Raw genomic sequence first — 247,650 nt, forward strand, 5'->3', positions numbered from 1 at the left:
CACCACCTATTACTGTTTTAGTGTCAGTGAGAACTTGGGTCTTTAAAACGGTGATGTTGTCCAATTACTATATTGGCAGACTGCCTTGACCTTTCCCAGAGAAACCAAGAAGACAGAAGCAGTGGAAGTTCCCAACAATTGCCATTTCAGTGTCTCACACAGAAATTCATAGAACACAGGAAAATTTTTCTCTGAGTTGAATGACTTTGACTTCCAAAGGCCTGCTGAAAAAATAAAGACATTAAACAACCTAAAAAATGTTAAATTCCCCAAATACTTTAAAAAATATATATTCTACAGATATCATACAAGTATGAAATACAATATAACCTAGAATATTTTAACTGAAAATAAAGCTCTACTTGCTTCCTTAGAAATTTAATTTTTTTATTATTTAATGAGATTACCCTGGCCTGTATAATCTGAACTCTGAAGCACTCTGTAATCTGGGACAGAGGCAAACTTGTCCATGCACTCCCCTGCCCTGGACATTGCATATAGAGTTAATTTATCTCATATTGATCAAATCTGTGATCTAAAGAAATTATAAAAATGGTCAGTTTGGATAAATTAAAATACATTTTCCTGCATGTTTGTTTTTGTTTTTTTTTTAATGCTGAATTTCACAGATTGTTATGATAGACTTTGTAGAGCAGAGTATCACTATAAACAGAAGAATAACTTTTCAGATTAGCTCTCAGCTGAAGCAGTTTGTGTATGGCTATCTTCTCCATCTATCCCTTGGGCATAAAGGCAGGCAAAGAATTCCTAAAGAAGGGATGGAAATGGCATTGGTCAAGATCAAATTGCCATGCATAATTCGATGTACTAATGACCGTCCACCAGATACTACTGCAGGAGACTTGCCAAGATGTTAATTGTCCTGAGGACTGGAGTTCAATGCTTAACAAATACCTCCTCAGTTTTGTTGTGGAATGAAAGTTATGACAGCTGCAAAGACTGCTTGTCTTAGCCGAATGTGCAATAGCAAGTAGTGTTGAGAGAAAACCTGATCTTAAATTAAAATCTCTGCTTGCAAACAGCAGTTATTTGTGGGGTTGCTGAAGAGATAGGAAGTGTAACTCCATAGCTTCAGTATGTGGAGTCAATATAAGGCCCCAAGGTTAACTTTGGGGCTTGAAATTCACTCAGATTCTAGAGAAGAATGTAATTTTATATAGCTCTTTCCACTTCCGGAGCTGTAAGGTGGTATCATAGAGACAGTCTCATATAGCATAGGGAAGTCCTCCTTGTGTAAAATGACTCAAAGCTGCATTGCACACTCTTTGCATGGAAGTCTGCAAGTTGCAGACTTTGTCGTTTGTCACCTCTCATCTCCTGACATAAGAGCCAACAAAGAGAGAGGCTACTTTGTTTACTGTTTTCTGAAGCAAAGAGGTCACTCAACAGTACATTAAAAAGACTTAAGATGAAAAAAATATTCCTAAGCACAGAAGAGTCTTCCAATCTGACTTCTGCTAAGCAAGGCTACTACTCATCCCCCAGTGCTAAGCAGCATATATAGAGAAGAAACATTTCTCCACATATGACAAGAAATATTCTTACTTTGATAGCTAGGATTTCATCACAGAAACTCTGACCACACTAATTACTATCTGCAGAGCTCTGCTGCCCATGGAAGGAGCAATCACCTCATACCAGCCAAGTAAGTACTGTCCGGTCGATCAATGCCTTTCTCTCTGATATTTCTCCTTTCCACCAGACTGAGAAGAATATTTCTAAATGTATGTTAAAACATCTGATTTATTGTAGATGTTGTTGTGGAAACGGTGGGCTTAGATTCCGCTTTTGGGTGAAGAGGGTTAGACTGCAGAGGGAATGCTTAGAATTACCCAATAATTATCACACATACGCTCAAGTGCTGAAGCACGTAGATGATCAGCATTTCACACAGGCATGAGTAAAAAGTCAAGTCCTTTTCCTGTAATAATCTCAATTTACTACCAATAATCTTCTGAAATATAATCTGAAATAAAAACTGATGTTCATCCACAGCCTCTCTTTGATTGTTTCGGTTTCCTCTCTGTATAAAACTACATTGAAAAAATTATCCAGGATGAGATACACGAAACTTTCTTTGCTGAAGATATGGTTATCTCTACTATAATATTCCTAGACAGTGTTCTTGGAAACAAATGGAAGATAAAATAACAATAAATAATGTTGCAAAAAAAAAAAAATTCAGAAGAATTACTGTACGGCAGGGGCTGAAAGCTGAGTCTTCATGAGGAATACATCCAGATGCCTAGAAATAGTGTGCACTTCAAAGCTCTGTACATCTGTATAGACGATGAGCAGTAACAGTCATGTCATGGCCCCTTCCATAATTGCTACCAGTTCCTGAAATCCCTGTGTATCTCCAAAGGAGTCTGTCCAATGATCTCAGTTGATCAAACTGTGAAGTATTTTTCTGCAAAGCAAGAGAACCTGGCAGCAGCCTGGAGCTCAACCTGGAGTAGTTTGGACGAGTTGTGAGGTGGGGAGAGCAGCTGCTGATCCTGTTTTTGTTTCAGCTGCTGCTTGCAAGGAGGTACTTATCCTGCTGCACTTCACAGGCTGCTCCAACTTGCCATAAGGCTTTTCTTTCTTTCTGCAGCATTCAAAAGAAGCAGGACTATAAATTGTCTTCTCTGATTCGTCTGAATCACATTCGCCTGCTGTATTTTGTGTAAGAGTACCCCATGGTGACCAAAAAGCCTGGGGTGGCTTTATTGGACAGGCGATGTTGCTGCAACTGCCCTTCCCTGTGTGTACACACACTCCTGCGTGCAGCAACCTTTGGGGAGCACATACCAGGGAGCAGCTTTAGCCCCAGCACCAGGGCAGCTCTGGGGGCTCCTCTGCTGCAAGAGCAAGGGAGGAAAACCCCGCTCGTCTGCCCGCTGGGGGATGTGCAGCCGGTGGAAGGGGCAACCTGTGAGAAATGTAGATTGCAGGGAAACCATCCTCGATGAGAAAAATCTCCCTGGACACTTGGAAACGTTTTGTTTCTAACTTCCAGGGAAAACACTGCCGTTTATCTCTGGTACTGGTGCCAAGTTATATTTTTATTTGCTCATGCTGAGGAACTTTCTGGCTTGGAGAGAGAAGAAAAGGAAAGCAGGTAGCCACAAGGCTCCTTGCTGCCTTTTATTTTGCCCACCTCTGGACTGCTGCCTTTCTCCTCACTCTGCAGCAATTCATGTGGGAGGGGGAAGAAGCGACTGTGGGAGGGGAGAGAAGCGACTGCGGCAGCAAAGCACGGCAATGAACAACAGAAACTGGAAACAATAACCTGCAAATTGGGGCATGGTGACCAGCAACTCTGCCGGGAGCCGGGGATAATAGCCAGGGCACAGTAACCCATGCTAACAGCTGGGAAAACTACTTTATGTGCTTCCAGGTTTGCCAGCCTGTCCTCCCCTTACACCTTCCCAGGGAAAGGCGTGGAGCTCCTGCTTGCTGTCAGCCCAGCCGTGCACCTCAAAAGAGTTTCTCTGTATGCTGAATACTTGCCTCTGGGAGGTGAAGAATTTTAGTTTGCATAAATAGTTCATATTTTATTATTACAACTTACCTGATCATAAATTGCATTAATTTTTTATTTTATTATTATAAGTTATGTAGCTTATGTAAATATATTTGATTCTCTAAATCTGATTTGGACTGCTGGCTTTGCTTTCCTAGAGAGGAAGAATCCTTGTTTTGGGAAAGTATATATCCACCCTCAGAGGAATCATCCAAATGGCTGTTCTCCTGCATTGTACAAAGTGAGGGAAAGGCCATTGGACATTAATCCCTCAGGCTGAACTGAAGATGACCAACAAAATCTGTGGAACACACCCAGAAAAAGGGTGAATTTTTCTGCTCTCCCATCCTGGTCTCCTTTCTGCTCTATCTTACAGATGTTGGCTTGGGTCAGTTTCTGTGTAGACAAGCTTTTTCTGAAGGGAGATTAGCCTGGGATACTGGGGTAACTGAGAACAACTGCTGAGCAAAGAAGATTCAACACTTAAGTCTGAGCAAAATACTGTTTACTCCTTTCTCACTTGTTCGCCTCTCCCATTTCCCTGTTTCTCACTGGAGGCAATGGCTGCCTGAGGCATGGGAATACCAGCAGATCCCACAGCTGCTATGGCTGTCAGACCGGGAAGGGCACACCGAGCCCCACAGAGCAGCCACCACACAACCAGGACCCTTGGAAATCTGCTTTTTGCTGCTTGGTCCTTTTACCATGCCCAAAGTACACCTGCCCAAAGCCCCTTACACACAGGAAGATGCAATTGCATGGTCTGACTTTCTTCACACACATATCCCACCCTGACTAGGGCACTCTCTCATTTACTTCCAGGTGCCACTGCACAGCATGCTTATACACAGCCAGAGCTGATTCCCTTCTTACCACCACCATGTCACTGCTCTGAGATATGAGTAGAGGACCCCTACGGATACCTGCAGAGGGAGGTCTCTAATTGTGGTTTCCAGTCCTAGCTGTGCTGGTGCCAGCACAAGTGGTGTCCTTCATTCATGGAAAAGCAGAGAAGGGAGAGGCTCAGCAACTAGACCCATAGCTGCTTGTGCTCAGAAAGTCTCAGGGGTTCAACTGCTGGCACTCAGACTTGTCTTTCTCTGAGTGTCTGGACCCCTCCTGCTTGCCCACAGCTCTTTTTCGGTCTTGCCTGTCTTCTTTGCTGGGGAGACCAGGAGGCTTGGGCAAACTAGTTCTGCTTATACTGGGTGAAGTGGCTTGGGCTCTGGTTCTTCAGGACTGGTTTCTCCATATCTGCAAGGTTCCTCACTCATCACAGACACCACCACCCTTGGTGAAACCCCAGGTCTTCACAGTGGACCATGAGGGAAACTACAGCTTGCCACCAGCCAGGCCAGATTCCTCAGGGAGACACTTGATGCCAGCAAGAGCAGAGGAGCCCAGCTAAGCAGCCCTTGGCACAGGACGCATGTGTAAAGGTAACTCTTACCTGCATGCACAAAGGATCCTGATGCCCCATGTTTCTGTTTTTGAGTCGTCCCAGTTTTAAATCTGATGTTTAAGATTTGCTGGACCTGTCTATGCCAGCTTCATAGTGTATACACACTGGATCCAACCCATCCAGCATCAGACCTGTTGTTCACTGGCAGCTGCTGTCAGGGCCTGTCTTTCCGATTGGAAGCTGGATGCTTTTGTCCATGAATTTAACATGGCATTGGAGCCAATGTACTGAGGGATGTTTCTATTCAAGAAGAAATTTGTGGTGGACCCACTTGCCCCCAGGTTAGTTACAATATTGTTTCCTTGGATGAGCAGAAGCCAAACAGCAGGATACCTTTCCTTTGCTTGCCCCCACCAGCTCCTGCCACGCAGAGCTTATCTGAAGAGATTCTTCATTTCATTCCCTGGTTTCCTCCTAGGCCATAAGATGAAATATTCCCTTGTTGCTTCATCTCACAGACTCTTTTCTGTTTTCATATATTTCCAGTGTGCACTGAACATTGGCCATAGTCACTTCTCTCACATGTGCCTTGTACGTCTGCCCTGCTATGGGCATTGACTTGGTCCTGTGTTTGGGATAGAGATTGGTGCTGTCTGTATGGTCTGGCTACACAGAGATGCCTTTTCCTGGAACTATCTTAAATAAGGAGCAACAGTTGGTAAAATATGTAACTGTTTAAAGTATCAGATACCCAAGTTATTTGAAGAAGCCCACTCTGAACCATCCCAGGCTGCTCACCCAAAGTTGAAAGAAACCTTTTAGTTTGATCCACTTATTTCATACATAGGGATGACAATCCTTCACTTCACTAGTGTATTAGAAAGATAAATATATGTGTATGTGAAGCTCTCAGATGTAATAGTGACAAGCACAGAAAAGCCTAGGAAGAAGCTAATATTTTGTACTCTGAAAATGGGGCTTGGGTTAAGGGAAAATCTGATGCAGAAAAACCCAGTTCTACCACAACCTTTTCTTTCTTTTCCTGCCAAACTTTCAGCCCACCCCCTGATACTGTGGGACATGGGGGAATTACTAGGGTAGGAATGATTGCACCGCCTCCACCAGATTACAGCAGCAGAGATTCCCTATTCACTGGGGAGGATCTACTGTGGGAATCTACAGTCGGTTTAAGTTCAAGCTCTGCTTATGCAGAGCATAAACTGCACAAACTTGGCAAGCAGAACAGCCTGTCCCTTAGGAATATTAACAGATGAATGCAAACTCAATTACCTTGCTTTTTCATTCCAGTTGGGTTATTTGTATTGTGTACTAAGTATATCAGCATCTGGAGTCACTTTGAACAACAGGAGAAAGCATCTTCCGGTGTCAAAAGTAGAATTTTGTACAGTATTTATGACTCAAAAAAAGTCAGGGTTTTGGCTGTGCTTTGTTTCTCACCATCCTGAAAAAAACAAACAAACCAAAACCTATGTAGAAGGTTCATCATCTCCAAGCTCGGGGGGCGGGAGGGGTTTGGCTATATGGCTAAATGGCTGATAGCCATTTTGCCTATGACCCTGTAAAACTGAAAGACGTAAAACCAGCTCCTGAATTTTCCTTACCATTCTCCTCCCCACCACCATCTTCACTATCCATTAACCCTGCTCATTACTGAAAGCTGAAAACACAAAAGGAGTAAACATTAGTTAATGAGGTTTGCACCTGGGGGTGGTAAACAAAGCTGCTCTCCATGCCTGTGAGCTCTTGAAGGGAAAACTCGCTGCTGTATGAAAGCAAATCTCAGCACAGAATGGACAGGCCTGCCTGTTGTAGGGTATGTGTGCAGGAATGGGAAGAATATTTTCATTTTTATGATTTCATAATTACACAGGGAATGACGAGGAACAAAATATTTCCTAAATTTGTTCCTCCAAACAGAAAATACTTATTTGCCTTGTCTTTGTTTTCATTGTAGCTAAAAGGAGAAGTTGATGCTAATCTGATTCCTCCCTCCTCTGTAGTTTGGGACATTTCAAATCCGTACTTTTCATCCTGGGGTTTTGTCTCAAACAGAGAGAATCGAGACTTTGTCTTGGACTTAAAGAATCAAGACTTTGTCTGAGATGCAATCATATGGTGCATGCTAAACAGAACAAGTCTTTGTGTACCATTGTTATCAAAACATTATAGCACCAGGAAATAGCTAGACATGGACTTTTCTTTGCTAGTTAACTGCTACCATAGTTCTGTTAAAGTTCAACTCATTTTACTTTTAAATCTTACTGCAGTAGCTGAATGCTTTGGCAAAGAAAGAAACAGTCTATAAGACAGTTCCCTGCAAAACAGTTCTGCACATATGGAATGAGCATGTTTTCACCTTACCGTTTCCTCCAGTCAATCCACAGGTCTCTGAATGTGCCCTCCCTCTCACCTACCTGGTGGAACATCACCAGTGAGCAGCAGACAGGGGCTTCCTGGGCAAACTGGCCCCTTTTGGGAGCTGTACGCCAGGGCCAGGCTCGCCCCTTTGGTCATCGGGTGCCAGAGTCAGGCTCAGTCCAGGTCTTGAAGGTGCTGCTGCAAGTTGTTCGGTCCTGCGTGGTTTCACTTCCGTAGCAGAGTCTGCCTCTCTCTTTTGGTACTTTCCCCTGCGCAGGGCTACAGCATGAAAGAAAAGCCAGCTGTGTACAAGCAGACCTCCCTAGGCATACATGAAGGGATGGATTTTCTTCTGTTCTTCTGGAGCTCAAATCAGGGTGAGGATTAACTCCACTTAAGACAATGGAGCCAAACCAACACAAAGTCAAAGGAGAATCAGCCTGTAGCTCTAAGAAACATCCATTCCCATTACTTCCCAGACTTTTATTGCTGCAAATATATAAATCTTTGTATTAACTGACTTCAAAGATCATAAAGCCTTAATTGTGTGTGCAGCCTACTAGTAACACAGTGTGCTGCTGATGCATAAAACACGCATAGATAGTACACAAATACAGCCAGCCAGGGCTTAAATTTAGCTTCAACCACACAAAAGATATCTTTATAACTAAGAATGATGGGAAGAAAGATCTCATTCCAGACCAGACGAACAACTCATTTTTTCACTGATCCTGGTTTTGGCTGACCTGACTTAAACGTGACCCAAGACATTTCTTAGTGCTTTGGAAACTGCATCAACATGCTTGGGTTGGAGATGCCACAGTCAGAAAAGAAAAAAAGGGGGGGATTCTCTTTTTAAAATTCTGCTGTTCCTTTTTAAAATAGATCAGTGAGGCACAGCTTTTCCTATAGCTGTAATTTTTCAGGCTAAGCAAACTCCAGTAATTTCAAAGGCAGTTGGGAGCAAGGGGTCACTTAGGGCCAGCCAGCAAAAAAAAAAAAAAAATTAACTCTTTATTCTTTTCCAGTAAAAGCTTTCATCATGTTATTATTCTTGAGAAGAGTTTGCTTATAAAAGAACAGGTAAACTTTTCTGTGCAAGAAAAAACAAACTGAGAAAATATGTAGCAATAGCAGTCTCAGAGGTGTACGATAACATTGATGAGGGAAGAGAAGGGAACACCAAGGGCATTTCAGCTACACGTTTGTCCAGTACCTATCACGAGTGCAGGACTAGGTTTAATTAAATGATGACTGTGACTAGATAGCTGGTGTCAACAGGAGACTGCCAGAAGGTACGTACACCTTTCAGCAGCAGGAGGCTATTAGCTGTGCAGCAGAGGAGCTTTTCCTGGTATTATCATCAATGCTGAGAGATCCAAAGCCTTTCCCTATGAACATATACCTGAAAGTCTTCAGATTTAGGAGGAAAAGAGTAATGATCTATCAGCACGTCCCCATCGAATACTTAACACAAATAGAAGGTTTCATGATTGCTTTGTATCAGGCTTCTCTGCATGCTTCATGTAACAAGTGTTTTATGAGCTAATGTGTTAGGTGATTTTTAGATAATACATTTTATATAAATGACTAAATAACCCCAAAACACTGAAATGCCAAGTGTAGTTATGTAGGCTGTCCTTGCCATTAGGATGTCTCTAAGTTGAAGAGTTATGGGTTTGATGGGTGGACTGTTCAGTGGATAAGGAACTGGCTGGATGGTTGCATCCAGAGGATAGTGGCCAATGGTTTGATGTCCAGATGGAAAACATTGACAAGTGATGTCCCTCAGGGGTCCGTACTGGGACCAGTGTTAATATCTTCATTAATGATATTGACAGTGGCATTGAGACCACCATCAGCAAGTTTGCTGATGACACCAAGCTGGGTGGTGCAGTCGATACACCAGAGGGACAGGATGCCATCCAGAGGGACCTGGACAAGCTGGAGAAATGTGCCCAGGTGAACTTAATGAGGTTAAACAAGGCCAAGGGCAGGGTCCTGCACCTGGGCCAGGACAACCAGAGACATGCTAGAGAACAGCCCTGTGGAAACAGACCTGGGGGTACTAGTGGATGAAAAGCTGGACATGAGCCACCAATGTGCAGTTGCAGCCTAGAAGGCCAACTCCATCCTGGGCTGCATCCAAAGAAGTGTGGCCAGCAGATCGAGAGAGGTGATTCTGCCCCTCTAGTCTGCCCTGGTGAGACCTTACCTGGAGTGCTGTGTCCAGCTCTGGAGCCTCCAACACAAGAAGGATGTGGACCTGTTGGAGCATGTCCAGAGGAGGACAATGAAATGATCAGAGGGCTGGAGCACCTCTCTTATGAAGACAGGCGGAGGCAGCTGGGGTTGTTCAGCCCGAAGAAGATTCCAGGGGGACCTTATAGCAACCTTCCAATACCTGAAAGGAGCCTGTAAGAAGGCTGGGGAAGACCTCTTTCACTAGGGCATGTAACAATAGGAAAAGGGGTAATGGTTTCAAGCTAGAGAAGGGTAGATTTAGGATGGACATTAGGAAAAAGTTCTTTAATATGAGGGTGGTGGATCACTGGAACAGGTTGCCTGGATGGGTGGTGGGCCCCCATCCCTGGAGGCATTCAAGGTCAGGCTTGATGGGGCTCTAAGCAATCTGTTCTAGTGTGAGATGTCCCTGCTTACTGTAGGGAGGTTGGACTAGATGACCTTTAGAGGTCCCGTTCAACCCAAGATATTCTATGATTTTATGATTCTGTGTGTTTAGCGGAAGGATGGACTCCAGGCCTGAAGTCACACCTTTCAGCATTGGCCATCCCACAAAAGTAGTGGGACTTGCTGCTCTTGCAGTAAAACTCTGTCCTTTCTTCACCTGTCCGATGTAGCTCAGGTTTGCTGATTTCAGCAGGGATTCAATTCACATGTATTTAAAAGTTATTTGCCATCCTCCTGGCATGTCATAGTGTAGATTTAAATTTGTTTAGTACTTTTTGAGTATTGGTATGGCATTAAAAAAACCCAAGCAAATCCTAAGTGGCTCTCAACTAGGTGAAATAATGATAGGTTGGAACTGGAAAGGCCTGGCCTCTGTAGTTTGAGCGCCAAACTGGGGAAACTGGGATAGACATTCAGGCTTTGAAACACCAGCTATCTTCTGTTTGTTTGTATCTACATTTACATTGGGATAAACAGCTCTCAGCAGAAGAAAATACAATTTGTTTAGGTATTTCAGCCGAAGGACAGCAATTATAACAATAAGGCACTCCTTGCCCTACCTTCAAAGCATCTGCTAGTATCAACAGTGGACCCGAGACCAAGTCCTGAGGCTTAAATGTCTTCCAACTAATCCAAATTGACACTTCAGACATCTGCTATTTGGATTAGACACTGTGAAATGTTACAAACATTTTCTAGTTAGAGCATTTTTCTCCCATTGATTACAGACTAGAAGGTACTTTTGTACACTGCAATGATGTTGCACAGTCCTTCTTGAGAAATTAGTTTCTTCATCTGCAATTGCAGAACGCGATCGGTGAACAGATCAGACACCAATAAATCTTTAGTCTCAGACCATCCAAATGGTTCAGCAGTGACCTCTGAAATGTCTACGGTTCCTTAGTTGTCAGGAAATGTGTTGCCTTACTAAACCTTATAAACGTTTAATAAGATTTTTAAATTACAAAGCACTAAGCATGCTTGCTGCTTTTTTTCTCACCCTCCCCCACCGAGCCCCTAGGAAAAACCACAACACACAAATGGAAGGATTTGGTGTAAAAAACCCTTGGTGGTCTGGAAGTGTGTACCAGCAAGGAATACCCTGTAGCAACAACTTACAGTAGCTCCCCGTGCTGGCTTTGACAAAACCAAAGGGAGCCTTGTCCAGTGTTCCTGAGATTTCCATAAGTTGACTGGGACATGCAGACCCTTTAAGCAAAAGTCTCTTCTTTTACTTTATAAACACGTCTGCAGCATATAAACCGTTACAAAGAATAATTTTTCAAGGCTAAGTCAAATATGAATTTATTACATGGTTTAAAAATGCCAAAGATAACTTTTTAAAAAGAATGGTGACTTTTATTTATGCGGTGCCATTAGATTAATGCAGTAATATGTTTTGATTTTCACTGAAGTGCATACGAGAACATTTTTTCGCCTTTTCCTTTCAGTACAGATAGTACAGTTTACAAAAGTGTAAGTGTAGAGAATCAGAAGGCAAGACAGTTAATAGTATTTAATTCTGCTTGTGCCTCTTTGGCAGGGCTGCAGCAAGTAATTCTACTGGGTTTGATTAATTTTTTCTTCCAGGGATACTTGATCACTTTTGTAAAATACTTTAAGATCTGTGGTTGAGAAGTGCAATATAAAGGTTAATTGTTAATTTTGTGCCTGTTACTGAAAAAAAGTAGTGCTTTCATCCTCTTTTTTTCCTTTAGCTTTTCAAGTATTTCTAAATCCTCATTTTGTTTCTAAAAAAACAGCTTAAATATTCTGCTGTCATTACATTTGTGAATGACCCTAACTGGTGTGGACAAGTAGCTCAGTGCAAACTGTCTGTCACAATCAAAGACTACAGATAGATCTGACATTAAATACTTTCACTAAAACTGAGTCACCTCGGGCAATGGCTGTTTTGAATTGTGTAACGTAAATAGTGCCACATCACCAGTCAGATGAGAAATATGCAAAGAAAAAAATGAAGATATTTTAAGGAGCTGTAGTTTGGGGACATGGTAAATTTGGCTTTAGAACTTCCAGTATCAGATCAGAAGTTTGCAGTCACAAGTCACATACTGCAAAACATTTTGGTAAAAATATCACGGTTTTAGCTGAATTCTGTTTGAAACAGTGCTAATTCTGTGCAGGTGGATCTTGGGCTTGTTCTGATACTCTCAGAGCAAGTTTCATCAGCCAGTTCTTGACTTCTTGTTGTATTTTTCATTTCCAGGTTGCTGTTGCTGGTCACTGGTGTCCTTCAACGGGAGATTCAAGTCGGATCCTCTTTAATCTCTCTGTATTGCAGCTGTTCCCAGCTACCTATCCAAGCTTTTCCTTGGATATCTTACACACTCTGCTTTTGACCTCTTCTTTTGCACCATCCTCATATGCTGAAGGTGGTGAAGAAACATAAGACGATCATGGGGCCAGAACTGGGTTTCTATCAGTAAAAAGGCACACTACGAGTCATGTACATCCTTTGTATTTCCTTAGCCCTGTCTGCCAAAATCCAGCCTGAACCCAGCTGAGGAGCTGGACACAAGTTGGCAGCCTACATCACGATGGAGTTCATAATGTCATTTCCATGTGGATATTGCAGAATGGACACCAAGGAGACTGGAGCAGTGCAAGGGGCAAAGCTTTGAAGTGTGACTACAAGAAGCCTAGTGACAGGGACGGATGGCCTGGTGCAGTAGTGTGCTGCATGTCCCTGAGGAGACTGGCTTATCTAAAGCAGGTACACTGGCAACTTGAGGGCACAGTTCCCTTCATCTGAACCTAGATGATCTCTCATCAGACAAAAAAGGGAGATTTAGGGGTGGTGTGAGTGGAGTGTCCCAAGATGTGCAGTCACAGGGGAGAAGGGTAGGCAGGCAGTGCCTTCTCTGTCACAGAATCATAAAATCACTTAGATTGGAAAAGGCCTTTGAGATCATCTAGTCCTCGGATGTTGCTTACAGGAGGTAAAAAAAAAATAAAATCAATCACCTCTGGCCCAAGTAAGGAAGCCTGCTTGAGAGCTCTTTTCTACTTGCATTTTTTTGTTTATTTGTTTGTTTGTTTTACTTCTTTTGTGGGGTGCTCCGGATTTCTGGGCATGTTTCCAGGGGCTGTGTGCTTTGCCAAGCAGCAGCCTTGCATTCTTGGGTGGGCAACATCCTGGTTCCACCCTATCCTGAACAGGGTGTGCTTACATGCACGCATGTACTGTCAAGCACACTTTATTTCAGACAGAGATGTCTGGTGAAGAGAAGTTAGACGAAACCTGCATTTCTCCTTAGTTAGCATACCAGCAGCTATAAAAATGAGCTGTAGCTTGACATAGTGCTGTATCTCTTGGAGAAATCCCAGGAGAAGAGATGCTCCCCCAGTCATGCAGAGCCTCCTTCCAAGGTCAGGTTCACAGTATCTCTTGAGGCAGCAATTTGCTGTTGCAGTATTAGTGACATACTTCGACTTGAATGACAAGTGACTTCAACCAATTAGAAATTATGTGGACGGATCACTGTCACATTCTCCAGCAGGGCAGAGATTTCCTCTGTGAACCACTGCCCACAGACATTTCCTGGACAGAGAAGGAAAAAACTAGCAACGCAAGGGCCTAAATAGAAATGAAATCTTTGTAGCGGAGGAGAAAATAAGAAATGCTTAAATTTTACCACAGTGCCCCGGGACACGGGTGTATAATTCAAGGGGATCATCATAAATTTGCAGCAGTGAAAGCCAGGGAGCAGGAAAAGGCAGCCGGGGCGACAAGGGAGGATCCAGCCCAGCACAGCCGCAGGCCCCGGAGCAGAGCCCTGTTGCGGGGCAGCCATGCGGGGCAGCCCCGGCTGCGCTCACGCACGCTCGCCAACACCCCAAGGAGGTGAGCGCAAACCAGCCTCCCCAGGGGAACGCAGCGCAGCTCCACCAGTGCCACCCGCAGCCGCAGCGGCAGCGGTGCCGCCTGGGCCAGGCCCCCGCGGGAGGCAGCAGCTCCCCGCAGAGCAGCCAGGGCCGCCCGCAGCTCGGCAGGGCGGCCGGCCCGCCCCTCCCGCACGGCGGCACAGACAGGCCGGCCCGCTGCGGTGCGGGCGCGGCGGTGCCGCTGGGCGGCGCTGCGGGAGCGCGGTGCGGGCCTGGCGGGCGGCGCGGGCGGAGGGCGCGGCGGCGGCGGGGGCTGCTCCGCCCTGCCCTGCTTCCTGACCAGGCACCGGCGCTTGTGGGGAGCGGTGAAACTCTGTGGAAAAAAAAAAAAACAACACGCGTTCTGTATTAAAAAATATATAAATCATCAAATCACAGAATGGTTTGGGTTGGAAGGGTCCTTAAAGATTTATGATTCCAACCCCCCCTCCATGGGCGGGGACACTACCCGCTAGAGCAGGTTGCTCAGAGCCCCATCCAGCCTGGCCTTGAACACTTCCAGGGATAAGGCAGACACAACCTTCCTGGACCACCTGTGTCAGTGTCTCACTACCCTCACGCTGAAGAATTTCCTCCTAATGTCTGACCTAAATATACCCTTTTACAGTTTAAAGCCATTCCCCCTTGTTCTACCACTACAAGCCCTTGTAAAAAGTTCCCCCCCCACAGCTTTCCTGTAGGCACCTTCAGGTACTGGAAGGTGCTATAAAGTCTCCTGAGAGCCTTCTCTTCTCCAGGCTGAACAACCCCAGCTCTCTTCAGCCTGTCTTCATAGCAGAGGTGCTCCAACCCTCTGATCATCTTCGTGGCCCTTCTCTGGACCTGCTCCAACTGTTTCTAGGCACAGAGGAAATGTTTTGTGGGACGATGACACCCCTGGTGCTGCTTGTTTGTACGGACATGAACCCCTGATGACCCTGTCCCCTGGGACCCCCGGGCAGCAGGGGCACCACCAGGCTCACAGAGAGTGGCAGGCACTGCTGAAGGATCACTTGGGAGCGTGGTAAGAATGCTTTAATACATCCCCCGCACTGAGGCTGTGCTGATCAGGTATGAAACTCTCTGGAGGGAAAAGTAAAGATTTCTGTGGAAAGGAGAGAAGGATGAGCAAGCAGCACACGGGGAAGGGCTGGCAGCCAGGAGAGGGCTGCTGCTGTACAGAACCCCAGACGTGCAAGGAGGCTACAAAGGTAAAGAACAGCAGAAATACAGACAATAACGGCTCTAAAATTATAGGAACAAAGGCGTTTTAATAACATATTAGTTGCTATATAGGATTGGTAAAAGTGCTGTCAGTGATGCAGGCAGGTGAGAAGCTTCAACCAACATAACTGTGTTCTTGTTAGGAAACACTTCAAAGGGCTTTTTTAAGACTCTCTCAGGTTTGACGCAAGGTTTCCTGGGATTTCTGCCTGGGCACAGTGTAAAGCATAAGGTGGGCAGGGGTTGGCAGTGGACTTCAGGAGTTTCAATAAATACCTCAGTTCTGCATTTGGGGGAAAAAAGCAAGCAGTGTCAACTGATGGGTTTACAGAATGTAGATTTTGCTGAGATAATCTGGTACCTTTTTCAGAAGAGTAAGAGCTTAATTCATAAAGACAGTTATGAAGACAGCTATAAAGCATGAGGCTTTAGTTTTGCACACTCTTTGATCATGACGTTATCACAGATATACCAGGTGGTTCAAAATGCAGTGGTTAACTCCATTTTTAGTTTCAACTCTAGGCAATGAACCATTGTTCAGTAGCGGTGTTAAGTAGTCACACTCCACCTGGATTGTCTCCTGGCCATTTTCCATTTTCATCTGTGATACAGAAGAAAACATAAACGCGTTGTATTGCAACAGACATGAAGACCAGAGGAACAGAAACAAAACTAGGTCACTGATGTAATCAGTTGGTAAACAGAAAGCAAGCATATAATATTTTTCTTTATCACAGGTAAACATGAAGCTATCTACCTAAGAATGGAGAATGAAAGTTACAGTCTTAAGATGGGAAACTATACTTTAAATCAGTGGGCTCTGGAAAGGACTCAGAAAAGAGTGGCACAGCAGCTGAACAAATACTCCCATTGGAAGGAAACCTAAAGGGGTAATGTAATCCATCTAGGTGTACAGGCAGGGGAGTCTTGAGTCAGGCTAAGAAAGTTACGGTATTTGGGGATCTGGCACTGATCTTGCCCTTATGCTGAAATGCTGGGTCTAGTTCTTCTAGTCTCAGCTCAGGGATGATGTTGCCACATGAGTGGGCAAAAGGTCAGTGTCATTTTGCCATGTTAGAACCAGACATGAGAAGGAGCTCCTCATGCTCCAGGGGCTTCACTTATAGACAAAAGGGTGAGTGGAATGATACAATTTGTGAAAACAGAGCTTTTTATATCTAAATATTGATTTCTGATAGTTATCAGGAATTCCTTTCCTTGAACTGAAACCATTCAATATAACTGAATTTTTCTCATAGATGGAAGTACCTTTGAGGTCAAGGTTTTATGCTTCTCCCCTGTGGCTGGGAACAAAATAATGTCCCCTAGCAGAGTTATCAACTATGCTATAGTTATCTACATAGTTATACTTCCTGAGGATAAATGTGAGACCATTTCTTTTACCAGACTTCTGAAAATACCAGACTAAATGACTTGAGTTTTCCCACTTTGAGAAAGACAATTTGCACTTTTTGGAAAGCAGGTGCAAAAAAAGGAAGGGCTTAACATGTACATGGGTTGTGCAAATAGCTCTCAATGCTAGTTATATTACCTTCCATTAACTCAGAGCTCTTGCTCAGTTCACTACAGGGGCTCAATTCAAGCATCTTGGAAGCAAAATCTGGCAAGAGGAAGGATTGATGCTTTTTCCAAGGGTTTCTTCAACCTCAAGCACCCCTCCCTCTGCTCTCATATTTTGTTGTTGAACTACCTTTCCACAGAACAGCTAACATAAATGCTTACATGTGTCCCTGCATGCAGGTTTATGTGTGTGGAAGCTAACTGCATCTTTATACCTCACCACTGTATTATTTTATATTTTTTTTGCTAGCTACAGCAGCACAGCTTACATTACTGGGAAGTTAAAAGTACCTAAAAATGTCCATTCCTTTTTACTGAGCCTGTATGCAGTTGCTTACTGATGACAGAAAAAAAGAGACTGCTGGAGAGCATCTGCTCCAGCCCCCTGCTCAGAACAGGGCCAAGTTAGCACATGCTGCTCTGGGTCTTTTCCAGTCAAGTTGTTAATATGCCCAAGAATGGAGATTTCTCTGTCCCTCTGGGCAACCAGTGCTTGAAAGGCTTTTTTTTTTCCTAATGTTGTGGTGGAATTTAACTTCCTGCTCTCCGATAGGCAAGTGCCAGCTGGTGTTTACAGGAGAAGGCAGTATGCTTAATGGTGATGCTATGAAGGACAAACTTTTTTGCAGGGAGGTGGTATTTGCATTCTTCAGTGTGCTTTTGGTCTGACTGGTTGCTCAGCAACTCATCTCCAGTGAAACCAGGTAAGATTTGAGTAGCAACATTGTTCTCCCAGCCAGCAGGCAGTTAAATGACCAGATAGTTGACCAAAGTGTTTGATTAAGTCAAAGTAGACTGTGTTTCGACCAGTACTTTAATGATCATTGTGTTTGCCTGTCTCCACTTCATGTCCATCTTCACATGCCAGTTTTAAGGATTTCTTGTGCCCTCTCCAATAGCATATCTTGGAGGATTTTATAAACCATTCCTAGTATCTGTCTGCTTTCAGCTCTGCCTTGCCAATAGCACTGGACTGCTTCCTCAAGTCTTCCACTCACAAGTGATACGCTTTTCCTCCTACCCTCAACTTCATTTGGAATTGAAAAGTTCAAAGTCTTGTGATTTCAAAGTTTACTTTTTTATAATGTTCAAGTTCTTGGTGCTGATGATCACAGCAGATGTAGATCAGACCCAAGCACCAAGATGTCTGGCAACACTAAAAGCTCCCACAACTGCTGGAGCCACCACACAGCACGAACACATTTACTCTCAGGTGATCTCTTGAAGAGGTTGCTGCTAAGCCAAACAGCAGTATGCCTTATTTTAATTTTGGGATGCCAAAACACAAGAGGAATAATTTCAACTACAAAATATTACATAAACCTGAATTTACCTGGAAGGAAAATCTTTCTTCAAGGGCTAAGGGAACACAAAACAAAACAGAAAGCAAAGGAGTGTAGAGATACCAAACATGTAGCATTACTGATCTGAAAACTCTAGTGCTCTGGAAGCAGAAATCCAGCTTATGTGGTCTAATATTTTACATCAAGTTCATAGACTGCTAAGTGTCATGAGCAAACACAGTAAGAGACTTGGCTGCTTTTTGTTACTTCAGATGAACAAAAAACTCTTGTAAACAAACTAGTAAACCCAGAGGGATTTGTATTGCATAGCCTGGACCTATCCTTTCTCTGGAGCTGCTGGGACATGGACCATTCACTACAAGAAACATGTAATAATGGAAATTAATAGAGATTAGTTATTTTTATGTTAAAAATAACCTACAGCATAAATGAGTCCAGTGTTTTCTAGCCCTCGGGATTTTCTTCCTCTTATTGGCTGACTGGACAGCAGCTGGTTTTGGAACTGTTCCTAACCAGCAGGGAAGCAGGCAGGTTTCCTTCTCTCCTGACAACAATCACAATCCTGTCTGCTCAGCTGGCAGGAGGTACTGAGAAACCTGTAAAAAAAAAACCCCAAGATGTAAATAAAACATGACCTGAAACCTCATGTTGCAGTCATGAGGATCCAGCCCCGTCCAAGCTGTGACTAGGGGCTATATTCTGGCTCTTGCGGGTTGCAAGGTGAAGTGATGCAGGGGGTTAGTGCAGCAGCAGCTTTCCCTGCTGACCAACCCAAGTCCAAATCCCAGTGCAGACTGCTTTCAAAACACAAGTAGGGACCCTCCACTGATTCCCCTTCATTGATGCCACTGGAAGACTCACAGAAATGCAAAAGCTGTTCAGCAAGTTGCTAGGAAATATAACTTGCTGCACATTTGGTAGTACCATGTGCTTGAGAGATGAGAATATAGAGAAAGAGAACTAATTATATTAATCTTGACAAAACATCCTATTTTCTTGACCCCCAGGTGAATGCAACTCAGTATTAAAACCGTTAGCTTTACAAAACATTAATCTCCCAGAAAAGTTACACAGAGAGAAAGAAAAATAAGAGGGGTAGTTAGACAAAAATATTTGTACTCAATACATTACAACTCATACGCAGATTTATTTTTGCAAGGAGATTTGCAGGTATATGGATACAGCAGCACTTGCTTTTTCTTTTCTTTGAGAACTAAGAGAAATAGCTGGGAGATGAGCTGCTAAAATATTGAGTCTGCGTGCCTGCGGAGTGAAGGTTAAGACAGCTCCATGCCAAGATAGAAGCTGCCCAAGAAAGGCGTGGTGGCTATTAGACATGTTTCTGAAGCCCTGGGAAACCTTCACTGTGGAAAAGCCAGCTGGCAGGTCACACCCCATGCAGCACACACCTACCTTTCTTTCTGTGTTTCAAGAGAGCCGAGTCAAGCTGTCTCTGCATTCACCTACATCTGTAAACTCTTTTGGAGAAAATGGAGAATTTATAAATATGAGAGTAGACAGCTGTGTATGCTCAGAGCCACCAGAAGACTAAGAGAGAGATCTACTGTTGACAGCACTTAAGCCAGTTAAGATAGAGTGAATGGTGGACTAACTTCACTTAGCAGCTAAGCTTTTCACAGGGATGAAGTCCGGTCTACCATGATGTGTATGGACCTGGTAGGAAACTGGGAGGGGAGTGACTGTTAGTTCTGGCAGCTACACAAGCCTGGGAAATTTACTATAAGCTGCTTTAAGTAGGAATTTTGCCTGTGTAAAGTGAACAGCGACAAAACCAAGAATAGTTAGGGCTTGTGCAGTCTTACCCACCTCACCTCAAAAATATTTTCCATCTGTAAAAACCCCAAAAACTCAAACATATCTGTGACTTTCTGGCAAAAACAAAACAAAGTCACAAACCAAGATGAAAGTTTGATACCCTAGACAGATAAACCTCCATAGATTCTAGGCAGCAAAAAATGTAAAGCATTTTTTTAAACACTAAAAATGTCTTGCACTACAAACATTACACTAAGGCCACAGGTACTGTAATTGTGAGATGTCTGTTTTTCACCTTTAAAATGCCCAGTTTCCATGGACTGATTCCAGTATAGATTCAGGGCCATTTTCTCTGGTATTAACATTCTTGTTGGTTCATGAGCAACACCACTTATAACTATTTAAGAAAAAGGCATCAAAAATAAAGATGCAAGTGAACTCACTGCCATTTGCCAGCTGGGTTCAGAATAAATATCTCAACAAACATCAGCCAGCACTGACATATTGATGCTGATGAAATACACTGCTCTTACTGGTAACAGCTACGAGAACATTGCAAATTTGGAATTTTAAAAAAACTTTACCATTGAGCTTCATTCATTAAACAATGCCAGTTCCATTAAAAAAAAAAAGTCTTTGTAAGCTCTGAATTTAATTGCTTTTATGAAACTGCTGATCGTCCTTTTCCTATGTATGACTAACAAGCCAGGGGACTCAAAATGGGGTTTTGTTGAACATGTCAAATGGGGAACAGCGGAGGGAATTTTTTGAAAACCCTGTGGTAAGTGATTGAGTGATCACAAGGAGGGGGACTGCCTTCACCCAGTACTGGTTGTGAATAGGTGTGCAGTCTGATCTAGGTCTCCAAGCTCCTTCAAAAGTCAATAAGGAAAACGAGGGGAGAGGGGTTGCCTTATGAACACCTTATGAAGATGTTCATTTAAGAACAGGATAAAACTGCCTGCCCAAGCTGCCAAGTTGTTTTCATTGTCTATAAATAAAAATACATAGGAGCTCAAGTTTTAGACAGCTTTAAGTTAGGCAAAACTACCTCCTCTGTACGTAAGTCCTATTTAAAAGTATTATTTCACTCTAGGCTATAAAATAGTTTGATTAGATTATGTGTTTGGCAGTGAAGATATCATTTAGGAGTAATGGATCAAAGTGTCAGTGGTGTCTCTTGAGGATGCAATGCAGGGGATGGTGAAAGAGCCAGATTATAGCTGAGTATTTCATAGAATAGTCAGTACTACACATACTTCTCCATTTTGTTGAGGTTGTTTTTCATACGGTCTTGCACTTTGGAAACATTTCAATAGAAGGTCCTATTCCTTTTTATAGCACATAATTATCTAAGTAGCCATGGCAGCACTCCTTTTTTCATAGTATCTCCTGATGAGCAGAAGACTAACCTATATCTAGATATCCCAGGGGAAAAAAAAATGTTTAAGTCCTCAGATCTGTGGTCCTCATGAATGTCCTAGCCACGCTTTCAAAGATACATGGGAATTCTTTATAATGTAGTTAAAGTGAACAAATCCAACTACAATCAGAATACTCTTCTTGAATAATTTAAAGCAATCAGTTACCATGCTTTAAATTTTCCTTTAAAAAATGGAGTGTTGCTAACATTTTGTATAGTAAAACATCAGAACCTATCTTCCCATTGAAAGAGGTCAAAATGGATTGTGCTAATTCCATTATGTATAAAAACTAGTCTCAATCATAATATCTGAATTCACATCATATGATTCATTTCAATCAGCCAGTCTGAAGTGATGCACACGTTAGTTACTAAAAAGGATTCTACTGAAAGATTAGTGAATTCTGAAAATGAATTCTGAAATAAAAATTTATACAAGTGGAAACCCCATTATCTAGAGGCTCAGCTTTGGCAAATGCTAGCTTACAGAGCTTTCCTTAACGCAGAACTTATTTTTCACAGTAGCTCTGATAGTACTAAAAAGGGGTAGTCCTTTTGCACTGCCTTACCTGAAACAAAACTGAATTAGAAAATTATTTAAAAGAAACAGTGTTAGAGCCTCTCTCATGCAGCACAGTTACTCAGGTGCCACAACTTCTTGTTCAGAGAATACCTTTGATTTAGGCAATGCAACACGTTTTCCCTTTTGCTGGCACACAGCCTGCTGTTAAGGGCATGCTTCTTGGCAAAGGAAATGGCATCCTCCTGGGTCTTGCATGACAGGGTACAGCTGCCAACCTGTAAGCAAGAGCTGACATTGCAATACCAAGTATTTTATAGAAAGATCGAAAAAACCCTGAGAATCTGGTTATAGTTTCTACAGTCAGGGTGACCAAGATTCTAGTGATTAGCTCCAGGACTTTTATACAACTGTTTCTTTTTATGGAATGATTATATCATAACAGTGGTCATTCTGCAAACTCCAATCAAAATCAAGAAGGAATAGAAAGTATTTGTGTTCCACTAACTATGTGCTACTGCTGAGCTTCCAGTAAAGCCTGCTGATTAGTTGCCCAATTTCTACTGAGTGAATACTAGAAAGATAAAGCCAGTTATGTTCTTACTAGTTGTAAGAAACACTCTGCCTTTTTCATCTAACTGTGCAATTCATTGTTTTTTTGTAGGACGTGTGCTGAATATTAATGCTGAAAACACGGATGCCAAAATATGTATTTTAAGAACATTTAAATAAAAGATCTAAAAAAGCTTACATCCAGTGACATCAGAATTACAGCAGTGTCTGAGCATCAGAAGATATGAGTTCAGTTCCTAGCTCTGCTCTCAGGGGGTCTGCATTAAAAACTTTTAATTGTGCATATTTCTGCTCCCCACCTGCAGCACTGCTTCCTGTTCCGTCCTATCCACCTGTTCCATCCATTTAGAAAAAAAAAACACCAAACAACTTATTTAGGGAATAGCTCTTAAGTATTTGGGTAGCAGAATTTCATAGATGCCTCAGTGTTAAAGAGACCAAATACAACTTTACAGTATGACAACTAGGGAAAGAGTAATTCACATCACAATAAAAAAGGGATAAAGGTATAATGAATCACAAAAGACCATTTGTGATTTATGCAGAAATGTGGAAGTTACTTAGAAGACTCATAACGGAATTACCCACCAGGATGGTGGGATTTGCTCTAGCCCCAGCAAAGGAAGACAAAGTGAAGTTTATAGTCAGCTTTTAACAATGGTAAGATCAGGTCTGTGGAATTCAGACACTTCATTAAGGCAAAATGTAATGTTTCATTGGTTGGATCAATTATAACATTCATACTAATGTTTCTAGGATAGAAATGACTCGTTTTAGTGTGTATGAAATGGATAGTTTACAAATAACAAGAAATTAAAGCAGAGAGTTCCCTTGTGTGGCTATTTATTTATTTATGTTTTTTGAAACCTTATTTCTGAGGTTGGATCCATCGAGTTATCTGTGAATATTTAAAAGTAACTAGAACGACAAAAATGTAAAGACAAGCTCTAGTTCAGAGAATTACCTCTCAGATGAAATTATGACCTTCGCTTTCAGGGAAAAAAAACAACTTGAAGTCTGTTGGGAAGTTTGCTCTCATGGCAAGGAAGGGTGGAACTGTCAGTTCCTACAATCAGCAGTATTTAAGCATGATATTCAAAAGTATCTCATTTCTATTGCTTTTAAAACCAGAAAATATGAAGAAAGGCAAGAGATACTTAAAGACAGGGGAAAATGCAATCCATTAGGGAGGCTCAGTTCTGAAGGATACCTATCAACCCCTGTAGTTCCTCTGGGGGCCCATTAACCTTTGCACAAACTAGTGTCATATTATGCTCTTACACAGCCCTTTATAACAGAAGATAGAATAGGTGATGGTATCTTGCCTTGTGGCTATGAAAATGGCCAAAACTCAACCCATGAATGACAATTTTGTTCTATGTTTCCTAGTCAGGGACCAGAAAATACTGCTTGCTAAACCAGGTGCTTTTTTGATGCTGCCTCTTTACTTCAGTATTAACTGACCTTGCTTCCCGAAGCAAACCTCTAATTGCTGTGTGACTGCATGTCTGCTGTCAATAATTCCTAATGATTGACTCCAATTGCTCACTGCTTGAAGCTGCACTTTCTTGTTCCCTCAAACATCCTGTTGTTCACGATGCCTCTATGTTCCCCAAACTGTGTGGTCTCTCCTTAATTTCACTCCAGCAGCTGCTTTGGCATTCTGTGTCTTCTGTTTCAGATACATGAGCAGCGCTGCACGTTTGTGTTGTGAGTATCATGGCTTCAAACCCTGAAAGACTTTTATGTTCCAAAATATTCTTGTTACAGATTTTATCCTGCCATCTGATGTGCAATATGGCCCACAGATGGTACAGATGAAACCACTCTAGAAGCTGTAAATGTTGATAATCAAAATATAAAGTTGGAAAAAAAGATATAATGAATGTTTCTTCCTTTTCAAAAAAGCAAACAAAAAATAAATCCAAATAAGAAAAGAGTTACTGCATTAAAGCTGTCAGGGTAATTCTCACTCATTCAGTAGATGGCTGTAGGTAAAGAGTTTGAAATGTCAAGGGAAATCTACACTGCTATTACTGGAATCAATTTAGATATAATTAAGTAATCTAAGTTAGAATGATCGTACTCTATAGCAGGAGTTTTAAAGGCATCTTGATATGCTTTTGAATCTCTCATTAACTTCTAACAGTAATAATAAAGTCACTGTATAAATCTCTCCAGGGTCATATGATGACATTATCTCAAGGGACTGATAGTGATACTGCTAAATTCCATTATATTTTGCAGAGTATCAACAACCTAGTTGACATATACAACATTCAAGCAGATATATTAGAATGGCAGCCTGAACTCTTTTGCAGCTATTTTCCAGAAAATTAAGTGTTCAACTTAGAAAAGACAAAGAGTCACATCTTTAGGATTTGACCTTAAAGCCTGATCTGACTCAACAAAGTCTCTTAAATTCTGCTTCAGCTAATATTTTTAGCTATCTATTGTTAAGAGTCATATTATTAGCAACTTTATAAATACCCAGATACCAAGATAGTTAAGATGATGGATGTAGCATGTCTTCAGGTAATCCATAGGTGAAGCTCAGCTCTAAGCAATTCAGGTATGTGAATAGTTCTATCAAAGGCAATTGATTTTCAGCTACTGAAATTAAAAAATACGTAATCACAGAATCAAAGTAGCCAATGAAAAAACTAGTAGCAAAGCTTTGTTTGGGAGAAACCTTTTATTTTTTTCCTTTGTGAACAACTGTGACATAAGAATATACGTAAGGAAGTTCTGGAGCCAAAGTACTACAACGAAGTGTCGAAGAAATTGATAGGAAACCAACTTCTTTTGGTATTTGCTACCAAATGAATTGGTAACAAAAAAGCAAAAATCCAGAAATACAAATTCATATGGATGCATAAAAGGCAGTGATATATATATTTTGTATATATGTGCTGCATAATCTCAGATGGCTTGCAGATTCTTTCTTGGCAAGTTTGCTATGAAGACTGCATAACCATATGCCCCAACCTTTGATCTCTAACTTATCTACACAGATATAAACACCCATTACTACACTTTCACGTCCCATTAAATGAAATTAAGTGCAAATCAGCATGCCATAAAACAGCATTGCTCAAATTAAACGAAACCAGAACAAATAGTGAAAACCTCCTATCAGAAAGAGAGTGATGACTGCAGAAGAAGGCTATTTTTGTGGACTGTTCAAAACCATTAATGTTCAACACACCTCTGTTTCTCACTTCTGCACCGAGCAGCATTAATGTAGTGCCACACTGTTGCTGTGCCATCTCGACTTTATCCAAGAGGTAGGGGCAGATTTTTCCCTTCCACTTTTTGGTGGAAAGGCTTATTGGTGGTACTGAGAACTCTCACTGGGATGCTAGAACTTACTATTTTCACCAGCAAACACAAAAGAAAGGGATGTAAGAAAAATACTGGACATCTTTTTCTCAATGTCATACAGCAGCAGGTTCCTGTCAAAAAAACCCAAACACTACTACCACTTTTCTGTTGCTGCTCTCACTTTTCTTTCAGCTACTGAGGTGGAAAGATAAGGCACTGCGTAAGACTGAGCTCTGTTATGGTCACAAGAGAAGATAAAGGCTTTTTGAAAGGCTCTCAAGAAAGATGCCCTGTGAAAAGTGAAAGAGAGGAGATGGCTCATATGGCAGCTTAATCAATCAAAGGAAAAAGGAAGAAAATGCAGAATCATTTTTCCCCCGCTCAATACCCTCAGGGCACCCTGCTGTATCTCTAGCCTCCTTCCCAAGCTCATGCTACCTCCGACCTTCATCTTTACATACACTAAGAATCCAAAAACTCCGCTTCCCCACGCAGCCTCGGCCCCCACTTACAGCTTCGAATGTTCCAGATCCTTCTGCTTCCATCCCCTCGTGTCTAACCTGCCTCGGCTTGAGCCCCGTGCGGTTACATCTCTGACACGACGACGTGCCCGGCGCCCGTCTCTCTCTCGCCCGTCTGTCTCTCGCCCGTCTCTCTCTCGCCCGTCTCTCTCTCGCCCGTCTCTCTCTCGCCCGTCTCTCTCTCGCCCGTCTCTCGCCGGTCTCAAGCAGGCGAGCCCCTCCGGCTCCCCGATTAGCTCCGTTGCTCGCTAAACCCGAAACAGACACGAGGGGACCCCTCCGCAGGGCAGTGCAGGTGCCCCCCCCAGTGCCATCTTCTGCCTGCCCCGGCCACCGAGCCACGCTGGGTTTCTGGCAGGATTTCGACGCTTCCCAGCTCCCTCCTCGGCTCCATCCTTTCCCACCCCGGCGGGAAGCACCCCAGCTCGCTCTCTCCCCACCTCGGCCGCCATGTCCCGGGCCTCACCGCCCTCCGCCTGCTTCCTCCAGGAACCCGCACCCGCCCCAGCGCCCGCACCCATCCCCTCAGCCCCCGACACGGCGCGGCCGGGTTCGGGGTCCCTCCCCAGCCCTGCCGTTCGGGGGCCCGGCCCGGGAGCGGGAGGCCGTCTCTCAGCCCCGCCGATCCGCCGGACACCCCCTCACCTGAGCCCAGCTCTCCCGCTGCCCTGTCCCGCCGCCCCCCCGGCCCCGCTCCCTCCCGGCTGTCAGAGCCGGAGGGGCGGCACCTGCGGGCCCGCCCCCTTCTCCTCCCCTCGCCTCCCCTCCCCTCCTCCCGCCGGAGAGCGAGAGAGGGACCGAGACCCGGAGGGAGGCGGCGGCACCGCCGGGTGTGAAGGGACGGAGGGCGGAAACTACAATACGAACAGGCAGACACAAATAGATTAAAAAGCGAGGAAAGGGTGGAAGGAGAGCTCTTCCAACTTCTTCTCTCTCTGCCCGGCGAGGTAAGGGAGCGACGCGGGGCGCGGGGGGTTTGACTTCTGCCTCTGGTCGGTTCCTGAGGAGGGCACACGGGGGGCGAGGGGCGGCTGGCTGCGCTCGCTGTCAGTCCCGCCGCGGAGCTGCCCTTGGCGCGGCGGGCTGCGGCCGTGCCACGGCAGGGCTGCCGGTGCCCGCCGCCGGGTGGGCTCCGGCCCTTTGTTACTGCGCCGGTGGTACCGGCGAGGTGGAAGTGACACGGGTCCGACGGGGCGAGGCGGGGGCGGGAGAGCCTTGGCCGGGCGGCTAAGGCAGCAAAGCCGTCCCTGCGAGCGGGCGGGCGGCAAAGCCCCGAGGCGCGGGGGTGCGGGGGGTGCAGGTGGTTCTGCCGGAGGGCGGGCGGCCCCGGCCCCGCGCTGCCATGCGGGCGGCTGCCGGCAGGGGGCTCGGCCGCCTCGCCCTCCGCACCCGCGGGCGGCTTCGCCTGGCGGGGAGCGCGCAAGGGGGTGGGCGGCCCGGGGGGGGTGTTCGGAGGGCATTTCTAGACGTGTGCGGGCCGGTTTTGAGGGAGGGGAGGAGAGGACGCGGCGTCTCCTCCCCGGGGAGCGCTTATCCCTGTCCCCGGGAGGCGCGGCAGCCTGGCGGGCCGGAGCGGTCGCGCCGAGGGCGGGCTGGCGTGGCCGGCTCTGTCAGCGGCCGCCCGTGGGTGCTTCCCGCCACGGCGGTGACAGCCGGTCGGCGGGACTTCGTGCTCGCTGTCGGGAAGCGAAGGCAGAGGGGCAGAAGCGGCTCCGGAGGACCGAGCGCGGGTGGCAGGTTCAGGAAGGGGCTTTTCCCCGGCCCGCGGCAGCCGCGAGGGACCGGCGGGATCGGGCCCTTCCCCTGCCTCTCCTGAGGTCTCCGAAGGGTGAGAATTGCGTTTAAATCATAGGATTCCGGCCAACCCAGAGGGTGGGCCAAGGTGTCCTCTTGGTTTAGGCCACAAACCTGCAGATATTTTAGCCACACTCTGGCATTTAAGAGTTATCGGTGGTCAGATGTGTTTGAGGTGCAGGGAACTTTTTAAGTTACCTGGTGGAAAAATATATTCCATGTCTACTGCTTGTCAGTATGTTTGCCTTAAATACCCTGAAGGTGTGACGTTTTTTACCTAATTTTGTTTGGCTTTCTTTGGATTGGTGACTCTTAAAACTTTTTTCATTGAAAGATATTTTAAGTATTACGTTTCATAGTCTTACTTTGTTGACAACTTTTACAAAGAGCTCTTTAAAAGATTGCGGTAAAAGGCTGCTGAAAAACAAAGCGCTGTCCTTTATTTCCTGACTTTAGGAATAACAAGCATCATGTTGTGTTACAGTCATCCCTGTATAGAGCTTGAGAGTGAAGCATGTAGGTGCCTATTTCAGCTGCAGATACCTGTCCTCTCAGAGGTTACATATGTAACTGTAAAAGCTTTCTGCTCTGTTAAATACTGTCATGAACACTAATGTATGGGTTTTTAAAGGGGCCTGGGATATGTCCTCTAAAGAAAAACAAGGGTGGGCCTCCTACTGATTGAAAAGCGTATTAGATAAGCATTACTGGGATTTAAAGAAAAAAACCTAATCTTTTTACAAATATTAAACCTTATCCTGAAGAATTTGCTTGTGAGTAGGACAAAAGCATTTTTGGAGCTGGTGGATTAACTTTTTTTATACCTCTTTGCAAAGGAATAAGGGTTGTGTGAGGATTCCCAAAGCTGTGGAGAAATGTTTCTTTATTTCTCATTTTAACACTTGTGGATTTCAAACATATGCTCAAGTATTTCCAACAAAATGCTCCAGAAAATAAATGAATAATGTTCACTGTATGCCTAGTATTTTGGTCTGAACTCTCAAGGTTTAATTAGACATCTGTTAATACAGCTAACAAATACAGTGTATATTTTTGTTTATTACTGGTAGTGTTTGTGCGAGACAAATTTTTGGCTAAGGTGTTTAACAGAAAATAATTAAGTTATAAAAAACAATATGTATGTACCAGGTATTTTTATTAGTTTTGGGTTTGGCTGTAGATAATGTAATAATCAGAAACAGTGATTATTTTTTTGGTAAGGCAGTTTTTTAAGCACAGGATGTAATACGAAGGGAAATAAGGAATAATAGACAACCTGACTGCTGAGCTTTTTTACTGGGTTAATTAAAATATATGAAGTTTCTTAAGATCTCATGAGGACATCACGGATGAAAGGAGGGGTGGTCTGACTGTGTGAAAAGTTTGTCTAGAATTCAAAAAAGCACATTTGATTCAGGGTCTTCTTAAACATGTAACTATTGACACTGATATTTGACAGTTCAACAAGTCATATTCAAAGTATTTTGCAGATACAAGGAAGAAGTGAAATTTGGCAGTGTAATTTAGGACACTCTAATTAGTTGCTATGAAATATAGCTAGTTAGGTTATTTGTTTAAAGGGAAATATGGAAGAATCTTTGTACTGTGAAGCTTATCGTATGCTCGACTGTTAATTGGCTGTTAAGCTAAACTCTGTGGGATGTCAAAAATATATTCTAGAAAATCTTAGTAATTATAGCTAAAAAAGAAAAAAAGAGGCTTGAATGAATTTCTCTATAATTTTCAGTGTTTCCTGGAAATTTTAAGTGGGCATAGAACTGTAAGGATTGTACTTCCAGCTGTGTAACCTTTTGTAATATCTTTCATATTAAGCATCTTAGAGAGGTTTTTAAAAGCCCTTTTACGCTTTGTATCATGCTGTACCATATGTTTTGTATTTAATTCTTTGAATGACCACTGAAGTGCAGCCAACTTGGGGTGAATGTGGCAACTGTTAACTAGTGCTTAGCAACAGTGCACAATAATCAAGACGGGAAGTGAAGAAGAATACCATGTCTAATTGAAACTACAGGGGGCATTTAGGTAGGTAGGATGTAATTAACAAAACCTGGAGCTTGGACATGATATTAAGGCATCACATCTTTACTCTTGTCAAATGGACTGCAAAGTCATTAGTGGAAAAAAGCATTTTAGCTTTTTGGTTTTATACCTTGGATGGATAGCCTCTGTGAGACATATGTGTGTAGCCTGTTCTTGTGTAATGGTTTCTCACACGTCATGCAGAAGGCACATTTTCCTTTGCGTCTAAAATGGAATCATGAAAAGGAGGACTGTTGAGAAGACTGACAAATGAAGGAGTAATAAGCCTTGACATTTTGACAGTGATGTCTTTCAGAGAATTAGTCTTGTGAACTAGTGCTCATTAGATATAGTAAGTGATTAAGGTATCTCTAATATTCTGAAACAGATTACATTTGCATTCATAAAACAACACTACATTTTTACAATTAATGTGTTGTTACTGTCTCTTAAAAATCACTGACTTACCCTCAAATCCTGTCTTGTCATGGCATTCCTTAAAGTGTTGTGAAAAGTGTTGCTTGTAAGATTATTTGTTCAATATGCATTTGCCAATACTTGCCTAGTAGTTTCATTTAAAAAAAAAATTCCAAACCTGACAATTTTGTTTCATTCTGTATTCTACATGGAGATATATTAATGAGTCAATTTTACGTTGTGTGTATCCCAAACACATCTCGTTTCTAAGAACTCTGGAAATACCCTCATATAATATGGACAGAGCTAGTAAATGAATTTTCAGTGAGTCATTACAGAGGCTCATTTGCCACTCTGAGCATGGCTAGTATAGCTCCTGGCGATGGATTTGAACTTGCAGGTAGGTAGTGAATATGACCTCATAATAATGTTGTAAAGGTGCTTATGGTGGTGAACAACCTAGCAGCATTAGGCTCTTAATATTATATCAGAATAACAAATGTTTTTATAATCCAGTAGAAAAACTGCAGAATATCTGATGGGGAAACACGTGGATTTCAAAAATTGTCACTGTTCACAACAGCTACAGCCAAATTTTGTACCCTGAGGTGGTTAGCTTGGAAGTATCAAATAGGAGTATAGAGTTGCTTAGAGAAAGGGTGCCAAAATGTAATAATTTTGTTTTGAGTGACTTCTGATGCCATGACAGCTGATTCCTGTTGTCCTACTATGTCACACAGTAATGCTGCAGTTTCTGTGAAATTCTTTTATGACATAGGGAGGCCACAGAGGATTGTTAAAATGGCTATTTTCATTGAAGTGTATTTAATGTAGTTTACAGTGAGTTAACATTTTAAGTTTCATTTTAAGTTCCCCTCTACTCCACTCTCATGAGACCCCACCTGGAGTACTGTGTCCAGTTCTGGAACCCCCAACACAAGAACAACATGGAGATGTTGGAGCAGCTCCAGAGGAGGTCCACAAAGATGATCCAAGGGCTGGAGCACCTCTTTAATGAAGACAGGCTAAGAGAGTTGGGGTTTTTCAGCCTGGAGAGGAGAAGGCTCTGGCCTCCCAGTACCTGAAGGGGCCTACAGGAAAGCTGGGGAGGGGCTGTTTTCAAGGCTGTGTAGTGACAGGACAAGGAGTAATGGATCAAAACTGTAAGAGGAGAGATTTAGTTTAGACATTAGGAGGAAATTCTTCACTGTGAGGGTGGTGAGACACTGGCACAGGTTGCCCAGGGAAGCTGTGGAAGCCCCCTCCCTGGAAGTGTTCAAGGCCAGGTTGGATGGGGCTCTCAGCAACCTGATCTAGTGGGAGGTGTCCTTGCCCATGCAGGGTGGTTGGAACTAGGTGATCCTGAAGGTCCCTTCCAGCCTAAACCATTCTGTGAATCTATGGCACTTCAGGGGTTTAACGAAAAACCCCCATATACCTAATCTGAAGATCTTGCAGCATGTATTGTCAAATGCTTTGGTTAATTTGCATTTAATAAATGTTTAATTTTTTTATTTGCAGTCATACTACAGTAACTAATAAAATGCTCATAACAAATGAAAGATTGGAAGAACTGTATGTTGTGACATAAAATGGCCAGAAAAGTAAGATGGTAAAGAACAGACTCAGTCAGTATAAGATCTGATTAAAATGTTAAATTGATATTCTCCATGTAATGTTTTAGGGAGATTATTTTGAGGTAGTTTTTCAAACTGATGGAGCTATGAACAGCAAAATAGTGTGGGCAGACTTAAGATACTGTTACTTAAGAGATTACCAGACATCTGTTGTAGTGATTCCATGAACAAGCCCAGAGTGACTAGTTTTATAGAATGCTGTGCAAAGATCCTCCTGTTGTCTCTCCTGTCTCCATCATAGCTTGTAATTAGCTCTTTTCAAGAGCACTTTGAGGCAAGTGAAGAAGTTAGTTACTGTATGTAACTATAGTCTGAAATGCACTCTGTTTTGGGGTTGTTGGTTTTTTTTGTTTGTGTGTGTGTTTTGTTTTTTTCTTTTTAAAATGAAAATGCATCTGTGCATCTCACCATAAGGAATAGGACTTCCCTGGAATCTACAGTGTGAAGTTGTTAAGATTAGATGGATGGCTGACTTTTAAACTGATACATCTAGGGTGGCAAATGCAATTGAACGTTTTGCTAGTACCTCTGTCTCTTTGCATTGAATTCTTACTCCGCAGCACTGATTCCCCTGTTGAATGGAGTGTACCACCAAAACTTCAGAGAAATCAGTAGCCTTCTTTGGAAGAAAGTTTAGGCTGCTGTTTTTCTCTAGACCCATACAGCATTTAAATTTGGCTTCACAGAGAAGTATTAGTGTGCTTATGAAATGTTTCCCTCTAACGTTTTACATATTTGAGAGATACTAGGCTTCCCATTCCCTTTCTCTTATAATGCTGCCTCCCACTTTGAAACTTGCTTTCTTGTAGACTCTTGGGTCCCTAGACATAAGGAAGCCTAAGGAGACCTTTTCTGGGGACTGGATAGTAAACTTTTGCTTTTAATTAGGTGGATTTCTGCCCCTGCCCCCTCCTTAACTACAGCTGTCTTTTAAAAGATAGAGATGGTTCACATGCAATTTTAATGCCAGTGCTCAGTGAGACTGTATACTCTAAATTGTGTGTTCCCTTCCTGGTTTTGTTATCAGTTGGGAGTAATTAGTAGAGTGTTTGGAAATTGCTGCATGCCTGATCCTCCGCAATCCTCCTAGTAAAGAGGAAATGACCACATTTAAAAAACTGGAATGTGGCATAATACCTTGGCTTGGTGATATCTGAGCTCTTTGGAGTTTCCTCCATCAAACTCACTTCAGGGAGCTCCTGTGGGGAGGAAGAGCAGTTGTCAGGAGCTGAGTTCACCTGCTTCTGATGCTGGAAGAAATTTGGGCAACTGCCTCTTTACACTGGGAGTCACTGGTGAAAGAGGGACATCTGCAGCACAGTTTTTATAAGCATTTCTGTTGCCTACCCATGTTACTGTTGTCTCAGGGTGAGAAGCGTATGTGGCAAAACCTTGTCTTGAATTAAGTCAGTCAGTTTGGGTTTTGCAGATAGCCACGAGCTCCACCCCCTGTCCTGAGCCTTGTGGCCCTCCACTGCTTGTCTGGTACTTTGTCACTATTAGTTCTTGGTGATAAGGTCTTGTTTGTAATACAGTGTCTCATAGTGTATGATTGCATCTCAGTCCTGCCATTCAGGAGATCATGCCATTTACTTTTACTGCTTTTTTTCCTGCTTCACTGACTGTCTCTCTGTGGCTTGTCTTGAAGCTCCCAAATTCTGTGTTCCTTTAGAGCTGTTGGTAGCTTTATTCTTCTGTCCTTTCATGCTTTCAGTCCATTTTAAGAACAGCTGCTTCATAAGCTAAGTTTAATATTGTAATTTCCTTAAACCACTTACATAGAATCAAATTCTTAGTGAACTAGGTGATTCCTTTGAGGAGATGGGGAATTAGGTCTTGATTTTTACAGCTACAATACCCTTCACTGCATCAAGAAAAGGAAAACTATTTCCTGCCAATCATGTTGTATGTCACATTTCAGAACATGGTGGTTTCCTAGTCTTGTGGAAAATGGTTTCAGAAATAAATGTGTATAAATGAAATGTTAAGACATAGTTGTTGTTACTCTTTCTAATCTTAATCTCTTAGAGGGAAAATTTTGGCTGTGACAACACTTGCCTAACTCCACCTGATTTCTTACTGATCAGTCCAAGATCCCAGAGGAGCAATTTTGAAGAAAACCTAAGGGAGGGAAAGGGCAAAAACATTCAAAACTACTTTAGCGCTTTGGATAGAGGCACACAATACTGGTGGGGTATGTAAAAGCAGAAGTTGAGAGTAAAAAAAAATACGCATTTCCTTACAGTCCCAATTGCAGCAGTTTTAGCAAATTTTGAAGATTAGCTCTTGCCAATTATTATTATTATTTTTTTTTATTAGGACAGTTAGCTCTCAGTTTCCAAGCCTCTTGAGGAGTAGGAAGATGACTTGCCTGCCAGATTGTTATTTCACCTTCTTCCTCCGGGTCAGAATCATTATTTTAGCAGATGTGGGAGGCAAGCTGGATTTCAAGGGCATCAAAATTAACACGTTAGCTGTCACAGGCTTTGTGTCAAGAGCTATGGAATCATTCCTAATATAACAGCAGGGCATCTAAACATGCAGGATTTTTTTGTTTTGTAGCATTAATTTAGTAATAGCCTTCTTTCTTACTATGTGTCTGAGAACGTATTTATTTGGTGCTGCATGGAAAATGCTTAGTAGAGAGAGTTGCCTTCTCCAGAAGTCCTCTAAGCTGTAGACTTGACAAACTAGGGAGGATATTCTGTGCATGTACACACACATATATAGATGAAAGAGAAAAGGACATGAATTTGAAATGCTGGGGTATAATATAATGATTCAGTGTCTCAATGGGTCAAATGATTCTTTAATAAGTGCTTGGCTGAGATGGCCTATGCTGCTCTAAACTAGTAACATTCTGTTCACAGTTTGCCTTTATATATGTATATGACTAGACTAGCAGTTCTTAGTGTGTAGATGTCCCACTAGTAATGTTATTCAAAACAGTATGCCTCAGAAGCTCTTAAAAAAAAGCTGCCACCAAAAAACCACTTTAGTTTTGAAGAGCAGATGTGACCTTGTGGCAGAAAAGCCTGAGAACGGGGAAAAAAAAAAAAGAGCATTCTTCTGGCTTGTCTCAGCTATCATAATGACCAGTGTTTGCTTGCTGACTGTCCAGCATGGTTGTTTTATTGAGAGATGCCTTGTGCCTGAAGGCTGTGCAGATGGATGCTCAATTTTAATCTGCATCACAGCTGGCTGGCTTTCTGTTTGGCCTGGCTTTGGGGTGGTTCCAGTTGTGCAGTGCATTTGGTGTAGAAAGAGGGAGGCTGTGCTTTTGATAGGGGTTAAGCACTCCCCTACACAGTGCAGTGTAGGTTTTCAGCTCCATTTGCTGTTGTTGTAGTAAATCCATTTCTGATTATGTGCTAAGGCCAGACAGATTAACTGCCGAGTTGAACTGCGTGTGTGTTGCCAGAGTTCCTTCTGCTGAAAATGGCAAATTTATGTAACCTGTAGGTTCAGAACAGTTGAAAATCCATCCTAGTATTGTTTCTTTGATGTCTGTTTAAAATGAAAAGAAAGAAAAAAAAGATTTGCTTTCGATCTCAATGTTTAAAGGATGCTGTCCCATCAGTGTAATAAATAAGAATTGGATCTGGGACTTACTTTCAGTAAAATACAGTATTCTTCCAGATGCTTTTTAATTGAATTGCTCTGTGAAAATAGGCTCAACTTTGAATTCAGTAACATGCAGTTCAGGGTCTTAGGGCTGAAAAAGACAGAGGAATGCAACAGATGCTGCAGAGTTTTGATACTTCTGATGTCTGATGATACTGATACCTCTAAGCTTGTGTTCTCTATTCTGATTAACTATATAAACAAGTACAGCATGAATCTCAGTGTATAACCTTGACACATGAATGGATCTTTGCTTAGTATTTCTTCAGTAGTTTGTCCAAATTGCAAAAATGGTGTATTGGGAAACATAAAAAGTATTTGCACTGATGAAACATTTAATTTTATTTGATAAATACTGTATTTTGTGCCTCAGATGCTTTATTTTTAAGAAATGGGCCTTCAATTCTTGTTTCATTGTCGTCTAGCTGAGAATTACTGAGAACCCTACATTTTAACATTGACAGGTTCATGAGTCAATACTATTGATGCGTATCTGTCATGAACCAAAATACATCAGAACAGTGTTTTATTTTCACAGCATTTCCAATGTGGCCCTGCCTCGAGTGTGAGATTGGACTGGCTGACCTTCAGAGGTCCTTTCCAACCCAAATTAATCTGTGATTCTGTTGTTTGTTGTAAAGTAGGGTAGTACAAAATCCATAAAACTAGACAATATGATGTATTGGTTAAGATACAGCTTTCTGAAACAATTCATCTGGCCTTAGGGCTTTGCAAACATATTCAAGGAATAGGCTACTGGCAGACTGGACTGTTTTGATAACCGGCTTTCCATTGTCTTCTTTCTGGCCGTTTTTCTGCTGTGTGCTAGATGTGCTTTCTGTATGTCATCAGAAGTACATGCTGATTGCATATCCAGTCACACACATCAATGGAGAGACACAGTGAGTTCTGTTACTGGTAGCTGTCTGCAGGTCTTGCCATGTTACTGGAAGGCAGCCCAGAAATGTTCTAGTGACTGAGACATTGCTGGGCATATATTAATATTAAGACTGCAAAGCTTGTGTGAGAACATAAGACCAAAATGAAAGATTGAGCATCAGAAGGTAATGTTACCTGGTGGATTGACTCTGATGCATTGTCTAAAATCAGTTTTTCTAGATTAATGCTCATAACCAAACATAAAATAAGCTATTAATTTCAGACCTTTTCAGGGCTAAAAGTAAGCATGCATAAAAAGGAGATATTTGTTATTTCTATAATCTTCTACTTCCTATTTTGTTAATTGGTGAGATTTGGGAATTGCTGTTCTTGGTTACATGCCCTTGTGCATCTTTCTGATAACTGAGTTGTGTGTATGTTCATATGTTTTATTTTTCTGGACAGATTGATGCTTATGAGGTGATACAGTATGTGGATTGCAGTTTCCTTTTAGCTGCCATATTCTAGCTGAACATACTCCATATGCAGAGGAAAAACAGCCAAGTATGGGAAGAAGGGAGTTATTCTTTTTAGTTCCAATTATGAAAAGAGTAATGGAGCCTGGATGACAACATACCTATTCCTGCTCCAAATTATTATCTGAATAAACCATGGGAAGTTAGGGTTTTATAAAAAACGCAGCTAGGGGGAAAGAAAAACTAGAAAATAGCAACTACAGATTGGATATTCTTTGAGAAACCCAGTTTTGGGAAGAAGTTAACTGGCAAGTTAACAAGGATCAGAGAACAGAACTGTTTTTATGATTCATAACTAATCCTTTACCCCAAGGACTATAAATGAGTGTATTCAAGGCCAGTGCCTGGAAGGAGGCTGGCCTCAGGATGAATTCATTAAAACAATTCTGTTCTCTCTATTCCAAAGTGCAGTTAATGCTGAGAGGGACCGATAAATTTCTCATTAAAAAATGCTTGTTGAAAATGCAATCTGTTCTGTGTGTTGTCACAGTGCCCTTCTGATGTGGAAGAAATCACACAAACTGTGTTCTTTCAGCCAGCATGCAGAGATAAGAGAATACCCTGGTGAATCTTGTGTCCGTACTGTCATTATGTGTACCAGGAAAATAGTCCTTAGCTATGGATACATAAGGAGCAAATAGTTTAAGAGGAATGGCCTTTTTGAAATGGATTGATGTCAGACTGGTGAGTTAACAGTTAAACACAATGTCACCATATAGCCATATAAAGAATAGTAGTCAGATTGTGATTATCTTTGTTGTCAAAATAAGGCTTGCATTGATCTCTCTGCAATAATTACTGGTTTACTGATGTTTTCTGATTTTTCTCTGTCGCTACAGCTAGACTTATTTTTACTTAACAGAGTTTTAAACTGATGACCACTGTTCTTTACTGTTCTATTCCTCTTCTTATCCTTTATTGCAGTGAAGCACTATTTTAAAAGTATTTTTGTATTCAATTGATCTTTGGGTTCCACTTCTACCACTGAGTTACTTGCTATTGAGAAAGCATAGTTTTGTAACTTTAGCTTGAGCTTAGTACATCTGACCAGAGCGGGTCAGAGGTACCTAAGGAGTGTTCTTGTGTTCTGAATATGGCCAACTGCTGTTATATTCCATCGCAAAAAAAGATGAGGTTTTGTTTGGTTCTTTTATGGATACATGCTTTTTTTTTTTTTTTCTCTGGAGAACAGCTTAGTACAATGTAAAGAGTCAAGTTAAACTTAATATTATATTATATTGAGTTAGCAGATCTGGAGTTCTAAGCTAGCAGTTTGAGAACTAGAGAATCGAAGGAAAATCTCTTGTGATTTTTAAAAGAAGCAGATACTGGAAAGCAGGCTTCTTAGACCTCACTTCATAGAGTCATAAAATTATTGAGAGAGATGCAACGTAAAGTTGGGTTCTTTTACATTTCAACAAAAAAAAATGTGCAGTGTGTCTGGGGATTCCACCTTGGCTGAAAGAAAGGTTGTTTCCTTTTCTCCTCTTATGTGGTTATCTCTCTTACCATGACAGGGTGGTGTAAAGGACATGTATTTGTGAGTGTAAGAGAAAAAGCCTCTTCTAAAACTATGAAAAATGCTTATACAAAACTACAGTGTAGGTTTTTTCCCCCCATATGATGAATTGCATACTAGCACATAAAGAGTATGGAGCTTCTATTGCCTTGGTGTGTAAGTTTCACACCATTTACACTGATGTTCACATGAAACAGAACCGTCACGGTTCATAATTAATTTTATATCCTATAGCCAAATTACTAACATGCATTAGTGAAAAGCTACAGTATTTTTGTGTCGCATTTGGCCAAATTCTAAATATGTTAGAAAAAGAGGTATACCTGTTCCCGAGTAACTCTGGGATAACTATAGTTGCCTGCCTGATCTGAGACTAGTTTCAGTGAAGAATTTCAGCTACAGGGCTCTCACTCAGCTGTGAAGAGGCAAGGAAAAACAGCTGTAAAAATGTTTATATTGGCCATTAATTTACATAAAAACCAATGTGCTTTCGTTTGAATGATCTGAGTGATATTACATTGTGGGCTTGAGTCTGGCCTTACTTCTGAATTCTGCCTCTGAGAGAAGATACCTCTTCTCTGTGCCTCAGTTTCCCTATCTCTAAAGCAAGGATGGTAGTTGTCCTGGGAGTTTTTAAGGACTATACACTGTAATGATTAGCTTTTATGGTATTCTGTGGCTGAGCCTAGAGGGTCCTTAGTTCAAGTCTCTTGTCTGGACCTTGGGCTGCTGAGCTTCGTCCTTCTGTCAGTAAGATTTAGACATAGTAGTCCTGTGTTCTTGCCATGCATACAAATAGTTAATAATTTGGCTTTTGTGTCCAAACTTTCTGTTTAATTTAAATTAACTTAATTTTAATTAATTGAAGGTAAAAGTCTCCATCTCCAGTATCCCTGTGAGGTCTGGCTGCCGTGTGCCAAGAACCAGGGCAGCTTCTCCACCAAGATGGCTTTGTGGTGAATTGGATTTGAAAGTCCAAGCCTTTGGGCTGCAAAAGCAGCCTATGGCCAAGGCTCTTTTTACCCACTGTAGCGGTACCAACCATGATCTGTGTTGGTCTTAAAGAAGTATATAAAATATCCAGTGAAAATAGGTCAGGCTCTGTCTCACAGATTGTCTTCAGCTGGCTAACGCAAGCAGTAGTTGAGGAGGGAGTAAATAAAGTGTTTTCAGGCCACATGCTGTCACAAACTTTGCCCTTCCCCCATACCGCTGCTTTTTTTTTTCTTCCCCCCTTTTTTTTTTTTTTTTTTTAAATTTGGCCATAGGTTTTAGTTGTCTAAGTATGTGTCAGTGGTGATCCTGGCTCCATGGTTTTAAGGATGATTACCCAGTTTGTTGCCAAAGTGAGACTTTTTCTTCCCCATTTAATTTTTGTGAGGGTCATAATACTAAACTTTTCTCTTTTTTTTCCTTTTTTTTTTTTTTAATTTTATTGCAGGTTGCTCTTTGTATGGCTACTTTCAACTACATCTCTTTGCAGTCTGTTACCAGTTTGTGTGATAGGGGTCAAACAAACCGGTTTGTTCCCTGGATGCTCATCTGAATTTCAGAGCTTCTGTCCTTTACTCCCCGGCTCTCTGATCCCCTCCCCCTCCCCTCCACAAGCAGCCACATCAGGTCCCTTTCTCCCCTTCACCACCCTCCCCCTTTTCCTCCTCTAGCCCAGCAGAAAAGTAAATGTTGATGATCTTTTTCCTACTCATCTCTTACCCTAAGTAGCTGATTCTCACTTAGGGTGGTTGATGTACTGGAGAATTAATGCTCTGAAAATTCAAATTATTTGAAATCTGCTGGTCTGTATGTTACATTAAAGGTACCATGGTGCTTTTGGGGGATTACATTTTATGGGGTTTATGATGACTTTTTTAAAAAGGTCACCCCTCTTGTCAGGGCGTGATCACGGTGAGGTCAGTTTTATGTAAAACGATCATCAGGAAGTCTCCTTCTCAGTGGAGTAGTTTCTCAGGTGAACCTTTGGCCAAACACAGCTAGCACTGGACCCCTGCTTGTAACCCACTTTCATGGTAACAGCCACCTTCTTGCCTTAAAAAAGGCAAAGTGGCTAGTGGGCATGCAGAAACATGCTGTCATTGAACAGAATAAACCCTCTTACCTGTTCTGTAAAAAGTAAACAAAACCACCATCCTTCTGCCCTAGTAGATTGAAATGTGTGTGTGTGTTGGGGAGGAGGGGAATAACACGTAGGAAAAGATTTATGCCTTCCTTTGGGCTGTTGCTTGGTAACAGAAAATGCCTCTTAAGCCTATTTTTGGAGAGGGGAGGGGTGAAACTTGATTCAGTGACCATCTGTCCAGAGCTGGTTGATTTCCTGTTGAGCTCCCCTTTGTTTCTGTCAAACAATTGATTGTTACCCTCTACAGATAAGGATACTGTTGGTGACATTGCCCTGAATCAGCAGGTTGGCTCATGGCAACCACAGAACCGACCTAATAATTTAATATTTTTTTAATTTTTAACTTTTTAAAATGTGTTTAAGGTATTTTGGTTCTTCTGAGGATACTAACTGTAGTTTTACAGGGGTTTATTTACATGTGTTCTAGTTTTGGTAATTTTTTTTTTCCTCTTGAGGAGTGCCCATCAGTACAGTAGGGGAGTGTAATAAATGCAATTGAAGCATTTTTAAAAGGGAATGTAGTTATGCCTTTTTTTTAGTCCAAAATAGTTGGGGAAAATGCAGCCATGGGCATGTTAAGCCTTTTGGCAGTGGTGAGGGGAGCAGAATTTAATTGAAATCGCTATTGAGGAAATCCTCACTGTTTCTGTGAAAACAAAACCCAGATTCTTAATTGCAAATGGAATCTTTGCTATTGTTCTTGCTTAATGGTCAGAAAATCATTCTCTTGAGTACCTCCCAGTGTTTGCTTAATAGTAGGGTGCTGGATAGTTTTGAACTCCAGTTAGGTTATTTTTAAGCTGTCTGCTTTATTTATATTGCAGAAACCTCTATTTTCCCCTCAGTTTTATGCACGCAATGTACAAGGTGCACGCACATGTGAATGTGTGTCCTCTGTAGCTGCCATTTTTGTTAAGCATTCCAATACTGTTTCCTTGCCTGCCCTGAATTTCAGCATTCAGAGTAGAGGTTCGTAGTTCCAGATGTCTGCTGAAGAAAAAATAGAGCACGTGTGTCTAGAGGAAACAGCTAATATCTACAAAAAGAGAGTGAAGCCCATCTATGCAATAGGACAACGGTACTCACTGTTATTTCCTTTAGTCAGTGAAACTGTTCTGGAGTATTTCCATGATGCGGCGTAATAGAGAAGGGCGAGAAGGAAAAAGCTTCAATACAAATGTATTGGCATCTTACAGGTCTTTGCTTATTTGAGTTTAGCCTACTTATCACTCAGTAGATGAAATTTAGAGGCAATTCCCAAAAGTCACTTCACAGAGTAGAAGGTGTTAGGAAAGTTAATTTCCCTTCCTCTTATTTTTCCCACATGCTCTCCGGGTTGCTTTCCACAGGCAGAAGAGCTGTAGCCTGCAGCTTTTCAACATGGTCACAATGTAGGTCACATTCACCTCTTTTTGAAGCTGCTGGCAAGGTGCCTACTGAACATTGATAGAGGGGATCCTACATTAGGATTAGTTTGGAAATGTTGTAAACCAGATGGAAGTACAGACATTACTTCTGTAAAATTAATTGAACATGCATATGTGCTGCCTTTTGCCTTTCTTTTGGTAAAAAGTGATAGAGACCACCAACATGTCTCCCAGTCTTGAAATCAAACTGAGATAAAAAACCCCAAAACATTAGTAGAACTAATACCAAATAGCTTGATGTCTTTGGGCCAGCGGGCTTAACCTTGGCAGTGAAGAGACTATTCTGACTGGTTTCAGAACAGATTCAGTCCTTTTTCTTCCTGCAGAACTGATTTCTTGTGAGGGGGAATAAAAAAAGAAGAAAAAAAAAAAAAAAGAACTTGGGAATTTTATTTAAGGCTTGAAAACACTGTTCTAAATATTTTTAACACAGTTTTGTATCTGACATAGAAAACCTGATGAGTTCTGATCCAGATTTTTGCAGTTTCCTTAAAAGAGTGTTACTAATCTGTATAGTTCAAGTTGTAGGGAACTGACAAGAAGCCCAGATCTTCTAGTGTCTGGATGAGCAGTTGACAGAGCAGTTAGAATACAGACCTGCACTTATCTTCGTGCTTTCTCAGGTCGGGTCATACTGCACTTCTTCCATTAAAACAGATCTGATGTGTCCTTTGTTCCCAGATAAAAGCAGCTACAGATCTGGCAGTCAGAAGGCACGGCACCTGTGGTTTACCTTACATACAGGAAGGCAGTAATTCTAGAAAGGGAAATAGGCAAGAGGCTGGCATCTGCTTGCATTCACCTTCTCGTGTTGCTATTGCAAGAATGGAATTATTTATGTATATTTTTTGCCTTCTCCTGAATGCAGCCAACCAGAGTCTAAACAATGCTGTTCAATGTTAGGGTGTTCTGTAGGGTTGTTCTTTTGAGAGGGGAAGCACAGAGCCAGGGTTGTGATCAGCTGCTTTTCCATGCTGGGTGAATTTGGGTACCCTCCTCATGGACGTCATAGCTACAGTGCTTCTATTGATGCCGTAACTCAGCCTCCATTTACAGAGCTGACAGTGGTGCTGTCCTTAATACCAATCTGAGAAACCTTCCTCTCTTGTGATAAAAAGGCCTGTTTATGGTTTGCAGGAGAGAGTTTGGACACTGTAGCAGTGACTTCCTGCTCCAAGAAGAAGAATGACTCTATTAGTCTCTTTCCAGTCCACATCCCTGACTCCAAAACCACACGCTGCATCGAAGGTGACCGTGCCAAGCTTCCCTTCTCCTGGGAAGGTGTAGCCATCAGTACCATTGACAGACTTTGCAAAGAGGAAGCAACAAAGCAAAGGTTTGTAGGGAACCTTTGGTTTCCAACACGTGGCTTTCTGAAGCCCATTAAAATGAAGTCTAACTTTGGAAATAAAAAACAAAACCAAAACATGTCCTCAATGAAGATACGTGGCCAACTACTTAATAATCCATCACTGCCCTCTTCTATATTTGAAGCTATTCCCCAGGTAAACGCTCATCTTTTGAAGAGCTCCAGGCCTTGGACATACTAGTTTGTGCTTATCCTCCATTTTTTCTTTGAATTGGCTTGGCTACTGACTGAGCTGCTCCAATTAGACCACTTCTGGCAGCGGTATTTATTTTCAGTGCTCTGAAAGTGTGTTGCAGGAAAACAGTTGTTATCATCAGTTCTGCCCTGTAGTCTTCTGAACATCTAGCATGCCCCCTTGATGATAGCTGTGGGTTCTGGAATTGCTTAGTAGTTGGCAGCAGCCTCCTTACAAGGTGGAAATTTCTGGGACTGCTTGCAACTGCTGCTTTGGCTGTTTTTTTCATCTTTTATCACAAGGGAACGAGATCCACAGCGAAGCTTCATAGGGGTTAAATGAAATCAGCTGATTTAAAGTAGCTTCGGTTGCATTTCTGCTTCTTCAAGGTAGAGTAATTTCAGGTGTACTGCTGGGAGAGAATCTGTCTTCTTCCTTACTGAAGGAACCTTTCCAAGGTCTGGCCAAGCAGTGGCAAGCAAGCTGACCCTGCTCAGGGCAGCAGTCAAGACTTGGCCAGGCAGAAAATGTGTGCGAAACTAGTCTAAAGGTACAAAGCAACATGCAAGTAGATGGATTCTTGGAAAGAAATAGAATTGATGGTGATTTATGCAAACTTTTACCTACTTTTAATAATAAGATTCTGGAAATGGTTTGTATATTAAATAAATGTAAATCAATATTTTAGGAAACTTTTTTTTATTTCTTGAAACTTTTGGTTTCTGATGACATCCTTTTCTTCTAAAAATGTTTTGTGGTTTTACTTATTTTTCCTTGTTTCCGCAGAGAAGTGAGTGACCAAAAAGAGGAGGGACTGATTGACCTGAAAACTTGACTTCTGAGGCTTAAGTCTCAAAACATGAGATGGCCTTCCTTCTGCCTATGGATGGATAAAATGTGCTTTTTTCTTTTTCTTTTTTTTTTTTTTTTTAACCTGCTGTCTCATTGCTGTTGTGGATGTGCCTGCCATTGCAGAGATGAGCCTGTTTCTAGATGCCTGACTGTGCTCGGGAGTGGGGAATAGCAGCTCCTTTCTAGATCTGCAAAATGTGTCAATGGATCATGCAAAAAGTATTCTTCCATACATAGTGACTAATTGGATTTAATATTCTTTTCAATTTAACTTGAAGTTGCATTTGCCTGGACATACACTGCTGTTTCCTGTGAGCAGCGCTTTGAAGGTGTTTCATGCAGCAAAGTGTAAAAGAAGAGAGTCTGTGGCATTGCATCTAAAATGGGTCTTGCTGGTGTGTGGTACTGCCTTATGCATGTGTATAAATGATTGCAGAAGACTGCAAACAGGCAGAGGCAATAGGTCTTCTATGTGTCAGTGATGTCCTGAAATGGCAATTCCTGTACATGGAAAAGACATACCTTATCAGTCAGAAGTAAGGCAGGATAAGACCTGTTTCTGAACCATTGTTACCTGGCTTTTTGATGCAAGGACTTTTGTTATCACATGATGACCAAGTAGGCCATTATTTCTACTTTTTTTTTTTTTTTCCCTCTCGCTGAGCAACAGCGTGTTCCTTCCCCTCCCTTTTTCTCACTCTGCAACACTGCTATGCTTTATCATTTTATCTAGAAAGTTGCTCAGGCTTTTAGAGAAAACTTGGTTTTGATTAGGTGGATGCTTTGTTTGGATATATGGCTGTGTGTTTGTATTTTGTAGTTGATTGCAGAATTGGTGGATGGGGAGTGTAGCTGACTTTCTCTAGCTTTCTGAACAGGCCTGGTTTGCTCTTGGGGGAAGGAAACTGTGGGCATAAAGCTGCATGTGTAAAGTTCACAGAGCATTTAGATGTTCTGAAGGCTGGGTCTAACGGAATCCAGATGGTTGAGCTTCATGCTCATTTTTCCAACCTTTTTTCCTGGAGTTGCGCTTTTTTTTTTTTTTTTTCCCCAAATTGTTTTCCCAAGTGATGAGATAGTGGCAGAGAGCAAGGAGATAGACCTGGAATTAAGCTGGCTAAGGCCAGCAGTTGGGAGATCTTTGTTCTGTTCTGTCTTGACCACAAACTTCCCATCAGACCTTGGTGGGGGTAGGGACATCAATCTTGATTCTTTATCTGCCTTTTTTTTTTTTTTCTTTTCCCTCTCCAAGAGTATAATGGAAATATAGTGTTACTTAGATGAGCAGCTAAATTGTTCTTAGTGTTGGTTTTGAATTAACATAACTCATAACATAAAGCCTCTAAATAAAGTGTGGGGTTACAGAAATGTCCTGTGTGGATATGCTGGCTTTTTTTTTTTCTTGCAGTAAGTTTGTTTAAAGTAATTACCTACTAAATCCCAGGAAAGTGGCTCTTCGTTTTACTCTTCTTTTTGGAATGCAATTTATTAGTGATATCCAGAGGGGTCAGCAGCATAAATAATGTTTGTTTTGAGGCTTATTGGGTGCAAAGGCAGGAGGGGAGGGGGTTCACAGTGAAGAGAGCTGTTTTGTTTGGTGTGGCTCATCAGGAGTAAGGCTGGAATTGCTCATAGCTGTCATTCAGGTTTTGTTTCAAAGTCCAAGGACCTACTGGGAAAAACAAAAAGCTAATGAAAGCTGACTGTATTTCAACCCAAACCCTGTGGAATCCAAAATGATGTCCTGACACTCCGTGTATTCTTATTCTCCTGCATTCCCATGGTTACTAAGGTAACAGGTTTTTAGAGACTTTACATCTTCATTGTCAAGTATTTGCTACACTTATTGTTGCTGTTTGCAGATTAGGGCAATTTAAACAATGCCTTTTGAAATGGGGACCAAAAAGTACAAAAAGAAATATAGTAGAAATAGATGTAATGAATCAATTACCCTCTCTTGTTTAAATTTTCAGTGCTGCTTCTCAGAAGCTACATCCAAACTACCACATGGGTTTAGTGTAGGGATTTCAGGCATGGAGAAATGCTTTTTTTTTAAGGTATGTTAATCACAGAACTCTTTGAATACAGATGTGAAGAGTACTGTTACTCACTGCCTTTTCCCGCCACCAGAATTGTTGTGAAGAAACTTAAGTTTGTATTTGCATCAGATTGCTGCTTCTCTTCTTATAATACATCCGAGACAGTTACCTGAGTCTTGTAAGGTGTGTTACTTTTGCGTTACTGCATCTGTGAAGCCATACTTTAAAAATCAAGTAGCCTAGAACAAACAGTAAATGACTTTTTTTAGCAAAGTATAACTACATGTAGAACTCTAGCTGAATGTGTGTAATTGATGTTCCCCTGTGTCCATTTAGCTCAAGCAGAAATATCCTTGTTTACATTATTCTATTGGAAAACTGCACTGTGGAGGAGGTGGTCAGGCTTGCAAATTTATCTCCAATAAGACACCTTTTTAAATTGTTGTAGTTTCTGCTGGCTTCCTGAAAGTTTGTGCATTGCTGCAGCAAGCATCTTCTGCATCTGTGGTAGAAGAGCTAGTTTTGTTTTTTAAATCTGTGCAAATTTTAACTCTTGAACTTTGTGAGGACTTTATATCAAGCTGATTGATGGGTTGGCTGTTAGGTGAGTAGTTTTCAACTTGCCGAGTCCTAGTTTTTCTTCTGTAAAATACAGCTAATGCCCAGATACAAGTTTGGAAGGAAAACTGTAGATATTATAAAGTGCTGTGGGAGATTTTGATGCTGTGTATATAAAAGATTACATGCTCAGATCATGACATGCAAGATATAAAGTTGGAACTCTTCTTACTAGTTTTTTTTTCCCGATGTTTTGGTTAAGGTACAGTTAATTATATGATTAAATAATTTTAATATTTTAATGGTAATTTAGTAGTTTTAGTTGTATATGTGCTTTAATCACAAAACCACAGACTTTATTGCACTCATGCAATGAAGTAGTGCTACAATTGTATCACAGTTTAAATAAAGCTATTTTTGTAAAAATAATGAAGTTTAAATCTTGTTTCATTGATGGTTTTCAGTGTCTCTCCTTTTTGATCCCCCTTCACTCCCCTTGCCTCCTAAACGTTTTGTTGGGTTTTTTTGCTCTTTGCCTGCTGCAGTTTAAAAGCTTTTAAAACAGCAGTTTGTTAGCACCTTGCTGTAGAGCTGCTTACGGTTGATGTCGCTAGAAAGATAGTGTGAACAGAGTTGGAAGATGCAGGGGAAACTTTCAACTGTTGTTGAAGCTCTTTCAGATTGAAAAATGTTCCTTCATACATAGTAGATAATACTCTTCTCATTGCTAGTAACTGAGTTGGCATCTTTTAATTAATAAACAAACTGAGCTGCTTATTATATATTCATGTATTCAACCTGTACTTATCTTTAATTCTGCAGCAAGCAGTAGCATTTCTGAGCCTGCATAAAAGCCCTTGTTTACAAAATATTTTGTATGATTTTACATGCCTGAATTTCAGAATAAGTAATCCTACAAAGTCATTTTCTAGGAACAATCAACATTTTTCCTCTGACTGAAACAGTGCTTTTAATTTGCCCTCTCTTTTTCCTTTACAATAATGCTGTGTCAGAGTAAACACTTCAGAGTTTCTGTGAGACTGAGTGTATGAAGCGGGTTTGGGATTGAGTTTGGAATGCTGTTTGGTCTGGAGTTTTCCATACTGCCATTTTGGGCATTGCAGCAGTTTTTATGTAGGCTGTTGTGGACGGTCTGAAGCAGAATGTGTAAAGCTGAGATATATGTGAGTCCTTTTTACCTGGCAGAAATGAAATGTTTCTAGTTGAGAAGGATTCTACCAGACTGGAAGGATGCAGGTATTGTTCTGTCCGTGTCCTTGAATTGAGTCCATTGCCACATGCTCCGGAGCTCTTCACTGGACAAACTTGTGCAGAAGTAGTAACTGTGGGTGACATCCCTGTGCTGCTGAAATGAATCACCACCACCCTCCATGCTGTCTTAATCTAGGCAGGACTCTGAGACTATGCCATTCAATTACATATTTTTAATAAGGGTGGGTTATATAAGACATTATTTGCAGCTAAATTGAGTTTGTTTGGAAGCATGGGCTGTAGTGGCCTTGTTGAATGCTATTTTATTACAGTTTTGCAGATGCTTCTGATGATGGTTTGTACTTAGCTAGGCAAGTAGTTACCCATTTTGGTTACAACCCTCACTACCTCCAGTATCAGTGAGAGGCAACATTCTTGTGGTAGGTGAGATGTAGGTGGCTGGTGTGCAGACACTCTTTTAAGTACAGAGCAGATTACCCTAGAGAAAGGGAGGTGACAGATGGGTGGCTTACACCAGAGGGGTGAAGTGAAGTGAAATGCAGACTGAATTATTCCCTCTGAGGAGGAACAGAAGGTGCTTGGCAAGCATCTCTCACAAATTATTATTACATTTTAAAGTGTTTGCTGGGAAGCCTTTAATTTTATTAGGTCATTTCCTTAATAGTTCTACACGTGTGGTTGTTACATTGCCCTGGACAAAGGTGTGATTTGACATCAAAATGTCTGTGAATATTTAGCTTTAGAATAAACTATTTATAAGAATAAAATAATAGTGGCAAATAAGAAGAGCTGAATGAAGGAATGTGAATATAGGAAATAAATGTATACACTTCTGTAAGATTCCAGAAGGAACTGTCATCTTTCCATCTCATTTAAAGGTGTGTACAGAGCATGATAGAAATAAGGTATGCAAGCAAAAAAAAAAATTATACCATATGTCATGGAATTAAAATGGTGTATTCAAATTTTAATTTCTGTGTTCATGATTTAAAAAAAAAAAATTCTTTAAAACTCTTGTTACATTTGCAGGTCTTCTTTTATTTACATTGCCTGGAAGTTTTTATAAAGAGAGGAAATATAAAGAAAGGGGAAAAGAAATGCTTTATACCTTGTAAAGCTTTTGAGGTACAAAGCTACTGTTATTGAACATGTGGCAGCTGTAGGCTTACTAGGAGTGCTTGTAAATTCCTTAGTTGGAAAAAAAAAAGTCACCAAAATGTTAAGATTATAAGGACAAACCTGAATACAGAGAGGTCCACAATAACTTGCTTTTCTTTTTTAAACAGCAAATTCATATTGCTGCTTTACAAATTTGGAATAAACACGGAAAGTTAATGTGGCAGGAAGATGTAATGACCCCCTGGTAGAATGTTTCTATTCTGTAGTAGCTTCCTTGCTGGAGAAGGGATGAACATTCTCCCACCTCAGGTGTATAGAGCCCCTCTGAGGAGGCCGGAGGGGCCCCCCACCACAGGGAGTGAGAAGGATGTCTGGATGTTTTGTGTATGCTCTGGCATTCCAAATACAACCAAATATAATATAAAAGCATTTGTGTGGACCTCAAGGGATCCTTGCATTTTGCGAAAGAAAACCAACCTTCCTCTATCCCTCTTCTGATCCCCCGTCCAACTATCTTTTTCTTTAACTATACCTCTTTCTGTTTTTTTAAGTAAATTTTTTGTATTTAACTCCAGAGGATTTTGTTTGTTTGTTTTTGTGAAACAGTAACTTTATATTCTAAACAGACTGCCTTGTAATTGCTCATCAAGCAGAGGAAATAAACTGATAACTGCAGAACTAGAAGTACAAAACTGTAACAGGACAGGAATTAGCAGCTGTTTCTTACTGGACCTCAGTGAGTACAGGCTCACAGGCTTAAATCAGAGTGTCCAGTGGAGGAAGGTACTGTGTGCATCTGGGAAATGCAAGCTTACCTAATGGTTTTATAATTGCAATAAAAAAAAAGCAAGTATCTAGGAACAGAAAGGAATTAATCTTCATAAAATTAGTGAGCATAGAGAAGCTGTGATTAAGCAACTAAGAGCAGTTAAAGAGTGAATGTGTGGAATTTAAATTGGGCTGACAAAATGATGGGGTTTATTTCTGAGGGAGAAAATAGTGGAGAAAAAGAAGCAAATTTGTGAATAAAATGCTTCTTGTAAATACGTAAAGGAAATATGGGCAGTTAAAACTCCTCCCTCATCCTGGATTTTTGTTGTCCCATGTGTTGCCCTGTTTTGAGCTGTTCTAGGGAGGAAATTGGTAGGTGAAAGGTAGGGGGGGGTCCCTTGGCTGAGGCTGAACTGTGAGTTCAGCCAGGCTTCCCCACAGCACGTGGGTGTCCTGCTGCTGCCGGCCCCTTTCTGAGGGTGCTCACCACCCTGGGACCGCTGGCTGACCATGCTGGCCTCAGGGGCTTGCTGGGGCAGGTGGGGTCTTCCCTGCTCTTTTGTTTGAGATAGGGAGCATAGTTTAGACTAAGGATTTTGTTTCTTATGCTCGCTTCTGCCATGTATAGAATTTAAATAATTGTTATCTGAGGAGATTTCATTCATTTTAATGGAAAGTACACCCAGGAAAGTTGCGGACTCATCATCCCTGGAGGTGTTCAGGGCAAGGTTGGATGGGGCTTTGAGCAACCTGGTCTAGTGGGAGGTGTCCCTGCCCATGGCAAAGGGGCTGGAATTAGATGATCTTTAAGGTTGTTTCCAACCCAAACCATTCTGTGACTCTGTGGCTTCACTTTTTGGAGAAAAACGTGTCTGCCTGGAGCTAGAACCTACATGTTTACTTACGCTGTCAGGGCAGTAATGCTGCCTTTGGCCTTGTATACACATGCTCTTGAAACGCAGCATGAGAAAACATCTGTTTATTATGTGGAAGTTAGAGTGTGAATTTTTAAAAACCAACAACAATAATAGAACCCTATTTTGCTTAGCATGAATTCACAGCACATCTCGTATGCAGATAAATGGCAGAGCTTTCCTTTATGTAGAAACCTGTGGCCTGCATTTAAAGTGAGTGTGACCTTGCCATCCTAACAAACATGGTATTTAATCTCAACAAGAGGCAAGGAGAATTGGTAAGTTACAAAATGCCAATGTTAGGTATGTGTTGAACATCTTGTAACACATTACAGTTATCAGATAAGCTTCAGTAATGTATATTCTGTTAAGGCATGACACTGAATTTAACACTTAAGTATTTTGGACTGGAAAATCATCAGGACAGAATTCTTCACTTCTTCATGTTCTGCTTCTGCACTATGTCTCTCTTGTGTTTTAAAATGGTGCATTTTAAAATGTCATCTACTGAGGTTCTCATTGCCTAGTTTCTAAGCAAGTGCACACATAAACTGGCACTTCAGCCAGTAGCCTTTGGAAGAAGAATGAGAAAGGACAGTTATGCAGAAAATGGGTGTTCAGATAACAAAAAAGAAGCTACGTATTTCTGATTTTTTACTTTGCTAGGCTTCAGCTTTTGTTTTCATTCCATATTAGATTGATGGGTTGAGGACAGCCCACAAGTATTTTGAGCACAGCTCTTGAAAGATACAATTTCTATTTCTGTTTATGAAAGTTGCAATAAGCCATATAACAGCATATTTAATTTGGAGTCTGAGTGTGCTTGCTAAATAACTTGTTCTGCTGCTCTTTCCATATAGGAATTACTTGACCAGCCCATGTAGAATACTGCTTTTCTGTCAACTTTTTAGATTTCATTTTCAATTCTTTCTGAAAACTTCTTTTCTATTATAATTTAAAGAAAGGAGTCCCTTGAACATAAGTGTTTTGGTCAAACTGAGGTATGTTAATACAGTCATTAGAAACTTACACTTGAGGTATTAGTACAGGTTCTTCCCTTCAACACACTGATCAGTGATTAGATTGTAGGAGATTGTGCTAGTTAAGTGTTTCACGTGTGTGTATGTTTAGAAATGCATGTGTAACATTTCTGCATGTATCTAGCTAGAGCTAGATAAGTAAGGGTGCCATCCTTGTCAGTGAATTTAAGAACAGAATTCTGCAACTTTGATTTTTTGTGTGTGTGTGTTTGAAAACATAGTTGTTGTTTTTTTATTAATGGAAGATGTTTGAATGCCTTTATTTTTCAATAGCAGTCAGAAGGATTTATTTATTACATGCCTCTTTAGATCTTTCAATACTATGCTTCAGTGGGGTAGAGTGTTACTTACCTCAGTAGGATCCAGGTGTGGTTGAGCTCCAGAGAAAACAGTTGTAGTTCAAATGCCAACTTCCTTGAATTGTTTTTGTCATTTTTTTTCCCCTCCCCCCCACATAGTTTGTCTGTTAAAAACAAATTAAACTTTGAGTTGACATAGTTGTTTGCATTCTTATGCATTGCGTACATTTCTGCAGTTCAGTATGGGTAAAACCAACAAGATTATTTAATTGCTGGAATTTAGCATGGCTCAAAGTAATGACTTTTATCCCTTATGGGTAAAACAATGTAATTCTTTAGCAGATGTATAATTTCTGGAAAAATAGTACATTATGAAGGATAATGTGGATTGTAAATTTGCATGATCTGAAACTGAAGATCTAAATTCTAGCAAGTTCATCTTTGTAATAATTCAAAAAGCTTTTCACTTGAGAAGAAGCTGTTCACCTGAGCTGTTAGGCAGCCTGCCAGTTTATTCCCATCAACAAAGATGGCTAATGAAGTGGCACAGATATTGCAGAATCAAACTGCATCCCTGGCACTCTCGAAGCTCCTCAAAGTGTTGTTTGTTGACAAATGAGAAAGCTCTTGCAACATAAACAAGTGTTGTGTCTTACGACCCACATTGAATTAAGATGGAATGAATGTAAAAATATTTGGTTTTGATGAAGTGGTTTTCTCTGATGTGAGAGTAGAACATAGAAATTATTCAAGAAACCTTTTAAGGCTGCAAGATTTTATCTGCTTTTTCTTTTTAAAGCATCCAGTCATGAGCACCATTTGCTATCAGAAACAGGGACTGGAGTTTCTCCTCAATAACAGTGCATAAATGAAGGATTGATAATAAACAGTATGGAGCTGTTCTTTTGTTTCTCATCCTCTTTCTTTCATATAAACTGATTTCCTGGAATTTTCACACACAGACCTTGTAATGAGACAGTCTGGGCCTGACAAACTGGGGAGCAGCTTTCCTTTTCACTTTGGGCAGGATCAAGCAGAGGCACGAGTTGCCCAGGGTGGTTGTGCCGTCTGCCTTTTTGGAGGTTTTCAAGGCTTTACTGGGCAAAGCCTTGAGCAGCCAGGTTTGCTTTCACAGTGGACACTGTTGTTAGTAGGAGGTCGGAACAGAGACCTTCTGACATCCATCCCTATGTGAATTATTCTATGATTCTAAGAATAAGCAACACTTGAATCTGTTTGACCTAATTAACTGCACATCTTCCAATATAAAAGGCAGTTTTCCATATGGGTTCAACAAGAGCAAAATCCTGTTGCATTATGTTTGTCTTCACAGAACCAATTAGTGCATAGGCTCCTACCTGAGCCACTTGTACTCTTGAATTGTCTATAAAATGCATAAAGACAGCTGCACAGTAAATTGTGCTTGGAGAGTGTTGCTTCTGTTGTAGTTCTGCAAGCAGTGGTCTTGGATCTTCAGCATAGTAACACTGAAGTGGATTGCAGAGTTGGAATGACCCATCCTGTAACTTGTGGAACAGCATTTATGTGGATCATGAATGATCTTTGTCAAGTACTGAAGTTTTTAAAAAAATTCTTAATGAATATCTGTATTAGCAACATGGCAGCTCAAATCTGTGTGGATAAGCTGCAGGCCATGCAGCAGATCTAAAGTAAATTATTTGTAGAGTAACATCTTCCTTGAAATTTAGTGCTTTAATAGAAAAGTGATTGTAACTTGCCTCATTTATTCAAACTATCCAAGCTGAATGTATGTAATGACAAATAGACAATTTTGGTAATTTTTGCATTAGCCTATTAATCTTTTTCATCGTTAAGTACATGGAGTGCTACAGCCTGTGGCTAGATAGATATTGGTTGAATACTCTTAAAGGAGAAAATTTGCTGGTTTTCAGCTCAGTAGTACGACAGCAGCATGAAACAAAGACCAAACAAGTACAAGAGATTGTTTGCAACTAACTTTGGTTTGTAGCAAGGGATACAGTGGAAACCAGAAGGCCAAAGGGGCTGTCTTCCATCTGTGCTGAAGATGCAAAGTCATGCTATCTAAAAGAAAAGAAAGATGACATTGCCCTTTAGCCTGGGCTTAATGTAGGTCAGTTGGGTCACCAGATGACATGACTTTAATGGCCAAACTGCTTTTAACAATTGCCTTGGGCAGTGTTTAATTTCACTGATCTTTGCCAGCCTTTAGGAGAAGAGAGAGGAAAAATCCACCTTATCACACTTTGTGTGCTCTGCTACTTCTGTGATCTTTTATGACTGGTCAGTATAGAGCAACATGTGTCTGTGTGATTGTCCACATACAAAAAGTGTAATTTATTTTCAGATTGCTCACAATCCATCACTCTAGTTACTTTTGTTTACCTCAGTTTCTTGCTGTTGATGATCCTGGGGCCTAAGCAGGCAGATAAATTATATTCACATAATCTTTGTAATTTCTTATAATTTGTTCTTCCTGAAAGAGTTCAAATTCAGTTAATTCTTTACATAGAGGTATCTATAATAATCTTTATTCATATTTTGATAACTTAATTATTTTTTTGTACTGAAATTTCCTAGTAAACATTTTCTAGTATGGGATGAAAGCACTGTATACTTAAGTATAACACTGGTTAGTACTAAATTTCAGGCTGGGTTTATTCTTGGGCTGTTCAACTATCATGTGTGGAATTTCTAGTCAGCTTAAGTTGACTATGATTTATGATCAGTCTTTCACTTGTAGTATCTGCCTTCTCATTGCAAAGCACTGTGACAGAGTTAATCACATACCATAATAACAGAAGAGGAAGGATAGAGCTGAGTTCTGATTGTCTTACTATTTTTCTGTCTTGGTGATCTACTGGGATAGTAGTACATGGAATATGCAATAGTCTGTTTTGGAAGTTCCTTAGTATGTATCTTGGAAAGTGCATGCATGTGTGTCAGTTTTGTATAGATGGTCTGAATGGGCTGTTGCTCAGAAACAATGTCTTGAGGTTGTAATGGGGAGTGCTATTAACATGCTAGCTTAATGATCCATAATGATGGGGAAAAAGACAAAGAAAAGCAAATGCTAAGCATCATTAGGAGAAAAAAAAAACAACAAAACCACCAAAGCAAAAAAGCAGGATTCTGCCACAAACATGCATCTTTAGCATACCTTCATCGTGAAGTTCATGTGCAGTTTGTCTGCTTCCTCTTTTTTCTGCAATTAACAGGTACTGTAATTGGTAAAAATAAGAGCAGTAAGGGTGATCAAAGGTGTAGAACAACTAATATTATGTAAGGAGCAACTAAGTTGACTAGACTTCAGCCTGTGAGTAAGACAGCTGAGGTTCATAAAATACCACAGGGCAGAAGGTGATAGCTGTTCATGTCTTCTGTAGAAGAAGAACTGAGAAGCATCAAATGAAATCAGCAGGGGCTGTGCTGAATGCAAACAAAAGGTGCTAAGTCCAAGTGTGAGGTTGGTTGTGGCACTCCTTTCTCAGGACAGAGGCATGCTGAAAACTTAGGGCGGTTTCTAAAGCAGATGGATCAGTTTATGGTTGCTGTTAATGAGCCTTGAGCTGTGGATCAGTGGAGGTTGGGAGAATATTTTGGATAATTACTACTACAGGAATGTCACAAGATTTGTATTCTTCTCTGAGTATCTGCTGTTGGCCACTGTGTGGCTTAAGGAAGAAGGCTGGTGGTCTGGCATGCTGTGTCTGTTTTTAGGTTGTTCTGATCACCCCATCATTGTTCTTTGATTGTGTGGGTCACTGGGTTGGGCCAGGTGGGCTGCAAAAAGTGTTCTAGGTCTGTTCTTTGCTCGCAGTGTGTTTTCTGCAGGCAATGAGCCAGATGAAAGCAGTGTACACTTTTCTGCACTGTGTTGGTTTTATAGGTAGTAAATTAAGTATTACCAGCAATTCCAGGAGTGCCAGAACTAAAGAAGCCTAGTTTCCTAAAGATTTGGATTTCTTGGTTGATAACCTCTGATTGAAAATGCTCGGTTTTTTTTATATTTAGGATGTGGTTAGGATCAACCTTTCCAATGGCTTCTTTTTGTAGTGCCTCTACCTGTAGCTGAGATATAGTCAAATGTCTTGCCTAATGGACTAGGTTTCCTGATGAATATTGAGAGAATGAAATATCTTTCAGACCTCTTTCAGACCTCTGTATCTCTGCCTCATTTGTACAGAGTTTTTTTGGGTGTAAGAGGTACTTGACAGAAAACATGGTAGCATTGGCCACATCTATCTGCAGCACAAAGAAATAGTACAAAATAAATACAAATAATACAAATAAAATAATCTCCAAAGTAGTAATAATATAAGTTGAAAAAAAGGCCTGTGAATATTAAAAATAGATTTTAATCTTTCTAAAGATGTAAGTATAATACAGATTAGCTTCAGTGCGCTTGGCTGTGCACAGGAGCAGTGGGGTATGAGTGTGACATCCATTTTTTCTAACATTATTTAGTAACTGACACACATGCTGTGTTCTTGCTGGTTGTTAACAGCATGTGAATTATGAGGCCAAAGAGGTCTTCCTCATGACAATGGCTAATGTTTGTAGAAATGCAAAGGTCATGATCATGACTACTTTTTTTAACACCAAGTGGATACCACTGACAATTACTAAAATAGACAGATCTTAAATTGTCAATTTATTGACTTACCTTCCCTGCTTTATGAGTGATGATGGAGTCATTGCACCTGACTGACTTCTGTGCTGTGCCAGTTTGTGAGTTTGGCCTCAGATAGTTTTCTTCATATTTCTGTGAAAAACAGGAGAACCTGGTTCACTAGCTTTATTTTTCTGTGAAGTGCTACTTGATGTTAGCAGTATTATTACTGTCTTTAAAAGATAAAAGAAAGCCAGCTACTTAAAACATATTTTGTGCTTTTGGGATAGCTTTATTTTCTTTCTAATCTGTAGTTTAAACTTTAGGGGAGCAAAAAATCGGTGGTTTTGTACTTCCAGACCATACATGTGAATACTGACAGTAGTGTATGTTTGAATAAAGACCTCTTGAAGGCCATTCAAACAAAACTCTTTACTTACCTTTGGGTGAAAATACGTGAATGCATGTTTTGGTTTTTAATCAGACATAATGTGTTTGGAGGGAAGTGCAAGTGTAGCAGGTGTGGCCATGGATAAAAGCAAATACAGGCTATGCTGCTGCCACTGTTGCTGCTAGTTAAAAGAGAGCTTACCAAAGGGAAAAAAAAAAAAAACCCTCAGTAAAAGGAAAATTGGCTTCATTCTGGCTCAAACCAGGACATTTTGTAGCTTCTTTCCAACTCAGGTGTTCAAAATTGTACACAAACTTTTCAGTTGATTCTGAATCAATTCCTCCATGGTACAGTGACCTGACATCTGTTTATAAGTGTGTGTTTGTCAGGGTAAGATGTTGAAAGTCTGCACTTCTGAGTGTTTAGCCACCCCTTGCCAAAATTAAAAATTAGAGATGGAGAAGAGAGAGCCATTATGTGGCTCTTTGGAAACCACAGTTTCCAGTTACTTCACTGGGTGATTTCTGGAGTGGTAAAATACTAGACTAGTATTTTGAGAATACTAGACTAGATGGAGAAGAGAGAGCCATTATGTGGCTCTTTAGAAACCACAGTTTCCAATTACTTCACTGGGTGATTTCTGGTAGACTAGTATTTTGAGAGAAGGAGTGTGGGTCTCACACATCAGGGAGCTGAGTCACAGCTGGAGTGGATGCAGCACTAGGAAGTATTTTTCTTAATAGCCTGAGAAGGCAAGAGGCATCACATGACCTAATCTTTTAGATCTGACTTTTTTTTCCCTCTCTTGTGACTGTTTTCCTAGTTGCTGAATGTGGAGGTCATGTTGTGTTTTGTTTTTTTTTCCTTTACACAGGCAAGTTTCATCAGTGTAGAGCTGGTTAATTTGAACATGCCTAAGTCTGTGGCCTTCTGATAGAGGTATGGTAGGTGTATAGTAGATCCAATAGCAGAACTTAAAGTTATGAGTTTACAAAACAGTCGATTTATTATCAAAAAGACAAACTTTTCTTTGTGATGAAAATCATTGTCTGAGAAGAGACTGGAAATAAATTACTTTGTGTTTGGTAATAGCAAATCTGTGTGAACTTTGTCTTAAGTTAAAAGAGTTGATCTAGAGCCAGTTGTATCTATGCAATAGTTGAGAGTAAGCTTAAAGTTCTTGTTTGAATCCTCTTGGGAGCTGGGGGAGTGGTGGCAAAATGGAGGTTTAAAGTTGGTGATGAAAGAAGAGTGACTTAAAAGCAAATAAGAGGAAACAGCAAATACTTCTTTTCTTTTTCCTTTTTTAAAAATAACTATAGGTTAAACTGGTAAAGTAATCTGCTGAGATTTGCAAACAGTTTCTGTTACACAGCTTATATTCAGTACTTCAGTCATCTGTGTGAAACTTGGGCTTGCTGAACAGCTGTTGTAGGCTGCTCTGTCCCTTTATTTCAGTCAAAATAGTCAGCAGGTTTTGGCATCAGGCATACAGATGGAGTGATGGCTTTGTTTGCAGAAGGGAAAATATTAGAATAACATTGCTCTTTCTTGCCTTTTTTTTTTTAACATCCTTGAGCTCTAATTACTTTGTGGTTGGCAGAAGTAGATTTAATCTTGAGTTTGCATCTTTACTGTCCCTTCAGCAGTCAGCCAAAGCTATCAGAGTTAAAAGCCAAAACTTCTAGTTTATTCATCCATAGAAACTTGCTAGTGTTGTGCTGCTAAAATTCTGCCTCCCCTGGGACTCCATTGCAGTCTGTGGCTGTAACAACCTTTCATTGTACCCTTGGTCTCAGTCTTCTGAAGGTCAGGAACTGGAACTTAGGTTTGTAAGGTTGGTTTGCTGTATGTCTAACTGTGTGACTTGGCTTGCATTTAGACAATGTGCAGGTGGAAGCTACTTGCTGATGAGTAAATGGAAACCATCATGGGGGGCACTGAACAAAGTCGCTGAGAAAGATATGGGAGTTTGGAATGAAGGCTGTAGGATAAAATTAGAAGGAAGTTGGACTGTCCATACAAGAATCAGGGTTTGGAAATTAAAGGGGAGGCACATGCTAGAAGAAATCAAGATTGTCTTGATGGGAATCAGAGTAAGAAACAGAAGTGAAGAGGCTGGCTGGGCAGTAACACTGAGAATATATTGGCAATAAGTCTAAGAACTGCTGAGATGAGGGGAAAAAAAAGATATGATTAAATGCTTCTGACGAATTCAGATACAGACTTGGGATTTGGTTCATAAGGAGCCTTTGGATGATGGGAGAGAGTTGCTGGGCTGGGACAAAACTCAGGAGTGGGATGAGGATTCTATGGGATGACTGGGTCTGACAAGTGAGATGGTCTGGACTGGAGTTGGACAAACCAGTGGGGAGAGGAGGCAGGAGGATGAGAATAATCAGCTGTTTGTCCATTGTAATGCCCAAAACAGAACTGAAAGGTTTTTTAACCTTGTTGGTCTTCTGCTGCCAGTAAATCTCTTAACTCTTATCGACTGACAGTGTCTTGCCTCACTGCTGGTGGTCTGCATGGAGCACCATGACCTGAGCAGAGGAACTCCAAAGACCTTTGCCACTTCCATTTGTGGACGTGGGAGAAGTGAGCACCACAGTGTTCTCTCTGAGCTGTAGGAACACTGAAAATAATTAAAATAAATCATCAACCAATACCCCACCTCCTCTTTCCCCTATTTGGGGTTTAAATATCCCCACAAGTACTCTGTGATAACTGATGTGGCTAGGACATTGGTGGGTTTGGCTTAGTGGCTGGGCCAGGCTGCTGCTGAGTTAGAAGCGGGTCAGGAAAACCCAAGGTCAGAGACCAAAGAAGTACAAATGCATTCATTTTGAGGGCAAGGCAGAGGTGTGGATGCCAGGCTGTGCTGTGGAACCTGGGAAGTGCCAGTGTGCCGGAGTAAGCATCAAAGCCCTGGGCTGAGGCAGAGGCTGGACTCAAACTCAGCACCAGAAGGCAGGAATGCCGGGAAAGGAGCATCATGAAGCAGGATGGTTGGGAGTGAGTCCCTGGGTGTTAAAGCACAGGATCAGGGATGAAGGCTAGAAATTGTGGCATAACACAAGATTTTAGGAAAACTGGCAAGCTTTCAGAAAACCTTCTGTGAAGATGTACCTACCACTGTTTGAATAGCTGAATTTGGGGCTGCTGCCAGCTCTGCCAGTAGAGCAGGGCACTCCTTTCAGTTATGTGGGAAAAAAGGGTTGCATCAAAGCATAGTCGCATAAGTGGAGATAACTGCTAGTGTTTTTTCCTAACTTCCTGCCAATATGTAGGTTTCACTCTCTAAGGGGAGTGTGCTACACGTGTTTGTACTGTGTGGTGGGTGGTACCCTTCTGTTCTCCTGTGTACTGCAGGTACACTGGCACAGAGGGAAGAAAAACGTTATTATGCTGGAATCGTGTTCTGAGCTCTGATTTTACCAAGTTTAATGAAGAAGGGCCTGACAGCACTGTTAGGATAGCAAAATCAGTTCTCTGAGAAATGGCTAAGTCCCTAAATTATTAAAATTATGCAATTATCACAACCATGCACTCAACTGTTTCAGAAAGCGAGAGTTCTTAACTCTTCATTAAGGAAAAGAAAATGTGTGAAAACTGGTATGAAATGTTAAGAGAAATGTAATTAGTGAGCTTTCATACAGGTAAAACCAATCTCACTTAGGAAAGCTAACAAGCCTCTCACTTTCATGACAATAATAACATTAATTTGATCCTGGCTGCTGGCAACAGAAAGTAGCTTAATAATTAGTAGTGAGATGGGCTCATTTGTGGGCGGCATGCAAGGTGATACCCAGTATTACTGAGGGGAAAATTCATATCTAGATATCTAGGCTGTCATATTTTTACCACCACTAGCCACAGTCCTGGCTGATAAAGGGACTGGCAGTTCCAGTTTGGCCATGATGGAGTGAGTGTAGGAGTTTGAATCTAGATTTCCATGGGGCTTTGGCTCCAACAAGTCAAGTGATTTACACTGTCTTGTGTAAGGTGGAAACTTGGGAAGAACTAAGCTCAAATACTTGTCTGAATAAATACTGATTTACATTTTTTTGGGCTGTGGTGAACAAATTCTGTTGAAATACTCAGTGTTAATTCATGGTGGGTGTATGAAAGGGGAGTAAGTAGGAACAGAAGTGACATGAATTTCCTTTAGACTGTCTTAATGTATAGCACAGCTTAGAGGATTTTCCCTGTGGTTCACACACTAGACCTTGTGTCACAGGAGATACATAATAATTTCATTTGATTTAATTTGGATTTCAATCCCTTAAAATTAATTACTATCACTGGATGTTTGTTTGCTTGTTTTCTTTAAAACATACAAAGTGCCTGCCTATAATGTTTCACAAAACTAGATGATGTTTTGGTGTATATGGCTAAGATTACCTTAACAGTGTAATCTCTTGCTGCTATGTCAAATTGAGTTCAAGAAGCATTTCAGTGTTGAATACAGTAAAATTAATTGAGGGAATATTTGAAAATAAAAATTTCTTCCTCTTTTTCCTCCTGCCTTCACCCAGCGCCACTCCCAGAAAGCCTATCCATGTATAAAGCTTTATTCTTCCTTCAGGACCGGTACTTGGTCATATCCTTATATACGTTTGCAAGTTATGAAGGGCACATCAAAACTTAAATTTTTCTTTACCTTTGTTTAGCCAGTGTGTTCATCCTGCCTGTCTTTGGTGTAGCACAGAGTGGGAAGGGAAACAGGGCTAAAGGAAAATGCAGCCCTTAAAAAAAATTTGCTTTTTCATTTTAAAGCTTGAATTTTTATTTAATGTTTTATATAAAATATATATAATATATGTATATAATGTTTTATATAGGATATGGATTCTGTTTTCCTTCAGTTTTCCTTTGTTTTCTTAATTGTAGAAAAGGCTGTTTATTAGGAAGCAGTCATAGGAAATAACAGCAAATTTTTTGGGCCTCCACTGCCACAATATAATAAGGTGCCACTGACTGTAAAATTTACTAAAATATTCCACATTACTTAGGAGAACTGTCAATCTACAAATTTCTTAAGTATGAAGATGTATTTGGTGGGGCTGTTATTTGTTGTCTTTCCCCCCGCTTTGATTTACCAATAACTAATTCTCTTAAAAATTTTCTTCCTTCCCCACCCTACAACTGCTTTATAGCTGACAAAAATAAGCCATTTCCTAACCTTATCCTCTGTCTACAGAGGTAATAAAAATTGCTAATGCAAATGCTGTTGCCTTCTGTTGTGTGATTCTAATAGGAAACGGATCACTGCAGTTTATGGGGTACTTACCCTTTCGGTACATGATGAATGGCTCACTTCAAATGATGTTTCCTCATTGATTTCCTACTGTCTATCACTAGAAATGACAAGAGCAGGAAGAGCAACCTTTAAACATGAAGTTGATTTTGAAGATGACATCTTTTCACTACAGTGTGAATTCATGGCAATATAGCATTTGTTGTAGTAGAGAAGTAAAATACATGAAGTCAGTTCTTTAAATTGCTCTTCAGATTAGGTGGCTCTAAACCTACTTTTTGTTACGCTGTATTAGCTTGCTTTGCATGTTCTTTGGTGGGGAGAGCAAAGGGCTTATTCCATGTAAAGGTTTTCATTGCACTCTGCCTCTTTGTGGCCATGTTCTTGAAACAAGCACGTGATATTTGTAATTAGTCACTTTAACTGTGTTGTCAAGCTTTTCAGGATATTTACATTTCATTCTTGGAAAAATCTATGTGCAAGTAAATTCTCTATGGTATTTACCAAATGACTCTAAATAATAGCATTTCTGTGGTGGTGTTTTATTTGGCTACATGACACTACATGGAGAGTTAGAGGAATCCCTCTTAACCTGTGCAGTTCCTCTCTGGTAGGGCTGGATTGACTGCAAAATGGAAACTCGTTGTTTAGTTCCTGCAGTGTCCACACAGTCATCTTCTCTGTGTGTTGCTATGAGAATCACTGGGCAAACCAGATATAAGCAAGGTAGGTCAGGGCAGATGATACAATCCTTCAAAAGATAGTTGATTTTAAGTTGACTAGAATAGAAAATTTACACATTCTCTTGCCCAGTAGGATGTCTTATTTCAATTATAAAATGATATTGCCGATTTGCTGCTTAAAAGACTGGCTTAAATTTCATTGACTTGACAGTCTTTAAATAAGTCAATTACAGCTCTACAGTAAAATAAAATTGTTTCATCTTCTTTAAATGTTAATGTTTAAATGGTTTGCTTTCTTCATTTTCTCAGAGTCCAGTGCTAGATAACTTGCTAGCAGCAGTGAGGCTACATAGAAAAAAAAGTGTGCAGTTTCAAAAGTCACTTTGGCTACTACTGAAGTTTTGTTTACTTTTAAATGCATATAAATTGGTGTAAAAAAAAACAGTATATCAAACCATTGAAGTGAAATCTACCTATTCCAGAGAACTTGCAATATTTTTAACTTTCACTATGTTAACAGCACAGCTGTGATTTTCTTGCATTATTTACTGCTTTTTGAGATTTGTCATTGCAACGTTGCTATTTTCTCTCATGTGCTTGGAGATTTTTAGTGTCAAACCTTGTTGCGAATAAATTCTGCAGAATTTCAAGTCTATGCAGTTTCCATTTTTTTTTTTTTCTTCTGAAAACCCTTTTGCATAATTCTGTGAACAGTCTATCAGGCTGCATATAGATGACTGCAAAAATATTTTATACTGTCTACTTCCATTGCTAAGCGTTATAGAATTGGTCTTCAAATATCTCTAGAGCAAATATGCTGCGTGTCAAATGAAAAAAAAAAAAAGGCAAATACTATCATAGAATCATATCATGGTTTGGATTGGAAGGCATCTTAAGGATTCTCTAGTTCCAACCCCCTTCATGGGCAGGGACACCTCCCACTAGATCAGGTCACTCCAAGCCCCAACCAACTTGACCTTGAACACTTCCAGGGATGGGGCTTCCACAGCTTCCCTGTGCAACTTGTGCCAGTGTCTCGTCACCCTCACAGTAAAGCATTTCCTCCTAAAGTCTAACCTAAATCTCCCCTCTTTCTGTTTTGATCCATTACCCCTTGTCCTTTCACTACAAGCCCTTGTAAAAAGTCCCTCTCCAGCTTTCCTGTAGCCCCTTCAGGTACTGGAATGTTGCTGTGAGGTCTCCCTGGAGCCTTCTCCAGGCTGAACAACCCCAACTCTCCCAGCCCGTCCTCATAGCAGAGGTGCTCCAGCCCTTGGATCATCTTTGTGACCCTCCTCTGGACTCGCTTCAACAGCTCCATGTCCTTCTTATGTTGGGGACTCCAGAATTGGATGCAGTACTCTAGGTGGGGTCTCATGAGAGCAGAGTAAAGCGGGAGAATCACCTCCCTTGACCTGCTGGCCACACTTCTTTTGATACAGCCCAGAACCCAAGTTGGCTTTCTGGACTCCAAGGGCACATTGCTGGCTCATGTTGAGCTTCTTGTCCACCATCAGCCCTAACTACTTCTCCTCTGGACTGTTTTTGATCCATTCTCCACTCAGCCTGTATTTGTGCTTGTGATTGCCCTGACCCACGTGCAGAACCTTGACTTGGCCTTGTTGAACTTCATGCAGTTTGCACAAGCCCACTTCTCAAGCCTGTCAAGGTCCCTCTGGATGGCATCCCTTCCCTCCAGCATCTTGACTTTGCCACACGGTTTGGTGTCATTGGCAGACTTGCTGAGAGTGCACTCAATGTCACTCTCCATGTCACTGAAAAAGGTGGTAAATACCCGTCCCAGTACCGATCTTTGGGGAACACGATTTATCACAGGTCTCCACCTGAACATCAAGCCATTAATCAACACTCTTTGAGTGCAACCATCCAGCTAGTTGCCTACCCAATGAGTGGTCCATCCATCGAATCCATGCACCTTCAGGTCCTTCAGAGGGTCACAAACCTGCTTGTCTCCTACAGTGGGGGGATCTTCCTTTTCACAGTCCATGTCATACCTCTCTGCTCATATTTGCTCTGAAATTGGCTTAAGATAAAGCACATATTCTTTCTAAATGTTAAACCATGACTTCCAGCTGTCCTTTCCCAAAATAGTGCTATTAAGTGTTCCATACTTAACTTTGTCTTCTTTCTCTTGCCCTGCTGCAGTTTCTTCCGAAAGAAGATCCCTGAGATTTGTAAGGCACCTCACATAAAATAAAAACAATAAAAATAGCTACTAGCCTTGCAGAACACTAGATTATATGTTTAATTCATGTACTGGGGCAAAAGTCGTGCCTCAGCTCTCAGAGTGTTCAAGTGGAGGCACCATAGGTAGTTACTGATTGACAATCTACTGATCACGTTCATTGGGAGGACACTGAGTAATTGTGTGAAAAAGAGCTGCAGCTTTACATCTGTGTAGTATTGTAACTCAACATATAATTAAAAACATATATTCAAAACCCGAAAATATTAACCAACTTGTTAGAAGGCAAGAAATAAACTATCTGTTGTTACCTTGGGTGTGTAAGGATATGGGTGAACAAAGGGAAGGAAAAAAAATACAGTTTTCTTTGCTGTACTTAATTTCCATGAAAAACAACCATAATTCATTTCCACAATCTGCTTTTATTTGCAACTTAGTGTTTGGTGTACATGCTTAAGTGGTGGAGAACAAAATGTACTTTTTGAAGATAAGAAATGTTTTAAGTGTTCATGATGAGAACAACATGCACTGAACAAGCACAAATCATTCAGACACCTCTTTAAACTTAAGATGCTGAATTTTAGTGACTTCAAATTAGGCTGAAGTAGTAATACAAAAATATGTAGAACCTTTTTTTTTCTCTAAATGCAGCTTTTAGAATTTATGTTCTTATTGTACATCAAGCAGCTGTTGATTGCAAGTCTCTAAATGACTGGCCTAAATCTGAGCTTAGTAGTATTCTGGCATGAACTGTTCCCAGTCTTTGGTCTTCTAAACCAACCTCATCTCTGACAACGGTAGAAATGTCTGCGTTTACAGTCTGGGCTTTTGCTGGTGGCATAGCTTGCATTAAAAATCTCAGATCTAGAGATCCTGGCATGTTGATGCAGCTGGAGAAGAGCATCTGAATCCTGATAGTCACAGAGCTGCGACTGGCACATTTGTACTGTCAGAAGAACATTGTTGCTGAAACATCTGTCAGTCAGGAAATTTCAAAACAAGTGGAACTGCAATAAAACTCTATCAGAATATTAGTAGTTATAATAGCTACATAAGTGTTTAAACCTATTTCACTTATATTTTTATCTCTTTCTTACCTGCCTCACATTTTTAATATGTGAACCTCAGAAATTATTACAAAATATGTGATATAGGTTCAGGAAGTACTTTAGCAATGCACCCAAATTATTCCATTACCTTTCCAGTAACACTTGACAGAGCTTCATGGAACTATAGACCTCAATGAAAAATACCTACTGAATTATTAAAATTATGAATTGTAATGGAAAAATTATTATGGGAGCTTTGGGTATGATGGAAGATTTTCTTTATTCAAATAATTTATACCAATAATTTTAAATTAAAAATCAGTAGTTTGTAGAGGACTTTAAGAAACATTTGTATTGTTTTGCTGTTTGTCTTTTAGAGGATGGATGAGAGAGGCTTATAATTGAGAGGAACCATATTTTCAGTATCAGTAGATTTACTAGGAGAGGTTTTTTGCTGCACTTTTGTTTGGTGGATTTCTTTGTGTGGGGGCTTTTTTTGTGTGTGTGATGTGGTTGGAGTTTTGTTGGTTGGGTTTTTTTGTGGGGAGAGAAATTAAATGGGTGATTTAATGAGGCTATGTAATCTGTAAACACTATTATACGTCTGGTCATGGTTGAAAGTCTTACTTTACTATAAACTAAAAAATGTTGCTGTTTTTTTTTTTTCATTGAAGCTAAATGGTTAAATAGAGGTTTCTGTTGTAAATGAGAATTACTCATTGCTTTTGGTTCCAAAAAGGCAGATTTCATTTAGTCCATGCTAGCTGTATACCACAGAGAAGAGCACTTCATTGGGTTTCCTTTTGCAGATGCCAAGTTTTGCAGTGCCAGAAGGTGCAGCTGTGTCTGTAAGCAAAAAGTCAGAAGAACTGCAATGCAGAGCATTTCATAGAATCATAGAATCCTAGGGGTTGGAAGGGACCTCGAAAGATCATCTAGTCCAACCCCCCTGCCAGAGCAGGGTCACCTAGAGTACATCACACAGGAAGGCATCCAGGCGGGTTTTGAATGTCTCCAGCGAAGGAGACTCCACAACCTCTCTGGGCAGCCTGTTCCAGTGCTCTGTCACTCTTACAGTAAAAAAATTTTTCCTGATATTCATCTTAAACCTCCTATGCTCCAACTTGTATCCATTACCCCTTGTCCTATCACTGGTCTTCACTGAAAAAAACTTAACTCCATCGTCTTGACACTCACCCTTTACATATTTGTAAACATTGATGAGGTCCCCCCTCAGTCTCCTCTTCTCCAAACTAAAGAGACCCAGCTCCCTCAGCCTTTCCTCATAAGGGAGATGTTCCACTCCCTTAATCATCCTTGTGGCTCTGCGCTGGACTCTTTCAAGCACTTCCCTGTCCTTCTTGAACTGAGGGGCCCAGAACTGGACACAATATTCCAGATGTGGCCTCACCAATGCAGAATAGAGGGGGAGGAGAACCTCTCTTGACCTACTAACCACACCCTTTCTAATACACCCCAGGATGCCATTGGCCTTCTTAGCCACAAGGGCACACTGCTGGCTCATGGTCATCCTCCTGTCTACCATGACCCCCAGATCCCTTTCACCTACACTGCTCTCCAGCAGGTCAGCCCCCAACCTGTACTGGTGCATGGCGTTTTTCTTCCCCAAATGCAAAACTCTACACTTGCTCTTGTTAAACTTCATCAGGTTTTTCCCCGCCCAAGTCTCCAGCCTGTCTAAGTCTCTCTGAATGGCAGCACAGCCTTCTGGTGTGTCAGCCACTCCTCCCAGCTTGGTGTCATCAGCAAACTTGCTGAGGGTACATTCTGTGCCCTCATCCAGGTCGTTGATGAAGATATTGAACAACACCGGTCCCAGTACCGACCCCTGAGGGACTCCACTAGTCACAGGCCTCCAACTAGATTCTGCCCCATTGACTACAACTCTCTGACTTCTTCCTTTCAACCAGTTCTTGATCCACCTCACTGCCTGATCATCAAACCCATACTTGATCAACTTATCTACAAGGATGCTGTGGGAGACAGTGTCAAATGCTTTACTGAAATCAAGATAGACCACATCTACCGCTCTACCATCATCTATCCACCTAGTAATTTCCTCATAGAAGGCTATGAGGTTAGTCAAACATTTCCCTCCAGTTTGTTGCTCACTGCCTAGTGTTGTTAAATAAATACGAAATAAAACTTTTACATGTACTGGGTTTTTATCTGTTCATCCTATGCCTTGTGTTTTCGTTTTCTGCTGTATCTGAAGCAAGTGTTGGCTGTTTGTAATTTAGTAACTTCTAGTTTTCATATGTTTTTTGTGGAAAGTCAAAACTTCAGGCATCTAAATGAGCTGGCAAAGAAAAAAAAGCTGCACGTGTCATGAAACTTATTTGTCACTGTGGCTCACCTCCAGGACATTTCCAAAAATGCTAACAAGTATTTACATGTTTAGTGCTCAGAGACACGACTTTTATTTCTGTGCATCAGAATTGTAATCATATGCTCTATAAAATTATCTCCTTTGATAAGGTTCGTAACAGCTCCTTTTCCTCAGTGTAGTGCTGGATGGTTACTTACTTTGCCCTGAGAAGGGAAACAACAGTGTCTTAAAAACAAGTGACCGGTGAAAACACACTCAGAGGGTCTGTGTAGAGATGATGTCAGTCAAAATAACTCTCGTTCAAGTACTCTAGCCCAAAGTTGCATGACTTTTTAGGGCTTCTCTGCTGGAGTCATCTTTCCCTTTAGTGCTCTTCCAGGCCCTGAGGTACCACTACATTAAGGGCCACCTCTAAGTCCTGGTGTAAATGCGACTACACCTTCCTCTATCTGCTACTCAGACATCGGGGGGGAAGAAGACTTGGTCTGGTTAAAACTTGTCATGGTGCTGTAAATGATGACTTAGTCGGAACCTTAACTAACCCAGAAAGTGCAAGTGAAAGGTGTTAGTAAAGAGGGGAGCAAATTTTCTGTCTGTAGGTTTCTTCTTTACTGGAATGGCTTCATTGCCCAGCTGCTCGTTGGTCCCTTCTTGCGTGCTTTAATATATAAAGAATATGCTTCACTGAGTTGTGGAGATATTCTGGCTGGCTCTGGCCTGGCTGGCTCTTGCAGACAGCTGTTGTGGTGGCATTCTGCTGGACCTCATTGCTTTGTCTGGTCTAAGCAGAAGTGGTGCACTGCTGCAGTAACTGCTCTTTTGCTGGACTGTGCCTTGTGACATCTCCAGCTGGTAGCAGCTATCATTTATTCAGCACTCTTATGGAGTATAGGTACTCTCCATGCCATACCTAAATGTTTCTGCTGATTAAAACAATTGTGTTATAGTTTGGATAAGCTTGTACTGAGAAAGCCTGGCTGCTGCTGAGCCAATCATTGTCAACTGGGATCACTGGCATTAACTATCTTACATATTTTCTAGCAGAAAGATAAATGCTCTACTCATTGTGGAAGACTTGTCTGTCAGTCACAGGGATGAACTATTCCACAAACAACCCTAGCATGGCACTGAAATGGCTGTTGTATACAAGCCTAACAGGCCTCATCTTTCTGAAAAGATTCATAGAATCACAGAATGGTTTGGATTGCAAGGACCTTAGGGATCATCTGATTCCAACCCCATGGTTGGAATGGGCGTCGACACCTCCGTCTAGACCAGGTTGCTCAAAGTCCCATCCAATCTGGCCTTGAACACTTCCAGGGATGGAGCATCCACAGCTTCCCTGGGCAACCTATGCCAGTGTCTCACCACCCTCACAGTGAAGACTTTCTTCCTAATGTCTCATCTGAATCTCCCCTCTTCCAGTTTAAAGCCATTACCCCTTGTCCTATCACTACATGCCCTTATGAAAAGTCCCTCCCCAGCTTTTCTGTAGGCCCCTTGAGGTACTGGAAGGTGCTATAAGGTCTCCCTGAAGCTTCCTCTTTTCCAGGTAGAACACTTCCAGTGAAGAGCACCTTGCACCCAAACTGCTATCTGATGACTAAAGGTCCAAGTAGTACTTAGTATGGTGGGGAAAATGTTTTGTACTTACTGTTGTGACAGTTATTGCCAGGAAAAAAATCATCCACAGTTCTGTGCTCCAGGGATTTGATCTAAATGGATGTGCATATACTAGCAATCTTCTATTAAATATATACAGGATGATACCATCAGTAACAAATGTAGTGCCTTCTTTTAAAGTATCAGTTTTACTGTAAGGGATTTAAATGTCCTGATACATCCTACCATCAAATAGAAAAAGCATCAGTGTGCTATTTCTTAATATGTCTCTTTTGCAGTGCCATGCAAAGGTACCAAAGTTTGGCTGTTTATAGAAAGGCTGGACTTCAAAAGACCCCAACCCAGGACAGCAAGAAGCTCCATGGGAGCTATCCAGTCCACTTCTTGGAATGTGCTGCCTGTGAGGCTGCCTTCAGCTGCGGGTGGGGTCTCTCTGGTTCTCAAGCTGCTTCCTGCCTCAGATGTCTTGGCTCTGCATGTGCTGGGAAGATACAGCCTAGTTTGGGCTGTACATCAGCTGGGTGCTAAGTTAACAACAGAAGGAGTTTCAAAGGCACATATTATCTTCACAGAAGCTCCTGCAGGTCCCAGTGCTTTCCCTTTCTTCCGAGGCAGGGAACTACTTTATTTTCAGGCGTGTAATGCAGAATTGGCATGTGTGTTGTTAAACTTCCCCTCTAACTGACAGAACTCTAACCTTGATTTTGGTCTTTCCAAATACAAAGGGGAATACAGAACTGTCAGATGAACAGATTGCAGAGTTAAATTGAAAATAATGTTTTGCAGTCCTCCAGTGATTTTTAGTGCACTCATCCAGTTCCTCTGGTCCAGTAATAATATTGTGACAGTAAACACATGGTACTGACTTGACAACAGAGAGAGGTAATTCTCAGCTGAGGAGTGGAGATCTCCTCTACTTTGGGAAGCTCACCTTTGGCTGGCCTGGACATTTGCAAGGTTACAGCTTATAATTTGTTGATCTCTTCCCCCCCCAGTTTTGACTCCCAGTCTCAGAAAAATGTCTTGCTAACAATGTGGGACTGCAATCCAGAAACAAAGTGTCATGATGTCTGACAGCAGACAAGGTGGCTTGAGTATGCAGGAAGGCAGTTTTTTTGGGGGAGAGGGGAGGAAAGGAGATAGTCTTGCATTTATTAGCACATCCCTTAAACCAGTATCTGCATTAGTGGTGCTTGATACTGAATTTAAAGAATAAACTCAAATTTTGTATCCCGAGATCCCTATATTCCTTCTATTTCCCATATGCTTGTGTTTCACAGCCTATTGTTCATGCTCACCTTTCCTCAAGGCTCAGGTTTCCTAGCCTTGCTGTCCTGTATCCCATCAACCTGATCTAGTGAATCCCAACTTAAAAAGTCCCCTTTCCTCTTATCAACATGCGTCAGAGTCCCCCTCCTTTCTCCCACCTGTGCCCTTTTGCCTCCCCACCAGCAGCTTCTCTGCTTTAAGCCACAGGTCTTTGCATTTGGAGGGTCCATTCACTGGTGCCAGTGTTCCCATCTCTGCCCTGTCCTTCCTGTTGGTCTGTTCCACTGTTGGTTCCTGCAACCCATCTTCTTGGCTGGCTTGGGAAACTGCATGAGGAGAAGTAGGAAAGTGCAGGTGGCTGTTTGCATTGCTGCCTTAACATCTGCAAGCATAAAATGCCAGTAAAGAGACAAGATGATCTTCCTCAGATTGTGGCTTACAGTCTTCTTTGCAGAAAGAACATTAATTTTTTTGTTTGCTCTGACTTAAACCATATTTAACTCGCAGACTGCTCCAATCTGGTTTAAATCCTTTTAAATGTCATGCAGTTTGTGGAAAGAACACTGTCTTCACTTTTTGAACAGCTGATTTTACTTAATTGATTTTATACATCATAGAGATAAGTACTGCTAGATTTTCTGGTGTAGCTGAATGAAAGAAGACTGCTTGGAGAGCTGGTCAGGGTCAGGTAGCATGGACAGCTGTTTTTATGGAAGGGTGAGTCCTGAACAAAACAGTCAAGGTCAGAGTAGCATAGCTAAGCCCAGGAGTCATTGAGCTCCTGTGCCTTGAATGAAGGTGCCTTTCTTGGCAATCTCAGCAAGAGAACACTGACTGTTGTTCACTTTTGCTTAGGTTGTTGGATTGGTGAGACTGAGGTCCGTACAGATTGTGGCCTGATTTATATTTGAAGTAGGTCACCAAGAACCGAGTCAGACACTCCCTGGCTGGGAGCAGTTCCCAGAGTGCTATTCTCTGGTTCTCTCTGACCCGGACTGGTTTCCTCCATGACTAGCAGCTATCAAAAAATTAGAGCTGTAAAGGAGCGATTAACGCAATTTCCTCTCTCTCTGTGAGAGCAGAAAAGAATTAAATGGGCATATAATTTTGCCCAAATCTCTTTCTTATCTATTTTTTAAGAAGATGAGAGTAACTATGAGATGCATGTAAATATATATAATAAAAATGTGTCTATACATGGGAAAATAGCATTTTGCATATGAAATGCCTGTTTTTGAGAAGTGTGCAGAATCTTCTTCTTTACATCAGGGCATCTGTGCTGGGTTACACCAAATAAGTGTCCTTAAAGATATGTTACTGGAGTGTAGTTTGGTTTGTAGTAGGTAGTATTCTCCTTTAAGAAGGCATTTCATAGTTTTGTCCCCTTAAAAGCTGAAATCCCTCACAATCTTCACAAGTAAATGTGTTAGAACTTGGGAGAGGTGGGGTAAGAGGAGGAAATTTTAACTGCGTTATAAAAAATTAATTTCACTGCAATTAATTAGGAATATCTAGGAGACCCATGACTGGGAGAGAAGGAAAGGAGACCTAGGTGTCTGATTCTGCTCACAAGAGAGAGTGAAAATGGAAGCAACCATAATTCAGTTCAGAAAGCATAGTGCAGAACTTCTTCCTGTAAAATTTATTCTCTTTCAGTACACAGTAATGCTGACTGTCTTTACAATTTGTCTGGATTTTAAATCAGATCAGTGAAATTAGCTAACTTTACTTATTAGCTTGAGCTGACTCTAGTGGTACAATGGTTGAATTGGCTGCCATTATATTTGCTTAACTGCTGTAAAGTAAGTTTCTAACAATAGGTTCCTACACTTAAATAGCTCTGTCGAGCACTGGTGCCCTATCAATCAGTCAGACCTTTCCCTCCTGCTGTCTCCTCTGATAGACAGTTCTGCTGATGTGGGGACTCTGGAAGAAGAGATCAGGAAGAAGGGATGATGGATAAAGACCATCTCCTGTCTTGAGAGGAAATCAGAAAAATCCTTTCTTTGACCATCAACAAGCTGCTTTGTCAAGGTGTCAGAAGATTAATTATGCTCATTCGAGAGGTGAGAGCAACTGTTTCACCCCCTGGTTTTGGTGTAATGGGATGGCATTCTTCTGAGCTGTGGCAGAGAATTGCAAAGAAAGAGGCTTAAGAGATTTCAGTCCCCTAACATCACTACCAAGTAAGCGTTTGTAAAGCTCTTAGGCATACATCCATGATGTTGTGAAGTTCTGCCAGTAATTGATTGATCAAAGTATTTGTTTCAAGTGCAGCATGGACTTGATCTCACAAAACATTTGGTGCCAACCTCTGTGTTTGTCAGAATTGTGGGGTTTAGGGTGGATGAAAATCAAGCTTTCAATGAAAAGAGATGCAGAAAATTTTTCCATAGCATAACTGTGAATGTGAGAACATGTAACTATTCATTAGTTTTTGAAGTCTATAAATCAGTAAAAGGGAAAATCTCCAGTAAGTGTAAAGTATTTTTTACTGGAACTGAGCAACCTTGCTTAATGTTTTGTTTTATCCATTTTCTTTTTGTATGTTTTTGAATAAAGTAAGTGGAAAGTATAATAAAAAAATCAGTTATCTTACATTTTGAGTTAATCTTTTGGGAAACGAATAAAATGTGCTAACTTGAATTCTGAGCAGAACAGGATTAGGTAAAAAGAAAAAAGCTTTTTTTTTTTTCTTAAAAAAATAATCAGGGACTTGAAGAAAAACACTACTTAAAATGTGAGGCCATTTGACTGTGTCACTTGATATATTAAGTGAGTATCTTCCAAAGCTTTTTAAATCTTACATGAACTATATCAGTAAAAGGACTCCTGTTTGGCCAGATCTGTAACTTAGGCCTGTTCTCAAATGAAGGAGAGCATTTTTTGGTGCTATGTTGATTTGATTATTTTTTTTCTTGAAAGGGTGAGGTCTTGAATTAATAAAAGGAAACTGGAGACTTAAAGAACCTCATCACTTTTTTAGTTTGGTTTCTTTGCACTAGTTTTTCTGGTTTGAATGTTTGCAGTGCTAAAGTATGAACAGTGGTGTATATAATTTTTTTTTGTGCTTACGTGCAGCCTTCCTTCAGATTAATATCTCTTTAGTATGTGCTGAACTGTAATATGCTATAGTTGAAATTGTAACAAAACCAAGCATTTTAAACATGGATGCGCCTGACCTTGAAATGCTGCTGATAAAAGCTAATGCTGTAAATTGCATGCCAAATTAACCCTCATTTCCAAATGCTTTGTGTGTGAGTTTCCTGTAGGATAGGCTTTGATCCTACCAAGCAGCACTTCTTTTACAATCAGTTATTTTTTTAATGAAAGAAAATCAATGATCAGTGCTTGATTTCAGCTGTAGTGAAAGGAAATGTTTTCTTTTGCATCCTTCTACCATTGTGCTTTTGTGTCGAATGTTTGACGCAATACAGTGTTCTGGCACAATGGTAATACTGATTTTCAGCTTAAAACTTTATTTTCTTATATGTAAATCTTGCCAAGGATTGTAAGTTCATGTGAGAAGGGCACAGGAAACTAAACAATGGACTGGACAAAGAATAACTTTCTGAAGCAGTTGGGTTTTTTTTAGTCTTATTGAGGCTTAGCAACAGTAAAAATAGGTTTTAATCTAAATCAAGAGAGAAAGTTGTTGCTTGACTCACAAATACTTTTTCTTGAAACATCCAGTTTCATGTTATTTTAGCAGTTGTCCATTTTGGAGCACACTTGGTACTGTTTTGTGTTTGTTTATATTCAGAAGTTACATTACAGGAGCATCTGTGGGTTTTTCATGTACATCTTTTGAGAAGTATGGACTTTGTATACAATTTAATAGGATATAATTATGTGCCTTTCTGGACCAGTGGAGCTCTAACTCTAATGGTGTAAACTCTCACTAAATCAGTTAACAGGCATAGGCAGAAACTGCTCACATGCAGATACTGGCTTTTTCTTGTTCTTGTCTGCTGAGGACCTTGAGTGTTTTCATTTTGAAATGAAAGTGCATCTTTTTATCCCCTGATGAACCATTGTCTGCATAAATTCATTTCAAGGGGACGTTATCTTCCTGTGTGAACTTTGGTGGGAAGTGCTTGCAGGCCATAAAGTGAATCATCCATCTCCCCAGGCTGGAGCTGGAATCTCAGCCTGTCTCCCTGACATCTCTTTCCGGATGTTTAGCTCCCGGTCCTCCCTCCCGCATCCCTTCTCAGCCACTGTGCCTGGGCCACCTCTGTCACTTGGGCCCATCCCTGTGCCTGCCTGGGCCAGGGCTGTGTCTGTTGTGACATCTCTGACCTGCCAGTTTTGCTCTTTCATTTGGAGAGGAAAAAATCACCATCTAGGCTTCCACTGATCATCTTTGCTACCTCAAGACCTTTTTTGCTGGCCTGGACAAGCATAGCCTCTTCCTGGCCTGTGTGAAAATTGTTTTCTGGACCTGTCACCTTGATTGTGTTACCTTTCTTTCTGCATTCCACTGCCAGCCTTTTCTTGTCTTTATAGCATCGAACCTAAGCGCTTTATCTTCTCTTTCAAGGCCCTGAAATCCCTGAGGGTTTTTTTTTCTCTCCATTATCTGCCCCTTGTCTCTCCTTGTTATTGAGATGTCAGCCCCGGGACCCATTCAGTCTGTGGTGCCTGATGGGGCAGAGGCAGCCAACCTTGATCTAGGGCCAGGCCAATGCCACTGAGGGTGAGCCCCACTGGGTCCCAGCTCACTCGCAGGGTCTCATTCCTGTGGTGCTTTCACATCTACAGAGGCATTTTGTCTCCAGGGATGGGAGAATGATTGCACAGAGCCAGCCCCGCCAGCTGCAGAGTAGGGGGTGGTTGAGCCTTCCCTCTGCAACAGGCGGCCAGTGGCCCTGGAGGCATCAGCTCTGCTCTGGGTGGTCTTTTTTTCACCCTGACTCAGGCCTGGCCTTGCTGCTTTCAGGCAGAGCTGCTTAAATGTCTCTGCTCTGTGGTTCCTCTCTCTGGAGTTGAATTTTTTTGTTATCTGGTGTATTCCAGTGACCTCTCCTCCTAGGTACTGGGGGTGACTGTATTCCCTGGTGTGCCATGTTTCCTCATGTGGATGCTTTGGAAAGGAGCCAGTGTGTAAGTCAGGGTGACATCTTTTCTAGTCTATACACTGCCAGCTCCGAGATAATACAAGCATTAAAAAAGTATACTGTGCTTTCCATACATTCTTTGATACAGGTGTTTGAGCCTCAGGGGAGGTGTGAAGGGTTGGAGACGCTGAGAGAACTGTGGTTGTTGCAGTGTGGAGAAAAGGAGGCTGAGGGGAGACCCTCTCACTCTCTACAACTGCCTGAAAGGAAGTTGGAGTGAGGAGAGAGTTGGTCTCCCAAATAACAAGCAACAGGACAAGAGGAAATGGCCTGAGGTTGTGCCAGGAGAGATTTAGATGGGATATTAGAAAAAACTTCTTCACTCTAAGAGTTAGTAAACACTGGCACAGGGAGGTGGTTGAATCACCATCCAAGGAGGTATTTAAAATCTGTGTAGATGTGGTGCTGAGGGACATGGTTTGAGCACTGGACTTAGTAGAGTTGAGTTATGGTTGGACTTGATGATCTTAAAGGTCTTTTCCGACCAGAACAATTCTGTGTGTGTGCTTGTGTGAGTTCAGATTGAGAAGTCTCTGGATTTTCCAACAGCTTTGATTTGTTTGCTTGTGTGCTTGTGAGTTTTTAAAGCAGCATTGTCTTTCCACTCTAAATGATGTTGCTTCAGAACAGTAAACCTTGATGCACAGTTTTTTCTTTATGCAAGCCCACATCACTTTCAGCCCGCTTTGAAGGACTCTGGGTTTGCCTCCAGCTGAAGTGCTGGTTGGAAGGGGCATTGTCTGGAGGTCTAGTCCAGCTCTGGCTCATAAGAGGACTGTTGCCAGCACTTGTATTAAAATTCATGTTAGAGGAGGGTTAAAAAGGTTAAAGAGTTATTGTATTATAACTTAAGGAACCTTAGGAAATGCTAGTAGTGAGAGGAAAAGATGATAGGTTTGTTGTTGTGACTTTTTAGGAGCATTTCTCTGGGAATTCAAGATAAAATGAATTCTGCTGAAGTGACCTTTTTTTCACCTCTTGCTGGCTCTTGAAAAGCCTGTGCTCCCTGAGTCATCCACACAAACACTTACCCAAATGAAAAATCCAAGTGCACATGCTCCAAGGGATAGTTAAGCATTACTAAAAAAACTTCTCATCGCTGCTGTTATGTTAGAGGGCAGTAGTTCCTAAGAAAAAATTGTTTCTTTTTCCCATTTTAATAACTTCTAAATGTTCTCAATCTGTCCAGAAGGAAAATGTGATCACTCCTAAATAACTAACTAGAAGCTTTTTTAAGCCAGGAATATCTTTGTTGCTCACCTTTTGCATATGTTTTCCTGTGACTAAGGGTTTTGTTGAAACTTAAAAAATAGTATTTAGAAAGAGATAAAGTATCTGATCTTGCTAAAAGTTCTGTACTTATCTGTAGAAGTACAGGGTAATTGATTATGCTGTTTTTTCATTTTAAAATTGGGTGTACAACAGATAAAATGAGAGCTTCAAAAGAGGCTGCTCTGGAAAGAAGTGAACTTGAGAAAAATTGACAACAGGAATTTTTTTTAGCCTTCCTTTTAGTACAGAGTGTTCTTGTTATACTTGCTGACCCAGTTGTTGCATTGCTATTTCAGACCATAATTATTTTATCTTTGATTTTTTTTTTCCTGTATATATTCTTGGAGAAGGAGTAATGTGCAATATTTGCCTGATCAAACATTAGATCGAACAGTCACATCTCTGCCTTCCAAAATGAGACTGTTTCCTGGTAATACTATTTCTTATGTTTTTTGAAAAAACAATACTTTTCTCTTCTGGTACATTAACAGCTGTAGATGGCACCTTGCAATAAAATCAGCATTTTGGTGCCATCCCTGTTGGGCCTTTTGTATTTTATGGGGGAGGAATCCCTGATCACTGTGTTGTTTTCTGTGCAAACACTGGGAGAATGCTGGGACCAACAAGGTTGAGCTGACCTTATGAGCTGGCCTGTTCCCTGCTGCTGACTGTCATGTTTCAAAGGTTAAACTAACTGTGGATGAAATGTAATCAGTAGTGCACTGGATCCTTTCCAGATCACACTGGAGGAGTGCAATAGCCAGCATTGTTAGCTTTGGGAGAGCAAGAGACAGAGGTCATTACCTGTGTGCATCTGAGCATGAGGAACCAACTGCCTTTCCTGCTACCTCCCACGTATGTTTATTTAAGTCTTATCTGGAATTGTTATCCTGCTGGCCCCTGCTTAAAAAAAAACAACACCAAAACAAACAGTCAAAACCAAAACAAAACGCCCAAAAAAACAACCAAAAAAGGGCTATTTATTCTTAATACACTGTAATTTTCATCTTTCAGTTGATTTCTCAGTGTTTCCATGAGATCACAAACCCTGTCATTAGATGGGAATCCAGATCAATAGCTGGGGAAGCAGAAAAGGCTGGAAAAAAAAATTGCTGCGTTTTTAGATGATAGCCAAAAAAAGGCCAGGGTAAACCAGACAGTACACTTCAGATCAAGACATGCTGTACCAGCAGAGGAAAGGTGATCTTGGTACAAGTTCCCTCCTTCACTAGCACATAGCTAGGAAAAGAGCTGGTACAGTAGGATGCTGCTGACCGACAGAGCAAACGTGGGAGGAGGAGGTGGAACAGAAGCACTGAAGTGAAGATGGCATGTCTGAGAATTGATTTCCTGTTTCTTTCTATAGTCAACCACTCATTTTCCCCAACTTCATCTCTCACTTGTGCAGTACCTTCAGTCCTCTGCATTCAGATCTGCAGCAGGAGTCTGTTCTCAGCATCAGATAAAAAGGCTTTCTGGAAGGCACCAGAAGCATGTAGCATATGGTTGGGAAGTACTGCTTATTGTCACATTAGGGATTTCAAGGGTGACAGCCGGTAAAGCCAGTGTTTTTTTTCTGCCTATTTAGCTCTTACACAACCTGTCCTCTGAAACTGCCTGTACAATAACAATAGACTAAAGTGGGAAAGAAAAAGTGTCTTCCTCTTGAATTCTGTGGAAAAGTTCCTACTCTGGCAAAGCATGTAGTTTTCTTTATAGATGAGTGTATGCGTAAGACCTTGAAAACGAATACATTTAGCAGCAATGGAGACTTTTCCCTGGGAAGAAGAGGGGCAGATGCTGGGTTTGCATTTCAGAGCAAGTCATATTAAATGGACCTGTAGAGAGGATTAGATAATTTTATATATGTCTTTGTATACACTTCTGATTGTTATGTTATAATTAGCAGCTGGGGATATAAATGCTTTTTCTTTTCCAGGATCTCTCTATTTGGATTTTTCAGTTTATGCATTTTGTAGTAGTTTCTAAAGGAGTCCAAAAAAGAACAGAGGTCTGTATCAGTTTATAGGAAGGTCAGCTCTATCCTGGGGAGCTCAATTTAAGTTAGTTGTGGTGTCAGGAGAAGAAAATGCCGTTATCCTTCTTAGCCCACCTTCACCAGACTCTATCAGGATTGTAATCACAAGCAGAAAGAGCCCCTTATCAGTATTTCCATCTGTTGCTCCCCTCCTGTACTTCAAGAGCAGAATGATCTTTTTCTTATTTCTCAGTCTTCGTGAGATCTCCTCTCTGCTTCAGTGTGTGTGAGAGAAGGTGTTCTCTTCCTGTTTACTTTTCTTATTAAATTCTTATTTTTGGGAGGCCTTTTCTTTCCTTGACCAATTTTTTTTTTCTTTCTCTCCATGCCAGAGCATTGGAGATGTGGAAGAACTGAGTAAAAGCACTAGCAACTGTCTTGCCCTTGTGAAAACTGAGTAGCATTCTTTCCCAGGACAATGTCTCTCACCTGGCACTTTGCCTGTGCTAGATTTCTCTTCAATTGTTTGAAGAGCAGCTTGGTTTCTTGACCAACCTTAAGGTAAAATGCTTCAATATCCACTTTCATAAATGTTCCTGGACTTTTAGCATACCAGACAGTGTCTGGATAAGGGATAATTTCTGTATGAGTAGTTTCTACTCTACCAGGATAACTATTCTAATGTCCAGTATTTGTGGCCCAAAATTTTGCTCAAGTATATAACTTCAGGGAGCTCTGTGGGCATTGTGGAAGTCTTTATTTGGAGGGCTTTTCAACAAAAGCAGTTCTAATGTGAGAGAAGATGTAGCTCAGCACAAGTAGTGAAGGTGCTCTAATCTGTTTGTGATTTTCCTAAGAGGTCTATAAGGAGCCCATCAGTTTTCCAGTGTATGTGGGGGTCTTCATTCCATTGACCTTCTGCCAGCTCTGCTGAGAGACCTTAAGTATTCAGTCAGCTGCCCAGAACTGGGTGCATGGCAATCCCAGCTGAGGGAAGAATTGTGAGTCAGGTGCTTGCCCCTCTGTAAAATTAACTAGAATTCCTCAAAGAGATAAAGGCTTTTGACACTAGCATTTTTAGGAAGGTCTGGCCACACTGTCTTTGCACAAACAGCAGCAGTTAGGCAGCAAGTCCTGACAGAGCTTCTGTTTGGTGGAATATATTAGTGATGAAGGAACCCAGGGCAACACAACTTGAAATAGCCTTGCTTGGAAAAGCCCTTTGTAACTGAAATATGTGGTCTGCTTGAATTATATATTTGAAGGTTTTCTAACATTTTGAATTGATCAACTTGCCCTTTTGTTTAGACTGCTCTGACATTATTATTAGAAAGATGCTGTGAAAAATCACTAATGGTAATGCCCTGTCCATGACTACCAACCAGACATCATGTTGTTTTCTCTCTGCAGTATAAACGCCAGCTGCATTAAAGTGGATAATTTTATGTGGTTACTAGCTGTATCTATCTTTGTATTCAGACAGGCTGATGGCTATAAATACAAATGCTCAGGTTTTTATCTGAATGGAGATAGACTGAATCTCTGAACTTCAGTTTATTTTTTCTTCTCCGCAGTATAAGGGTTCAAGAAGAGTCTGATGTATGACAGCAGCTTGTATTTCTCCTCCATGTGGATTTACAAAGCACATACATTTGCACATTATGACCACTGCCTTTTTCCTTCTGTGATTTTATGAAGGCATGTTTATGTCTGAGTACTGTTTTGAAGAAGAAGGTATCACAGAATCACAGTATGGTAGGGGTCAGAAGGGACCTCTGGAGATCATCTAGTCCAACCCCTCTGCTAAAGCAGGTTCACCTAGAGCAGGTGAACCTCCTCCATAGAAGGAGACTCCATAACCTCTCTGGGCAGCCTGTTCCAGTGCTCTGTCACCCTCAAAGAAGTTTTTCCTTGCACTAGGTGGAACTTGCTATGTTCCAGTTTGTGTCTATTGCCCCTTGTCCTGATGCTGGGCACCACTGAGAAGAGTCTGGCCCTGTCCTCTTTGACAGCTGCCCTTTAGATATTTATAAGCATTAATAAGGTCGCTTCTCAGTCTTCTGTTCTCTGGGCTAAACAGACCCAGGTCTCAGCCTTTCCTCATAAGAGAGATGCTCCAGTCCCCCTATCATCCTTGTAGCCCTCTGCTGGACTCTTGTGGAGAGCCTAGAGGTGGACATAGCTCTCCAGATGTGGCCTTACTAGGGCAGAATAGAGAGGGAGGAGAACCTCCCTCAACCTACTGGCCACACTCTTCTAAACACTCCCCTGGATGCCATTGTCCTTCTTGGCCACAGGAGCACGTTGCTGGCCCATGGTTAATATCTTTCAAAAACACAGTAATGCAGTAGGGACTTCTACTCTGTTGGTTATCTGTCCATCCATCTTCTTTGTCTCGCAGGTCATGTGTGCAGCAAAAGTACTGGGAGCATGGTGGCCACCATGGTGATACTCCAGAATGGTTTAGAATCAGGGGAAAACCACATGTGCTCGATAGCTATTCTGTACAATTGGGTTTGTCCTCATGTCATTATATTGGTACAACTGTCCTTAGAGAAAATCTGTATTGCATCTCTGGATGTCTGTGTTATGTCTTTCCCCTTGCAGATACATCTAATGGCTTTGTACTTATGCAAAGTCACCAGGTAGCAGAAGATGTCTGCCAAACTTTTTATGGCAAGCCTTTCATTGAGCCTTGAGAGCAGGATCTCCATCTCAGTGCATACCATGTATTTGTATCTGGATGCAGTTGTAGGTTGTGCTTTTATGCTCTTAGATTCTGCTGAGCCGTTTTTCTGGGTATATTTCTCTGCCAGTTGTCACTGAGAAGAATCAGCTTTCGATGCGTATGCTTGTGAAATCCCATCCCTACTGAAGCTAACATGTTTACTTCCTATAAGTGTGCAAAAAACGGGTAAGAAATACTGTGCTGAAGGACAGCCTTTTTCCTTAGCCTGTGTTAGGTTTCTGTACTTCACACTAGCAATGGGAGGAGAACCACAGAGCACAGCTAGCAAGGTGAAATGGTCTCTGTGTGCCACAGAAATTTCTTCTAGCTCATGGTTTTAAAGTTATAGCAGGGCAGTTTCCTGTCTTGTGAAGAAAGAAAAAGAACTGTTTTAGCTTTGAGTATATAGAATTTTTTATTGTATAAGAAAAAATAGTGGCAAATTTTCCAATTTTAGCCTTGAATGTTTTGACTTCTGTTCCTCTAGTATCTACATATTCTTGTGGACTTCTGTGTCTCAATTTTGCAGTTTTGTCCTTGCGATTAATATACACCCAGAGCTGTTTCAGGATAAAAATCCTTTGTTAACTTCTGGTAAGGGATGTGGTATGACTCTTTCCTATCTTGGGAGTAAGCAAGTGAGACATGCTTATATGTAGCACGGGAGGAGATTGGGACAGGGGAGAGAAGGCAATGTTCTCGTATAATATTTACGTGAGAACATTTGCAGTATATGCTTTCACTGCCAGAGATTTTTTAATGCAGCTAGAACTAATAAATCTTCTGTTCATCAAGCCTAGTCTTGAATAAGCATTAAGTCTTCTAACTGAAGTCTGTGCAACAGATTTAAAAATAATTATTAGGCCTTTAAAATGTCACAAAGCTTCGAAGGCAAGGAGGCCAGTTTGCCTCTTTAAATTATATTGCATTCATTATCATTATTTCAGGAGCTTGTCCAAGTTGCTGCACTGTCACATTTTCATTGCTTCAAATGTCACTTCAAGTATGAGCAGTTTTTATAACTACACAGTAAACTCAAGATGGCTTAATGGAAATGTGTCAAAATGACCCCTTTGTTTCTCATTTTACTCTTTTGTTGCCTGCAGCTAATCTGCTTTTGGGTTATCAGATCCAAGCATCTTACAATGCTGACTCTAGCGGCATTCAGCTGGAATGCTGCCTTTTGTTTACTGGTTTCACCAGGCCTCCAGTGCTTTCTTTGGTCATCTGGTGGCTCCACTAATGTGATTTGCACTCCCAGGCTCTGCAGGTAGTCATGGGCTTTTATAAGGGAATTAGAGGAAGGCCTGCCACCCTGGTTGCTAATGAATCCACAGGGTACTTCTTGTTTGTGTTTTGGTTTTCCAGCTTTTTTTGTTGTTTTTGTTTTTCTTTCAAAAGCAGTGCACGATTTCTTTGCAGTTTTATGGAATTTTACTCAGCTCTGCTCAGTCTTCAGTTCCTAAAGTCACTTTACCTGGCTGTGGTTATGTTCATTTTGTTTGAAACAAAAGTACCTAATCCTGTTGATCAGAATGTGCGTATGGGGTTAGAATAACAAATGTTGGCATAGGTAGGGAAGTTAAAGTGTTTTGCTAATGAGGCTTCATCTGGAATCGTAAAATTTTGCAAGCACACCAAAAATAGATGCAAGTTTGGAAACGCTCAGTGCAGTCTTACTGGTTTGAGCTAGAGAAGGACACAGTCAAGTAAATATTCCAGTATAGATCTTGCAAAAGCACCCAGATCTATACTTATACTGGGGATTATTTTAGTAAAAAAAGAATGTATATACTCAAAAGAGAACATATATTGAAAATGTATTGTAGTGGTCTTTTTTTTAAAGTAGGAAAGAGTTTTGTACTCCAAGGAGTTAAGCTGGAGAGAATGTCAGATGCTGAGTAAGGTGCCATTCCTTCTTATATCCCCAGCCTCTTACTTAATTATCTTTGTGGGTTTGAGTGAAGACTAATAAAGTGATTACATTGTTTTTTTTCAGATTAGCCCTGCAGTTTTGTTAGGGCCAGTATTTGGCTTGAACAAAACCAAGCACAGTGTCAGTGTTTTTAAAGCTTCCCAATAGACTAATTGAGACTCAACCTACAGTGGCAGGATCTACATGTTGTTATCTCTTCATAAAATGTTCTTAATCTGTTTCTGTTGTTTTAGAATGGAAGATACTTTATCTAGGATAAAACCAAAATCTGAGAAGGAATGGAAATAAATGGGCCCATTCCATGCAAAACCAGATAATATTGAATCTATTCTTATTGTTACTTACCTGGAGAGCAAGTCTATTTATGAAAGTCTGAAGAGTTTAGAGTTGTGTCACTGATATGCATTGTATAGGGCTGTGCCTTAAAAGTAGAAGAAAGTTTTAGAAAAACTGAAGTACATAGACATGTCCCAGTGCCCTTGCTTTGTGCCATTCTGTGGTGTTAATGCTGTAGGATTTGTCTCTGATGTCTGGAGGGGGTGTATGTTTCACTTACATATGCATGTGTTTATATTTTTGACATGTTAACTGAATATTGGAATATTAATTTATTTTCAAACAATGTCAGTAATGTTGTTGAGTTAGTGATTCTGCTTCAGAAAAATCATGTAGAAATTCAGGTGCAGGGTTTTAAATAGTGGATATATAAAACAAGAGTATATTGATTGAGTTTTACTAGGCTGACAGCAGCCTGGAAAGTCCTTGTGACCTAGAAGTTTGTGACCCATGAAATCTCCATTTTCCTTCTATTGGTAATGTATCTTGAAGTATAGAGGACTAAAAAATACATCTTGTGCATTATTTTAAGCTTATTGCTAAAAATTATATTATTTAAACAAACGTTCCCTCAACACAAATTCACTAAGGCAACAGCTGATAATTACAGGTATGAATAAGGTCTGCTATATTTTAATTTGAAAATAGGATTTCAGGTTCTTGGCTATTTTTCTGACAGCTTCATCAGCTTTGGATGCAAGGGAGCAGAAATCAAAATTTTGCTTTATACATTGTACTTGCTCCTGATTAAAGGAGATAAATGATGGTGAGGAAGTGGGAAGAGTTATTTCTAAAAACGGTAAATATCTAAGGTTCCTGAAAACGAGCCTGTAACATGCACACACCAGCAGGCAGATTTTACAGCTCTGTCCAGAGCACAGAAGGAAGATAAATCATGGCCATCCCCCTCTCATTTTTGAAATGGTTCAACCCTGGGGTTTAGCTGAAGGACTTAAGTAGTTTTTGAAGTGCAAATAGATTGGTGAAGGGTAAACCTTTTCAGAGTTTCATTTAGATGGATTTTTTTTTTTCTATGTGGATTTCTGGCACCAGCTGAGATCTGGAAGGCCAAAGGATTTTTTTGTTTTTGATCAATCAAGCAAGCAGAACTTGCCATGGGGGTGTACATTCTCTGCATACATATTGATCCTATTGTGTTTAAAAGTAGTTAATTTAATCGGGGCTTTTTGAAACCTTCCCCAGAAAGACTTGCACTAATGGAGCTGTCATTTCAAGGTCATGTTTCAGTGTCAGTAACTTAATGGTAATGACAGAAGTTACCTGTAAGTGTAATAACAGTATTTCAGTTTTTCTGTGTAAAAATTGCATTGAATGAAAACTAATTGTACATACGTGCATGTAAAGATGTTCGGTTTCAATTGAAAAATGTGGCTGTCATTAAATGAGATATTTTTCAAAGCAGTTTGGTGTTACTAAGCACATCAGCACCAATAGTTGTGTTACTACTATTCACCACAGTACCCTTGGCCTGCCCCCTTGCGTAGGGTGTTTGATTCCAAGAACGTGTTTTAGACCTTGTCTCTTCTAGCAAAATAGCTGTAATGTCAGAGGTTTTATTCAGGGCTCTTTCTAGTAGTTTTGACCTTTTACCTCACTCTTTGTCTTGTTTAAAAGCAGCAGTGTGTAGAAGATGGATTGCAAATTAACTATAAACACTTTTCTCTACTCTGATAAATATTTGGAGATACAACGTGTAAGGACTGTCTGAATGATAAGATCCTGATATTGGATAATCATCTTCTGTGGAGTTTCCTATCTGTGTTTGTCCCAACTGAATGGGATTTTATAAAAGATTTCAATGCCAGATCACTCGTGGTTGAGAATGGGAGAGGAACTCAAGAGTTGGGATCCTCTTGAGGAATGACCAGACTTGACTGGTTGTTAGTTTAATTTCCATAAATTGGATGTCCAAAATGGTGCTGCATACTATGGGAAAATTCACCTATCTTCTAAATGCTGAATTTATACTTTACTTCTGTATCTACTGTCTGGTGGTTTGAAGTTGGTTCTGCTCTGACAGAACAATAGAAAGATTCCAGATCAGGATAGGGACCTAAAATCACAACTCATCACAAATTAATACATGTGGCTAAATACAATGAAGTGCGTACCATGATTTTTCCCTGTCTTTACATGGAACAGCAGACATTTGGTTAATAGGCCCCCTATCTTGGTCTTCATTTTACAACTCTAGCTTTTATGTCCATTAAACTCACATGCTGTCAATCTCATGTACTTCAATAATGGTTATTTCCTGTAGTGTTTGAAAACGGAACATGAGATGCTGTTTAAAGCTTTTCTGAGAAGGGAATTTTTTGCATCTCGCCGTTGAGGAGGGATTCCCAGCATTTGTGGCGTCACTTTTGCGAGTATGTCACTGGGAGATGCTAATATGACCTTTCCTTTGTTAAGAGATTTCTAGCACCACTCAGGACTCCTTCTCTCTTCAGCAAATCCCATTTCACTGGCTGGATAGAGAATTTTTGGCATATTTCAAGTCAGCATTTTTTGCTTCTGTCTTGTTAGGCATAGAGTGCAGATCTCTATTTGAAAACAGACATCATTCTTTGGACTGGTGTGTGGGTGTTGGCTGGAAAAGTCTATTATTCTGATTATTATTTTTTTTCCTAAATGATGTGTGCTTAGATGTCAAAACACTGGGGGGCTGTTACTTGCAAATTGGAGATTTATCAAGCAATAGAGTGATCTTACTCCATTTACAGTGTGTATTCGTCAAGGGCACAGGCTTGTATGATGATTCTGAATTCCTGTAGAATTTAACTGAGCAACAGCTGGTCTGTAGGATGTGTAGTTTTTCACAAGGTAATGTTTGTGTTTTGTCGAAGAACTTGTGTGACATGCTGCTGAAAGAGTTCCAAAGTGCCTTCTGCCTCCATTTAAGACTGTAGGGATCCTGAGACAGTTTCTGTGTGAAATGTCTCCACTCTCTCTGTGCCTCTGGATTTTATTACAGGTAAATTAATCAAAACTCTTCCATGAGGTATTAGTTAAAAAAAAAAGAAAAGAAAAGGAAAAGTCTATCAGCACAGCTAATTACAGCTAAAACAGAAAGCATACTCTTTTTGGCCTTTAATTATGTCAAATTCCTTTTTTCTTTCAATTGTTTTTCTTGTCTTTTTTTCTTTTTCCTTTTCTCTCAAGTGGAAAAAAAAAAGTTTATGGTGCTGTGTCCATCAGGATAACCCTGTCTTAGGGTTGAAGTTGTATTTCTCCCTGAGTTCCTAGAGGTGATGTTATCTTTTGTTCACTCAGCAGTATGGTCATTCTTAAGAGCATCTGTCACTTCAGGCATTGTAAGATGGATGAGTCTCAAGTGAACTGCTGGTTGAAGCAAATGGTGAAAATAAGAAAAGACAAGGGGACTAGGGATTTTCAGAGGGGACAGACAACAAGGAAGCACTGTTAGAAATCAAAAGTAAGCCAGGGGGTGGTGGAAGAAAGAGCCAAGATGGACCACATGTTTGCAGATCCCACAGGTCTTGGAAATGAAGATTGGTTGTTGATGAATTCTGAAGAGATCTTCCTTGTCTTGACAAAAATGCCACTCATTTGTTTCCTACTTCATTTGCAAGTAAGGAAAGATCAGAAGGAGATGATCTGAACATCAGATGAAGAAATTAGGTTTTTGTCACTTTGTGTTGCAAGGTTAAGACAAATTAAAGCTGCCAGTAGTCAGAAAAAGGATTAGTGATATATTGTGTGTCTTAAATATTGTGTGAGAATCTCTCAGTACTGAGTGGGCACATAACTGTATAATACCAAAACAGCATGTTGGCGGTTTAGCTTTTGGAAAAAGCAGTTATCTTAAAATTCATAGCCATTTGTGTTTCTGAAGGTATTTAGTGTTTTTTAATCAGGGAAGATTCTCTACAGTATCTCTGAATTAGCTGGACTAATTGAGTTAGACATTTTAATAGAAAAAAAATTATGTTAAAAAACCCCACCCCAAACTCCAAGAAAACTCTCTGCAAGCCACTGATAAGCAAATCCATACCTCCCCCCGCCCTCCCCCATCCCTGCCAAGCTGAGCAAAGGTCTCTGTTTGCAAAAGCAACCGGCAAAGGCACTGACAGCCCAGTGTGTGTCAAGGTTTGGGAAGGGTCCAGGAGGATCTTGGCTTGAAAAATTATTTTGTCACACTATTGGCATTGGTCCGTAAGGGGAAGCACTGGTTGAAAGGCGAAGAAATTAAGATGATTAGAAGCTTTAAAGCTTCACAAATGGTAGAGTATCTCTCTTCTCAATGGATGTAAATAATAGATGAAAGACTGCGAGTGACAACAAAGGATCAGGGCGTTTAAGAGAATGTGTGCAGCCTGAATAGAGGTCTGTGGCCTAGGGCCAAAGGTCTTAGCTTTGAGTGTAATTAGGAGAAAATACAAAAATGTCATTACTAGCAGGTGAAATGTTCAGCACGTGTCTGAAAAATAGCAATTTCAGAGCCAGGAGCTGTTGGAATTGGATTACTGACGTTCTGCAATCGCTGAAGCCTCTGCAGAGCCCTACATTTTGGTCAGGAGCTGCGTGTGTCAACCTTGTTGGCCATCTGGGATGGGCTCCCCTTTGGCATGGCGGGGACGCACGGCAGGGTAGCAGCCGTGGGCCCTGGCCATGGGGTTGTGTTCTGCCTTTCCTCAGAACACAGCAACCCTTCCCAAAACCCTTCCTGAGTGAGAGGTGAGGGTTATAGCTGCCCTCTTAATCAGGCAGACTTTTAAAAGTGGGAAGAGGGGGAGGAAGCTAAAGCTATATTGCTTTTAATATTAGAACCTGGTTTTGAATTCTGCATGTACAGCTGAAGGAGTTGTGTTTGTTAAGGTTTGGATGGCAGCTGTGGTCCCAGCTTCAAGCCTAAAATCCCACTTGTGAGCAACACAATTCCTTTAAAATCTTTTGGCAAAATATCGTCCATTTCTATTGAGAAACAAAACCAGCTTGTGTGCCTAAGAAAGTCTTGACAAAGTTGAGTCAATGATAACTCGATTTAAAGCTTTTCCTGATGTTAATTACTGTTCTGTACAACCCTTAGTGTTTTTTAGAAGTTATCTGTCTGTCTGCTGCTTGCTGCACCACTGTTGTCATTCTTTGGGGTATTTCAGGTGCATTCTGTTTTATAAACTGCAGTTTCTATGAGAAATGTTTTCACTTAAATTCCTTTATGGAATGTCAGATAGGATAGCAACCAGCTAACTCTGATTTAATTTTGATAATTGATCTCTAGTTTAGTGTAGATAACCTCTCACTCATTTAGTTTGTTTCTTTTTAAACCAATAGTAAAATAATTACTTCTACATTATTATCTATTTTTATGTTTCTCTGACAGTTAATTTTCTCGTATTGATGTGCTAAGTTCCTAATATTTTGTATAGTGACTTCAGTGGCAAAAATGTGCAGATTCTGGGACAAACTTGTACTTTATTTCTGGTAGAATGCAGAGAAGCAGCCATGCAGTTTCAACCAAGTATTCTTATAAACAAAATAATGCTTTTTAAAGTGACCAGCCCTCCTTTCCCCCCCCCCAGTTCAGTTTTCACCCTAGACCAGGTTTAGATAGGCAGGTTGTGTTGGCTTTTTATAAACTATATGCTGGCATGAGTAATTCTAATTTTTTTTCTCCCTTCTTATTTTTCAGGTGTTTTGGGGAGTTTTAAGCAACTTTGCAACAAGGTTTCACAAACTCTTGGCTGTATCCTTTAATCATGACTGCATTTCAAACAGGCTGAGAGGAGTCTGAGAAGGTACCATACTTGCCTTTTCTAATAGACAATACATTGTATATTTGTGTTGTGTTCAGCATCTGTGCTTTCATTTCTGTTGACTGCATTTTAGGAACAGTGTGGACTGTTAGTAATGATTTTATTTTTGCTTTGGGCACGTACAATGTCTAAAAATCTATGAAGTCAGTTCCTATAATTAAACAGCCTTAACCAAAGAGGGCTGATTTGTGCTCACATTTTTTTCTTAGATAAACGTAGTGAGGTCAAACTTCATTATTTAACGACAGTTCTTTTGAAGCCTTAAATTTTCTTCTGCTGTTTTACTTAGAAGCACTGGAAATACCTAAGCAACTAGCTAAATATATGTTTTATGCACTTTGAGGGTGGATGTTTGTTTGTTTGTCCTCTCAGAGGGTTTAAAACAAATGGGAAGAAGAATGCAGATCTTTGTGATGATTGGGATGGATTTGTGCTTCCAACTGAGATTCTCACAGGTCTTTTTTTTTTTTTTTTCCTGACTTCTAAGAAGGGGGAGGCTTGTCTCAGTATACAATATTGGGGTCGCATAGTTTCTTGTTGCATTTAAATAGCCAGTGTACCCAGAAGGCTGAAGATCTATTCCTGCTTTATGACCTGTTGTATCCCCGGGGCAAGGGCAGCGCTGAGCCGAGCAGGGGGGGTCATGGCCACAACCCAGGTTCTGAGCAGCCCTTGCAGGTTCCTAAAACCTGCCTGCAGGAACATTTTGCTCAGCAATATCTGGAACATCGTAGAAGTCTGGAAGAAGGGGGGAACCTCTAGGATTTTGCTTCACCAGGTGCTAGGAGGAAGCAACATTAGCCTTTTTGACTGGGGGGGGGGGGGGGGTTGGTGGCAGATTCTGTGGCCCTGAAGTTAGGCTAAACAATTGGGGAGGTCAAAGGACAGCTGAGTGCGGTCAATGAGACACCCTGGGGTGTATTTTGTTACTTAGTAAAAGGAGCAGCATCCTAAAACCCTAAAGGATTCTCTTGAAAATCTGTGTTGTGAAAAGGTTTTATGAGTCTGATGGCAAAAAGTGCTGATTTAGCTAAGGAATGCTTGCTTTTGTCTAAATGAAAGGCTAATCCTTACCAAATGTTGGCAGCTATTATAGTGCAGTCAATGCAGGGCTGAAAGGACAGTTAGAGTAGAAGTGTACTTTGGGATCCCAAATGTTTATCATTTTAATGGTTCTGTAACTGAAAAGATTTCTGAACTTTCACCTTAGATCCTAAAATTTGTACCATGAGCAAAATACTAGAAAAAGTAAAAACCTTCACTTACAAATCAAAATACTTTGTTTTTTAGGGAGCTGTGCCTGCCTGGTTACTCTGTATCCCCTGACAAATTCGCTTTAGATTATCAGGATGCTTCCTAGTTTAAACTATAACTTCTTTTAATCTGCTGAGATTTATTCGTTGGTTGGAAAAAAAGTGGTTTTTTTTTTCTCGTCTTGAGCAGTTTTTGCTGTTCTTGTTTCAATGCTCACAAACCAAAAAATATTAAAGAATAGTTTTTGAGTAATGAATTCCTGTAATTTGTTTAGCATTATCTTTCTTTAAGGCAACAGCTTATTAACACTTAACATTTGCCATAGAAACAGATAAGAAATCAATGTCAGAGCCAAGACCTTGTAAATAACCCGAAAGGAAATGTAATAATGGCTGTCTTCACCAGAGGGGTGGTGGGGGAAGGACTGGGCATGTGGCAGAAAAGGTTCAGTGCTTTTTGTTTTCCTTTGGAAGGGGGGGGTTGCTGCAAGATACAACCCGAGGCCTCCAACTCCTTGGCCCTACTGTCTTACACAAACACTCATGGTAGAGTTAGAAGAAAAAGATACTCAGAAGCCAGCAGTGGTGGCATTTGTATAGTGACTGGTGTTTCACAGTCTTTAAAAGAACACTGTAAGAAAGTTGAAACAGAATAAATTGCATGATTTTCAAGAGGAAAAAAATGAGCAAGGGTGCTGATAAGTAAACTTTTTTTTTTTACATAAACATGCTTGCAAATATAGCTCTTCAAAGAGCTTAATTTTTAAACTCTTTAAAAGTACTCTATACAGATGCTTAGCATTGATTTATGTCAAGGTTAAGGCACCTTTAAACAAATGAAATCAGGAATGGATAAGCCTCCTAAAATACAAATCACCTATTAAACACGGGAGATGTTTGTATAGCATTCAGGTTGGTACGAAACTGACACATGTCTTGAAAATCTCCTGATAAGCCCTTCTAAACTCATCAGGAAATGATTGCATGTGTGTTTAAGGGGTACACAAAAGAGTGGCCAGATAGGGTGGAGATGGAAGGTCAGGCCTTAACTTTGACTTTCTAGACTTCAGCTTCATACTTTTTGCAATAAGGCAATAACAAATGAAGAAAGGATTAATGGGATGTATTTATCAGTGAGATTGGCTTTTGCTGTAGGAACTCAATGAGATATCTGATTGAGTCTGTTTTCAGCTTTGTCCCTGTAAACAATGAACATCACATGTTAGAAATATATCTATATGGTATTAAGTGCTATATAAAATAAACTGCTTAATATAACTGCTTAGAGAAATACATATTTTAACTATAATGCTTGATTTTGTTTGTAACACTAGAATTTAATTACTCAAAGTATGTAAAATGGAAGTGTATGGATTATTAAGATTTTTTTTCTCATCAACTGGAGAAAATTGTTCTGTATCTATAAAGTGTTTATTTATCAGGTGTGGTTTTTTCAAGTGGGTCTTAGCCCACAGTGAGAATTTTGTGCATAGTATTTATATTCCACTGTGGCAGCAGTTGCAGAAAAAAATTATGAGCACTAATTTCCTGAGTGCCATTATTTACTGGTATTTTTATAAGCATGCCTTTAAAAATGTGTACAACCTGTGAATTTTCTGTGTTATTGACTCACTAAACCACAACAGCTGCTTCAGGAATTAAGATTGCCTCTGCCAGCATGTTTATGTTGTAGGTAAATTAAGCCCAGCCTGTAAACATCATTAAGACTTTTCCTTTTGGGAAAAAAAACCAACAACAACAAAAACAAACAATCCCCCCCCCAAAAACAAAACAACAAAACAAGCAGAGAAGCACATCTCATGTCTCCAACTAATAATGTAGTTTATAATCTATTTTTCTTCTTTCAAGATATACAGACCTCATACACAGTTTATTGTCACGAGTGATTACTTGTATCACAGAACAAATACAAGCATTAGAAATAAGAAATTGTTTTTTTTCTCCTGCTAAGTGTTAATAGTATGTTCTTTTGAACTTCTTCATTTCTCTTTTAAGAAAAGATAAAGATTTTTCTTTGCCAAACCTAAATGTAATTGTAAAAAATGCCATTTGTGGACATTTATCCCACAAATACCTATTTGGATTCCTAAGTATCTAGAACAGGTAGCTTAAATGTTGAAGCTCTTCTTTTTAGATATATCCCTGGATGTGTAATTAATGTTTTGTTCTGTCTGCTTTCTGTTTGTTGCAAATTTTGTTTTTACTGAAATAAGGATGTTGCAGAAGGCCCAGTAGTGGTGTGCATCTTTGATCTCAAACTGTGGTTACCTCAAACAGTGGTAATTTCAGAGATTCTGGGCAGAGCTTTGTTTATTTTACAGAAGAATTTGTGGTATTCTGGGGAGGGGAGAAAGTAGAGTCAGCTTTGACACATGACAAACACATGTTCCGTAAAAGGCAAAGGAAGGACTCTACAAAGGTCTCTGCACTTTGAAGTTCATTTCCACTAACATTCAATACAATAAATGTATTGGTTTTTAAAAACAGAAATTCTATGAGCAGTTTAGACACTGTTTCCCAGCAGCAGAGAAATTGCAAGAAGTGCACGAAAAAATTAAACTTGACACTATTTGTAGGTTTAAGGTGATTGTTGTGGTTTTGGCCTATGCAGATTTTTCTTGTCTGTTCAGTGCCTTGTTTTTTGCACAGAAATGGCCATGAGAGCAGCTGGCTTTGCTGTTTTTTTTTTTTTGTTTCTGCATCACAGTCTCAAAGTGACTGCAGAAGAATAATGTTAGATATGCCTCTCAATTTAGAGACTCCATGGGAGCTTCAGATAAGAAAATACTTGTTTGTTCTTTCTAAAACACTCCAAGTTCAGATAAACAGAAATGTGATCATTCAGACCTATTTGAAAATGGTATTTTCAGAAGAACTGCACAGGAATGTGCTCTGAGTAGACTTTATAAACATTTTAACAAAACCTCTCCACAAAAGAAAGGGGACTTATTTCCACCTTTGGTGGCTCCATTTTTAGAGATGATTGTTTCCAAGCTTTGTAAAACCAAGAACTCTCTTTCAGACCTTAATTGCTTTTAGATAGGTCTTTAGGGAAGAACACAGTCATATCTTGGAGAAGGTAAGGAACCAGCAACCCACCCAACCTTCTTCTATACAAATGTGTTAGTGAAGGCAGGTTTGATTATTTAAGACTTTCTTTGTTACTCCTTGATTTAATTTTGCTTTTTATTCTAGAAATCCATATTAGGGATTTGTTTAATCATCTTCCTGCAGAGGGAAAGGAACAAAACTTGATGGATCTTTTGGCAGGATTTTGCATTTCACAGATGGAGGAGATGTTGGAAATGCTGCATGTGAGGCTTTTGGGTGCGGGGTGTTCTCCTTTGTACAGTGTCACAGACATGCTCTGGCTGCAGAGACCATCTCTTTTTTGAGGTGGAAACCCTGAAATTACTTCCAGGATGCATGTTTGAATTACTTCCAGGATGCATGTTTGAAGAACTGCCATGCTACCTCTCCTGCTCTTTCAGACTCAGGGGGGAAAAAAAAAAATGCTAATAGCAAAAGAAATGTTGAAGTTTCCGAAGTCCTTCTCCAGTGTGTTTTTAGTCTGTTACAGCTGTCATAAACCAGAACATGAACCAGATAAGACGAATACTGTGGAAAAAGAAAATAGTGAGTGAATTTTCCTGAAGAATTGGCTCATCTCTGTTTGGAAAGTTTGTGCTCAGAAAAACATTTCAGTTCAGTAAGCAGCAAAAAGCTACGTGTTGTTACAGTTATTTAAATAGCTATTATATTAACCACTTAGTTACTACATTTGTTTTACCTACTGTGTTATTAACACTAGTAACTGAAAGGATTCAAACGTAGCTTGCTTGACTGTGCTAACCCACTAAACTGTTAGGAGAATAAATTGTAATTCACATCTGCAATCAACTGCAAAACCAAACTACACAGCATACATATGGCTTGATTCTAGAGCTGGGATTAAGCACCAATACTGATTTGATTGTCTTGCAGTGGCATGAGTGAGGTGGTTAACAGTTGTATTGATTTAGGGCCGAGAACATAAATGGGGAAAGCTATGTATGAGCATGTTTGCTTTAATGAAGGAGGCTGAAATTTTCAGAAGTGCTCCTTAGAGATTTATTTGTGCTGCCTCTGCAATGAGTGTGTGAGCATTGGAGTGTGAGGACATACTCCTTTTAAAATAGTAGTCTTTTAACATTAGCAAAACTTAAAAATTAAACTATAGGTTTCTATAGGGATTAACTTTTTTTTTGTTGTTATTGTTTGTTGGTTGGTTTTTTTTACCAGAAGGTTTTTCTCTTAAAAGAGAAAATGTACTTCTCTTGAAGATGCTTTGTTCCATTCCCCATGTACACTGTGAAAGATCCCAGTAGCATAAAAGAATTTGCTCCATCTTCTACAAATTAAATTTAAACCCCTAGAAAACCTCCACAATAACAAATTTCATAACATTGTTTAAAAGGGCATTGCAGTCAAAATAGGGTAAATCAACGTATTTAACTCGTGAAAGCTTCTATATCATGAAGGACATAAGCCTGTTCAGATAAGGTTTGTACTGCATTGTAATCTTCTCATTTGTGGTTATACACTACTGAGCATTTATTTTTTTATTACTGGCAACTGAATTTTTATTAACTCTTCTACTCTTTTATAGGCTTTATGGTCAAATTTGTGGTCATCTGACTTTCTGTCATTGTCCACAATTCTGTATCATTGACCTTTATGGGCAACACCAGGGAGTGCAATGGGAGAAGCCTGAAAAGTGTGTATATATATATGCATATATATACACATATATTTTATATATATACATAAATAAATATGTATGTATAAATATATATACATATATTTAATATTATAAATACAAAAATTGTGGTTTATAATTAAGTTCCTTTTTGCAGAGTAGGAAAGCAGAGGAGGAATAATTAGGGAAATGGTATATTTTTAAAAGCTTGGTGGGGAGGGGAGGGTTGTGTGAACAGATACAGTTTTTTACACTTTCATAAAAGAGATGGTACAAGTGCAAGTGGTTACAGAACATATTTGTGCCTGTTTGCATCTGAGCATTTGCCTGCATAAGACAGTACTCATGAAGATGAGCTGTGCATTTATTACTGTTGTCAAAAGACATTCCTTGATTCCAAGTACCCTGCCAAATGGTATCAGCTACTGTTTTGCTCCACGAGTGTTCAAGTCTTTTTATGGTACTTTTTAATGTAGTTTTCCGCGTTCAGGTAGGCATATGTTGCCTTAAATGCTTCTAGCATAGCAAAATTTATTCACAGAAACTGGTCCTCTATAACTTTTGCATACTGTGTAGTCACTGTAGGTGAGTTAATGTCAATCAAGTAGTGAGGTCATATTTTTTTCTTTCATCTGCTTGTTGCCTTTCACTGAGGAAATGGCATGAATGCTTAATCCTTAAATTATCTCAGTCCTCACTAAAGGAATGGTTCAGCATTCCCAGTGCAATGACTGCGGCAGTTTTCCGTTTGCTGTGCTGTAAAAGTTCAGCCTACCTGGGATGCGATATTTTTTATCAATGGGAGCCATAACCTGGAGAAAAGTAAAGCCAGTGCAAGGTCTGTACAGTTCATGTCACAAAGTTTCTTGCAAAATTACTTCCAGCTCCAGTTTGGAGACATTAACTGATTGTTTTCAGCCTTAGATATTTTATGTTTATGATTCTAATTACATAGACTTTACCATTAAATGGTATTGTAAAACTTTAGACTTGCAAAAGATTGCATCTGAAGATTCTAGGACAGTTTCATCTGAACATCTGAAAGATGAAGAAAAATGCAGGATGATAGGCAATTAAACACAAATGCTGAACTCCCAACTTAAAATTACTGAACTACAGTTTTGTCAATCTTTACTTCAGCTTAACTTGCACTGACTTCTGTACCATTGCCCCTTGCAATGTATTCTATGTCTGATTGCAGTTATAAGTCATCTTTATGTGTACAGCTCAGTAAATAATACTGTTAAAATGAACTAAGTAGACATAGCAGATTTTAAGTAAAAGAGGTGAACTTGAGCTTCAGCTTCTGTGTCTCGGTGGTTTTCATTTTTTAGCCTCAGTTTTACATTGCTGCTGTTTTATATCGTGAAGCTGAACACTCCCACAACACTGAATTTCAAAAATGCAATTCAGTTTTTTCAGTATTTGGGGTGGTTTGAAGTTGACAGCTTCATGCATACAGGTTCAATTTACTAGCACTATCCTGAATTCAGGATGACTTTTACCTTTAGTATGTTTATTGTTTTGTGAATTGTGCCTGACAACCCTGGGGATAACATTGGGGTGGAAGGGATGGAGCAGTAAGGGCACAGAAGCCTCCATATTACCACCACTTATGATTTGCCTTCTGTTTCCTATTGTGGGGGAACAGCTACCCTGTTCCACCATCCTGCGTTTTTCTCTGTTGTGTATCCATTTGTCTGTCCAAGGAATTGTCCAAATCCAAGTTAATCTGTTCTACTACTCCAAGTACAGATACTATTAACTGAGCAATAAGAGGAAGAACCTTGTCAGGAAAAAATGGGTGGTCTTGCTCTTTCTCATTCCTCTTACACAATAATGGCAACATCAGACTGAAAGACTAGATTCTAAATGGTATTGAATGCTATCAATATTTTCTTCAAATAAAAAACAAAAGTAAAAATGAAAGGAAATTCCAATGTAAACAGCATGCAATACCAACTAATAATTAATTTTTCCTGAAAGATTTTGTGAATTCATTATTTATCTATCACTTGCTACATTGTAAGCTCTTTTACAGTTGGGTTTTAATATCTCTAACCAAGGCAAAAGCAGGGTGAACATATCAGGATCTTGAAAGGACTGTGGCAGAAAAAAAGGGATCTTGCACAGGTTATGAGATAAGAGGTCTGTTAATGAGACTACTCTGCCTTGCACTCTTGTATTGACTCCCACACAAGTCCTTTGCCACTGAATGCTACAACTAGTGCTGGCTGTATATTTTTGTCTTAGAAGTCTACACTTTTAGTTAGGGTATATATTTGTTAGTGTCATTATTATCCGTCATCCTTTCTGCTAAATACATGTCCAAGATACATCCTAATGATGCTCTAATGGGAAAAAATTACTGCTCCCAGAACATCAATAAGAGTGATGTAAATAATTGAAAATGCTAGCTGTACCTGAAACAACCAGTTCCCAAACAATTCTACAGCATGAATAGATGCCTGGTCTCTCTTTGACTGAGATAACCCTCTGAGATACAGAAGCTGTGCTGGGCCTGGCAATGCCTTTGTGAAGGAACTTGCTTTCTTTCCCTTTGAAGAGAAACTTTCCTGTGAGGTTAGGCCAGATCAGAAGCCAGATTATGTGTTTTGGAGAACACATCATTAGGTTAAACACAAAGTAAGGGCTTGATAGAGCTGACTTAATGGAGGGTGTTTGCATCAGATTCATCATTCGCTATCAGGTAATTGTGAAATTGCTTTACGCCATAACAACACCACTCACCCCCTCCCTCATCCTCCAGTTCAGTTCCTCTCCTTTAAAGTCTCTGGGGTCATGACCCACCTGGAGGCCAAATATGTGGTATCTGGTGTACTGAATGATCTGATAATATTTTTACTAGCAGAGCCTTCAACTCAGTGTGCAGTTTTCCTCCAAAGAGCTGTTGGGCAACAATCCACTTTGCAGAGGTTACTTTTTTTTCTGGTACGTGAAGGACCATAGTCACCTATTTTTCTAATTAAAAGTGAGTAGTGTTCACTGTATTTACATACTGCACACTTCAAGGCTTCTGGAGTTGTAAAGAAGCTGGGGTCTGGTTCTTCTTGAACATCCAGTGTCATGTTTCTGCACAGATCTTTTGAAACCTGGATGACAGCATAGGACAAGATTATCTGATTGAACTGACAAGACTTTCTTGTAAGTTCAGCTGGAGTTGGAAGAATCATCAGAATTTCCCTGGGTCCTTCACCGCACAGTTAAGTGATGTGGTGCTAAAATCAATCATCTTTGAAAATTTAGATTACTTCCATTTCTGTCTGCTCTGATGGAAGCTCACAGCAATTGTAGTTTTATTTTCTGTAAACGATGCCCATATTTACTTTTTAAATAAAAACGATAGCATTAATACTTCTTCATGTGTGAGGTTAGTGGAATTTGATGATTTTCTTCTTCATGTCTCTTTGTAAGGACTTGGATAGAGATGTGAGGGCTGCTCCCAGCTCTATTGTTAGGGCAGCTTTCAAACTGTGTTGCGAGCCAATGCCAGGGGGGCTACCGGCAGTCAGGACCATTTCGCACACTCTGGCAAATCTCACAGTTAATCTTCCAGTTCAGTGATGGGCCACTGCAAAGAAGACTTGAAGTACACTTAGGAAATCTGCTTGGAAGAAAGAAACACAGCAACAATGGACATGTCTTGGGTAGGAATCATAAGGCCTTCATCTCTGGATCTTTGCAGAGAAGTGCCCTGAGAAGTGATAGAGCCTGGAGGTGCAGGTCATCCGAATGGTAGGAAATTCTCCTCTTATTTCATGTTTTGCTGCAGATTTCATTCTGGTATTATTCAATTTAAAATCTGTCTTCTAGTGTCTCTATAGTAATTTTTAAGGAATTATAGAATCACAGAATGGTTTGGGTTGGAAGGGATGGTCTATGTCTAACTGCCCTGGGTAGGCAGGGACTCCCAATAGACCAGGTTGCTCAAATTTCTGTCTGGTCTGGCCTTGAACACTTCCAGGGATGGGGCATCCACCACTTCCCTGGGCAACCTGTGCCAGTGTCTCACCACCCTCACACTAAAGAATTTCTTCCTAATGTCTGATCTAAATCTGTCCTCTTCCAGTTTAAAGCCATTACCCCTTGTTCTATTGCTACATGCAAGAACCCCTTGTAAGAAGACCCTCTCCATCTTTCCTGTAGCCCCTTCAGGCACTGGAAGGCCGCTATAAGGTCTCCCTGGAGTCTCCTCTTCTCCAGGCTGAACAACCCAAACTTTCTCAGTATGTCTTCGTAGCAGAGGTGCTTCAGCCCTCTGATCATCTTTGTGGTCCTCCTTTGGACTTGCTGCAACAGCTCCATGTCCTTCGTGTATGAGGGGCTCCAAAACTGGACACAGTACTCCAGGTGGGGTCTCATGAGTAGAGGGGAAGAATCACCTCCCTCAACCTGCTGGCCATGCTTCTTTTGATGCAGCGCAGGATACGGTTGGCTTCCTGGACTGTAAGTGCACAAGGACATGAAAATAAAAATTTTCTGTCTGAGCAGAGTTGCAAAGCTGGTGAGGGGAAGCCTGGAGAGTGGCTGTTGTCAAACTGATCTTTCTTGGTGGAAGGCGGGCAGGGAGGGAGGAGAACATAAAGCAGCAAATCTTACTATATTCTATATTAGTGTATATATATAGTGTATATATATATATATACTTATACACTATATGTTGTGTGTAATGCACATATTAACATCCTGTAGAGTCCAATCCAAAACAGAGTTCAAAAGTTTGCTAAGAGAGGTAGGAAATTTATGAATTACACAGGTACCCAGCAGTGCAGGTAAAAGGAAGGGTGAGGGCTGGAATACTGTATTACAGATGTGCAAGTTGATCATTGCTGGGAATGTAACCAGCTTTGTGTTGAGCTAGCTGCAATTAGTGAGCATGTAGATCCAGAAAGAATTATTTACCCTCAAATAAAACCTCCTGCCCATTAGGAACCTCTCAGTGCACCCAAGCAGGCTCTGGCGTAGCTCAGTGCAGTAGGGCTGGATCCAGAACAGTGTCTGTGAGGGTGAACACTGATGTATCAGTGTTGACAGGAGAAAAACAAGCATCTGAGATCAGGGAGCAGCTCCTTGGTCAAGTCCAGCTCCATTTTCTCTCGGATACTCTGCCAGGTAGTTTCAACTGCACTCAGCCTGGGACCATCTTTCCCACATCCACCCAGTGACACTCCATCGGATGTGCAGAATTTTAGGTAAAATTTGCCTTAATTTCATTCTTAAAAGCAACAAGGTATTTTCTGTTTGTTTTATTTTTACCAAATGGCCTCATATAGGAACGTAGGATAGACGTGTTATTTGGATAACTTTTTTTTTAATAACGTGCATTCATTTAGTAGCATCAAATCCCTGGCTTTGGTCACATTTAAATGCAGATGTAGCAGGTACATGTCTTAGCAAAAAAAAAAAAAAAAAAAAAATCCCTTCAAATACTCCCAGTTTATTTTTCCTCCAGCCTCTTTGCTGCCTCCTCAACCCCCTTCCAGCCGGGAGCACATGGAGAGCACATCGCGCGGCTCCCGCCTCCGCTGAGCTGCTCCTCTGTACACTGGCAGGAGGCAAAACCAAAGCACTTCCTAAGGACACCAGGCCTTGGGGGGTAGATTCAAAGGCACAAAGAAAGGCTAAGGCAGTAATATCTTGAGTTGGTGCCTTGGCTTTTGCGCAGGCTGGGTCCGGATGGCACAACACTGACCTGCTTGCTGTCAGAGGGACTCTCCAGCTCCTCTCCCCTGCAGAGAAAGAGCGTCCTGCTCTCTCCTCTGCTGCTCCCTTGCACTCCAAATGAGGCCCAGCTGTCCTAATGGCCTCGGGCAGTGTTAGGAAATCAGCTGCCCGCTGCTGGCTCCCTGGCGCTGGGCTCCCGGGGCTCCCAGTTTCCCTTGCCACAGCTCAGCAGGATCCCCGGCATCTCTGCCCTCCGGTACCTCCGCCTGCCCCGTCTTGCACCCCTGACAAACCTTCCTCCTTCTCTGCTCCTGTGCCTCAGAGGCCAGTGCTCACACCAGTTGCAGCTCCTAAGCTTTCGTTTTCTTGGCGTTTCCAGTTGTAATCTTGTTTTCTCTTGGCAAGCTAGAAATATCCTACAGGTAAATCCATGACAGTCACCATACACAAGCAAGTCTCTTTGTGTAGATTCCAGGGAAACAAATTAAATAGGCTTGGCCTGCCAGGATTTTTGCTGTGTGCATGCAATATTTTACGAATAGTTTCCCTTAAAAATGAAAACAGTTGGCACAGATTGTGTCCAACCTACAGATTGCAGAAAATGTGGAGGATGAGCAGAGTTCAGCAGATAATGTCCTGTGGGAGTTACAGATTTTCTTATTATTAAATATTGGTTCATCTTTATTATGGTATTTTAACAAAAGTATTTTCATTTTAATACATTCCTGAAATTCTACCTTAACCACATTGTACCTGACATAACATTTCACAGCACAGAAATTAAATTTTATTGTATGCAATTTAACAATATGATAGTTTGTCATTATTTCACTGACATGTAGGAAAGTATCATCGCTGATTTCAGTAACACCAGGATTTCAGTCACTTGGCTGTTTTTCATCAATTCTTTGTTCAAAGGCATGTGATAGAATTTAGTGTACTGCAACCTTAAACATGCTTCATTGTGACCTTTTCCCTATCTCACTTTGTAGTTGTGCATTTGTACACCCCCTGCCATTCCAAGTCTAATGAAAACTCAGAGAATTAAAAAGATGATCTACTTCTCTTCAGTATCTTATTGCTGAAATGCCTGAATGTGTCATGTTAATAAATTGTGTTTATCTCTGTAGTGTCTCTGGTTGGGGTAGGGAAATACTGTTGCTCCAAAATTTATTAAAAGCAGGTCTAAGTCAGATACGTGGAATTCTTTCCCAAAGTTCTATCAAGTCTTTAACTGAACGGGGGCCTGAGACCCTCTCGCGTGTTGGAGATGAGTAATTAGGTAAGCTTCATGCCTGTGTATTCTGGTAGTATAGTAATATTTAGCTCTTAGGTATTTGTCTGGACCAGTAGATCTCAAATGCTGCTGTTAAGTGGCCATCATGGTCATTGCTCTTTTGCAGGTGGCCCTGAGGACCTTGAGCCAACCCAGTGATAAAGCAGGAGAGGAATTGTAGGTTTTCTAAATGCCAATTTATCTCCTTGGCCAAGGTCTCTTCCTGGTCATGGGGCTAGGTGACATCTAGTGAAGGGAAGTACAAAGATCATGTTATAAGGTTTTGTACTTTTCTATCTATTGATTTTACTGTGGAAGAGTTACCTCTGTTGAAAAAAAATTCTCTGAAAATGCAGTCTTGTATCCAGAGTACTGGGAAACACTAGATTGCCATTTCTTTGGCATTAATGTCATATGGTGTAATGTTCCAGGAAAGCAGAAAATATCATGTTTCAGTGTGTTTCCCTCAGCTTATTGTAAAACTTCCATGGCCATCCAAAAAACTTAGATTTGAGAGCCTGTATCCTAATGGGGGAGGCACAAAAATAACAGGCCGTGGGCTGTATAATGTCACCCAAGGAGAAGCAATTGTCTTATTTGTGCTCTAATATTTAATGAGGTTCATAAATTCATCATTGTTACAAACACTGATGTTAATTGTCAAAGCAGATATTTAAATGATTGTTATCACTATAATGGTGTAAAGCATGGTTTAAAATAAAAATATTTCACAGCATTTGCTGTGTGTGTTTTAGATGTTGTTTATCTCTTTTTTAATTACTTCTTCTGTTGTAAGAGTGTAATTAGACAGTTTGAATTGTATGGATCAGACTCCATGTAAATCATAGTGTTACACTGAAGTTAAAAGGTGGAGACCTGAAAATACAGTGAACTGACCTGCCTAATTTTAGTTAATATTAGCAAGAGCAAAAATTCAAGTTACTGGATGTCTCTAGGTTTTATTTCTCTGCAAATGATGGGATACTGACAAGTAAAATTGTATTAATAGAGACAACTAGTGATTAAGTCAAACGTGATGTTTTAAGTTCTCTGTATTACGTACCCTTCTGTACTCTACTCTGAAGATCCTAAAAAATACAGCAATAATGACTTTATCTGTGCTTCATTAAATTATATGTGAGGCAGGTTCTTGAGGCTGTTGAGAGGCCATGTATGCAGAAGAAGGCACAAAGCAGTGTGTTGAAAATGTGCTAAAAGCTGTTACTGAAACAAGAGGACAGGGTCTACCAGATGGAGAGACAAATGAGAACATGCAGTACTGCTTAGAAGTGTTACTTTTGTAGCATACTTCCTTACTCGTTTTATGTCACTGTCATGGTGGACTTTAATAAGACCTTACTCTTAATATGTAAATGGTCTGCAGATGCGTTTTCCCACCCTCTTACCAAATGTTTTCTCTGTGTTTTTAGATCATGGGGAATTCATATGCAGGGCAACTAAAATCTGCCCGTTTTGAAGAAGCTCTTCATAATTCTATAGAAGCCTCTCTGAGATGTAGCAGTGTTGTCCCACGGCCGATCTTCTCGCAGCTGTACCTGGATCCTGACCAGCCCCCTTTCTTGCCGGAAGGTAACCATGAAAGTATGGCACATTTCAATTGTTGTTTTTCTGTGTGAGAAAAGGGTGGGATATGTTTCATTTAAAAAAAACCCAAAAAAACAACACACCAAAACCAAAACCAAACCAAAACAACAAACCAAAAAGCTGCACAACTGTTCCTTGTGGGGTGCAATATTTGAAACTTGGGCCTCCATAGAAGGAGTGAATGGCAATCTGGTTGTTTTAAAAGGAGAAAAGTGCAAGTACTGATGAACGGTTTATTTTATTTTTTTGTTCTTGCTCAGATGTGAAGCCAAAGGTAGAAGAGCTGGATAAGGAGTTAGTACATCGCTATTCACAAAATGGAAACCTGGACTTTTCTACCAACCAAACTGTTAATGACATGGAAGATGAAGAGGAAGATGAAGACATGTCGGATTCAAGTAGCCCACCGATTCCATATTCACAAAAACCTGCCCCAGAAGGGTCTTGCACTACTGATGGTTGGTGTCTATTCTTCTACTTATGTGATCCTAACAACTAATTCTCAGTATAAAGCATCACTTCTAGAGATAGAAACTCTTGAGCTAGGAAGTCTAGAAATACATTTTATAGTCAAAGCATTAAATCTGAGACAATACAGCATAAGAGGACTTTTTTTCAGGTCATAAAATGCAATGTCTTTGAAAGCAGGATCTAAGGGTTGATGAGGCACTTTATTTGTTTCTGAAAGGCCCTTATTTTCTTCGGTCATCATTGGTTTACTGTCCTCAAAGTTGCATAGGTCAGCATCAGTATGGCTGGATCTCTGTCCCTAAATTGTTCTCAAAAACATTGGCAAAGCTGGATTTAGTTACACCCATAGGCAGAAGGATGAGTCTAGAGAGAGAAAATGGAGAAGAGACTTGGTTTTCCAACTCCTGCCAAGGGAATAAGAGGGATGGTAGTGAAAGAAGCAACCCTTACCACCAGGTCCAAAACCATTCTTGACATTTTTTTCAGTATCTTCTTGAATTATGGGCTTCCTTGTGCAGAAGTAATAAGAAGTAGTCATTTGTAGAATGGTTTTGTACCTTATTACTAGTGACTGGTAATCCTTTGACATTTTTTGGGGTAATTTGTGGCAAATATTGTCTGTTTTGCCTTTACTCCTTCTAAGGTCAGCTTTTATAAGTGTGTTTACTCTCTGTAAGAATATGCCTCCAGTTCTGTGTAATACAAAGAACAGACAGGCTGGCTGTTATGGGAAGCTGGAGAATATGCTTGGGAGAATTTGTTATTCACACAGAATTTTGTTTGCCTCCTTTGGAGGCTTGTAAATTGGTAGGAGCTGAGGAAAAAGTGTAAAATTATGTATTCCTAGGAAGGTATTCTCAGTTGAGGACAAGTATCAGTAAAGGCTGTAAAGTCTCCTGTGCAGAACTGGAACAGTTCTGATCACTTCTGTTAAAGGAACATAAAATAAAGTGGGTGGGATGCAGAGGAGAACCAAGAGATAGTAAGAGGAGGGAGCTCTATCTAATGAGGCTCTTTGCTGACCAGCACTAAAGCTGAGATGGTGAATGCTTATGCCTTCTATATCCATCAAATATAAAAAAAGTTAGTGCCTCACAAGTGACATTTTGTTGGATATTCCTTCTTAGCTCCCCATTAGGTTATATCCCTTAACTCTCCTGTTAGCCCATTGGAAAGAGGAAATGCATTTGCCATCCGTACTTACTGTAAGGCATAAAAACTTTGCAATCAAGAAGAATAATGGTATGTGGGCGATTCACTTATTTTCAGGGGCTTTCCTTTACTCAGAACAAACTTTTGTAACTCGTTTACTGGTTCCCTGAAAGTAAGGTTTTTGTTTCCCTTTAAGTACCTGAAACATACAATAAAATAATACAAGAATCTGTTCTGAACTGCTTGTTTGCTGTAGCTTTAAAAGAGGCTGTTTCTAATTTGTGGAATAGCATTTTATGCAAGCTGTGGGAAAGACAATAGTAGCACCTTTCTTTTGTTAGTAAATCCTCCATTTACCTGATGCTTAAAGAAGTGCCAAGGTAGTTTCAGAAGCAATTAGGTAAACAGGTACTTAACACCTGATCAGTTACTGTGAAGTTACAATGGCAAGTGACAGTGACCAGTGATTCATATGTAATTCTTGGAAGCTAATTCCTTATGCAAATACCCCATTTATTGCAGTACAAAAAGGGGCTGGTACCCCACATTGAAACTACTTTTGTTACTGATGGGGAAAGGGAAAAATATATACAAAATACTTTTTAAAAAAGATTCCAGCACTTCTACCTATGTACAATTGTAAGGATACGTTTTCATTTTTGGGAAAATGGGACTGGGTTAGTTTAAATGAATTGATGTTGGAGAGTGCAAATCTGCTTCTCAGAAGCAAAATCTAATGAATTTTCTTTCAAATAAATGTGATTAATGTCCGTAAAAGCTATTAATTATAACCAATTTGTGACACTTTTTGATATTTGCAAATCTCTAATCAGAATATAATGCCTGTTCTTTGTTTAATACAAAGCTGAGATCTGGTTAGAATATGATTTTTTTTTTATGGAACAGTTCAGCTCTGTGCTTTTACTTTTTGTAATTACACATTGATAAGCAATTTCATAAAAATAAGCTGGATGTTTTTCTCCTCTTCATGCTTAGACATGTAAAAGTTACACAGGTATGACACTGAAGAACCATTATTTTTTTTCCTTAAGAGTTGTATGTGTTACTACTGCTTGACATAGAAATTTAGATGCAAACTAAATTATAAATTATTAGCTATGAAATGTAAATGGATTTTGCATCTTCTAAATCTTAAACATGGCTAGCACAAGTTCTGTTTGTATGAAGACATCATGTCTTGTCTTTCCTAATGTGGAAATGGCTATCTCTCACAGATAATTAAATATGAATGCAAAATCAGGCCAAACAAAACACATAACAACCAACAAAAAATTTGAGGTCTCTGTGTTGCTTGCTTGTAAAAACCCCACGATTTTATTATAGAAATATAGCAGATAGAAGGGTTAATCCCTCCTTCCTCTCTCCACAGTCTGTTACTTGCTTCCAAATTAGTTTCTTACATGGAATTTTCTCATTCAGTTTAAAAAAGCAGCAGGAACTTAAGTGATTTGCAGGCCCAAAAGCCAAGCGAAAGAAGGATAATTAAGGGCTCCTGAACATATAATCTACTTTGAAGGAAAATTCAAGACTTTTACTGCACAGAAGCAGATCTGCATTCTCCCCGTATCTGCTGGTGGAAGTCAGGCCCAGCTGTGCCTGGCTAAGCTCCCCAGCCCTCCCTGTCTGTCCTCTTGCAGCTGTTGAATAAATGAGAGAAGAGACCCCAGCAGCTCTGGGTTCTGTCTGTGCTGCTCTCCCATAAGGATCCCTTTTTCCTCTGCAGAAGGGGAGCCAGGGGAAACTATTTTTAATGTCCTCCATGTTACTTGTCTCACTTTCTCAGAAAATGACGTTTTGGCAGTTGTTTGTGAGCTCTGCTGTGTGTCTGTCAGGAAGCTGGTACCTGCTCTCTGCTGGTTTGGGCAGGAAGACCCTACAGTACTGAATTTCATCAGTATTTGTGAAGTTCTGGAGCTGGTTGAATGACATTGATGTCCCAAAACTAGTGTTCCCTGTGGCAGAAAAGTAATTACAGCTCTCCTCTTACATGGCCTGAACATTACAGAGGCATGTGCTGGCCAGCCAGTCTACACATACCTTACCTCTCTGATCCAGAGATGTCGCCAGCCAAAGCAGAGGAGGATGCCGGAGGAGATTGTGCAAGGAGGAAGAAAAGGAACATGGAAGAGATCTGAGATCACTTTGGGTGGAGTAAGAGGTGATACAGGGGCTCAGTCTTAGGTAATATTTGCAGATTAGGCAGGTTGCAGCATTTCTGCACTACAGCCCTACATACCCTAGATAGTGAGAAGTATAAAATATATTCAGATCAACAGTCTCTCAGGTAAAAGGCTGCTGTTGCCTGTGATAGCAGACTGAGATACATCAGTTTGTTTGAATGGGTACTGCTAAGGTGTTACCAAGTAATGCTTATAAACGTGTTAAGAACTTTTGATGGGTTTCTTAGTGTTTCCTTACACCTTCTCCCTTGGGGACTCAGGCAGAATGATGGTGTCCAGCTGCTCAAAGTGTAGCTGAAGTTGTTTTTCTCCAAAGTGGATGATAGAAGAGTCTTGGTTTCCATCTCAGGTGTGGTAGAGTGCTGGAACATTGGTTGGCCTCACTGGGTCATCAAAACCCTCAAATATCCAGAGAGTTTCTCATACCATATTCAGCCCTCTTAATGTCGTGTGCTCCTTCTGAAAGCAAGTATGCAGTGAAATAGAACTGTTAAGAACACTGGAACCAAAATTCTATTGCTCTTGGCAACAATCCATTCAAAAGCCTCTTTTTAGTCAGTGTTTGTGCTTCTGGGCATTTCCTGAAATTTTTAGGTAGAGACAGGCTAAAGAGTAATTGTGTAAAAGCACAGGTTTAAATCTGTCTTGAAATCTGACAGCATTTGCTATTTCATAATCCTTATCTACACATTTCCTGTTTGCCCACATTGTCATCAATGGGTAATTTTTCTATTTTAAATCAAGATGTAGAGTGGTATTTTCTAAGCATGTCAGCTACTCAGATTTCACCAAATGCTTCAAAACTTTAGACTAGCTTTGACAGTTCTGGACATAGTACCTAAATGGGGAAAACATCTAAATATGCAAATTCTATTTTGATTTTAAGGGAGTTTTGTTTGTAGATCTTTCTGCAACTGTTTCTTCCTAAAATACAATGAAAAGTCTAGATAATACTTAGCCTGGTACTTAGCCTTCCATTTGATTAGGATCAATATGGAATACACCTTAAAAGAGTTTAAAATACTAAACTAAAATCACATCTAATCAGAAAAGAATAGATTTGCTTTAAGCATGCAGTTTTAGCGCTTTTCCCCTAAACCATATGTAGCTTCTTATTGGTAAGTTATTGTTATAATCCATTGATTTATAAATAAAAACTTCAGGCAGTTCGTTTTACTTCCTTGACTGGAAGAATGCATGAGTGAGGGGCGAGTCCAAGCTAGCTTTCAGCTCAAATGAGTTGCTGCTGGTACAGAGGTGGCTGAATGACTGAAGAAACTATTCAGCCAAGAACTGGTTCAGCAGATACCGTGGGTGTAGGCACAAGACTGAACCCGTATCAGGCCCTGTTTTCAGCAAGCTGCTGCTTGCCAGGAAGTTCATACTAGCTGACTCTGTGCATTCCACTCCTCTCATGCCCTTTGCCTGGTACAATTTTCAGATAAAAGCAAAAAACAACATTAGCTTTCACCATCTTTGCTGAAGCTTTAAAGTAGGGGTTTTAGCACAGTGGGTAAGAGTGCAGAGACAGATATTAATAGTGATTGAAGTGACACTTGGTTAAGGTGTGATCACATCATGTTCCCAGATGCTTAATCACTCTCTCTTCACCAGTGATTTGATTTTTCCTTACAATTTCTGTAATAGCTATGGACTACTTATATAATATTTTAAATTAAACGTAGGTAGTATACAGCACTAGCTGAACCTTACGTAGACACCAATTTCAAATTGAGTTTCATAGGTTTGTTTTGAACAATATTAAAACAGGACATGTTATTTTTAAAATTGTCTTTATTTTGAAAGACTGATTTATGCAGATCCATGCGTGTCTTGTCCGTATTGTGGTATTTCTATGGTTGTAGAGAAAGAGAGGTGGTCAGTGAATGAATGTGTGATGTCTTTGGACATCCTGAAATTGGTAGGGGGGTTTCTGCCAGTTGCTGCTGGGAGAGGTGTGAGACCAGACTGTAGCACTGATCTTGCAGCTGGAGAGGTGAGAATTCCAGGGGAACACAATGTAAGACTTTTGTTCTTCATAAAATCTGGTGGTGCTTTCATTGACTTCTGCCTTGGGGAAAGCAGAAGGCCTGGTGTGATAATTTCCTTTCCTGTGGGAGAAGCCACATGCCTGTTGCTTTCTCTCACACCTGTCGTTTCCTAGCTTGAAAGTAGATTTACTCAGTACAAATAATATGATAAAGCTGCGCAGGAAAGTGATGGGTGATTTTGATCCCTGTAAGACCAGTGCTGAAGCTAATGGAAGAGTCTTTGAATGTTGTTAATTTACTTAGTCAAAATAATTTAACTTTGAAGTTGGCTTTGGTTTGAACAACAGGGTGCACCAGCGGGACCTCCACAGGTCCTGTAGTTGCTCTAAGCTGTTTCATCCAACCTTTCAAAAATCCCCACTGTAGCTGCTTTGGTGCAAGGCTGCCCAACTCACCTTGAGTCCTGAGTTCCAAGGGCCCCGTTGAGGTGCCCAGCCACAGCTCTGGACTGCCCTGCTGTGCTTGTTTTGTGTCTCAGCCTGCCACCTGCTCACTGCAGCGTGTGGAACAGAGGAAGCTCACTCCAGTCTCCTCTTTTGTCCACTTCTGCCACTGGTTGTGGCTGTATATTGACCGGTTGCACAAGAAACAATGTTACGTTCTTATTTTGTGTAGGTACGTGGCCTTGGGTGGGAAAAAACGTAATTGGAGACTGGAAGTCTATTGAGACTTCAAGAAACTAAATTGCAGACTTAGAGAAAACATGGTGTTCATCTCTAAAACCAGTGAATTAATCTTATATTTGCTGGAATTCCTAAAATGCATAGACAAGTTGAAAATTAGATTTTAAAATAATTTTCCTTTAGTAGTCAGTACTAAACTTCAGTCAACAATTTTATCATTCCTGTGTATGATTTAGTGTTGCTTGTGTACCAATGCCAGCCTGTTACAAGCAGTAGAGACAAAACTGGTTCTCTTGAAAAGACTCTAAACTGAAATTTGGCAAAGAAAAAGCATTATTTGGCATGTTCTAAGAGCTCTTTTCTGTAGCAAAATCACAAAATTTCCTTCTTATTTTGAACGTTTTTTAAAAATTGAGTTTCTATGCCATTTTATGTCTAATTTTAGAGACTCGGGTCTCTGCCTGAATGTGTTCAGGATCTCTTTAAAATCATGTTTATCTGTTGTCTCTGAAACCCAGAGCTAGTGGATCTGATGAGATGCTATCTCCATTTCCTCTGTTTCTCTTAAAAAGGGCATATTAAAACCCTCAGTTACAGCATCAGGTTCTGAACCCCCATTTGCTTTTGTAACTGATAAAAAGAAGATTAAACAAAATCTTTTGAAGATGTATCATTTGTTTTGTTTTGTGGTTTTTTTTAGGTTTTTGTCAAGCAGGCAAGGATTTACGGTTAGTATCTCTGTGCATGGAGCAAATTGATATCCCAGCAGGCTTCCTGTTAGTAGGAGCCAAATCTCCCAACCTTCCTGAGCACATTCTAGTCTGCGCTGTTGACAGGCGGTTTTTGCCAGATGATCAAGGAAAAAATGCACTTTTAGGTAAGAGATTTTTTTTTTACTTTTCTTTGTGTCATAATAATTCAGAGAAAAAGGTCAGTTCAAAATTACCTGAAGTCATTTCAGCTAATGACCTTCTATCAGAAATATGTTGAAGGAGAGGCTTGTTTTAATTAAATTCAAATCTGTAGCTGAACCTGCCTTAAGAGCCCATTTTGAAAAAAAGTCCCTGATTCTGCAATTAACCACAATCAAAGCTTGGTGATTTCTGTGTGGGCAGAAGTCAATTGCAGCCCTGGCATTTTATATGTGGACTATCCACAAACTATTTATCTCTACCGATGCTTACAGGATTTTAATTTATGAAGAAATATGCTCATACAACTGTAGAAGATGAGCTATCTATTTTTCTGTGGATTAAGGGACCGAGTCTGCCCTTGGCTCCACCAGACACATTGTTTGCAATAGGAGCTCTGAGGGCAGTTTGCTTCTCAAAATCTAATACATAGGGGGAAAAAAAAAAGCATTTATGTCATAATTGGTTACATTTATGAGCTTTACATTTTAATCCAAGAATGCTTCTTGCGATTGAAGATGGGCGTATGTGCACCTAGATTTCCTGCCTGGGTCACAACTTTTACACATTTTAACAGGCTAGTAAAACTAATTTAATGTGTTTTGTCTCCTTTAGCCTGAATTTACTCTCTCATTTCTCCCTCTAGTCATTGTGCTGCCTAGAAGATATTCAGAAAGGCCTTTCAACATGGAAGAAATTACAATAAAGCATAAATACTGACTTAACCACACTGCTCAAATTCTAGTCCAGACCAGCAGTCTTTTGCATAACTATCAAAACCACCTACTTTTGTACTTTTGTGTTATAATGTTATTTATCCCTTAGACCCATTTAATATGCCACTACACACTGTAAATTTTTGAACCTTAGGTAAAAATCCCACAGGGCTGAGTTAGATTGGGAGTTGTGATGTGCCCTTGCTGGGTACAACTGGAGACATGGGACAGTGGGGTACTCTGGAGTATACTACCATCCTCAGAGGAGCTGCTCCCCCATTGAACAGGGAGAGTGTCAAGAGCTGTTCAATTAAAAATATCTGATAGACAGACAGATGGTATTTAGTCTGATTAAATGTGGTACTACTTGTCTTGTTGGTAAGCCTTTCTCTCCCGCACCCCAACTCTGTACCCATCTATCATCTCTGATGTCATTTGATAATAAGCCTAGTGATTCATGACTCTGCTCTGGCATTGCTGATGTTATGTATTTAAATGCCTCTAGGCCTGTAGTTTCTCTGGGTCGCAAGGGAGAATCATAAAATCACAGAATGGTTTGGGTTGGAAGGGACCTTAGAGGTCACCTCTCACCAAACTAGGTTGCTCAAAGTCCCATCCAGTCTGGCCTTGAACACTTCCAGGGATTGGGCATCCATAACTTCCCTGGGCAACCTGTTCCAGTGCCTCACCACCCTTACAGGATAGACTCTCTTCCTAATGTCTAACCTAAATCTACCCTCTTTCAGCTTAAAAATGTTACCCATCATCCTTTTACAAGCCCTTGTAAAAAGTCCCTCCCCAGCTTTCCTGTAGGTCCTTCAGGTACTGGAAGGTGCTATGAGGTCTCTCTGGAGCTTTCTCTTCTCCAGGCTGAACAGTCCCAACTCTCAGCCTGTCTTCATGAGAAAGGAGGGAAGGATGATTCGGTCCCAGGAGACACAGGATGAAGAAATCTAGTTCTTGGTATTCTCAGCACATGATGGTATAAGATGATAATGAGGCACGGGAAGGCTAAAGACAATGGCCTAATTAATAAGAGTTTTATGGAAAAAGGCATATTGTCAAGAAGACTGAGTATCTTTTTCATAAAACTATGAATTTGGCTGGCAGCAGAGTATAAGAGCCAGTGTTCTCCAAGGTTCTTTGCTTTGTGAAAAATAAGGACAGCAGTGAGGATGAAAAATTGGTTCTGTTACAGATCTTGAACCAATTAGTAAATAGAAAAAAAGCAATACAACAAACCCACAACATTTCTACTAGGTATTAATCTGCCCAGCACTATCATAAATCATTGTTGATGTTCTAGAAAGAATAGAGAATATTTCTTCATTAAGATTTGAGTGCAATTCACAGATGACTGGAGTAGCAAGTTTAACTGTTCAGCATTAGATAATAGAGGGCTTATTCAAACAACAAGGATTTTAAGGCAGACCTATTTCAGAACATGCCTTGTGCTTTGTTCTGGGAGATGTTAGACTAGTGCCATCTATATGCAATATTCCCATTAATATAGTTGTCAATGGCACTGGAAATCAAGGGTGCTTCTAATCCTCAGCCTGAAGCCTGTCCTCCAGACCCCAACTCAAAATGTCTCTATTTTCTGTGAAACCAAGTTGAAAATATTGCAGAAGAGCAGTCCCTCACCTATGTTCCTAAATCTGTTGCTTTCATGAGAGGTTATAGATTTTTAAAAAAATTCTGAAGCACTCCTGACTTTTCCCGTTAAAATCTTGGCATCAAATGTTTGCTTTTAAGACTTTAGTGAGCTGTAAGGTCCAGCTTACTTGGAAAATGCTTTGTATTTGTATAAGGAGTCTCAGAGAAAATGTAGTAGGTTTGAAGGTTAATTTTAGTCACAAGAAGTTGCAGGGGCCACTATGGATTTAACCGTTTGTTTTGACAGAGATATGTGCAGCTTGAAACCCATGGTTTTTTTTAATGTAGAAAAAATGGATATTTTTTTTTCCTTATGGGACTTCCCTAGCCTGGCATCATAGCTCTTCACCTGCAGAGTACTTACTACTCTCTCTGCACTGTGTGGAGTGGAAAATTGGTGGTAGGATTTTGCATAAGTTAATATGACTTAGAAAGATGGAAGAGTTTCAGAAAAGCTAAGACTAAACTCTGCTTGTGTTTGGCTGCTGCCTGACACGTGTGGAGCAGGGCATCTGCTGAAGCCTTCTGTCTGTCCAGTCACTCTGATCTGGATGTACAGGTAGGTTAAAATGGCCTTGTTCCTAGGAGGTAGCACAATTCATTAATCTGTATGTATATCTTCTGCTTCATTCTTCCAGGATTTTCTGGGAATTGTATAGGCTGTGGAGAAAGAGGATTTCGGTACTTCACAGAGTTTTCCAATCATATCAACCTAAAATTAACCACTCAGCCAAAGAAGCAGAAGCACTTAAAGTACTACCTAGTAAGAAGCTCCCAAGGTGTACTGTCAAAGGGACCCCTTATTTGCTGGAAAGGTAATAAAGGTGCCCAGTCACCTAGACGTTTTTAATAATATTAGTGTGATGGTGAATGAAAAATTATAAGTTGCTGTTGAAAATGTATGCATTCAAAAGGAACTATAAGAAATTACTTTCTTTACTACTTGAAGGAAAAATTCCCACTGATTTCACTGAAGTCTGGATTTTGCCAAAGAGGTTTATTTAAGTCTTAATAGTAACCATGCAATCATAAATTGTCTTCCTCTGTCTCCCCATACCTTCAATGGGAGCCCTAAATCTGCCCTTCTTCAGGATGTGCAGTCATCTTGGTAGTAGAAATGAGGTTGCTTACTCTGCTGATTCTTTTCTGTGCCTGAAGCAAGATGACTTGTAGCCAGGGCTCCACCGATGGCTTTCCACTGATACTCATCTTTGCAGGTGCAATTCAATGTCTAATGCCTGAGGATAGCTGGCATGCCATAAGATTAAGAAAGTTCAGGTCACCGATCTCAGGAAAAGAGGAGAAATCTTGCATACTCTTTCCATTTACAGTGTGTTTTACACTTAGGTTTACCCTCTACCACAGCAGCCTGTGCAATATTGTTACATGCTAGAGATGACATTTGTGATCCCAAGGCAAGGTAGCCATGGAGCTGTTATTAGAGGATGCAGTTTTTTGGAACTAGAGCCATACAAAGACTCAAGGATCCTTGAGAATTATTTGCCTGCTTGCTGTCTACCAAATTGGTGCATATGCAGACTGCCTGTCTTCATCAGCTGTGGTCTCACTCAGTAACGACAGAGCTCAAGCTGGTGCCTGTTGTTCCAAAGAGGATGATGTGAGGAGAGGAGAAGCTCCACAGGAGAACTGACATGCATCTGAAGACTCGCATCCTTATGTGAATGGCAGCATGACACCAGAGAGAGATGGTTATCACTGAGCTGTATGAGTGATTATAGTACTGTATCAGTTTGTGGTTCAAAGGGATCCTGGTTTCAGCTGCTTTTCTCAGTTCCAAGTAAAAGTAACTACTGCTTCAGAGTGGGTGTGTTTTTCAGCTGCATTTTCCACAGAATCTACAGATAGATGTAACGTAGTAGTCTCCTTTTGAAGTTCCAAAAACAGAAAAGGGAAACCTTATTTTAATTTTGGAAGGTTTTTTTCTGAAACCCCTCACCAACACTTATGCAGTTGGGGTTGGTATATGTCCTGGTAAATGCTGTAAGGGGTCATGCACCTGAAAAACTATTTAAAACCTTCTTCTGGTCACAAATGTGAAGATGTGGAAGAGGCAGATACTGGGGTCACTTTTGGTTATAGACTGAATGCAAGTGTTTTGAGCACCCATAGAAGTTTAGAAAATCGACCAAGAATCAGCCTTATGGGCATGATGGGCCCTGTCCCCTTATTGAAGCCATTGGTCTGGTAACCCTTCACTCTTTACATACATTAAAGGTCTAATTAGAAGAAAACACCCCATTCTTTTCAAACAAAAACTGATCAGATCTCAGTTTAAAAAATGGATTAATGTGTGATTTCTAAGGTCACTTTCTCCTCCCTCAGCTTAGTTTTCATCCAAACAGACCCTGAAGGCATACTAAGAGTCTGGGTTTTAGCAAAATTTCTCCTTTTAAAGGGCCAGAAGTGACGGTTTGTATAAAGGTTGTGCCACAGGAGTTGCTGAGTGTTTCCTGGGGTATGTCCAGTGCCGTCAGATCTCCTGGAAGCTGCCATCTGAGGGCTCTTGCCATTTTGCAGCATCTGGTCTGTATTTGCCTGGCCCTCTGAGTGGACCCCAGGGAGGTTTTCTTAATTAGATGACAAAGTTGACTAAGCTCGGAGAGCCCGAGTTTCCCTTGGATGCTGCCGTTTGCTGCTGTTTGTTGTCCGTGCTGTGTGTATGCTTGTAACATTTTGTCACCTTTCGCCACCGTATTGCTGAACTGTCGCTACTGGCAGGCAGGCCTTGTTAATATGTACTGTAGCTGCTTCATTTGCAGAATGTAGAAGCAGGCAATCATCTGCTGCTAGCCTCTCTGCTAAACCAAATTCTTCGGTGTCACCGTCCACGACCCCAGAGGGTGGATCAGCTAATGGATACAAATCAGGGTTCACTCAGACAGGTAGGAGCTGAAAGTGCTATAAAGATAACCATTGGGGGTGGTAAGTTACCTCAGCTATTGTTGGTTCAGGGATGCTGTGAACAACTGGGTAATTACCTCAAGCCGTGTATGGACTGCAATGAGGAGGATGCCTTGCAAAATTGGCTTTGTGAAAGATTAAGACCCAGGTGAGGCTGAAGGTTAGCTTAGTCCTCATAAGAACAGTCGATTAAAAAGTACCAAAAAATCTTTTGATTCCTTTATTTGATTCTGTGTTTGTTTAATTTCTTTTTTGTGGATCTCAAAAAACTTCGACTACAGATTTACAGGGAGATGTTTCCTCAGCATATAGACTAGGTTATTTGTCTTGAAAAGGAACATGATCTCCTTTTGGGGTTAGGGGGGCAGCTTTTATATATTTCCTTGCTTATTTATTTAAAATTTATTTCACACAAGGGTGTACTCAGAATAGCAATTTCCCCATACACATGTGGTGGTTTTGTGTTATGTGAGTTAGCATGCACCTCATAACTCAAGACTCAGCAGGGGGGTCTTCCTGAACTCTTCTTTAACATCTGGAAAGCTATTAGTGACATACTTAAACAAGGAGAAACTTTAAAAATCGAGTGGACATTGGCTGACAAATAAGCAGTATCTTAAAATTTTATTCTTTAATTGCAAATAGCCAGGTTGCTTTTCTTTGAGCTTTGCTTCTCATTGCTTTATTGCAGCTTCATCTGCACTGTTACATGTTTTTGTGTCTATTTGTGCTATTAAAAAAAAAAAATTAAAAACAGGAGAAAACTCTCTCTTCATTGTTGTAATTGGTTGATAAGAGGTACCAGAACGTGTATTTCTCCAGAGGAGTATGAAATGCAGAGGAAAAGCCAAGATTGGTAAAATCCTTCTTCCACTTAGAAAGTAGGTTAGAAAGGAATAACAAACAAAAGCTGAACATAGGCATTCTTATGAAATTGTAATCACTGATCAGTATGTTCAGAGACACTTTCCCCAGGTGGTCACCCCTCTCTGTTAAGGAAGCTGTATGCTTTAGGCTTTGGCGAAAACTAAATCAGAGTGATGTTTTAAAAATCTGCATTTCACTGCATGGTCCCTTGGCTTCCAGATCCTGGCATGAGAACTGTGCAGCTACAGGAAAATCTGTTTATTTGTAACAAGAAGTGATCCAATATTTACGCAGCTTTGTCTGCTATTGTATCTGCCAAGTTAATGGGTACACCTTTTATATACTGCTTTCTCTTTATCACTCACTGTGTTTTTCAGTCTGCTTGGTGTTTCTATGTGTTACTGTTTGTACTCTTAGGTCACGGTTGTCAAAACCTTTTAATCTCCTTCTGCTGTTATCTTCTAGTGAAGATAATGTCACATGCATACATATGAATTCCCTGTGACTGGGAGAATCTGGGGGGGGGGCACCTTTTTTTGGTGGCGTGAATTCTGGCATGTATTGCCTATGATGGGGGTCTGACTTTTTCCTCCTAGGGTCTGCATAGCTGTACTTTGAGTTCAAGTCTCAGTTGTTTTAAAACAGGAGTACTTATTATCAAGTTTCTGCCATCGTTTTGAGTTTATTGTCAACTCGTACCCATTTAATGTTGTATAAGCAATTCTGTTTTCTGGCCTTGGAAGTGAGCTGTTCATACTCCCAAGTTCTAGAAGAAATCTGTAGGTAGACAGTTGTGGGCACACTCAGAGCACTGCATTGAAATGGTAATTCCGTGATGGAGAATAGAGCACAAGAGAATTTTGAAATACCATAGTTAAAGGTGACAGTATGGTGTGGCCATGACACAGCATTCAAGTGTTGGGTCCTCCTTTCAAAACTGCAAGTCAGGAAGCAGCAGTTCCATGGCAGAGGAGAGGCAACTGGCTGAAACCATGAACAGAATAACAAATCCAGTTTTAGGCAGACACAGAAGAGGGAAAACTTCAATTCAGGTCTTAAAGGAGTGCTAAGCATCTAGAAACAGGGTTTTACAATAGAAAGATGAACAATTTTAACTACTGGTAGTACCAAAAGTTCTGCTTAGGTCCTGGTGTGATATTTAAACATATAACAGCCACATCTGTATTCACAGACAAAATTTCAAGAAAGTATATTCAAACCACTGAGAAAGAAAAAACAAAGTTCTGGACTGTTTACTTTGAGGAAGGCTTTAACCCTACGTATTTGCTACTTCATATTTAATGAGAGACCAGCATTTTCTTTCAAAGCCCCTGGTCTGGTCTATTTTGTTAGCCATTCAGCAGATCTCCTGTTAAACATGGACAAGGTTTGCCGGTGGAGCGGCAGTAGCAGAGGCTTCTGTGTTCGTTCCCCATCTCATTTACTATGTCTGGGCAAAGCAGACTCTCTTCTCCACCCTCCTTTGCCAAATGGTGTGTGGCCTGAGGGTGAATGCATTTGGCAGATCGAGTTGGTCTTTGCCTTCTGTTTTCTTTCCCTGGCTGTTTTACTAGGACATCTGTAGGTGAACGTAGCCTACTTGCTCCAGATTACTTTCTGGACAGACACTGAGTTAATATTCTTTCATCTTGGTTTTAAGAATTTGGATTTTTCAGTGTATCAGCATCCCAATGTCCAGTTTTTCCTGAAGTAATCTGCAGATCTTAAATGTCTGATGTTAAAATAGGGCCTGCATGCTGAGGGGCTTGGAATCAGTTCTGGTTTACAATTTTATACTGTGCAAGTATTATAATTTTTTTCCTTCAGTTTATCCATCTAGGGCTAATAGGCCTAATATTTTTCAGCCTTGGTAAAGTGCTCTAAGGAGTAGCTGCTTGGTAATTCATGCAAGGAGTTTGGGCTCAGATACCCTTCATTTCTCACCCAGGCTTATAAGTGCACATACACTTTTCATAGCCTTATAGACAGTACTACTTTAAAGAGGTTACATACTTGATTTTTTTTCTGCCCTAAGTCAAGCTCAGCTGTGTATCACAGAGGTTCAATAACTTGTTCTTGAAAATCTCAAGGTTGTAACAGTTTCAGTGCTAATTCCCTGTGCTTGCTGGGGGCAACTCAAGTTAGCTCTTTGTCTTAGTTTTCTCATCTGTAACATGGGATGGTTGTGTTTACTTGCCTATCCCAGAGCGGTATGCTGAGGAGCAGGGAGATAGACCTTTCTACAGTGTGTGTGAATACACAACACTGTAAAAGAGATCAATCAGTAGATTATGAAATTTGATAGAAATACCCAGTTAAATGTTTGTTACTACTCCTACAAGATACTGATACATTATGATGTTTTGGGAGTGTAAAAGGAATTTGCATTATATGCAGAGATGTGTTTAGATAGATGTGTATGACTGTTCATGTGTATAGAATACAAATTACATATGCATATACATATATACAGTTTTTAGTCAGTATTTAATTAAACAACTTGTTTTCTTAGATTCTTCAGTATTCAGTCCAGCAAAATCATCTTCTGCTGTTAATTTAAGTGGAACTCAAGACCCATCCCGGAGCAAGAACATTGTGAAACCTCTGGCTCTGTCAGTACAGCTCGTAGGAAAGACATTTGCTGCAGGTATGGCTTTGCTTTCCAGGACAGCTGAGAGCCAAGGGATTTATCAGCCTAACAGCCAAGAAGTAATGGAGTCATCTTTTGGGTGGAAGAAAGAAAAGAAAACATTCACTAGCATTCTCCAAAAGTCTCATACTCTTGCAGTCCTCTGCACAAGAAATTTCCATGGCCATTATTTTCCCCAAACTAAGCAACACATTCAGATTTGACTTTCTGGTAAAAGTGCATGTCATATCCCTCTTTGCATTTTTTAAGATACCTAGGAGAGCATAAAAGTCACCTCTTCATATGACACTGATTCTTGCCTAAGTAACTGAGAGCTGTGTGTAATGGGTATATATTTCCACCAGATGCCTTTAACGGTGTTTAGTCTTATTTAAAGGAGTTTTAGTGTCTGTACTATTTTAATTACTTCTTATTTCAGAAATTAGAACCTTCAGCTGTGTCATCTGAATCCCTCATTAGTATTCTGTTGTGATACTCTGACTGTTTATTAATTTAGCTGGTTAGTCCTTTAAGCAATGAAAAAAAATATTATCACACTTATTAAAGGAGCATGCTTGAATAAGAAGAAATATGCATTTGTTTGGTTTATATATATGCACGTTAGCATTATGTTTTGTACATGATGTATTATATCTGCTATTTTATACAATACATATTGTTATATATACAGAATATTGTTATATTGTATCTAATGAATCATTAACAGTTCTTTGTGTAAAATGCCCTTTCCCTTTCATATTTGTGTAAGAAAGAGAATTTACCATGCACTGAAATTACTTCCTACCATTTCAACCACTTCAGTAACTCACCTATGTTCACCATATCTGTCCATACCAAGTCGTTGACTCAGAATATAACTGGGAAGCTTACAATGGGCCAGTGATGCTATTGAAATTTTGCTAATTGGCAACCTAAGACTCTTGTTCCTGAATTAATTTGGCTGGCTGCTACTGGAGAGTTCCATGTTGCATTGTTTTAGGCCGGTAGCCACACCTCAAACTCTTCTCTGTTGCAGCTGACATCTGCAAGCTGCTGCACCATCCCCTGCTGTTGATCCTGGCATGTGTTCCTGGGAGCTAAATTCCTGTGGGACTGGCAGTTGTGGCCAGTGGCACTGTAGTCCCCACTGGGCTCCATGTCTGCTCTGTGCAGTTTATGCCTTTTATTTTTTCTTGCAAAAAATTCGGCTCTGAAAAAGAGTACAGAGCAGCTCTGGAGCATGAGGATAACTTCTTGTGATCCTCCGTTGTAGTAGTTTTGTTTTGTGATCTGGATGTAGTGGGTCCTGCCAGGATGTCAGGCTTGCTGGGACTGAAGGATTATCTTAGGCAGAGGTAACAAAATTAAGCATAGTTTGTAAAGCTCAGAGCATGTGTACTTTACAATAAACTGCCTTGTCTTCCCTGCCCAGTCTCCTTTACGAACTGAATTAATGGTGTGCATTTTTTTTTTTAATTGTCAGTGTTTAAAAAAATGCATCACAAACTTCCAAGTAATTTTTTTTGTGTGTAATTTTCTATTTTTCTATTTTGTTTTGGGGGGGATGTTTCGGGTTTCTTCCACCTATCCTCCCTACCCTGAAATCTGGACACCCTGTTTCAAGGCTAGGATTTTGCAGCCTGTGCCCAAATTATTCTCTGCCAAGTACACTTCATGCTTTCCCTGGAGTGTGTTTCTCCCAGTCATGCATCTTGCCCTGTTCTTTTGTGTCTGCATGCAGCTGTATTATGTTGTTTGTTTGTTTTCAAGATTGTCTCAAGCCACACACTCTGTATTTTATTATACTCAGCTCCTCTTTCACTGCGTGCCACTGATGTTGCTAATGGAAACACTAATGGAGGAAGAAATAATGTATTGAGTTCTACAGTGTCTCGGCCAGTGCCTCACTCGACATCTCCAAGCCCTGGCTGTGCAGCTGGAGACCAAGGTAAAAAAAAAATCCTCTTTGTTCTTTTATTTTGTTGAGCCTGAAATTCGTGGTTTTGTTTTTCTTTCCATCATAGCTGTTTCTGCAGCTCAGTCTTTACAGAGCCATTGGGTTTTTGGCATGACCGTTTATCATAATGCTGTACATTTCAACACAGGTGGCAACATTTTTCATATCACAGTCTGGCTTTGTGTAAATCTAGGGTTAAACCTGTTGCGCTGAGTGGTGTGATACCAGCTCAACACCAGTGTGATGGAAATGTGGCCTGGAATCTGGCCACTTGGGAGGATGGTGTTTAGAACTGGTTTTTACTTTCCTCCTCAGCATCCATGTCCAGTTCTGGACCACCAAAGAAACGTCACCGGGGATGGTCTCCTGGGTCTCCAGTCCCTCCTCCTGGTTTAGCGGTACCTGTTCCTACAATTCGGCCTTCAGCAAGAACAGGTAAGACTTGATTAATACAGATATGTAATTTGAAAAAAACTGTACTCAACCAGACGAGTAACCCTCCTGCTCCACAGAGGTGTTGCACAGAAAACATAACTGAGCTTGTTGAAGTAGTTAAGGACACCATGGTTTTACAGATGCCCCAGAAAAACACACAAGATTGCCTGGCACTTGTTGCCAGAATCTAAGATGATACACAGTGAAAGTGAAGCTGTTGGGCAAGAGAGAGAAAATGAAGATGTGAGTAAGATTCATAAAATCTGAAGCTATCCAAGTCCTCCAGCTGTAACTCAGTCCTTCTAAATTGTGCAGGGACATGGATATATTAACATATTAGCTGGATTTCCATTAGCCTTCACCTTGAATGCATGCTACAGAAACCACCCTCTGTTCCTGTACAGGAAAAACAGCTTTGTATAATTTTGGCCTAGCAAAGGACACTGATGTGCACTAGGTTGTGTTTAGTTCTAAGCATAAAGTTTGTGACACTAAATGTCTTTTGTACTTGGAAAAGCTGTAGGAGGGATATATAGCATCATTATATGAATAGGATTAATTACAAGCACGTGTGAATACTCATATCCATGTTGGTACCTCTTTGTACATGACTTTTAATAAAACTGTACACTGTTTAAGCTCTTCTCAGTTGTGGGATTCAGTGTACTTTGTAAGGGGGAATAAACAATGGCTTATTCCTGTCCCTATAGAGTGAGAGAATTTTTAAAAATGGAAAAAAAAGCCATTTGTAAACATTCACAGTGTGTTTTCAATTCTGCTTTGGAGGACTTGGTTTTGAGATATTTTGGAATTCATTTTCAGATATATTAATTAGATGAAGAAGGGCTACGTGGTAGTGCAGGCCTGCCTACTTGAGCACCTCAAATCAGTTGCAGCTTTTGTAGGTTTCTAGTTTCAGAGACCTGCTGGAGATAAGTGATACAAGGCAATCTCCCTTTTTGTTGAGTTTGTCTCCACCAATCTATGACATCAACTCCACTTTCCATGAGTCTTTTGTAGTATTTTTTTCTAGTAGATAAACAATTTCTGCTGCTAAAACATACACGTTCATTCACGCTGCCCTTGATGCTTTTCTGTTAATGACATTGTCTGAAAAATCTGTTACAAACCACCAAATGAAGCCTGAGAAACTTCTGAAGCAGACCTCATGCTGAAACCTGATTACAGATTACAAAATTCTTGCCGTTTGTTTCCTTTTACTTGTGAAAGCTGCTTTTACTCTCTCATGAGAAAAGCCCAATTTTTATCCTTGTAGCAACTGTCGAAGGACAGCTTTGAGATTTTTGACCTGCATTTGTTTTTCTTATCTATGTATATTCTAGGTCAGAAGTCAGAGTAGTCTCTTCTCTTGTATTGAGAGGTAGCCTCTTTGGCCTTTTGGCTTAGTACTTGGCTTTGTTTGAAGCTGCATATTCAAATGTTTGTTTTCCTTTCTCATTCCCACCAACAATACAGTGGCCAGAAAAGTTTTATTTTAGGGGTGGGGCTATGGAAGGATATAGGCTCTTAATTTAAATACTTAAAACTACAGCAGGAAATGCAGAGACCTTTTGAATTTTACTACAGTTAGTGATCTGCAGTAATTTTTTTTATTTGTTCATACGGCCAAATCACAGTATGAGCCTTTTAGTAATGGAAACTTCTCTTTTCTTTATTTTATAGAGCCTCTTTTGTCAGTCCCAGTTCCTCAATCCATGTTAACTGGAATTTTACAGCCTCAACCCATCCCAGCAGGGGAGACTGTAATAGTTCCTGAAAACCTGCTGAATAACTCGGGAGTCCGACCTGTGATTCTGATAGGTAAGTCAGATCAAATTCTGTGTTTTGAACAAATGCATCTGCCCTAGGACAAAGTGGGGTTTGATTTTTTTTTTTTGTTGGTTCTATCATTCACTATGATGTGAAGTCAGTTTATCATGGATAGTTTGCTTTAGTTGCTCAACATTTATATTTGGAATTTAGGCCATTTCTGGATAATCTGATTTGCAAGCAGGTCAGGACTAGGCCAAATTTACACAAAATCTCTCACCAAATTATTTTTGTACAACTAAAATTTTTGTAAAATCCAAGAACAGAAATATTTCCATGTAATGAAAATAGCTTTCCCATGTAAAGAACTTAAAAACCAAGCAAATATTTCCTGCACCACTTACAGTCCCAACCTTGAAGCCCAAGGTTTCTGCATGAGAATGAGAAAATCAATTTGGAATCAGTCATCAGAATTGAATCATACTAACTTTTTGTCTTTTGTAGTCCATGCTTCTTGTAAGCCACCGAGATAAAAGATCAGGCTTTTAAAATCCATTAGCTGCATGAAGTACATTGTTAACCCTTGGAGGGACACTGCTACTTGGGCATACAGTGTTACAAAGATGGGTCAGCTAGTACTGCTGAAATTTTGATGAGAGATTTTTTTGACTCTTTAATATCTCTTTTCAGTCCAGCATCATACAGATAGTTATGTAAAATAGCTTCAGTGGTAACAGAATGTGCTTATGAGTATAATCCATGGAATACTTTATTATTCCTGAAGAAATGGAGAAGTTCTTAAAGTCCTCACTTGCACAGACAACCCTAATACACACAATTCCCAGAGAATTAACAGGACTGTGTACTGGTAAAACCATCAAGGATAGGGTTACATTTCTTCTGGTCTGTTTTGTTTAAGGTTTTTTTTTTTTCTGAAAGCCTGTTCTAAAGCTCCAGCGTGGTGCTCTAACGGTTTTCAGAGAAACACTTATTAAAGATGAGGGTGCCTACAGTCATCAGCTTAAGTGCAAATTGAATGCAGCCCTTAGGCTCTTGGAGAGTTGCCAGTGAAGTCCTCAGTTAGGCTAAACGTTAGTGGCCCTGAGAAACAGTGTCCTATTAATAGTACAGAACCAGATGTACCCAAGTGGATGGGCTTGGCAAAATCTGTGCTGAAGTTTTTTTTTTGAAACGGGGAACATCCTCAAGGAAAAGAGGAGTTAGCCTGTGTTCATGTGCTTTACCTAGCAGAACAGCATGTTTAGTTGTTGATGTTTATTTGAGCTGTTTATGGAAACATGGCAAAAAAAGGTTAAATCAATCCCTCAGTAGCACAGTGGCTGAATCAATGCTAATGTGACTTACGCTGCTTTTATAATGTTAAGATCAATGCACTTTTGCTTCCATTGATTTTTCTTTTTTGTACACTGTATTCTGCAGTACATTATAGTATCTATTCAAAGGTCAGGGTAAGACCTAAATAGATAACATTCTCATTTGTAGTTGGATAACAATAATTATTATCCTGCTGATATGCCGTTACTGTTATTTTTTTAAAATCTATGTGATCACTTGTAAAAAACTGCAGAGGATCACTGGTCTATATCCTTTATTTTGTAAGCAATTCTAATGACCAGAACAGTCACTGATGCAGTGTATTTTGCAACATAACGTTAAGGAGAGGTTTGGGAAGGAATACATTGAGCAAGATTTCAGGAGGTGGCATATTTTGCAAATTTCTGGGTTGTTTTTTTTGTTTGTTTGTTTGTTTTTTCAAAGGTTATGGCACTTTACCTTATTTCTATGGAAATGTCGGTGATATTGTTGTAAGTCCCTTGCTGGTGAATTGCTACAAGATTCCACAGCTGGAAAATAAAGATTTGGATCTCTTGGGTTTGACCAGCAGTCAGCTGCTAAGTGTGGAGAATATGATACTTTTAACTATTCAGTATCTCGTGCAACTAGGTAAGCAATTTGTCTTAAGCACTTGTGTTTTTTTATTTGTGACTATGTTTTTTCTTTCCACCCTCTTTATGTCCGTTTAAGAGCCAATTTTCTGGCTATTTTTGTGCCTGGAAGAGGTAAGTGGCTCCATCTAGCGTGTGTTACTTAGCTGCTCTGTTCATCACACTGAGGAAGTCAAGTGAATTTAAAGGCTGCTTCTGCTCTCCATATGGGGATTGACCAGGTCACCTTTGTGAAAATCGATTTGCAATGCAGATAACTCATTTGCTTAGGGTATCAAACCATCAGTTATCACAGCTCCTTCTAAGGACACTCGATCTGTTTTATTCAGTTTGGTGACAAATGCTGGCAGATGTGTGATGGTCATGATTGTTTTGGTGACAGCACAGTTTACATGAAAACCACATTTGTTATTCAGACTAAGGCAAGTGACTCAGTGAATTACTCATTCTTGTAAATGTTTTTGAATGGATTGTTTGCAGCAATCTTAGCAGTAAGGTTTTAGAAGTGAAAGAATAATTACAGGATCATAGAATGTTTTAAGTTGGAAGGGACCTTAAAGATCACTTAGTTCCAACCACCCTGCATGGGCAGGGACACCTCCCACTAGGTGAGGTTGCTCAGAGCCCCAGCCAACCTGGCCTTGAACACTTCCAGGGATGCAAGATAATGTTGGGAAACTTCTCACAGCAGTCTGTCTTAATTTGAAAAGATGCTGCGTATCATAGAGGAGTGTGAAATGACTTTTGTGAAGAGCACCCTGCTTTCCTGTACTATGTTTCCACTAGGCCATCTGCAATACATAATGATATGAAACGTGCAGATATTTCAGAAGAAGCACAACTGGTGATAACCCTATCATTTGCAGGTTTAACCCACATGTTCTTAAGATTTGCTGCTCTCTGTTGATGCAGTACTGTTACAGAGAGGAAGGAAGTCATCGTCCGTGTTGTAATACTGACCTGTTTGCTTTATTTATCATTCTCTGCCTTAGTAGTTCATTAGATGTCAGGTTAGAGCTGACAGAGAGTTCCTTTATTTTTTACAAGCTGAATGTTTTTCTGATGCACTTCTCTCAGTGGGCTTAAACCTATTACTTGAGATTTTTATCTTCATTGGAAGTTCTGTAGAGTCTGCATGTTAAAACCAGCTGCCTCAGACAGTTCTGGATTGAACTTGAAGGCAGCTTGTGAATTTCCTTCAGAGAAACATACAGCTGGCTGATACAGCATTGCCAATTAAAAAGAAATTATCTGTTGAAACCTATCAAGTCAGTGAACCACACTGCATGAGCAAATCCAACCTCAGATGGATGCAGCAAGTCTATACATGCTGCAAACTAGAGGAGGCTTTGTGAAAAGCTTCTGGAGCTGAGCTGAGCTTTGTCTAGCGAGCACGGTGCCTTCAGTGTAAAGAAGTTCCCTTATTAGCAAGTGTTTAGTTTGGCTTTTGTTCTTAGCTGTGTAAAGCTGAAGATTTTTCCATTTGGCCTTGTGTGGAGATGGGCACCAGCACTGTGAGATGAAAAAGCCTAATGAGGTAAAAAATAAAAACATTCTGCAGAGCACAGGCTTCAAAACGTGTTGGATGTTTGAATATTGCAACAAGCTTTATAAGGTTGAATTTGTGACGGTTGCACTGAACTGTAGCCCTTATCCTATTTTGTAAAATCACAACAGATTAAAGGTGGTTGGAGGGCAGTCAGCTTCAGAAGTATTTGATGAGGAGAAGAGATGAATATACACATAAATTAACAGTTTATTCATGTGAGTCTCTTCTTTTCTAGAGAAAGTAGGACTAAAAGATTATTCTCTCCTCCAGAGTGTGTTGTGAAGAGTAAGGTGAAGGCAAAGATAAAAAAGCAGGCAAAAGAATAAAATAGATACTGGGTTTCAGATAATTTTTTAAGATCTTACTACTTGTACAAAATATGTTTGCAGCTGATTGTGATCACAGATCAGAAGAATATTATTTATGAAAGTGCTCCTTTTCCTGTGGAAAAAAGCTGTATCTGAGAATTCTTTTCAGTTTTCCTGTAGGATTATGGCAACGTTATTGTAGGATAATGCTGTTGTGTTTCCAGAAATTGACTGAGCAATCTCACAATGGTATTACAAGTCAAAGCAAGCAAAATAACTGGATTTTTGACACTTTTATTTTAAACCCACCATTGTCCCCCTGTACTCAGGAGTGGTGAGGCTGCACCTTGAGTATTGTGTTGGGCCCTTTGCTACAAGAAGGACATTGAGGTGCTAGAGTGAATAGAGAGAAGGGCAATGAAGCTGGTGAAGCATCTGGAGTCTTATGAGAAGCATCTGAGGGAGCTGGGGTTGCTTAGCCTGGAGAAATGGAGGCTGAGGAGAGACCTTAACACTCTGCAACTACCTGAAAGGATGTTGTAGTGAGGTGGGGGTTGGTCTCTTCTCCCTTGAAACAAGCAACAGGACAAGAGGAAGCAGCCTCAAGTTGTACCAGGGGAGGTTTAGATATTATGAGACATTTCTTTACTGAAAGGGTTCTCAGGTGCTGGAACAGGCTGCCCAGGGAAGTGGTGGAGTCACCATTCCTGGAGGTATTTAAAAGACATGTAGATGCGGTGCTGAGAGACATGGTTTAGTGGTGGACTTGACACTTCTGGGTTAAAGTTTGGACTCGATGATCTTAAGGGTCTTTTCCAACATAAATGGTTCTATGATTCTATGAAGACTATACACAGTTAAAACTGTGGCTGTAAGCACAGCACTGCTATAAATAAGTTCCACTGACTATGATAACAGAATAAGTAAAAAAGATTAAGAGATATGTTTGATTTCAGTGGATTTTTTATGGTCTGTCTTCTGTACTTACTCAGATTTCACGTTTGTTATCTTTGGCAGCATTCATAGTGAAGTATTCTCAAGCTTTCTTTTTATACCTCAAAATGACCATATTTGTAGTATGGGTTACATTCTATCATTTGTAATAATCTGCTTTTTACTCTTGCGCTACCGTGTCTACAAACAGAACCTCATCCTACACAGTGCTAAGGTCTGTGTTTTGGTTTTTCAGCTGGAGGGGATTTCTAGACTCTTTCTTAGTTACCAATTTAGAATTTTAAAATAATTCTCCCTCTGTCTTGTTGTGGTACATCTAAATCACTTTGCCTGTGTGTATGCTCTGACACCAAGAGGTGTTTTGTAGCTGCCATAACTGTATGCATATCCAAACTTAAGGCAGGAACAAGCCTCTGACTTCAGTGAAAGACGTATTCAGACACCCGAAGCAAGAGATTATTCCAGAAATTCCCCCAGTCTTAGGTGGTTGGAGGAGGTAGTTCTCTGTGGGATGGACCATGAAGTGTGTTTACCAGAAATGGATGGCATTTGGATATGTTGTCTTAAACTGTAGGTGCCTTTGGAAGCCCGACTATGTTAGTAAGGTCTTTCCCAGCTATGAATTTTATGTAGTATTATTCTTTTTGCAGTTTCATATTCTGAAATCAAGGTGATCCTTTGCCTACACATTTCTGTGGAGAAGCTTCCAAATACTCTCTTTTAAGCTGGACAGATTCCTGTATATGTGTTTATGAAATTGTTGAAATGTCTATAATTTTGTCTTCTATCTCATCTGATTTTCATTTTGTTGTTTTTCTGGATAGTTGTGGAGAAAGACTGCTGTGAGCCAGCTGTGGTATTAAACACTATTTTCAGAATATTCCCTTATCAAAGCCTTTCTGATAATTAACTTTATTTTTTAGTTTCTGTCGTAGAAATAATCTGCATGAAATTCTGTGTGTGGTCATACAGAATTTTTTGAATTTGTGTGGTAGCTTTTATTTTCTTGGATTCATGGTGATCCCTGTCTCTAGAGCCAGTCTCTTAAGTAACCTCCCACAATTCATCAAAAACTTGCTTTTATTTCTTTTAGTGTATAACATCTTCTGTGTTGTGGCTGGTATGTTGTAGATACAGTTCATTTCCACAGAAGATGATTCATCTCTTTATTAATAAATGTCTATTTTTTCTGTTTAAGATGTTCAAAGATCTAGAATACATGATGCTGTATTAGAAGGGAGAATATATTTTCTAAAAAACTATAGGGAGAGTATTACACCCATACTGAGTTAAATTAGACTTGTAAATACGTTCTGATTTCCATAAAAATGAAAATAAATTTGCATTTACAAGTCTATAGTTATCCTATCATCCTGTGAGATTTGGGTGGTGACACTCTCCGTATGTTACTTCTCAAAAAGGCAAAATGACAACAGGCAACAGTTTTAACAGATTATGTATTTCAGGTTCTTTACCCACACTCCCTGCCCTGCTTCTCACACAACCTTTGTTTCCTTTTTTTTCACTGCCCATTTTGCTTGTTTTCTTTGCCTCTTAAAGAAAACAGAAAACCCAACCCCAGCACTTCCCATATCTCTGGTATTTAAGCCTCAGTTTTTGTCACAGGAAAGCAAGCTGCTGATGCATGAAGCTGTCTCCTTTGGCACTGACCTAGGATCCTGGAAATTTAAACCACAGTTACTTTTTACTCTACATCCATGACTATTTTTCATCTGTTCTCCAGTGTCATTGACAGTGAGACAAATCTTACTGAGCAAATTGTTAATGGGAACCGAGCTGGGGGACTGGTGCTAAATAGCTTGTATTTCTGTTTTCCAGTTCAAGTTCACAATACTGTTTACAAATTCTGGGGAATATAGATCTAAAGCTGCATATCCATCTTAATGTTAGGAGTTTGAAGATTTGCTAAATTAAACTAATTTAACTAAAGGAAAAAAGAGATTAAACATGTTTATTTGCATCCATGCTTAGTTTACTCATATGTATTATGAGAAAAAGCAAAATGAAGGCCACTTCACAGACTTTATTATACTGCATGACTGTGATCAGACTGCAAGGATAAGCATTTGGGTTTTCTGCTATAAAAACATATGGAGACTACATGATTAATCCTTCTGTTCCAGGCGAAAGGCACGTTTTCCCACTCTCTTGTTTGTCCCATCAGTTTCTGAAGGCAGAAAAGCTAGGAGTAAGAGGGAATACATAATTAAAAATAAATAAATAAATAAATAAAAGGAAATGGTGGGAGAGAGAGACTTCTAATAGAATAAGCAAGAATATGCCATATGAGTACATATCCCCTGAGACATGAGTGGGTTTTGTAAAGGTAAAAATGTAAACATAAAAAAATATGGCAAAGGAGCTTGTCAATCAAGACAGACACGTAATTATCCCTGGTTCAGTAACATTTTGATATGAGATACTGTTCTTGTGTTTGTTTGTTTTCAATGTAGGTCCTGACCAGATACCCCTGAGGGAAGAATTTGAACAGATCATGTTGAAAGCTATGCAGGAGTTCACTCTGAGAGAGAGATCCTTGCAAATGAGCACACAGTGTATCTCTGTGTCACCAGGTCAACTCCCTTGGCTTGCTAGGTTAATCGCCAGTGTGTCCCGGGACCTGGTGCATGTGGTTGTTACCCAGAACTCGCTGGCAGAGGGCATCTCAGAGACCTTGAGGTCTCTCAATGAAATGAAACATCAGCAAAAGCTACCAGATTATGTTGTTGCCATTTGTGCGTCAAAGATAAGAGGAAATGAATTCTGTGTAGTAGTCCTAGGTGAGTATGTTTGCAGTATGCTTCAAACATCAGTACAATTCTGCCAAATTAATTTTCTTGGGTTGTTGTTCCAGATTTTAAATCCCTTTTGTACTTTTTATTCTCCTTTGTATTGTCACACTGCAGTCTCACAGTTTACTGTTCCTCCATCAAGACTTGGAGTACTGACATCCATGAGAATCCAGAAAACTAGCTGCAGGCTAGACATTTCTATTCCTTGAGAGGCCTGAAACTTCACTGTTTGTGTGGCTCCCTTAGAAAATATCTTGGAGTGGCCCAGAGACAAAATAGTTGGGTTGTCTTTCTCAGTTTTGTGTAACAACTGTGCTATTTGACATGTCAATCTTCTGCAGACCACTGTAAAACAGAACATGCTTTTTATCCTTTTTACCACACTGATTTTCAAATTCTAAAATGTTGACTGTCTGTGATGTTTGTATGTGCATGAATGTGTCTGGATCAAAGTTAATTTTGACTAGTCATCTTTCTTTTGTAGGCAGATAAATAAGTAATGTCAATTTTTCACTTTTTTTTTTTTCACACCAGGGTTAATTAGTTTTTAATATGTATCCAGAGTCTTCCATTCCATCTGAGATACGAGTACTTATTTTGCATTTCATTTGTCACCCAAGTGTTCAAAACTATTACGCAACAGCCTACAAGGATTTGATAAACTGATAATTCTCCTATCACTAACAAAATAGACTTGAGACTCCTCTCAGTCTACTGGGTAAAGGCTGTGGTGATCCATGACCAAAGACCAGCGTGCCCCCCCATCTCTAGGAAGAAAAGGTTGTGTTGATAGTACACTGTATTAAATATTCCCTTGCTTTTTACCCCCTCTTCTCCAGGTCAGTATCAATCTAGGGCACTTGCAGAAAGCATGCTTACCACCAGTGAATTTTTAAAGGAGATCAGTTACGAGCTCATCACAGGGAAAGTTAGTTTCCTGGCATCACATTTCAAAAATACATCTTTAGGTGAGTGATCCTAAGAAACACAATTTCCAACCAAGATAATAATTTCTTAAAGGTGGGTGTCTGCTGCGAGCTGATGCCACGGGGAATAACCAGCAGAAGGCCTTTGCTGACTTAAAAGGCATTTTGTTTAGACTTATGTGGGGAAGAAGAAAAACCGTTTCCCACAGTGTCTATCCTGTTCAGCAGTTAAAAGTGCACCCCTCCACTGAGAGGCATTCTTTCCCTCTCTCCATTCCCTGCATGTGAAGAAATGCTCTTCTCCTTCAGCCGTGCAGTGTGAGTTACTCATCCTGTGGCAAAACACTTTAAACACTTAATATCCTGCTGAATGTGATGGCAGGTTACCCGTAAGTGCATGAGTCTTTTCCTGTTTGTGCTTTTAGCACAGGTTTTAGAGCCTGTTTTATAGTGTGTATTTCTTTGTAATCATTAGATGTCACTGCTAAGATGTAAAGGCACAGAGATTAAATTATTCAGCTGTGGTTTCTTTTTTTTTTTTTAATTCATTCAGCTGGCAAATCGGTAAATAAAAGAGAAAAACATTCACCCTCCCTCTCTTCCCTGTATCTCTAGTCCCCTACCCCTTCACAGGTTTGACATCAGCTTTGTGAGAATGTGTGTAAGTAATGTTCTGCATCAGGTGCCTGAAACAGCTTCCACATAATTTGATGTTGTTAATTCTTATCTAGGTGATGATTTGGACAAATTGCTGGAGAAGATGCTACAGCAAAGAGGGGAAAGTGTCATTATTCCTTTTAATGGAGATGTTAGTGAGTGTGTGTCATCTCAGGAGGCAATTGCCATGGTTTCTACGCAAGAACCAGGTAATTTTTTTTTACATGCAAGATATGAAATAAGTTAATAGTTTATTAAATGTCAAAGTGCATGTGCCTCAGAAGAGCCTGAAGGCACAGCTTCAGTCGGTGTGCCAACCTTCAGATATTAATACTGCTAGCTGGATGTAGCAAAGCAGCAGTCTCTCAGACAAAAAATCTCTTTATTAAACTTCAGCAATGTTTCCTCCCCTGTTTTAGAATTCCTAAACTAAAATATGTGGTCTTCTGTCCTGTACTAAGTGGAGTAGAGAAGATACTCCTTTGTAACAATGACAGTGTGGACTCTTCTCACCTTTTGTGCCTAGAAAAGTTGTATAACCTTGGTCTTAAGGCAGAGGGGAACTGTGTCATCATTCTGATCTCCGCAGGTGTCCTCCTATATCTTGACTTTTTATATTCCTGACTTTACATATGTAAAATGGCAATAGTATCTGCTACACACTTGTGCCCTGAGGCTTAAACTTTTAGGGAAAGAGTTTAGCATCTTGGACTTGAAGTACTAGGCAAGTGTAATCTATAATTTGCTTATTTGAGATCTGTCTTACTCAGATTATTGTGATGAGTTGCAAAATACAAGCTAGAATTACCTGCCTAAAATTGCTAAATATAATATTCCCATTTTGGAATTATTTCACTATTCAGAGTTTTAACCAGACTTTCCTTTCCACATGACAGTAATGCTGAAAGATACACTGAGCTGCCACAGAATCATAGAATAATTTAGGTTGGAAAAGACCTTTAAGATCATCAAGTCCAGCCTTTAACCCTGCTCTACCATGTTCACCCCTAAACCATATCCCCAGGTACCATCTATATGACTTTTAAACACATCCAGGGATGGTGACTCAACCACCTCTCTGGGCAGCTTGTTCCAATGCCTGGCAACCCTTTCAGAGAAAAAAAAATTCCTAATGTCCAGCCTTAACCTCCTCTTCTGCAGCTTTAGGCCATTCCCTTCTTGTCTTATCACTATTTACTTGGGAGAAGAGACCAGCACCTACATCTCTACAATGTCCTTTGAGGTAGTTGTGGAGAGCAATAAAGTCTCCCCTCAGCCTCCTTTTCTTTGCATTAAACAGCCCCAGTTCCCTCAGCTGCTCTTTGTAAGACTTGTTCTCTAGGCCTTTCTCCAGCCTAGTTGCTCTTCTCTGCACCCGCTCCAGCACCTCAATGTCTTTTATGTACTGACATGCCCAGAACTGAACACAGTACTCGAGGTGATGCCTCACTAGTGCTGAGTACAGAGAGAGGATCACTTCCCTAGTCCTGCTGGCCACACTATTTCTAATACAAGCCTTCTGTTGGCCTTGTTGGTCACCTGGGCACACTGCTGGCTTGTATTCAGCTGCTTGGTGATCAGTGCCATGAAAACTGATATTCTTTTAGGTGTAGTATCAAAGCAAGTTCAACCTCCAGTGAAGCTTTTTCCCTGTGAAAGAAAGCTCTGATCTTGGTTCACATTAGTTAGTTTAAATTAATCAGCTCAGTATTTGATCTGAATTAAAGTAAGGTGGCTTATAGTCTCTACATGGATCAGAAGATCATGTTAGGATGGCTGCCAGATGCTTTGTTTTGGAAGTCCCAGAAGGACAAGTCTTGAGCTTCCCCTCAGGAGTAATTTGAAGGGGAAAATAATATTCTGATTATTATTTTTTTGTTCTTACTACATAACGATGCACAGCAGTGCTTTTTTAAACCTTCATGTTTTCTCAAACGATTACTCTGAGGTAATTTTCTCTCTGTAATATGGCTGTACTCTGGTTGAAGCTACTGGAAATCTGCCTAAATAAAAAAAGGACAGGTAAGTCCTCCTGCCTTAGGCAGCGAGAGGGACCTTTCTGCCATGAGCAGGAGATAAGTGCACACCTACAAACACACATGGGTCTGTAGGTAGCTAACATACCAGGTTTTCACCACAAACACCTTCCAATTTTCCTCTAAATGGTAAGATTTTATAAAGTGGCTTATTACTTTAAAAAGCAAAAGTAGTTTTGTGTACTAAATGTGCAGTAGTTTGAGGGGTTTTATTTGTTTTTAAAAGAAATTTACCCTAGGCAATTTTTATGATAAGCAGTCCATTAATCAGAATTAATTCATAGTAGAAAAAAGTGCCAAACAAAAACTGTAATGTCATTATAGGATTCAGTTGGGTAATCTGCAAGTGGAAAATATTCAGGGGCTAGAGAAACATTGATTGTTTGGCATAGGATTTACCTACTGGAAATACTGAAATACGGGAACGTGCTTTTTCTTTGAGGAAACATGAATGCTGTGGTATCTGTCTATAGAGACAAAAGCTCCAGTCCACCAGTTCTCTGCAGCTAGTGTTACATTCACATTTATTAAGTTCAAATAAATCTAAGACTTAAATTTTGGTAAAAATAAAAAAACCTCCAAATAAATAAATCCCCTCCCCCTAGTCATTGAGATTCATTGCCTGGGTACATTTCTCATCTTCCCTTCCCAGCATCTATTACTATCAGTCAGTATATTGACATACAGCTGTCTCAGTCATGACTTGGGGTGGGACTCAATGCTTCAGAACAGAGATGATGTATAAATCAACTCCCAACTGACCTGGTGTCCTGTTAGAGTCTTTTTGGCAGTATTATCAGTACAGTCTCAGTTTCCTCAGATTAATGGGTGTGCTCATCCCATGGTGCCCTGAGCACAGCAACCTGAACACCCATGGCTGGTTCTCCCAGCAGGAGTGATGGAGGAAAGCTCCTGAAGGAAAACAGCAAGTTTCAGGAGACCATTAGATGTCTGTGTGTGTGTACATATATGCTTTCTATATATGCACCCATACACATCTTTTATGTATATATAAAAAATATATATATATATATACATTTTTTAAAGTGGAATGCATTTCGCTATGTTGGCATTGAGGTTTCCTTGGGTTGTGCTGTTAAAAGTCCTCAAAGCACTGAGGGTGGTTAAAAAATGGGCAGTGCTGTACTTGAGATCATCTGATGTTACCACATTTTATTCAAAAAAAGAAAGTTGACATTTGTGATCTGGACCCAGCTCTCCAGTGTTGGAATTTACTCTGGTGAGTGATTTTTCTTCTTGTAATAGAGGGTAGGCTATTTGGAGGGTAATGTTTATTGGGGGGGTGGGAAAGTAAACCTGTTTCTTGTTGTGTTTTGTTTTCTTTTTCAAACAAACACACTCTAGATTTGGATGTTGATACCTTCCAAATTTACCAGCCACAGCTTACAGTTGCCAGAAAGCTCTTGTCCCAGGTTTGTGCTATAGCAGACAGTGGCAATCAGAGCCTGGACCTGGGCCACTTCAGCAAAGTAGACTTCATCGTTATAGTTCCCCGCTCGGAAGTCCTTGTGCAGCAGACTCTTCAACGGATTCGACAATCAGGTAAAAGGGAGGGGAGGGGAAAAGAGACTGTTAAACCAAAGTGTGTGATGGAATCAAATCATATCTGGTATAAATGGAGAAGTAAGTTGCTGCAATCTTTGTTTTGCATGTCCAGTATTAACTCCGTTAGTCGGTAGCATAGATGAATTAAAAATACCTTCCTTTCATAAACTGGTCACAAACTGTACCATGTAAGTGTCAGAACAATTTCCATGTTCATGCAGGCTGACCTGGAGAAGTATTCCCTGTCAAAACAGAGAGGGGATGAGCAAGTGTGACTGTTCATGTCTTTTATCCCCTAGCATTAGTGCCATTTGTTCTAGGCACATGTGTGCATATGCTTCCATGTGTTAGGACAGATGCACGTGCAGGAAGCTCTCTTGTTAGGAAGTTAAATGCCTGAGTAATATATTAACATTGGCACAAAATAATTGCCATGCTGCCTCAGATGGGGAGTTTTCTTGTTCGAGGTTCTGTGGTGGCCATGGCTGGTATCAAGTGCTTCAGGAGGAACAAGAAAGCTTTGGTGGACTGCTTATATCCAGGAGTATGTCCCCCTGGAGAATGACCTCTATTATCCACTTTGTTACTGTCTGACGTGTCCAGAAAAGCATAAGAAAATTACTGTCTAATAATACTGAGGACTATCTGTGTAACAGTCTTGTCCTTTTTAGCTCTTGATCTCTGGTAGCTGGATGTAATCAAGGCCTAAGGATAGTTGTGTGTTTAGGATTTTTTCTTTATTAGCTGAACATTTTTTCTCTGCTTTCATTTTTATTTACTAATACCTTGAATTTGAAAAGTATGAATATGTGTAATGTGTCTGTGAGTGGCTTTTTTTCCTCTTATTTTCTGCTCTGAACTAAACAATCCCACACTTTTTCATTGTGCAGATATGCCCTGATATTGGTCAGTATTGTGGTCTATGCAATTTTTATCTCTTCTTTGTACTATTTTCCTAGTTAAATGGAAAGAATAAAATAGTTTTGTTGAAGATCAGGCTTTTGTTTCCTTTCTAACATAACTTTTTTTGTTCCATTTTGTCCCAGAGGTTTTCTGGTTAACAGTGTTTCACATTTATTTAATTTTGTTTTTTTTATAATGAAGGGGGTTTAGTTGACTTCTTTAAAGTTTTTTTTAAAATCATTAAGACCCTGTAAAATTCATTGTGACCCACATTTCATAGTAGCTTGTTGCTACTTCTTTAATTCAAATAGTGTGCAAAGCCATACTCTGTGATAGCTGTCATGCCTGCTTTATGACTTTGATGACAATCAATCATTACAAAGACTGCTAGAGAGTAGTTGTATTGACACAAAAGTTGAAGCACGGCGTGAAAAAAACAATAAATGATAGTATATGTAAATTTATGCTTTTTGCAAAAAGGAAAGGTCAGGATAACTTCTTGTGACTCAAGCAGGATTAATATATTAGCTAAATGTGGGCAAGTTTGGCCTAGGATCATGGAGCATGGCCAACTGAGTGCTGCTCTGGAACTTTTTGTGGAGGTCTGATTTTACTTTTTTTTTTACCTTTTTGGTAACGTGAGAGGTCTTTGAAAGGTCTGCAGGCACTTTAGGGAGGAAATCCAGAAGCCAAGAAGCACATTTCCATCCCAGCTGTGAGAAAAAAATGCATTTGGATAATCACCTTCTTACTAGGGCTTGTCAGTGATTTGTCTGATTCCTAATATTGGTGGGCAAGCGGCGACCTGCTGTTGACACTTCATTTTTCGGGTGCACTCAAAGGAAAAGATTTGTGTTGTGTTCTTTCTGACAGGTGTCCTGGTTGACTTGGGCCTAGAAGACAATGGGACAGCATATCAGAGGGCTGAGAAATATGTGGTTCGGCTGGACAATGAGATTCAAACAAAATTTGAAGTTTTCATGAGACGAGTGAAGCAGAATCCCTACACACTGTTTGTGCTAGTTCATGACAATGCCCACATGGATTTAACAAGGTAGCTGCTTCAATCTACTAAAGGAAAACTAGCCTCTTCCAGTACTTTTCAGTTAAATTATTTAAAAGACTTTCCATCTTAGACACCCAGTGTTTTCTCTAGGCCCAAGGCATTTTGTGCCTCAAAATCAGAAATAATAATTTTTGCTTGCCTATGATATTTGATAACTAATTCTAATTCAGTTGAAGTTGGGTGAGACTAGTTTTGTATTCTTGGATCCCTAACAAAACCTGTTTGTGGGGGTAAGTGCTATGGCACTGAAGTCCTGGAAAACAGGCTTTGTTCCTCTTGTCTTTTTGCTATTCCCACCCTTTTTCCCTACTCAAACCCAAATCTCTTCCATGTTCACAAGCCATTCATGTTTTAATTCTTGTTTTTATCCTTGATCATAGTATTGTTTTTAATGTAAGAATTTACAGGCATTTAACTCTTCGTATCTTCTGAAAAATGCCCTAGCTACTGCAAGAAAAGGATTTAAAAAAATGGTTGTGTTGGATTCAGGCAGCATTAGATCTGAATACCACACATACACACGTGCAGCATTTTTTCACTGTGAATTACAACTTTTCTATGGAAAAAGTTATAAATGACCAAAGCTAATTATTCTGCTCTTTTTAAAATAAGCAAAATACCTTCCTTGAAGGACAACTGAAAATAAGTAAAAGGAACATTCTTCCTGCCTTATCTCCAGCATCACATTTTTGTTACTCTCCTTGCTGTACAGTGAATTTGGAATTCTTTAATAACCTGGAGGTGAAGATAATTCCAGGAGCTGTAAATCAGAGACTGTGATGTTCCCTGGTCGTTTAGAAATAGTTGTTTTACCCTGGAAAGTCCACTGGATTTTGTAAAATTGTTGCTGTATTCTCACCCCACAGCTCATGCAACAGTGTTTCTCAGTGAGAAGGATTTAATAATCTTTGGTTCATTTTCTGCTCCCTCCATCCAATGTGAAGTTGGCACACTGAGTCACCTTCTCACTGTCAGCAGGTTTTGGTTCTTTATTTAGATTACACACACATCCCCCCCCCGGTTGCTTGAGTCTACCCACAGAGAACACTAGATGGTTTTGACATCTTTCACCCTTCCAAAGAGATTTTTCTTCAGGAAAAGAGTAATCCATTGAATCTGAGGATGTCAGTAAGGCAATTCTTTGCATTCTTATTTCTGCAGTGCCATTTCAAGTTCCCTGTCACATGGTGAGCCTAGTCATGGTCTGGCTGATAGAGTTATTAATTGCAGGGAGGTCCTTGAAGCATTCAACCTCCTTGTTCTTCAGGTCAGCTCTTTTCCTTACGCCTTGCAAACACAGCAGTCCAGGATCAGCTCCAGCAATGAGGTACATTGGATACAATTTGACACTGTGGTAAGTGTTTAATTGTTAAATTTAACTCTGAGTTTTAATGTGACTTCACACCTAACAGAATCTAGCAGATGCATATGTTAGGAGGAAACTTCCTCTGCTGGAGTTTGTTCTCTCAGGCTACAGATACAGAACCCTGGGATGCTGATGGTAGAAGCAACACTGACGTTTAGGCCCAGGAACTACACATTTATCTCTGTCCAGTCATGTTATATCAGAAATTACTTTCTAGGCTGTGGTCAAAGATAATGTAGACATACCATAAAGTGTTGGAGCTCACTTTCCATTTTCAATCAGCCTGACAAGTTATATGACACAGCTTATCAAGGCTACTCATTGCTTTTCTGGTACTAATAAAAGTTGTGTGCAAGGTTAACAAGTTATGGCTTAGTAGGTGCCATCACTGTGCAGAGAAGAAAGGTCTGTTGCACGTTCTGCACCGTTAGCCTTTTTCCTCATTTCAGCCGATTCTAGGGATGTTTTGGCTAAACCTTCTTTAAAAATAGCCTTTTCCCCTGATCCTTGTTCAATACATGAAGTTTGACTTCACTGTGTTGAGTGGACAATTGGTTTCTGTCATGTGTTTTAAAGAGGTAGCTGTAAAAAACAGTTGAAGTCAAACAAACAGACTAGTGGAAATGAGGGAGTCAATGAATACTCTAAGTTTGCTTTTTTGGTTGCTTGTTAATATAAACCATTGTGGTGACCTTCAGTAAAATGGTCTAGACAATGTTTTGTTTCCCAGACTTTAAAAATAAACAGCTTTCACTCTTCTGATTTAAAAAAAAAAACAAACAGCCTACAAAAGGAGAGGCTGTATATGGTTAATTGCATTCCTAGTGATGTCAATGCGTTGGAGACCATGATGTGCCTCCAGCAAAAGCCTCAGGAAAATTGAGGCAGAAAATATTCTGCCTTTCTGATTTTCATTCCAGCGAAGAAATTATCTGATTGTGTCAAATCTGACAATCAAGAAGAATTTTGGAAATGAATAATCCTTCTGTTTCCAGGTTCTGCTTTAAATAGAAATGAGATAACAGTTGTCAGTAGATATAAAGCCAGACATAGGGAGGCAGAAAATGATTGGCAGGATTCTAGAAACCCCCAGCGATCACAGGTAGGAGATGAGATACACACTGAAAAATTTACAAGGACTTACAACTCTTTCTTTCCTAGCTTTAGACAAATAGGTAATTAAGTAAATAACTATTTACATTGTACTGTATTCTTTGAAACAAACAATTAGCATAACTAAGAGAGACAGAATGACAAGAAAAGGTGCTTTGTTTTGGAAAATACTTTACTCTTATTTTTTAAATGACAAAAGAAGATAACATTGGTTCTAGTTTCCCTTATGTTTTTGCTGTTTCTGTGTGGAACAGGATGATGCAGCAAGTGAAGACAAGCTGTACTTTGGTTTGAATGAATACAGCAAATCCCTCCAGTGGGGGGTCACAAGTCCCCTTTTGCGATGTGATGAAACCTTTGAAAAAATGGTCAACACGCTTTTAGAAAGGTAAATAGTAACATGGGAACTTGGGATTCTGCTTAGTTAGGGTCTGAAGGATGCAGATAGGATGCAGATGTATTAATGAGCCACATCACAGGGGAATGAAGACATGACGACCTTTGTTGTCGATATTGGAATCTGTGAAGTATGTGCAATTTTAATTTTTGTAACAAATATAGTGCTGTTGAAGGGGGAAGGGATATCCTTCATTTGTTTATAGAAGAGATTAGTCCCATTCAACAGCAGTCCAGGCTCAGCTGTGCTGCTCTCTTCTTCTGGTTCAGCCCTCACTAGGCTAAGAAGGTACCAGGAGTTTCATACCTCACCACTTCTGGTGTCTCTCTGCTGAGACTGCCAACACATTTTTCAGTGATGATCCAGGCAAGTGACTTCCTTTGAAAAACATCATTTTAGTTATTTCATTAGCTGGCTATGGTTTTGGTTTCTGCACCTCAGAGTCTGAAAGTGGCTGAAAGTGCAGCTGCCTGAACAAGCTACTTTCATAACACACATCCAAGATACAATTAAGTGTGCACATTACAGGAATTAAGGCAATATTGTCATTTCCAGCAATGTAGAGTTAAGCTGTTCTGTGTATCATATAACACTTCAAGTTACAGTTCTGATTGTATTTTCATATTTACTAAAGCAGGATTGTTCTGTCTTCAGTACTGATTTTCCTATTTTATTTAGGTCAATATAATTGTAATGTATCTATACTTATTAGGTAAAATACAATATAAAATATGTTAAATTAGCAACATAAATGAATAATTAGGTACATCATTCATATTAATTGTTATCTATAAATATATGTAAACAATGACTGGGATAAATAAGAACAAGATCAGGTAATCTTAGTAGGCCAGTTCTTTAGGCTTCTTGTAGTCTTTTGGCCAAGTCCAATGAAAGAGATAGTGGCCACTATTGCTCTGTTTCTGTTCTTAAAACATGGATGGGGAAGAGAAGGAAGGAGGATTAGTTCATGTGTAAATACTGGCCTGATAAGAGGTTTGGATAAGACTAAAAATTGACAGGAAGTGAACCTGTACTTGGGAGCTAGGATAGACTTCGATGTCACAGTTTATTGATTTAGCCTCTGTTTTCAAGAAACTGGGTTAGTCCCTCTGGGTGGGTGAGCCATACAAGCTTACAAGTCTGAAAACATTGCAGACATTTTGGTATTTATTATAAGAGTCCATTTGTCTTAGTAGCAAAAATACAGTGGGTACGTTCATGGGAAGAAGAGTAAAAAGAGTTTTAAAAATGTATTGATTTAATGACTAACTTATGGTACACAGAGCAAGCTACTGTACCCACTGGTTAAAGACAGACACATAACTTCACTCAAATGGATCCCATATTGTCTGTTAGATTACTCAGGAAAGAGACCAGAGAAATTTGGGACTTGTGGTTGTTTTAGTCATTTGGACTTCTGTAGTGCAAGACTAGAACTGAATGCATAATACCTTAGTTTTTTTGTTCTGTATTATGGTGGTGAGTGAACTCCTGGGGACTGTCAAGAAATGGAGTGCTTTTTTTGCTTGAGTAGGTTTTAATCTTTTCTTTTTCCTGGCATTTTACTTTATGAGTTCATATCTGTTGTCACTGCATTTAGCTGTAATGAGGGAAAAAGAAGCATTGGGTATGTAAGTTAAAAGGCAAAATGGAAGTTCACATTTGGCCGAGAGCCAGCTATCCCTGTGGGTAAGTCAGACTTTCTGGTGAGATGTGACATTATGAAGTACTTCTCCCACAAGCCACCCGAAGCAGTGATGGTTGTCCAAATTCAGAGAAGAATAAAGCTTGTGGACAGCAAAGCAATTATTAGCCTGTGCCACAGATCTTGAGATGATCTGTATCTCTATTAAGTTAAAGATCTTGAGCTGAAATTTTGGTCCGAGTGAAGATAACAGAAGTTTATAATTCCTGTAACTTGAGTGCAGGACTTGGCTGTTGTGTGTCTGGACCATGTTTTATATATTTACTTAAAACACAGATTTTGTGCAAAATTATTGTCCATGAAAATCAAAGGCTAGAGAAAAAAAATGGGCACTTCTTTACAACGCAGCCCTGGATCTTAGCTAATTTTCAGGCACTGCTGTGTTTTTTCACATGTGCTAACGCAGAGCTGTGTCTCCTCCAAGGTACCCCCGGCTGCACAGCATGGTGATTCGCTGCTACCTTCTCATTCAGCAGTATTCCCAAGCTCTGATGGCTCTCACAACCATGGCCTCACTGAGGGATCACAGCACCCCCGAAACGCTCAGCATAATGGACGACCTTATCACTTCTCCAGGGAAGGACAAGAACGGCTGCGGCCACATGCTGGTCATTAGGGTGCCATCTGTGCAGCTGGCCATGCTGGCCAAGGAGAGGTTGCAAGAAGTAAGAGACAAGTTAGGTCTGCAGTATCGTTTTGAGATCCTCCTTGGGAATCCTGCCTCAGAGCTTACTGTGGCGAAACACTTTGTGACACGGTTGAAGGTTAGCAGAGACTAAATGTTTGTTTGTGTGCCCACCTGACTGTTGTACATGCCTTGTGTTTATTCCCACGTGTTTATGGGTTAATTATTCCATAGGAAAAAGGTGCATGTTCTGTATCTGGCTCCATGGAAGTGTACTTTTAATGAGCATAAATGATTTAGAAACCTGGAAAAAAACGGAGTTGTTACTGGTCCGTGCAGTCAAACTCTGGATGTTGTCTCACTTCTTAAAGTTGAGTAACAGCACAAATAGGATAGGGTTTGTCTCTGAATCTCTGAAAGCAAAGCTCAGATCTCCTTAGAAAAAACTAATTCTTTCCACCAACTTATCTGTCTGTCCAGTGTATCTGTTGTCTGCTCTGTCCATCCATCTTCTGCCCTTCTGATAACTGGTAAAGTATGCTGTTTGTCATAGACTTCTTGACTCAAACCACTGCATGCCAAAAGCCTCTTCTGCACAGCATATATGCACCAAGCTAAACTTTTGCATGGATTTATAAGAGCATGGTACAACTAGCTAAATCCACTTCTTGAATTAGCCTCACTCACTACATTAAACAAGGAGAAACAGATTGCCTGCCTTAGGTACTGAAAGTTCTGGTTATTTGTCCTGATCCCTGCTCTAAGTCTCACGGGGAGATGAATTTTCTGTTTCTACTATGAGTTATACAGTGTGTTCAGAACAAGACAGAATTCATTTTGTGAGCCTTTCTTTGCAAGCTTGCCTACAACCAAAACCAGATAAAATGTCCTGTAAAGAAACTGCCAGCTCTGCTTCTCAAACCTTATCTGCAGTAGGAAAGGAAAGACAGGAAAGTAGTTTTCATGAAAGAGAAAACATGTGAGATAGCAGCTCTGTGCTGCTGTTATTTTTTGGCTAGGCATTAATTCCAACCTTAAATCATTCTGGACTGTGTGTCCTGCGAAGGCTTCATCATAGCCCCTTGCCATAAAGGGCTGCAGCCCTTACACATTGCTGGAGAAGCCTGTGAGGCCTTTAGAGCAGATCAGGATTGAGTGTGAAGCTGTTGCAGGTAAATATCCATGTAGCTATTGATGAGGAATTTGATCAGATGGAGAATTAAAAAACTTCTAAAGAATTCTTATTCTTCTCTCCCACAACCTAAGATGATTTTTTGGAGTAAACAAAGCTGCAGGATTCTGGATTTCTTTTTTTTCCTGCAGGTGACAAGAAAAAAAAAACCCTCAGTTCTGAAACATGCATATGAGGGGAGTGAGGAAGGGAATTCAGTTGCCCAAAGATAAGCCTGTAATGTCTTTTTTAGGTGGGTTATCCCAGTGGCACTCCAGAATGACAAGGGTCGCCTCTGAGTCTCGTGCTGGGCTGCTGTACCTGCTTATTTGGTGCCTGGGATAAGACAGGATACCTGAAATGGTGTGAGCATGTGTTTGGGCAACTGATTCCCTTTGCAAAATGGATCAGCCATGCTACCATTGAGTCGAGTTTATTACAGACAATTTTGATTTAGTTTCTGTGCTGCTTGGCTTTTCTCCTGGTGTTTGGTGGAGTACTGAAGCAGGAGGACTAGGGCAAATGGGGCACTAATTACCTAAGACTTTTGTTGGGTTGTTTATTTTTTTTGGGAGGGGAGCAGTATGAGGCAATTGTACGTTTTCTGGTGTGGCTGAAGCTCAAAATGCTGCTCCTACCAAAAACAGCTGTTGGCTGCAGGGAGAATGAGACTTCATCCTGACTTTTTCAGGGCAGGGAGGGAAAGTTTATAGCTGTTAGTGATCCCAGTTGAAAAGTTTGACTTAACTTAGCCTAACCTCTCCCTAAGAGTGCATTAGCAGTGTATGTGGTGTTGCAGCAGGGCAAAGAGGGTGGGCAGCTGTCTCTGCAGTGCTAGTAGCTGGAATGTTCCCCTCTGTCAGACAAGCCCTCTCGCCATCCAGACAGGTCATTCCTCTCCATTGCTGAGCCAGGCTTCAGGGAAGATGGCACTTTCAGAGGTACCGAATGAAACAAGAGATGGAAAATAATTTAAATAACTGTTTTGTTAGCTAGGCAGGATGCTATGGCATACTCTTTAAGTGTAACTAGAATCAGACCAGTTGGGAGGTATTCAAGACTGAGGAGCCCAGAGGGCTGCAGCTTTCTATCCCTCCTGAGTAACATGGCAAAGAAATACATTTTCTGTGTGCAAGTTTACAGCTCAAAGACCCAGGCATTCAGACTTCTTTTAAGCCCTTAGGCTAGCAGAGAGAAAATAGTCTTTGTATCTGTCTTCCCTTATTTAATTTTATGGCTGTGCACTTTCACAGTAACTTCTGTCTGAAGAGGCAGGGTAACACACAGCCAGGAGATACCTCTCTGCTGCTGAGGGTGCTTTATGAAGCCACTAGATGTTGTTATGTGGAGAATTTTATTTTTTTTTTTCTGTGAACACATATACAGAGGATGCTGAAATTAGCAGGTGAAAGAAGTCAGAACTGGGGAGAGATAATACAGCCATAGCTGAAAAGGGGAGTATTACTCCAAATCGTGCTCTTCCAAAGCTAAGAGGAAACTAATAATAGGGGTTTTTTCAGTGGAAGTTTTCAAAAGGCCAGATGACACACTGGGTTACTGATCTGCTAGTGAGTCCTTCTTTTCAATCCCCTTCATCTGCCTGAGAAGATTACTCATAGAACATGGCCTTTCTGAGGAGAAGGAAGGGTAAGGAAAGAATAGGTCAAGGGTACAGGCTGAGTCTAGAAGAACCAAGAGAGAATTCAAGATTGGGTTCTTCTTGCAAGGTACTGCAACCTTGCACAAAGCTCTCATAAGTCTTGTTGCTCTGTCAAGAGTCCTGTGTCTTGTCTTGCACGTCTGTGCTGAGAAGAGTAGTGTGTGTAGATATATATAGATATATATATTCATACTTTCTAAGGGGCAGTTTGAGTGGTTGAGCTTGCTGTCATGACTCAGCAAAGTAGGTTCTTTGCCTCAGCTAGATAAAAGTCTTCCCCAGAAATGGTTTTGTATGTTATCAATAAGAAACAAGGAAAAATGCTTTCCAGCAGGATGATATATTGTAGCTCAAATACTTGATGATACTGTAACCATTAGGGCTTAATTTCCTTGTCTGGAGAGACTTTAATGTCTGATCACTATGGAAATGTGATACCTCTAGGTTATATAAAAAGGTCTTCTCTGCTGATTTCCTGTCTTGACTGGTCAGTGATCTAAGAGGCTGTGTTGTCAGTTTCCCTGGTAGTGTACATAATATATTGACAGGAAAGGCTGAATTTGAACCTGCATTTTTGCATTTCCGCTTCATAATACAGTTTCAATGTTTGTAGAAATAGAATCGTTTGTTTCCTTTCTGAGTGAGAGTCTCTGAGTCTTTTAGCTTTAGCTCCTTTTTGCAGTTGCTGTAGGGTGCTCATGCTTATCTTGATCAAACACTGCCTGTCTCAGCTGGAAATCTGGGCACTGTGCCACACAGCACAAAAGATATTGTTGCTCAAGCTAGAGCCATATTTTTAGGAGGCTGCATCCAAGACAGAGAACACAAATGGGCTAAGCCAGGTTCAGGAAGCTCTGCTGAACTAAGGGGACTGAAGTGTGTAACGACACGGGACTGATGCAACCAGTCTTTCCAGTGTTAAGGGGGAATGGTAAAGTTTTGTGGTCTTTGGCCTTGGTAGACTGAAAGGAAGGAGTTCCTCCTTGTGGAATTACGTCCTGTGAAAGGAAATTTTTTTTTCTTTCATTATATAGAATAATTAAGCAAATTTTTGAGGATCATGGAATCATTTTCATACCCCACTTGAAGGTCTTACCTTAGCTTTACATTAATTTCAAATAACTTTTATCCATGCCATCTTAAAATCAAAAGCATCAACTGCATTTTTCTCTGACAAACCACACTAATACCACACCAGGTGTATGTTTCTAGCATTTAATAACATATGCTATGCTTCCTTTTTCTGTGCATTTAACGCTTGGCTAACACTTTGCTACCAGAAAAATGCATGCCTGTCCATAAGGTTGAGTAAGCAAAATCTGTATACAGAGAAAAAGCAGGAACTGAAAAAAAAACAACAAAGCAACAGGTGAAGGTGCATAAAGTGTCATGTAATTGTGACTGGAAGTTTCTGTGTTCACAGGCTTGGCGGGGAAATGAGCAGGATGACTGGATCCCTCGCACCTATCAGGATTTGGAAGGTCTGCCTTGCATCGTTATTCTAACTGGCAAGGACCCTCTAGGAGAGACCTTCCCCAGGTGCTGTTACTACTCTTGCAATATGGTTGTTCTCTGCCTTGTTTAGATAAGTTGAGGAGAGGATAAGTGGTTTGATACCATCTGGCTGTTTTTCTTTTTTCCACTGAAAAAAAGCTGTATTTTAGAGTTAATTTGGGAAAAGTTTAAATTTTTGGAAGTTGGGGTTGGTGAGAAGTAAAGCTGCTGTACTGTGTGGGTCAGTGAGTGTCTGTGCGAAGTACCACGAAGCGTAACTTCTGTGCTGAATATTTAAAAATCATTTTCTGTTTACAGGCTAATGAAATTGTCATGAATATTCAATAAGAAATTGAATATAGGGAGTATTCTTCAAAGAGAAAACAAAACTTTGTTTTGGGTTGGGTTTTCTAGGTCGTTGAAATACTGCGACCTTCGGCTTATTGACTCGAGCTACTTAACTCGGACGGCATTAGAGCAAGAAGTAGGCCTGGCATGCTGCTATGTCTCAAAGGAGGCAATTCGGGGGCCTATTGTAGCTCTTGACCTTAGTGAGAAGGAGCATGAGAAGGCTAATGGTAGCGAGAATGACTCTGATGAGCTGTTGATAGACTTGGACCGACCCCAGAGTAATAGCAGCGCCGTCACTGGAACCTCAGGTCAGTTCTTCTGCTGTTGCTCTGAAAAGCAAGACTTCGTTCCTATGTCATTGGAATTTGAATGCAAACATTGAGATGTTTAGTCAAATGAGAGTTGCTTGGCTGCGTCCTGCTGCAAGCTGGGCAATGAAATACTGGTAGCAGATTCTTTCCACAGTGAGCAATTTTCCTGTGTGCAGTTAAAAGGGGATGGTGCTGCAGTGGGAGGATGGTATGCCATAGCTAAGGGTCCCTTGTGATTTTTATTTTTGAACTTACATATCACATTTGTTGCTAACTTCATCTGGTGGATCCTGAAAAGATCTTATTAATCAGAGTAGAAATGGACAGTATAAAATTCTAGCAATAGAAAAATGCTGTCTAACTTCAGGGGTAGCTGTGGTTGAGAATGGGCATTTGTTTCTTTGCCAAGATCAACAGAATGGCTGGGTCTTGCCCTACCTCTTCAGGCGTCAATGGAGCATCATCTCCCCCCAGGCCTTCCCTTCCTTGCATTCCTCAGTCACTTCTGCATCCTTCCCTTTGTTTACCTCTGAGGTTGGGTTTTTAAAACAGCTGAATTGGATCTTGGCCATATAACAGATCTTCCCATACACCAACTAAACTTGACTGGTATGGAGGAAGGAGCATAGCCCAGTTCACACTACAGTTGCAGGGGAATGGATTCTCTGTTCTACATAAAAAGGAAGGTCAAATTTATCTATGTATACGGTGGTGTGTTATACTTGAATTTCAGAAGGTTGTACCATCATATTCCAAATCCCAGACGGGAAATTGCAGTTATTATACAGAATTTGGTTTGGGACACCCATGTTTGGACTTTGAACCCCAGCAGAAGGGCTGTTACCCCTCCAGCAAGAGGGACAGATGGACGCCCATGATTTCCTTTTAAATAGTGAAACACTGACCTAAGCCATACCAGCATTCACTGAACAGAAGTATTTGTACATTAGGATTGTCCCATACGTCAAAGGGGTTTACGATCTTCATATGTTGGCTGATATCTGTTCATTGCCTGCTCTTTATTTCCCCAGGCTCCCTGGCTGACAATGGTGTGAGCTCCTCGAGTGCTGCAGACAAGTCTCGGAAGCAAGCACCGTCGCTTAACTTCCAAACTGTGGCGCACAGCTCCGTGGATGAGGGAACCTACCCCACTTTCACAGCCGGAGAGACCTTGAAACAAGAATGTGACTCCCTGGGTAACCAGATGGCAAGCAGCACCACTTCCAAACTATCATCACTGTCTTCGGTCTCCCAGACGTTTCGCTGGCCTGCCCATTCAGCCAAAGACAGCAAGGCCCTCCGTGCTGCCCTGCCACGCATCGTCATCCTCTCAAAAGCTGCCTACTGTCTCCTGAGCTCACAGAAGAGTGGGAATTTGCCTTCCTCCTCTTCCCTCCTGCCTCATGCTGATGTGTCTTGGGTGAGCTCTCTGAGACCTCTGCTTCACAAGGACATGAACAGTGAGGAGCAGTCTCTCTACTACAGGCAGTGGACGACAGCCCGACAGCACCATGCGGACTTCAGCAATCAGGGTGAGGCATCTGCCTCGAGGACTTTTCACCCCAGGCGGCTGCTTTTGACAGGACCACCTCAAGTAAGAGAACAGTTCCTTTCTCTTGCCTTATTAGCAGGATGAGAGGACCAATGATGAGAACTGGAGATCGTATTGTAAAGGTTGCTTGCAAGGTTGCATGCAGTGATGTGTTTCTGGGTCAAAAATCAGTCAAATTTTAAGGTTAAGTCCTGGCTTGAAGTGGTAAAGAGAGGAAAGGTGATGCTGTAGGTCGTATTTTAGCCTAAAGGAAATACATGTGGATGGCACTGGGCATGAAATAGCCATGAGTGTATCAGCAGAGAAGTGTTATCACTGCCAATCTCCCTGTGTACAGAAGTGTTACAAGCGGCAGGCCAGGTTTTGCTCACCAATCAGTTTTGTTACACTATTCAGCATAAAGGGGAATATGGTATCTTGTAATATTTCCAGGCAGAGCTAGAATGGGGTAAGCTCAAAGGCATTTCTCTGAAACTAATCCTCTGTATTAGTCTGAGTTGGGATTTGGACTTTTTTCCATCTCTGGCCCAGGTGGGGAAGACTGGTTCATATTTGCAGTTCCTAAGGATCCTCTTCCGCATGCTGATCCGGTTGCTGGAAGTAGATGTGTATGATGAAGAAGAGATTAATGCCAGTAAGTGTTTAGTAGTAATTCTTAGTATGCATTATAAAAAGATTCTGTTACATATTATTCAGCAGTGACAAATTTTTAGGCTCAAGGAAAGACTATAAATTACACCTACCACTTGTTCTGTCAGTTAGTGTGTAGCTAATCTTGCTGTAGGTGTCTGCATACGTTTAAATACAGATGAATAAAAATTTATATTTGGCTTAGCTGAGAACTATTACATGTATTTTGGTTTTGGATAGCACTAAAGTGAAAGTGAACACGAAACTGTAAATGGGCAGCATTCCCTCATGTTATCTTGCCTTGCTAGTTTTTTAAGCACTGGCAACAATATTTTGGTTCTGGCCAAAACTTCACTATTGTTTATGTTTATTTATAAATTAGATACCAATTTTCAGTAAGTCTGTCTGCAGTTTACAGATCTTATGCTGAGGAAAAAGGGGAGGGAGAGCCACTTTGGATTTGCTCTCATTTGTCAGATCTCACAGATCCATTAACTGCTGTGGCAGGACTTTGCCTTGTAATGCATGAAGACTTTTAAAAATGAGTCCTCTTCAGGGTGTTCTTTACATAACTCTGTGGTTTTGCAGTGAAGGTAACTCCATGGTGCATAAATCTCATGACCAGTAGACTGGCGTCCTGAAAATGTAGTTGTTGTCAAACCTTTGAGAAGACTAATTTTTGCTTCTGCTTAGAAAGTGCCATTAAATTAAAAAAAAGAAAAAAGTATTTTCCTTGGATTTGGAGCTTTGGGGACTGTTATTCTCATTATTTGAGCTAAAGTGCCTCAGAAACTTAGGATGAAATATCAAAACATTAGAGAAGTTTTGCATCATGCCATCTGGCCTGTTGTGATCACAGCAACATGTCACACCCCTGCCAGGAATGCATGGAGCTCCATCAGAAGAGCAGTTGGGGTTTGTTTGGGGTTTTTGATTGTGGCTTTTTTCCTCCCACTACTTCTGTTGGAATGCTTTTGCAGAGCCCTAGTGTTCTGATGATTGAAAATACTATTTTTTTTTTCTCCAGCCCCAAGATGTTCCTGGTCCGATTTTAAACATTCTCTTTGGGACCAAAGAATGTATTAATTCAAGTTAAAATACTTTTTGTCTTCTTTCATGTTTGCTTCTGTGGTGTAGTCAGGCTTACCCCTCTCTCAGTGTTCATCTAGGTATCCTGAATCCTCTTACAGGATCCTCACAAATTGCAGTCTCTTTTTTTCTGGTTTAATATCTCTTGCCTGCACATCTATTTTCAGTTTGTCGTTCTGGTACATGGGTGACCAGAACTGAATGCTGTGTTCTCCAGGATGTTTAACCAACCCACTGCACAACAGCTCATGTGTTCCCCTGCCCCCACTGAAAGCCCCATGATTATTGAAACTTTTGATTGCACGGGTTCCTCTGCAATTCATTCATTTCCAACTGAGGTGCTCCCAACTTGCTGCAGAAATGCTTGTCTAGTCCTAGATCTTACATATGACTCATGTTTTTTCTTTTACATGTGCAGCTTCTGTTGTCATAGTTTCTGAGGGCATTGACTTCTTTGTGGATGATTCCTTCTCCACGTTCACAATTACTCTTAGAGTGTACCACCAGCAAACTTATGCCAAATTTTTTTTGAGTTGCTGACACTAGTGAAAATATTGAACAGTATGCCCCTCTGTTGATCTTCTAACTTAACTGGTAATCTCCATCTGCTTTAATGCGTACGATGCTGCATGCTGCCATCTTCTGTTTAATCAGCTTGTTAAATTTACAAACTATTCAGTGTCTCAATTTTCTTCAGCTGTATTAATAATTTGCCATATACTATCATACCAAATACTTAAGTCCAGAAGGATAAAATGTGTTGCCTGTCCTTTTTTCAGAGAAACAGAGATATCATAGAGATATAATTAAAGTAACACGGGATTTCCTTGCTGAACCCATTTTGCATTTTGTTACATTTTTCATTTACTTCAACGTCTTTAATTATTTCTTTCACTCTCTCCAAGTTTTTAATATTACCAAGGTCAAAGTAATGAACCCAGAGCTCTGTAGAGTACTGTATCTCCTCTTAAATGTGGATAATATATGCATTATGCTTGCACTGAAATCAGGCTCCTGCCTGTTCTTTCAGAAGTCTGGCATGGAGATACGTCATGGCGTATCTCTGTTTTAAGTCTGCATCAAGCTTTTAGAGGTTTTTTTCCATCTTGGCTTATGGTAAACCTTTTATTCCCTTGAAAACATAATTGTCGAAGTAAAAAATAAAAATGAAAAAAAAATTATCTGTATACATGTGATTATAAAATAAAATTGTTGCTTGTTTTCATGTACTTTTCTGAGGTCTACCTCCGCTTGACATTTTGCAAAGCTTATTTTGTCTCACACTTGTTGACATTTAAGACAAACTTCATTAACTGGTGAGCTTTTTCCATTCCTCATGGACTTTGTTCGTTCTTAGTGTCCTTTTAGATGTAGTCCTTCTGAAGCCCCTTCATCCTGGTGGGTTTATTTTGATTGGTGTGCTAGTTAGTGGTTGTTTGCCAGCTGCAATTCCAAGAGGTCCAAGTCTCATTCATAGGCAAGCCCCTGTTTTTTTCAGAGCGAGCTTGCTCATGATTTGTCTGTAAGGACAAAGTATTATGCCTCACTTGACCAACAATTCATGTTCATTTGAGCATGAGATGGTGCCAGTGAGATTAATGGCCTCTGAACTGCTGCTGGCTCACATCCTATTGGGCAAGTCAGGGTAGGGTGAGCATGTGCTTGTCTGTAGATTTAACCTTCATTTCAATTTAATTGGCTTTTATAAAATCAATAACCTCAGTAACACACCTACTTTTGTGTGTTCTTCTATCTCATTTTAAGCTGAATTGACTCATGTTCAAGCTGCAGTCCAAGGTTGTTTTATTTGACCAGTGCTTTCTAGTGTTCCCAGTACTTACACTTGCTTTTCTGCTTTAGACTTATCTCTGATCAAAGCAAAGGAGATGTAGTTGATCCTTGCTGGCCACATCCAATTCTCTAACAGGAATGTGTCTTTTACTGTCTTTATCAGGTACCACCACCTACTAGTTCATAAATGTATACAGCCTCTTTCTCCTTGCTTTCATCCTCTGCCTTTGGATACTTTTGCATCTCCTTTAACCAGTGCTCCTCATTCCCCCATAGAGAGGCTCAAGACCACACCTGTATCTGCTGCACAGTCAGGACCATTCATTGGAGCATTTTGTGCTTAAACCAGAGTTTGTGCTTAAACCTCAGCAGCTTCATGAGGAGCAGAGCAGAAAGATACCTATGAGGCTTCTTCACCTACATTCAGTTTCCAGGGAATTGCCATTTCTTTGAATGTGTGCAGATTGTAATTTCAATTTTTGTGATATTTAGGATGTTCAAAGATGTCTCTGTGTGAGTGTGTGCACCTGTGTGAGTTTCTGTGCAACTGTAAATCAGCAAACATCATGTAAACACCACTTGGTGGGTATCTGATACTGCTTACCTGAAGTGTGTTGTTGCAGGTCATACAGAAAACAGTGAAATTACTCAGTCTAGCAATGACCACTGGCCAGATATTGAGATCTTCAGCAAAATGCCTTTTGACCTGAATGTACATGACCCCAAGTATAGAACTATAAGCCCTGTATACACAGAACAACTGTCAAGAGTGAAACAAGGTAAGTAGAATTTTTTAGGACTACTTTCCTACAAAGAATCATGTTTTATTGGTTTGATTGAATACATGAGTTCACAAGAGCATTTAATCTCCAAAATGAGATTAAATAGAACAGTTTGTGTGTTCTTTACCATCGTTGCTGGGGTCCCAGTCTTTTTTAACATTTGTAAATTTTCGGTTTTCTTTGTGCACAGAAACAAGCAAAGAAACAAAATCAGAGGAACCTAAGAAAAGGGAGACTGTGTCCATGATGTTGACTAAGTATGCAGCTTACAATACCTTCCATCACTGTGAGCAGTGCCATCAGTATATGGACATTAATCCTGCTGCACAGGTTGGTGTCAAGGCCCAAGGGTAAGCTGCATCCTTGATTTTATTGCGGTCTCTCCAGGAGTACTGCTCTGGTCTCAAGACTCATGCTTTCACCTTCCTGGAGATGGAGTTGTTTAGTTCTTCCCCTCTCAGGGGAGATACTGGGCTACAGACCCTGGTGCATCAACTGTGTCTGCTGTGTTCTGCATGAGCAGTTCTCCTCTCCAACTGCCTCTGACAACGGGTGAATATTGTGACTAGTTGTCTTGAGCCAAAGCATTATGCAGCCTGCCCAGAGGCTTGGCAGGATCTCATGGGAGAGGACTGTAAAATCAGGAGATGCCTGTCTTACCTAAATGCCAGCCTTCCACTCCTCTGATGGGAGATTGGAAGGCCTGCTTCTTCCACCTTTTGTATGTAGCTATGCATGCTTCTCAGCAGTAGTTAATGCGTTACTAGGCAAAAACGGTCAATTTGAACTGTTTAGTTAAAAAACTGTTGATCTTTAAAACAAGCAGTTGTGCTTACAGGAGACTGTTGGGTAAGATTGTTCCTGATTAATAGCTCAGACATTATTTCTTCATGAGCACCAGTGGTTTACTTGGAGGTTTCTTACATCAAATTGTTGTTCTTCTCCCTTGCTTGCTGATCTTTTCCAACAGCTTGCTACTGACCTAACACAGCCTCGGCACACTGACCTTGCAATGTACAAGGTCAGTTACCTTGGAGCAGCCCTGGCAGGTCTGATTTAAACCTCATGCTTCATTAAGTACCTCGACACAAGCAAATCCTCCCTAAGGACATCTCTGTTGTTTCCTCCACTCATATTTGTGCGTGTGGTCAAACATAACGACTAGTAATAAATACGAATATCTACTTGTATGTGCAAGTGTGAGTTGTGTATATAGAATTATGGTCATTGAACTTGGAAAAATTTCACATCCAAAGACGAGTCACTGGACAGCAGGCATTATGAGCAGAGAGAGATTCTTCAGTGCTCTAACAGAACCTAAATAAAGCCCCTTTCATTTTTTGCCTTTACTTAGTCTAATTGTTTCAATTGTTTAGTAAAGATTATAGAAAGATGGCTGCTGAGAGTACATTATTTGACCCTACAGTAAGACAGATGATTCTGTAGGATGAAATCTTACCAGATACGCAGGCACTTGTAGGCACTTAAAACATCCAGTGAAGTGCTGTGCAAGACTTAAGCTCACCCAAATTCTTCACAGCCTTCTTGACAGTGTGGGCTGCCTTGGGTGCCTGCCTGGAAGAGAATTGCCACAGGAAAAATGCCACACTAATAAGACATGCTCTGCTGAGGTTGCCCGAGTGGCAGTGCATTCTGCTGTGGAGGCACAACCACACTGCACCACCCTTTGAATCTTCTGGGGACATGTATTGGGATGGTTTGTTTCCTAGCACATCTATTTTTAATTTCTCCTTGTGAATATTGATAAAGAATTTCCAGCTCCAATGGACTTCAGAAGAGCCCAGCTTGGCCAAAGATCATTACTGGTATAGAAAACTCATTCAATAGCAAGACCACTTACATGCCTAAGTAATGTGGCCTATCGTAGGGGGAAAGGAGACTATAATGGAGTTCACTTCAGTTACTGAAAGAGAATATTTTGGATATTCTTCTCTGATGGCTTCCAGTGTTGTAACTGTAAGAGCAGGCTGCCATATACTCCTCATGTGTTACCTGCTTGCAAATCTTTCTTTTTTGTTGTATACAGATATCTGACTCCACTCTGCATGCATTCACGTTTTCATCCTCGATGCTAGGAGAAGAGGTTCAGCTGCATTTTATAATTCCCAAGTCCAAAGAGAACCACTTTGTCTTCAGCAAGCAGGGAAAACATCTGGAAAGCATGCGTCTCCCACTCGTTTCAGACAAGGTGCGTGGGCTGCTCGTACCCATCTGCTGGCTACATATGCTGAATGCAGTCAGTTTGACATACATTTGCAAATGAATGGTGGTTGGCTGGTTTTGGGGTTTTTTCTCTTTTCTTTTTGTTTGAAAATCCTCTGCATTATTCTTGCCTGACTATCCTTAGAACTGGAGTTTTTGAGAATCATCATCCCTGTTTGCGTTCCTAGTTTCCAATTCATATGTGTTGCAATGATCAATAATCTTAAAGTCCAGTATAAGCAATAAATAAATAAAAATCCATATCAATAATAGCCTTCTTTTTACCTAATGATGCCAAAATATCTCCTGTTCCAGCAGAATTTGAATGCAGTCAAGAGTCCTATCTTCACTCCATCGAGTGGACGTCATGAACATGGCCTCTTGAACCTCTACCATGCCATGGAAGGCATCAGCCACCTTCACCTCCTGGTGGTCAAGGAATATGAAATGCCACTCTACCGCAAATACTGGCCCAACCACATCATGCTTGTCCTGCCTGGCATGTTCAACAATGCTGGCGTTGGTAAGAAACACCGTCAGTGCAGTGCTTTGAAGATACCAAAATCCATGTTGGACAACGTGGATCATGTTGTTGAAGGAAGTGTTGCAGCAGTTCCTCACGTTTGTGCTGTGATAATAGCAGCAACATCTGTGCAAAACAGAATGATGTGTAAGAACTGCCATCAGGGACCTGAAATATATGTTTGCATCGATCTCTGCCTTCTCAATTTAAAATCTGGTGGTTTATAGGCCATATTCACTCAGCCCTGCTGTATGAATGCTCATGCTAGACATTTTACACGTGTTTTTTCAAATTGCAACTTTTTTAGTTAGCTGAAGCTGAATATTAACTGCAGCTGAACAATGGGGGCTTGAACTTTGGACTTGGTTTTCATGAATGCTCAGTTTTTCCTGCAAGAAGTTTTAAGTAGCTTCAGTTTTATATTATCATCCCCATCTTGGTTCAGGTTATTTTATTAATGCCCCCAAAATCATGTTCTGCAGAGTCCCTTAAAAGCTCTAGTCTTCTTGGTATCTGCCTTCTGGTTTTACTCGCACTGAAAAAGGGAGATACTGATTTCTTTTTAAACTAAGATGTTAGTGAGCACTAAGTTCAGAAAGAGTAATGACTGCAGATGTTCATGCATCCTTTCTCTGGGAAGAGAAAGTGATAAAGCCTAATAAAGATATCTCTCTGTTTTCTTTATGGCATTTTCTTAGGTGCTGCCAGATTTCTTATTAAGGAACTTTCCTACCACAATCTAGAACTGGAACGAAACCGCTTGGAGGAGCTGGGAATCAAGCGCCAGTGCGTGTGGCCGTTCATCGTGGTCATGGATGACTCCTGTGTCTTGTGGAACATGCACAGTGCCCACGAGCAGTCGAGGTAAGTAACTGCTCCATGCCAGGTCCATGCACTGATCCAGCACAGGCAGCAGCACTCCTGACACTCAGGCTCACCTGTAGCAGCTGAGAGGGTGTGAAAGACCAAGCGACTGGAAGAGTTGGACAGTTGGAGCTGCTGGTAGCGTACTTGAAATGTTGCTAAGCAGAGGCAGCTTTCAGCAGTGACTTTGATGTAGTAACCCCAGGCTGCCTGTCCAAAGAGGTCATTATTCACTCAAATATTGTTTAGGTAGCCCAGGAACATTGTATTTGGACATTAGAGATATTGTCTAAAATGCAAAAAATTTGCTCTTTCATTTGGAGCAGCAGAAAGGCTGTACATTTGTCTTGTTGACAACCAACACCTAACCTCCTGCTGTTGGACACTTCCATATGGCTCTACCCTTACATCCATGTCCCACCATCGGTGCCATCAACAAACCTCTGCTTGTGCTTATTCTTTGCCCTAAGCCACTCTTGCTTTTAGTGACTTTTTGAATGATTTCTCAATATGTTACTTCCGTGATCTGTTTTGATTCAATTTATGTGTCTCCATGAAAACAGTTTGTTTTGGGAACTTTAGCTTTTTAGAATGCATTAAGCTCTTGCTCTTCTCAGTGCTTATGCTGTCTGTTATGGAGAAAATAGCCTTCCAGAAAAGGTACATAAGGCAATTCCTTTTCCCTTTTTAAATTGCTGTGTAAGACCATATTCTGCTGAAAGGCCCATTTTCTTATCATGACTAAATTGATGGGATAAGAGTAGTTAGCTGTTGTTTAAAAAGTCTGCACTTACATATATGTTTTTACAGCATGTAAACACTTGCAGTTGTTAATGGAGTTTCTTGGTCCTTTGTATACGTGTATATGAATATACATGCAGTGTATGTTATATAAAAACAATAACCCATGGTTGTATGTTGTGTATGATCACATTTTACAGCCAGTCCCTGGAGCCTGGGGGTTCCAGCAAGAATGTGTCTCTGAAGAGTGTCCTCCAACACATTGAAGCCACCCCCAAGATTGTTCATTATGCAATACTGGGCGTTCAGAAATGGAACAGCAAGCTGAGTGCCAGGAAAGCAAAGGCTCCGTTCTCCAGGTGCCACGTGCGAGATTTTATACTGCTCAACATAGACCTGACCCAGAATGTGCAATATGATCTAAACAGGTAGGCTGTGTGTGTGTATATATATACACACCCCATATATATAGATGTGATAAAATAAGGTTATGATAAGAATCCTGTCATCGTATTTCTAAATGCTGTTGAGATAAACAGAAGGATCCTGTCTAAGGTAACGAACGCACCATCACGGAACTAAAACACAGAGTGATAAACGTTGTGTCTGAATGAATAAGGCATCAAAGTAAACTTACCATAGCCAACAATAAACTGGGGGAGACAGACTATGGGGCAAGGGCAGAGGACGACTACGGAGGACTGAAGAGGGAGGGGGGAAAGAAGAAACTTCAAGAGAAAAAGTAACTGGGAGACCAAAGGTAGAATTAAGAAGCCAAGTCACAGAGGAGTGTGGAGCTTCCAAAGTGCCTCTGTAAGAGGCTGGAGAAGCCTGTTGCATGACTAAGAACAAGATTATAGGTAATGGCTGAGCCATTGCTACATCATGCTAAGAGGAGAGATTCCTTCTGTTTCCTTCAGTCAGCTATTTCTCCCTATTGGGTTTGCAATAAAAACAGATGAATAAATAATTTCCCACTGTTTTCTTCCTGTTTTCCCCCTCCTCATCTAACTACATCCTAAAGCGTTTGCAATAAAGCTCTGTTGTCATAGGGCTTTACCTCTGGTTTTCATCACAAATTGAAGCAATATTGAATTCCCCCCCTTCCCTGACCAAGTAGGTTTATAATAAGCCCTGTCTGTGCTAGCCACAGACTGGCCCTGAGGTGGCTCACCCTTGTCTTCTGCTGCTGTTTTCAGGGATCCTGTGTGTTTGAGTGAGGAGCTGTAACCTGTCAGGGCAAGCTGGGGTCTGCTGTGGCTAGCAGGGCTCTTGATTTCACATTCTCTGGCTGATTGAATCATGAGATGGGAATCAGCCCACAGAAATGAGCAATTGCGTCATAAATAGCAGAGAATAAGCTTTAGTTCTTGGCTGCTTTGCCTCCCCTAGCCAGAGATTTGTCAAAGCCACATTTATCCTGGTACCAGTTAATTGCAAAATATGTCATATAGAACTTGCTCGTTCCAAAATGGAGGTTGGTCACTGCAGAGCTTCACTCAGTTCCATAATATGTATTAAAAAAAGACCTAAAAATAGTTTTTAAAAGGAGGAAATTATTGATGCCAGTTTGTGACAAGGATGAGCGAACTAGCTAGACTTGGTTTAGGGAGGAAGCGTATGGATGTACAGAAAAGTGAAGACTTGTTTGGTGTTAAGATGACCAGAAATTGCTTTCCTACACCAGGAGCACACTGGAGGAATGTGGCATCAGAACCGTGTAGGGAATTTGGAAAGGCACCACATCAGATGGTCTCCACAGGTCTCTGCTGAGCCCGTTCTGGTGCATTTCAGCAGTGGGCATGTGAAGGTTTGCTCACACACAGCAGCCACACAGCTGGTTCAGTGATCTTGTGTTTAATCCCCAGGTATTTCTGTGAAGACGTCGACTTTAATCTGCGGACAAACAGCAGCGGCCTGCTCATCTGCCGCTTCAACAACTTCAGTGTCATGAAGAAGCATATTCAGGTTGGAGGACAAAAGGACTTTGTTGTTAAGCCAAAGATCATGGTGAGTGTGGATGTGCACCCTGTCACATGTAAAGGGTAAAATCAGGACCTGTTTCCCCTAGAAACAGTGAATTCTTTAGATTTATTTATTTAGTGCTTATTTTACATTCATGGCCTGCTCTGTGGTGGGGCTACCACATCAGAAATGGAAAACAGTGAATATTTTGCTAATTATAAATTATTAACAATAATCCTCCTAATCTATTCGAAGAGGGACTGGGATTGGAAAAAGTTTGGTCTAGCTATTCAGTGGTATCTCTGCAGATGACAGTAGGTTGGGAGGGAGTGTTGATCTGCTCGAGGGTAAGAAGGCTTTGCAGAGGGACCTGGACAGGCTGAATCAATGGGCAAAGGCCAGTTGTATGGGGTTCAAAAAGGCCAAGTGCTGGGTCCTGCACTTGGGTCACAACAACCTCATGCAAAACTATAGGGCTGGGGAAGAGTGGCTGGAAAGCTGCCCAGCAGAAAAGAACCTGGAGGTGTTGATTGACAGCCAGCTAAACATGAGGCAGCAGTGTGCCCAGGTGGCCAGGAAGGCCAGCAGCATCCTGGCTTGTGTCAGAAATAGTGTGGCCAGCAGGACTAGGGGAGTGATCATGCCCCTGTACTCAGCACTGGTGAGGCTGCACCTCCAATATTGTGTTGAGTTTTGGGCCCCTCACTACAAAAAGGACATTGAAGTGCTGGAGCAAGTCCATAGAAGGGCAAACAAGCTAGTGAAGGGTCTGGAGCACAAATCTTATAAGGAGCATCTGAGAGAACTGGGCTTGTTCAGTATGGAGAAAAGGAGGCTGAGGGGAGACCTTGTCACTCTCTGCAACTACCTGAAAGGAGGTTGTAGGGAGGTGGAGGCTGCTCTCTTCTCCCTAGTAACAAGCAACAGAACAAGAAGAAATGGCCTCGAGTTATACTAGGGGAGGTTTAGATTTGGTATCAGAAGAAACTTCTTCACTGAAAAGATTGTCAAATACTGGCACAGGCTGCCCAGGGAGGTAGTAAAATCACCAGTCCTGGAGGTGTTTAAAAATGTGTAGATGTGTTACTTAGGGACATGGTTTAGCACTGGACTTGGTAGAGTTAGGTTAATGGCTGGACTTGATGATCTTCTGACTTCCAACCAGAACAACTCTGTGATTCTGGTGGAGGAAGAATTGGCAGACATGCACTCTGATCCATAGCAGGCAAGTTGTTCTGGACCCAGTTGTAAAGATTTTAGTGGAGCCACTAGTTCCTAGTGTTTGCTGGTTTGTGATGACTTTCAGTCCTTGCATTTGCTGACAAAAAGAGACCTGAGGAAAGGCACTGAAAACTGGAACCTTCTGAAATCCACCTGGGAATTCCAAATATTCACAAAACTGGTGTGGGGATACCAAATATTTTCTATAGAGTATGTTAGACCTGTGCTGACTTTAAATGGAGATCTATTTCAAAGAGTTGGGTTTAATCTAGGAATCTTACAGTTTGTGTTCCTGCTGCTTTTAAATCACCTCTGTATTTCAGATTTAACTGTGATTAAACCCTGGATTTGAGTATTTCGGGAGGTAATTTTCTGAGTTTCCTTTTTCCTGTGGTTGCAATGGAACCTGTAGTGATGGAACTGGCCTATGAGAAAACTCTGTAGAAAATGTTTTGTGTGGATGACTCCTCACAAGGAGGATATTTCCTATACTGTCCAGCAGTAAGGCAGGATGAAGTGCATTGTGACAATTTGAGCTCCCTATTTTGTGTCCCTTCTTTAGGCAACTAGATACCCACAGAGGTGCTTAGCAACCAGAGAACAAGTAATTCATTTATCTCTGTGCTGGGATGCTATGTCAGAATCGAGGGGGGATTTTTGACTCTTAACTGCAGCTTCCTCTCTCCTTCTGACCTGCCATGGTGATCCCCTCCCCAGCTGGAGGAACTCCCGCAGAGACAATACACTGGGTATGTGGGATAATAGGGGCTTCCTTTTATTTCATTGCAGGTTTCAGACAGCCTGGCACCAATAATGCCTCTTCAGTACATCTGTGCCCCTGACAGCGAGCATACATTGTTGGCAGCCCCATCTCAGTTCCTCCTGGAGAAATTCCTTCAACATGCGACGTACAAGCTCTTCCCGAAGGCCGTTCATAACTTCAAGAACCCAGTGTTGGCCATTGACTGCTACCTGAACATCGGGCTCGAGGTACAGAGTCTTTGCAGGGAGAGTGGGGACAAGTACATGCAAACCTTTACTTCAGCCTTTACTTCTACCCCTTCTCTTATGAACCTTCAGCAGCAAGGGTAGCGTTTGAAGACTTTGGTCTCAAACAGTGAGACTCAGTTCTTGGAGCCAAAGGATAAACTCCACTGGAAAAGCTGGTGGTAGAGCCTCCTAGCTGGCTGGTGTGCATAGAGACCAGAGGTCTGTGATGGATTTATGTGATTTGCAAAGGAATTGGGCGTGTCTGTCTGAAGAGTATTTCATATGAAGCAAAAACCTCAAAGATTTTGTTGTTTAGATTTTTGTCAAGATTCTTGACGGAACTTGGTGTGCTGCATCGTCTGTACAAAACCTTATCCACAACATATTCTAGATCGCTATCAAATCTTACAGCTTTTTATTATCTGTGTTTGGTTTCCCCTTGCAACAAACTTGTTTCGGCTTTGTCTGATGGACAAAGCTCATCCTTTGTAATGCAGCTCTCCTTTTAGATGCCTTTCATTTTATGAACCTGGGTTTCTAGGGAAACTAGGTTTTTGCAAGTATGTCCTAGGTGTCTGTAGGTAAGGAGATCAGGATTTTTGAACCCACTGGTCAGTTTGAAATGGACCTGAAGCAGGCTGAAAGTCAAACAAGGGTTTTGTTCTGACATATTTTATGGAGGCCAGTGGCAAGAAAGGAAAGAAACCTTTTGGTACAGAGCAGCCATCACAGCACTGAAGCACAGGAGAGCCACAGGGCTGGGAAGCGCTTTATGCATGCAGTCAGCAAGAGAAGACATGCGGCAGCACAGAGGAGCTCAAGCTTCAGCAGTTTCAGTACTCACTGTGTTTGTCAAACGTACCCTTACTAGAACAACCTAAATAATCCTAACAGTCATTATGAGCAGGTAATTCACAGTGAAGCAGAAAATCAAACCAAATTATGGAGAGCCCTGAAATAACGTATTGCAGACTCGGTGACCAAATCTGAATGTAGAAGTTTGTCCCACCCGTTATTTCCTAGGGGAAGTTTGCTCAGCCCTGCATTCTTGATGGTTGTGTTTTTACCAGCGCCACTTGACTCACCTGTTACCACCAAGTTGTATTCCATTCCCCGTGCACTCCTACGTAGGCATTTCCCAAAACAGAACTGCTTCCTTTCTCTCCCCCTGCTGTTCCAGGTGGCGATCTGCTACGTTAGCTCCCGCCCGCACTCGGTCAACGTCAACTGCGAAGGGGTGTTCTTCAGTGGGCTCCTGCTCTATCTCTGCGACTCCTTCGTTGGCGCAGACCTCCTCAAGCGCTTCAGGTTTCTGAAAGGTAATTTCATTGCTCTGCTGGGCATCTAGGGGGCTTTCCTGCCACGTGGGAACACGGAGCGAAAGGGAAAAGTAGAGGAATAACCAGCTTCATGAAGCAGCTCCATGTTTTTGCAGTTAGTGCTGCCACTGGTTTCAGAAGAAATAGGTGGAGTGTTTCTTTCGGGAGTGTATGAAACTTCTGTTTTTGTTTTGTAATAAGTAATTGAACTTCGGGTAAGCTTTGATAAGTTACATTCATTACATTATTTTAAAGTGACACCATATGGAAATAGGTGCAGAAAAACAGGGATGCGTGGAAGTCAGTCCATGACTCATGCAGTTAGCAATGTGAAAGAGTTTAGAGCATCGGTGTTCCTGATGGAGATGAGAAATTCTGCTCTCATGACTTGTCTGCAATGGCAATAAATGCTCAGTACTGTAGATGGGGGCGGCTCTTAGCTGGACCTCACCGGAACTTTATAAACCTTGTTAAAAATCTTTCTTCATCATTTTATGTCATAACACTAACAAAGAGCAAATTGCCATAGGTGTTCAGTGATGCTGAAGTGCCCTGAGCTCCAGGGCATTTGTGGTGGCACAGTTGAGCTGTTCCCTTCTCAGGCTGAGTGAAGCTGGTGCAGGTGCCAGGACATGGTCGGGGGTGGGGCCTGAACCAGCACCGAGAACCACACTTCAGAGTTTGCTTCTGCTCCTGCTTAGGCCACCCCTGACACCCCAAAGTGCAGGAGCAGTGCAGGAAGGCACAGCGTGGGATGCCTGGTAGGAAGGGCCTTTCTCTGCTCAGGTCAGGCTGGATAGGGATCTGGACCTGAACTTCCCACGTGCCAGGTGTGTGGGCTGGAGCACAGAACAGAGAAAGCCCTCAAGTGTCCATCTCTCTTGCTCATTAAATGACTACACATTCTGGCAACACCTGGTGGAAGGAGGCTTGCGAGTTGGTTAAGCCTGAAGAACTGGGGTTAGTTTAGTATTCCTCTTGCAGTGGTTTACCAAGGAGAAGGAGAGCTCTTGTTCTTAAAGGAAGTTACAGCAGATTTTCTCAGGAGTCAGTTGTGGGCCTGACTGTGGTTTGGCCTAGTAGTTTCATCACTGACCTTTACAAACCAAAACATCCCATGAAGCAAACAAACAACAAAAAAAGCAGGCTTTATTCTTTTGGCATAATTATCAGTGGTGATGTAAGGATCTTGGATTCAAGTTAGTGTTCTCTCTGCTCCAGCTCACGATACCAGCACCAGTCAGGCAGTGACATCCTGTGGTATCACACTTGCTTCTCCCTGTCCGTGCCCTCTTGCAGGAGGACACAAGTGCTTCTGTCCTGGAGCTCCCAGGACTGATCAGAGTCCAGGCTGGCTGGTTGTTGATAGACCCTTCTAATACTTCTGTTTTCCTACCTAGCAGCAGAGATGTCTTTAAAATGTCTTAGGAAAACGAACAAAGGTAAGAGAGTTGTTACTGTGCCCGGAGAATCTAACGTGCTTTTCGATTGAAGGTGCCACCCTGTGTGTCATATGTCAAGACAGAAGCTCGTTACGGCAGACGATAGTCCGGTTGGAGCTGGAGGATGAGTGGCAGTTCCGGCTTCGGGATGAGTTTCAAACTGCTAACAGCAGTGATGACAAACCGCTCTATTTTCTCACTGGACGCCACATATAAGCTTTGCTAAGACACCGCTAACAAAGAAAGGAAAAAAAAAAAAGACCCTTTTTTTTTTTTTAAAAAAAAAAAAAAGTACAATCACTGTGGAGCAAAGTGCAACCGATATTTATCTAGACTGCTCTAGAGAATTCCTCACAATTCCAAAGTAGGCTTTATTCCTAGGGATGAAATTGCCACATCAGTTACGATTGAAAGCAACCTTGGATTCCAGTTATTTTCACATCAGTCTCACAGCCGCCGACACCGATCACACAGACAACCAAGCTGTAGAATCTAGGAAGAGGACATGATTTGGCTGAAGAAGAGTTCTTCTTATATTCAGCTGAGCTCGGGGAAGGAGCTGCTCCCAGCAGCTGCTAGTTTGAATGTGTTATGTGAAATGCAACCCAGCATGTGGAATTTATTGAGGATGTGTGGAGGAGAGCCCACTGTGTCTCTTCAGCTCTGTACTGTGGTACAGGAATACTCAGGGGTTTGAAACTACAATATAACTTAGATATTTGTATTAAAAGGAATAGTCTTGTTCTCTGTGCAGTGTTAGTTTAAAATTCTTAATTGTGTTATGTATTGAAACTGTCTTTAGCAAAATTTCCACAGGTGTTCAAAGTTTACTACTTAAACCTGAACAAATCAGCAGAGGCATGGCAGGCACTGTGCGCACAGGTTCTCCCGGCAGCCTTATTTCCCCCCCTAGACACCTCCTGACTCCAGGGACAAAGCAAATGGTTTCTCCTGGATGCTCTCTCTTCAGTTAGGGGCCAGAATAACTTCCCAGCAAAACACCTGCAGTTCCTCACTCTCATCTGAGTTTTCAAAACCTGCGGTCCATCCTCCTTTGTGTACGGAAACAAGTCCCACCACACACCCGATGCCTTTGCAGTGGGCCCTGTGCAACGTCCCCTCTGTGTCCTTTTCTGTCACCATACCCCCCCTGTGGAGCAACATGCCAGAAAAAGTGCAGGAGGGCAACGCTGCCCAAGCAGGAGCTGAGTGAAACAGAAGAGATGTTACAAATAGCTCTAGAGGGGGGGTAGCTGAGGAGAAGTCCCAGGGTGCTGGGACCACTAAGGAGATGCTCTGTCCAGCAGCAAAGAGCTTTGAAGGCATCACCAACCACTGTCAGCCCTTTATTTTTTTTATTAACGTTTGGGGTTGCACATTGTTCTACTTAGGAGCATGTTACTACTGATCCTTGTTAAACTGTTGCAGAATTAACTCAGTACAGGAGCTTTTGCTTGTCAGGGTTAAATCACAGCTCACGTGGTGAGCGTGGGTCACCCCACTCAGGTTTCCATATAAAAAAAAAAAAAGTAATAATCTCCCCTCCATGACCCCTTTATTGAAAAGAAAAATGCAGCATGTTCTGAAAAACAATTCAGGAATATCAACTTACTCCCCCCCAAAAAAAAGAAATTAAATTAGCACGTCTTTATACTTGACCTGCAAGTCATTAGAGAAGGACCTGCCAAAGCTGCATTGTTGTTTGTTTTTTTTTTTAACACATAGTGCTAATTAAGCAACCTTTTTGTATCTTGTGAGGAGAGATGTTTACAGGTGAAAAAACCATAATATATTTGACAGAGGAAAGGAAAATGGCTTGATATGGCTGTGTTAGCGTAGCTGAACTCTGCTGCTGTCAAGTTTCGCACATTTCAGATGAACAACCCATTTCTGTAAATGTGTTTTTTTGTTTTCCTTCAGACACAACCTGCCTTATCTATTTTGACGCTTGGAAGAAGTAGGGATATAAAAGATGTTTCTGGAAGCTTTTGCTACACACCTGAATGTGTCCCGGTAGTTCTGGTTTTGCCAGAAGGGCTTCAGGCCGAGGCCGAGTCCTAGTGTGGTGCAGAAGCTTCAGGTGTGACGTGTTCAAAACTGGTTTCCTTTTTTTGTTTGGGTGTTTGATGTTTGCACTAAGTTCTGAAAATTCCAGGTGCTGAGACTACGATGAGGCATTAGCCCTCTGGTGAAGCCCTGCAAAACTGTCCTGAAGGTCAAGAATGCAGTCAGAAAGTCAACGTCTTGTCCCACCTTTCCAAACCAAGAGTAAACCCATTTCCCTCACTCTCTCCCACGTGAGTATGAGCCTGGCCAGAGCATCCCACACCAGCTCAAGTGTGCAGGCCTGTCCCCCTGAACATTTTTACTGGCTGCCTGTGCACCCCCTGGGAAGGAGAACGTTCTTTCCCATCTAGATGATTCCTGTTACATCTTGGTTCCCAGCCTCGCCCTCAAGGCCATTCTTATGAATGTATTCAGCCGGCCAGCGCTATATTTTACCTGTAGATGTTCTTGTCTATTCACAGGTTAAATTTGAATGTAAACTAAGATTTAAAGAATCATATGCAGATGCTTTTTTTTTTTTGCTTAACTTATGTAATTGCTTTTTTGTGACTTTTGGAAGAGGGTTAAAAAATGTTGCTATCCTAGTGTAAAGTTTTCTTAACCAAAAACTTGGTGAATTTAGCTTCACTAGTCGGTCTACCTCATGTTATTGTTTATGAACTGAAACTGTCTGAAGTCGTGGCTATGGTATGTTTATAATGTGCTTTCATTAAATTTGAATATATGAAGTTCCCATTGCAGACTGCCTCTCTGGTGCTTTGCACAGGCCCCTGCTCTTTTCTGTCTTCATATGCAGGGTGCTTGTCCCTGAGAACCTCCCCTGGTACTGCTCACATGAACCACAGAATGGTTTGGGGTGGAAGGGACCTTCAAGATCATCTAATTCCAACCCCCCTGCATGGGCAGGGACACCTCCCACTCGACCAGGTTGCTCAAAGCCCCATCCAGCCTGCCCTTGAACACATCCAGGGAGGAGGCATCCACTTCCCTGGGCAAACTGGAACCCCACTGGTTGATTTTTATGGTGTTAGCATGGCGTGCTGCCTATACCAGAGCCCTTTCACCCTGGGTACTTGTGCTCTGGGAGAGCAGCTTTGTGTCCAGCAGAGGTGCACAAGCTGTGAGTACCAGCTTTGGGCCACCTTAAGTATAAGCAGTTGAAAAATAGGCTTGATCCAGCCACATGTCAGTGCTGCTCAGGCAAGGACTGGAGCAGCACAAGCGCCTTGGCACTTTGTACTTTCCAATCCCACCTGAGGGGATCTCCTTTGGCTTTGCTGTGAAGCCACACCACTGGTGTGACAAACCCCTTGACAGTCTGCCCACACTCTCCTTGAAAATGACAAGTCACAGCTTGGAAACAGCAGCCTCTACAGCCCAGAACTTGCCACCCTTCTGCTGCTTCAGCTTTTAGTGCTCTGAACAACGAATGTTTCAGAGGGTCTGTTTGCTGTAGTTCTAGAACAAGGTTAAGGACAGCACAATATAAACTGAATCCTACCTGCATTTAGGTTCCAAAATTAAAAATTAACCGTAAGTTTCAATTTAATTAAATCTTTCCCATCTTATATTAGGGGTTTAAGCTATTGTTGAAGGCTGCAGGCATCACCTCTCAGCTTACTGTAAGCCCTCTAACCAGGATGGTATTGCTCCAGAGCTACTGGGGCACTGAGCCTTGAGGTGTGATGCAAATGCCTGGTCACAAAGCGAATTCTGATCCCAGCCAGGTACAAATACAGCAACTGTGTTGTCCATAGACTGCTTCAAAACATGCAGCCCTCAGGCACTAAGGTAACATTTCACATGCAAAACAGAGAGATACACTAAAGATTAATTCACACTTAGTACAGAGTAACTTTAAAAAAAGCTATCAAGTATTTTATTTTTAACCTATCTACATTATGTACAGATCGAGAAAGGCCACAGCAGTTTTTCAACATACAAACCCTTTAAAAGAGGAGAGATTTACGAAGGGGTGACAAGTATCAAAGTGAAGTCCACTAACAAAGGTATATACTCAGTACACTACTGGAAGAAAAACGACTGCGCCGGCCCTCGGGGTTCGCGTCCCACCTTTTACTCTACAGCGACTCTGGGGGGCGTGGAGAAGGAGCTTCCGAGGCAGCAGCACCGGGCAGGCTCCCCCACAGCCAGAGGGCACAGGACGCCCCCAGCAGGGCTGCACCGTCACGCTGCTGCCTCCGTGCAGCCTAGCACAGCCCCGGGCACTGTCAGCCTGGGCCCCTCAGAGCCCGGGCCGGGGCAGCAGCTCAGCCTCAGGCACTGGTATATCACCAGGTTAAGAACTTCAGCAGGTACTCGTCAGCGGCGAGACTAGAGTCTTTGCATTAGTTTACAGTCCACTATGAACAATTTTTCTGCTGCATGTAAACATGACTAACTAGATAAAATACAATCAAACTTTTGTAAAAGTTAATAAAATATCTTTCTTTTAAAAAAACAAAGTTAACCTATTACTGCATTGTTTACAATTTTAATAAAATAGTATACAACCTGTTTTGGTTGTTACCAGTCCTGAGTTCACTGTAATAAAAATGGCCCTGGCTTCTGCTGAAGGTGCGTTCTGGCAGAAGTCTCCCAGTAAAAAGGGAATTCCTTCGGGAGCAGTTAAGTCTGGTGCTGTCCATTGAGGAAGTTGTACACCAGGAACTGGCCGGTGCCACAGTACTGTGTTGCAAAGAGTTTTCCATCAGGAGTGGGGTCAGAGAAAGCAATTTCTTCTTTACTTAAGTATGAGCCATATATGAAGTTGCTCCTGTTTAAAAGGAAAAAAAAAATTAATTAATAATTACCCTTAGGGAACAATGCAAGAATATTCATGCTATTAGGGTGGCACAGACATTCAAAAGGAAGAACTCCTATTAGAAGTTCTATTAGCTGATGGCTGTATTTGCACAGGCTCTCCCTTCCTTCCAAACAGCAAGGAGAAGCACTTCTGCTGGGAGGGGTTTTATAAAGTTCTGGTGTTTTAGAAGGAATGCTCATCCAGGGCAATTGTTTGCTGCACTAGGAGTTCAATTTCAGTGTTAAAAAGTTTGAATTAATTCCAACTACTTCTTCATAGAAAATCAACTGCCAGGACTACAACCAATCACTAGGAATGGAAATGTAAGTGACAAACAAGTTAGGGTGCTGAAGGACCTGATGAAATTCTGTGTTCCTGGTTTGAAAAAACACATCTGACATTTGGATGAGAGCATATCTTACATTAATTTAGAACACAACCTTAAGGCATTAATTCCTAAGTGATACACTTTCAGCAGTAACTGTATGAAAAGGAAGATTCCATTTGCTTAACACCTTCAGGAAATATTTCATGTATGTTTTATTCTTATTTGAAGAAACAGGAGAGAAATCAAGGAATACCATTGTACTTTCCTGGACAGCTGGGTGAGCAAATTCAGAAAATTGGTCTCAGTTCTACTTGATAAGGAGAAGGAGGAAGTAATGTTCATCCTTGGAAACAAAAGAAACTCCCACTAAAGTTAAATTTTTTAATTCCTATAAAATAAACTTACTTAAGAGCAAGTGTGAACTACAATCATATGGATGCCTCCATTAGATCTTGAGGAAATGCAAATAGCAACAAAATCCTTTGTAATTATTATCTGCTTTGTTCCCTTTAGTTTATTTAGGAAGACGATTTTGCAAGATTCTCAGGACTGTCTGACTGGGTTTGGGGACTGCAGGTCAGCTGTGAAAGCTTGGGTGAAACATGGCAGACATTCTCAAAATGGACTTAAAAGTTTGCTAGGACACCAGCATTTTGAAGTCAAAATTTAGCTGGCTACCAGAATCATCCCACTCAAACTACCTTTTGCTACAAAAGACTTTTATTTAGGTTGAAGTTTCACTGGCAGCTGAGTAGATGTAACTGCTCACTGCCCTCAAGAAGCAAACCACACTCCTTTCCTTTGCCTTTTCTAACTTTCATGGCTCCTATGTCTACACCAACTCCAGAGCTCATCAGACCTTTCTACAAACCAGCTGAGCACCAGAATAACACGAAGCTTTTCTTGGCGAGTCTGTTTTCTACTAATGTAACAATGAGAAAATGGAAGGCCAAACTGGCCCTGAGGACAGGATAAGATGCAGCACACAGCCAAGAGGAAAACTGAGACCTATTCTTGCTAAGCCACAACAAACCATTGATTCTAAAGATCCTCTAGAGCTGTAACTGAGGGAGCAACTTCTGCATTGCTTTGGGGAAGAAATCTTTCCTTTAGGAACAGTTACTAGGAAGCTACTAAATACACAATTAAAAATCAGTCAAATATAAACCAAATCACCAAGTTAATATGCTTATCTGTACACAACTTTACAGTTGATAGTTCAGATTGAACATGATCCACTAGAACTTTCCGGTTGCTCCACCGGCCAAGCAAGATGCATTCTGCAGAGCAGAACAGCTTTGTTAGGATCTCCAAATACCCAACAGGGTGAGGATTGGCAGACACAGGAGCACCGGAGCCACGAACTCCCAATAAGATGCAGCTAGCCTGGCTCCTGGCAGAAACCTGACAGCCCAGCAGCAGTAAGATTTAGGTAGCCTTTGGCATCACTCAGAACAGGAATTTAAACTTACTGAAAATGTCACTGGAAGAAACCTAAGTTCTGGAGATTCTACGCTTTTAACACTTACCTAAACAGTAGAACAGATGGTTGACTCTTTTTATAGATCCAGCACTTAGCATTCAGGTGAATACACTAATCACTAGCTACTAGCACCTCACAGAAATTGAAAATATCTCAAAAGGTTTAGTGAACCTGACCAAAAAAAACCCCAAACCAACAAAAAAAATCACAGTTGGAAGCCACAGGACTATATCAAATAGTTCAGTGCACTCATCTCTGTTCTTTCCCCCTTTCTACCTCTAAGGAAAGGACATTCAGCCAATGACTAGGTCATAGTACTTGACACTCGGGTAATCTCACGCTTTAACCAAAGACAGTCTCATTTCCTTCACTCATCATCACCTCAGAGGAATTTACCCACGCCCACTGGCAGCCTGCTAGGCTGACTGACTGCAATTTCGCTTAGCAGGAAGACTTCTATTAAAGCCCTGCAGAACACTGAGGTTAGTTACTGAACTCTGCATAATGCTGGAACTGTCAACTTTGCTCAGATCTACATCCCCCCTCTCACCAGCAGCTTAAAAATACAAGCTTAAGACATACAAAGCAATACATCTCTTGGACCAAGTTCTACCTAAAACACAGGTAACTGAGGAACTTTTAAAATACTACCTCAGACACTCTATCATCCGAGAAGCAACCTTCTTCCGACGCATCATGCTGAATACCCATATTCGACTAATCCCACAAATAGCAGGTTCTGGAGAAGTTGAACAGCACCAGGCTTTCTGTCTTTCAAATATGACTTTCTCATTTTCTGAACTGATTTCTGGAACCTTCTCTTCTATAACTCTGTAGCCCTGCAAGTGATGTAAAAAAGATTTGTCATTTTATAAAAATATCACTGATGACTGGACAAAATAATTATTGTGTCATTTATTTCAGTTAAACATAGCTACTTGCTAAAATACCAAAGTGACAGAGTTTTTGTGTCTCATTTAATTTCTCATTAACAGTTTCAAAATTGGAACAGATGATAAAAGATAAACAAAAAAACCCCTCTAAAGCTTATCCAATTTAAAATAACAGCAACAAGTAATCAAAGTTCTGACACCAGTTTTTAGTGCTGCAAGTGGCAGCACAGCTTCTTGTCCTGCTCTCCACCACACAGTTCTGCCCTCTGCTTCTGTTCACTGCAGAGATGCTTGACCCCTCGGTGATTCAAATCAATCCTACAGAGTTTCCACTCTTTCATCCATGTTGGATTTCTGCCAGGCATGGAGTCAAAGCTGCTTGTCAACAAGAAAGAGGAGGGCCAGAGCTAGTATAAACAGAGCAGAGGAAGGAAAATTCGACCCTTTGGTTGCAGCAAGTTCTTACAGGATCAGGTCTGAGCCAAGTATGATACCATACATGTGTCTCAGCTGCAGGTCAAGAATACAAAAATGAGTAGCTACATTTCACAGTGGTCTGCCACTAAGTGTCTTTTCCTCTGTGGAAAAGGCATACACAGAATGCTTATTTGCTGAATGGCTAGACATAAATTCTGAGGTAATAGTATAGTTTCAGAATGTTTGAAGAAAACAGTCACAAAGCACTGACACAGAGTGCCTTCCTTCAGTTCAGTCACTTACCCACTGGATATGTTCTGCAATTAAACAGCCGATAACTTTTTTGTCATTAGAAATAAAAAGGAGAGTTTTAGTTCTAGAGTAACACATGAGTGGAGCTTGCTGAAATCCCAAGTCATTGTCTACCATTTCTCTAATTTCTTCAACCTGTCAAAGTAAGTTTAAATGCTGTTTAAGAAACACAGGTAAATATTCATTTGCATAAAAAGATATATTTACAAAAACGCACTAAGGTATCTGAAACACTGAAAGCTATTCCAGAAGTTTAAAATTACCCTGAGCAACCTGCAATCCATCAGTCTGCACAAATGATCCTTAAATAATATTTGGCTGGAAATAGGGAGAGTAGACATCCAAGTCAGCTTCCACTAACTTTGGATTAGCTGTGGTAACCCTGGTCCCTGCCAGTAGCTCTATTTCCAGTCAAAGAAGCCACTCTTGTTTATTAATGCTAAATTAATAAAAATTAAATGTAGCAGTATTCTTATTTTATTCATTGGACTCTTCACCTACTTCTAAAAATAACAAACATGGCTCCCCAAAATTAGTCAAACACTAACAGAGAGAATGCAAATAACATGAGTGCGCAGAGTGTGCATAATGTGAGATAATGCAGAGTGTGGACTCTGATATTCTAGAAGTAAATGAGACCAATGCCAAAAGGTAAGCTAGCTTAGTTGAATGTTTCCTGTTTGTTATCTTTTAAGTCTTGAAAGAACTAATCCATTAAGGGTTCTGAGCAGATGACAGCAAGCAGAGTGCCAAGGCAGCTGCATTTGTTGTAAAGGAATGAGTAACTGCTGTCTCTTTCCTCAGACTTTCTGCTCTTCCATCAGCTTTGCAAGGAGTAACTGAAACTAAAAACTGAAACTAAACATAAAATTTTGTTTGATATTAGCAAGTTTAGAACAAATATATAAACTCCAGCATGAGTGTAAACAAAAGCTTAGGTGTAAGCTGAGAATTTACTGGGTGATTCTTGTACCTACAAAGGGTCACTGAGACAGCCTCTGTCCTCCAGTATCAGACAGAAATAAGGTGGCCTTTCCTACGCAGGGCATGGAGCAGCATCAGTTTCTTTAACACATGTTGTAGTTATATTAGTAAAACAAAACTAGAATTACAGGTGCTATGAATAGATGAAGTTAGTACTGATCAAATGAAAACTGTATTAAAAAAATATCTTTAAAAATAACTTTTTAAAGGCATGGTATCAGTTATTCTCTACTTTCTCATCTAACCACCAGGTACCAGTTTTTTAATGACAGGGCCAATTAGCAAAATTGAAACGCTGGGTAACCACTCTTGATGTCATTCATCCACAGTGGTGACAGCTGTAGATGCTCTCGAGTTTAACCAGACAGAACTACAGAAAACTCTGTCTTAAATTACTTCATTTACTGCAGTCTTCCTTTTATTTGCCTAACTTAGGTATTTTAAGTAATTTTTTTCCACAGCCAATTTAGTAAGACATGATTATGCAATAAATATACTAAAATTAAGATAATACCAGCAAAGAAAAAAACCCACAATAAACAAACTTAACTGCATTCAATATTGTAAAGGGAGAATTGGTACTTTCTTTTCAACTCAGTAATTTAAAAATTCTATGTTAGTCTAAAGAAAACCCACTAAGGTCATGACCTCAGAAAGAGCTGTCTCGGGCATCAATTCAGGCTCTTGAGGTCTTTTCCAAACACAAACATTCCGTGATCCTGTCACAGTGATACTGTAAAAAAGTACCTTTTGGTCACAGCAAATCCCCAGCTAAACAGAATCAATACAATGCTACTGAAAAAATAAATGTAATGACATATTAAGATACATGAACACAGGCTAGACAGCAAGACACCAAAGCACCCTGCTGCTTTAAGCCTCCAGTGTGTGCCCTTTGTGCCCAGTTTTAGAGAAAGAGTTTCAAAAGACAGGAAAGACATGCCACAAATGCAAATAATGAGGAGTATGACAATGATCAGAGCTGTATAAATCAGGAGTACAAACTAAGTAACAGCACATCCCATCCATCTCCTTAAGGTGAAACAAGCAGAGCTTGTTCAGGCAGAAAAAGAGCTGTTGCAAAGAGGAAAAAGAGGCATGTTTTCTACAGCTGTGGCAGTATGACTTGCACTAATGAGCTTAAATTGCAGTATGGAGATTCTGCTGGCAGTTGAGGGAAAATTTCCTAATGTTACAGATAGCAAAGCACTGTTAACAGTCTGAAGAGGTCAGAAAAACCTCCAGTGGCTGAAGTTTTAGAAACTTGCCAGATGCATCATAATCACAGCTCATCCTGCTTTGGACGTGTGAATGGACTAGATGACTTTGAGGCAGATTTCCAACTAAATCTGGTTTTATCCATAAATCATTTAGCTAATGGTGCCATATTCATGCTGTGTAATAGTGTCAATACATTTCAGTTTGTTTAAATATAGTAAGAATTTTATATTGCATAAAATACTTGGCTGACATTCAGCAAGCATATTTTAAAAAAATGTTAAAAAAAAAAATTATTCAGTTGGTTGATGCTCTTCCCACCCCTGCCTTTTACTCCTTCTCAGACTCATCCTCTCCATCAAGAGAGCAGTAGTGCATCAGAGTGAGATGTCTGACCTCTTTGTGGAAAAAGCTACAGAATCACAGCAGTTTTGAGTCCACCTTCAACTGCTCACACTTAAATTATCAATCTTTCTATGAATATTCTCATTACTTGTATTAAAACATCAAACAAGTTCAGATATACAAATCCAGTCCTTTTCACCTTACCTTTTTAAGTGCATACTTTGGGTCATCGGGAAGAACCATTATTATCTTTCCATCAGGATATTCAGCCAAAATTCTCTCTTTTTTCCAACCCTAAATAAAACAAACATTTATCTAAACCATACATGAGGTGTACTTTCACAAAAAGAAATTGCACGTTATTTTCTATACACTGAACTAATGCAGAGACTTCACACTATTTAGCAGCTGCTTTGCTAGAGAAGAAAACTTCAGCTAGCTTTTTAAAATGAGCATGACAGATACAATATGAACTTATTTATACAATACTTTATACAATAGCCTAACTATATCTAGACATAATTTGTGAAAGCGTCTTCTAAATTCCCAACTAGATTTTTTCCCCCAGGACTGCAGTGCAAACTCAAGTTTAAAACAGAAGTAGCAAGCTTGGCTCACATAACTGATTTCCAAACCTATGTACAACTTCTTTTCCAAAGTCCAGTGAATGGGAAAAATCCTAAGTTTTAATAAAATATTTCTTTTTAACATAGTTACCTCCACAAATACACACTCAGTTTTAAAAGTTTGGCATGCGAAAGACCTCCAGGAGGTTCTAAGTGAACTGATTGGCATGCAGTTGCCCAAAATGTAAAGAATAGTTTATTTTGTTACTGATCATAACTGTTAAAGCCACAAGAAGGATACTAGAAAAAAATGTCATAACTACCTTCTAAGAATCTAATAGGGAAGGAGGCTACGTTGTGTGTATCTGAAGTATAAACATACTCAAAAAAATAGAGGTAATTAACTCTTCTTCAGATCCACACTCGTGGTGAATAATGAGCAGTACCTGCATGGAAAAAAACAAAACAAAAAAGCCACTTAAATCTAGTAAGATGGGACTGGTAGATAATAGAACTCAAGTTGCTTTGATGGGACCTAAAAATACTGAATGCAGAAGTAACTTCAGCCACTAAAAAGGCTGATCTACAAGTCTTACTCAAAGCAACTTCATATAAAAAAGCCTTTGAAGAAACAATATTGATGGAATTATTCTCATTGAAATCTGTACCTTCCCATAAAATAATGTTCAACTAAAGAACAAACAATGGAATATGGCACTGAATGAATGCCATATATACTACTAGTACTACTACTACAAAAAAGGACAAATTTACATGTTTAATACTTGATCTGTACCTCATTTTAATAATGCTGATTTTACTCCCTTATCCCAAACAAGATATGAAGAGAGTAATTTTAGAAATTTATCTACTCACTGGCAGCCCTGGAACTATTTATGTACAATTTTAGCACCCAGCATGGCAATGGTTGCAACACAGACACCATTTCAATCCTATCTGCTTTTCTTCTCAGTATAGTTGCACTAAATACCAGAACAGCTGAAGATCCTATTTGAATTTTTATATATCATGGTCTGAACACAAAATGACAAACAGCAGTGTAACAATATTCATGTAAGCAGGAAAAGTGCAATTTGTGGGATTGTGACATGCCTTTTGAGACTGTTAGAAAAGGTGTAAAAAAAATTCAGGCAAGAATTACTACTCTCCAGCTGCAAACACTGTCCTCTCTTTTTTGTCTTTTGCTGCCTGGTAAAAACTTTCTATAGACTATTTCAAACCAACCCTGACCACCACTTAGCAGATAAATGTAATGTGTTTGGTAACTCTACTGTTACAGAATCCAGAATGTTGCAGGCCTAAAGCAAAAAATTCAACTCTCAATTTTAGGTTAAGGCATTCTGCTAAAGTAATAGTCAGGTATTTCCAACAATATTAAATCTGATGGAAAAAAAAGTTTCTGAATGGCTTACTATTGTTGCACTTTCACGATACAGTGTATTAGCATAAGTTTTAACATTCCATAAAAACTCAGTAACTGACTCTCTAATAATTAGAACTCATATTTTCATTATTGTCTACCTATGAATTTTCTTAAATTATTAGTGTAATATGGGGACTGATCCTATTCACAGGACAGGCAGTTTCTAAAAAAGTATTTTGGAATTTATTCAGAAATATCTTTTAGACGAAGCTTTCCAAAAAGCTTCTGCAAACTGTAAGTTTATCCAAGATTTGCAGTTAATTTGGTTTCCATCAGAGAAGACATTTTAAAGTCATATTCCTTTGTTATTAAAACAGCTCCAAGAGTTTCAAAATGAAAAAATAACATTTCACACAAGCATCTGCAGTATCCTTATTATTCAGTCTTACTAAGGAAGGAACTGTGCTTCCTTTAAACTAAATTGAAGTAAAGCACAAGATGGGTCACAGCTCTTTCATATTCTAACATTAAAGCTGTTAAAGAAAATGTGCTATAGCTTCAACTGGGACTGATCCTATTAGATATCTATGATACACAGAATATGCTTTAGTATCAGTATCTTGCATGTGGTAGGAAGGCTATTTCCCTTAACACACCTAACTATGGTTGCTGGTTCTTTGGAAGTATTTTGCAGACTGCTGGATTTTGTTTTCATCACTGAGAACTAAAGTAGGGCTCCTTCACTCATGCAGATGGCAAGAACACCTCACTACAGCAGGAAACCAGAGCACTCCTCCTTGATACTGGGAGTCTGTGCCCAACAACACACGACCTACAGCCAGCAGCAGCCAGGCACATACAGCCCCATGACCACAGCTGGGCAGACTGGTGCTGTACAGAGCCCCATTGGTGTGTCATAACTTGCAACATCCTCCTCCCCTCCATGTTTTGGCTATTTATCCTATAGATATTTTTTTGAGAACATAAGGCAACTCTGCAATGAACAGTTAATTCATTTTTAATCTACCTCCTCCCACTTCAAGCAAGAGTAAAATTTGCTGCTTCTTGCTTATTAAGGTGCAATGGCAATAAAATTACAAAATAAAGAAATAATTCAAAGAAGTGCCAACCAGACAAGCAATTGCTAAGGCACTGTGAAACAGTACAGACAGTAATTACAACTATACTGTGTGGTACATTGCTCTCACTGGGTATTAGACATGTATATAATGAATGATGCAGCATGTAGCTGGAAGATGGCTCAAACACTGGGAGCACTGTAGCCAAAATCCTCAGCACTCCATTTCACATGACCTGTGCTCTGCCTGCCAGTTAAAATAATATCTGACGTAGATTTGCCTTTAAAAGGTTAAGTGAGAAGACACAAAAGCCTGCTTCCCATGCATTTCCTCATGTTTCTGAAGTTCTTATGTAAGGGTAAGAAATGGGACAGCAAATCTGGTATTTTTATATAATATATATAGATGTATATATACGTCAGTTCTGACTTCTCTGCACTGCCTACTTTCCAAATGAATAGAAAATCAGTGCTTTTTTCTAATACTATTTTTTCCTCAAAAATATTGAAGCAGTGAGGAAACATGGCTAATACTGTATAATTCTTATCTTTCATACTTGTGAAATTTCCCCTCAATAATCAAGTTTAGTATGAAATTTTGTGCCTTTATACCCTTGATAATTTGTAGCAGAGAAATGCTCTACTGCCTTCCTCCTCCTGACTCCTTCATCAAGTTACAGATATTCTGCCTCTCCTTCCCACATGCATACTACAGAGAATAAGGTTTTGGCTGTAATACATACTAAGACCCTTGAATTTAACTATTAAGTACTACCTTCTCCTAAATTAAAACTAAGATTCTTACAGCAGATAGCTAATGCTAACAACTTTATTTGAAAAGTTTATTAAGCTATTGTACAGACACATCACTTTTGAAATTAATGCAAATTAAGACAACCATCAAACTTTCTATGATGACATGAAGTTCATCATCATCTTCAATCCTGATATCCCGTTAGCCTTAGGTTTCTAGAAGTCAAACATTGCCTTTTGTTTGTTTTAATACAAAAATCCTAAGAACCTCACAGACAGGCTTGGATGCAATTATAGCAGAATAGCAACTTAACACTTATCAAATTAGACATTAGACCAAACAACACCTTCTTCCACTTTCTTCAGCTCCAGATATTCTCAACTAAGAGGATAAGCTTGAAGGACAAACACATTAACTGCACTCACATCAGGGACCTGAATCCGCAGGCATTTTCTAACTTAAGTATTTGTCTTCGCAACTTAAAAGCATCATAAAAATAATGTCTCGCTCTTACAAGAAAAAATTGCAGAAATACTGAATTGATACTACGTGATATCACAGAGAGGATACACCATTTATATTTTGTGGTATCATAGCTAGAGGATTTTATAAAACTCACCACGTATGCATCCCATAAAGCTATCCATCCCATTGGAGTTAACACATGATATACATATCATCACTCAATGTGCACTCATGCTAGAATGGTGTATTTTTTCTGGAGACTTTCAGATGTCTGAAACCAGAAGGACAGTGAGACAGATTCCTGCATTTGCCTGCTGAAAAGGACACCTCTCATTAATCTACTCCTGCTCCAGTACCATCCTTGACCACCTTACCTTATTGCTTACTGAATTTGGACACAAATTTTGCAGCAAACAGCACCCTTCAGAAAACTGCCTGCCTTCTGTTCCCATATCCTGAAAACATCATTAAACTTGCCAAACCTTCTCTCCACACAAGGCCTGCAATTTCCTTACTGACCCTATCAGCCATTCATGACCAATCAAGTATCCCAATATCATCTCCTTGTTAGCCTGCCCTACTTCTGTGGGCATTGTGGAATTTCTAGAGACCTAAAAAGCTCTTTTTTTTTTAATAGAAGAAGAAAGATAGGCCTTAAAAAAAAATTATATACATGCAAACTATCTTCTGTCTACTCGGTACTTTAAAGCAGCTGCATGCAGGTAGACAAGACATTAATAATGAAGACCATTTTCACAGTTCATAGCAAGAATCTCTAGCATGCTAAAGTATATAGGCTTTCTTTTTGTGATTCTGTGAAATGCATCATCAATAGAACTCTTAGGCATGTAACTAGACACTCAAAAGGGAGAAAAACTGAAAAAAGTCTTCTCAAGTCAGACTGGGACTGCATCATACAGCATGAAGAATGTCAATGACAAGAGAATGAAAAATGCTTCTAAGTTACCTTAGAATGGCCTCCGACAATAACATCAAATATATTAACTACATAAAAAAGAGTATCTGGAGAGCTAATAAAGTAACATACCAAGGTCATTAGGAACAGATGTTCCTCGACCAGAAAGTCTAACCAAAAAAATTACCAAGACTTTCTCTAGTACAATTTTTATAATCCCATGATGCTACTGTCCAGTTAACACTTTCTGTCTGAGAAAGGAAGATCGTTATAGTTTCAACACAGTAACTATGTACAAATACCAAGAAACCAACCATATCACACCCCCAAGTCATTCTCCCAACAATCTCCACTAGAAACCTAGAAAAATAGGATAACTAGCGATGATTCTTCTGGTGTTTCTGGATGACTAAGAATCAAGTTTCAGTTCTAAGAATTAGTCCTTGGTGTACTAACCCACTGGCAAGAAGGCTTACCTAAAATTCAAATTATTTTCTAAGAGATGAGGAAGTTTCTATCACAGACATTGCCACAGCACAATCAACCAAGAACTGCTGACTACAGATTAAATGTGTTTGAGACTTATCTATTTAGCATGGCATAAGTTATTAACCATGCAGAAAACAGTGTTAATCAAATTGTTACAAGAAAAAAAATAATCAGAGAGGAATTTAAAGATTCATGACACTCCCTCCCTCACCTCTAACTCCACAGTTTCTGTTATAGAATAACCATCTAAATCATTGCTCTATAGCTGTCTACAGTGTCACAAAATGAAACTAGAGTCTTAGAAGATTTCAGAGATAGAACAGTTTACTCACTGAACAGACAATACAAATGGTTTTCTTGCGTACACACTGTGTAAAGTTTTTAAAAGATGCCTAGCAACTGAGAAAACAACAGGGAAAGTTCTTCCTCAAATTAAAATCATACCTGACTTTATACACAGTTACAAGTGGTTTAAGGCATTCTGCACTTTCATTTTTATTGTAATCATGTTGTTACTCTAGACATACATACAAATGAGAAATTTCAGCTCTTTCAGATTTCAGAAGATTCAAACTTCAGTGCAACTTCCCACCTACGTGAACATAGCAGCTTAAAGTAACTATTGAACTCATCTGTGAGTTTCTGTCCAAAAGAACTAACATCATCTCCTGTAAACCATGTTACATCTTTGTTAACATTCAAGATCTGAAAGTACCTAAGTGCTTGGAAGGGGGGGATGTGACACGACTGAAAAAGGACAAACAGGAACAAAATGGGGAAATGTATTCTATGCTGCCTTTATAACATACTGTGTTCCATCATACTCTCTGCCCAGGCTCACCCTACAATGTAGCTAATGTCTATCAGATAGATTAAATATTTCAAGAATATAACAAATACCACAACTATTTACCAGATGGTTTCAAACACTTCAGCTATGAAGATATATCTTTATGTTTGTGAACAGTGGGATAAAATTGAGCTTAAGACTTAAGAGCAGCTCAACAGCCACTTAGTACCTACATGAAATGAATTGGTGGCCTCAGTTCAGTTATCCTGGAGGTCTTACCTACTCGAGTGTAGAGTACTGAAGGTAACATGTATGATAAAGAAAATAGACTTTGTGGATTCTATTCTGGATTTCAGACATGTGAACAGATATTTCCTGTAAGTCTTGTAATATCAGCTAGTGTGAAGTAGCTGATTTTACAATATACTTTAAATTGCACAAAAAATTAAAATCTGAGCTTTAATATGATAAATATACTCAGATACAGCACATGTAATAAAGCTATGGAATAGTACTTTGGACTTCATAATTAAAGACTACAATCACACTATAAATTCAGTAAAGTTTCAATATACAATGAAGTTGTATCAGCTGGATTCCCAGATTCTTAAGAAAAAGTAATTTAGAAGTCATCTAAGACTACACAATTACAAAAATAGTGCAATCAACTCTTTAGCTGACTACTAAGGCAACCGCTGCAAACACCAGTCATACTGAAACCTGTGTTTATCATTTTCAGAACAGTGACATTCCTTTGTCTTCCTATCACATGTGCACCCTCCCCCAGGATTGAGGAATTTTAACGGAAAGTATACAATGCCAATGAAACACCACTATCCTACTAAATATTTTTATATATTACATATAACCTCCCTACCACAGCTCTAAAAAACAATTATTTCACAAAGTGGATTATTTATGGCCTATTGTGATACTGATCTATTAAATACAACTTAATGCAATATGAACTTTAGCTAGTACCAGCAAATAAAATATAATGCTTGTGTCTTTAAGAAGATGAAGTTTTCTTACCACATATCTTACAGCACTTATGAATTGGTTATGAAAGAGCAGATGCTGGGTTTCATCCTCTGGATTTGATGCAGTGTAAAGCATTCCACAAATATTACAGGAAATAGCACCAAATCTCTTCTGTCCTGCATCCTATTAAAAAAAAAAAAAAAAAAAAAAAGCTATTTGTCAATTGCAAGCATAGCAAATACAGTTCAAAAGAACTTTAATCACACATGCCTCTTATATCTTCTGGAAACTCAACACAGAGGCTAAAATGAAACAGGAGAAAACAAGTAAAATAATTTAGAATTTAATATTTTAAAAACTCACACAGCTTTAAAAGGCAGAGGCATCAATCACAGAGCAAACATTAAAATTAGCTCCCCTCCCATTAGTTTTGAACAAATTACTTCTCTTTTATTTTATGAAATACAAAGAATAGAGGATTCTTCCTTCATTACCCTATTTGCAGTAAATATAAGAAAATGTACACATCCAGCCCCACATTATCTGGTTTTCCCAATTGTTCTACTGCTTCCCATCTTTTGGTTGTGAGTTGTCTTGAGGTGGGCCAAACGTGAGCCAATTCCTGAATGTTTGGGAGGATATGATAAAGTTACAGAAATAATCTTTAAGATCAGCAACATATCTGCAACAGCTGATCATTACCTTTTTGTTTTTTATGAAAACAAAATCTTTCAAGGCAATCAAATAGCATTATGGGTTTTTTTAACCCTCTCTTCATTGATTAAAAGCCTCATTTAATATACTTTCAGGATTTAAATCTTAACTCTTAATTGGAAACAACTAACTATGATGCCTGACATGCTATCTTAATTGCACAGGGCTCATAACTTCTGTTTTTCAGACATTGGATAGCAGCTACAATACAAATGTATTTTACTCATGATCCTTTAGGTTATCCTCCTACTCTATAACCATCCATTACAAATTTAAGAGCATTAGTCAGTACCTATTGTTTTGCTATTTTTACATTAAAACAGTGTTATTAATTTGGAAGTGTGCTCAGTGCCTAATAAATAGTGAAGTGTCAGGTGCAGGGAGTACCTTTTGCAAAGAGCAAAAGAATACCAGTTAGATTGAAGTCTCTAGCCAAAAAGCTATGTTTTCAGTTTTGGCTTAATGCCCAAACAGGTGTTTTTTCTTTAATTACATTTGGAAATTGAGTTTATGTAAGCAGCAATAAAAGTCACTATTATTCTATTTATTACTCTATTTTAATATATATCACAAGTAACGGAGGACCAAAACGTTGTTTTATACTTTAAAATAGGATACTCTATAAGCTAAAAAACACTTGGGGGTGTTTTTTAAAAGTAAGTTGATCTGTGTACAAATTGGAAGTGCACAATTTGCAAGAAAACAGACCACCTGAACTTAATTTTGTTTTCTAAGAGCTGAAAATATTTATAGTAAAAAAAGCCTACTTTACAGAAGCATTTTGCAACAGAGCAAAAACGTTTACAAACAATTTTTTTACTTCTTCCATCTTCAAAGATATGTTTGAGTACATCTAAAAGCTAGATAAGTTCTTCACAGAACAGCAACTTATTCAAGTAGTCATTAGTGAAATCTAAAATGTAGGCATCAGTGTCTTTCCAAAAACAGACTAAAGGTATAACTGGCCAGGCAAACTCAGGGTGGAACTTCTCTTTAAGATCCCATACATGGAAATCAATCAAAAGAAAGAAGCTGAATCTGAGAAGTCATTGTTTTAATTATACATCAATTTATACATTTCTATTGTATACAGAATGAGAAAAAGAACTACACTAAGTTTCTTGAAGGAAAAAGGAAAGATGAACTCTGAAGTTAGATTTGCAAAGTCTGAGTAAGATGAGGTTTCTAAAAGAGTAAAAATTGAATCAAACACATTTTGTTTTACTTGCAGACTTCTTTTAAAGCAGCAATATAATTCAAAATGAGGTGCCCCTGCAGCCAGCAAAATATACTGCATTTCAACGGTTTATACATGAAAGACTTGAAAAGGCAGTTCAGCAGGAAGGATGATGTATTGCAATTATCTTAAGATGAACCAATTGAACAAAACTTAGTAATTCCTGTTGTGAAGATGGAGAATATATCCCCTGTATGCAGGGCAGGATAAGTGAAGACAAAGCCTATTTTGATGCTTGGAACATACTTTAAAAAATTAAGATACCTAAATTAGAAAATCAGCTACATAAAGCAACTCTTAAAATATTTCACACATATCAGTACCTCAGTGAGTCTCATTAAACATTTTGTGTTCAAATGATCAAGAAGCTAAAGGCATTTAAGCAAAAAATATCTATTAGTTTACTACAAAAAATCTCAAGGAAAAAAAAAAAAAAAAAGCCTAGCTATCTAGGAAGTCATACAAAAAAAACGGGGCAAGAATATCCTGAAAGTTGTCAGGCTCCTTAGCTCTTCCCATCTTGCCTTGTAAATACATATGCTGTTTTACAAGTGTCCAGGAACAGACACATTCCCTGGAATAGTACTGCCATATTGCATTTTACAGTTTGACTTTTTCGAATCTTGCTGGTATAATTTGGTTTGGGGGGAATTTTTCAGTTTTTTGTTTAAGGATTTTACCACTATTACAAATCTTACATGCATTCCATTGTATCAATGGGCTACACACACAGGTTAATATTAAAAACCTGTTACGTGAATATAAGAAAAAACACACTGTAGTATCTAAAGTAATCTTTCGAACTCTGTATAATGCTGACTATACTTTTTTTCAAATACTTTACAGCATCCTGAGGGTAGTAAAGACAGCCTTTTTGTACAACTGAAGCACAACTTCAAAGACACACCACAGGTTAGAATGCTTCAGACAGAAAGAAAACAAAGCAGCTTTGTAAATCCTGTGCACACTACAACAATAAAAAAACCCCAAGAAAACAGGACATGCAATATAAAGTCAGGAACTATGAAGAATGCATTTTTGTACTTCGACAAAATATCTACAGAATCCAACTGTTTTTAACATTATGTCATTGCATAAGCAGAAGTGGAAAGGGCATGCATCAAGGGTGAAAAAGTGCCCCCAAATAATAATACTGCATTAAACATTGCCAGTCCTTTCTAATGGGGAGGGAAGAACAACAACAAAATCACAAACAAAACCGGAAGAACACCTTATGCACCAGGTATGAGAGTAAACAAAAACTTAAAACTGGAATTTGGGGGCGAGGGCATGAAATCTTCACAGCAAACATCAGATACTGGGTACTGGAGAATAAACTGTTGACTTGTCACAACTAGAAGACGACGGAAGCTGATTAACTCTCAAATAAATGTTTTTCAGAGAAATATTTCAGAAAACGTGTTGTTGCAGGCAGAAAAAATGTGAAAATGTGCTGCTGTATTTAAAACTGAATTTTCTGAACAGTGACAATAAAGAGCAATGATACTTTTATTTTCTAAGCAAATTCTGCATGGGTAGATGGCAGATAAGCATTCCCAACATCTCAAGCAGTCCAAATTAATACAAGAGATAAAAGATCCAGTGTTTCAAGGCTAACTAATTGAACATTGAGACAATATTGTTTTAATTTCCAGAAGGGTTTCTTAATTCTGTGTTAGACAGAAAGAAAAGTCTTACCAATATCTTCTTTGAGAAGGTGTATGTCTGCTGATCCTCCATATGTAGAATAAGGAGCCCTGCAAGCAAAAAAGGCATTTGGTGCCTCTGTAGGAGATGAAAAGGGGGCCTTTTTTTTTGTTTTCCTTTTTTTTTTTTCCCTTTCTCTTCAGGCACAGACTAGGTCACCTCCTTCTTGATTACCTAGTGTTAGTTAGAGGAAGATTATTTTTTCCTCTCGTCTTTTCACAGAAAAAAAGAATAAAACCCAGCCACAGAAACAGGCAGGCTGGAAAGGAAATAGAAGAAGAGCAGGAAGGAACAACACAAATACTTTTGGGCTCTCCACAGAAAATAAAAAGGTCAAATACTGCTATTTCAATGAAAGATGCATTCAAGACTGAAGCTGATGGGTATTACCCTTGCTGACCAGGAGGATCAGAAGACATGACCCAACTCAGAAACAAGTTTCAATTAAAAATGAAGACTGTGGAATTTAACAAAAAAAAAAAAAAAAAAAACAAAAAAACAGACCTAAAAAAACCAAACAAAAACCCCAGTGCAAACAATTAAAAAACAACCCCAAAATCCAAACCAAAAGAACAAACCATCACCAGTACCCATCTTTCTGAAAAGCTGTTTTAGCCAAAAGGATATAAAATTACTTCAAACTTTCAGAATTGTAATTTATCTATTTTTATCCAACATTTTTTAAAAATTAAATTGGAGGGTCAATATCCATCATGAAAGTATGTCCTCATTGGTCATTATCAACGTGATAAAAATATAAAGTTTAAAAACAAATCCACAAAATATTTACAATGGATGATTAATCCATTCTCAACCCATATAAAAACATAAATAAAGTATATTACAGAGTTTTCCAACATGTACTGGTTCCGGCTAGAATAAGGTTAATTTCCTTCACAGCAGCTGCTATGGTGCTATGTTCTAGGTCTGTGACCAAAAAAGTGTTAATAACACAGGGATGTTTCAGTGCTTGCTGCACAGTTCTTACATAGTGTCAAGGCATTCTCTGTTTCTCACACTGCTGTGTCAGCTGGGGGTGCAGAAGAAGCTGGGAGGGGACATAGCTGGGACAGCTGACACAAATTGACCAGAGAGGTATCCCATGCCATATGGCATCATACTCAGCATAAAAGGCTGAGGGAAAGAGGGAGGAAGAGGGGATATTTGGAGTTAGGGTATTTGTCTTCTCAACTGTTACCCATGATGGAGCCCTGCTTTCCTGGAGATGGCAGAACACCTGCCTGCCAGTTGGAAGTAGTGAATGAATTCCTTGTTTCACTTTGTATGCATGCACAGCTTTTGCTTTAACTATTAAACTGTCCTTATCTCAACCCATGAGTTTTCTCCCAAAACCTACCCGAGGGGAGTGAGCGAGCAGCTGCACAGAGCTTAGCTGCCTTCCCGAGTTAACACATAACACAATGTTAGTAGTGTTGGTGCTTCGTTTCCTGTTATCAGATGCCCAGATAACCTTGCAAAACATTCACACCCTCAGGACAAAGGACACCAAACACAACCCACCTGAATTTGTTAGAGAAAGCTGGGATGCTGCAGCAAAGCAGAAAGGAGTGACAATAAGGAAGGACGGCCATTACTGCCCCTCTAAGAGCAGGGCTGTCCCTGTACGATTTGTGTGGGAAGAAAGGAAGACTGATTGCTCTCAACTACCGAACTCAGTCACTACTCACTTACGCAGTAACCACTGCCTTGTTTTTACTGGGATTATGGGGGAAAAAAGAGGCAGCACGTAACTGATGTGAACAACAAAACGCTGCCTAAAAGCCATTCTCCAGTTCTTCAGAGAAACTGCCAAAACTGGACTATGGCAGTTTAAGGAAGAAAACAGCAACTTTGAATTATCACTAAACAACTTCCTTCAGACTCACAAGAAATCATTATTTCCACTGAGGATTTTGTTCTCAGCTTAAATAAAAATAGTTATTTTCTGTATCACCTATTTTCATCAAATAGGAAATTATATTCAAGTTTACCAAAATACATGTAAGGAAAAATTCAAGTACAATATCCAAGTGGGTAAACTGAATTAGCCTACACACCACTTCCATATACGGCAGCAGTTCAAACCTCAGAATTAAAAGCATCTTCCATCAACCAATCCTGATCCATGCATTTGCTGATAGTCATAATGATCATCTGCACTGAATCATGTTTGCTTGCATCCAGGCATTAACTCAGATCTCTAGTAGAGGCAGAAAAGTCTCTATAGCTCTATCTTATGTTTTTATCACTACAGTTCCTTTTTATTGCTGTTCATTCTTTTCACACATTCTTTCCTAAAATTGATAAGTAGCATTTTCAAAAGCCTTACTTAATTTTCAAGGGAACACATCTCCCTAGGGGCATAAAAAGGAAGAAGGCTCCCAATTCCTCATGGGTCATTATTTAGAACATTGTAGCATTAAGGCTTTTATCAATTCTTATTCTTATGGTCAAAATTTTGTCCTGTATCTGGCAAGCAAGCAGAATTTTTACAAGAAGCAAACAACTGACCTTCCCTGTCTTGGATGTAAAGCATATCTTATTTTATGAAAATTAAAAACATATGCTTTGCACATTTGTGTTTCTTTCAATTCCAGAAGTTGAAGAAATAGTTGATTTCATATTCGTGTTCTCATATTTGCACATCAGGTTCAAGTACTGGGAAAGTATAGAACAACTTTAGTGCATTACTCTATAAAACTTCCAATATGGAGCTTCACATAACCTGTCAACCTACCAACTGAACATTTAAATTAAATGTAAGACAGTACAACTCAAAAACGTTCAGAACAGACTACCTCTCTAAACACCAAGTCATGGATTTGGAAGAGAACTTACTTTTAGCCTCAATCGTAATTTCTTTCCTCCAGAAAAACAGATCCTACTTTTCACAAAGTATCTTTGCAGGTAACTTCAAACACCACTGTTAACATCCTGTCACTGTTTGTTTAACAAAGTTTGTTGCAGCATTAGATTCCTTACTGTTTTCAGCTGAAGTTCTACACTGTGAAGAGACTTGCTTTTTAAGTGTTTGACAGCAAGCAAATCTGAAGAAAACAGAAACATCTCATCTTTTGTCTTAGTTGTAACTCTACAAAATGAAGATACTTTTATGTTTGAAAGCTGCTCAGACAACTAGATAACACACACCAGGAAAGAAAAAGGGACAAGTAAAGCTAATAAATATTTCCTCTACAAATGGAAGCTGTATTATTTTACTTCTGTTACAGTCAAACAGCCTTAAAGTTTGTTAAAGAATCTATTAGTTAAGAAAAATAGAAAATAAATCTCATCATTGTAGTAAATATACGGGAGAAGAAGGAAGGTAAGATACACACTTAAGGATTAAATAAAAAGAAGAAAAGTGTATTGCTGAAAACAGACTGGTTTTACCATAAAGCCTCTCTAACTATAGTTCAGGAACTTGAAAGGTTAGAATATACAGACAATGTTGTAAGATCAGACTCTGAGCCTCAGAGACTGTAAAGACAAATAAAAGGACAGGTGTCAAACTCATAGAGAAAATACTATGAAAATTCAACAGCAAAATAACCTAGCAAAACAAAGATAATTTATCATGGGGTGAGTCAAACCAAGCCAAACTAGTTTTTCCCCTTTGACTACAAAAAGAAAAAAAGGGTTCTGCACATACATTAAGATGGACTGACTTCACAGATCTCCAAAACAATTCACTCTCACAGCAGAGAGCCCAAAGTTGCACCTTACAGGTATTTTAATTTTTTTAAAAAGTGTAACAAAGTGCAAATTACATGCTTCTTGCTACGAATAAAAGCATGAATTCCCAACTTTATTCAATGTAAAGAAGAATAATAAACTGCTTGTCTTAATACAACACACCCAAAACTTGGAATAAACATTATTTACAGCTATTAACTGTATAATTTTACTATAAATGCTAATTTAAGTGATTTGGCTGTGTGTAGTAAGACTGCTCTCTGTACAGGAGAATTTTCAGCCTTGACAGCTTCTAAACCAAATGAATATTTCCTCTGTTCTCAGAGGTTCACTGCAGTATGTAAGCACCTTGGAAAATATTTCATTAAAAAAAGTCCAGCTGTTCAGCATCAGCCCTTAAGAAATTAATTATGGTTTTGCAAACAACACTATTAATTACAAAATATATATATATATATATTTTATTACATGCACTTAGTCCCCAATCTTCTGGGGCTTAATGAGCGAAGACTGGTACTGCAAAAGTCTATTTAGTGATTTTTCCCCTCCAGATGCTAGCACAATATATTCTAGACATAACTATGTCTTGTCTCCACAGTAACTAATGTGAAGGATAGTATTTTACAAAGACGCTTAACAAACATTTGGATTCCTATGTATGTTTTAACAATGCTAAAAGCAGTTTTCCCCCCAGGCAAAAGAATAACACTGCAATTCCTCACCTAATGCTTCCTTGGAAAAGTGAACTACAGCCATTACCAAAATGCCCTTTCAACACAATAAAAAGCCTACTCTGAACTGAATCAAGGTGAATTAAGATTTGTATGAAGAGCTGAAATACATTAGATATTATGAAGCTGTAACTTTCACATTGAAAATTAAATACAGTGCTCACAATTTTCCAGAAATACACCAAGAAAACAACAAACTACATCTCTCCCTTTCTCCCTAGCGCTCTTCATTGGTGTTCCATTCTTTATGTTCTAAAATTTGGCTAGGTAAACAACTGAGAACTTTTACCATGGAATATCCAGGGGATAAATTCTCTCATAATTTGGGCTGAAAACAAGAATACTACCAGCACAGTCAGTAAGTTGCAAAAAATGTCTCTATATGAATACTGTAGAGAAGAGCTATACATCTCCTCAGCAGTGACCAGAAAGTTACATATTTATTCTTGTCTAAGATCCTAGGAACTCTTCAGACAACTTCCATTACTGCATGAGCAAAATTTGCTAGCTTTACTTAAGTGAAAAGGCAATATCCTTACAGTCCTTTTAACATAGTTGAGATATTTAATAATGCATTTTAACTCTGTTGGCAAAAATTCCTAAGAAGCTTACTACAGAGCGCTCCTAATGGCCTACATTCCTCTACCTCTGCAGCTTCCTAGCTCCAGCCTTTCATTTCTCAAGGATTATCTGATGTGTGGATTGTTAAAAAACCAAAACAAATCCAAAAGCTCCGATTGTTTCACTATCAAGTAGTGGGATTCTACAACATGGAAAAACTACTGCGCATCAATCCCTCCCTCTCCTTTTGCAATTTCCTGTTATAAGAGAAATCAGCATTTGGTAGCTAATAGCAAATAAGGGTAAGAATAAATAATCAAACTAATATTGCTGCTTAAATATTATGGTGAAAATGAGTGCAACCACAGGAAAATATTTCAGCTTGTTCAGAACAATGGACATTTGAATAACGAAGGAATCAATCTGTTGATATGAATTTTGCACACAATCTGCCACATGCACTTCCCCTGTAATTCTGAAATTTTAAGAAACTTGGATTTTGCACATTAGTAAAGGCAAGTTCATTCTCCCTAAAACAACTGTATCTTCACTGAACAACCATTCTATTAAAAAAAAAAAAGGCAGAAATTTAGTTTAACAAGAATCAGCTTTAAACGTGAAATCTGTCAGCCAACATTTTTCCATCAACCCTGAATGACAATCAAGTACAGGTTCTTTCACAAATAATTTACAATGGCAAGTTGTATGTAAAAGTAATGATTTTCAGACAATTTCATAAAAACACAGCACTGCAAATTCAAAAAGGATATATTCAAGAAGCTGTAAGCCTTATTAAAAGGGTATTACTTACTATAATAATCTGCTTTTCGGTATCTTTTCCTGCTTCTTTTAGCTTCTGAACGTGTTCCTCAGTTGGTAGCAAGTTACTGCCTTTTGATGCTAATGAAGGATTTGACAATGGAACCCTTGAAATATAAATATATTTCATGTTAAAAAAGAGAACTGCCTATCCATGTCACTGTAGATATTCAAAGTCATTGTGATTAGTATAACTAAAATTTAATGATATGCAAATCCAAGATAATAAAAAAAAGATAACCTAAATACTATCAGAAAATACAGTTTGTGACTAGCCTAATTACAAGAACTTTTTTTTTTATTAAAAAAAGTAGACTTTATAATCAAGTGGGGTAGGTTAGTCACAACCAATAACACAAATATTTAACTGAAGCATTTTCAGCAGCATGACTGATGGTGTCTAATGCTATGCATTTCCTACATAAGGTTTAGGTTTCTAGTTTAAGGTATCATACATCAGGCTGCTACAGCAGACCATGTAAATATTACCACAAACGTAAGTGGGAATGACAGATGTCATAAATCTCTCAAATTCAGATCAAACTCATTATCTTCTAATGGCTAGCAGTGAAGGGAGGGAGAACACATGGATGGGTATCAGGGGAATCTCTCTCACCCAGCTTAAGCTTCTCCTTGTCAATACTGAAAGAAACCCTGGAAAATTACTACAGACGCATCATCAGCCAAGTTATTCTACGAACCTGCAACTACATTCAGGGGAAATATAACATCAATTTCAGGTCTGGATAAAACTCCTGGAGATAACCAAAGCAAAATACACACAAAATACTTCTACTTCAACTAGGTATTTATGTATTTTCTGTTTCTGACCAAACTAAGGATATAGGGCTAAACATTTAATTGTAGCAGCTGCCACAGTACATGTAGCAGGTTAATTCAGTGAGCTTTTTTTTTTAAAAAAACAAAAAAACCCAAAAAAACCCCATGCCAGACGTTTTTAAAATTAGCTCTTATTTAGCACAAAAAAATGCTGGTTTATTCCTGTCATGTGCCCCAAAATCTGCACTAAGTAGGTAATTCAAGGTTTGCTGTTTCACACCGCAGCCTTCTCTGACAAGGCCCTGAAGAGAGCTGCGCTGTGTTACGGCAGGTATCCACATAAAGAACAACAGCTTAAATCTTGGATAACATATGGAAAGCAGGGTAAAACAGCTCTCCAGAAAAATTTATATCCAAGTCATAGTAAAGCAATATGGGCTTGTTCAGCTAATAAAGTGAATAAATTTTAATAGATACCATAAAGCTATTTGGCAGTTGAGAATAAAAATATGAAGAATCTAAGTTATTCTACTGTTTCTAAAAATACTCATTTAACTAGTTTCGCATCTACCTCATCATTCATTTTCTGTGAAATTTCACAGTAGTACAGTTTTCAACATGTACCAAAGGGCTGGTTAGTCAGAATTGTTAATCCGGCCTCAGATAGATCTATTTAAAATTAACTGAATCATTTATTCTTTTCTCCATTACAAATACAGTCTCAATATACTAACCACTGTGCCAACACTGTGTCTGTGCAAGGTATCAAGTACAAAGAAATTACTGTCTTTAGCATGTGACTGGCTAAAATGAGACTATGTCAGAATTGTTCAGCACTCAACAGGACCAAGGATAAAACCTAAATTTGAACTGTTAGTAGTAAGAACAGGAATAATTTTTATGTTACAGCTGATACCTTCATTTCACATCACAATTAAATCCTCTCTTCCCCATCTAAAATTTAGTATCTACATGACTTCCATAATTTAAGGATTACAACAGTCTTCTAGAAGCGAAATAATTCAGTAAAGTGAAAATTATGTGGTAAACCCTTCCCATACTCTCTGGTTATCATCTGATCTGAGGAAAAAAAACATTAGAAATATTTTCCCAACCGTTAAATTCTGCTTTTCAAAATAAATGTTCCGTTACAAATATCTTGCTTAATAATTTCTTTATATAATAAAACCATCCCTTAATAACATGTAAAGTCAAAGCCTGTTTATATAAAGTACAAGTCACTTATCTGAAATTTAAAGTTGAGGCTGATAGATGATAGAACAGTTAGTCTTATAACAAAACCTCTCATAACTCTATGAAAGGTTACAGTAATTTTATAATCTATGAGATACTTTACCTGTTCTCAGTTTCCGAAGTTTGATTTGTAACGGCAGTTTGTGTCAATTGCTTGGGAGCCAAACCTACAATTAATCAAAGATTGTAAATTAATTATAAAGTTATTAGTTGGAACGGAAATTTGAGCTACACAGTGATCTCCAAAAACACATTCAAGACAATGCTGCAATTTGTTCATGGCCAGTATAAAAAGATGCAACCTTGAGACAGTACGTATATGTTTCTCCACAAATACTTAAAAAACATGCAATTTTATTCAACATTTCTTCAGAGGTTCTGGAGAACGGTTTGCCAGCAGTTAAACTAGATCAGCAGTGAAACTACGTGTAAGTTTAAATCAGATTAAACCAACACCCATATGCACCGGGAAGGGACAACTCTCCACAACCAACTCTCCATGGAACAACTCACTACTCAGCCAACTCACCACTGGGACAACTCTCTGCTGGACATCTTGCTGCCAGGACAGCCCTCCATTGATTGGCAGATGAGGAGCAGCACAGCCCTGTGTCATCTGCCAACCCATGAAGAGTTGTCCTTGCATAGAGGTGTCCTAAACCCTGTATAAATTGCTCTATGTATAGTATTAGAATCATAAATGTATACTGTGCCCCCACACAAGGTGTTTTCTATACCACGTAAGGAAAAGAAACAATCAAGAATAACAAAAGAAGGACAGAACATATTTTACACCCTCTAACAGTACAATTAGAGTATATTGCCCTTCAAAAATACCCTGTAGGGGCATGGAAAAAACCAAACTATTTCATAAATCTAGATGGTTGAACAGTGCACTTGGGTTCAGATTAAATTAAAAAAACGAACAAACAAAACAAACAACAAAAACACACACACACAAAAAAAAACCAACCAAAAAAACCACCCCAAAATAAAACACAAAAACCCAAAATCAAAAGGATGAAAAATCAAGATGGAAGTTTATGAAGAGATGTATTAGTGATCCATCAATGATATTTCTTAATCAAATATACTTGACTCAAAATATTCAAATCACACTCCTCATAACATTTGACAAACAGCCCTCACAGGCTGATAAATGAAGACTGGGTAATAAAAACAGGAGAGCAATTACTCAATTAGCAATTTGGTGAAGACAACAGAACAATTTAGGACAAAGAAATGCAGAAAGGCAGATACTTATTCAAAGTAAGCAGTAACCAACAGAGAATCCTTAACAGAAACTGAAACCCAATTGAAATATGGAAGTTTTATTACTTTACTACATGGAACAGAAAAGGATTTAGGTGGGGTTTTTTCTGTTTGTTTAATATTTTTTTAGAGTTGTCACTTTTTCTCAAATGGAGGATAGTTAAGCATTAAAATATTAATGTATAAAGTACAAAGACACACTAAAGTAAGAGTGGAGTAGAAGACAGACACCTCTCTTTCCCACTACACAGCCCTGAGATAAAAGGACATTAACTGCTACTAAAGTGGCCACGGATGTAACACAAAGAAAAATTAAAGCCCTAGCGAACAGTTCCAGTCCCAGAAGTTCAGCTCTGCACCAATGGTACTTTATTCTGTGAAACATTCCTCTGAAAGGAAGACTTAAGCTTCCCATATAACTGGGTCAGAAGAAGAATAAAAATTAGCAGTGAACACTTACCTTGAGGTTCACTTTCTCCGGGTTCTTTTTTTAATTGTTTTGGTGGTTTAGGAGCTGTAACATACTTTACTGGAGAACTTTCTGGACTTGATTCCAAATGTAATCGAAAGTTCTGAACACAACAGAAAACATTAAATAAAAAAACAGAACTATTTAACACTCCCAGTCTATTAACAAAACCACTCGGTTGACTAAATATTAACATCTGCAATCCAGCACCAGTTTTCTGATTCCTATATTATTTTAAACAAACAAAATACAACCCATTAGCTAGTTCATAATAAAGTTTGTGGTATTAATTTAGCAAAATATCTTTTTCATTTTATAGATAAGCTTGTAAAATACTTTCTATAGCACACTTCTGTTCTTAAAATCTTAAATTGCAACAGAAGCTCATTCAGACAGAGAACACTTCCCCCCCATTACTTTTAATATACCTTTTCAGAACAGAACAACTATGCAAACTAAGTTGTTAAAAAGTGTTCATACGAATCTGTACACCTTGCAGCTCCAGCAGGAAATGTTATCGATCAACATTTAGTTAACTACAGAACTTAGGAGAGTGAACCAGATTCATTTTCCAGGTTACTATCATCCTGTCTTACAGCAACACACCAGTGAAGAATCTTTAATACAGCTGAAAACTGTTAAGTTACTTTAAAATGAAGTAATTTTTAAAACGAACTTTCTGAGCATGGCAGTCTCAGAAGACAGAACAGATTAAGAACACCCTCCCCACCATACACCGTAATTAAAATTACTTACCTCATCTGGTCTTGGCTCACATAAATGTTTTGTCAAATTATGCAACAAGCCATTTTCTGCACCTCTCTTTGTGGGCTGTTTTGCTTCTAACGTCACTTCTTTAGCTCCAGATCTTTCAGATGAAAGATCTGATTTCTCCTGCACACAACCTGCACTTTCATTCTCGGAGAGTCTTGTTACTGATGGCTTGCCTTGTGTCTTCGAAAGCTCTGCTTCGGCAGCTGTTTGACTTGCCTCTGAAACTTCAGGGTAATCTTTTAACAACGAAAGCCTGGGAGTATTTGCACAATTTAAGTTACTTTGCTTCGTGTTACTAGCTTTCAGTAACTTAATTTTGGTCCATTTAGAGTTCTTGTTTGATGAGTTATTTCTGCCATTCAGGGTGCATTTGACAGGCATTCCTTTTTTGCTAGGAAAAAAACGTTTGCATTGACTACTTTGACCAGGCTCTTTCTGAGTAAGCAATTCACTTTGCTGAAGCTGTGTGTTGGCATGCTCTGCTTCTGTTTTGCTATACTCAGCATTAGGGGAATCTTTTTTCACCTCTACTGTATCTGACTCAATCTCACCTGCAATTTCTTCACAAAGTTCGAGGATGCTTACCCTTTTGGATTTCGCATCGTTCTCTGGCTGATCAGACACATTTGTTTCACTTACAGTTGGCTGTGAAATCTTTTTAGGCTTTGTACTGGTTTTTACATTCGAATGCATTTGTTGCTGTTCCTTAGTTACTGTCTTAGAATTTGGCTTAGGAGAATCTGTTTCCACTTTCTTTGTGTTGCTAGGAATAGGAGTGCCCATTTGGTCTCTCTTAACTTCCTCAAAACTGTCGTCAGGACATAATGATGACCCTTGAAGGTTGTGCTGAAAGCTGTTGGAATTATAATTTTCATTGTTTGCTTCACATTTTTTCTCTTTCAGAGAGCTGGTCACTTCCACATGTATTTCTTTACCCTCATTTGTATTGCTTGGCTTTATTTTTGTGTTTTTCTGTTCTGTTTTCTCTCTAGCAGATTTAAGGCCTTCTGCTGCAACACTTGGAGCACGTTTTTTTGTCTGACTACTTCGTTTAACTTCCAAGGGTTTTTCTTCTTTAACTTCTCTGCTGCGCAGCGATCTTGCTGGTACATGTACACCTGTTAACTGCTGCAGTCTCTGTGATCTCCTCATCACTGGCTCATTTAGCCCAATTATGCATTTTGACTTAGGAATTTCTTGCACAGGTTTTTTCTGGCATACCTCCTTATTTTTTGCAGATTTAGGCTGCTGCTGGACCTTTCTGTCAGGTGTTGTCTTATTATTCAAATTGAATCCTGATGATCTTGTAGTCATGCGCATTCCTACTTCAGATTTGTTGGTGCTGTTGCTGAAAGATTCAAGTAATTATTTTTCCAGCATCCAGAAAGTACAATCTGTCATAAGACTATTCTCATTCCGACTAACCCCTACCTCTTCCTTTTTTCCCTTTTTATTTTTAAACACTAGGTCCTACACCTTCAATACTTTTAGAAGAATTTTCTCTAGAATAGTTCTAAGAAGACTTCACTTCCACCCGGTTACTCTTAAATCCAGTACTTCATGTTTTTTATGCACGACAAGACTGAACTATGAACCCCAGATGAATACTTTTTAACATCTCTAGCAGTTTTAATTGTTGACACTTGGGGTTTTCAATTGTTGGGACTTACAAGTGAAGTATTAGCTTATGTAGTATTAGATTTATTTTTGCTTCAGAAACTTTTTCAGCAGTCTTTCTGGATTTCAAAACACTAACATAGGTCTAGAAAAAGATCATGTAGCAGATACACTCAATCATTTAAGGCTGATACTCCCACTACTACTATTTTTTTTGCTGTATCTTTAACTCAACTTCATTCTGCTCAGATTGTTTCTGCACTTATTTATTCCAGAAAGATAACCCAGAATTTACTTTTTTGTCACTGACCTGTTTGATTTGACAGAGGTTTTGAGTACAGTTTTCTCCTGCACTGCACAGTGAATAGCCTTTGATTTATTTGAAACATGTTTTGTATCTGACACCTCTTTTTCCTTCTTCGTTGATGATTGTTTGCTGTTCTTGTCCAGCTTTGGACGTTTAGCAGAGGGCTCTACTAACATAGACTTTCTTTTCTGAGCTGCCATTTCTGTAAAACAGAATAATTGATTCAGCTTTTAGAGTCTTTGGCAACTGTTATTACACCGTCTTTTAATACAACCAAAGATTTGCCCATCTTAACAAAATAAAGAAATCATATTCTCTTTTCCTTGTAAAGACAGATCATACTGTGATCAGAAAGCAAAATATCAAAGCAATCTCAATTACATTTTATTTTACTTACAGGTTTTTACAAGAGGCAAACGATGTTTAGGCCAAAGTAACTTATCAAGGTGTGCCAAGAGCATTCCTTATGTATATGCTTACAAACAGGACGTTTCATGCCACCTGTGAAAAAACCAAAACGTTCATACAGTAAGCACTTTATTAACTTCCTTCTCAGATACTGAATTTGGCATTCCCACCCTCTCCCATCCCTTCAAACAACACTTAGCTGTAAAGTTTCTTTGATAATCAATTTTTTAAAAAGCCTACATATAGCCATCAACTTTTGGCATTTTGCTGCCTCAAGCATTACCCTTTTACTTTCTGAAAGGTGGCAGACACAGTACAATTTGAAAGGAAGCTTCTCAGCCTTTTAAATCTTTCCAGAAAATGGTATGCTGATGTCTTTCATAGCCTGCAAGTAAGTGGGCCTGCTTTCAATTCTGTGCCCCACAGCCACAGTGAATAAATACATTACAATAATACATAAATCCATGAGCCAGCAGTGTGCCCAGGTGGCCAAGAAAGCCAATAGCCTCATGGCCTGCATCAAACATAGCGTGGTCAGCAGGAACAGGGAAGTGATCGTTCCCCTGCATTCGGCACTGGTGGGATCACACCTCAAGTACTGTGTGCAGTTGTGGGCCCCTCACTACAAGAAGCACACTGAGGTGCTGGATTGTGTCCAGAGGAGAGCAACCAAACTGGTGAAGGGTCTAGAGAACAAGTCATACGAGGAGTGGCTGAGGGAACTGGGGTTTTTTAGTCTGGAGAAAAGGAGGCTGAGGGGAGACCTCATTGCCCTCTGTAACTACCTGAAAGGAGGCCATAGGGAGGCGAGTGTTGGCCTCTTCTCCCACGTAAATAATAATAGGACCAGAGGAAATGATTTGGAGTTGCAGCAGGGGAGATTCAGATTGAATATTGGGAAGAACTATCCTGAAAGAGTGGTTGGGCACTGGAAAGGCCTGCCCAGGGAGGTGACTGGGTCACCACCCTTAGAGGTATTCAATAAACGTGTAGATGTAGTACTTCAGGGCATGCTCTAGTGGCCAAGGTTGTGGGGTTTTTTGGTGGTGTGTGGTGTTTACTTGGGCATTTCTCGGCTGTTTTGTTTGTTTGTTTGTTTTGGGGGTTTTTTGTTATTCTTTTTTTGCACTGATGGTTGGACTCGGTGATCTCAGAGGTCCGTTCCAACCACGATAATTCAGTTATTAGATTCTGTTAAGTTTTGTGGCTGCTACTACAGAACTTCGTAGTCATCAGCAACTGTCTATAACTGTTCCTACTCATATAACTTAAGCTACAAATCAGAGACAGGAAGCCTAGAAAGTAGCATTATTTGAGACGTTTGCCTTGGGCAGTTCAAGATGATGTCTTTATGAGAACTGGAATTACGTTAACAATGCAGAAGTAAATACACAAAAGAGTCCAAAAACTAGCAGAAATCCTCAGTAAAAGATCTTCACAGATTTAGTCAATTATACCTCTCAGATCTATTTGTAGCTTCTGAAACTTTAAAGTTCTCTTATTCAAAGACACTGTTTTTGTATTATGGCATAAGTAATAACTGTTCAGCTAAGTTTCACAAATATCTTTTTAAAATTCAGTTTAATGGAAGACACAGTGCTCAGAACTTCCATATTGCCTTTTAGGTCAAGAATTATCTATTAAATTTTGCCATTGACTGACTGACAAAGGAAGATCTCTGTAAAAAAAATTATGTTACTTTTCAAACCTTAACTAACCTGATGTTAAACCTGACAGATTTTAAGGTCAAACAGGAACTTTCCAGTTGTTTAACACAGGCTGGATAGTTTCATTACACTTACAGTTAGCCTTCCAGCATTGACAAATGCGTGTCTTTCTCCATTAATTTGAAAGATCCTTACAATAAGCTCCTGGTTAATAATTACGCATTATCCAAAAGGAAAAAGCAAAAAGCTGTACTTTTAATTTTCTTTCAGACTTTAAATGTCCTTAACCCTATTTTCATGTATCCACTCTTTTCTCAAGACACTTCTAACCATGCAAGACTGGCTTCTGACTTTCTCTTTTAAGGTGCAGGACCAGCAACTCATATTGAGATAGAATTAAAAAACATATCCAGGGAAGAAATTCTTAAGAGTACTTTTTGTAGTGCTATTTCCACGTCTCTCCCTAAGGAGCAGGTTACCACAAGTCAGATTATTATTACCACAGTATAGCCACTCACACTGGAAAGAACAGCTTTAGTTGCTGAGCAAGTCTTTGATTTTATAATCTCCTAGTTTAGAGCACATCGTTGACTCTCAGAATTTGAGAACACCATGACACATACTGCATACACCTAGACCTTCTTAAGTTTTTTTTTCCAGATATATAGAGACATCACTGTCACTTCTCAGCCACATGACATGGCATACTCAAGACTTCCAAGTACAAATCAGAAAATATAATCCTTCCCTTACCAATTCTGCTTCTCAGAATACTGACAAATACACTCTCCCTCCACAACGAGGACTAGCTCTTTAACTAGCTCTCCCAGTAATACTCTGCACAACAGATCAAGGGTTTTTCCAGACGTTCAAGAACTGGCCGTTTCTGCCCTAGAGAAGTCCCCTCTGGTAAAAACCAGATTACGGAACGAAGGGAAAACACGGAAGTACAAGAACAAACTAAACAACAGTCAAAGCTTTTGGTGCAAGAAGCAGAGGAACAACTGAAACGCGCAACTCCCACCCCCTCCAGTCCCTAAAGCGGGGGCAAGGCCTTGGTCTCTGCTGACACTTGGGGCTCAGCGGCTTGACAGGGCGCTGGAGCCCTCCCTGCTGACGGCCACGCCAGGATCCCGCCGCCTTCCCGAGAGGTCGAGACCCCGCGGGGGAACTAAGCCGGAACTCAAGAGAAAGGAGGAAAAGGGAAGGCCTCGTCCAAGCGTGGCCCAGTGTCATCGGCCCCAGCTCCCCGCCGTGACAGCCCTTCTGGAGCAGGGCCTGCCGGGGAGCCCCCACACCCGGCCGGGCTGCTCAGGCAAGAGCCGCCGAGGGAGAAGGAGAAGAAGCCGCGCACCGCAGCCTCCCCTCCCTCCCCGACCCGCTCCCACCCGCCAGCAGCCGGCGCGGGGGTATCGCCTCCTCACTCCCACCGCGACCGCGGAGACAGCGGCGGCCGCAGACAGGCCCGAGCCCTGGCGGCGACCGGCGAGGCAGGCCCGAGGAGGAGACGCCGGCCTGTCGGCCCCGCGGCGGGGGCAGGCACCCCCTCTCCGCCCCCGGGCGGGCTGCGGGCCTCGGAGCGGGGGGCGGAGGCGGAGCGGGGCCGCTGGCACGGGGGGCAGGACGGGCCGGGGGGGGGGGCAGGACGGGCCGGGGGGGGGGGGCAGGACGGGCCGGGGGGGCAGGACGGGGAGGGGGGGGGGCAAACTTCTCCATCCCCCCCTCCCCCCCCGCGCCCCGGCACGAGGCGGCCGGTTACCTCGCGCCAGTGTCACCGACGTGCCGGCAGCGCGAGCCGCCCTCCCCGCCCGGCTCGGCAGCTACGGGGGGGGGGGGGGGGGGGGGGGGGGAGGTGAAGGGGGGGAAGGGGCGGAGCCGCGTGACGGGGAGCGGGAGGGCTCAGCGGGGGCGCGCGCGCGCCTGTGCGTGCGTGTGCGCGGCGGGCGGGGGGGGGGGGGGGGCGGGGCTGGGGAGGCGCGGTCCCGGCGGCTCGCGCCCCCGGCCTCCGCCCCGGCCCGGCTGACATCCGGGCACCGCGACCGCCCCGCCCCCGCCGGTGCCGCGCGCCCCGGCCGGGGATGGGCCGCTTCCGGCGGGGAGCGTGCCCCGCGCAGGCGCAGCCGGTGGGAGGCGGCGGGGGGAGGGGGGCGGTGCGGGGCCCGGCGGGGCTGGAGCCGCCGCTCGGCGCAACCGGCCGCCCTTCCAGGGGCTCCTGGAAGGGAAGGAGGCTGTCCCGGCTGCCGGCAGGGCGGGAGGCTTTCCCCCCGCCTCAGCCGGGGCCCGCCATGGCGGCGGGTTCCCGGCAGCTCGGCCGGCCCGGCTCGCCCCCTGCCGCCGGGCTCCCCGGGCCCGCGGCCCCGTGCGCTGGCAGGCCGCGCCGCGCCGGGGCGGGCGGGCGGTGGCGGCCCCGCCGTGCCCCGGGGGCACCGCCCGGCTGGCGCGAAGCCCCTCCCGAGTCACCGCAACTCGTGGGTGCGTGTCCAGCAAGCGGCGTGTGGTCGCGGCAGCGCTTCCCCAGGGCTGGCGGGCCGCTTCCCGCAAGCAGGCCGGGAAATCCCTCTTTAAAAAGACGGGCTTGGTGCTGCTCTGGAGGTGATCTCCGCTCTCGCAACGCCTGTGGCAGCTTCTCCGGAGAGCTAGAGCCGCGTTCTGCGGGGCTTTCCCGCAGGGGCGCGGGGCGCGGCTGGCCTCCCTGCCGCGGGTGCACCGAGCGGGACGGGGGCTGGGCCGCGCCTCGGAGCCGGGCAGAGCTGCCGGGTCTTGTGCGGCGTCTGCTTCTCCAGAGCCCTGAGCTCGCCCCGAGAACTGCCAGCCCCAGTACAGGGAGGTCTGCCCCAGCTTGATAGTAACCCTGCAGGTGCCAGCGAGCTGTTGTACCAGCACTTCACAGGTCCGTCTGTAGCGCAGCCACGCAGTTCTGATTCATTTATATATATGTATATATATATATATATTATTTTTTGTCAACTGCCTGGGATATTTCAGTCTTTACTACCCTGGGTAGTGGGTTTTTACCTCATCTAGCCTTACATTATGGCTTCGTTGCCTCAGGGTATTTCTGGATCTGAGCCTTTGTCTTCACTGTCTGCAAGTAATATAAAAACTTTTGCAGGACAGAAGGGGAGAGGAGTCCAGAGCAGCTTTAGCCGAGTCCCGTGGCTGCAGGGACTGCTAGGGTTGGAGCCCACCGGCTGTGTTCTGGAGATGGATCTGTGGGTTTGGTTGCCTTCAAAAGGAATCCGTTACGCACGCTCCAAGACCCTGCTTGACAAGTGGGAGCAATCAAGTGGTTTCCTTCAGCCGTGTGCTGCTGAGCCTAAGTAGAATACTAGTGTCAAGATACCTCCCTTATGTGGTGCACTCCATCCACGTGGCTAGGCTAGAGCTAGCCTGAAGTGTGCCCTACCTATGGTATGTGTATCAGGATCTCAACATAAAGTAGTGTTGCTGTTCATATCCACTCCTGCTGGGAAGTTCTACTTGCTGATAGAGACACAGTCTCGGCTCACCTGACTGTAATTTTACCTAGGGATGTGTATGTGTTGCTTACATCAGCATGACTGGAGAACAGCATGATGGACCTTCACATTAGCCAACCAGTAACTGACCATGAAAAGATGGTAGAAGGAGAGTATCCCAGTGGCAGCATTTGACAGGGTTTTTCCCAGATACTTGATTTCTTGTACAGATTTGCTGATCTAACAAGAGACCACACCAATATTTTAGTACTTGGAAGCTACACAGCATAAACATCCTGCACATAACTCTTTTGTTAATGTTTGAAGTTTTGTAAAAAGTGGGGGTTTTTTGTTTGTTTTATTTTGTATAAAAAAAATCTTAGGCCTTTTTTTATATTTGTCCAAACATTTTATTGATTTCTCTAGCTACTATATTTATGGGATCAATTGTTGGAAATTGCAGTCAAGTTGCTAAATAGTGTAAAACTTTTTTTATATAGATAAAACTACCTCCAAGATACTTCGTTCTGCCTGTAAAATTTTTTTTGTCTCTTCATGAAGTGCCTTCCCTGATGAGTCCTCTTTCTGGACATGCTTAATTGAAGCACAGTTTGTCCTAGTCCAGTGGAAGTTTTTGGCAGCTAAAGTTTTTGGAAAAGCTGATAGGAGAAATGTTATTTATAACTTCATAACAGCTCCTCTTTAATATATCATAATTTGCTATGACTTTACAGTGAATATAGCAACGTGTGGCCTCCTGATTTCCTAAAGTAACCTGCAGACTACTTTCCAGTTGAAGAATATTTTAGTCATTGAGTTGCCTGTAAATTTCTTGGAGGATGATAAAAGTATTTTCTTAAGTTATTGCTCACTTTGTAATTATAACATGGTATTTTCCCATCCATCCCTGTTTCTTAGGAACATCAAGTAAGCAAAGCTAGATTTTCTCACATCCTTCCATGGAATTGTAATTTGCTTTACATCAGGGAAGTAGTAAACAAACAGGCATTCTTATATAGCATTCAGTTCCAAAACTTGGGAAAGCTCAATTCTTGGCACAGAAGGTTATAAGTACATTTCCCGTTTTCCACAGGAGATGGCAGCATTTTGAAGCACTGATGCCAGCGTGAATTTGCTAGCAAACGCCACTTCACTCCCATAACACAAACTTTACAGGAAGTTACTCTCCTCAGAAGCTGCAATGCATGTGAGCAGCAGGGCTCGGGCACGGATTTGCTGTAGAACCAGGAGACCCGGGGAGGAGAAACTGCATTCAAATAGGTAGAGTATGTGGACAGGACAGATGTAACCCCAAAGGGGTTTTATGTTAATTTAGCCTTGCCTGCCACTACTGTAATACTGCTGGAGTGCCTCCTGTCTGCAGCTATGTGAAAAATTGCTTGCTTCTAGGTTATGCCTTTTTTTCACGGGAGCAATTGCTCAGCTGACACATGGATCATCTGAGAGCGTCCCGTTGGGCTACAGTTCTGGGAGATGGGGTCACTCTGTGTAAGAGTTGACTGTCACCAAAAGGGGGAAGCTTCTCCCACTTTTTTCTCCACTTTGCTCCAACTCTTTACCTCACACCATTCTAGCACCCGAGGGACCCCTGTAGGCATGCAAATTTAACTCACTGAGCTAGCAAAAAATCAACTCGTAGGAAAACTGCATCATATTCTGCTGGGACAAAAAAAAGGTGAGGACCACATGACTAGAATCAGGGAGGGTAAGAAAAGACAGGGGAGTAGGAAGAGCAAGCCTTCCCCTTTTGGCATGATGGAGCTGTTAGCATTGGCAGTTGCTTGTGAAACTGCAGCATTGGGGCAGGCTGCACAGTTAGAGGGTTGAGCTCTTGATCTCAATCTCAATCAGCACTCCTGCTACATCTTGCAGCCTCATTTGACTTGCTAACACACTCCCAACCTGCCTTTCTGCTTATCAGACATCTCTGAGTAAGGAAGCAGCTGCTTAAACCTCTCATCTGTAATTAGCTCCGCAAGCACTCCTAGTGCATCAGAGGTGCACCTCAGACAGATTAGCCAAGACCACAGGTGAAGCTGATTTAAACTAGTCACCATATGTAGAGATTCTTCATGTAACTGGAAGAGCAGCTGAAGCAGCTGTGATTTCTATCCATCCAGCAACTCAAAAAGTCCTTTTATCCCTATGCAGGAAGAGGGAAGAGGCTGGATTTTTGTGTCTCCAGTAGAAAAAAGAAAGAGAAACTGGGTCCTTTAGAGGAAGAGGTGTTTGCTAATGAAGAACTGCTGGCTGTTGTGGCTGCTGGTGCGGCTGCTGGTGTGTTTGGCAGGTTTTTCCTTTATTTTGTTGGAGGGATAATTAAAAAAACAGAAAACACAACAAAACAAGACCAAAACAAACATTGCTAGGATATTCTACAGTAGATTAGCTGCAGGGAGTTATTTTCCTGGCTAGCAAGAAGCATTGCTAGCCTATTGTGAGGAAGGGGTCCAGCTTTTTTATACCTTCATCTTTCTTCTTGATTGTCTTGACCATTATAGGGCTCTTTTTGACCAGCTGGCATCCTGGGATAGGGTGCCTGTTGTGACAACAACTCAGGGAATTAATGTTTCCTTCCCCCCCCCACTCAGGGTGATGGTGCATTGAGCTGAAGTGGCCTCTGGGACGTGTTTGCTCGTGAGCAGCACATGCAGGGCTAAAAGGCCTCTTCCTGGCAGGTCTCGAGTTGTTGGCACGAGCCAGGTAGCTGTATGAGTTATGGGTGAAAAACGGCAGTTCCTTTATGAAATTCCTGTGCAGTTGGCATGTGGGACAACAGGGTTTTGAGGGTGCCCAGACTGCCTAGAGTTAAGGAGCTTTACAGGGGATCTATCTAAGAAAGCAGAGGGGCTGTGATGAAAATGGGCAGGGAGTCAGATTAAGGTTTTTTGTTTTGTTCATTTTGGTGTTTTTGCAGGGAGGCAGGAAAAAAACTGGGCTGGTACTTGTCAATTTTTCTTGCATGTTGAATGTGAGATTTTTTTTGGGGGAGGGGGATGAGTGGAGCAGGGATAGAAGGGACAGTAGACAGCTACATCTGGAGGGAAGGCTGGCAGCTGGTTTGCAGAGCTTTGGGGCCAGGCCAGACAGTGGCTTTGTATGTATGTGAGTGGTGCACAGAGGTGCAGACAATTACAGGGAAAGGGCAGGGGGCAAGGAATGAAAGAGTTGACTACTAGATCTCAGGAAAAAGCAACTTGCAGCAGGGAGGAGGCAAGGAGAAGCTTCCTAAGCCACATCTGGAGAGTAACTCTTGAAAATTGAGTCCCTTTCCAATCTTTGTAATAGTCTCGTCCTTGGAATGGTCACACTATGCAATGGTGTGTTACTGAACCTTGATACTTAATGCCATTTGCACAGGATGTGAGGGACCAGTCCTCAGGACCCAAACTTGCTGGAACTGGTGTAAGCCCTTGAACAAAGCTTCCTTTGCATCCCAAAAGGACTGCCAGGAGAGGGAGAGGATGGAGACAACTATGCTTATGGCCTGAGGCTGAGATCACAGGTGGTTCCTGGGTGACTGGAGGTCTCACATAAAAAGAACAGTAACTTTCATTGACTCCAAGAATGAACAGAGAATAAGTTAATGTTCTGAAGCACATATGTAATATATACTGCTTTGATAAGGGGCCTGGACAATCTCTGGAGGACTGCTCTGACTACTATGTGATTCTGAACTAGGAAGAAAGTTAAAAGGTGTCTGCGAGCTTTGTGATTTGGAATTTAATTTTCATTATACTCCATCTTTCCAGTAATGACTACATTGATAACTAATTATTTTCTCCTACCGTCAACATTTCATATCCCCGTTGCTGTCTAAATACATAAGATCACGTGAAAAGCCAAATAAAGGCACTATGAATTCACATTAAATAGAGTTGAATTGAATTCTGGAGTCTGTATTTTGGCTGACTGGTGAAACTCTGTCTACAAGGTACAAAGATAACGGCAAGAAGTGCATTCAACTTGTTTGCTAGCTTGTGTGTTCCCTGAAAGAACTGAGTTGTCTACCTCAAGTGTTTTATAAAATCTGACTGGTAAAGCTTGATAATATCCATAGTAAAAATTGATTGTTGCCACTTTGCACACTGTGCTTTGAAGAATGCATTTTCCCTAATAGAATGTAAGGAAAAACACTCCATATTTGGAGGAAAAAGTCTGAACTTTATAGATATTTGCTAGATGTAGCTTTAAAGAGAAATGTCTCAGTGGGATTTGTATATGGGATCAGATCTGAATGAAATAATTGCGAAGAGACAGAAATTCTGCCATTAATCATGTTACTTTTATTTAAACAGTAAGGAGTGCTTTTAATTTAAGTAGTTTTACATTTATTAATATTTGATGCTGAGCGTTGAACAGTACTGTACCCAAACAATTAAAAAAATGTAACGCTTAATACAATGTTTATTGCTTATTGGTTTTGTATGAACATTAAAACTGGAAATTAATGTGAGAATAAGGCACCCTACTAATATGCTGACTTCCAGTAGTAACATGCACAACATTATGTTTTGCTTTTGCAAGTCACTTTTCTCATTTTCCTTATGAGAGAAAAGTAAGTTAGATTTTATTATTTGGGCAAGAGCCAATGCTTGTCTGAGAATCCACAATTTGAAAGCATTTACTAGTTTTTTATTTAAACTTCCATCTTACAAAGCTAGCTTTCATATGGCATATCCCAATTTCTTTTTCTAAGGACAAAAAGTATTTTTGTTCTTCCTTTGCTGTTACTAGGAAACATGCCTTGCAAGAGGACTGTTCACGTAGTGCTTGAGACAAAAGACCTGACTTGCTTTTTTATCTGCATTTTTTTCTTGTGCTGACCCTGCTTGAAAGATAAAAATAAAAATGCAAAGGCATCTTTCCTGCCTTATCTTGTGTAGCTGGGCCTAAATCAGTGATCAGCACAAGGTGGCAGCTCCACAGAAGCTGCTTAAAAGCCTTTCTAAAAATTTTGGTATGTCCTAAATTAGGGCTTCCCAGCAGTTTCAAAATAAATTCTGTCCAACTGTCCTTTTTCCTCAAGGATCTCACATTGGCTCTCACTCCATTTCAGGGCTGAGGAGAACAGTGATGCCTTGGTCAGACTCACAGACATGTAAGTCCTAGGGCAGAAATCACTTGCAAAGGCTTCAATGATTTGACAACCTATTGCTCAAGTGCTGACAAAGGATCAAATTAACAAACCAGAGAGACTTGGGTTCACCACCCACCCCAGCTCCCAGCTTTCTTTAAAGAGTTTGGTACATCTTTTTAGAAATTATCTGAAACAATAGCAGACACAAACGGTTCTGATTTTTTATTTTATTTTCTTTTTTTAATTTAAAGCAGATTATATAATAATTTCCTGATGTTCTAATGTTTATTCTTTAAAACTGAAAAGTGCTTGCAGGGTAAAATAAACACAACAGATAAACTTAATTATTCTATCAGTTATATGAAGTATGTATTACATATATGGCAACACCCAGCTTTACATGAACTTTGAAATGCAAGATGTCTTTTAATTACATAAGTTATTACAGTACTGTTTTAAAGAAATATTTTGGTTATATGTAAACACTATAAAATTAGCTGTTTAAAAAATAATCATGTAAGACAAGTATGGCATTGACATAGTTTAAAAAACAATAACTAGCCCTAAATCTGACTACTCTCAGGATAGAACAGCAGAAGCAGGTATCAATCCAGTGCTATGGAATAACATGCTGAAATTTTGACTTAATTGAAGACGCAGTGCTTCTCTGTGTTCCCTCCTCCTTTTGTTTTTGTATTGTAAGATTTTTGACCAGCAGTGCCCTGAAGAATGGGCCAACTTATGTGTGACAGGGTAATATATGCTATTTTGAGTTTTGCCATTCTATATTAAAAGCCATCTAAATTAAGTCTCCTAAATATATACTGGTTTAAATTAGAATCCTGAGGAATTATATTCTGTTTACTTGATGGTTTTGGTTAAGTGCAATTTGATGTATGCAGAATGCAGTTTCATTTAAGGTCATTCTTAGTAAGGCATATTAAAAATAAATACAAAAGTGACAACATAATATTTAGTTTCTTGCTACAAAATCTTAGGCAAAAAATATTTTTGCATGTAGTAATGGACTTTATCCACTTGCTGGCTTAACAGGAGTTAAAATCTGTGCATTAAGCTTAACTGCCCTTGTCAGAATGTGCCATTGTGCTGTAATCCTGGTCCAAAGCTACATGCTGAAGATTTTGTTTCCATGCTCAAACATCGCTTGCACAAACTGCTTGAAGACTCTGTCCATGTAAGTGCACTTCCTTGGCCATATGCCTTCCAGAAAACCAATATGGCCTCCACACGAAGTCAGAACCAAAGCAACGTTCGCATTTTGTTTGGCAGTTTCCACCGGTATCGCTATAAAGAGGGTAGAAGAAAAAATGTCTTTACTGTTCTATGAAATGCCAGCCTCTGGATAATTTCTCTTAAATGGTTCTCATATTGTACAGGAATAAATATGCACAATATTAACGTTTGCTTTAATGGACTGCAGGATGTAGAACCATAGCTGTATTAGAAGCCTTTCTCCCTTCATCATTAACTCACCTTACCAGAAATCACTGGACTTCATCTCTCTTTCAGTCCCACTGATGGAACAGCACCCATGTTAATGCATATTTACATTTTGGTATAAATAGTGGAAGTGAAAGGACAATCATGCCTGTAGTTGTTAACCTGTGTTGCAATGTTCAACTTTGGGAATACCAAGGAACTTGGACCTTAATTGTGAATCCCATTCTTTTTGTAGGAGACTCACTGACAGCCTATAGTTAGCTGAAAGTCATCCATGAACTGCACCTGAGGCACGTGCTGATCTCGAAATGGGCAGAAATGGAGACTGCAGTGCATCTTATTTGAATATGCAGAGATGTGGGGCTTAATCAATGCTATCACCTGGGTAGTTCAGTTAGCACAACCTGACATGCATAAGACTTTATGAATGGTATTTTAGCGTGGTGGGATATGACACTATTATCATATGATCTGGTTGACACAATATTGGAGCAACATTCCATTCCATAACGCATTGTGGTGTTTGTGCTTTTGATGTAATAATTATTTACTCCTAAACAAGCAGAAATCTCAATAAATTTCCATTAAGAATGCCTTTTAGAGTTCCAGGTTTCAAATGATAAACTTAATGGAAGGGAAACAAATACAATTCATACATATTTTTTGACTACTCAGGATTGACGGAAAAAACAATAGCAAAAGAAGACATGCTTTGTCGAGACAGAAGGGAGTAGCATGAATGTCACTGCATCATCTAAAAACAGGTATGATTCCACAAGAAAAAATTCCTAATTCTAGGTCATAAGCTGCTAAAATAAAAATGCCTCAGCACTGCAACACAACGCAGCAAGTAATTTCCAGGATTTCTATTGCCACTTCATTTAAAAGTATTTTTGAAGGGAGGTTTTTAATCAGGTTCACTTGGATGTGGACAACTGAACCCCCACCCCTTTCTGACTGAACTTCTTGCAGAGATACCCACCATTCACTTCTATTTCCAGAAGTCTGTATTCCTTAACCACTTTATACTTTTGCTATCTCAAGTTATCCCTGAATAGCCATTATGCCTGCCTATCACTACCCAAGTTCCCGACTTGCATTTGGGTGCTGGCAGGGTCGCTGCTGTGTGCTTCAGGTGCAGATCTGGCTTCACTTTCAGCAACTAGAGAAACAGCACAGCACCTGTTCCTTGGCCAAAGAAGGACCCACAGCCAGAGAATGTCACAGGAGATCTCAAATGCAATGACTGTGGTGAACAGATGCACAACTTAAAATAGATCAGGGCAGAAGTACTGGACCTGTGGAGTCAGGGGAGCAGTCTGAGCCTCAGAGGCCCTTCCTTGCAGTGTCTTGAACAATATGCTCTGTTCCACTCCAGGGCCTCAGCATAGATGCTAAAATAACCATATTAATGGCAGGGTTAGTGTCTTTTATGAATGCTGTGTTCTAAGGTTCCTGCCCATAACATAAGGTAATGGACTGTGCCCTGAATAGAGCACAGACTGAGCTCCAGACAGCAATGGGATTCTCTTGCAGAGTACGTGAAATTCTTTGCTATTCAGTGCTATTTAATTTCTCTCACTCTCTCCCTCCTTTCAAAGTTGCATGCATCTAAGTACTTTATAGATTCCAGCATTTAGTAATTCCAGCATTTTGATTCTTTACTAGGTGAAAAAAAACATGCTCTTCGCTGTCTCTCCTTGACTCTTCTTCAGCTGGAAAATTGAAAATACTATATGCAGTATCTGGGCCTTTTAAAGTATGCTGAGGCAAGACTGAAAAAAAAAAAAAGCTAATGACATAAAAGCCTAGGGCCTGCCAGCCTTGACTGGGAAATAGCAGAGGCTGAAAACAAGAGATGCAGAAAACAATGTGCTATTTCTTGCAATCCAACACATGCATCATTTTCAGACTCCAGACTCAGCAAGCACTTGTCTGGAGTTCTGCCCAAATTAATGTGCCCAACAGTTTCAGCTCTGCCTCCCTTGGATTCTGTGGATGAACACAATGCAGTGTACAAGACAGTAGCTATGATTCATGTGAGCTTCTGCCAACTGCATGGGAATTTGCCCACTTATCTGTACCAAGCCATCTGCTCCTCTTCCCTCTAGTAGCATGTAGGCCATGTTAAACAGAAGGCTGATAAAGAACTGGGGATCAGACTCAAGCCCAAGTCCCCCACTCCAGCTTCAGACAATGAAACACACTTTCCATGGTTGTTCTGCAGCTGTTTCCCTGATCACGGTGGGGACTAATTGATAGGATTATATGCAAGGGTATGGGGAAGAGTGTGCGAGGAGAGACAGACTTGATCTCCAAAAAACAGAGGTAACATAAGAACTCTATTGATCCTAATGGATTCAGGATCAGCTGCGTACTGACCTGAACATATTCTTCTCTAGCTAAAATTTTGAAAAAGTTGATGGTTGTTGTCTGACTAGTGTCAAAGCATAGAGAGAATTATCCTTTCCTGATGAGAAACTGCTTTGCTGGGGGTGTGGAAGGGAGATGACAATAAGCGTCTCCTCTGCTGTGCCAACTCAGCTGGCAAAGCCCTTACAGGCAAGGCTTGCTGTCATGTCTGCACACCTGTCATTCAGAGGTTGCCAGCATAATGATACCTCCACAGTAAGTTTGGTGGTAGTGAATTTTTCATTCCCAAACTGACTGGAAATACTGTAGTAGGTGCTACGTGCTGCCTGCCTCCAAACAGCTACAGCAGCTCTGTCCTACAAGCCTACCAGCACTAGGATGCTGGTTATCTTCTGTGCCAGGTAAGGTGCGAGCCACACATAGGTCTTCACGGAAGTCATCTTCCCCATCCTGAAGTTCTCCCTATTATAACTAACAGACAGCAGAATTATGCCACAGATCATTGCTCTTACCACAAGCTGCAGCACAGTGCTGAATATGCAGTCATTTGCTTCCATCTGCAGTGAGGATTTTTAGCAAGTGCCAAGTCAGACCTGCTGGTAGCTCTGCTCTTAGCTCCCCTGTGGCCAACAGAAGAGCCTGCCCTTGGCATAGTCAGTCTGGATACAGTTGGGTCACCATTTGTATCATTCCTTCCCAGTGGAGTTTCTTGCTCTGCAGCTTCTCAGGAGACAATTTAAAATGCTGTGTTGCTCTCCAGTGCCAAAATGCAAATTAGGCTTGGCAGTGGTGTAGTATTTTTCTCAAAGCTGTTTCTAGGGTCTGTTAGCCATCCACAAATAAACCCACAACGCAACAGAGCAAATTTTGCACTGTAAAGGGCACATGAATGGAGCACTGGATGTGATGCACTCTAGGATAGAGAGTGGCATGACAAAAGATACTACTGTTCATTTTTGCCCACATGTAACCTTGTTACAAACTTAATGTTTGAACAGACCAAAATCTGTACTGTTTGATTCAGTAGACACAGACCTGTTATTTGTGATCACAGAACCACAATGTAAATATGTATGTGCATGTGCACATGTGAAGCACTGTTGCCTTAAATAAGTCACTACTGTCAGACTTTCTGTTCCATTGTTTGGTTGATTTCTCCCTGTTTCTTAGACCTTTACACCCTACTTGTTATCTGTCTGGCCGTTCCTTGGCCATTTGGTCTCCCCAGACAGCTTCATTCAACTGTGCTGTTCACAAATAGGATGCAAAATAACACCTAAGAGCAATTACTCATAAGTTTGGATTCAGAGGGACAGAAAAAGTTCAGAGTTCAATAAAAAGTGTAACTGGGCTTGAGAGAAACACTTACTTGGCACACTGGCTCAGGAGAGAGTTGGCATGGTACTTAGCTTCAAGGGCAGGCTTTCAGCTTGGGCACAACACTCACCAGTGGCAATAAACTAAGCATTAGTCTAGTGAAATTTAAGTCAGACACTTAATACGCTGCTTAAAGCCTCTGAGGAGAAAAATGCCACTTCAGATGAAAAGTTAAATGTGACACTGATAATGAATGCTATCTTTCCATCTTCTTGATTTATTTTCCACACTTACAAAATAAAAGGGCTTGACTTGGTTATATTACGTATTTCCTGAAGCAATGACTCATTTAAATTAGTTATGGTGAGAGAAGTGTCATGCAATGAAAAAAGCATGTGTTTTAATTTGTTAGTATTATGCAATATGAGAACTGCATTCCAGAATTGAAACTACAGATCCATTAGCTGCCAAGCTCTATGAACTTTAAACAGCAACATTAAGGAAAGACTGAAAATGAATTGTTTCTTCATAATACTCTATTGAGAACAAAGGGCACACTTTCACAATATATTAAAAAATAATTGCTGCGAAGTACAAAGTGTACCAAAAAGTTATATGAGGAGAAATGATCAGGTAGAAAGAGGCAACAGAGACAGCATCTTCTTTTTAAGTAAAGTGTCTTTAGGTCCATACTGTGTAATGACAAAGCAGACTTGCGTTTGTATCCCTCAGGCTCTGTTATAGGAAGAGAGATGTGGCTGGTTTTATAAAGGATATATAAACACAAAGGAATTCTGGCACAGCTTTCTCCCTAATGAGTTTTCTAGGCCTGTTTCCCAGCTGTCGGAAACTACAGCTATCTACAACAGAGGTGGAAGGTACATTAAAGGCTGGTAGGTATTACTGGGAGAGATGAGGCATAAAATAACCAGTCCCCAATTTCAATAAAAGACTGGGGTCTGGATTAGAATAAATGTTGTGGCTTTGAATCCATCAGACAGCTGTGAGTGGAAACTGCCTCTGGTTGCCACAGGCTTACATATGTCCACAAACTTTTAATCAGAAAAAACAAGCTAGTTGCCAGAATAAAGCCACCTCCCAGAGTAACACCAGCCCTTTATGTTTGCTAACATAAAACAGCCCACAGAAGTGTCAGGATGAATGAACTCCAGTAGCTGATGGCAGCAGACAACTTCTAGGCTGCCAGTCAGGGTGCCCTGTATCTCCTGCCAGCACAACTTCTCACATTGAGGATGCACAGTACAAACAAGAAAGGTGCCAAGGATATATACACATAACAAAGTCGTGTCATTAGCTGAAAATCAACATTGTCCTGATGGCCCTTTCTAAGGTAAACTTCTCACAGTCAACAGCAGTAACTCTGTGAACTAAGAATAAACAAATGCCTAACCACCCCAATATTTTCACAGACAAAAGCTGGCTAGGGTCAGAGTCTAAGAGATGACTGACAGTCTTTGCAACAGGCTCTAATACATCTTGATTCAGGTTTCTGGTGGAGTTCTACCTCACCCCTCTCTACACTGCAAGACTTCTAAGACATTCTAACATTAGGTTTCACACTTAATCTTACAAAAGAAACAACTCCTATAATCCACTGTTTACCAAGGGTTGGGTTTCTTTTAAAAACAAACCAGCTCCAAAGGAGGAGAGATTTGCTACAGCTCTACTCTAGGGGACTCAATATTTTGGCTCGTCAAGCAACACAATCCCAGAAATGTTGAGGCTGTAAGAGACCTCTTGAGAACATCTAGTCCAACTCCTCTACTCAGGCAGGGTCATCCAGAGCAGGCTGCCCAGGACTGTATCCAATCATGTTTTGTGTATCTCCATAGATGGAGACCCCACAACCTCTTTATGCCAGTATTTGAACACCCTCACAGTAAATAAGTGCTTTCTTGTGTTCAGATTGAATTTCATGGGGTCAGAGTCAATGGTTGGCTCTTAAAAGCTGGAGGTTACATTCTAAAATGAAGAGACAAAGGGATGTAGGATCTGCACTGCCTTTAATCTAGCTAACAAAGGTCCCAGTCCCAGTGGTGACAGGCTGAAAAAGGTTAACGCATCCTACAGGGACAGAGATGCTGTCTGGTTTACTGCTGTTGTTACTTGTGCTAACTGTCTAGCTTACTCCTGCCACAGTGAACTACTTCACTTAGGAACATAAACCACAAACTGAGCTAGAACTAAACACAGAGGTGAAGCTACTGTTCCCTCTCTAAGATACTTAATTGCAGAAGCACAGCAGATCACCCAGGAAAGTCATGCTTGGGGTCACCCATAAAAAATTACCTTCAGAATCACCACCAAGATTTCATATTTGGACACAGATTTTAGGGTCATGACCCCATCCATTCTCATTTTGAGGACATTATATGCTTATAACAGGAACAGCAACTGGGCAAAAATCCCACAGAAGACAGTAAATACAAAGGGAGTCAATCTGGCTTAGAAAGTCCCCAGGTTGCAAATTGCTGAAGGTGGATGTGGAATTCTGCAGAAGTATTGCTATGTTTTCCCAGATCTTACTGTTTTAAAGCCTTTGTTTTGGCCAATGTAAGGGATAGGTAGTATGGCTAATCCAGAGTCACCATTTTTTCCTTTGTATTAGGTGGCTGTCACCTCTTAATATTGTTCATGCTTAGCATGGATGATGGTTGCTCAAGAGAGGAAGGAATCAGACTTTTTCTAGTGCACTTTATTGGAGTGGTCCTTTTCTCTTGGTGTCCCATCTGTCTCTAACAGGTCTTAGAACTATAAATAGTAATATACGTGTGTGTATCTTTCTCTGTGTGTTGTACATCTACGCACAAACAGTACACACAAACATAAGAGTCTCTTCCAATTCCTTCATTCTTCCATTTGTTGTTCTAATCTGTTTGCCTACTCACTTTGGTTCCGTGACTGATTCTACAAGAATCTTGACTTGCAGTGACAGAAGAAAACATCCCTGAAATAAGTGCAGTGTATGAACTTCATGTATCTTTAAATAAATAATGATAAATAAAGTATTCACTGCTGAAGACTCCCCTCAACCAGCTGATCATGATAGTAGTTTTCCACTTTTATTCTCCCTCTTTACTCAGACACTCTAACCAATACACAGACCACAGAAACAATCGTATCTTTTTAAGACAGTCAGCAACAGGCTTTTGATCTTCAGATCAATAGCAAAGAATGTTTGTAATGATAAGGTGTTCTGCAGAAAATGTGAAGAATGGCTAAAAACTCTGTTTTCCCTTGTCTGCTTCACCTTCTGGTTAGATTCTTATTAATTTCAGCATGCTTCCTTCTAGTAGCTCACCTTGTCTGTATCACTTTCCTCATCCTAGAATTTAGCCTACACGCTAACATTTTTCTTACTTTTAATTTTAGACACTGGATGTGGCAGTGAGACCATAAGCAACAGCAGCTGAGGATTTCCAGTAATCTGAAAGACAAGCAACTCCCAGACATTCTTTATAGGGAGTGGATTGAAAAATGGCAGTAAAAAAAATACTCTTTTTCAGTTTCATTGAACTCTGAATGCCTACAATCCAGGAATCTGTATCCAAGTTCCTCATTATAGGCTCTCTTCATACTTGGTGAACAGAAATAGGTGCTTCTGGGAGGGCAACATATCTGCTATCATCCTTACAGTGAGATAACTCTCACCCTAAATCTGCATATTTCTTTCTTTTGACTGTAAAGTGTCTACTAAGGGCTGACAATTGCCACCCCACCTGCTTCTGCATTCTGTACTATATCAGATCTCTCCATTATCAGCTGTTTTATGCATCTTACACTTGAAGTAAATTGCAAGACTGATTCATCCCTGGAGGTTTTGATACGGACAAGGTTTTTTTTTATATACAAGTAACATTTAAATACACCTCCACACGATATCATTTTTATTAATAATTCCACAGACAGATAAAAATATTTTTAAAAGCCTAGACTTACCGTGACCTGGTGAGAAAACATCATCCACAGAGTTTAGACACAACACTGGAATTCCTACCGACTTCAGCTTGCGACACGGGCTGGCATCTTCATAGTAATCGTCAATTGTACGGTAGCCAAACATGACTGAGGTGAACTGCTTATCAAATTCTCTAACAGTTCTAGCCTGAAGAGCAGAATTCAAATAGGCAACCATGTCAGCATTTGGAAAACAGCACCCAGCTAAAGCAGAAGTAACATTTTCTGATTTGGATGTGATACCTGATTTTAGTCTTTAATTCTAAGCTACTGATTAACATTATGATTAAGGATGATTAAGAGACTGGAACACCTGCCTTATGAGGAAAGGCTGAGAGACCTGGGGCTTTCCAGTATAGAGAGGAGAAGACTGAGGGGGAATCTAATTAATGTCTATAAATACATGAGGGCTGAGCATCAAGAAGGCAGGGACAAGCTCTTTTCACTTGTGCCCTGTGATAGGATGGGGGGCAATGGATTCAAACTCGAGCACAGGAAGTTCCACCTCAACATGAGGAAGAACTTCTTAACTGTGAGGGTTACAGAGCACTGGAACAGGCTCCCCAGAGAGGTTGTGGAGTCTCTTTCTCTGGAGACTTTCAAGACTTGTCTGGATGCCTTTCTGAGTCATCTGCTCCAGCTGTGTGTGGTTTTTGGTCCTGCTCTGGTAGGGGTTTGGACTCTATGATCTTCAGAGGTCCCTTCAAACCCCTAATATTCTGTGATTTTCACATACCTTCATCACAAGATCCATATCAAATAATTTCTCCAACATTTGTCTATGCCTAAAAAGAGAGAAAAATTGGAGGGTTTGTTTTTGTTATATAAACAGATGTAGGAATCCTCTGCTTTATAGATACAATTATAGAAATAGCTTGCTAACAAGAACATGCTTGGATTTAATATTCTGTCCTATTAAAAATTCAGTTCCGTGCCTGAAATCCAACAGCAGAATTGTTCATTCATATGCAGGCACATGCAGCAACATAGTAAAAATCTGCATAAGCCATGAGAAAGATGCCAAAGATAAAAGAATAAAAGAGAATTACGTATTTGGGAACACAAAATACACCCTAATTTTTCAAAGCAAAGAATGAACTAGTCCCTCCCATGCTTTTGCAGTTGAGATTGGCTGAAAAGAATTAGTTTATATACATATATACTCAAAGGAAATATCTGAATGTGTAAAAAATTAAAAAATCCATTCACTTAATCTATAAATTAGTGTCCTCTTGTGCTGAGGAGAGGAATTGGTCTTGAGGAGTGGAGAAATTTAGTCACACCGATGATCTTCTTTCTTGCAAAGATGCTTTTGATTTCAAAATTTACAGAAGAATGCACACAGAACAACTATGTGAAGTGTTCATTTTGCCAATATTATACCTGCTGTAGATCTCATGCTAACATCCTTCCACCTTGCTAAATAGTTTATAAGGCAACTCACCTGCTGATAGAGGATTGTAGACAAGTAGTCAAGTAATAGTTGAAAAGAAGCCAGTTTAGTGGCTTCTCCAGAGATTCTACAGATTCAAAAACATTCCAACCCGCAGAGAAAATTGCAGCTGCTATTAAAGGGGTGTCTCTGCCAGTTTTGCCCAGGTAATTTAAAAGAAGCATCCTACAAACAGAAATGAAAAACAGAAACATATATACTATCAAACTGTTTGCTTCAATTTAAAGCAAATACAACAATCAGCCACCTTTTTGTTTGCTTTTTAGTAGTTTATTTTGCCAGCTCTACAGTTGTGCCTCATACTTCTAAAAGGCAGTCACTGTGATCAACATATGACTCATGAAGTTTGCTTTCTTTCTCTGCTGTCAGAGAGGAACTAAGTGCACTGTGTAGGATGCGGGTAGGAGTGCATTTAGAAATAGGTAGATACGTACTAATCATATTTAGATCACTAGAAGGGAAGAAAAGTTCAAATAAATGTATCTTACTCATGGAACAGGTCTTTCAAAGTTGTTAGTAAGTTTTACCACTTTACACACTCTTGGTCTTCCTGCTCTGATGAATCTGACAAAAGCAAGACATCCCTGGCATACCTGCCTCACCATGAAGCTGTCTTTTGAGTTGAAGGTAATGCCTTTACCCCACCTCGCACGTATGAGAGAACACAGCTGCTCTTTAACACCAAGTTTGTAAAGAATGTGTTAGATAATTAATAAAACTAATGAAACAACATTATGAGCCAAATAAATGGCTTATGTCTTGCCTTTCTGACCAATTGCAATATACAGTCGCTATTGCTGATGTATAGTTGAGTTGAAATGGGGAGAGTTCACCAGTACCTAAGCCTTCAAGTGGAGAAAAAATAGCAGTAAGAGAATAAAGAAAAAATACTATCAGAAAAGTGTAGTTATTTTACTGCCTGAGGCCCCAAAGTTTACAATCAGCATTTCAATACCAAGCCTTTAACTCAAAGCATTACAAGTTCTACTACTTAATATAGCTCCCTGGGCCACCAGTACACTGTGCCTTGGCTTCATCTACCATACTTCAGCAGAAAGCAACTTCTAGCAAAGACGTAATGAAGCAGCCTACCATCACAGAGACATTATCCCTGTGCATTACCTTAACAGGTGATAGGACAGCAGTACAAAAAGGAAACCAGTCTTTGGTAGGAACCAGCAGGAAAAGAATAGCAAACAGCACTTGGGAGTGGGCTCCTGCCATCAGCTCACACAGTTGAATGAAATGAGGAAAGTCACCTGTGGCACATACAGGAGGTAAGTAACATATGTTCCCTCTCACCACAGAAAAGGAGGAAACTGAATCACCAGTGCTCTAAGAACACTGAGCCATAAAATAGTTTAAAAAAATGTTGCAGTAATAGAAGGAGCCAATTCTCTAACAGAATTCAGAGAAGATATGAGGTAGAGGGAAGGTTTAGGAATCTTTATGTTAGAAAACAAAGTCCCTTTCCAAAATAAGACATAGTGGAGATCAGTAGAACAAGTGGACTTTAATTTACATTTACACCTTTGTGAAGTGACAGTTTATTTTTCTTCTTAATTGGACAAATGTGTCCTATATAGATGAAATAGCTATGCAGAAAAATTTGAAAAGGAAGAGATAATAAAAACTATTGTAAGATTAAGAAAAGTGGATGTTTTTCACATTATGCCCCTCGTAGGATTTCTACTGCTGCTTAATTCTAAACATGCAAATGTTCCAATTAATTTTGAAGCATGGAAACAGTCCCCATGTGACTGACTAGGGACTCTTACAGTTTTCTGTAAAATTCAGCATATGCTTTCTCTTTGTGGCTCTCCTCCAAAAAAAACATTGGAGGAGGAAGGCAGAACATTTTGCCTAAAACCACCCAGTGGTGTTGATGAAGTAAAAGCCAGGAACAAAACCAGATCCCCCGTGCCATACTAACAGACTTTGCCACTAGGCACTATACCAAAACTAGGACAGAAATGACACTAAGGGCCAAACTGGCCTTTTGCACCAGTAGCAGAACAGCTAGTTTCTACTGCGCCTTCAGCCCTGAAAAGCTGGTGCTTCATCTGCTACACCCTGGCTCTCTGAGTTCTGGTGTAATGGTGCACCATGCATGAAGACAGCCTTGGAGAACTACTGTGCTTTAAATCTGTATCTCATCATTGAAACAAGCCTCTAGTGCAGATGCTCCTTGTTTTTCACCACTTCCAATGAAACAAGTTTTTGCAACACATCATGTTACTTCATGTTTTGCATGCAAAAAAAGTATAAGCTAGGGAAAGAGCATGCCAAGTGAGATAAGAGCCAACAGGCTTGCTGATCTTGTGAAGAAGAGTTTTATACCAGGTTTGTCAAGGGATGGAGTACAAAGCCTGCAGAGAAGTGAAGGCCTGGCAGTACTCAAGGGACAGCATAGTGGGGGAGTCTCCTCACACTTCCCTGAGAAAGCAACACAACTGTGGCCCATCTCATGTGCCAGAACAAGCACAAACACAGTGTAGACAAGACTATGGTATGAGGGATGCAAATAGACTCTTCATGAACGACTGGCCTTGAAGGCAAGGAGGAGGGTTTGCAACTTAGACAAAGACGCCATTTAAATGCACAGAACTTTTCCCTGGTGCAGATTACAAGCTAATTCAGAGCTATCAGGTCAAAATTAGATAGGGGGTCAACAAAGGATATCATGGTGCATGTCTGCTATGGACCCTTGATCAAGAGGAGGAATTAGAGAGTCCAAGACTTCACACAGCTAAAAGAAGCTTTATAATCACTGGGCACAGGGAACTGTAACCATCCCAACATGAATTGCAACAACACCACAGCAGAGCACAAGCAGATGAGATTTCTGTAAAGTATAGAGGACAATCTTTCAATACATGATTGATGACCCAAACAGAGGCAACAGTCTATGGATCTGCTACTCACATGTAAGGAAGAACCCATCAGGGATAGGTGCAGAGCAGCCTTGGCCACTGAGATTATCTGATGGCGATTTTTAAGATCAAAAGAGAGTGGGGAAGGCAAGCAGTAGAATTAACAATACTGGACTTTAAAAGAGTTGCTTTTAGTTTGGTCAGAGATCTGCTTGGCAGGATCCCATGTAAGATGGCCCTGATGGGCAACGGGGTCTTGGAGAACTGTTTGACCTTAAGGATCACTGAACATAAAGCACAAGTGTGGTACGTTCTGATGTGCAGGAAGTAGAGCAAAAGTGCCAGAAGACCACAGAGAGGAACAAAAGACTCCTGCTTGAGTTCAAGAAGGAAGTACCCTGAAGGCAGAAGGGTAGACATTGCCCAAGCATGCAGGGATGCAGTTAGAAAAGGTAAAGCTCAGCTGGAGTTGGAGCTAGCAAGGGATATGCAGGGCAAGAAAAGGGCTCCTGCAACAAGAAAGGCTTCTGTAAGTACACTGGTACTAAGAAAGGCTCCGTACAAACAAGATCCACTCCTTTCCCCTCATCAGTGAAGCCAGTCATCTCATCATAGAAGGCAATCGGATTGCTCAGGCATGCTTTGCCCTTGGTGAATCCAGTCACCTTCTTATCCTTCATATCCTTGGAATTCACTTCCATCGGATCTTCCCAAAGAACTGAGGTTAGGCTGACTAGCCATTCTTCTCTCCTGGGACCACTATTCAACAGAGCAGGGAACATAGTGACAAAGGATTTGTAAAAGGCTGAGGCTCCCTGTCTTCCCTGCTGAGGTCTGTTCTTAGGCCTCCCAGGATTCTGTGTCTAGTGGCAGAGTATGAGAGAATGAAGTATTTATTACTCATGGCAGAGGAAGATCAAGTTAGGACCCAGTTATGCAAACTGGACATAAGACATGTCAATGGGACCAGGTGAAGTGCACCAAAGCTCCAGATGGAGAGAGCCAATGTCATTATGAGACTGCTCTCTATGGCTTTTGAAAGGTTACAGCAACTGTGAAAAAGCAATACCTGGGAAAAAAGCAACCACCTACAAGAATGGCAAGGGAAAGGAAACACAGGCTGGTCAGACTAACCTCAGAACTTTGGAAATATTCTCTGGAAGCCATTTAAAGGTAAAGCATGTAAAGGTAAAGAAGGTGACTGTTAACAGCCAGCATGAATTTACCAAGAACAAAACATTCCTGAGCAACTGTATTGCTTTCTATGATGAGCTGACTGCTTTTGCTGATTAGGGAAAAGGACTGGATGTTGCTTATTTTTACTTTAGCAAGGCTTTTGACAGTATTCCATGTAGCCAAACTGGAGAAACATGGTTTGAATAGGTGACCTGCAATGTGAGTCAGCCTAGACTCAAGAGAGTTGTCATCAGGAACTTGGAAGTCCAACTGGAGTGGCTGGACCAGATACTAGCAGTGTTCCTCAGGGGTCAATACTGGGACCCATGCTCTGTAATGTCTTCATTAACTGAATGATGAGATGGAACACACCCTTAGTAAGCTTGCAGGTCAAATTGTGGGGAGTGGCTGGTGAAATGGAAGACAGGGCTGCCATTTGGAGGGATCTCAACAGGAGAAATGGGCTGCCAGAAATCTCATGAAACTCAAAGGCAAACGCAAAGTCCTGTACCTAGGACAGACTGATAACTGCATAGAGAGCAGCTGAAAAAGACCTGGGCAAACAGAACAGGACTCAGCAATGCACCCTTGCAGCAATGAATACAAACAAGAACATGCTGTGCTCTGTTAATAACAGTAAAACAAGCAGGTCTAGGGAAATTATTTCCCTGTATTTGACACTTAGGAGATTGTATCTGGAGTACTGTACCCAATTTTGGGCTTCCCAGCAAGATAGGCACTGACATACTGGAGAGATTCATGCCTTCATCCTGAAGACATGTGAAAATCCCAGCATGACAAATGGAAAAAGACTGGCCTGATTTAAAAGGCTTCCAAGTTAATTATTGATTTTATTATCAATAACTATATTGCTTGAATAAACCTGTATTTATCCCAGAGCTCCTACAAGTTGTTAGTAGATTAATGTCAATATACAAGGCACCTTCCACCTTCTTCCCACCTTCCTTACAATTTCTCAGAATCATAGAATCATAGAATCTTAGGGGTTGGAAGGGACCTCGAAAGAAAGAAGGGAAGTCTCAGGAAGTTACTGCTGTGTCTGCAGCATTTCTAATGGAAGTTATCCTTTCCTGTGAATTTCCTTAAAGAGGCTGTCTGAACATTTCTCCTAGATTCCAGCAGTGATTTTTCCAAGCAACTGCGCTACCATTGTCTGTGCTAGTTGTCCTTTCTGGAGAGAAGCCAGGACACAGCAAGTCTTAACACCACATGCTATATCAAGCCATACTGGTTTCAACAACAATACTACTGCTTGCTGCTGAGCCAGACAGAACAAATCGGTGACTAATAAAAGTATTGCAGAGTAGTAATTTACCATCAGGACCCAACAGTCTTACTATCTTACGATCTAAGTGAAGCTGAAGCTCGTGTTAGGCAATACCTTACCCTCCCATAGAAACGCCGGCTGCCAGGAACGGAGCCGAGGGGTGCAGGCTGTGGACATGGTGGATAACGGCCTCCAAGTCCTCCGTGTTAGCTGCACAGTAAGTCCTTGGGGTCTGTAAGGAGTCAGAAAAAGGCATCATCACGTTTTGTGTCACCCTTTAAGGGCAGAGCAAACTGAGCAGCGGATCATTTATGTAACGATATAAATGTAGCGTTTATCGCGAAGCCGCAAATGGCAAATATAAACCCAGAGCGTTTCAGAAGGATGTGGAGGAAGGAGTTACACTTGTTATCATTACAGAATAAGACACATGACAAATATCTTCAGTATCTGCACCAGGTCATTAGACAAAATCTGAACACAGAGCAATGAGCTAAACTAAATAGAACAAGATCAGAGCTAGACAGGCACAGATATTTTTAAAATACCCTGAGGAAATGGAAACATATCATAAAGGCTGCAATTTACAGAAAATAAAGTTATAATGACAATTTTACCATCTTCACCCACATTCAAATGCATAGGAAAATACCAGATTTCAAGTTCTGCCAGCCAGCATTTGAAACATAGCAAACGTTTAAAGGCTACACACGTTACAAGCAAATAAATTAAATAAATTCACCAGTGCTGTTTACCTACTCTACTAAAATATTTTATTAACTAAAGCAAGGAAACACACGTCATCCCTTGTGTATCTGCCATTAGTGTCTCTTCAGCTCTTGACCTGAGACATGGAATGACTTCCACCGCCATCTCTGATATTTGGGTAATCCCTTCCTTGCTTTTGAAGGATAAGCACAGCTTTTGAGCCTCACCTGCACAGACAAGTGCTACAGGCCATAATCTGGAGCACTGTATGGGAGGTTAAGTCCTTTTGGGTACAGGAAGAATCACAGTAAAACATGTTTTTTCTGATGGTCTTCTCTAGATTTCTTCTACAGCAGTAGGGTATTTTTAACTATAAAGTGGCTACTAACATATTAGTGACCTTGACTTAACTACCAAGGTCAGGTTGGATGGGTCTTTGAGCAACCTGGTCTAGTGGGAGGTGTACCTGCCCATGGAGTGGGGGTGGAACTAGATGATCCTTAAGGTCCCTTCCAACCCAAACCATTCTATGATTCTATGATAGGTAGTGGCAGACCTGCCAAAATTCAGTATAAACATTAAGACTGGATATAAAGCACTTAATTAAGAGTTAACTGAACTTATTTGTTGCCTAAAGCAACAATGTATTTTAAGCATGTTTTTTAAATTGCTTTTGATTAAACACCCTGGATATTTGTGGGGAATTTTAACAAGTTTAATTAGATGAAATTAATTACTTAAAATACATTTAACAAGAACATTCAAATGTGTAAGTCAAAGATTTTTTAAAAAGGAAAGAAAACTTAAAGCTGAATAATTAAAACTGAAGATGTTTTTAATTTCTATTTATGTTGCTTTTCCAGTTCTCAACCACATGAGTCACTCTTCACTGTTTTACATGCTACTAATTAAAAACAGTGTGAATGTGTTTTATTTTAAATTGTCAAGTTTACAAGGAAAAATAAATTATTTTTGTTAACTAGGGTCTAATGTATTCTAAGCGAAAGTGTATTTGTTTAAAAGTTTATAAAACTAGAGAGATTCCTTGAATTTTAATTTGTTAATTCCTGACACTTTACTGTCTATCTACTGTTATTCCACGATAATAAGTCACAGTAACTTTCAATAACAAAAAAGAACAGCATTTTACAACTGATTCTTTAAGAGCTATTATTTGGTGTAAATTTGAATCTGTATTTAAAGAAACTAGAAAAATAACTACTTGCATGACTGATTTCTGCTGTGGTGCTTAACTACGCTTCAAACTCATTAACTAGGGATTTTATATTAAAATATAGAAACCCCTTTCCAGAAAATGTGATCATTTCAGCTGGTTTGTTTCACAGTAAGATTGTATAAAGCTTAAAGATGTAAATCCGATTACAGTAAAATACACACAATATCTCCCAACAAGAGATCTTTTATCTTACTGATTCAGAAATGTATCAATAAGGACTTTGTGTGTCACAAAACTGCTTTGTAGATCCATCTCCAAAAGTATGCAGAAAACTACTCTTAACATGGCAATATTTGCATTGAAGTGTTTTATCTGATTATGGGAAAACATTCTGAGCTTTTTAAAGTTTGAAACCAGGGAATTAAAAAATGCTAAACAATACTGAGTATTATGCACATTAATTCCAGCTGCAGAACTATCAACAAAACACATATGAAGAAACAAAGCTTATTCAGCAATATTTCATCATGCCTTGTCCCTAGCTACAAAAAACATTTAGCTTCAAGACTTGTTCATTTGTGGAACTGCCAGCTATTTCTAAGTGAACAAGATATGACTGTCCCAAAGACAAAAAATGCCTTTCGTAGCTGAGTTTGTGTCAATTGCTGAGAAAAATACCAGAACACATTTAACTTTTAGGATATGGCTATCCATATAAATCTGGTTCATTAATTCACTAACACATAATACGGATAAATTTTAATGGCACAACTTCTTAACTACATCAAAATCTATTTTAACCTCATGTTGGCAACTGGGAAAGTAATTACTATTGCTTATATTTGGATTTGCATGTTAAGAGTGGGAGAAAATTGCACTGATTGAACAGAATGTCTTGTATATACGCATTTTAGATGCTGCAGTATTTTTAGAAAGAAAAGTGTAAGGTTTGTTCATTTCATGTAACAGATGTCAATAATTTACATTATTTCCTAAAATGAAATGTTCATCAAAAAATTGTGTTGACCAGTTGGCCTCAGAGTTTTAAAGTAAAAGGGGAATATTGGCATGTTATTGATCTACTAGATGACTAGATTTCCTTTTTTGCATTTTCAACATATGCTGTGAGTTTATCTCATTTAAATCCAGCTGTAGAAGTAGACATGTATGATTCCATATATGCTGCTTATAGACATTTATCTTAATAGTCATCCTTACCAAAAGTTCCTCACCAGCAATTCCCCGATTGTTAAAAACCACGCATCTAAAAATTGAGAAAGTAAATTCAATTACACACATAGTTCATTTCACTGAAAAAGGTAACTGAAACACAAACGAAACTGAAAACGCATAAAGAAAAACAAGCCAGTTCTATGAATACGTTCAGCTCTGACCTGTGTGGAAGAACCTGTGAACCAAAATGGATCTCACTGAGTTAGTGGGACTCTATATGAGCTCTGTGATTTGCCAGTCCAGGTCAGATTTACCTCAGGGTGCTACGTGTACCTTGTTCTGCCTGCAGTCTGAGCTGGCCAAATATGGAGCCATAAGCTCTGCCCAAGTAGGGCTAAGCCTAAAGCAGAGCTCTGAAAGAGAACATCAAGAGTTCCGTATGTAGACATCCTCTGATGCTACATAGCAAGAAATGAGCCAAATAAAAACTATAATGAACAGCTACATCTAAGTTGCAGGTTCTTGGGGATGGGAGGATTTGTTTGTTTGGTTTTGTTGGGTTTTTTTGGCTGCTATAGCAGAAGTTTATCTTCTCTCTGTGCTGGTGGGAGTGTCCGAGTTTTCTAGCAGAGTTACCTTGATTTAAGGATCTATGCTTTCTTAATAAATCTTGCTTTTCTGTTACTCTTCTACTATTCTCACTGTAATAATTGTGTTAAAGGATATATACATATTTTAGATGGGGTAAAGGCATGAAAAATTACTTATTTCAGTCTTTTTCTCAAATGTTGCTGTTTAATGAAAAAAATATAGCATTCTGTTGAAATCTGATCTAAGGCTCACCTTTTTCATGCTATACCTTCTTTTCTCAGGCAATCAAATGCAGGTATTTATTTTAGGAACACTTAAAAAATTATTAGTAAGATGTTACTGATTTGAGAGCTTTCCTCCTCTGATAATTTTTTACTATTAAGTTTTAAAGTGATTTTAAAAGTACTTTGAACCCTCATAGTGTTACTTTACTTTCGTAATTTTAGTACACCAGTTACCAAACCTCCAAAGAGAGAAAAGATGCCCAGACATGTGGATAAAAGCTCATATATACATATTTGAAGAACTTATTATAGTCAGTATCAGAAGCCAATCTGCAAAGACAGAATGTAATATTCCAAATACAGATCCTGGAACAATGACAGTTTATTTTAATGCACAGCAGCAGCAATATGATTACATAAAGGAATCTACTCATCGACTAATCCACTTATTTTACCCAACTCTGACCAAAAGGCTTAATAACAAAAGTAAATTAAGCAGTAACAATTAAGAGGTGACAAGCCTCTTTCTTCACCACAAGTAAGAGCAGTCTAGCACCCCTTTCTGCTCTCAAGGATTTGAGGCTGCTGAATAAGCAATTTTAGCATCCAGAAGCTGACCTCTTCTGAGGTCTGCCGCCAGCAACCCATCCACATGAGTCTTCTTGGAGCTGAACACAAACCCCTTCTCTAGAAAGTGTAAAGGTAACACAAACAGTGATACTAGAATTAAAGCAGCAGCAGCACAGGCCTATGCAGACTTAGCTCAATTCCTCTACAATCTCTGGGGCACGTCTGAAGATACTAAAACTGCCCTTCCAAATGCACTGCCTGTTACACCAACTCTACTACTGTTATTACTAATGATACTTTCTTACACGAACTAATGTCTTTAGATCTCATTTGCCTTAAAAAGGCATCTTATACATTCTTATATTTGATCTTACTAGAAGAAGTGAAATACTAGCAATTAAATGCAACAGCACCTATATCCCAACGTTTCACTTTGATGGATCATATGAAGAATGTAGGATTCCTTGCTCGTTCCCGTTAGTCCAGGCAACAACAGGACAGTGGGTCTTGTGCTGGCATCCGGATAATATAAGCTGTCGTTATTATCAAACCAATCCAGTGAAATCTGTCCTCCATCTGCTGTTTTAATAAGCTCACTGAAAGGCACATTTAAAGAGAACACTGATTAGATTTTAAAATACACACATACTATCAAGAGTGCTTACAGCATGCAAATTACCATGTAGGAATTCTGCATTTTTTATTATGTTTTAATACCCAAAGTGCCACCCAACTCAATGTTTGCATGTTTACCATTCAGAAAGAGTCACACCTCCAGCTGGCATGAATGAGCACAGTCACTTTGCAGAGTAATTCCCATTTACAGTTAATGGAGGGACTGGCCTTCTTGAATTGTTCCTGATGTACTGGAAGCTTGTAACTAATGTGATTTTTGGCATTGCCTTCTATTTTATATAGGCTTGTGTATTGCAGGTTTCCTTTGGATCATCTGAGAAGCTTTTGATAGCACACTGGGCAATGCATTAAAAATTTATCACATTTTTTCCCTCTTTATCCAAAGAAGCAGCATGCATAATGGATGGCACTTTGATATGTTTAAAACATGCAAAAACAGACACATACTACTGTATCTTTCACCCTCTATCTCCACAAACTTTACTAAAATGCACTCTTAAACTATGTATCTTAAGAATGCAACAAACATGATAATATCCCAAGAAGCTAAGCATGCATTACACCATTACAAGATTTCAGTCTTTTTTTAGAAACATACAGCATCTTCCCTCTTCTCTGGCAATGAAGACATTGTACAAGAGAGCTGGTATAGGAACTACCAAAATGTAAGCCTACCTTGCATTTGATTTTTCATTTGAAAGTCCTGATAGCACCTACTCCAGATTTTAAAGCTTGTCAGCCTTGTTGGATTCATTAGCTCAGCTTTGCCCTTTTTCAGTAATGAGAAGTAGATGCAATGCTGGTGTGTACTGCCAACACAATCTCAAATGGTGCAAAATAAGCATTGCCCCATGGAACTACGTTTCTTCCCTCACAAACCTTGAAATAAGAGAGTATACAAGAGGGGCTAAAAAAAATGGACATGGCCATACCACTGAAATGTTTCCTAGTTACTAAAACTAAGGGAAGCTGCTAAATGCTAAATCTATTCTACCATGCAAACAGAGCTGAAACAACTTGTGCTGCATCCAGGTTCCGGCGCATAAAAGTACTTCTCCTTAGGTCTTGTGCCAAATGCCTCATGTGCCAGACTAAGGCTCATTTCTGTGTGGGAGAGATCAGCTGAGGACAAACAATTAATATAAGTTTTTTCCCTCTTAGAATTTAGGCATCAAAGAAAACAACATAAAACCCACAGATAAAAGTTACTGTGAAAATCCCAGAAGTTTTACATACTTGAAACAAGACTGAACGTGGCCATGCTATGGTCAAGGTAGAACACATGGGCTCAATGGACAGATACAGTGACTGCATGGCCCTTGCAAAAGGATGGCATTTGAACACCAGAATATTTGATACACCAGGTGACTGTGCTGCCATCCAGAGAGACCTTAGCAGACTGGAGAAATGGGTTGACAGGAACTTCATTAAGTTTAGCGACAGGAAGTGCGAAGTCCTGTACCTAGGAAGGCACAGCCTGCCAATACAGGGTAGGAACTGACTGTCTAGGAAGCAGTTTGGCAGAAAAGAACGTGTGGGTCTTGGTGGACACCATGCTGAACATGAGCCAGAGATGCGCCCTTGCAGGAAAGAAGGCAAACAGCCTCCTAGGCTGCATTATGGGGAGTGTTACCAGCAGGTCAAGGGAGGTCATCCTTCCCTTCTACTCAGTACTGACGAGGCCATATTCAGAGTACTGGGTCCAGTTCTGAGCTTCCTGGTACAAGGGAGACATGGACATACTGCAGAGAGTCCAGCAACAGGTCACAAAGATAATGGATTGGAGCACCTCCCCTGTGAGGAAAGGCTGAGAGAGCTGGGATTGCTCAGCCTGGAGAAGAGACAGCTCAGGGATCTTACTAATTCATATAAATACCTAAACGGAGACTACAGAGAGGATGGGGCCAGGCTCTTTTCAGTGACGCCCAGTGACAGGATCAAAAGCAATGGGCCCAAACTGAAACACGGGAGGTTCCCTCTGAACATTAGGAAACACTTTTCACTGTGAGGGTGACCAAGAATAGGCACAGGTTGCCCAGGAAGGTTATGGAGTTGCCATCCTTAGAGCTATTCAAAAGCTGTCTGGACACAGTCTGGAGCAACTGGCTCTAGGTGGCCCTGCTTGAGCAGAGGGATTTGACCAGGCAACTTCCAGAGGTCCTTACTGACCTCAACCATTTTGTGATCCTGTGAACATATAACCACATCAGCTCCTATATTGTCACCAATTCTTCAGTGCTCCAAAACTCTTGGAGCTAAAATGAGGCCATGTGGAAACCTTGACCTTTTTAACCTACTGCATCTCAAAATCCAGGATAGAGACAGTTCCAAGCTTATGACAGAGTTGTAAAGACATAACAAAAAAAAAATGGGCACAAGCTTGAGCAATGACAGTAGCTGTGACAGAGGAAGGTATCTGCTGGCTACCACATCAATCACTTTCCAGAAGAAAGGCACTTACTTCCTGTACTGTACTTGGGGTCTAGAGGTGATAAAGGGACGCAGGAGTGTCTGCACCCGACCTTCCCAGCACCAAATTGTGGGATAGTAAGTTTCTGTCACAACAGGGCAATACTCCTCCAGAAAGCGGCAGAAACGGTCATTGCTGGCCACCAGCCGGGGTTTCTAAGGAGAGAGACTACAGTCAGGCATGGGCATTCACATAAAACAAACTAACAAATAAATAAAGAAACCTTGTTTAAATCCTCTTTCAGTAAACAGATTTTCTTCATACAAAAATTTGCAATGTTTTGTCCTTTCACTGTAAAGAGACAAGTAAACAAAAACCAAACGAAGTGCCAAAACGCCCAACTGAAAAGTGAAACCCACTAAACATTATAGATTCCTTACCTACTTCTAATAACATGCTGTTCTAGCTCAGCTTTTACCAGCATCCTGCCTCTCACTGGGGAATCAAAACCACACTGTCTCACAGTCGGGGAGAAAGATGCAGTTTTCTTGCACCACACAGAAATGACTCTTAATCCCTGTACTCTGACTGCACCTGCAATACCTATTTTAATTTGGCAGGACACTCCTCTTCCCATCTCATATTATGGTGCACATCTGCACTGGTCACTCAGCTCTAACAACAAACACTCTGCATACAGAGGTTTTTTCTTACAGCTTCCATTTGTCTACCAATTAACAGGGAAATCCCTGCATACCAAACAACTCACGTTCTAGCAACCACATTTCTTACACTCCTCTTTTACACTGACTCTCCAACATGCAGACAGTAATAGCACGATAGTAGATGCTTTGAAGAAAACAATTACACATAGCAGCAGTGATACGTACATCCACCTGACCCCACATCTTTCTTCGCTGACCAAAATCAAGTACTCTCTTCTCGATGAAGAGGAAGGCTATGTTCTCAAGTGTTTCTGTGAAAGGCTGTGGCAACGCGCACACCTTCAACAGTCACAATCCTTTTAATATGCGTATTTTCAGTCAATTAAGCATTCAACGAGGTGCTCTCACCGCGGGGCCACTTTAGATCAGGTCAGGCTCACTGTATCCAAGTGATTTGAGAATGCCTCACTTATCTGTGAAACCACTACCCCCCCCCCCCCCCCGAATAAAACACTGCGATAGCAGCTCCAAAGCTGATCACCGAAGGGGCCGAAGGCAGGCACAAGGGCAGCAAACTATTTTACCACCTGCCCTGTTCCTAAACCAAAGAGCTCGGGTCTTTGTCGTGGAGCGAGGGCTCCTGCCCTCCCTTTCCGAGCCATCTCCCCATACCAAGCTCTGCCCCCCTCCAGGGTACAGCGGCACTTCGGGGCCGCCCGAGGTCAGAGCCCTTCCCCTCCCGGGCCGGGCACGGCCAGACGGGCGCTCCTTCGGGGGCTGGGGGGGGGGGCCCGAGGAGGAAAGGCCGCTTCCCGAGAAGGAAACGCCTCAGCCCGTCACCGGCGGCCCGAAAGCCCAGGCAGCCGGGGCAGGGGGGGCTGCACGAAGCGGCGGCCGAGACGTGTCTGTGCGGGGCGAGGGGGGGTCTGAGCCCGCCGGGCGCGGCACCCCCGGAGGAAGGCCGGGGGGGGGTGAGGACGGGGCAGGCGCAGCGCCCTGCCCAGCCGCAGCCCTCGCCTCCCTCCCGGGGGGGCGGGCGGAGGTGACCTTCGCGGGACGGTCACCCCTTGGCCGGGACACCTGCGGAGCCCGGCCCCTCGCCCGCCCCCACCGCCCTCCCGCTCACCTTGGCGATGCTGCTGAGGTAGTAGCAGGCGTAGGCGACGCCGAAGCCCAGCACCAGGGACAAGCCCACGCCGGAGCCGAAGAGCCCTACGCGGACTTGGCTCTCCAGGTAGAGGGAGAGCTCCCTGGTCAGCACCTGCCAGTCCATGGCGCTGGCCGGGCAGGGCACGGCGGGGCAGGGCAGCGCAGCCCGGCTGCCGCGGCCGAGCCCACCCCGGCGCGGAGGGAGGGAGGGAGGGAGGGAGGGAGGAGGAGAGGGAGGAGCCGCCGCTGCCCGCGGACCGCTCCGCGCTGCAGCGCCGCCCGCGGCATCTCCGCACCCGGGAGAGGGCTGGGGGGGCCGGGAGAGGGCTGGGGGGCCCACCCTGGGTCGCGGCGGCCACAGCCTGGCCCCGAGAGGGGAGGAAGGGCTGAGCGGCGCGGCGGGGCGCGGCCCCGGGCAGCTCGGCGGGGCGGCCGGCATCGCCTGCCTCGCGGCTGGTGCCCTCCTGGGGCGGCTGCGGTGTCAGCCCTGCGCCTCGCCCTCAGAAGGGCCTTCGGGGTCCGAGAGGAGACGCAGCCGTCCAGAAGCGTGAGGAGCAGCTGAGGAAGGCGTGTGGCAGCTCAGTCACTCCTGGACGGGCAGCGTGTCCCCTTCCCCGACATCCCTGTTTGTGCAGGATGCAAGTCCTGCGTGGTACGGGAGGAAGAGGGGACACCAGGGCTTCCGGGTGCAGTAGTGGTTAATCAGCATTATCTGTGTACATATTTTAAGAGATGCTGAAGCGTGCAAACTGCTTTTCCACTTCTGACCGCTGTTAAAATGTGTTAGCACTCATCAGAGGTGAGCAGAAGTATTCTCTTAACTCCCAAGAGAAATCCTGCCTGCTCCCTTTTCAGCTGTATGGATTGTTCCATGGAGGCCCTCACATGTTTGCTAACTCAGGTGCTTCACCCTTCAGCTTTAGAAAAAGACGAACAGTATCTGTGTCTTCTCCTTGGCAAAGTCCTAGGAGCACAGCTGATACACAAAGATCCTGGAGCTGAGCATCTCCTCTTGGAAAGGGATGCATGTACCACAGGATACAGAAATAATTTCCTTTATTTTATGCCTCAACTCCATGACCTGGTGAGAGAAGAGAGACTTTGCTTGGTGAAACTCCTCTTACTTTTTTTGTGTTTTCTGACTATAGCTAAATTAAAAAACCTAACTGAATTGCAAACTGCAGCAAAAAAGAAAATGTAAGAGCAGAAAATGAGATGTGGCCTATTTCAATTGCTTCTCCTTACGCAGACACATTTTAGCAGAGAGATGCTGCTCTCCCATAAAGCATCTTGTTCACCACAAACTGGTGGCAAGCTGTCGGGCCCGATGTGGGAAATACTGAAAGGGACTTTAGCTTTCCATACTGTAGAGAAAAGTGCTGCCATGTTCATACCGTGCGATCAAACACTCCGCTTGGGTACAGCAACAGTGCATTCCCATCCTGCTTTGACAACTGTCATGAAAACCCATTGTAACATCTAAAGACTTGGCAATCAAATGGTGGTTTCTGACTGCATGGCTAATTTAGATATGAGGTTTGGAAATCTCCAGCATGTCTGACCACTGAGTCTGACAAGCAGAAATCCTCCTCTTGTCACCTGCTTTTTCTTCTCAAGTAAAAGCAGTTTGTACAATTTTAAGCATTTTTCATTAGAGTCAGAATGATAGAAGTTTATGAAGTAGTTAATTGATATTATATTAAGAAAGGTAAACTAATAAGAGTGTTTTGCAAAGTTCTGAACAATTTAAAAATTCCTGTTCTTTCTGTGCAGTCAGCTGTCCTAAGTTTCCAGAGACATAGGGGCAGACCTACTGCAGCTATTGAAAAGAGTATAGGAATTGGTAAGCAGAGTCTAGGAAACATGTGAGGTTTGTTCTTTTCCCTGCAGCTATTACAGAAAAAGGAAACAGAATGGGTGGAAAACTTATTGTCATCAACACTGCTCTGCTTCTGCTTATGGAGAACAGCCATGCTCAGTTCAAGGTCCTGACTTGCTGAGAATGTATGTTGTAGACCCCAGATAAAATGTTTTATCATGAAGGAATACTCCAGTGTGAGCAGCTGGAGTAGATAGCTTAGTTCTGAGAACATGTAGGCTTCATCAACAACGGGAACTTTGGAACCTTCAGAGATGCTAATTTGTCTGAACTGAGGACTAGACTTAAGGATGCAGAAGAACCTGCTACTTCCAAAGTTGGAAACTGGTTGTTGCTTGCAGCAGACTGTTCTTGTGCACCCAGGTCCTGTCCCCATTAAGGTGAAGGATCCTTGAGCCAAGCAAAGCCTAAAGAAAATTAAAATCACACAGCGTGTGTCTATGGGGCTGGAAGGCCTATAAATGCATATAATAGAATTATAAAATGGTTTGGGTTGGAAGGGACCTTAAGTATAATCTTGTTCCAACCCCCTGCATGGGCAGCAACACCTCCCACTAGACTGAGTTGCTCACAGTCCTGTCCGGCCTGGCCTTGAACACTGCCAGGGATTGGGCACCCACAACTTCCTTGGGCAATCTCTTCCAGTGTCTCAGCAAGCTCATAGTGAAGAATTTCTTCCTAATGTCTAACCTAAATTGACCCTCTTCCAGTTTAAAGCCATCACCCTTTGTCCTATCACTACAAGCCCTTGAAAAAAGTCCCTTTCCAGCTTTCCTGTAGCCCCTACAGGTATTAGAAGGTGCTACAAGGTCTCCTTGGAGCCTTCTGCTCTCCAGGCTGAACAACCCCAACTGTCTCAGCCTGTCTTCATAGCAGAGGTGCTCCAGTCCTCTTACCATCTTTGTTGCTCTCCTCTGGACTTGCTCCAACATCTCCATGTTCTTTTTATGTTGGGCGCTCCAGATCTGGATGCAGTGCAGTACTGTACACATATACACACATTTGGCCAAAAAGTGGAAGGCATGGCCTTAATGGTTAGAGAAACCCTCCTGAGGCACACCAAACCAGCAGTTCAATGACTTGATCAACAATCTAGAGAGACTGCACAAAACAAGATTCAGACACAAAGGCTGATGAGGTTTTTCTCATCTTTGACCGCTATTACCCTGTGTTGATTACTCATGGGAGTATTAACAGTGTCAGGCATATATGACATGCCATATATGCCACCGAAAACAAATTACACCTACTGAGAAGGGCTGAGGGTTTTATGTTTCTGTAAAAGCATGTTGCTACACTGTCAATAGCAATAATGCTAATAACTTCCTTCTGTTTTTAGCAATCCCCATCAGATCCTCCAGTTCTAGTGTTGAGGTTTTTTAAGTCTTTAAAAGATTATCCTTCCACCTACAACACAGTTTGCAGAACTGAAAAAGAAAAGGCTGCATTCTACTTATATTACAACCACTGCCAAGTGATTTCATAATTGCATATTGTGCGTGTGGGAAGAAAACAAGGTGGAGACTATGGTGTTTTGAACTCTTGCTGCATTTTTTCAGAGGAAGACAGTTCCAAATTCCCAGAGACCTGCTGTTTGCACTATGCTCTCTGCTCTCTAAGTGCTTGATAAACGATTGCATCAACCCAGCTCTAATGGATTATAGATTAGGCAGAAAGCAAAGGGCATGGGGATTGTCCTTTTGTATTGTCTCCTGATTTATTTTTCTTAAGCAATAGGTAATTTACAGAAGCAATTGGTTAGTCATAGCTTGATTTAATTTTTTTAATTAGGAGGCTACACTAGTGATATGTTGTCTTTATTTTATTTTTTGTTAGGGGATATTGTTCTGTGATTATCTGGGGCTTGGGGGTGGAGTTAGTATGTTCTTACTGATGTTCCAGGGACCACTGCGAGCTGGTTCCAGCACAGTTCTCTGTAACACCACTCTTGGAGTTAATTTCAATGCTGAAGCACTTCTGAGGAGAGGAAAAGTGACTTGTAAACTCAGAGTTTTACATTTGAGGTTCTGTTTTTTTGTATATAGTTTTTAACATTTATTTAACTTCAGCATTCATCTAACAAAATGGGAAAAATATCTTTGTGTCAAGCTGACCTATTTATGAATACTTTAAAAGCTCCAAGTCCATGTATAAAACATCTGAAAAGATTTCCATCAGTGCAGGGAAGAGGGCACTCACTGTTCCTGATATTTATGATCTGCAGGAGAATGACAGAAAAAAAAAGTGCACGTGAAAAATTCCAATCAGCATTTCCTAAGACTTCCTCATGCATATTATAGATTTTTCTTTCCTTAAAGTGTGAATGAAGTAGGGAATTAATTAGGTCAATGTAAATATTAAGTTTTGGGGGCTCTTCAAATTTCAGAGGAAAAAGCCAGCCTGTGTTTATGTTTGTACTCTTGGTGCTCATGAAAAAAAAAAAATCAATGATTGTGGCATTAGGAATAGCTCCTTCTGTTTGTCCCCTTCTTGAGCTTTGCTGCTCTTACAGTCACCATGTTTCCATGCATCTATGCATCCATCTATTTTATTTCCATGCTTCTTTTGGGGGCCTTTTGTAGTGAGTGGTGTTCCCCAGGGGTCAGTACTTGGTCCGGTCTTGTATAACATGTTCATCAGTGACCTAGATAAGCCTCAGCAAGTTCACTGATGATACAAAACTGTGCTGCCATCCAGCGTGACCTGGGCAGGCTGGAGGGTTGGGCAGAGAGGAACCTAAGTTCAACCTAAGTTGAACCTTGTTCAGCAAGCACAAATGTAAGGTCCTGCACCTGGGGAGGAACAGCCCCATGCATCAGTATAGATTAGGGGTTGGCCTGCTGGAAAGCAGCCATGAGGAGAAGGATCTTGGAGTCCTGTTAGACAGTAAGTTAACCATGAGCCAGCAATGTACCCTTGTGGCCAAGAAAGCCAGAGGTATTCTGGGATGTGTTAGGAAGAGTGTGGACAGTAGGTTGAGGGAAGTCACCCTCCTCCTCTGTTCTGCTCCAGTGGGGCCACATCTGGAATACCAGGTTCAATGCTGGGCTCCCCAGTTCAAGAGAGATAGGGAACTACTGGAGAGAGTCCAGAAGAGGACAACAAAGATGTCTGGGGGATTGGAGCATCTTCCTCATGAGGAAAGGCTGAGAGAGCTGGGACTCTTTAGCCTGGAGAAGAGAAGGCTGAGGGGAGACCTTATTAATGCCCACAAGTATCTAAAGGGTGAATGCAGGGAGGTTGGAGCTGGACTCTTTCAGTAGTTCCCAGTGACAGAATGAGGGGCAATGGGCACAAACTGGAACACAGGAAGTTCCATTTAAATAGGAGGAAAAACTTATTTTTGGTGAGGGTGACAGAGCACTGGGATGGGGTGCCTATGCAGGTTGTGGAGTCCCCTTCTCTGGAGATACTAAAAATCTGCCTGGATGCAGCCCTGAGTGATGTGCTCTAGGGGATCCTGCTTTAGCCGAGGGGTTGGACTAGAAGGTCCCTTCCAACTCTGAAAATTCTGTGATTCCCTGTTAATACTCAAAAATATTTGTAAGCATTTGACATAATCTTAAGTGAGATTTATATTAAAAACGTTTATTTTTGCAAAGAATATAGGCTAGTTAATCAACAGAGGTGTTTTTTTTATTTTTGAAAATTTCTAGCTGTGTTTTAAATAAATACATATTTCAGTCAGTCTATCAGAGTGCACTGGAAATCTTACTTCTTTAGGATTACATAATGCTGAGACTGGGACTATTTTCTCATGACAAAACAGACAATGTTTAGATTCTGCTGGAGTTATTAGATGCTTATTACCATTTTATCAGATTATAAAAATTGAACATAGATGTTATTCCGTGCTTAAGTTATCTTTCAGGCATTACTTAGTGCATATTGAGCACCTTTGTAATACAAGAAAGACCTGTACTTGACTGTAAGCACATGATTAGTCCCATTGATCACAACAAAAATTATGCACATAAATTAGGAACATTCTTAAAATGTCTCGATGGCCCATGCAGACAGTTTATTTTCCTATCAGTCTAAAAATATAACCTAGTTGGTTCTGACTACATGTCAAGCTTTAACACTGGGCTTAGAATTTCAAGTATTTTCTTTACAATCAGGCAATTTAATACCAGGAAGAAATCAATCACTCCTTCCTTTGTATAATCTAATTTAAAAATAATCTAGAAATAAAACATGTATATGTGGCTAAACATTTGGAAATACCAGGTAAGTATAGGTTCTTCAATCCTCGGGGGTATGCTGAAGTAGGTTTGCACATACACATGTGCAAACACAAACTGTATGGTATTGTAATGTTTATGCCCTAGATTGCTACAATTTTTACTTATTTTATTTTGTCTTTCAGTTTTTAAAACCTCAAGTGTAACTTAACAGGTATGTTGTTTTCTCTCCACTCAAAATAGTTCAGCCTAGTAAAAACCTAAAACCTTAACCAAGGGAGAAGGTTCCAGGATGTTCCTGCGGGGGAAGGATAATCTTCTTTATCCTGAAATGCTTTTTTCAACATGTCGACGTTTTTAGCCAGATACAGAAAAAAAAAAAAAAAAAATCTTTCTTGTTTTTATCAGATCTCCATGGGATTAGTTTTATTTCACAGCAGAAAAATGAAGTGATGTATTTATAATCTGTTCTCTGCTCAGCTGTTTTTCCATCCTAGAACAGAAATGGCATGTAGGACTTCTTAGGGAAAGAAACAGTTGCATGGACACTGTGAATTAATAGATGTGTTCTGATTAACAGTTTTGTAGAGGATGCCAATAGCACAGTAAAAACCAAACTCACCAAAGCCATTTGCTGTGTTGCGTAACAGCTTCCTCACTATCCGGCATTAAAAAATGTTTTAATCTGCAGAAACTGGGAAATAAAAACCAATGCCAGATCCTCGTGACATTTCAGAAAATTGAGGAAGGAACCGGATTATGTGATGGATAATGAATCCGGTAAATAAAGCAGTAGAAATACGGTGCAACAGTTAACAGGATAGGTGTTTTAGCATTAATGAGAGATGGTAGATGGCCACGTGATGGCAGTAGAGGCTGAGGAATGACCGGGTTTTGTCTACAGTAAGCTATCGATAAACAGTATATGGCCTAAAGTTCCTAACTGACTCTTCAGGTTCTAGAAAATATACATTATGTACAGTATTATTATACATGTATCTATTATGTGCCACTTAAAAATATGTGGCAAGTTCATCAGACCAGAAGTTTCTCTGGATTACAAACTTTTCACTTAAAAAAAAAAACCACAACAAAAACATTTGGGGCAATTCTATCTATCTATCTATCTATCTATCTATCTATCTATCTATCTATCTATCTATCTATCTATCTATCTATATCTATCTATCTATCTATCTATCTATCTATATCTATCTATCTATCTATCTATCTATCTATCTATCTATCTATCTATCTATCTATCTATCTATCTATCTATCTATTATTCAAACTGTAGTTTTCATGTCCTTTGCCAATACTTACATCTTTCTTCTTCAGTTAGTTGAGTTGGTTTTGTACAGAAGAGTAGGCATATTTTGATCAAAATAAGGCAGTTGCTTACTTTTTCCTAATTCCTTTTCCTAATATTGTTGTCCACAGGAAAAAACTACATTATAAACCCCCTTTTGGGGAAAACCAGAACATTAACATCTAGAATGCCTTCGATTTTTAACTGGAGGACTAAGAAAACTGCTTGTTCTAATAGTCTTGAACTAAAGAGGCAGAATTTTAAAATTCAGATTAGTATAAATTAATAAGCTCTACCTTTGTATTTTAAAAAAGAAAACAACACTTTGCTCATTATATGTAAACTAGATGCTCTTTCTCAACTTGTAGGGAGCTATTTTTATATATATCCTTCATATAACAAATTCTGAGAACTTGGGGTTTGGGAAAGATAGGAAACAAAACCTCAAAACTCCATGAGTTAATAATTCTTTCCAAGAAGTTGAATTTTTTTTCTTCTGAACTACAGAAAAGCAGGCTTTTCACATGAGATTCTCTCCTGTAATAGGCACAGTCCCCTTTCTGCATTGCACGTTCCAGTTCCTACATTGCAAGTTCAGCTCTAATCAAACAAGACAGTCTGGAAAAACTTGTATCAAAGTCTCTCTTCAACCCATGCAAATACTTGTATTAGGAGTCCCTGCTGTGTTACATTTTGCAGAACCAAAAGGCAACCAGGCAGAGTTTAGGCAAGCAGCTCTCTGGAATGACTTAGATGAGCAGGAGAAGAGGCTGGATAACCTCCAAAATCCTTTTCCTGTGACTCTATGAGGGCTGTCTTGAGAGCTGTCCTGCTCTCAAGGAATGCAGCGGCTGCTCTCACAAAAGGCCAGTGTGCTCTTCAACAATAACAAGGAGTTTAAAGGCTACGCACAGGCTGAATTCTGCATAAACCAGAGGTCTTCTTGCATGGCCCCTCGCTGGGTTGGTTGCTCTAATATGGCAGGAGGTAGTGAGGAAGACCATAATCACCAGCTGGAGGACGGCATGAGTCAGCAATGCACATAATTTTGGGTAGCCATAAGGGAACTCATTCTGTAGTTCTTTTTGTGCATCCTGGTTTCTGTCCTAGCAATTACAGGTAAGTATGCCTGAAGCAGTGTGGATTCCCTTCCTCCAGCTGGTGATCTAAGTGCTCTGTCATGACTACCTGAGGTAGTACCCTTTCTCATTCTCAGTTGTGACCTTTTAAATCTGTGTTTGAAACTGGTATTTACTGGTTATTTTGAAGAATAATTTAGATAAAAGGTTCAGGAGCTAAATACCTTTTTTTTTTTTTTTTTTCCCCCTTACTGATTGGTTAAACACCCAGTTTGCACACAGAATAAATAATATATGATTCCAAAACGTAACACCAAAAAAATATTTGCAATTCTAGAAACCTTTTTTTCTGTAGCCAATGACACTTTTGTGACTTCCACAACTTTGTGGCCATGTAGGACTAGCAGTGACGGGAGATTAGAGTTCAGAAATTAGTCATGTAGTCACTGGCAAGTGAATACATCTTAATTTTCTACCACACCAATAAAATGGTGCGAGCCTCAGTATTTTCAGCTATGGAGAGCTCCCTCTTAGCTGTTAGGGGAGCATTCACATTCAGCCAAATAGGTAGATGCTAGGACCCAGATGTTACCTGTATTCCTGTGTTTCTAATCCACCTATAAAATAATGCAGGCATCTTTAGAGATTCTGGGTTTTGCAAGTTTTCAGACTTTAAAAAAAAAACCAACAAACAAACCAGGTGAGTCAGGGGCTATAGGGGTAGGTAGAGCAGGAGTTGACAGGAGAAGGATTATTAGGAGAGGAGCTCCAGGATAATTATATGCACACATGCACTACTGCTGAGCTGCAGCAGCACACACTCTGAAGGTCTATAATTTAGAATTTCTTGGAAAAATACATGTAAGGATGAAATCTTCTGATTCCCCCCAGGAGAACTAATTCCGATCTCAGACTTTATTGTTTTTTCCTGGCACTCATTTCCTGGTTGCAAAAAGCCTTTTTTATCCAATCCTATAAAAAAAGTAATAGAA

The 247,650-nt window shown here is 40.5% G+C and overlaps 3 protein-coding genes and 1 long non-coding RNA gene across 16 annotated transcripts; 1 reads left to right on the forward strand and 3 right to left on the reverse strand.

Annotated features, from left to right (window-relative positions):
- Positions 1 to 15,140: 15,140 nt before the first annotated feature.
- LOC127381572 (uncharacterized) lies at positions 15,141 to 26,831 on the reverse strand. Of its 4 annotated transcripts, XR_007888752.1 has the most exons (5): positions 26,127 to 26,242; positions 21,871 to 21,995; positions 19,412 to 19,476; positions 18,420 to 18,594; positions 15,141 to 15,714 (listed from the first exon to the last, which is right to left on the reverse strand). It is a non-coding gene; the product is annotated as an uncharacterized LOC127381572 (long non-coding RNA). The 4 variants fall into 4 exon arrangements; XR_007888751.1 differs by lacking the exon at positions 19,412 to 19,476; XR_007888753.1 differs by lacking the exons at positions 19,412 to 19,476; positions 21,871 to 21,995; positions 26,127 to 26,242 and adding an exon at positions 26,781 to 26,831.
- Positions 26,832 to 26,938: 107 nt separating this feature from the next.
- Positions 26,939 to 170,944, forward strand: GREB1L (GREB1 like retinoic acid receptor coactivator). Of its 7 annotated transcripts, XM_051609719.1 has the most exons (34): positions 26,939 to 27,082; positions 91,002 to 91,107; positions 105,529 to 105,688; positions 105,964 to 106,161; positions 112,902 to 113,078; positions 116,123 to 116,299; positions 118,265 to 118,387; positions 121,786 to 121,920; positions 123,713 to 123,850; positions 124,175 to 124,294; positions 125,978 to 126,115; positions 127,844 to 128,029; positions 133,317 to 133,643; positions 134,495 to 134,623; positions 135,313 to 135,447; positions 138,640 to 138,837; positions 140,617 to 140,797; positions 141,971 to 142,163; positions 143,543 to 143,676; positions 145,818 to 146,157; positions 150,273 to 150,388; positions 150,758 to 151,002; positions 152,037 to 152,599; positions 153,089 to 153,191; positions 156,691 to 156,846; positions 157,040 to 157,179; positions 158,897 to 159,058; positions 159,391 to 159,595; positions 160,294 to 160,459; positions 161,401 to 161,628; positions 163,069 to 163,210; positions 165,176 to 165,376; positions 166,557 to 166,695; positions 168,190 to 170,944. In XM_051609719.1, the coding sequence occupies exons 3-34, from the start codon at positions 105,532 to 105,534 to the stop codon at positions 168,351 to 168,353; spliced, it is 5,916 nt and encodes a 1,971-aa protein (XP_051465679.1). In that variant the 5' UTR covers positions 26,939 to 27,082; positions 91,002 to 91,107; positions 105,529 to 105,531; the 3' UTR covers positions 168,354 to 170,944. The 7 variants fall into 7 exon arrangements, with proteins under 7 accessions (XP_051465679.1, XP_051465673.1, XP_051465674.1 ...); XM_051609713.1 differs by lacking the exon at positions 118,265 to 118,387 and having other exon boundaries at positions 105,529 to 105,700; positions 159,388 to 159,595; XM_051609714.1 differs by lacking the exon at positions 118,265 to 118,387 and having other exon boundaries at positions 105,529 to 105,700.
- A 1,112-nt stretch (positions 170,945 to 172,056) lies between these two features.
- Positions 172,057 to 206,246, reverse strand: ESCO1 (establishment of sister chromatid cohesion N-acetyltransferase 1). Of its 4 annotated transcripts, none has more exons than XM_051611430.1 (12): positions 206,186 to 206,246; positions 202,749 to 202,852; positions 202,355 to 202,553; positions 200,410 to 201,775; positions 199,645 to 199,756; positions 198,016 to 198,079; positions 195,871 to 195,985; positions 186,465 to 186,596; positions 179,195 to 179,284; positions 176,435 to 176,578; positions 175,473 to 175,660; positions 172,057 to 172,980 (listed from the first exon to the last, which is right to left on the reverse strand). In XM_051611430.1, exons 3-12 carry the CDS (start codon positions 202,549 to 202,551, stop codon positions 172,833 to 172,835), a joined length of 2,556 nt encoding a protein of 851 aa, XP_051467390.1. In that variant the 5' UTR covers positions 202,552 to 202,553; positions 202,749 to 202,852; positions 206,186 to 206,246; the 3' UTR covers positions 172,057 to 172,832. The 4 variants fall into 4 exon arrangements, with proteins under 4 accessions (XP_051467390.1, XP_051467391.1, XP_051467393.1 ...); XM_051611431.1 differs by lacking the exon at positions 206,186 to 206,246 and adding an exon at positions 203,545 to 204,663; XM_051611433.1 differs by lacking the exon at positions 176,435 to 176,578.
- A 5,922-nt stretch (positions 206,247 to 212,168) lies between these two features.
- ABHD3 (abhydrolase domain containing 3, phospholipase) lies at positions 212,169 to 238,487 on the reverse strand. The gene is made up of 9 exons (XM_051610321.1): positions 238,185 to 238,487; positions 236,445 to 236,608; positions 233,761 to 233,943; positions 232,008 to 232,053; positions 229,024 to 229,136; positions 223,559 to 223,732; positions 222,851 to 222,899; positions 222,097 to 222,262; positions 212,169 to 214,290 (listed from the first exon to the last, which is right to left on the reverse strand). The coding sequence occupies exons 1-9, from the start codon at positions 238,329 to 238,331 to the stop codon at positions 214,112 to 214,114; spliced, it is 1,221 nt and encodes a 406-aa protein (XP_051466281.1). The 5' UTR covers positions 238,332 to 238,487; the 3' UTR covers positions 212,169 to 214,111.
- Positions 238,488 to 247,650: the final 9,163 nt, after the last annotated feature.

This window comes from Apus apus, chromosome 2, assembly GCF_020740795.1.
Source record: "Apus apus isolate bApuApu2 chromosome 2, bApuApu2.pri.cur, whole genome shotgun sequence".
Classification (NCBI taxonomy): Eukaryota; Metazoa; Chordata; class Aves; order Apodiformes; family Apodidae; genus Apus; species Apus apus.

Coding starts and splice junctions, on each gene's coding strand:
- ABHD3 (XM_051610321.1), bottom strand. CDS start 238,331: ATGGACTGGCAGGTGCTGACCAGGGAGCTCTCCCTCTACCTGGAGAGC. Junction 236,609..238,184: donor ACCTCAGCAGCATCGCCAAG/GTGAGCGGGAGG, acceptor CTCTCTCCTTAG/AAACCCCGGCTGGTGGCCAG. Junction 223,733..229,023: donor GCCGGCGTTTCTATGGGAGG/GTAAGGTATTGC, acceptor TTCTGTTTGTAG/GATGCTTCTTTTAAATTACC.
- GREB1L (XM_051609719.1), top strand. CDS start 105,532: ATGGGGAATTCATATGCAGGGCAACTAAAATCTGCCCGTTTTGAAGAA. Junction 135,448..138,639: donor GGTTTCTACGCAAGAACCAG/GTAATTTTTTTT, acceptor AACACACTCTAG/ATTTGGATGTTGATACCTTC. Junction 150,389..150,757: donor CTAGGAGAGACCTTCCCCAG/GTGCTGTTACTA, acceptor TGGGTTTTCTAG/GTCGTTGAAATACTGCGACC.
- ESCO1 (XM_051611430.1), bottom strand. CDS start 202,551: ATGGCAGCTCAGAAAAGAAAGTCTATGTTAGTAGAGCCCTCTGCTAAA. Junction 195,986..198,015: donor ACTTCGGAAACTGAGAACAG/GTAAAGTATCTC, acceptor TTATATTTCAAG/GGTTCCATTGTCAAATCCTT. Junction 176,579..179,194: donor CAAAGTATGCACTTAAAAAG/GTAAGGTGAAAA, acceptor TTACTTTGACAG/GTTGAAGAAATTAGAGAAAT.